The 288,358-nt window shown below is 42.7% G+C and overlaps 2 protein-coding genes across 3 annotated transcripts; one reads left to right on the plus strand and one right to left on the minus strand.

Annotated features, from left to right (window-relative positions):
• Window positions 1-19,484: 19,484 nt before the first annotated feature.
• On the minus strand, window positions 19,485-89,438 carry LOC124552719 (vacuolar protein sorting-associated protein 37A). Its single transcript, XM_047127061.1, has 7 exons — window positions 89,269-89,438; window positions 82,938-83,127; window positions 69,127-69,241; window positions 53,939-54,178; window positions 29,604-29,755; window positions 22,668-22,787; window positions 19,485-19,640 (listed from the first exon to the last, which is right to left on the minus strand). The coding sequence occupies exons 1-7, from the start codon at window positions 89,355-89,357 to the stop codon at window positions 19,566-19,568; spliced, it is 981 nt and encodes a 326-aa protein (XP_046983017.1). The 5' UTR covers window positions 89,358-89,438; the 3' UTR covers window positions 19,485-19,565.
• Window positions 89,439-89,655: 217 nt separating this feature from the next.
• On the plus strand, window positions 89,656-178,684 carry LOC124552718 (splicing factor 3A subunit 1). Of its 2 annotated transcripts, none has more exons than XM_047127059.1 (15): window positions 89,656-89,874; window positions 89,964-90,128; window positions 101,819-101,993; window positions 102,224-102,383; window positions 116,110-116,263; window positions 123,638-123,765; window positions 128,433-128,663; window positions 130,033-130,222; window positions 136,405-136,587; window positions 137,545-137,669; window positions 147,420-147,930; window positions 158,780-158,880; window positions 171,784-171,942; window positions 177,514-177,669; window positions 178,075-178,684. In XM_047127059.1, the coding sequence occupies exons 1-15, from the start codon at window positions 89,736-89,738 to the stop codon at window positions 178,174-178,176; spliced, it is 2,679 nt and encodes an 892-aa protein (XP_046983015.1). In that variant the 5' UTR covers window positions 89,656-89,735; the 3' UTR covers window positions 178,177-178,684. The 2 variants fall into 2 exon arrangements, with proteins under 2 accessions (XP_046983015.1, XP_046983016.1); XM_047127060.1 differs by having other exon boundaries at window positions 171,802-171,942.
• Window positions 178,685-288,358: the final 109,674 nt, after the last annotated feature.

The following is a 288,358-nucleotide window of genomic DNA, read 5'->3' on the forward strand; positions in this document are numbered from 1 at the left end:
GACGATCGTAGAGATGCTGGATGTAGTCCTGTGGAACGGCTTGCCATGCCATTTCCACCTGGCGCCTCAGTTGGACCAGCGTTCGTGCTGGACGTGCAGACCGCGTGAGACGACGCTTCATCCAGTCCCAAACATGCTCAATGGGGGACAGATCCGGAGATCTTGCTGGCCAGGGTAGTTGACTTACACCTTCTAGAGCACATTGGGTGGCACGGGATACATGCGGACGTGCGTTGTCCTGTTGGAACAGCAAGTTCCCTTGCCGGTCTAGGAATGGTAGAACGATGGGTTCGATGACGGTTTGGATGTACCGTGCACTATTCAGTGTCCCCTCGACGATCACCAGTGGTGTACGGCCAGTGTAGGAGATCGCTCCCCACACCATGATGCCGGGTGTTGGCCCTGTGTGCCTCGGTCGTATGCAGTCCTGATTGTGGCGCTCACCTGCACGGCGCCAAACACGCATACGACCATCATTGGCACCAAGGCAGAAGCGACTCTCATCGCTGAAGACGACACGTCTCCATTCGTCCCTCCATTCACGCCTGTCGCGACACCACTGGAGGCGGGCTGCACGATGTTGGGGCGTGAGCGGAAGACGGCCTAACGGTGTGCGGGATCGTAGCCCAGCTTCATGGAGACGGTTGCGAATGGTCCTCGCCGATACCCCAGGAGCATCAGTGTCCCTAATTTGCTGGGAAGTGGCGGTGCGGTCCCCTACGGCACTGCGTAGGATCCTACGGTCTTGGCGTGCATCCGTGCGTCGCTGCGGTCCGGTCCAAGGTCGACGGGCTCGTGCACCTTCCGCCAACCACTGGCGACAACATCGATGTACTGTGGAGACCTCACGCCCCACGTGTTGAGCAATTCGGCGGTACGTCCACCCGGCCTCCCGCATGCCCACTATACGCCCTCGCTCAAAGTCCGTCAACTGCTCATACGGTTCACGTCCACGCTGTCGCGGCATGCTACCAGTGTTAAAGACTGCGATGGAGCTCCGTATGCCACGGCAAAATGGCTGACACTGACGGCGGCGGTGCACAAATGCTGCGCAGCTAGCGCCATTCGACGGCCAACACCGCGGTTCCTGGTGTGTCCGCTGTGCCGTGCGTGTGATCATTGCTTGTACAGCCCTCTCGCAGTGTCCGGAGCAAGTATGGTGGGTCTGACACACCGGTGTCAATGTGTTCTTTTTTCCATTTCCAGGAGTGTATATACTCTTGTTCCTAAATCATATATCAGTTAACCAACAGTCACAAAAACTGATTTTATATAAATATAATCATAATATAATATAAAAAAAAATCCTCCCTCATTATCGATGTTAGTGTAAGAATGTGAATTTTTATTATAATGGCTGAAAATGCTGTATGGAGTACAGATCAATGGTGCAAGGAAAAAAAAAAGTGTTACACCTTGCAGATAAGTGTTGGGCAACAGAAGCTTTTTGTACTGTAGCCCAGTTTCCAAATTTGTGTTCTTGTAAATGAGCCACACTCTCTGAAGAAGGTGTACAATGCGTAAACATCCTCTGGGCTAAACAAACACTAATCTGCCAACATCCCAACTTCTTCCGAGTGGGCAGTAAGCTCCCGTTTCTGAGTAGTTCTTGCAAGTAGTGACCAAACTGCTTTGCCACTCATTCTCACACAAACTACCCCGATATAACTGTTGCAACGTGGCACACTCGTCAAATGATGGATTGTGTTCAAATCGCAACCTAAGATTTCTGCAATTACCTTAAATTGCTTAAGACAAGTGCCAGGGTACTTACTTTTAAGATACACTCAATTTCTTGCTTCATCCTTCTACATTTTGAACTCCTGCATTATCGTCACAGGCCTCTTCCTTTCCTCTTCGAAATGAAACAGTACATTGAGCGGTAGCTACTGCAAATGACATTGTTGGCAGTGGGTGCAGGCAAAATACTACATGCTTAAATTCTTCCAGCTTCTACTGCTTTGCAACAAGGGAGCCAAACATGCGAGGAAAGTATACAAACTGTAGATACACAGGAAAAAACGTTTATGTTTGTCACCCTGTTTTATCTATATATCTACCACACAATGCTTCCTCTCTGTTGTAAATGTAAATAGTTATGATGATATCCAATATGTAATATTATTAAACTGTGTGTGGGTGTGTGTGTGTGTGTGTGTGTGTGTGTGTGTGTGTGTGTGTGTGTGTGTGTGTGTGTGTTTTGACACGTATAAGAACCAGTAGGGTAGGAGCAATGGCCCCAATGTAACATTGGGGTTCAGATTAGTTTTTTTTCTGCTTAAAGAGAGGAGAAAAGGGGGTTTATCTTCTTTGATCTCACTAACTGTGCTTTCCACTTGCCTCTATAAATGGACTAACAATTTTCTACTTTAAAATTACTAGTAAAAGTTAAGAATGTGTCACACTACTCCCGATTCCTACAAAGAATAGCGGTACTTTGCTCAGGTCTTCTGCCATGTTTTCTTCAATAGAAGAGAGAATTGAATAAACACAAAATCTGATTATTTAATCAATGTGACTTGAATTACATACAGCAAGTCGCATCAGCAGTTTACTGTCAATTCCTTTTTTTTCTCTTGAAGAAACACTCGCACAGCTCAATCGAGTGAAGGATACGTCTGGGAAGGTAACGGTGCATCGAGACACTACTGCAACTCCAGTACTCTCGGGGCATCATTTTTTTTCCCCTTCATTTGCCTTACGCAGATGAGTATCTCCGAGCGAGACGGTACTTTGCTGTCCTCACTTAATGGGGCTGCACCACCTTCCAAGTGTGAACCTCCATAACAGTCGAGCATCTCGGAATATGTCGTACCTGTCCTCGCTCGAAATACTCTACATAACTGTTTGAAATCTAACAGTAGAAAATAAAAGACTGGATGATAAAATGAATTAAGACAGATTACTACTTACAACATCGAGGCAGTGTTAAGCAGTGGAAGGGCTCTTTTAAAAGTAGACTGTGTGCGATCGAGTCTAATAATATCTGACAAACACACACGGTGCTGTGTCCTCGCCGGGGTGAGCAGCAGCGATCTCGGCTGCTGCAGACAGTACGGTTGCAGAAGAGGTGTGGGGTAGGGGTGGGGGAGTGTTGCAAGTTGTGGTGGGGAGGTTATTTAACATTTCAGGGCACACTAGGAGGTGGAGGTAGTCGAAACTCTGGCGGGCAGTGTGATTCGGTTATTCCAGATCTGGACAGTACTGGGGTACTCTTTTGCATCCAGAAAGTGGTTGTGGAATGGTAAGTTACTGCAGAGAGAGAGTGTGGGAAATCTGTTTTTTGAACAGAGTGAGCTGGCATATTTGGAGAGGGACCGTTTCTCGCTGCAGATGTGACGGTGACAGGTGCCTAGGCCGTACGGAAGGGACTATTCGCCAAGGAATGTCTGTCGGCTATCGCGACGGAGGTACTGTCGGTGGACAGTAGGTAGGTTTGCCGTGGACAGGTATATTGACAGAGCCACCTATGAGGTATAGGTCCACATTGAGGAAGGTGGATTTTGCAGCTGAAAAGGGCGGTGTGAAGTGAGTGGCGGAGAAGGTGTCGAGGTCCCGGAGGAATGTGGATAGAAAGTCTTCGGCCTCAGACCAAATTGTGACGATGTTATCGACGAATTTGACCGGGTTGTGGGATTTAGGATTCTGCGTGGTTAGGAGGGTTTTCTATACACAATCCACAAGTAGGTTACTGTAACACTGTAACAATACGAGTCAAGATAGATGCAACGGAACTCGAATAGCGTATTTGCCTCTATTGGTTACGGTAGAGAGATCGATCTTTCGGTCTTGTCTGTATATTTATATATAATATTGCACGAGTAAAGGCTGGGTGAGTGTAACGCTATTGTTAAAAATGCACGCCGCGCGATTTGTTACGATGTGGTCGGTCATAATAATAACAACATGCTTTTGAATACAATTAAAATATAACGGCGATACCTGTTTAGTGTTATTGGAAATAATATGTAGTAAATTAATGAGTAAGGTAGCTGATCCTATAAGAAGAGGTAAAATTGGGCATATTGAGGTGTTTTGCTTTATATCGATGAAGCCGATGATATGGCGTCATTTTTTTCCATTTACTCTTAGAAATAAACAAGTAAAGAAGACCTAATTGTGTGTCGTGAAAAAATATAGGGGCAAGTTTTAAATAACTACGGTATACAATCAGACTAACAAATGGACATTTAGTTACACGAAATCGTGGATAGTGAAGTGTGGTCATTAATTGAGTACACCTACAGGGTGGTCAATACTGGGATAAATCTATACGCATCTCACGAGGGACACAGTATTGAGACCTTTTTTTTTTTCTTTTCTTTAATTATATCGTGAGAGCGGGCTTCAATTTATGAAAAGGAGAAAAACTGTATCATTATCATTGACTGTTGGTGTCAAGCAACCAAAACTGTTCATCAAAAGGTTTCGGTGAACCAGTGGTGAATGCGAAATAAATCTATGAACAAAGTTATGTTAAATAAAACAGAAGAAACAAGACAGTTTGGTCATATCTGTTATTATTCCATAAACTGCAACATTTCTTATCGTTGTACGAAGCCTTTATAGACGATCTTTATGACAATTTGCTTCGAAGGGATCTTGTTACGCGTTAAGTTTTGGGGACCTGGTCAAGAGCAGGTAGCTCGTAGATCCTAACTACCGCAGCTATTCTGGAAGCAGGTGCTACCGTGACTGTTGTGTGTTGTCAATGACTTAAGGTTACCATATCTCATGCTCTAAGATCGATTCACCTTTCCACTCGGTATAACGGTGCCTCACGGCAATGCCGACGACGAAGGAAGATACGGTAGAACACGGTGTTGCGTAGGTGCCACGGTGAAGTAATTGTGGGTGAGGATACAGTTGGTCACAGCGACCGGCGAGGAGGTTTCAGCTTCAGAGTCAGTTATGCATCGAAGACTATCATATCCGACTGGAAATGCCACAGGCATTTGGTATGTTGGTGTAAAATGAACTGGTGTCTGTAGAGGAAACGATCAGTGCATCACGTAAGTGGATACATTACAGGTAATAGAATGTAGGTGTCGGTGCAGCTGGGCAGAGATTCGATCTGTGGGTGCACAGTATCCACCACGACGGGCGCCCGTGTGGTCGGGTTTGTGTATTTTGGGAAGCACTCAGAGGTGAAGTGAGAAATAGAACCGAGGGAGATTGTGCCGGACTCCGGGCCGGGGACACTGCGGCAGAGGTCCTAGGTGAACACATCCGATAGCTGGTGCAGTCCACACTGTCGGAACTTTTAGATCGGGATCACATTTAAAGTCGTGGATTGCAGTTTTCTCTGCAGACGTGTGGTCAGTTTCCAAGTTGAGGGATTCGGAGACAGAGGAAGGTGAGGTTTCGAAAATACGTAGAGTTATCGAGACACAGTTAGACAGAAGAGAAAATTGACTTATGTGGGATTCTTCATTAGTTTTTGGTAGAGTTTGATACGTTTGATGAAGAAAAGGTGTTTCCACTGCAAGGATCAAGAGAAGGAGAGATCTTTTGCCAGACAATCACAATTGTATTTCGGATTGGTGCAGAAGGTAAGACCTAATACCGGGTGATCAAAAAGTCAGTATAAATTTGAAAACTTAATAAACCATGGAATAATGTAGATAGAGAGCTAAAAATTGACACACATGCTTGGAATGACATGGGGTTTTATTAGAACCAAAAACAAAACAAAGTTCACAAAATGTCAGACAGATGGTGTTGGACAGCAAAACGTCAGTGACTGCGCATGAGAATCGTGTATAAAAGGAGCTGTAATGAGAGAGAGAATCAGATGCACCAGCAGTCGCAGCATGCTGATGTTACCTGAAAAGGCGCTTTTAGTGAAGCTGTATTATGAGAATGGGAACGTGCTAGTTCAGCGTTACGATCCTATCGCCATGGGAAGGGGATTCGAACGGGTAAAGGTCTGTTGACAAATGCAGCTGTGGAGAGAATGATTTCGAAGTTCGAAGCCATGGGTTGTTTACACGATAGACCCCATAGTGGTCGACCGAGCACAAGGCGTAATGCTGCTCAGACAGTTCAGGAAGAAATGGAGACTGCAGCGGGTTCGTTTATGCACGGGGAAGTCAGCGCTCGTGCAGTCGCACGTCGCACCGGCATTCCATACACTACTGTTTGGTTGGCGCTTAGGCGTACCCTCCGACGCTATCCGTACAAAATCCGTCGGCATCATGAACTGTTACCTGGCGACTTAGTGAAGCGGAAGGCATTTGCGGTGTGGGCATATCAAAAGATGGAGGAAGATGACGATTGGTTGAGTAACGTATTGTTGACCAATGAAGCTCATTTCGCGCTCCGAGGGTCTGTCAACGCCCACAACTGCAGAATTTGGGCTACCGAAAATTCTAGAACTGTTGTGGAAACTCCATTGAACGACAAGAATGTATTGGTTGCATTTACCACATCTACGGTTACCGGGCCTTGTTTCTTCGAGGAAATGCGTGATTCTGGTTTTGTAACAGCTACCGTGACGGGTGAGAGGTACGCCGATATGCTACAGAATCGCATCATCCCCAGCCTGGCCGATAAACACCTGCTGGAACGTACGATGTTTATGCAGGATGGTGCTCCACCCCATATTGCTAGACGTGTGAAAGATCTCTTGCGCGTGGCGTTTGGTGAGGATCGTGTGCTCAGCCGCCACTTTCGTCACGCTTGGCCTCCCAAGTCCCCACACCTCGGTCCGTGCAATTATTGGCTCTGGGGTTACCTGAAGTCGCAAGTGTATCGTGATCGACCAACATGTCTAGGAATGCTGAAAGACAACATCTGATGGCAATGCCTCACCATAACTCCGGACATGCTTTACAGTGCTGTTCCCTACATTATACCTCGACTACAGCTATTGTTGAGGAATGATGGTGGACATATTGAGCATTTCCTGTAAAGAACATCATCTTTGCTTTGTCTTACTTTGTTAAGCTAATTATTGCTGTTCTGATCAGATGAAGCACCATCTGTCGGACATTTTTTGAACTTTTGTATTGTTTGGTTCTAATAAAATCCCATGTCATTGCAAGCATGTGTGTCAATTTGTACCTCTCTATCTACGTTATTCCATGATTTATTCAGTTTTCAAATTTATACTGACTTTTTGATCACCCGGTACTTCTGTATGTCAAGAGTTTTGGAGGACAGCTTCACAATGGAACTGTTTAGACTCGAGCTTCTGAAGGGGGACAGAACTGAATTTCTGAGAGAGTGGCAGATTTAGTACGTCTGTGCGGCAAGGTTCGGAGGCTACGAGGTGACGTGTGGGAGGTGTCACAGAGGCCCCGTAGTGGTGGCCCATAGTGGTAGCCTGAGGCGGGTTTATAAGGTGAATACATTGCACAGCTTTTTCAGGCGGAACCGTGTGTGCCAGTCTCTTTCTCGGATGGCAAGGGTTTCAGTCGGGGAGACAACTCTTGCCCACGCTTCCTTCCAGTACATAATGCTCCATTTATTAAAACATACTCAGCAATCCCAAATTTCGAATGTAGAAATTTGGGATTTAATAAATGGAGCATTAGGTACTGGAAGGAAGTGTGGGCAAGAGTTATACAGTTTTGTAGAATTAGCTCGATGAGTGCTCCGACATGTAGAGGTCATTGTGGAAGGATGGGCTGCAGCTGAAGATGGGTAATTTGTCCACTGTCTAATGCCTTTTCTATGTGGTGGGTAGCAACCCATCCTAATTAATATTGTTAAATCTTTGAACCACAAATGTATTTAAAAATAGCGAAAACAATCAAGTATATCAGTTCCAGTGTTCGAATAAAAACAAAAAAGGAATCATGAATGCAGTGTTAGTGTTCTTCCCGTGCACAATAAAAGATTATTGACATACTTCATGTTAACACTGCCGAGATATGTAGAAAAAAAAAATAAATATTTGTTGTAAACATTATCTTCTGGGTTTTTAATGTGCCATATTTAAATCACAAGCAGCAGAAAAATTCAAGCCACAATAATTGGTGGGTGTTCACATAATTCGACAACAATTGCACAGTTGACATGTTTTCAATTTTTATTTAAAAATATAATTACACTGTTTAATTTTTGGACAAATCCTCTTCGATTTGCATTTTGCAGCAGGATTACTGAATATAGTGTCAGACAACTCGGAACCTGACACAGTACAGGTACTTTTACTAACTGTCAGTAAGTCAGAAAAACACTGAAAAGGAACACCGAAGTGTAATGTCATCTCTTCACTGTAGCACCGACTACTAGAGCCTACAAGATGTACGGCGACGGTCCCTATCGGACGGAGGTGCATATTCTCGAACGGGGCAGGTAAGTAGTATTTTGCAAGTGAGACAGCTATTTGTATGTCGAAAGTGGTAATTGTGTAGCAGTGTATATCTGAAAATATTATCCGGATAAGAGTCTCCGAAATGCTGTCGGCAGACTATCGACCCGCAGACTGGGGGAGATGAGTCCGACTGTATATACCATTTAAATATGCGAACCAGTGCTCGTATTGATCTGCTTACTGCTGTGAGTTAGATAAGTTCTCTAAAGTAAACTGTGTGCACATCTGCCAGCTACACGCGTCTCCACGCAGCTAGCACCCCAGCTTTTAATACGAGACATCACCGGTCGGAACCCCGTGGGGAGAGTACGAGTACGGCGACAGTCTTACTGGTTTCCAAAATACAACCAGTGTCGAAATGTGATTTGGTTTGCAGAGAAATTCACCACGAGAAAATGTGCGGTGTGTGCTCGAGGAGAAGGAGATATGGCGAGGGTCGAGACTTGACAACTTATGTCTCGTGCCCAAAATATTTGGTACGAAGATAAATTTTGAAAGTGTGTAATAAACAAAAATTTATCTTTGCCTACTGCCTTACTTTACAGATTGCTCTCTCTTATCTCAGTTAGCTGCCCTCCCTGTAAACCTTTCCAAACCTATCCCTCTCCTCCACCGTGAAACAGCTGTCTGTTCCAAAAGCTAGGCTGTCGTCAATACGTGTCCCATTGCAGTAATAAATATTTCAGCTCTCAAAGGTAGGTACAGGCTGGCAGTCTGAATTTATTCGATTACTCAATTCCATGCTACCGTGACTGTTGTGTGTTGTCAATGACTTAAGGTTACCATATCTCATGCTCTAAGATCGATTCACCTTTCCACTCGGTATAACGGTGCCTCACGGCAATGCCGACGACGAAGGAAGATACGGTAGAACACGGTGTTGCGTAGGTGCCACGGTGAAGTAATTGTGGGTGAGGATACAGTTGGTCACAGCGACCGGCGAGGAGGTTTCAGCTTCAGAGTCAGTTATGCATCGAAGACTATCATATCCGACTGGAAATGCCACAGGCATTTGGTATGTTGGTGTAAAATGAACTGGTGTCTGTAGAGGAAACGATCAGTGCATCACGTAAGTGGATACATTACAGGTAATAGAATGTAGGTGTCGGTGCAGCTGGGCAGAGATTCGATCTGTGGGTGCACAGTATCCACCACGACGGGCGCCCGTGTGGTCGGGTTTGTGTATTTTGGGAAGCACTCAGAGGTGAAGTGAGAAATAGAACCGAGGGAGATTGTGCCGGACTCCGGGCCGGGGACACTGCGGCAGAGGTCCTAGGTGAACACATCCGATAGCTGGTGCAGTCCACACTGTCGGAACTTTTAGATCGGGATCACATTTAAAGTCGTGGATTGCAGTTTTCTCTGCAGACGTGTGGTCAGTTTCCAAGTTGAGGGATTCGGAGACAGAGGAAGGTGAGGTTTCGAAAATACGTAGAGTTATCGAGACACAGTTAGACAGAAGAGAAAATTGACTTATGTGGGATTCTTCATTAGTTTTTAGTAGAGTTTGATACGTTTGATGAAGAAAAGGTGTTTCCACTGCAAGGATCAAGAGAAGGAGAGATCTTTTGCCAGACAATCACAATTGTATTTCGGATTGGTGCAGAAGGTAAGACCTAATACCGGGTGATCAAAAAGTCAGTATAAATTTGAAAACTTAATAAACCATGGAATAATGTAGATAGAGAGCTAAAAATTGACACACATGCTTGGAATGACATGGGGTTTTATTAGAACCAAAAACAAAACAAAGTTCACAAAATGTCAGACAGATGGTGCTGGACAGCAAAACGTCAGTGACTGCGCATGAGAATCGTGTATAAAAGGAGCTGTAATGAGAGAGAGAATCAGATGCACCAGCAGTCGCAGCATGCTGATGTTACCTGAAAAGGCGCTTTTAGTGAAGCTGTATTATCAGAATGGGAACGTGCTAGTTCAGCGTTACGATCCTATCGCCATGGGAAGGGGATTCGAACGGGTAAAGGTCTGTTGACAAATGCAGCTGTGGAGAGAATGATTTCGAAGTTCGAAGCCATGGGTTGTTTACACGATAGACCCCATAGTGGTCGACCGAGCACAACGCGTAATGCTGCTCAGACAGTTCAGGAAGAAATGGAGACTGCAGCGGGTTCGTTTATGCACGGGGAAGTCAGCGCTCGTGCAGTCGCACGTCGCACCGGCATTCCATACACTACTGTTTGGTTGGCGCTTAGGCGTACCCTCCGACGCTATCCGTACAAAATCCGTCGGCATCATGAACTGTTACCTGGCGACTTAGTGAAGCGGAAGGCATTTGCGGTGTGGGCATATCAAAAGATGGAGGAAGATGACGATTGGTTGAGTAACGTATTGTTGACCAATGAAGCTCATTTCGCGCTCCGAGGGTCTGTCAACGCCCACAACTGCAGAATTTGGGCTACCGAAAATTCTAGAACTGTTGTGGAAACTCCATTGAACGACAAGAATGTATTGGTTGCATTTACCACATCTACGGTTACCGGGCCTTGTTTCTTCGAGGAAATGCGTGATTCTGGTTTTGTAACAGCTACCGTGACGGGTGAGAGGTACGCCGATATGCTACAGAATCGCATCATCCCCAGCCTGGCCGATAAACACCTGCTGGAACGTACGATGTTTATGCAGGATGGTGCTCCACCCCATATTGCTAGACGTGTGAAAGATCTCTTGCGCGTGGCGTTTGGTGAGGATCGTGTGCTCAGCCGCCACTTTCGTCACGCTTGGCCTCCCAAGTCCCCACACCTCGGTCCGTGCAATTATTGGCTCTGGGGTTACCTGAAGTCGCAAGTGTATCGTGATCGACCAACATGTCTAGGAATGCTGAAAGACAACATCTGATGGCAATGCCTCACCATAACTCCGGACATGCTTTACAGTGCTGTTCCCTACATTATACCTCGACTACAGCTATTGTTGAGGAATGATGGTGGACATATTGAGCATTTCCTGTAAAGAACATCATCTTTGCTTTGTCTTACTTTGTTAAGCTAATTATTGCTGTTCTGATCAGATGAAGCACCATCTGTCGGACATTTTTTGAACTTTTGTATTGTTTGGTTCTAATAAAATCCCATGTCATTGCAAGCATGTGTGTCAATTTGTACCTCTCTATCTACGTTATTCCATGATTTATTCAGTTTTCAAATTTATACTGACTTTTTGATCACCCGGTACTTCTGTATGTCAAGAGTTTTGGAGGACAGCTTCACAATGGAACTGTTTAGACTCGAGCTTCTGAAGGGGGACAGAACTGAATTTCTGAGAGAGTGGCAGATTTAGTACGTCTGTGCGGCAAGGTTCGGAGGCTACGAGGTGACGTGTGGGAGGTGTCACAGAGGCCCCGTAGTGGTGGCCCATAGTGGTAGCCTGAGGCGGGTTTATAAGGTGAATACATTGCACAGCTTTTTCAGGCGGAACCGTGTGTGCCAGTCTCTTTCTCGGATGGCAAGGGTTTCAGTCGGGGAGACAACTCTTGCCCACGCTTCCTTCCAGTACATAATGCTCCATTTATTAAAACATACTCAGCAATCCCAAATTTCGAATGTAGAAATTTGGGATTTAATAAATGGAGCATTAGGTACTGGAAGGAAGTGTGGGCAAGAGTTATACAGTTTTGTAGAATTAGCTCGATGAGTGCTCCGACATGTAGAGGTCATTGTGGAAGGATGGGCTGCAGCTGAAGATGGGTAATTTGTCCACTGTCTAATGCCTTTTCTATGTGGTGGGTAGCAACCCATCCTAATTAATATTGTTAAATCTTTGAACCACAAATGTATTTAAAAATAGCGAAAACAATCAAGTATATCAGTTCCAGTGTTCGAATAAAAACAAAAAAGGAATCATGAATGCAGTGTTAGTGTTCTTCCCGTGCACAATAAAAGATTATTGACATACTTCATGTTAACACTGCCGAGATATGTAGAAAAAAAAAATAAATATTTGTTGTAAACATTATCTTCTGGGTTTTTAATGTGCCATATTTAAATCACAAGCAGCAGAAAAATTCAAGCCACAATAATTGGTGGGTGTTCACATAATTCGACAACAATTGCACAGTTGACATGTTTTCAATTTTTATTTAAAAATATAATTACACTGTTTAATTTTTGGACAAATCCTCTTCGATTTGCATTTTGCAGCAGGATTACTGAATATAGTGTCAGACAACTCGGAACCTGACACAGTACAGGTACTTTTACTAACTGTCAGTAAGTCAGAAAAACACTGAAAAGGAACACCGAAGTGTAATGTCATCTCTTCACTGTAGCACCGACTACTAGAGCCTACAAGATGTACGGCGACGGTCCCTATCGGACGGAGGTGCATATTCTCGAACGGGGCAGGTAAGTAGTATTTTGCAAGTGAGACAGCTATTTGTATGTCGAAAGTGGTAATTGTGTAGCAGTGTATATCTGAAAATATTATCCGGATAAGAGTCTCCGAAATGCTGTCGGCAGACTATCGACCCGCAGACTGGGGGAGATGAGTCCGACTGTATATACCATTTAAATATGCGAACCAGTGCTCGTATTGATCTGCTTACTGCTGTGAGTTAGATAAGTTCTCTAAAGTAAACTGTGTGCACATCTGCCAGCTACACGCGTCTCCACGCAGCTAGCACCCCAGCTTTTAATACGAGACATCACCGGTCGGAACCCCGTGGGGAGAGTACGAGTACGGCGACAGTCTTACTGGTTTCCAAAATACAACCAGTGTCGAAATGTGATTTGGTTTGCAGAGAAATTCACCACGAGAAAATGTGCGGTGTGTGCTCGAGGAGAAGGAGATATGGCGAGGGTCGAGACTTGACAACTTATGTCTCGTGCCCAAAATATTTGGTACGAAGATAAATTTTGAAAGTGTGTAATAAACAAAAATTTATCTTTGCCTACTGCCTTACTTTACAGATTGCTCTCTCTTATCTCAGTTAGCTGCCCTCCCTGTAAACCTTTCCAAACCTATCCCTCTCCTCCACCGTGAAACAGCTGTCTGTTCCAAAAGCTAGGCTGTCGTCAATACGTGTCCCATTGCAGTAATAAATATTTCAGCTCTCAAAGGTAGGTACAGGCTGGCAGTCTGAATTTATTCGATTACTCAATTCCATGCTACCGTGACTGTTGTGTGTTGTCAATGACTTAAGGTTACCATATCTCATGCTCTAAGATCGATTCACCTTTCCACTCGGTATAACGGTGCCTCACGGCAATGCCGACGACGAAGGAAGATACGGTAGAACACGGTGTTGCGTAGGTGCCACGGTGAAGTAATTGTGGGTGAGGATACAGTTGGTCACAGCGACCGGCGAGGAGGTTTCAGCTTCAGAGTCAGTTATGCATCGAAGACTATCATATCCGACTGGAAATGCCACAGGCATTTGGTATGTTGGTGTAAAATGAACTGGTGTCTGTAGAGGAAACGATCAGTGCATCACGTAAGTGGATACATTACAGGTAATAGAATGTAGGTGTCGGTGCAGCTGGGCAGAGATTCGATCTGTGGGTGCACAGTATCCACCACGACGGGCGCCCGTGTGGTCGGGTTTGTGTATTTTGGGAAGCACTCAGAGGTGAAGTGAGAAATAGAACCGAGGGAGATTGTGCCGGACTCCGGGCCGGGGACACTGCGGCAGAGGTCCTAGGTGAACACATCCGATAGCTGGTGCAGTCCACACTGTCGGAACTTTTAGATCGGGATCACATTTAAAGTCGTGGATTGCAGTTTTCTCTGCAGACGTGTGGTCAGTTTCCAAGTTGAGGGATTCGGAGACAGAGGAAGGTGAGGTTTCGAAAATACGTAGAGTTATCGAGACACAGTTAGACAGAAGAGAAAATTGACTTATGTGGGATTCTTCATTAGTTTTTAGTAGAGTTTGATACGTTTGATGAAGAAAAGGTGTTTCCACTGCAAGGATCAAGAGAAGGAGAGATCTTTTGCCAGACAATCACAATTGTATTTCGGATTGGTGCAGAAGGTAAGACCTAATACCGGGTGATCAAAAAGTCAGTATAAATTTGAAAACTTAATAAACCATGGAATAATGTAGATAGAGAGCTAAAAATTGACACACATGCTTGGAATGACATGGGGTTTTATTAGAACCAAAAACAAAACAAAGTTCACAAAATGTCAGACAGATGGTGCTGGACAGCAAAACGTCAGTGACTGCGCATGAGAATCGTGTATAAAAGGAGCTGTAATGAGAGAGAGAATCAGATGCACCAGCAGTCGCAGCATGCTGATGTTACCTGAAAAGGCGCTTTTAGTGAAGCTGTATTATCAGAATGGGAACGTGCTAGTTCAGCGTTACGATCCTATCGCCATGGGAAGGGGATTCGAACGGGTAAAGGTCTGTTGACAAATGCAGCTGTGGAGAGAATGATTTCGAAGTTCGAAGCCATGGGTTGTTTACACGATAGACCCCATAGTGGTCGACCGAGCACAACGCGTAATGCTGCTCAGACAGTTCAGGAAGAAATGGAGACTGCAGCGGGTTCGTTTATGCACGGGGAAGTCAGCGCTCGTGCAGTCGCACGTCGCACCGGCATTCCATACACTACTGTTTGGTTGGCGCTTAGGCGTACCCTCCGACGCTATCCGTACAAAATCCGTCGGCATCATGAACTGTTACCTGGCGACTTAGTGAAGCGGAAGGCATTTGCGGTGTGGGCATATCAAAAGATGGAGGAAGATGACGATTGGTTGAGTAACGTGTTGTTGACCAATGAAGCTCATTTCGCGCTCCGAGGGTCTGTCAACGCCCACAACTGCAGAATTTGGGCTACCGAAAATTCTAGAACTGTTGTGGAAACTCCATTGAACGACAAGAATGTATTGGTTGCATTTACCACATCTACGGTTACCGGGCCTTGTTTCTTCGAGGAAATGCGTGATTCTGGTTTTGTAACAGCTACCGTGACGGGTGAGAGGTACGCCGATATGCTACAGAATCGCATCATCCCCAGCCTGGCCGATAAACACCTGCTGGAACGTACGATGTTTATGCAGGATGGTGCTCCACCCCATATTGCTAGACGTGTGAAAGATCTCTTGCGCGTGGCGTTTGGTGAGGATCGTGTGCTCAGCCGCCACTTTCGTCACGCTTGGCCTCCCAAGTCCCCACACCTCGGTCCGTGCAATTATTGGCTCTGGGGTTACCTGAAGTCGCAAGTGTATCGTGATCGACCAACATGTCTAGGAATGCTGAAAGACAACATCTGATGGCAATGCCTCACCATAACTCCGGACATGCTTTACAGTGCTGTTCCCTACATTATACCTCGACTACAGCTATTGTTGAGGAATGATGGTGGACATATTGAGCATTTCCTGTAAAGAACATCATCTTTGCTTTGTCTTACTTTGTTAAGCTAATTATTGCTGTTCTGATCAGATGAAGCACCATCTGTCGGACATTTTTTGAACTTTTGTATTGTTTGGTTCTAATAAAATCCCATGTCATTGCAAGCATGTGTGTCAATTTGTACCTCTCTATCTACGTTATTCCATGATTTATTCAGTTTTCAAATTTATACTGACTTTTTGATCACCTGGTACTTCTGTATGTCAAGAGTTTTGGAGGACAGCTTCACAATGGAACTGTTTAGACTCGAGCTTCTGAAGGGGGACAGAACTGAATTTCTGAGAGAGTGGCAGATTTAGTACGTCTGTGCGGCAAGGTTCGGAGGCTACGAGGTGACGTGTGGGAGGTGTCACAGAGGCCCCGTAGTGGTGGCCCATAGTGGTAGCCTGAGGCGGGTTTATAAGGTGAATACATTGCACAGCTTTTTCAGGCGGAACCGTGTGTGCCAGTCTCTTTCTCGGATGGCAAGGGTTTCAGTCGGGGAGACAACTCTTGCCCACGCTTCCTTCCAGTACATAATGCTCCATTTATTAAAACATACTCAGCAATCCCAAATTTCGAATGTAGAAATTTGGGATTTAATAAATGGAGCATTAGGTACTGGAAGGAAGTGTGGGCAAGAGTTATACAGTTTTGTAGAATTAGCTCGATGAGTGCTCCGACATGTAGAGGTCATTGTGGAAGGATGGGCTGCAGCTGAAGATGGGTAATTTGTCCACTGTCTAATGCCTTTTCTATGTGGTGGGTAGCAACCCATCCTAATTAATATTGTTAAATCTTTGAACCACAAATGTATTTAAAAATAGCGAAAACAATCAAGTATATCAGTTCCAGTGTTCGAATAAAAACAAAAAAGGAATCATGAATGCAGTGTTAGTGTTCTTCCCGTGCACAATAAAAGATTATTGACATACTTCATGTTAACACTGCCGAGATATGTAGAAAAAAAAAATAAATATTTGTTGTAAACATTATCTTCTGGGTTTTTAATGTGCCATATTTAAATCACAAGCAGCAGAAAAATTCAAGCCACAATAATTGGTGGGTGTTCACATAATTCGACAACAATTGCACAGTTGACATGTTTTCAATTTTTATTTAAAAATATAATTACACTGTTTAATTTTTGGACAAATCCTCTTCGATTTGCATTTTGCAGCAGGATTACTGAATATAGTGTCAGACAACTCGGAACCTGACACAGTACAGGTACTTTTACTAACTGTCAGTAAGTCAGAAAAACACTGAAAAGGAACACCGAAGTGTAATGTCATCTCTTCACTGTAGCACCGACTACTAGAGCCTACAAGATGTACGGCGACGGTCCCTATCGGACGGAGGTGCATATTCTCGAACGGGGCAGGTAAGTAGTATTTTGCAAGTGAGACAGCTATTTGTATGTCGAAAGTGGTAATTGTGTAGCAGTGTATATCTGAAAATATTATCCGGATAAGAGTCTCCGAAATGCTGTCGGCAGACTATCGACCCGCAGACTGGGGGAGATGAGTCCGACTGTATATACCATTTAAATACGCGAACCAGTGCTCGTATTGATCTGCTTACTGCTGTGAGTTAGATAAGTTCTCTAAAGTAAACTGTGTGCACATCTGCCAGCTACACGCGTCTCCACGCAGCTAGCACCCCAGCTTTTAATACGAGACATCACCGGTCGGAACCCCGTGGGGAGAGTACGAGTACGGCGACAGTCTTACTGGTTTCCAAAATACAACCAGTGTCGAAATGTGATTTGGTTTGCAGAGAAATTCACCACGAGAAAATGTGCGGTGTGTGCTCGAGGAGAAGGAGATATGGCGAGGGTCGAGACTTGACAACTTATGTCTCGTGCCCAAAATATTTGGTACGAAGATAAATTTTGAAAGTGTGTAATAAACAAAAATTTATCTTTGCCTACTGCCTTACTTTACAGATTGCTCTCTCTTATCTCAGTTAGCTGCCCTCCCTGTAAACCTTTCCAAACCTATCCCTCTCCTCCACCGTGAAACAGCTGTCTGTTCCAAAAGCTAGGCTGTCGTCAATACGTGTCCCATTGCAGTAATAAATATTTCAGCTCTCAAAGGTAGGTACAGGCTGGCAGTCTGAATTTATTCGATTACTCAATTCCATTTTCCTGCAATACAAACAAACACTCCCTTTGAACTACTACAAATATACAATGTAGTTGATGTCGATACCATTTGACGTGCAAAAGCAAAACAGTTTAGTGGGTATGTGTGTGTTTGCAAACACACACATTTTTTTGGAGACAGTGCTTGAAATTTTAAAGGAACCTACAAATTGATGTAACTCGAAAACTACGTACATTCGTATAATAGAGTAATCGATAAGTGGAAGTTGTTTCATTGATGTGTCGTATGACAGAAATTGGCAAAATTAACAGAAACACATTTCTCGACATCACAATGGAGGATCTTCAATAGCCAAATGCAGTCATAACGGTGAAGCACGCTTCAAAATGTATTGCCAAAGTAAGTACACTATTATAAAGTCATTAGGCAGACATTACTCAGTTCACAGGAATGTCCTACACTGGCGAACACTCGAAGGCAGATGTCGACAATCCCGGAAAAGCTTGCCGACAAATTTTGAACCTTTTTCAGGTCTTAGGTCGACTAGCCCGAAATGGAGCGTGCGACGTCTCGTCGAGCCGGCTCGTCACTCTCCTCGGGCAGTTCGGAAAGCCGACTTTTTCCTGCCGGGTGCCATCTCCCACTGTCGATCCCAGACCCTTAGAGCCCGGCGTGGGTGGAGGGGACAGCTTCTCACTACGCCTCAGCTCCAGGTGGGGGAGGTGCTACTCAGTTCGTGTGGATCTTCCCACATGCCATCACTGCACTACAAGTACAGCTCAGGCTGCGTCACAAACCTTACTTAATCGGAAACTACTTTTTATTTATAAGTAAATAGTGTAGCTGGATCATTATTAAAATGAAATGGCAGTACATGTCAGCCCCACGATCAAGCGTAATGCCGGAAACTGAAAGATTGCAGGGTCGAATCTTGGTGTGGCTGTGGTATATTTTGGTCTCCCTTTAACCTAACCTTCACTTCTCGACGATGTGAAAATTTGCCAGGAGAGAGACACGGTATGGATTCCACATTAAACAGTAACTCACTTTACACACATCCGACTGAGGGAACCACACTCTGCTGTCGAGCCGGAACTGACGTCGTCGTACTTCGCAGTCTCTTCTTTGCAGACGCAGTGCTCTGAGAGCAAATCTGCTCTCGGTCTGCAGAGTGCTAACAGTCTGTGCACCTTTCCCGTAGCATGTCGACAGTTTGGCCTAGTGGCTCTTTCGTGTACTTGCACAGGATGCAGTAAACTTGTAGTTTCCAGAGTCTCAGACTGTTCTTAAATGACCCCGACACGGCTTTTGACTCGGGTGCAGGCAGGATACAGACTTATATTTCCGACGTATTTTCATGAAATAAGAGATACGTCCCATTATGCCAGTTTTCTCTTCTGTTGTAAACTGCTCCACAGGCTTGTCTAACTTTACAGCACACCGGATTTGGCAGTCAACGAAACCATTTTCTCGGAATCGGTCTGTAGGCCATACTACTCCACTCCACGAGCCGCGTGCGACAGTGTGCTCAAAATAATTCCCGGTTGCAAAGCAGCACTATAATACAGGCAGGAAAGTATAGACGGTGTACGTCAGTCTCGGCAGATGCCACACACACACACACACACACACACACACACACACACACACACACACTCTTCTTTGAGACAGGGGACACTTAAATAAAAAGAACACATTTGCATATAAATAACTGAATATTATAATTAACAAAAATAGCGACAGTGGTGACAGTAGTCTGCCGCTGCCCCGTCACCCGTCAATAGCCGGCCCTCTGCAGCTCCCTCAGCTGGCTCTGCAGCTTCTCCTCCTTCGTCTTCCTCTCGTGGCTCAGCTGAAACACGAGGCACCACCACACCCCCTGTCACCTTAGTGCTACTAGTACACTGCTTGTAAGACAACACTGCTCACACAGATTAAAATACCGCACACATTTATGAAGACAGCATAGGACCACATAGCAAAAATCCTCTGATAACACGGGGGATATTTAATTTAATTTACAAAAGGAGAAAATATAAAAAAAATGCATGAAATGGAAGAAGAAAATCTGAATACAGAGGTCTAAAAAGTGAGACTGATAGAAAATGCACAGTGGCCGAGCAGAACTGGCTATACGACAAATGTGAGGTCGTAGAAGCGTGCACGACTAGGGGAAAGGTAGATGTGTATAGGAAAATTAAAGAGAGCTTTGCAGAAAGGAGAACTAGCCGTACGACATCGTGAACTCGGACGGCGAGGCGGAGTCGAAAGGAGAAGGGACAGGTGAAAGGTGGGAGAAATATATAGAGGGGCTACAGCAGGGAAATGAACTTGAAGACAGTGTTATATAAAGGGAAGAGTAAATGCCAGAAGAGAAAAAAACATTTCACCTAGTGTACAAGAATAGTGAAATACACTCTGATTTTGAGAAGAACGTAATAATTCTAATCCTAGAAAAGGTAAGTGCCACCAGCTATGATATCGGCACACTACAAATTTGAGAAGTCACAGTTGGAAAATACTGACTCAAATTATTTACAGAACAATGGACAAAGTACTACAAGCTGACATCGGGGAAAGCCAGACTGAATTTCGGAAAAATGTAGGAACACAAAGCAGCCTACGAACTATTGTAGAAAATAGACAGACAAAAGGCAAACCTAGGTTTGTAGCATTTGTAGGTCTAGTTAAAGCTTTTGACAATATACACTAGAATACACTCCTTCAAACAATGGAATGTAACAATATTATGAGAAGGAAAGTTGCTACTCACCATATAGCGGAGGTGGCGAGTCGCACGCAGGCACAACAAAAAGACTGACGGAAAGTGAGTTATCGGCCAACAAGGCCTTGCCTGAGACTGCAGTCGTGTGTGTGTGTGTGTGTGTGTGTGTGTGTGTGTGTTTTGTTGACAAAGGACAAGGGCCGAAAGCTCTATTTGTGACCGTCTTTTTGTTGTGCCTACCTGCGACTTGGCACCTTCACTATATGGTAACAACTTTCCTTTTCAGAATAGTCTCTGAAATTCTGAAGGCAGCAGGGGTAAGATACAGCCAGTGAACCTTTACCTACAACTTGCATCAAAACAAGACTCCAGTTTTAAGAGTCAAAGGACACGAAAGTGAATCAGTAACAATTGTAATCTGTTGCCAACATTATTCAATCTATACTCTGACTGAGCACTGAAGTGAACCGAGGAGTAATTCGGATAGGGAAATAGAATTTGGGGAGAAGAAATAAGACGTCTGCAGTCTACACTGACACTGCAATTCCGTCAGAGACAGCCGTGAATTCCGAAGAGCAGTCTAACACAATGGATAGGATCTAAAAAAGAGGTTATAAGATGAACAATGACAAAAGTAAAGGAATGTAGTCAAATTGTATCAGTTGATGATGAGGGAATTAGACTAGAAAATGAGAATTAAAGTAGTGGATGAGTTTTGTTATTTGGGCAGCAAAATAACTGATGATGACTGAAGTAGAGAGGATATAAAATGTAGACTGGCCATGGCAAGAAGAGCATTTCTGAAGAGGAGAAATTTGTTAACATTGAATACGACACTGAATTTAAGTGACAGGAAGAATTTTTAGCAAACAGAACACAGCATGTTGTTATCAATGGAGAGACGTCTACAGACGTTAACGTAACCTCTGGCATGCCACAGGGGAGTGTTATGGGACCATTGCTTTTCACAATATATATAAATGACCTAGTAGATAGTGTCGGAAGTTCCATGCGGCTTTTCGCGGATGATGCTGTAGTATACAGAGAAGTTGCAGCATTAGAAAATTGTAGTGAAATGCAGGAAGATCTGCAGTGGATAGGCACTTGGTGCAGGGAATGGCAACTGACCCTTAACATAGACAAATGTAATGTATTGCGAATACACAGAAAGAAGGATCCTTTATTGTATGATTATATGATAGCGGAACAAACACTGGTAGCAGTTACTTCTATAAAATATCTGGGAATATGCGTGCGGAACGATTTGAAGTGGAATGATCATATAAAATTAATTGTTGGTAAGGCGGGTACCAGGTTGAGATTCATTGGGAGAGTCCTTAGAAAATGTAGTCCATCAACAAAGGAGGTGGCTTTCAAAACACTCGTTCGACCTATACTTGAGTATTGCTCATCAGTGTGGGATCTGTACCAGATCGGGTTGACGGAGGAGATAGAGAAGATCCAAAGAAGAGCGGCGCGTTTCGTCACAGGGTTATTTGGTAACCGTGATAGCGTTACGGAGATGTTTAACAAACTCAAGTGGCAGACTCTGCAAGAGAGGCGCTCTGCATCGCGGTGTAGCTTGCTCGCCAGGTTTCGAGAGGGTGCGTTTCTGGATGAGGTACCGAATATATTGCTTCCCCCTACTTATACCTCCCGAGGAGATCATGAATGTAAAATTAGAGAGATTAGAGCGTGCACGGAGGCTTTCAGACAGTCGTTCTTCCCGCGAACCATACGCGACTGGAACAGGAAAGGGAGGTAATGACAGTGGCACGTAAAGTGCCCTCCGCCACACACCGTTGGGTGGCTTGCGGAGTATAAATGTAGATGTAGATGTAGAAGTCTTTTCTGAAAGTATTTGTCTGGAGTGTAGCCACATACGGAAGTGAAACTCAGATGATAGACAAGCAGAGAATAGAATTTTTGAAATGTGGTGCTACAGAAAAATGCTGAAGATTACATTGGTAGAGCACATACCTCATAAGGAAGTCACGAATAGAATAGGAAAAAAAGGAAGTTGTAGCACAACTCGACTAAAAGGTGGAATCGGCTGATACGAGACGGCCAGAGGCTCCGAGAATCGTCAGTTTCGTAACGCTGGAAAGTGGAAGGGAGGTGGAAGCTGGACTACGGCAAGCAGTCGGCACTCACCGCGCGTATCCTGATGTACTGAGCCGCGAAGCGCTCGACGTCGACACGGCCGGAGAGGAAGGCCTCCGCCACGGCGTCGCTTTCCTCGTCGCTCTGCTGGGCCGCCAGGCAGAGTGTCTCCTGCAGAAGAGCACAGAGTGGTGGGTAGACAATGCCGAAGAATGTGTACTTAATACTCAACTATTTCACGACCACTGGGTCTACTTTCGGGAGTCGATACAGATTTAGGCTCAGAACATCAAATAATAAACAGTCCGCAGTTAAATAATAAACAGTCCGCATCCCGGATGGCAGCACAATTTTCGATGGAAAATGTAAGAAGCCTGCAACCGGGAGAAACTTTGGAACCGGTCCGTGGATCGCACTCGGCCGGCACAGTAGGTAGTTTGCCATCTGCGAAAGGTACGGGTCCGAATTCGAGTCTCGGTCCGTCATCTGGTTCGGTGTGTTAACACCGACTGGTGTCTACAGGGGAGAAATATATGTGATTGCTGACAGCATTAGTCCTCAGAATAGATTTAGTAATTATTTGTGGAATAAAAAAATTTCAGCTACGGTGCAATAATATACCATTTAAATCCGAGATGAAAGAGGTAACTCTACACAGGCTTCTCAGGGTGCCTGTCACTTGTAAACGATAGTCTCTTCTCGATTTGTGATTCGGACTTCCTCTTCTAACATTATCGAATGGTTTTATAATGTTTAGGAATATGGAGGTGGTTTCTCTGCAGATCCTCTTCGTTGTTCAATTATTTGTTTTGACCTGAGTGCTGCACCTGCTGTACAGCATCCCTATCTAAAGCCCATTTGTTTTTTCACTTTAGACGCACTCAGATATACTACTAAAAATATCTTTGGATAATTAGTACGCAGTGACAGCAGGTCGATCCCTCACATTTATGCCGGTCTCCCTTTTCAGACAATGAGATTACTTTTTTCTGCTGCCGTGCTTTTGTTAGTAGTGGTTTGTTTTCTGACGTGTATTATACAGATGTAACACTCTGAGACATGAGGGCAAATTCCTATATCATTATCCGTGCTACTTATGGCTGCTGCCATCACTTTCACAACGTCTATCAATTATGCACACACTTTTGACAAAAAAAAAAAAAAAAAAAGATTATTTGCCAGGCAGAATATTCAAAGCATGTAACACAAATATACAAACAGTAAAAAATTGGCTTATAAGGAAAAAGATTCCAAAGGATCAAGCACTGTCGTTGATAGTTAAATAAAAAAACTTAAATGTTTTAACTATCTAGGATCTGACATTACATATGAGTATGATAGAGATAAAAAGAAAAAACTAGCAAAATTCTCAAATCAAAATATATGCTGCTTGAAAAACAAAACACTGGAAGCAGAGTAATTACAGTTTTATAAAACTGTGGCCTTTCCTGTTTTATTGTATTGAACTGAATCGTGGGTCACATAGAAATACGAGTGCAGAATTCAGACAGCAGAAATGAGATTTCTCAGGGCAGTAAAAAGGCACTGCAGATCAGACATAACTGAGAAAGGAATGAATTGAATTTATAGATCAGAAAACAAAATCCTTGAAAACAGAACCATATGGAACTAATATGTTATCAGAATGAATCCCTGAAGATTACGTCTCAAAACTGCAACAAAATCAAAAGGGAGTAGTCGAGGAAAAGACAGGTATCGCAACAGAAAAATGCGCAACGCTTGAAACCTGTAATAATAAGAATAAAAATTATGGCTACAGGGCCTACATGTATGCTGGACACTTAAATTAATAAATGTGTGGAGGGAATGAATTAACACTTATTGCTACATTTATTTTGAGTAATGCATTTTTACTTAATGTTTCATTACAGTAGCCAACTAAACTTTGTGCCGTCCCGGTGCTGCACCTCCAGGCACACACTAGCTGACCGGCCCATTCTACAGCAAGCTATATGTTGCTCCCTGCTTCAGCACCAGTGCTTGCTCATGTGGGAACACTTGCCAAACTACAACTGCCCGAGAACACTACTACTCGCAATAAAACAGGGGACAGCCTGAGTATTTGGGACGTAGGTTTTCAATATACAGGGTGTCTGAAAAAGAATGTAACCTATAGCTTCCAGCCTCCTGATACCGGATTACAATCCTTTATATACCGTACATACAGTGACACGTCAAAATATTTTTATCTACCTTACGAAGAGTCAATAAGACCACCCTTCACGACACATTTAGTTGACAGTCCATTTCCTCTCTCGCAATGGTAGCAGAAGCTTCTGCAATCCACTCTCGCACCCCTGTCAGATCTCGAGGTGACGGTGAGAAAAAGACCACAAAAAGATCACACACGGTGTCACATCTGGAGACCTCGAGGTCCGTCTCGACAACACGTCTACGTCAGGGCTAGTGCGATCTTGACGTTGTGGACGATGTTCGTCCAGATACTTTCTCACGTCATTACAGAGGTGTGGTGGGGATCTGTCCTGCCAGAAAAATGAAATCTCGAGAGTCCCCTCTCAGTCGTATCGACGGCATACGGATTGTATCGAGATACGAATGTCCCATTACAGTTCCTTCTGCAAAGAAAAATGGCCTGTATAGCTCCATTCGGTGCTTGGAAATAGAGACATTTAACTCTGAACACATGACAGTTTCTCCAGCGATTCACCGAGTGTTTTTTGAACCCCAGATTCAAACATTCTCTCTGACGGTTCTGCTCTCGATACCACTGAAGACTACCCTGTCCGTAAAATTTTCATTTGCCAACTATCCCAACTAAAGATGGTGCAAGGGTGAATGCCTCCACAAGGTGAAGCAAGTTCCTCCCGAATATCAAACACTTACAAACAACATTCCAGAGTGTTGAGTGATGCTAACAGGTTTCTGAACTGAATTTGTGGAGCTCAGTTGGAAGGTTTGCCAAACTCCAGGCAGTGAATGTGGACTGCTGCTACTTTGGCCTTTGCATAAGCATCTGTCTCTACAAGTTTTCTATGCTGATGCTCACTGGAGTTTTCATCAGGTGGACTGAACAGAAACTGTCACCAAAAGCTGTGACAAACTGTGATAACAGACACTGTCTTTCAGTGTTCCACAACACAACATGCCTTCTGTTGTTGCGCAGCTAATTGTGGTCTTCGGAATGGTGGATATTTCAATCAAAACTTGAGCGTATCCAGTAGCAATCATTGCCACCGACACCTCTCTCCACAAACTGGGCACAGGGAGAACAAAAAAGTTCAATCTATTTTGAACACCTTTCAAGTACAATCCTCTTTAGACACCAGTCATGCATTTGTGACAGTGTCATATGTCCAGCAATGTCACACTTTTCAGAATTTTTTGGCCATAAAATGCCACAGCTCACAGTAAACTACTTGTTGCTCACACGACTCAGTGGAAATCGGTAGCTAGCATCGAACCGGTGACGATCTTAAGCTGTGTCGTCCCACTGTCAACTGAGGAGAAATGACAAGTGGATGTGCACCGTCCGTTTTTACTACAGAATGCAATGGCTGCTGCCATGCAATCACACGTGGCTTGTACTCGCACTGCCACGGGATGGGAGGTAAAGGGAAGGCTCCATCAGAGACAGAGACAGATAGAGAGAGAGAGAGAGAGAGAGAGAGAGAGAGAGAGACAGCATATGGCAGCCTAAGCTATACTCGAACTGGGGGTGACGTATTAAGGCAGAAGGGGCGTCACTTCTCTTAGTTATTAGGTTGGTGCACAAGTTCATTGCATTTTTTATTTGCATGTTGGTATACTGATTGCTATGGGTTTATTTATCGATTGTCATTTTTTGACAATGTTGACTGGAGTACTCTCTTTCAAATTCTGAAGGTGGCAGGGGTAAAATACAGGGAGTGAAAGGCTATTTACAATTTGTACAGAAACCAGATGGCAGTTATAAGAGTCGAGGGGCATGAAAGGGAAGCAGTTGTTGGAAAGGGAGTGAGACAGGGCTGTAGCCTCTCCCCGATGTTATTCAATCTTTATATTGAGCAAGCAGTGAAGGAAACAAAAGAAAAATTCGGAGTAGGTATTAAAATCCATGGAGAAGAAATAAAAACTTTGACGTTCGCCGATGACATTGTAATTGTGTCAGAGACAGCAAAGGACTTGGCAGAGCAGTTGAACAGAATGGACAGTGTCTTGAAAGGAGGGTATAAGATGAACATCAACAAAAGCAAAACGAGGATGACGGAACGTAGTCGAATTAAGTCGGGTGATGCTGAGGGAATTAGATTAGGAAATGATACACTTAAAGTAGTAAAGGAGTTTTGCTATTTGGGGAGCAAAATAACTGATGATGGTCGAAGTAGAGAGGATATAAAATGTAGACTGGCAATGGAAAGAAAAGCGTTTCTGAAGAAGAAAAATTTGTTAACATCTAGTATAGATTTAAATGTCAGGAAGTCATTTCTGAAAGTATTTGTATGGAGTGTAGCCATGTACGGAAGTGAAACGGGGACGATAAATAGTTTGGACAAGAAGAGAATAGAAGCTTTTGAAATGTGATGCTACAGAAAAATGCTGAAGATTAGATGGGTAGATCACATAACTAATGAGGAAGTATTGAATAGGATTGGGGAGAAGAGGAGTTTGTGGCACAACTTGACTAGAAGAAGGGATCGGTTCCTAGGGCATGTTCTGAGACATCAAGGGATCACCAATTTAGTATTAGAGGGCAGCATCGAGGCCAAAAATCGTAGAGTGAGACCAAGAGATGAATACACCAAGCAGATTCAGAAGGATGTAGGTTGCAGTAGATACTGGGAGATGAAGAAGCTTGCACAGGATAGAGTAGCATGGAGAGCTGCATCAAACCAGTCTCAGGACTGAAGACCACAACAACAACAACAACAACAACAACGAGTGGAGCTGTGGACACTAGAAAATTGGGTGCTAAGTGGAGAAATCAGAACATGTCTCACATATCCTTCTGTTTGTGTTCAATAGAGGGGTAGCTGCAGTGGAGGCAGCCAGAAGCATTTGTGCCGTGTACAATGCCACTCGACAGAGCTCGGGAAGAAAGAGGTTTTCTCATTTTAAAGAGACTTGTTTTGACATTAGTGACGCTCCACAATCGGGAAGACCTTTGGGTTACCATGAAGATCATTCAAACACATTCATCCACAATTATCAATCACAGTGTACTCAAAAACTGTCAAATGTGATGAACCCCACCACTGTGTGACATTGCACACAACGGGGAAGGTTCACAAATCGAGTGTACGGGTACTGCACGCTTTGAGCCAAAATCACAAAGATTAGTGGATGATCGTATGTGCATCTCTGCCTGGCTAGCGAATAACACCGACCATCCCTATCCGGTACCATTACTGGTGACAAGAAATGGTGTCTTTATGCTCACGTATGTTACATATCTGGTGGAACAGTGACTGTGCGGTGCGGTGCACTACGACTTGCTTCCTCCAGGTCTAACCATCATTGCTGACATTTATCATCAACAACTGAGACATCTTGCAGACACAGTCCAAGAAAAATGACCAAGAAGAATATGCGAACTGACTGTACTCCACGGTAACGCTCGCCCACATTTTGCTAGACTAACAGAAAGCAGTATACAGGATTCGGGTCGGGGAGTATTTCTGCACCCATCTTATTCACCTGATTTTGCACCCTCAGATTTTTACTTTTCTCCCTCTATCGAGCTTCTACAGTTGTGGAACAGAAAAGTTACCCCAGCGTTAGCGGACTGTTGTGAATAGTGAAGGAGCATATATTATTGACGATTCGAGTCTCTGTTACGAGTATCTGTTGTGTTCTTTAAACTTAAAGAAAAATGCTACGAACTTACGCACCGACCCAATACTTTTGTCAGTTTGCTAGCTGACTGCTGCCACACTGGGTTCTGACTTACTGCAGCATCAGAGCCGTCTGCGAGACAGCGAAATCTCTCTCCCGCTTCAGCTTCGAGGCACTCACTTCGAGTTCGAGCTGACGCACCCACCTACGACAGCTATAACTTCCACTGACCGAGCGGAGTACTGTGTGGTAATTTGTTTCTGGCAGCAGCAGAAATGTCGCAGCCTCATCGGGCCGGGCAAATGGTCGGAGAAGTGCACCTACGATATTTCCACGACTCAACTTACACACCTCCATTATGTCAGTGCACTGCCTCCTGTAGCATTGTGTGACAAAAATGCAATGTGGGCTTTTTGAAGGAAAGACAGACGCCAACTGCAACTGGGCATCAAAATAATCTGACGGTGAAAGTTCAAAATTTGTGCCGTCAGATACATCTGTTCACTCCGTATTCTGTATCATTTATTGCCTAGTTTGATATTTTGATGAGAAGGCTAAATTAGAAGAGTCAAATAGTAAGATAGGATCATTTCCCATTGCTCCCAACTTCTCCCAGCATGCAAATCGACACGACATTTGTCACAATACCCTCGTGGTGAACACGGGTACCAGCCGGCCATATACCTCTTACACCTGGCAGCCAATTTTAAACACCGTCGTCATTCCGTAGCGACTGCCCCATCCGGTCGTGCGATCGGCACTCCTCTCGCTGCAGGGCAGGTACGGCCGACTTTGGCAAACTCTGTATGTTCCCGGGCAGTCCTTGGGTCAAAGTTCTGACACGACACCCTCCTGCGTTGACGCATCTGGTAAACTTAAGTATACACATCATTACACATTATCTGTGGATTGAACTTTGATCCCTTGTAGACAATAGTTGCTTTCCGTTTCCACCACAGCAGTCTCTCTCGTGTTACGAGCAGCAGATGTATGACCCGTGATGTGTGACGTCGTTTTTCTTCGGAGAGCTTCCTTTGACAATTTTATAGACACTCATTTTATCTTTCTGCATATTCGCTGTCAGTATAAAAAGCCAGTTTAGTCAGTACCAGTTTCTTCAGACAATCGGTTCACAATCTTCAATCCTGCTAAACTTCCACTATCCATTCTTTTCTTCTAAATTAATGCACTCACCCTTATATTGTCTGGCGCGTACCGCTCCGCGAGTCGTCTGTGTTCGACACCCAGTTCCTCGAAGCGTGCCCGCAATGCGGAGACCTTCTCTGCCTTGGCCCGGACGGCCTCTCTGGCTGCCTGTAGTTCAGGTTGCCTGGACAGGTTCGATTCTAGAAACAAAGACACATTTGGGTTATATAGCTGCAGTTTCACGATACAATGTGCATAAGTAAAACACCTGTCAGACAACATTTGCACCTGACAAATTCCTATGGAGTTTCTAACATAACTGCTTACATTCCTAGAGGGAAGGGCAAAAATAGACTCCCAGACAGACTCATTTGTAGAAAAAATTGTAATTATTCGCAGTACCATTTGCATCAATACATTTGTAAAGATTCCCCCAAATAAATTTTCATAAAATTTATGAACTTCAATAACCAAAATTCTCTAAGAATCAGACTAAAATTCACAAAACAATTGGAGTATTCCTATCAAAGTTTTGGCTGAAATCACACACAGGTTAGCAAAGCACTAAATTAATTCAAGACACGACCACAAATAAAACTATACTGTCAGCAAACTGTAACAACTGAACTGTCTTCCACTGTACAAAAACAATACGCATCACAAGATACAGTTGCGAGCAAAAACAAGCAATTTGACTGTGCAAAAAGGTTAAAAAAGGGGTTTTGTTACTTGAAGCAAAATAATCTCACACATATTGACACAGAATGAGCCTACACATAATTATCAACAGTTTAAACAGAGAAATTTTACATCTTAGAAATAAAAGCCACGAGTTGTGTTCGAAACTAAATTCACGTTCAATCCTGTGACAAAGACAAAGTTCTTGTACATTCCTGCAAGATTCTGCTGGAAATATGCAAGAAAGCCAGTCGATGACAAAACCAGAACATTATGGACAAAAAGGGAGCCAAAAGCTATAAATTGGAGGATTACAACAAATTTGATATTTTTCACACAGGCACCAAAACCAGTTATGCAATAAAAAACATTGTAAACAACAAGTACAATGCAAAATGAAATTGCAGGCTAAGAGCCACAGCAATGTGAACAATATAACTTTGTAGGTAGGCGAAAACTGCAAAGTGCCATCTGTGACGGGTAGCCACGGCAGAGAATTATCGAGTATTTTAGAGGATGTTAATAATGACATTTGAGCAACTGGAATCGTAAAGCCGAGAGCGATAAAAAATGGTACCTTAAAAGACATCATCAGCCAACGTGAAACAATTTTAGAAGAAAATGATTATATTGTGCGTGTAACTGGCTCAAATGTCACCGCCAGCATCAAAGCATAAGCCCGTTTGACAAGTTCGAGGACTATCTTAGAACATAACAAATCAAAAAATTCCACTGTGGCCTCAATACCTCAGAGGCACAATTTAATAAATTGTTCATGTGTAAATAGATAAATACATAAAACAGGCAGCTCTATTCAATGTGTGATAAATGTGACATTTTAGATATGGGTAATCTTGACAAATCTCAGTGTAGTGGTTAATAAAAAAGAAAAAGAGAATAAAAGAAAAGGTTCAAAATGTGGGAAGAAATAGTGAATGAAAAGGGGGTTTTAAAATCGTTAATGACCGTGAAAAAGAGAAAGAATGAAATGCAAATCGGACTTCGTATTACAAAAAAGCTATCGGACTTCGTGATTCGGAAAAGCTATTGTTGGGGTGGTCCTTGTGGCGTTTGTGAGCAAAAGTTAAACCAATTTCCACTACAAAAATTATTGAAAAAGAACAGAGAATAACAAAATGTAACTGACAGTGGGAAATGGCATAGTTAAACAGTTCATCCTTTACCATGTGAACATGTCTTCTTTCGTGCAGCGTCCAGGTCTTCAAAAATCTCCTACTTCATTTCTGCGTGAAAAGTCTGCTCCAAAATCTTACAATCGTCCAGGAATCACTAATTTATACAAATTAAAATCATCTTGATACTGAATGCAATTTAATTTACTTTGCTACTTCCATCCTCCGAATTTCATAACAACTTCCACAATTAGTCTACACATTAAAATCAGATCAAGACTAGCTAATAAGTTTTTTACGTCTGAATTAAGCTTTGGCTCTCAAGAGACAATAGACGGATAGAAAACAAAAAGAAGAGTTACAATTTTAGTATTTTCTCTGCCGTTGAGCGCTCATACCGCTGTGACGGTATAATTTATATCTGAGGGAACGAGTGTAGCGCGGTGAAATTCAAAGTCCCGCTACATCAGCATACCAAACATAAAACACATTTAAATGATTAAGGTAACGGTTTTCTTAGCGAGGAGGTTAAAAGAATAATTGTGGATGGAGCGGAAATAAATAACTGAATACATTCCACTAATTACACAACCAGGAAGGATTCAGCTATTTTATATATAATGTTTTAACTCTTTAGTTATAGAATCATCATTGTAGGGTGGAAATACTACAAGTAAAACGCAGAATACAAACAGCTTATTCAAGCATAACAGAGGTACAACAATTATGCTCTTCCTAGTTAACACTCACGATATTATGAATAAACTAATTGAGTCTGAACACTGTCGTAAGATGACGGAATGTGATATATCATGTGTCAGAATACTGGCTTACAGAAAATCTAGTTGAGATTTTTGTTTCTAGTGAATCCATTCTTCAAGATATAATAATAATAATAATAATAATAATAATAATAATAATAATAACAGAAACTAGTGACACATACAACACAGAACAAAATTATAAATGAAGAACAAAAAGGCTGTTGCAAAGGAGCACAAGGATGTAAAGAGCAACTGATAATAGATGCAGAGGTGACATATCAAGCTAAAACTAAACAAAGGTCGCTACACTACGCATACATCGATTACCAAAAAGCTTTTGATAGTGTACCCCACTCATGGTTACTACAAACATTGGAAATATATAAAGTAGATCCTAAATTGATACAGTTCCTAAACATAGTAATGAAAAACTGGAAAACTACACTTAATATCCAAACAAATTCAAATAATATCACATCACAGCCAATACAGATTAAGCGTGGAATATACCAAGGAGATTCATTAAGTCCTTTCTGGTTCTGCCTTGCTCTGAACCCACTATCCAACATGCTAAATAATACAAATTATGGTTACAATATTACTGGAACATACCCACACAAAATCACACATTTGCTATACATGGATGATCTAAAACTACTGGCAGCAACAAATCAACAACTCAACCAATTACTAAAGATAACAGAAGGATTTAGCAATGATATAAATATGGCTTTTGGAACAGACAAATGTAAGAAAAATAGCATAGTCAAGGGAAAACACACTAAACAAGAAGATTACATATTGGATAACCACAGCGACTGCATAGAAGCGATGGAAAAAACAGATGCCTATAAATATCTAGGATACAGACAAAAAATAGGAATAGATGATAGAAATATTAAGGAAGAGCTAAAAGAAAAATATAGACAAAGACTAACAAAAATACTGAAAACAGAATTGACAGCAAGAAACAAGACAAAAGCTATAAATACCTATGCTATACCAATATTGACCTACTCATTTGGAGTAGTGAAATGGAGTAACACAGACCTAGAAGCACTCAATACACTTACACGATCACAATGCCACAAATATAGAATACATCACATACATTCAGCAACAGAAAGATTCACATTAAGCAGAAAGGAAGGAGGAAGGGGATTTATCGACATAAAAAACCTACATTATGGACAGGTAGACAATTTAAGAAAATTCTTTGTAGAACGAGCAGAAACTAGCAAAATACACAAAGCAATCACCCACATAAATACATTGGCTACACCACTACATCTACATCTACATCTACATCTACATTGATACTCCGCAAGCCACCCAACGGTGTGTGGCGGAGGGCACTTTACGTGCCACTGTCATTACCTCCCTTTCCTGTTCCAGTCGCGTATGGTTCGCGGGAAGAACGACTGTCTGAAAGCCTCCGTGCGCGCTCTAATCTCTCTAATTTTACATTCGTGATCTCCTCGGGAGGTATAAGTAGGGGGAAGCAATATATTCGATACCTCATCCAGAAACGCACCCTCTCGAAACCTGGCGAGCAAGCTACACCGCGATGCAGAGCGCCTCTCTTGCAGAGTCTGCCACTTGAGTTTATTAAACATCTCCGTAACGCTATCACGGTTACCAAATAACCCGGTGACAAAACGCGCCGCTCTTCTTTGGATCTTCTCTATCTCCTCCGTCAACCCGACCTGGTACGGATCCCACACTGATGAGCAATACTCAAGTATAGGTCGAACGAGTGTTTTGTAAGCCACCTCCTTTGTTGATGGACTACATTTTCTAAGCACTCTCCCAATGAATCTCAACCTGGTACCCGCCTTACCAACAATTAATTTTATATGATCATTCCACTTCAAATCGTTCCGTACGCACACTCCCAGATATTTTACAGAAGTAACTGCTACCAGTGTTTGTCCCGCTATCATATAATCATACAATAAAGGATCCTTCTTTCTATGTATTCGCAATACATTACATTTGCCTATGTTAAGGGTCAGTTGCCACTCCCTGCACCAAGTGCCTATCCGCTGCAGATCTTCCTGTATTTCGCTACAATTTTCTAATGCAGCAACTTCTCTGTATACTACAGCATCATCATCATCACAATTTCATAACCACCTCTACAACCCTTTAGATCACATAACATCAACAGATACAAAGAAAGTAAATTGGAAAAAGAAAACACTACATGGCAAGCACCCGTATCATCTAACACAGCCACACATCGATCAAGACGCATCCAACACATGGCTAAGAAGAGGCAATATATACAGTGAGACAGAAGGATTCATGATTGCAATACAGGATCAAACAATAAACACCAGATATTACAGCAAGCATATTATTAAAGATCCCAATACCACAACAGATAAATGCAGACTTCGCAAACAACAAATAGAAACAGTAGATCACATCACAAGCGGATGTACAATACTAGCAAATACAGAATACCCCAGGAAGACATGACAACGTCGCAAAAATAATACATCAACAGCTTGCCTTACAACATAAACTTTTAAAACAACACGTTCCTACATACAAGTATACACCACAAAATGTACTGGAGAATGATGAATACAAATTATACTGGAACAGAACCATTATAACAGATAAAACAACGCCACATAACAAACCTGACATCATACTCACCAATAAAAAGAAGAAATTAACACAACTAATCGAAATATCCATACCCAATACAGCAAATATACAGAAGAAAACAGGAGAAAAAATTGAAAAATACATCCAACTGGCTGAGGAAGTCGAGGACATGTGGCATCAGGATAAAGTTGACATTATACCAATTATACTTTCAACTACAGGAGTCATACCACGCAATATCCACCAGTACATCAATGCAATACAGCTACATCCAAACTTATATATACAACTTCAGAAATCCGTAATTATTGATACATGTTCAATTACCCGAAAGTTCCTAAACGCAATGTAGCATATACCGTACAGTTAAAAGGAAGTGACGCTTGATCAAGGTCCGCGTCACTTTCATTCCGAACCAGACCTAAGGTCTGAGAAAGGAAAGATAATAATAATCAGTGTGAGAATATAGACAAAGACTAACAAAAATACTGAAAACAGGATTGATAGCAAGGAACATGACAAAAGCTATAAATACTTATGCTATACCAATATTGACCTACTCATTTGGAGTAGTGAAATGGAGTAACACAGACCTAGAAGCACTCAATACACTCACATGATCACAATGCCACAAATATAGAATACATCACATACATTCAGCAACAGAAAGATTCACATTAAGCAGAAAGGAAGGAGGAAGGGGATTTATCGACATAAAAAACCTACATTATGGACAGGTAGACAATTTAAGAAAATTCTTTGTAGAACGAGCAGAAACTAGCAAAATACACAAAGCAATCACTCATATAAATACATCGGCTACACCACTGCAATTTCATAACCACTTCTACAACTCTTTCGATCACATAACATCAACAGATACGAAGAAAGTAAATTGGAAAAAGAAAACACTACATGGCAAGCACCCATCATCTAACACAGCCACACATCGATCAAGACGCATCCAACACATGGCTAAGAAAAGGCAATATATACAGTGAGACGGAATGATTCATGATTGAAATACAGGATCAAACAATAAACACCAGATATTACAGCAAGCATATTATTAAAGATCCCAATACTACAACAGATAAAGGCAGACTTTGCAAACAACAAATGGAAACAGTAGATCACATCACAAGTGGATGTACAATACTAGCAAATACAGAATACCCCAGAAGACATGACAATGTAGCAAAAATAATACATCAACAGCTTGCCATACAACATAAACTAATAAAACAACACGTTCCCACATACAAGTATGCACCACAAAATGTACTGGAGAATGATGAATACAAATTATACTGGAACAGAACCATTATAACAGGTAAAACACCACCACATAACAAACCTGACATCATACTCACCAATAAAAAGAAGAAATTAACACAACTAATCGAAATATCCATACCCAATACAACAAATATACAGAAGAAAACAGGAGAAAAAATTGAAAAATACACCCAACCGGTTGAGGAAGTCAAGGACATGTGGCATCAGGATAAAGTTCACATTATACCGATTATACTATCAACTACAGGAATCATACCACACAATATCCACCAGTACATCAACGCAATACAGCTACATCCAAACGTATATATACAACTACAGAAATCTGTAATTATTGACACTTGTTCAATTACCCGGAAGTTCCTAAATGCAATGTAACATATACTGTACAGTTAAAAGGAAGTCACGCTTGATCAAGGTCCGCGTCACTTTCCATTTTTAACCAGACATAACGTCTGAGAAAGGAAAGAAATAATAATAATAATTCTAGAAATCACACGAATGACTATTAATTTTGAAATTCTCCAACAACGCACTAGAAGAAAGTCAGGTACACCACATAACAACATCCATGAAAAATGCCAGAGAAATTACGAATGTACGAACAAGGAAAGGATTTTTCAAATCCGATCACCATCCACTCCAAATCAAAATGGAGTTATACCCAACACACAAGCTAAGAGAATCGACAGAACTTTCAAACCAAACCTAGACTACCTACAATTAAACAAGAAAGAAATAACATGAAAAAGAAGAAAATCTGCAGTAATGACTGGACAAAGCTGTCAGAAAACACTAAAAAATTAATAAAATTGGAGCAACCACAAAGAAAGAAGAGCCACGGATGGTGTAACATGACATACACAGAACCATGGAATACAAGCCTACAAAAATTCAAAAATCTCACCCAAAAACTGGAAAGATTTCAACAGGGTACATTACACTTCTTTGAAAATAATCCGCAGAGATAAAAGAGCTTATGAAAACAAGAGGCTGAAGCAGATAGAAGAGGACTTGAATAAAAACAACACACAAAATTTTTACAGAACACTCAGAGAAAATACAAAAGGGGGGAACCAAAGACAGAGCTTACGCATCAAAAGACAGAACGCAGCAGACAAACCAAAAAACGAACTGAGAAATATTAATGCGACACTTTGACACACTACTCGTGCTGGGTTAAAGCGACACAGAGACCACAGTTTGAAATGCCGAAACGTAACCTGGATTCCGATAAAATCATGAAAATAATAAAATCATTGAAAAATAACACTGCACCTGGAGAAGATGGACTGGATTTGGAAATCTGGAAATTAGGCCACAACAATATTACACCCAAAATAAACAGATATCATTGAAAACTTCTGGGAAACAGGAAAGGTTCCAGCAGAGTGGAAGAGAGCCCTAATACACTCCATCCACAAGGAATCAGAAGGAGAGTACAGAAAGGTATGACCATGCAGTGAACTGATCTGGTGCCTGACAACAATATTAACAACTAGAAACTCCAGGAACACCACAATAATGTTTGTTGACTTCAAGAAGACCTACACCACACACAAAGAAACACTCTTGAACACACCAAAAGAAATCTAGGTAGACAAGAATCCCAGAAAGCTAATCCAGACAACATTAACCAATACAACATCCACAGTGAAATTCGTGGCAGAGATCTCAGAACTGTTCGAAATTGACACCGAAGTAAGACAGGGAGGTGGACCCATTCTCTTTAACTCAGTTTTGGTGAAAATAATCAGGATATACGACAAAGGAGACACAAGGACAGAACATAAAATGCCCGGCTTTTCTGACGATATAGCCATCACGATGACAGAAAAGAAGCTCTAGAGACACTATACAAAATCCCACAGAGGAGCACAAATCTCCAACGAAAAAAAGCAGTACACGGACACAAATCCACAGACGGACACTCACTGGTAACTGAGTACATACAGGTAAAACAAGTAGACAGTTTCAAATATCTGGAAGAGATTATACAGAAAACAGGAGGGGGGGGGGAGGGGGGGAGGGGGGGAAGGATTGTGAAACTACAGAAACCAGCATGGTACCACTAAAACAAAAGTATCTTTACCAATCACAAATTAAGACACCATATTACCGCAGTTTTACCAGAGGCCTTGCACGCCTCAGAAACAATAATAATCGAGGGAAGAATGAAAATCGAGGAGTTGGAAGAACAAGAGAATGAACTGGCTCATAGAGCCAGTTGAGAAAAGAACTGTGTACAGACAGACATAGATTATTACAATCAACATCAGGAAAAGAAAGGTACTTCTGTTCAGACACATACATATGACGAACAAAAACAGACTGACCGAGAAGATTTTTAACGTAGTGATGATTGATATAGTGAAAACTGGCTGGAAGAACTCAAGAAACCAAACATTTCCACACAAGATGTGACAGACAGGAAGAAATACAGAGAAAAAGTCAGAAAATAGAAATTTCAGGAAATAGCCAAATAGAAGAAAACAGGATAGAAGTGGACAGAAGAGTTGAAGAAGAAACAAAGTCAAGAGGTCAAAAAGTCAAGAGGCTTTTGTGGAAGGGGGGGGGGGGGGGGGGCAGAAAAAGGAAAGAGACAGCAAAAATGCTGTTGTGTTTTAGTGCTCTTCTTAAGGGGGAATTAATGTCATTATTGATGATAATAGTAGTAGTAACAACAATAATAAATTTATGCAACATTAAATGACAAAGTCAAATTTTCTAAATTCATCAGTTCACGATAAGTGGATTTTTCTACAATATTATATTTTACAGCACACTGTTGTTTGACAGGACAAGTTTACACAGTAAATGATTATGTGAGAGCCTCGATTTGATGATGGAAACATTTCAGCTTACAAACTAAGACATATTCCAGTTTATTTATTTTAGAAGTGAATGAAACAAAATTGAATGATAACTGATTATCTCAAATAAAACTAATACATGTGTTCGAAGTGTATACAAAGGAGGCCTTTTGGCAGAAAGCTTACTTGTTTAGAAGCCTTCTTTTTGTACCTGTATGCGACTGAATATCTCCGCTACACGGTGGGTGGCAATCTATCCCTCATAATATTGCCAGTGTGCAAATTTTCACTATTCTGAGCTAAGCTGCGAATAGCGAGGGTAGACAATAAATATTTGATTTAGGCTGGCTTTAAATTTTGCAGTGGAGAGATGTGACAGAACCTGGCAGTGCACTGGCAAGCCCAGTACTGCTTACAGTGGTTTCTTTGACACAGTGCAGTACTGTGGCTTACGAGTGAAACTTTTTGTTCTTATATTGTTTTTGTGCTGGTCAGAGTTCATATTTTGCTTAAGTGTTTGGGCAGCACGACTGATTTAAAAATATACATACTTATTATGGTTGCTTTAGAGAACACATTGTGACACTACCCTCTCAGTTTTGTTGCATAAATTACAGCAACAGACTTTCTCTGCAACTTTAAAAGCTTGTAAAGTTTTGCTCGTGTTGTGGCACCCCATATTTCTGTTCCACAGTCTATACCGGACAAGAGCAAAGCACGATATGCAGTCCGTATTACACAGCTATCATTGCATTACTTGTTAAGTGTAGTTTTTGCAAATATACAGAGTGGTCAGAAACAGTCTGAGGGAGCTCATAAGGGTGTTGCAGAGGTGGTAGTGCTCAGAAATAATTGTTAAGAAAAATATTCGACACACTGCACAGTTTCTGAGTTATCTGGCACCTAAGTCGGCCAGTCGCGTCGACACGTGCGCACAGTCGAGCAGCCTCCCGGGTACAGTGCCGCCAGACTTTTTCTCTGTTCTTTTCCTCAGACTGAACAAAATTTTGTTTCTCCTCATCTACCTTAAATTTATCACTTCCAAAAAAAACAACAAAGAGAGAGTCACATATTAACTGGTAATGAGCATTTCAAGATGTGGTAAGCCACAGACCCACATATCATGTCTGTGCATTACAGCATTTCAGTGGACACAAGTGCTCAAATCTGGATGCACAATGTATTTTCTTTCCCCTCGATAATTATTTCTCACCAGAAACTCCCCTACAACACCCTTCAAGCTTTTCAGGCAGTTTCTGACCACCTTGTTATTTGTAGCTAGTTTGCTTGCCAGAGGGCGAACATGCAAATCCCACTGAAGTGTAACTTTTTAGTGGCAATGTCAGTTCCAATGCACAACTGAATTTTAAAATATGTTTTCACTTCCGGGAGTTAAAACCCATTACTAATGTATTCTTGCTGCTGACAATGAGGTGACTTTCACTGAAGTACTGAAATATTTTATTTATAATACAGCTGCACAATATTTTTAATTGCTTTATGCTTGCACAAAATAGATGTGTCATTAGCATAAAGATTTCCTTTGAATATAAGGAGCAGTATTTTCTGTCATTTGAATAGATCAAGAAAAGAAGTGTGGTACCACTTGCTGTTTTCAATAGTACAAATTGATTTCAATCAGATAAGATTTTATCAGGTCACAAAAACAATTCCGATGTGTATGTTCCACAGTTTCTCTACGAGTGGGTCATCATACTGACACAGTCTTGACACTTTTTCAGAGATAAAGTGAAAACCACTAAAGACTGTGCAGTATACAAAAATTTAGTGACTGACAGTTGTTTTCAAATACTTTCATGTATGGACTGTGTGGAAAGAGTGGAACTGAGTGGCAGTATTGAAGACTGTACAAAGACGAAGAGACAGGAAAGTATTTCACTGCAGAAAAATAACCGACATAACGTCAATGTGAACAGCATTTATTTACTGACTATTAGATATAGTCATCTCTTGACAACAAAAAGAACAAAGTAGAAAATTTTAATGGAGATGCCACAGATACCAGTAGTGATTATAGTCAAAATAAGAGTAATCTTCCCACTACGAGTATGTGTAAAACTGACATTTCTGCCGATGGCTGAGGACGAGGAGTAGCCTCCGAATTCCGAAGTATATGTAGACGTGGGATCGACAGTATGGTAAAATCCGTCACATATTTTGAGGCAGTAACAGCAGTCAGCCACAAAAAAATTTCAGAACTCAACAGTATAGATTTTTCTGTCTTTCTGGGAGGGGGGAGTGGAAGGGGTGGGGTGGGGGGTGGGGGGGTGGGGGGTGGGGGGGGGGGGGCCAACATAGAAAAAACTGTGCAAAAGATTTTGTGCTTCCCCTCAAATGGAGACTCCACAAATTCAGAAATATGAATGGGATTGCATTTTCTGTACTACATCCTCACGACCTGCAGAACTGGTCCTGAGCGGGCAAGGAAGTACAAAAGACCAATAAGGCCGATGTGTGTGAGGAATTTCAAAATGTAACGTACATCCATGTAAGCACACTAGGGAAATGATTTCATACATAGTGTGCTCTACACACACTGGGGAGGGCATTTTTTAATCATAAGACTTCAGATATAGTTTGTACAAGATCAAACATGAAGCGATGTATCAGGCGAGTTGTAACCTTGAAGGCCAAAAGTTGTGTGTTTTCAGAACTGAATGTGGAATGTGATGGAACAGCGATTCCTACCCAAACCAATAGCAATGATGAAAATGCTTTTTTAGGGGACAGAAACCTTACAGCAGTTCCAATTTAGAAAATTACAATGTGTATAATTCGGATCTGCCACACGCGGACAAGTGCTCGATTCAGAATGAAAACTGTGATCAAATCACGCTGCTGCAAGTCTATATCTGTTGTATAACAAATAAATTGTTAGTACCGGAGCATTTTTGTAGCATTAAAGATGCAGACTTGACACGTGTATCAAAACACGAGCAAACAGAAAATCGAGTAGATAGTTTCATTTCTCGAGGATATGTTGTAGCCGAAATAATGTGTAGGAAATGTAGAAAAAAAGATGGTGCCGAAATTTATGTCAAGTACAGTCCAAAATTTTCAACATCAGACATGACACCATACTGTTCAGAAATAGATGCTGTGTTCAGTTGTATAAACTGACTGAAGGAAATATACATTGGTGTCCAAAACTAAAGCAACATAACAGAAATTTTGCAAGGTTTTGTTTATTTTGTCACAAAGCATAAACAGGTGGCAGTAACGTAGAAACAATGTAAAGAATACAGAATGTCGACACAGCAACAAGCATAAAGGTAGACAAAAATGATCTTCATTTTTTCCCATCGTAACGGATTTGCACACACATTGTTACAATTGGTTAAAGTACTCAGTATGGCGTGTGACCACCTCTGGCACCAAACAGGTCTGACAACGACGAAGTACACTGTGAATGATATCATCAAGTTAAAGCACAGAAGTATGCAGAACAGATGAGTCAATCCTTTAATGTTACCAAAACAGCGTGGAATATAGTAAAGAAGGAAAGTGGGGGAATGACAAGGCATTGTGTAACAACATAATAATAAGGGGCAATGAAAAATTGGTTAGTGAGCCAAAAGAAGTATGCGAGAGATTCATAGATCAATTTAGTAAGATGAGTAAGGAGGATGTGATCGACCCATCGCAGGTGCTAAATCCCAGTAATGTTAGTAATTCGTTCCTCCTGAGGTGTGTTACAGAACAGGAAATCCTGAGAACCATTTCCAACTTAAAAGCAAGTACATCCAGTGGTTGGGATGACATTACATCCAGTGGCTGGGATGACATCTCAGCCAAATTTCTGAAAGAATGCAGTAATGAGTTAATAAAGCCACTGCAACACTTACTAAACAGCTCTTTCAGACAGGGGTCATTTCCTGACTTGTTAAAAGTCACTGAAATAAGACCAGTGCATAAAAAGGGAAAAACTACTGACGTACAAAATTATAGGCCTACTTCATTGACATCAGAACTTAGTAAGTTGTTGGAAAGGCTATTTCTTGATCTAATGGAATCATTTATCTCTAAGTACAATATATTAAAAAGTTCTCAACACAGTTTCAGGAAGGGCAAGTCTACAATAACAGCCGTAGCCACATTTATTCAAGCAGTATTGAATAAACTTGATGATGGAAACAAAGTTACTGGCACCTTTCTAGACCTATCTAAGGCTTTTGATACTGTAAATCACTCCATTCTTCTACATAAGTTAGAAACTTATGGGATCAGAGGAGTGGCATTAGATTTGTTAAGATCGTACCTTGCTGACAGGGGACAATGTGTTAAGTTGTATCATACAACCGGGGGACTTATACAAACAGTAAAATCATCTTATAAAATTCTTAATTGTGGAGTCCCTCAGGGAAGTATTATTGGGCCTTTTCTGTTCATTGTGTACATCAATGATATGTTGTTGTTGTAGTCTTCAGTCCTGAGACTGGTTTGATGCAGCTCTCCATGCTACCCTATCCTGTGCAAGCTTCTTCATCTCCCAGTACCTACTGCAACCTACATCCTTCTGAATCTGCTTGGTGTATTCATCTCTTGGTCTCCCTCTACGATTTTTACCCTCCACGCTGCCCTCCAGTACTAAATCAGTGATCCCTTGATGCCTCAGAACATGTCCTACCAACCGATCCCTTCTTCTAGTCAAGTTGTGCTACAAACTTCTCTTCTCCCCAATCCTATTCAACACCTCCTCATCTAATCTTCAGAATTCTTCTGTAGCACCACATTTCGAAAGCTTCTATTCTCTTCTTGTCTAAACTATTTATCATCCATGTTTCACTTCCATACATGGCTACACTCCATACAAATACTTTCAGAAACAAGTTCCTGACACTTAAATCTATACTCGATGTTAACAAATTTCTCTTCTTCAGAAACGCTTTCCTTCCCATTGCCAGTCTACATTTTATATCCTCTCTACTTCGACCAACATCAGTTATTTTGCTCCCCAAATAGCAAAATTCCTTTACTACTTTAAGTGTCTCATTTCCTAATCTAATACCCTCAGCATCACCCGACTTAATTCGACTACATTCCATTATCCTCGTTTTGCTTTTGTTGATGTTCATCTTATATCCTCCTTTCAAGACACTATCCATTCCGTTCAACTGCTCTTCCAAGTCCTTTGCTGTCTCTGACACAATTACAATGTCATCAGCGAATCTCAAAGTTTTTATTTCTTCTCCATGGATTTTAATACCTACTCCAAATTTTTCTTTTGTTTCCTTCACTGCTTGCTCAATATAAAGATTGAATAACATCGGGGAGAGGCTACAGCCCTGTCTCACTCCTTTCCCAACCACTGCTTCCCTTTCATACCCCTCGACTCTTATAACTGCCATCTGGTTTCTGTACAAATTGTAAATAGCCTTTCGCTCCCTGTATTTTACCCCTGCCACCTTCAGAATTTGAAAGAGAGTATTCCAGTCAACATTGTCAAAAGCTTTCTCTAAGTCTACAAATGCTAGAAACGTAGGTTTGCCTTTTCTTAATCTAGCTTCTAAGATAAGTCGTAGGGTCAGTATTGCCTCACGTGTTCCAATATTTCTACGGAATCCAAACTGATCTTCCCCGAGGTCGGCTTCTACTAGGTTTTCCATTCGTCTGTAAAGAATTCGCGTTAGTATTTTGCAGCCGTGACTTATTAAACTGATAGTTCGGTAATTTTCACATCTGTCAACACCTGCTTTCTTTGGGATTGGAATTATTATATTCTTCTTGAAGTCTGAGGGTATTTCGCCTGTCTCATACATCTTGCTTACCAGATGGTAGAGTTTTGTCAGGACTGGCTCTCCCAAGGCCGTCAGTAGTTCTAATGGAATGTTGTCTACTCCCGGGGCCTTGTTTCGACTCAGGTCTTTCAGTGCTCTGTCTAACTCTTCACGCAGTATGATATCTCCCATTTCATCTTCATCTACATCCTCTTCCATTTCCATAATATTGCCCTGAAGTACATCGCCCTTGTATAGACCCTCTATATACTCCTTCCACCTTTCTGCTTTCCCTTCTTTGCTTAGAACTGGGTTTCCATCTGAGCTCTTAATATTCATACAAGTGGTTCTCTTTTCTCCAAAGGTCTCTTAAATTTTCCTGTAGGCAGTATCTATCTTACCCCTAGTGAGATAAGCCTCTACATCCTTACATTTATCCTCTAGCCGTCCCTGCTTAGCCATTTTGCACTTCCTGTCGATCTCATTTTTGAGACGTTTGTATTCCTTTTTGCCTGCTTCATTTACTGCATTTTAATATTTTCTCCTTTCATCAATTAAATTCAATATTTCTTCTGTTACCCAAGGATTTCTACTAGCCCTCATCTTTTTACCTACTTGATCCTCTGCTGCCTTCACTACTTCATCCCTCAAAACTACCCACATTCTTCTTCTACTGTATTTCTTTCCCCCATTCCTGCCATTTGTTCCCCTACGCCTTATATCAATGATATAATAATTCCAAAAAATACAGACCTTGTGAATTATGCTGACAACACCTCCTTCATAAGCTGTGGCTCTACAAAACAGCTAGCAGTGCAAAATAATATGAAGAACACTAGCCTCATCACAGAACATATGACTAAAAATAAATTGGCAGTAAATAAGGAAAATACAATTCTAATGGAGTTTATGCTAAATTACAAATCAAGACAAATGGATACTGAGCCAGAGTTATCAACTGAAACAACTGATAAACATAAATTCCTGGGTATTATAGTTGATGGACATCTTACATGGAAGGAGCACATCAGCTACATGTGAAAAAAAAAATCTCGTGTAATACCTACCTGCTAAATTCCATTCTAGCGTAATAGCGTCACCAGTCTTAAGACAAATCTATTTCGGTATTATACACTCCCACCTACAATACGGTATTGTGATTTGGGGCGGGGCACCAACATTATACACAGATAGGGCTTTTAGAGCCCAGAAGAGAGCAATTAGGATAATAGCGAATATTAGTAAACATCAATCCTGTAGAGAATACTTCGTTAAGTATAATATACTAACACTGTATTAATTATATGTTCTAAGGACTATATTGTTTGTAAAAGAAAATATGGAGCACAGTATAATAAATAGTGATACCCATAGTTATAATGCAAGGAAGAAAGAGGATTACCACATAAAATTCATAAATAAAAAAGCAACCGATCATAATCCATTTTCTCTTGGAAGATTTTTTTTACAACAGACCCTCAAAAACCATAACAATGTTAAAAGGAAACATATTTAAAATAAAATTAAAGCAGCTGTTAATTGCTAAATGTTTGCACTCCATCAAGGATTTTTTTGTATGTACTTTATTTCTACTACTAAACTATTATTACTGTTCATGTATGTACTGACTGACTATGTCCACGACTGTAAAAGTTATTATGGACAAATAAACCATTATTATTATTATTTATTTCTTGTCTCAGACGTTATGTCTGGTTAAAAATGGAAGGTGACGGAGACCTTGATCAAGCGTGACTTCCTTTTAACTGTACGGTATATGTTACATTGCATTTTGGAATTTTCGGGTAATTGAACAAGTGTCAATAATTACAGATTTCTGTAGTTGTATATATAAGTTTGGATGTAGCTGTATTGCCACAATGTACTGGTGGATATTGTGTGGTATGACTCCTGTAGTTGATAGTATAATTGGTATAATGTCAACTTTATCCTGATGCCACATGTCCTTGACTTCCTCAGCCAGTTGGATGTATTTTTCAATTTTTTCTCCTGTTTTCTTCTGTATATTTGTTGTATTGGGTATGGATATTTCGATTAGTTGTGTTAATTTCTTCTTTTTATTGGTGAGTATGATGTCAGGTTTGTTACGTGGTGTTGTTTTATCTGTTATAATGGTTCTGTTCCAGTATAATTTGTATTCGTCGTTCTCCAGTACATTTTGTGGTGCATACTTGTATGTGGGAACGTGTTGTTTTATTAGTTTATGTTGTATGGCAAGCTGTTGATGTATTATTTTTGCCACATTGTCATGTCTTCTGGGGTATTCTGTATTTGCTAGTATTGTACATCCACTTGTGATGTGATCTACTATTTCCATTTGTTGTTTGCAAAGTCTGCCTTTATCTGTTGTGGTATTGGGATCTTTAATAATATGCTTGCTGTAATATCTGGTGTTTATTGTTTGATCCTGTATTTCAATCATGAATTCTTCCGTCTCACTGTATATATTGCCTTTTCTTAGCCATGTGTTGGATGCGTCTTGATCGATGTGTGGCTGTGTTAGATGATGGGTGCTTGCCATGTAGTGTTTTCTTTTTCCAATTTACTTTCTTCGTATCTGTTGATGTTATGTGATCGAAAGGGTTGTAGAAGTGGTTATGAAATTGCAGTGGTGTAGCCGATGTATTTATATGAGTGATTGCTTTGTGTATTTTGCTAGTTTCTGCTCGTTCTACAAAGAATTTTCTTAAATTGTCTACCTGTCCATAATGTAGGTTTTTTATGTCGATGAATCCCCTTCCTCCTTCCTTTCTGCTTAATGTGAACCTTTCTGTTGCTGAATGTTTGTGATGTATTCTATATTTGTGGCATTGTGAACGTGTAAGTGTATTGAGTGCTTCTAGGTCTGTGTTACTCCATTTCACTACTCCAAATGAGTAGGTCAATATTGGTATAGCATAAGTATTTATAACTTTTGTCTTGTTTCTTGCTGTCAATTCTGTTTTCAGTATTTTTGTTAGTCTTTGTCTATATTTTTCTTTTAGTTCTTCTTTAATATTCGTATTATCTATTCCTATTTTTTGTCTGTATCCTAAATATTTATAGGCATCTATTTTTTCCATCGCTTCTATGGAGTCACTGTGGTTATTCAACATGTAATCTTCTTGTTTAGTGTGTTTTCCCTTGACTATGCTATTTTTCTTACATTTGTCTGTTCCAAAAGCCATATTTATATCATTGCTGAATACTTCTGTTATCTTTAGTAATTGGTTGAGTTGTTGATTGGTTGCTGCCAGTAGTTTTAGGTCATCCATGTATAGCAAATGTGTGATTTTGTGTGGGTATGTTCCAGTAATATTATATCCATAATTTGTATAATTAACATGTTGGATAGTGGGTTATTATTATTATTATTATTATTATTATTATTATCTCATGTCAAGGCAATAACCGTTCTTTCTGGAGAGCTGCTTGCAAGTCTTGGTGGATGCAGACACAGTGCAACCTGTCTCCCTAGTGCAGCCCAGATGTGCTCTACGGGATTCAAATGGGAGGGCGAGCAGGCCACACTGAGCGTGCAATATCTTCCGTTGCCAAGAAAACATCAACCACTATTGCTCTATGAGGTCGATCATTATCGTGCGTCGATACGGAGTCTTGGCCCGCACCACCTCATAACAACTGCACGTGAGATCTCGTCACAACACCTGACAGTAGTTAAACCTTGCCGATTCACCCACACAGCTTCCCAAGGAGATGTCCGTGTGGTCAACATAATCCTTTCCCACAACATTAGGGGTCCTCCTCGATATCTATCTCTTTCCACAATGTTTGGGTTCCGAAATCCTGTTCCACGTTGGTTCCAGATGTGAATGCATCGAGAATCGATCTCCGTTTCAAATTGGGACTCGTCTGTGAAACGAACATCGGCCCCCTGTTTGACCACGCAGGTGGCACCTTGACGACTCCACTCTAGATGTCGCCTTTTGTGAAGACGCATCAGACGTTCGTATACGGCGGGTCTCTGGCAAAAAAGGTCACTCGTACCGTTTGTCTCGATAAAACACGTCCAGTGGATGCTATGAGCTCGAATGCCAGTTGCAGTGCAGTACTGAGGTGGTACAGTCGTGCCCTTATAGCCAAATAACGGTCCTCTCTTTCTGATATCACACGTGGTCAGCCCTGCACTGGTCTTTAGGGTACTGTTTCTGTATCTATAAATTGTTGCCATATCCGAGAAACAACACGACAATTCACATTAAGTCAGTTTGAGACTGTCCTGCTCTCACTGTCCTTACGGCCCTCCACCACAGAGAGTCTGGTGGGCGTCTTCTTTGCGTCGTACTGCAACATCGGTGACTGTATACACAGTGATTGTGGATGTGTGATTACCCGGCAAACACTAACCCATTCGATAGGTGCCCTGGCACATAGTTCGCACGGTTGCCTGTTGATTGGAGTGCCATTTTCCATGTAGAATATGATTGTATGGACATCTGTCAACTGTTTGTATTATTATATGCCGAATTAGACACAGGACGGAGAAATAGCGGTTTTTTGCTTTAATTTTGTACATTGGTGTAATAATAAATAGCCTGCATTGGTCTCCAAACATATTTTTTGATCACTTATAATAAGTGGTTAAGAGACTTTTTAAGTTTAAAATAAAGGTTGTTATCTGTGTATCAGAGCAACAAGATTCCAGAATTTTTATTTATTTTTTTACTTATTTATTTTTTATATTTTAACATCCTTAATCTTTCATAGCATGAACATGTGCCCTGCTCATAATGATGCATTTGTAGATAATATTTTTGTTAATTTACATTATTCTTACAGATCTTGATCCACAGCTTTTAACACTTTATCATGAGCAACCAACTTAGTGTGGTACAGGTAAGAGGTCGGAGAGAGAAGCACATTATATTATTTATTGACTAGTTAAAAAACACAAATTGGGACTTTGTATGTACGATTGTTAGCGAAAGCTGGAGTTGAAAATCATTTTGATCACTTTAAAAAAGACTTATGGTTTTCCTGCCTACCAATAATATAAATTAGCTCCTCAGGTAACATTAAAATACAAAAATTAACTGGTATACCAAATAATTTAAAAATATATAGAAGTAAAAAGTATTACAAAGCTCATATAAGTCAAAAAAGCAGCCAGTGAAAGATACACTGAAAGTGCTCCAAATAAGTGTAAGACAGCACAGTGAATTATTAGATGACATAATTCTTCCAGTCAAGCATGTAACACTCTACTCAATACAGGATAACGGGGTGACTACTTTGTCTCTTCAGTCAGAGAACTCCGAGACAAAATTGAGGCGACACATGCACCTACGAGGGATCCGATCAGTCCACGCAGCCTTTGTTTACTGGTATAAAATCAGCCTAATGTGGTCTGAGAAACTGTTTTTAAATTATCTAATACCAAATGTATGGACTGGTACTGGATGTTTAATTATGTTGTTAATAGAACAGTTCAATTGATAAGTAAGCCACTAACTTTTTTTTTTCAATAAATGTTTAGTATATGGAGTTTTTCTGGATTCATGCAATATCTCAAAAGTTATCCCCATATTAAAAAATGGTGATAAGCAACTCCGCCAGAACAACAACCAGTTTCTGTTGTGCCAGTGCTCAATCACCCGATTCTCGATGCAATTATATCTAAAAACAAAGATGATGTTACTCACCAAACGAAAGGGCTGGCAGGTCGATAGACACACAAACAAACACAAACATACACACAAAATTCAAGCTTTCGCAACCAATGGTTGCTTCATCAGGAAAGAGGGAAGGAGAGGGAAAGACCCTCTCCCTTAAAACCCACATCCTTTCGTCTTTCCCTCTCCTTCCCTCTTTCCTGATGAAGCAACCGTTGGTTGCGAAAGCTTGAATTTTGTGTGTATGTTTGTGTGTCTATCGACCTGCCAGCGCTTTCGTTTGGTAAGTCACATCATCTTTGTTTTTAGATATATTTTTCCCATGTGGAATGTTTCCCTTCATTATATCCATATCATTAATTATGCAATTATCTGGAAATGCAAGACCACCTGTACAACAGTCATCCCTGATTTTGGCCAGATAAAAAATACCACTGCAGCTTATCTGGAAATTATCGATCAGATTAACAGCTTTAGAAAACGAGAAGATGGTTTCACTCGTATTATACGATTTACGTAAAGCATTTGAATGCATTCCTTTTAAAATATTAATAACAAAATTTGAGTATTATGGTGTACACAAACAAACATTAGCAGTAATTTCTTCCAATCTGAACAAAAGAAAACAACTTTCCTCAATTAGAAATACACATTACTCCTTAGTAAAAATTGGTACAGGCTTTTCACCAGGATCTGTCCTTGGCTCCTTCTTTTTCATTGTGGCTGTCAAAGACCTGCCCCATTGTGTATCACTGTCTAACCTTGTATTAAATTGGTATGTAGCCAATAAACTTGTTTGTAATCCACAAAAAAACGCATGTCTAAGAATATAGAAAATAAATGTGTCAACTCTCAGGAATACATGCCGACGCCAAACTCAATCGGGACAAGCTTATAATAGACCACGTTTGTAAAAAGATCTCACGAGTGTCCTACCTCGTGTGGAAACTGAGAAATAAGGTCAGTAATAACTATGTCCGTACAACATGGCTCTTACAGTCACATACCTCTCAGGGCCTTCCCATATGGGGACATCTTCCTTGTACCACTAACATTTTAAAATAAAAAATTGTCCATATAATATGCAAGGCTGGTCCTGCAGAGAACTTTTGCCCTCTTTTTAGCAGGCTTAGGATATTAACAGTTGTAAATCTGTACACTCTTTCTCAGAAACAGCATTAAAGATGGTATTATCAGGGAATGATTCAAAAACTTGACACTACAAATAAAGGAAACACTGACATTCTAAGGCACAGGCTAGCAATCAAAGGAAACTCCCATAAAGTGAAACAACTTCTCTCTCGCTGCTCCATTCTTGTCTTCAAAAATTTAACAGTCGTCACATGTGACAACCTTGCAATTCCTGTACAGCTGCACATCTAGCGGGTTTTGTAGTCATATCACACGCTACAATAACAGTCAAAATCAACCTCGTACATATTGAGTACAGCTATAATCTTCAATATTAATGTCAATGTGTTTTTTTCTTGTTAGCCAGTCATAATAGTCACATATGAGGGATGTTCAAAAAGTAAGGTGACTTTTCAAATTGCGCGGGCAATGTACGTTCGATTATCGAGCTTCTTTTTTGTGTGTGTCTTGAACATATGTTCAGTTTCAAGTATACAGCATGCTTCATTTGTTTTTGACATTTTGACAGATAGGTTAGACATGTTTTAGTGTGCTCGGTGATTTTCGATTATTATAAAAATGGGACAAAGAATTTGCATCAAATTTTATGTGAAAAATGGAATCAAGTGCTCTAAAACACTTGAAATGTTGACAGTGTCATAGAGTGAGTCTGCTGTCAGTAAAAAAAAATTGTTTACAAGTGGTACAGGGTCTTCCAAGATGGCCAAGAAGAAGCCAATGATGAACCTCGGTCTGGACGCCCCAGCACATCAACAACAGATGAAGCTGTGAAGAAAATTGTTTTGGAAAATCATCTAATTACCGTAAGAGAAGTTGCTGAGGATGTTGGCATATCGGTTGGCTCATGTCATGCAATTTTTTCAGATGTTTTGGGCATGAGATGTGTGTCACTGAAGTTTGTTCCGAAACCTCAATTTTGATATGAAGAAACGTCGCCTGAACATTAATCAGGAGTTCTTGAATGACGTCAATGATCATCCCAATTTGCTCAAAATGGTCATAACTGGTGACGAAACATAGATTTACCATTATGATGTTGAAACCAAAGCCCAATCATCCCAATGCAAGCATCCCAGAGAGCCAAGACGGAAAAAAGCATGCCAAGTTCGATCAAATGTCAAAGTTTTGCTCACAGTCCCCCCCCCCCCCCCCCCCCCCAATTAACACAGCGTAGTATTTCATGAATTCTTGCTCAAGGTTGTACAGTCAGCAAGGAGTATAACCTTCATATTATGCGCCATTTGTGAGAAACAATATGCAAAAAAAGTCCAGAACTGTGGAAAAACAATTCACGGCTTTTGCATCATGACAGTGCACCTGCTCATTCATCGTTGCTTGTGACAAATTTACTGACCGACAACAACACGACAATCGTGTCTCAGCCGGCCACTATATCCTCCGGATTTGCCCGCCCCCCCGTGACTTCTTCCTGTTCCCAAAACTGAAGAGATTTATGAAAGTACGAAGATTTTCAACGACCGATGAAATAAAAACTGCATCACTGGAAGTACTCGAGGCTGTACCAAAAAGTGCTTATGAGAAGTACTTCGAGGATTGGAAGAAGCATTAGTGCAAGTGTATTGTATCTGAGGGGGATTACTTTGAAGGGGACAACATGAATATTGATGGATAAATAAACATATTTTCATAAAAATAAAAAAGTCACCTTACTTTTTGGACACACCTCATAGGACACTGTCATCACCAACTTCATTTATCGGTGAGTCACATTCATTAATTCAATAAAATGTGACCTCTACTGATAATACTGACGATAATGATAAATTTTACTATTATGAGGACACTGTATATCGCTCTCAATTTTACAATTCACTACTACTCCTTTAGATACAAATTTGCTTAATCTATTTAGGACAATGTAAGTTTTCCAATGTTTTTCAATCAAGCAGATTTCCATCCTATATGAAAACTATCACCTATCAAGCAAACATAGCTCTTAGTCTACGCTATATATTGGTTGCTTACCACAAACTTCATTCAAAGAAGAAGGAGACCACACAATACCGACAGGGCTCCACGACTCCCTTGATCGGTGGCATCAGTGGATGCAAAAGACAAGGTGAACCGAACTCCCAGTCACTATCGGCTTTCCGAACCTTCTCAATTTGCTTAGGAGACCAGGGGCAGCATGTATCACTTTTCCTACTGAGGAAAAAAAATCCCTAACTGTACTGGGCATCGAACCCAGGACTTCTGCACAGCAATTAAGACGTACTAACTGTTCGGCTATAGAGGTCGACTGGGAATACTCCGCAAAGACGGGTAACTATTTCAAATTTGGTGATCGAGTTACACGACCATTTTTGTGGCCTCTCATCAATTATCTAAAGCTGTCCTATCCTCGCTACTTGAAGCATACTCTCTGTCGACCCGTGTACCGTAAAGAAAAGTACATCGACCGGCTCTGTCCCAATTCTAGAGTCGAGCCGAGAATGTCTTCAGGAGTACACTGAATATTAAATAAAATAATTTACAATGTATCAGTTTAGAGTAGAGAGTGCAGAAAACTGGAGAGGCACAGCGATTTTCCAACCTGCGAGAGCGACAATCCCAGCGACGAGTTGGTCGCGCTGCTGCTCCATCCTGCGAAGCGGTGGCAGGTCGGAAACCAGCTCTGCGAGGCGGTCGTCAGCAACTGGCCCGTCCCGGCGGAGCTCCTCCAGCTCCGCCACGGACATGCCTGCTAGCAGGTCTCGCAGCTCCGACGGCTCCGGCGGCAGCTGCAGCTGCGGCTGCGGAGCAGTGGACAGTGCGGGCGGAATCGCGGGGGCACCTGCGTCACAAATTCCATCCGACTCACTCGCTACCTTCCCAAATGTTAAGACAGAGTAACTGTGTCAATGTATAGTGCTTCCTTTCCTCGGGGTTTTGCCGTGAAAATACAAAATAGAAAATCTGATTGGGTTTCGAAATTTGATGGAATAAGTTACGGATAAGGCCGATGAAGGCTGATGAAAATTTCTTGAAGTTGTCACTGTCAGGATTAATTTATAAATTTGGCGATAACCATTGCAAATCACTACTGAAATAACTTCGTTTCGTAATATAATTTTAATTTCCTCATTGTTTAACACAGCGTCGAAAAATACACGTCTTGAACGTATGAAGACAAGAGAGTAATTAATTAGTTGTTAAAAACAAACACCTACGCAAAAAAGAGAGAGAGAGAGAGAGAGAGAGAGAGAGAGAGAGAGAGAGAGAGAGAAAGATCACAATTATTTATAAAAATCGGTCGCTGGCGCAGCGCTCTTCTGCATGCGCGATCGTAAATCATATCTTTGTTTTCGCGGAGGCGCGGTAGTCAAAGTACCATTACAAACGGCAGCCGACCGCCGAACCAGTGTGGGAAAAGTTCTCGGCTCCTACGAGGGCTGCTATTCCAGAAAATGTGAACTCGAAAACTGACGTCTTAGTCTCTTTCTGGGACCTCGTCTAGGTTTTTGGTTGTGTACATAGTAAAGTTATACTCGGGAAATTAAAAAATTTGATCATCCAAGGGATCCCTCTTGCTCAAACGGATTTGTATCTCGACGACAAAATTCGGAGGGTCCTGCTGACAAATGATACCGCAGCAATAAAGCTAAATTTGGAGGGTAGACACCAAAATATGATTTTGTGCAAGGTTCGGTACTCTGCCCAACCGTTTTTGATGTATGTAAATACACTACTGGCCATTCAAATTGCTACACCATGAAGATGACGTGCTACAGACGCAAAATTTAACTGACAGGAAGAAGATGCTGTGATATGCAAATGATTAGCTTTTCAGAGCATTCACACAAACTTGGCGCCGGTGGTGACACCTACAACGTGCTGACATGAGGGTAGTTTACAATCAATTTCTCATACACAAACAGCAGTTGACCGGCGTTGCCTGGTGAAACTTCGTTGTGAAGCCTCGTGTAAGGAGGAGAAATGCGTACCATCACGTTTGCGACTTTGATAAAGGTCGGATCGTAGCCTATCGCGATTGCAGTTTATCATATCGCGAGACTGCTGCTCACGTTGGTCGAGATCCAATGACTGTTAGCAGAATATGGAATCGGTGGGTTCAGGAGGGTAATACGAAACGCCATGCTGGATCCCAACGGCCTCATATCACTAGCAGTCGAGATGACAGGCATCTTATCTGCATGGCTGTAACGGATCGTGCAGCCACGTCTCGATCCCTGAGTCAACAGATGGGGACGTTTGCAAGACAACAACCATCTGCACGAACAGTTCGACGACGTTTGCAGCAGCATGGACTATCAGCTCGGAGACCGTGGCTGCGGTTACCCTTGACGCTGCATCACAGACAGGAGCGCCTGCGATGGTGTACTCAGCGACGAACCTGGGTGAACGAATGGCAAAACGTCATTTTTTCAGATGGATCCAGGTTCTGTTTACAGCATCATGACGGTCGCATCCGCGTTTGGCAACATCGCGGTGAACACACGTTGGAAGCGTGTATTCGTCATCGCCATACTGGCGTATCAGCCGGCGTGGTGGAATGGGGTGCCATCGGTTACACATCTCGGTCTCCTCTTGTTTCAATTGACGGCACTTTGAATGGTGGACGTTACATTTCAAATGTGTTACGATCCGTGGCTCGACCCTTCATTCGATCCCTGCGAAACCCTACATTTCAGCAGGATAATGCACGACCGGATATTGCACGTCCTGTACGGGCCTTTCTGGATACAGAAAATGTTTGATTGCTGCCCTGGCCAGCACATTCTCCAGATCTCTCACCAATTGAAAACGTCTGGTCAATGGTGGCCGAACAACTGGCTCGTCACAATACGCCAGTCACTACCCTTGATGAACTGTGGTATCGTGTTGAAGCTGCATGGGCAGCTGTACCTGTACACACCGTCCACGCTCTGTTTGCCTCAATGCCCAGGTGTATCAAGGCCGTTATTACAGCCAAAGGTGGTTGTTCTGGGTACTGATTTCTCAGGATCTATGCACCCAAATTGCGTGAAAATGTAATCACATGTCAGTTCTAGTATAATATATTTGTCCAATGAATACCCGCTTATCATCTGCATTTCTTCTTGGTGTAGCAATTTTAATGGCCAGTAGTGTATTTACTGAAGAGACTGAATGACCCTTCAAAAACTTACGTTTGTTGGCGATGCAGGTATAGTGATAGAGGTCCCAATCTCATCTGTACCAGTCACAGATGGGAGAATAATAGAACAGCCTAACAACCGGTTCACAGCAAACAGCTTAACTCGCAGTCTAACAGACAACTTTTGTTATGCAGCGCCACACAAATATTTATAAATATGACTTACAGGTACTAGAAGTAGAGATGAATTGGCACGCACTAAACTAATCTGTATGATTGAAATTGCTAGGCATTTATGGGGATAACAAACTGAGGTGGTACTAGCATGTGGATCATTTACTGAAATACGTCACTGCTGCCAGCGCTGCACCGAAAAATCTCTTACTATGTTCACGTGCGGGCACGACTGCTGGCGGACTAACAATTTTTTTTCACTCGCTACTGCACTAAGGCAGCATCTGTAACAATGGAGCTGAAGCCAATAAGAGTATTTATTCTACAGAAGCTCGCAGTTAAGGATATTATGAATAACTGATAACCAAACATCTCACAGCAGCTTCTTCACAATCTCGGGATTTCTTAAACTTATGTGCCAAAGAATTTATTCCCCAATGGTACCTGAAGTTAAAAGGACGATTAAATATAGAATGAATTGTAAAATTAACATCTACAATATGAATCTCTGTCTAAGGTTCAGGATGGATATTTACATTCTGGCGCAAAACCCCTATAAAAGTCTGCATTCAGACACCAGCAGCAAATACCAAAGCCCACAATGTTCAACATCAACTACTAACAAAGAGATAGAGGGGCTGGCCAGTGCTTACCTCAGCTCAGTACAGCCAACAGATAACACAAAACAGAACAGAAAAATTACATTCCTAGCTTTCGGAACTTTGTTTCTTCGTCAGGGAGGAGAGAGGGGAAAGAAAGGGAAGAAGGGAAAGTGGATTAAGTCACTCACAACCCAGGTTATGAAGCAACAGGGAAAGTTAAACAGGGAGGGTAGCAAGGATGCAAGGATGGAGGCATGGTTGTCACAGGGAAGCCAAAGAGAAGCCAAAGATATTCTACTGTAGGTACTGTGCCAGCTTCAAACGAAAGAGGATGCATATAGAAGTAAAGAGGTACATAGTATAAAGATAAACACAACTATGTAGGTTGAAAAGATGCGTGAATTGCTAAAGAGGAGAGGGAAAAAGGAGAAGACTGAAGAGTAAATGGGAGTGAGGTTGTTTAACGTAGGTTCAGTCCAGGGGGATGGTGGGATGAAAGGATGTGTCGGAGTGTAAGTTCCCATCTCCGCAGTTCCGAGGGACCGGTGTTGGGTGGGAGAGGCCAAATGGCACGTACGTTGTAGCAGGTTCCTAGATCCCTAGAATTACACTGTAGGGCATGCTCTGCTACTGGGTATTAGACATCTCCTAGCCGGACAGTTCGTCTGTGTCCGTTCATGCGCTCAGCCAGTTTAGTTGTCAAACCCTACAATATTCCCAGACTACCTTCTCTACCCAGCGGTTCCTACCCCTGTAACCGACCCCGCTGCAAAACCTGCCCCATGCATCCCCCCCACAACCACCTACTCCAGCCCCGCTTTTGGTAAAACATACACAACAGGTGGCACACTCGTGCGGTCCACAGTGCTGTGCTAAAAACGCCGTATCGGCAACGATTTGCACTAAGTACAGTCTGCACAGCTCCAAAGAGTCATCTTTAAGAGAGAAGTACAGCAAATAATGTAACTGATCAATGTAACATAATTGTATGATAAAAACTATAGAAGTTACAATGTGTCTGATCAATTTTACGGTACAGGGTATCGATCTATCCTTTTTGTAATATTTTCATTATTCTACCCTGGATTTTCCATTTTTTAAAGCATCTAATCAGACGGACAACTACTAATCTACATCTACAGTTATACTCCGCAAGCCACCCAACGGTGTGTGGCGGAGGGCGCTTTACGTGCCACTGTCATTACCTCTCTTTCCTGTTCCAGTCGCGTACAGTTCGTGGGAAGAACGACTGCTGGAAAGCCTCCGTGCGCGCTCGAATCTCTCTAATTTTACATTCGTGATCTCCTCGGGAGGTGTAAGTAGGGGGAGCAATATATTCGATACCTCAGCCAGAAACGCACCCTCTCAAAACCTGGACAGCAAGCTACACCGCGATGCAGAGCGCCTCTCTTGCAGAGTCTACCACTCGACTTTGCTAAACGTCTTCGTAACGCTATCACGCTTACCAAATAACCCTGTGACGAAACGCGCCACTCTTCTTTGGATCTTCTCTATCTGCTCCATCAACTCGATCTGGTACGGATCCCACACTGATGAGCAATACTCAAATATCGGTTGAACGAGTGTTTTGTAAGCCACCTCCTTTGTTGATGGACTACATTTTCTAAGCACTCTGCCAATGAATCTCAACCTGGCACCCGCCTTACCAACAATTAATTTTATATGATCATTCCACTTCAAATCGTTCCACACGCATACTCCCAGATATTTTACAGAAGTAACTGCTACCAGTGTTTGTTCTGCTATCATATAATCATACAATAAAGGATCCTTCTTTCTATGTATTCGCAATACATTACATTTGGCTATGTTAAGGGTCAGTTGCCACTCCCTGCACCAAGTGCCTATCTGCTGCAGATCTTCCTGCATTTCGCTACAGTTTTCTAATGCTGCAACTTCTCTGTATACTACAGCATAATCCGCAAAAAGCTGCATCGGACTTCCGACACTATCTACTAGGTCATTTATATATATTGTGAAAAGCAATGGTCCCATAACACTCCCATGTGGCACGCCAGAGGTTACTTTAACGTCTGTAGATGTCTCTGCATTGAGAACAACATGTTGTGTTCTGTTTGCTAAAAACTCTTCAAGCCAACCACACAGCTGGTCTGACATTCTGTAGGATCTTACTTTGTTTAGGTGACAGTGCGGAACTGTATCGAACGCCTTCCGGAAGTCGAGGAAAATGGCATCTACCTGGGAGCCTGTATCTAATATTTTCTGGGTGTCAGGAACAAATAAAGCGAGTTGGGTCTCACACGATCGCTGTTTCTGGAATCCGTGTTGATTCCTACAGAGTAGATTCTGGGTTTCCAGAAACGACATGATATGCGAGCAAAAAACATGTTCTAAAATTCTACAACAGATCGACGTCAGAGATATAGGTCTATAGTTTTGCGCATCTGCTCGATGACCCTTCTTGAAAACTGGGACTACCTGTGCTCTTTTGCAATCATTTGGAACCTTCCGTTCCTCTAGAGACTTGCAGTACACGGCTGTTAGAAGGGAGAGAAAGTTCTAATAAGATGTTAAGACCGACAGCTGTTCAATTCGAGAAACTACGGAGCCGCGAAATGTCTCACACCGAAGACCTCGATGGGAGCTAGTAGGTATTAAAGCGCCAAACGAATCGGTCACACTGTTCGGCTGTGTGACCCAAAATAATGTGACAAGAAAAAGCCTCAAATGAGCCAGTGACACGACATACACAATAACGACACATTTAAGTCGACCGTTACAACTGGTCCCGTCCCTCGACCCTGTGGTATCGTTAAACTGTTTAGTTGGGCACAACTGCAATTTTATTATGTACACTTGCAATTAATTGATAATTGATACAAAACAGAGTAATCAAATAAATTGTACAGCCAGATACCTCGTTTGAAGACAGTGCTAGAATATACCCTGCTCGCATCTATAAAATAATTTAAATGCAGGTTTTCATTGTGTAATTTAGATCACTGTTACTAAAATTTACATTTATTTGCATTTTATTCAAACATATTAGTATTACTGTGTTCACAAATACTCTCATTTGAAACAGTCTATCAATACGAGTAAACTGGTACGTATACTGCAAATGTACGACTAATATAATTTGAACGGTGGGGATAATTAGAAAGCTTCTTCGTGCAAAATGGAAGTGAGAGGATAAAAGGGCCGCCTGCCACTCCGACCACCGGCACGCCGCACTGCTGCACGGAGAGAGAGAGAGAGAGAGAGAGAGAGAGAGAGAGAGAGAGAGAGTGGCAATCGGCTGAAGCACGCTTCCAACAGAGCAATTTGTACTTTAACTTAGTTACGTACCGATTTGTTACTGAATTTTTATAATTTGTACCAAATTGTAGCACGGCTCATACAGTGCACATCAAGATATAGGTGGTAGTAGGATATACCGCTACAGAGGAGCTCGAAGGTTGTCAAAGCCTGATATTTGTCAATGTTAATATTTGGTGAAATAAACTGGAGACTGAATATTACCAGTGCTTCATTTAAATACGCTTAACTCGCATTCGGACACTGCGGCACAGCACCGCAGGTGCTCGCGACAGTCGAACAGTAATTTGACGAATCTCCCTGCTCTGGTCACAAAACCGAGAGACTGGATAACACTTCTGTCACAGCGGTAAGCTCACAGATCCTGAACGACTGAATTTTCCTTAAAAGGTGTCAGTGTGGTGAAGTGAAATGCTTTTCGGAAATCGGAAAATACTGCACGTACCGGACCCCTCGATCGACAGCTTTGAGGATACGATTTGACAAAAGCTCGAGCCAGATTTCCCACGACTGACATTTTCAGAATTCGTGGCGGCCGGCATTGGGGAGGTCGTTCTCTATGAGATTCCTCATTACATTTGAGTTCAGGTTTTAGTTTCGTGGATCATTTCACCTACCCTTCTTGTGGACGGGTGTCACCTGCACTTTCTTCCGACTGCTGTGCACAGTTTCTGGTCGGGGGATCTAGAGTACACACAGTTAAAAAATAGGGGTCGACCCGAAGACAAACTCGATACATACTCCGATAGGGATTGCTTCAGGTACTTGGGCCTCGTTCCAGTTTTAGTAATTTCCTGGTATATCATTCTCTTAATATCTACATCACTCATTACTCCAGTGGAGTGAGATTTAAACTAGTCCAGCACTCCCGGATCATTTTCTGTAACAGAACATTTGAAAATAGAGTTCGGCCTATCTGTTTTTGCTTTACTACACATAGTTTCAATTCTCCCATCACTAGTTTCTTGACACTAACTCCAGTTCCAATTTACGTCAGACCAGACATACTCTAGATTACAAGATATGTATTTCGATAAGATTTTGATACAGTTGTCGTCGGAGGCTTTTGAAGGCTGGGCACATTTTGTCTGGCATTTCTCTATTGCCATACACTTTGTTTTACACCTACTGTGCAGTAGTTCCTGTTTATTTATTGCAACTGTACACCACTCGTGAACTGTCCTACTCGGTACATATTTATGCAGTGCTCGGCCATCCCACCGATCGGTAAGGATTGTAAAAGAAAATCAAACCCCTGTCTTACAACACATAAAGGAGGTCTTTTCGTAAAGTAACTGTAATGTATAGAGCATATATCAAAACTACGTGATAACAAAAACATTGCTACATTTTAGGATGCAAATGTAAGAACTTTTGTAAACTACGCATCATGAAAACTTTATTATATTTTAAGAAACAAATGTAAAGTTCACAAAGAAGTCGATGCTATCACGTGACGGCAGGCTCGGGCCCGAAACTAGTAACGGTACAATAAAATCATCTAAAGAAAACTTTTGGCTGGTCACAGAATTTCCTACGGCGTAATTTACAAAAACAGACGCAGTGTTCTCTAACCGAAATGGATGAAATAAAATCTACAGTCAGTTGTTGGCAAGCTACACAGAGTGATCAGTGCTGCACGGTAGAGAATAATTTATTCTGCGCAGTGACTAAAGATTTCCATTCGGAGGGTTCGGTCGTCGTGCAGATGCACTTCAAAGTGGATGAAGTTAACACAGATTCTACACGTGTAGTAAAGATTACTTTCAGGTCAATCATTTCAAACCCTATCACAAAATTCGTTAAGTGAACAGTACTCTGGCAATTCAATGGAAGTTGCCTTACACGTAACCACTGAAAAAGACCACTTACATTCTTAGAAGATCACAGAATAAAATACCACAATTCAATCACTTTGGCAGTTATCTTGACAAAATATTAACAATTACCACAAAAAACAGGCACGGTAAAAGCTCTGTGACCACCCTCACATTTAATGACTTTTAAAGGAAGAACAATCGGAGTTCTGTGCGACAACCACCAGTGCCAATGGCACCTTTTATTGTCAATCTTAAATTTTTCCTACTCGACATTTTCACTTCCGGCACCTCTCCTCTAATTCTCGGTAGAACCGTCACCTCGACACAGAAGTTGTCTGTAGCAGTGAAAGGCAAAGTTTTTACACGCCACATTTGGGTGACCAAAGAAGTGGTTGGCAGACGGGCACCCTGTCTGGTCCAGCTTTTGGCAAATATTGGGGTCTTTTCCTCCTCTCTCTATCCTACATTTCATTACCGAATGACACCTGTCACGATTGTCCTGACTGGCTATCGGCCAGTGTGCACCCAATTGTAATGTGTACACCAAAAGGCGGACTCGTCAGCCGTGTCGAAATGAGCCCAGATGACGGCCGCCGTGCTCCGATCGCTTTCCCGTTACACGGGCAGATACTCGTTTCGCTGCAATCCGGCCGTTCCAGACTCGAGGTACGCGATGCGGCCGCACAATCCCGTGTGCTCTCCCCCCGCCTCGTCACATCCCTATTCGCACGGTCACGGGATCCCGATCCACAGGAGCAGCGATATTGGAGAACAGTAAGCAGCAGTCTCGACCGGCCAACAATCCTGCCGCTGCCTGTGACACGATGTTAGATCTTTATCAGTCTTTTTTGAGGTGTAATTCAATCTTATCACACACAAATGACACCCAAATGTAATTTACAAATGAGAAAATGACTGTGTAAACTTTCATTATGTGCTGAATGCAGATACTATTTGTTCTACCTACTCTGTAGGATTATGCCGAAACACTAATTGTTTGAATATCCAAACACCCAATGTGCTTCATGCAAATTCATCATTTGTGGAAGTCGATCTTTGTAATGCCGCACTTTTAATAGCAGGGAGAGGGGGAGGGGGAGAGCAGGGAGAGGGGGACGTGAGAGGAGGGGGAGGGCAGGGAGAGGGGGACGTGAGGGGAGGGGGAGGGGAGGGGGAGGGCAGGGAGTGGGGGAGGGGAGAGCAGGGAGAGGGGGGAGTGGAGGGCAGGGAGAGGGGGGAGTGGAGGCCAGGGAGAGGGGGGAGTGGAGGCCAGGGAGAGGGGGGAGTGGAGGACAAGGAGAGGGGGAGTGGAGGGCAGGGAGAGGGGGAAGCGGGGGCGAGGGGGGAGTGGAGGGAGAGGGGGGAGTGGAGGGAGAGGGGGGAGTGGAGGGAGAGGGGGGAGTGGAGGGAGAGGGGGGAGTGGAGGGAGAGGGGGGAGTGGAGGGAGAGGGGGGGAGTGGAGGGAGAGGGGGGAGTGGAGGGAGAGGGGGGGAGTGGAGGGAGAGGGGGGAGTGGAGGGAGAGGGGGATGGGGAGGGAAAGGAGAGAGGTGGAGGGGCAGGAGAGAGGAGGAGGGGAAGTGGAGAGGGGGAGGGGAAGAGGGGGAAGGGCGGAAGGGGGAGGGGAAGGTGTGAGGGGGAGCGGAAGAGGGGGAGGGGGAGGGGGAGGGGGAGAGGGGAGGGAGGAAGGATGCTTGCATGAGGGGAGGGTGACTGAATGGATGACAGGAACGGATGGAGAGTGTGGGGGAAAAGGCAAGGTGAGGCAGTGCAAAATGATTAGCAGAGGTTTAGGCCAGGGAGATTGTAATTGTGCAGAGAGATTGGAGTGAGAATTCTCATCTTCTACTGGAAGGTAGTGTCCAAATCTCAGCTGTTAAGTCATTTGTGTTGTGGTGTGCAGTTTGCGATCTGCCACTGTCTGGCGGTGGTCATTCGTGTGAGTAGGCACACGGATACTTGTCGTGTCACAAAATATGCTGCACAGTAGTTGCAGTGCAGCTGATATACAATGTGGCTGCTTTCATGTGTGGACCTGCCTTTTATTGGATACTAAATGCCTGTGACTAGGGTGTGGCAGGACACGGTGGGTGGGTGGGTGTACGGGACGGGTCCTGTACCTGAGCCGACCACAGAGGAACGAGCCACGAAGTGCAGGACTGGGAGAACAATTGAAATAGGGACAGGCACGGATACTCTTTAGGTTGGGAAGGAATCCTTTGGATGAACTGTGAATAAGTTGGCATCGGATGATCACTTGCAAGTACCCGTAGCAGTACCAGAAACTTGTTCACACATTTGCCCTTCGAAATTAAATTATTGTGTGTAAGGATGTGGCTGGCTGGGAGTATTAGGAAAGAGGTAGTGGGTTCAGTATCGGGAGGACGTGAGAAAAGGTAGTGTTCGATGGCCACGAGGCCGTGGGCGTGGGGGATGTCTGTGTACGAGGATGTCACGCCCGCAGTGACCGACAAGAAGTCTGGTGGTAATGGGACAGGAACTGTGGAGAGGTAACAAAGGTAGTGAGCAGTGTCTTTGATGTAGGATAGGAGGTAATGAACAACAGTTTGAAGGTGACAGTCAACAAAGGCACAGATTCATTCTGTCGGAGCACTGCGCCCAGACACAACGGGACGGCCAGCAAGGAGGTCCGTGAGGTTGGGTTTGAGCAGTTTGGGGAGTTGATAAAAGGAAAGAGAGCACGGGGTAGCTTGTGTGCAGAGAGAGGAGAGTCGGGTGTGTAGCGACCCTTTTTCTATCCCGACTTCCGTATCTTGCATGAAAGTAGGAATGTTAATTTATCTAAATTTATCTATACATTGACTGGTATTGAGGGGTTTTGTTTTATCCCGCCTAGTTCTTAAATTAATCCCCAGTGAGTCACTACACGTATTGTCTTCCCAGTTTAAAGGAAAAAACCATAAGTAAATTAATACTAGTGTTTTCAATAGATTCTAGTTCACTTGTTTCAGTTACTAGTCTGCAGTTTATTCTTGGTGAAAATCACGTAACCTAATTATTTATGAACCTAAATCGAAGTAAAGTTCAAGACGAATAGTCAGTTTCAAATTAACACGTTATTTTATTTAACAATAATTATTAATAAATCAGTTCATTCACACGATCGCATTCAAACTGTCACGAAGTATGATTACTAGTCGCATGAAGTAAAGCTTTTCCACTATCACAATACAAAGTCCGAATCTGTCCAAAAATAGTTAATTCCGTAAAATATTTAAATCTTCACACGAAGTGACGTTAAAGTCATAGAGATTATTGATCACCTCCTCTTTCCTCTAATATGACAAAAGTTCTAATTCTGATCTGAAATTAATGCTTCCCATAAAACAATCTCATCGTGATTTATTCTTGTGCCCTGGTTTAATAAAGCTCCTATTGTTGCTTCCTAAAGCTGCACGTCCTAATTGACTTCGAACAGACTAGAGGATAGAGACTGGAGTATCATAATTGCATTGTATGTCTATTTATACTTTAGTAAACGCTATCTGTGGTGTTCAAGACCTACGTTCTGTGACTATAATATTGATTTTCTCATATATAAGAATAACTAATAATTTAACCATTTCTATCATTTTTCCACCTCCCATGCTTTCAAAATTTATGATTAAAATTCTTTTCTTTTTCTATTATTTTTCTACTATAGATTTCCCTCTATTTGTCTATTATTTCTATTTCGTAAATTAGTACTTGTGGAGGGGTTTGGGACATTTTCTGAATTTATATTTCGAGGGCACGGGAGCTAATTTGGGAACTATTTTGGTTTACTAACACCGAGAGGCGTTGTAGGTGTTACAGGTGTCAGGTTTCGGAACAAATCTAAAGCCCCGAGAAGTTGCTGGAGGTCATGTCAGACTTCTGGATGGGAGCGTGGTTGTGAAGCTCGTGTGCAGAGGTGTAGGAAAGCTGGGGGAGACCCTCAGCCACACAGTCTTTACAATTCATCACCACTGTGGTGGAGTCTCTGTAAGTGGGAAGGATGATAAGGTTTGATTTGTTTTTCTGGCTGTAGATAGAAGTGTGTTAAGATTCACTGCAGATGTACTTAGGAAATAATGGTGAGGCTATCTTTACAAGGGAGGGATTTCTGTATTATTACAGGGAACGACTGGGTGGATGGGCAGGAGGATTACGGTTTGAGAAAGGTTGGAAGTTTTTAGACAAACACACGAGATGTACTCACAGTTGCAAATTAGGACAACCATCAACTGTATAATGGTATGACGATAACGAAAATTTGAGCCGAACCGGGACTCAAACCCAGATTTCCCACTTATCGTCCGTGGTCGCCCGATCATTAGGCTATCCGAGCACGACTGACAGCCAGATCCAAACTTCCGTACGTCGTCAACCGCGTGTCCGGCCATCAGCTGTGCTCGGATGGCCTAAAGGTAAAGCGACCTCTAGTGATAAGTGGGCAATCTGGGTTTGAGTCCCAGTCTGGTGCAAATTTTCACTGTCATTCCAATATACAGCTGACATTGTCCACATTCGTAAATGCAAATATGTCTTTGGCATTTAATAAGGGCTGTAGTTGCCACAGTGCCTGTACCTTCGGACAACACGCACACACCCAAAGGAACGTCGCACCGTAATTCCGATTAATAAAGGAACTGCAATGTCGTGGTTTTGAAGAGGTCCTATATTTGCATTTTGGTTTGCTGTTGTCAGAGAGATGAGAGATGAAGAAATATTTCCACTTCAGAAAACGAATAAGGGAAAGAATTTCCTTTACGAATTAAGCACGACTGAAAAATCAGATTTGAGGTTAAAGGTGAGGCCGTTAGAAAGTGCCGAGACTTCTGGAGCGGTCAAAGTTTTGCAGAAACATTGACAACAGTGTTTCAGGATTGGTGTTCAGGAGCAGTGTGTTTGACAGAGGGTGGAGCAATTTCTTTGGGATGTGAAAGGTAGAGTAAGTCAGCAAGGCACAGTCACAGAGTTGTGGGGGGTCGACAGGGGTCGGGGTTGTGGGGCGAATCAGAACGGTAGACTTTTTATCGGCTACAGGTAGTCCCGAGTGAGTGTACGACAGAGTAGGTATGACAGCTTCCACAGACGGTGCTGTCGAAGGGTGAAAGTTGCCGTTACGGTGACGGGGTTCGGTAAGTTGTGGTCACAGAGTGAACGGAGTAGAGGCTGCCGAGTGCAGTTTGCCTCTTTCCCGCTGCCACCTCCTCGTGTTCTTCCCTACCGATTCCCCCATCCCCTACATTAGCTCGGGCAAATGCCTTCCGTAATCAATTATCAATAACCAGTCTCACCGTGGCCACAGTAGTTTTTGTTCGGTCCACCGTATCTTCCTTTGTCGTCGGCATAGTCGTTGTTGCCGTGAGGCACTGTTATACCGAGTGGAAAGGCGAATCGATCTTAGAGCATGAGATATGGTAACCTTAAGCCATTGACAACACACAACGGTCTCGGTGGCACCTGATTCGAGAATAGCTGCGGTAGTTAGGATCTACGAACTACCCCCTCTTGACCAGGTCCCCAAAACTTAACTCTTAACGAGATCCCTTCGAAGCAAATTGTCATAACGATCATCTATAAAGGCTTCGTACAACGGTAAGAAATGTTACAGTTTATGGAATAATAACAGATACGGCCAAACTGTCTTGCTTCTTCTGTTTTATTTAACATAACTTTGTTCACAGTTTTATTTCGCATTCACCATTCATTCACACTCTGATGTGGAGTATATGCGAGTGCCTGAACACTAACTCCCAAGTTCCATTGAAACCCTTTGATGAACAGTTTTGGTTGCTTGACACCAACAGTCAATGACAATGATACAGTTTCTCGCCTTTTCATAAATTGAAGTCCGCTCTCCGCGATAAAAAAGAAAACAAAAACAAAACGGTCTCAATACCGCGTCCCTTGTGAGATGCGTATAGATTTATCCCAGAATTGACCACCCTGTAGGTGTACTCAATTTAATGACCACACTTCGCTATCCACGGTTTCGTGTAACTAAATGTCCTTTTTTTTACTCTGATTGTATATCGTAGTTATTTAAAACTCGCCCTTATATTTTTTCACTACACACAATTAGCACTTCTTTACTTGTTTATTTCTAAGAGTAAACGAAAAAAATTATGCCGTATCATCAGCTTCATCGATATAAAGCAAAACACCTCAATACGCCCAATTTTACTTCTTTTAATACGATCGGCTACCTTACTCATTAATTTACTACATATTATTTCCAATAACACTAAACAGGTATAGCCATTACATTTTTATTGTATTCAAAAGCATGTTATTGTTATTATCATTATGACCGACCAAATCGTAACAAATCGCGCGGAGTGCGTTTTTGACGATAGCTTTACACTCACTCAGCCTTTATTCATGCAATACTATACATAGATATAGAGATAGGACCGAAAGATCGATCTCTCTACCATAACCAATAGAGGCAAATACGCTATTCAAGTTGTGTTGCATCTATCTTGAATCGTATTGTTACATCGGGTGCTCGTGTTGCCGCACGTGTCGGCATGTGTATTTATGCTACAAAAATGGCAAGAGTTCGAAAGCTAGTACAAATACTGTTTCATGTTAGGCATTTCTGTGCTCGACACAGATGTCCACTGTAGGTGAGTAGCTGCTTTTCCCTCTTTTCCATTAATTTAGGTATAAAAGTACTTTTACTATCATTTTAAGAGTTTTTTTACAGACAAGAAATACACTGAAGTATTTTCTTTGCTTAATTCTAGTAGCTGAGATTTACCAAGGTTCAATGCAACATACCTCCAGTGAGCATCGAATTTGGAATGTTGATATTAGCTGCAAGGGGTGGAGGGTTTTTCTCGAACTCTCGAATAATGGCCTGTACCACACGACCGAGGTCAGAATGTACTGTGAACTGTAAAAACAGGAAAGACAATACCAGAATGCTGGTAAGACAGAGCAACTTCACGTTTCATTCAGTTAGGAATAAAAAGAACAAAAAATTAAACTTGTGAAAGAAAAAAAGCAACTAAGTAAAAACACGAGTTACTGTTTGACGTGATAAATCTTGAGGATGAAGTCCATTGGAGAAGAGCTGTCACGCCTTAACTGAAAAAGCCACACACACACACACACACACACACACACACACACACACACACACACACACACACACGCACACAAAAGATTTCTATTGTCCCCATGCTAGCAGTAATGTACTGTAAATAGGACTCAATATTAACATATGTAAATGCATTTCCTTTGCAAAACATCACTGTAATCAAGTAAACATTCTCAGGTTTGCCGCCGGATCGTACTATGCGAATCCTACGATATTTCGTCAATACAGCTGTACGACATCTTCAGGCGGCAGCAGCTGCTATTGTCACTGCTGCAGGATGAGCCTCAAGAAAATTGTGCAGCAGCCTCAAAATTTATCAGCCCAAGAGCAGGCAATATGTGTACGCACGAAGACATTCCCAGTAGGACAAAAGTAATGCTCGTAATGCCCCCTAGCGGGAGTCGCACAAATGCCTTCTGTGCGAGCACTGTGGGCCACGACTGTGCTGCCGGATGCTCCTCCGGTTAATGCAGAATTAAATCTCGGCAGCACACTACATCGCCACGGCCGTCTGTGGCTGCCGTCGTGCCTCGTAACATCTTAAGCGGCACCCGTTCTCCGTCGGTCTTATTACCTTTAAACGTCATTGCACCGGAGCCGGTTACTTAATCGAACAGAGCCGGCGGGTGTGCTGGAAATGCACTGTCTCCTTCTCAAATTCTTCTGTCCCTTCGTCACGGGTGTGGGGTACACTCCGCAGTTGTCAGCAGCAGTCTTCCGTTCCGGGACTCGCCCTTCCGGGTGGCATTCGGACAGATCGGTCCGTTATCGTGCAACACCTCACGACCCGTGACGGCATCGGTTCAGCCTCCTATCCTGCCACCTTCCTCCGCAAACAGGGAGATGAAGCTTCCCACTTACATTTTGCCCATTGTCAGGCGGAATCCTACAGTGCACCTTTCACCGAGTGGAAGCTTCTTCTGGCCCTCTCTTCTACCCACAATTCGGTCCCCGATCCCGATTCCACCCGTAACCGGTCGCTTCGACACCTCGATCCTCCACGACGACAGTATCTCCTCCAGGTGTTCAATCGTGTTTGGCTCCGAGGCGTTTCACCGTCCCAGTCGAGAGACAGTTTGTGGCCCGGCGAGGCTCCGTCGCTCCTCGGCAGCGACCGGTCGGCCAGTCAGTCTGACCGGTGTGCCCTACTAGTTATTCGAACGTACGGCGGCTCGTCAGCTCGAATCTCGGGACCCGTTACCTCCTTACCCGTGTGGCTTTCGGAGGGGACAGTCTCCGATCGATCGTCCGCTTCGGTCGGAAACTGCAGTTCGGCCGTCTCGTCGCAGTTTTCTTCGATCTTCACTAGGCGTACGATACGACTCGGTGCCGTCACGTCCTCCTTATCCTCCACGAGTGGGATATTCGGGGCCCACTCACGATTTTTATTTCCCAGTTGCCGTCTCCCCGGTAGTCCAGAGTTCGAGTTGCCACCATTTTCAGCTCTCTGCAAATCTAGGAGAATGGCATTCCACGGGTCTGGTCTCTGCCAGACCGTCGGTGAGTCTCGCTCTGTACGTGTACTACCTCTATACGTGGGCTAACTCCCACTCGGTGGCCTCTGTGGACCGAGAGCTTCGAGGTGCCGTCTGGCACACTTCCGTGTGGACATGCTAACTGTCGCCTCCCTCTCGCAGCCCGAGGTTGATTTATTAATTTTGAAGTACGGTTGTGGCGGTGCTGGTGCCCCAGTGCCCCTCGCGTTTCTGGGGCACCTGTGCTCTCGCTGCTTCCAGTCGGGTACAGAATGACTGCTTCACGTGAGCTAGCATTGCAGCAGAGACATCCGAGCAGGCTGCAGTAATATGTCTTTGCATATCGACAGATGTAGATGGTGTCTTTTAGATTTTCCCAAAGTAAATTTTCTACAGGCATCAAACCCTCGGGAGGGGGAAAGGGGCTGGCGAAAGTACAGGTCCTCTGCATCCGATTTGACGATTTGGAAACAATTTGTGAAGACGTGCCGTAGTACTTCGTGCACCGAGGGCCGGACAGCCACCGTGTCGGTACGAGTTCCTCCTAGTCGGCAGACGTACGTCTTCGATCGTCCGTCGAAGACGGTCCTTTGAGAGGCTGAGATACTTGTGCGTGTTCAATGTTCTGTCTATGAAAAGCAGACCTCTCATTTTATGTCCGCTATCCCACAGCACACGTTTACACTCGACGGACGCTGACATTCCACCTGACAATACTAACGGGGATTATCGACAGTTCAATTGTGCACATTTTGGTAGTTTACTTGGCCGTGATTGGTAAATGTGCCTTCATCACTAAATGAGATACGCGATGCATCTGGAGCATCTCGTCTCAATGCCCACGTACACAAGTTAACACGATTCTCGTAACCGTTTCCGTACAGCTCGCGACGGAGAGAGACGTGATAGGGACGGAACCTACGATGTCGGGGAATGCGTAGGACATTTACCTGACTCGTGTCACTTCCACACAAGATTGCACACCTAAAGTGTGGATCAACTGCTGCAGCAGCATAAATATTAATTTCCCCTCTTCTGTCGTCATTTGTTTCCTTCTATTACACTGTCTCCGTGTTACACTGACACTTTCGTGTAACCGGTCGAAGAGGTCGATAAATAACTGCCGAGACAGTTGACTTCTATCGGGGTGTCTTGTCGCACACACAGTACAAGAAGGAACCGAATTCTTCCTGCGCTCTCCATACATCACGAGCGTGTCAGCTTTTCCCGCACTGCAAGTCCCACCGTCGACTCGTGAGCTACCGCTCGGGCTGTCGCACACTGGCTGACTGGCAAGTGGCAGTGTACTCCGGGAACACACGAGCACACTGTACGCAACCTAGCAACTGTGTAGTCTGAATGGCACAGACAAATGTCGGTGAGGAAACTTTCTAAAATATGATATCTCATAAATGACTGGCACTAGATTTGTGCAAAAAACACTACTCTCACTCTGATTTACCTTACTTTTACTCTGTTAATGTCACTAGGCAATGTTCCAGTTAAATGAGTGTATGTTTGCACCAAAAATACTCTTTCTGCATATTATTACAGCCCATTTTTTGGCTAATAATATGAACCCCTGACTACCAGTCCATTCTGTGAAACCCACACATCAATAACTCTTTCTATTTCCACAGTTTTACGTGCTTCACCCCGTACAAGATCCCCTACCAATGTGGGAAATCTTATATCGGGCAGACGTGCCGAACCGTGCAAGAATGTCGCACTGAACACCGTCGTCACACGCAAGTGGGGCAACCGGATAAACTGGCGGTGTTCCACAACTGCCCGGACATGGGGCATACACGTTTTACGAGAGGACCGAAGCATTATTTCCGGCGTCGTCTTCCTGGAGGCTGTACGTATCTGTACAGCAGACAATCTTGTCCGCAATTGTGGAGGTTTTCAAGTAAGTGCCACCTGTAATCCAGCACAGGTTGTCATTAAATCGAAACGGGAGAAACGAGAACTTCCGATTCGTGACTCGATGCAGTGCACTGCCGAGATTTAATTCGGCAATAACCGGAGGAGCATCCGGTAGAACAGTCATTGCCCACAGAGCACGCACAGCAGGCATTTGTGCAACTCCCATTAGTGAGCATTACGAGCACTGTTTTTCTCCTACTGTGAACATCTTCACGCACACACTTATTGCCTGCTCCTGGGCTGATAAATTTTGAGGCTGCCACGCGATTGTTGTGAGGCTCGTCCTGCAGCAGTGCCAATAGCAACTACCACCACCTGAAGATGTCAAACAGTTGTATTGGCGAAATACTGTGGGATTTGCACAATACTATCCAGTGGGATCCCCGAGAAGTGTATTTGCAACAGATCCGTCGGTAAAGCCTGAAAAGTCACACATTAAGCTACTAACAACAGATACTCAGCAGATATATAGCAAAACTGCGCAATCAGCAGCTTTTTCAAAGTGGAAGCCTTCTAGGTAATTTACTCGAGTAAATTCAGAAGGCACAAGTGCGAACGGCATCGAAGAGTATAGTGATGACGCACAGCATAAGTCTCCGGAATGTCTCCGTGTCACATTAATTTAATGGCTCGACTCCCCTCTCCTCATCCCTGCAGATTCTTCTTCTCTACAGGAAATCCATGAATGAATGAATTGATAAGTGAATATTTAATGTTACACATTTCCGACATGTCTGAAATTTACTCTCCTTAGTGCCAAAATTTATGGAGCTCAAAAGCTGCTCCAGTTGTGTATATGAAAGGTGTTTTCTTTACGAGATTCAGGCTATTGTCTTGACACAGGCATCTCTCATATTCAGACACATTTTGAGACACCACAGGGACTGTTGTGAATTTTTACTCTCAGTTTTAATGATGTTTGATCATTACCCTGTCCTAAGATTTTTTTAGTTAATGTGCTCTTACTGAAAAAAGTGCTCAGAGCAAAATTAGGTATCTCGAATCTGGTCACATGGGACACCGAGAACCAAAACCTCTTCCAACTCGTGTACCAACCCCAAAAGAGCTCCTTAATGGTAATTGTGCCTCGAGTGTCGTCCACCAGCTGAGTTGACAAAGCACATACTTTTTTAATGGCTCAGACTGCTGAAATGGAACACAAAGAAAAGAGAAAGCACACATTTCTAATATGTATTTGAACTGCATGTACATCCTAATCTTCTCTCCCTCAGTGTTCATCACCTCCTCCCCCCCCCCCCCCCCCTCTGTCTACACACACACACACACACACACACACACACACACACACGGTGGCACACAATAGTCACCTGATATGTTGTTTCGTGAATAACACATTTGTTGTTGACAAGATTTGTAATTTATCGATGTAGAAGTAAATAATACAGCTTGGAAATACAACTTAATGAATCACATGTTCAATATGACTGCTGTTTTGGTTTACAATTTTTTCAAGTTGCACATGTGCATTTGTGACAAATCTCCGACACAAATCTTCCGGAATGGCGCGGCATAACTCCACAATGGTGGCCAAAAGTTGCACTGCATTTTCTGGTTTTCTGTGATACACCTTCTTTTTAAGGAACCCCCAAATGAAGAAGTCACATGTGTCAGTGTCCGGGCTGTGGGGCGACCACATTCCCCCTCCTGCATAACGTTCTGGAAATCTGTTTGACAATATCCTACGGTCGAGTCTTTCGTGTAGGAAATAGAGCACGGCGTCGGTAGTGTGGGGGTATGCTCCGTCCAGGGTGAACCGTTGTGTCTGCAATGGAAGACGTGAGGCCACGAGTTGAGGAAAGAACTTGTTTCGCAGCACACGTAAACAGCATTCGCCGGTTACAGTAATGTCGAAGGAGAACGAACCGACGATTCCACGGCTCGACATCATGACCCACACGCACACTTTCTCCCTGTAGGTGTATTTCGTGTGGATTATTCGTGTAGTTTCACATGCCCAGAATCGAACGTTCTCTTTGTTCGTGACACCGTTCGAGTAAAAATAAGCTTTGTCAGAAAACCGTGTGTTTTGTAGCACTCCCTCTTGGTCTACATTGCCCACCTTGCAAACTGCACCCTCCGCTGCAGTAAGCTTATGTATCACAGCCATCTTGTACGGATACCAGTGAAGGTCGGCTTAAATAATTCTTTGTACAGATCGTTGTGAAATTGGCAACTCGGCACTGGCTCTTCTTGTCGATTTACTTGGACTATGAGTCAAAGCCACTTGAACTGCTTCAATGTTTTGCGGTGAATGTATGGTACGTGCATGAGGCTGCTGACACCCCAAAACAGATCCAGTACCTTCAAATTTTTCATATAATCTGCGTACTGTCTGTGGGTTGGAAGCCCATCGCGTGCCAAAATGAGCACGAAATGTTCTCTGTGTCAATGTAATGCTGTTCATCACCGTGAACAGTAACACAATCTTTGTCTTTCGTATAATGGTCAATCGTCCTTTGTCCGCCACTGCGGCAAACTGAAATGGCGGACCCACAACAGAAACGATGAACTTGCAACGACATATGGTGTAATTTCCATGAACTGAATGAAGTTGACTGCACAATTTGAAAGGGGTGAAAAATAGATGGGAAAGAGATGGAAGAAATTAACGTAAATTAAGGCGAGATGGGTGGCGAGTTTTCTACATCTTACATTGTCTTTCCCATCTATTTTGCACCGCCCCCCCCCCCCTCCCACCCCTGGTACATACAATGCACTTAGCTTTTCACTCTTATTAACTCGTGCATGAAGTTTAAGCAGTAAGCTCTGTCTCCACATTATCCTATCTTCCATCTTCAACCTCTCAGGTTTTCAAATCTCATCTGACGCAGTCCCCAACAACTTGTCTTTCCTTCTCATCCCATCTGGTATAAGTCTTCCCTGACCCATGGTTCTGGGTGACTTTCCCGAAATCTACCCCTTTCCCTAGACCTTTCCAGTCCTTTTCCTTCACCCCTCTTCATTCCCCTTCAATCCTTCTGCCTGAAGAAGGAGCCATTGGCTCTGAAAGCTTGCCAGTTGCAACTGCCTTTTATTTGTTTGTTCTGCCTCAACATGGTGAGTAGATTTTTTATCTATACAATTACACTTATATCTATCACACATTAAAGAATTAGGTACCTAAAAACATGCTTGTATTAAAACTCAACTCTGTGTTAAAATTCCAAAGCAATCAGTCAAGAACTTTTGGAGATTAATGATTTTGAACAAATGAACATTTACATTTCTGTAACTTTTCCAGTACGTATAAAAAAACATGTGTGCCAAAATTTCAAAGTGACTCATGAACATCATTAAGAGATTTGTGATTTTGAAGAAAAACAAACATCTTTGTATTTACATAGAAACTGCAAATGTTTCTGATCACAAATCTCTGGAAGTTTTTGAGCGAATGCTTTGAAATTTTGACACAATGTTGCATTGGAACATGTGTGCTTTCATATACACATTTCTTTAAATATATGTAATTTTTATAAATTTAATAATAGTGAAACTTGTTACAAAAAATCTTAAAAAGTTAGAAAAAGGTACCTGTATTAGCATGCAACACTGCAATATTGTGTCAAAATTTCAAAGCTATCAGTGGAGAACTTTCGGAGATACAAAATTTCGAACAAACGAACCTTTACATTTTTATTTATATAGATTTCTATTGCACCCACAGTTGCAAAACAGAGTTATGACAAATAATTGAATCACTGCTCAAGACCTATGTTTCTGACATAAAACTGCAGAATTTTACAATCACATTGCGAAATTCAAAAGTATGGAATTTTACAGAAAGTTGTTACCTGATTGTTCCAGTAGAGTGCAGCAGTTACGAAAGATGGCAACAGTCACCGGGAAAGCGTATGGTGCATTCAAATTTTATACACATTACACATACACAGCACAACTACGCTTCGAAACGAGGTTTCGACAACACACACTGGCAACGAACGGCAGTGTTAGCTGATAGTGCACAGATGCCTCGGAGGGCCGCTTGATAGTGAGGGCAAAATGTTAACAAACAGATAATTGGTATGAAACTTCCTGGCAGATTAAAACTGTGTGCCAGGCCGAGACTCGAACTTGGGACCTTTGCCTTTTGTGGGCAAGTGCTCTACCAACTGAGCTACCCAAGCACGACTCACGCCCCGTCCTCACAGCTTTACTTCTGCCAGTACCTCGTCTCCTACCTTCCAAACTTTACAGAAGCTCTCCTGCTAACCTCGCAAACCAGCACTCCTGAAATAAAGGATATTGCGGAGACACGGCTTAGCCACGGCCTGGGGGATGTTTCCAGAATGAGATTTTCACTCTGCAGCGGAGTGTGCACTGATATGAAACTTCCTGGCAGACTAAAACTGTGTGCCAGGCCGAGACTCGAACTCGGGACCTTGGCCTTTCGCGGGCAAGTGCTCTACCAACTGAGCTACCCAAGCACGACTCACTCCGCTTCTGTAAAGTTTGGAAGGTAGGAGACAAGGTACTGGCAGAAGTAAAGCTGTAAGGACAGGGCAAAGGTCCCGAGTTCGAGTCTCGGCCTGGCACACAGTTTCAATCTGCCAGGAAGTTTCATATCAGCGCACACTCCGCTGCAGAGTGAAAATCTAATTCTGATAAATGGTAGTTCTTCCAGAAACATTTCAAGCAGGTACTCTACCATTTGCAACTGCTACAGGGTGCGATATCTGGGAACAAAGTAAATGGCTTTTAAATGTGAACAGCACCTTGAAGATTATGGTTTTATGGTTCTTGTGAGATGTGTGTCTCATAATGAAACAACATTACTGTGAATGGTACACTGAACAGAAACAATGAGCATGTCTAGGACACAAATATCCCAAAGTAACATGCAATATACATATGACCTACAAAAAGTTAGTGTTGTGTAATCTCAGAGTTTGAAGTTCACTGCATCTGTAAAACCTTAAAAAATATGATACTAAGGTTATACTGGGAACAATAAATATAAATTTCTTTTACAAACACTACAGTAACTCAACTCAGCCCCAGTCTGCTTTCTCATGAGGTGTTTTGTAAAAGATCAGGTTTGTACTAACTTTACTGTACTGACTGCAACAAGAGCTTTTCTTCAAACACCTAACTTCGACAGTGGCACAAATTTTGTTACACATTTGTATCTGACGAATCGACGAGCAGGGAGGGTAGTGGGGGTCGTAGCATACTAATCGTCTAGAGTTTCTCAGTGACGTCACGTACAGTGATACGGAGGCTGAGAAAGAATGGACAGTCAAGGCACCAGGAGAAGTGGGCATTAGTAAACTGTTTAAATAAGAACAGGAGTTCAGAAAATATATGGCAATCTGTCGCTGATAATTTGTTTATTGTAGATCTACATTTCAATCACTGTGTGGCTATTATGGATGTAGTAAGAAACAATGGTTGAAATCTAGATCTGCAATGAACAGATTAATAGTATTCTGATATTCTTCATGGGTTTGCAGCCAGATCATGTCGTTGTCCAGGCACAATATTTCAGCGGACCAGCTGGCCGCCATCTTCAGATGAGTTAATGCTAGTGCACTGCCTCGCCGGAACTGAATTCCGGCCACAACGACGGAAGCCTTTATACACCACAAACAGAGCATCGTGGGTGCGTGAGATGACGGGCAGTGCCTCCTGGTGGCAAGTTGACACGCAGTGCGCCGGTGGGAGAAGACGGCAGAAACGATAAATTGCAACAGCACTAGTTGGAAGAATCCAATGATCGAAAAGAAGACCGTTGTTGTTTAATGTCAGACAAAATCGGATTCCATATCTTACTTAGAGGAAAACCTTTATCCCTGTTAATAATATTACTGGATAATCTACCGTATTTACTCGAATGTAAACCGCACTCGAATCTAAGCCGCACCTGAAAAAAGAGACTCGAAATCAAGGAAAAAAACATTTCCCGAATCTAAGCCACACCTTAAATTTGAGACTCGAAATTCAAGGGCAGAAACAAAGTTGGTCCATTGTAATATGAGACACAATTTAGGTCGAATGGTTGACGATACAGCTACAGTAGTGTGGTTTGAGTCGTAAGATAAGCAGTTACGCTTTACCAGGTAGCCATTGCTATGCGTCAGGTGCTCCATCCATATTTATATGGGTACCGGTACCCTTCCTTTTTCACGTGCTTCATCTGGATTGAATTAATTGCTTATTTTTCTTTGATCTGTTAACTGCCGTTCTCTTTTATTATAGGTGTTTACGTCACTCTAAGCTGAAAACGTATTGTACTGTGTCATGCATTGTTTGCCGCATTCTGATAATGAGTGTTTCCGGCCTGTCGCCGCGCGCGGCATGGCTTACTTTTGTGTGTGCTACAACCGCCCCCCTTTTTTTTTTTTTTTTTTTTTTTTAAAAAAAAAAGGAGAGGATCAACAAGAACCAGATAATAGACTGCGTATGGTAGATGATGTTCTGAACGAGAGTTTAGCGAAAATTTTTCTCCGTTTGAAAATCTTTGCACACGACTCTTTAGTACATAACATTCTGCACAGAAATTAGAGTCATCTTAGATTTAAAAATCTAGTCAATTGCCGTGCTTAATTTCTGACTGTATCACTATTAGGCATAAGAGTAATACGAATATGGACATGACATGATATGTACATTCTTCCGCGTTTGCTGTTGTCTCATCTAGTGTCTTAGTTTATTAGGCAGACAGGATTTAAATGAGATAGCAGCAAACACAAAACAATACATGGCAAAATGTTTATATTCATATTATTCTTATGATGAAGAGAATACTGCATGTGATTCACAATTCATAAAAGTTACTATTAGCAACCATATCTTCTCACAGGTAGGAAAAAATTCAGAACATAGAGTTGGCCATATTGACAAACATCCCGAACAGTCTTGCCAGTCGGATTTTCGTAGTACATTGAAAGACTGCTACATTCGAAGATGAACAATACGGAATTTGTATTTACTTCGTTGGATAATGTATGAAAATGCAGTGGTCAAAACTCGGGGCGGAGAAAAAAGCTCGTTTTCCACCTATTTTTAAAAAAAATTTATTTAATGGCGCAGAGGTTTGGCGCCAGTATTTATCTTTGTGGCTGCAAAGCATGCCTGTGTAGTGCTACATATATTCGACGGCAGAAGTTAGTTGTGGTGGCACCTACTAACATTTTTCAGAACTTCCTCTTACGTTGCACTCGATTCTAAGCCACAGGCGGTTTTTTGGATTTCAAAAATCGGAAAAAAGTGCGGCTTAGATTACAGTAAATACGGTAATTTCAATGGATTCTTTAAGAACACATTTCCAATAGCGAGAAGCAGGAGAGATCAATTGTGTCTTGTCATACATCACCCTGTGTCCTTCATTAAGGCAATTTTCCGCCACTGCCGACTTCTCAGGCTGGAACAACCGAGTGTGCCGATGATGTTTCACGTACTGGTCCTGAATAGTTCAAATAGTTTGACCAATATACTTCTTTCCACAGTGACACAGAATTTCATAAACTCCGGGCCTCCTCAAGCCAAAATTATCTTTAACTGAGCCAAGAAGGGCTCTAGTCTTGGCCACCGGCGTAAAAACACTTTTACTATTATATTTTCTTAAAATTCTTGAAATTTTGGATGATATACTTCCCGCGCAAACGGTAAATAAGCAACAGCTTCAAAAGTATCCTCTATTGGCTCGTGTGACGGACCAAACTGAAGAGCACGGCATATTTGTTGTTCCGTATATCCATTCTGTTCAAAAACAATCTTCAAATGATCAAGTTCTTCTTTCAAATGTTCGTTGTCAGAAATGGCAAAAGCTCTTTCGACCAGAGTCCGCAAAACTCCACTACGTTGGTGTGGCGGATGACAGCTGGTTGCATGAAGATAGCAGTCAGTATGTCCAAAAGTCCCATCATCCTTTCTTTGCACTAAAACATCAAGAAATGGAAGTTTACCATCACTTTCAATTTCCATAGTAAATTTAATACTTGGATGTAGACAATTAAAATGATCTAAGAAGCGATGCAAAGCATCAATTCCATGTGGCAAAACCATAAAAATGTCGTCAACGTATCTAAAAGAAAACTTTGGTTTAAGAAACAAATTTTTGAGTGCCATGTCTTCAAAGTCTTCCATAAAAAGGTTGGCAACTATGGGGGAGAGTGGACTCCCCATAGCTACCCCATCAGTTTGCTCAAAATATACATCATCAAGAAGAAAATATGTTGAAGTCAACACATGACGACATAATTTGGTTTCCGTCGTCGTGGCTGGAATTCAGTTCCGGCGAGGCAGTGCACTAGCATTAACTCACCTGAAGACGGCGGCCAGCTGGTCCGCCGAAATATTGTGTCTGGATGACGACATGATCCGGCTGCAAACCCATGAAGGGTTGGGTTGGGTTGTTTGGGGAAGGAGACCAGACAGCGAGGTCATCGGTCTCATCAGATTAGGGATGGACGGAGGAGGAAGTCGGCCGTGCCCTTTGAAAGGAACCTGGAGCGATTTAGGGAAATCAGAAAACCTAAATCAGGATGGCTGGACGCGGGATTGAACCGTCGTCCTCCCGAATGCAAGTCCAGTGTCTAACCACTGTGCCACCTCGGTCGGTTTTAAAACCCGTGAAGAATATCAGAAGTTATTACGCTGGGAAAATCTACAAAATCAGATTAATAGTAACTGATAGCCGAACATTTTCTCAGCTTTAAAGAAATGCAGTAGCCACACACACACACACATTCCATACTGAATTGAACCAGAGATTTCACATGTAAAAAGCTCAATATATTCAACAGGTGGGATACAGGTGGCACGCTCTAATGACAGCGTATTTGACACTGGCTGGTGGAGGAGTGACAATGGGTAAGTCGAGGTAGGTTGGGAAAGACAAATGCATGCTGTCGGTCCAGAGGCTGCGGAAAGAGAGAGAGAGAGAGAGAGAGAGAGAGAGAGAGAGAGAGAGACACTCACAATCTGCCCACATCCTCTGGCATCAGCCTTGACATTTTTCCCAAGTCCCCTATCTGTTGCTGACGGCACCATTCGCAAACCGTGGGCTGTCAGCAATCCTAACAGCTGCTAATCACTTCTAGCGTGAAATACAGGTTGGCCCTGATAACATGTAGGCCCTATGAAGTGTACAGAGTACGTATATTTCTATTGAACATGAAAGAAAATGTTCAGTTGTCAATAACTTCCCAATAACTTCTCCAGTTGGTCACTCTGAAGGGGTGGTGGCCTGTACAATTGCAAAACTTCAGAGTATAACACAAATGTAAAACTGCAGTATATTAGTAAAAACTAAATTACCATTAATCTGTATTGCAGATGTCAGAAGAATACTCGCACGGTTCCTGCAAATTAGAAATCTGATTATCTGACGTTAAGCAAAGGCAATATGAATGAGGGCATATTAGAGCAAGAGTGTAATAATGTGATCAATAACAATAGTAAAACTGGAAGTAGTAAACAACACAGTGCTACCATCAGTTTTGCCATCTCCACGGCAACTATTCGTTCACATCATATGACCATTACGGTGACTACAATATCGTATACTCACACACACGTTATCAAAGTATCGGGACCCATGCAGCTGTGTGTTGTTTTGCACAGGGATGTTATTGTAATGAAACTGTTGAAAGATATTAAAATCTTCAAAATATCAGACCACAGTGGGAAAAATACGGATTTCCAGAAAGTTCATAAATATAATTACATACTACACTATATATACTAAAGAGACAGATTACTGTTACAACACATGACTTTGTCAGTGACCTAAGCCTATACCTCGATGCCAACAACCCATACTCCATAAAACTAGTGCCAACAGTGAACTCATCGGTCAAAGCATGGCAGCTTTATCCCAAACTGCACTACAACCTTGAAATCGGTTGAGAAGACTGGCACATTAAGGTAGCAGCAAAATACATAACATTTCTCCAATGAAATCTGTTTATAAATTGGTGATATAGCGACACAGTCACTTAGCAGCCTTCCAATGGCAATAGGCTGCGTTGTTCGATCATCAAGTGTACAGAGAGGTCATCAGTTATGGTGAACCCGTCATTTATTAATTACTTAAATTCGTTTCAGTCAGGAGATTAACTTACACTTATAAGACCCGGGGCACCGACAACTTCTCCAGTCTCGTTGACCCAAAGGTGACTGACAGCAGGCACGACACGGAGAATGGGTTTCTCCAAGGGAAACTCTGGTCCTAATATCACGTGCAGAGCCATCTGGTGGTCTCCTGAGACAAAGTCCACACGATATTCCACATCGGCGTGCACTTCTGTTACACTGAAACACAGAAGGTCAAATATAAACTAGATGTCTCTCCACATGGGACTTTTTGTTCCAACCACCAGTTTTTCAATCTTCTCCACTGTGACTAACATCGACAATCTCACAATTTGCTTTCTTTATTTGCTGAACTTTCCCCTCTTTTTGTAATATGAAATGCATACAGAATTATTAGGCCTCAGCCGTGACACAAGTAGTTACACTCAGAGTTGTGCTGAGTACATGTCAACACAAATGTCATTCAAATTTCATTTGTAGCCTAAATTTGTCCTCCAAAAAGGGAGCACACGTAGAGCTGGACCAATTGGCAGGTCGACAGAAGCGTCCGATCCCATGCGTCGGCTTTGACACACGATGTAAGGGTGTTGTCGTGTGTGACGTCATGATGGCGCAGAGTTTGCTTTGTGAGTGTGGCGTGTTTGTAGATGTCGTCGTGTTGTGGTTTGTTGTGCTCTCTGGTGGTATGTTCAGGGTTTTCATTTGTGTGGCGTAATGGGCTCAGTTTGCTTTTGCTCCTTATCCAGCATTGTTAGAGTGTCGACTGTGTTTGTAGTGGTATTCGTTTCAGTGAGTTAACGATTTTGTGTGAAGGTTAATTTAGTGTTGTTCGCTGTACATCATGTGGTAATTTTAGTAAAATTAATCGGTTGTTGTTTTTGTTCAGGAATGGATATGACGGATAAAATTAACAGTGTGCAGTTCAAGGGAAGTGTCGATCCCAATGTGTGGTTGTGTATGTTGGTATTGGTATCGGGAGATGTTTTTGAGCTATATAGGCCAAGGGAAGTGTTTGATCCTAATTTATGGGATCGGGAGATGCTGTTAAGCTATATAGGTCAAGGGAAGTGTCCGATTCCAGATGATATTGTGTTTAGTGGTATTTGGGAAGTTTCGTGATGTCAGTTTTTTTCGTCTTTTTGTGTGGTTTTGTATGGGGGTGGGTGTCTAAATTTGTTTATATTTAGTTTGCTCCCCACCCAAAAACACCACATGACATTAGTGTCATTAGGCTTTTTGTGGAAAGTGTGTGTGTTTGTTTTTAGATGTATTTTCATCCTCATAATGTGTACGTAACGACTTTATATGCACCATATTGGAATCGTGGTTTATGGTCATTTCAGCCATATTTGTGATGTCATGGGTCAAAGCAGATGGGCAGGATTGGATGCTTCTGTATTTCCCAATTGGCTGTGAAGGCAACTTAATTGAAAGTAACAACTGTTCATTCCCCATGATACTGACTGTACATATACATCAGTGGACTCAAATGTGGCAAAAAGTATTGCACCTGTGGAACAACATTGTGTGACAATACATCTTGTGGAGGGGAACATGTAACATGATTATATCTGGAAGAGAGTGATAGTACATTATGGGAACAAAATTCTGTTTACGAGAGGTGTTATCAGTTTGCAGCTAGAGAACAGTGAGGGTAAACTCTTGCGGCTGCTATCAATATGAATGAACATCAAGTATGTTCAACAGGTTGTCCATATGAACTATCACGTAATATAACCGGTAAGTGAGATATGACACTGTACGTGAAAATCAATGACAGCAATGTGGAGATAACTATGTGCATGCTGCTACTCTTCCACAAATTGTGTGCAATTTGATGCCATGCCTATCATATTAAATTACAGGTTCGCACACAATATAATATACAAACACATATGTTGTGTCAAGTGTTAAGCTTTTAAGTGATTGACTGTTACATATGATAACACACATTTTGCATCTGGGAATAGAGGAATGACACGGGGTATAACTGAAGGTTACCTGGAAAAAAAAAAGAAAAAAAAAGGTATTTTACCTAACACCTGACTTCAACAGAAACAGAAATGAGTGTGAATATCAGAAATGATTTAAAACAGAGAACACACATTTAGTATACTGCCTATTTTTCAATATACGAGGTGCTATCCAAAATTTTCGGGACTGGTGCTGCCATCTGTTGAAAACCTTAACCATCACCCACGAGGTAGTTCCCATCCACATGTACGCACCTGACCCAGCGCTTCCGCCATTGGTGAAACGTTTTCTGCAAATCCTGAGGGTGTTTATCACCACCAGTGATGCTATTACGGACACACAACACCGTGATTCCAATACAACATTAATTTTATTTCTCTCCAAGGCACGTACATCATGGAATATAAAACATTAATTCAAGGATAATCAATATTTCCAGAGTGTCTATAATTACAAATATCAACCCGCAACACCCTCCCCACCCTGGTCAACTTCTAGAGGAATGACCAGTTGAACGGGACGTGAGATTACGGATCCTTCTGAAGTGCGTAAGGTTACAGTTCATATTTTCCCATCTCTTCCTTCACGAAGATCTTCTATCCGCACCTTCCTCCACATGTGTCGTGGACGAACACCCTCTTGTAGAAGAATGACATCACCCAGCTGGAGTCTTCCTAAACCTGGCCTTGGTTGATGAGTTTCATGGAAGTTTTTGGGCAGGATCAGATATTCTTTCTTCCACCTGTTCCAGAAGTGTTCTACCATCTTCTGCAGCCTTTGAAATTCCTTGGACAAGTCCTTTCTAACTGGTGATTCTGGGCCAGTAGGTAGTGTTGTGAGTCGATCACCTACAAAGAAATGTGTGGGCGTCAGTGGCTCAGATTCCTCTCCCCCTTGCGTAATTGGTCTAGAGTTTAGTGCTGCTTCTATGCTGACCAGGATTGTGTTGAGACCTTCTTCGTCCAACTGTGATTGTCCTAAATCGTTTCTCAGGCAGTGTTTGACACAGATCCCACCATCCGTTCCCAGAATCCTCCCCACCAAGGCGCATGTGGGGCGATGAATTTCTAAGTGATGGCTTGCCGGGCGAGGTACTTGTGCGTCTTGCTTGCCATGAGAGCCTGCCAGAGCTCCTTCAGCTCTAAGTGCGTGGCACGGAAGGTAGTAGCGTTATCAGTGTAAATTGTGCTGGGCACTCCTCGTCTTCCGACAAACCGTTGTAGGACTTGAAGAAATCTGTCAGTTGACATATCTGAGCTTAGTTCCAGGTGTACGGTTCGTGTTGTTGCGCATGTGAATAGAGCAACATACGCTTTCATCGTAATATGTCCTTGTCTGACGTATAATGGACCAGCAAAGTCAATACCTGTTACTATAAATGGTTTCAGTAGTGAAACTCGTTCAGCTGGTAATGGAGCCTCAGTTTGTTGAACAACGTGAGCTTTCACCATCTTACACGGTAGGCAACGGTGTAGAACACGTTTAATTGCCTGTCGAGCTCTAAGGATCCAAAATTCTGTTCTCAGTTCAGATAACACTATGTTTACTCCGAGGTGATGCAAACGAATGTGAGTCTGCTGGATCATTAAATGTGTGAAATGATGATGTCCATCGAGAAGAATCGAGTGGCATTGATCTCTGGTTAATTCTGCAAACTGCAGCCGTCCACCGAGACGAATAAGACCGTTATCCAAGAATGGGTTGTAGCGAGCTATCTGAGAATTACGTGGTAGAGGCATGTTGTTGTATAGTGCATGCAGTTCGAGCGCAAAATGTTGCTGTTGAACAACTTTAATCCAGTAAGTGCGTGCTTCGCCCAAATCTGATACTGTTAGTTCTCCAGATGTTTTGTTTTCTTTCAATAAGTGCCATTTAAAGCGAAGTACCCATCCTTTAACTCTTAACAGCTTGAAGTAGCTACTGTATCGTGTAGCTGTTAAAATAGGAATCGTCGTTCGTACCATGAGGACTTGGTCTGTTAATTTCTTCTTTTCTTGCAAGGAGTGCTCTTCTATCTGTAAAATACAACAATCTATTTGAATCCTCTCTAGAGTGTCGAACCGACAGCCTTTCAACTTGAGTTTCAGTTTAGGGAATAATGGGAAGTCGCAAGGTGCCAAAGCTGGCGAGTACGGTGGGTGGGGTACAACTGCCAACTTGTTTTTTTGCCAAAAAGGTCCTGGTGAGCAAGGACGTGTGACAGGGCACATTGTCGTGATGCAGCAGCCAGTTCCCTTGACGCCAAAGTTCCAGCCGTCGTCACTGCAGGTTTTCACGGAGCCATCGTAAAATGTCACAGTAGTAAGTGGAATTCACTGTTTGGTTGAGTGGGTCGAATTCTTTGTGCACAACTCCCTTGGCATCAAAGAAAACGATGATCATGTTCCTCACTTTGCTCTTCACCTGTCTCGCTTTTTTGGGTCTTGGAGAGCCCGGGTTCTTCCACTGGGAGGATTGTTGCTTTTTCTCTGGGTCATAACCATAAATCCAGCTCTTGTCACTGGTGATCAGATGCAGTCTGACGAAGGTCCGTGCACACTGCAACATACTGTGCCTTCTGTTCAGCATTCGAGATCCTTGGCACAAATTTTGTAGCGACACGATGCCTGCCCAGTTCATCAGTCAACATTTGTTGACATGTCCCATAACCAATACCCACTTCATCCGCAAGGTCTCGCATGGTTCGACGCCGATCCGCACGAACCAATTGTTGATGTTTGGCAACAATGTCTGGCATTGTGCGGCCCACGGGCCTTGCAGTGTGAGCATCATCTTCGACGTCTGTACAGCCGGCCATGAACCGAGCATGCCACTCAAACGCATGCATATTGCTCAAGCTCTGTCCCCCAAACACTTCTTGAATCACTGAAAGGGTTTCCGTAGCACTTTTCCCGAGATTCGCACAAAATTTGATACACACGCGCCGTTCTGCTTGCGAATGCATCGTAAAATCACAACACACCAAATACAAAGTAGTATGGAAATAGAAATTCTTCCAATCCATACGTGGCATACAGCAAACCAGTGCTTAAGAGTACTGGTTATAAACAGTCTTGGTTGCAAGTTTGGTTTTTTATTTTTCAACGAGAAGTTTCGCCTTATTTAGGCATCTTCAGGTTATCTTTTCCAAATGGACGCGAGAGGCAGCAAGATCTGCATAACGCGTTCCCATTCACAGGAGTGAGTAACAGAGTAAGATGGGGGCTCAGGTAGTTATGCTGATCTTGCTGCCTCTCGCGTCGATCAAGGAAAGATAACCTGAAGATGCCTAAATAAGGCGAAACTTCTCGTTGAAAAATAAAAAACTAAACTTGCAACCAAGATTATTTTTAACCAATACTAGTATGGAAATAACTGTGGACATGCAAAACGTCCTCCCAACTCAATGCCACTCCGCACACTGACTCTTCTGATATGCAGCTCTCGCCACCTAGCGGTGCAAATATCTACTACTCCTACTTTCCAGATGGCAGCACCAGCCCTGAAAATTTTGGATTCCAACTCGTAATTCCAATGATTAAGACATTTTTGTGAAGGTGTACCATTATTTTCATACATTCTCCAGAAATATGTAGTACTTAGTTCTAGAGACAAGTAATGAAGGTTCCAAGCAGTTCTCCCTTTTCATATTAAATGCCATTTGCCCAAATACTTACTATTGTGCAGCAGCATGATTCTCAAGCACATGTCTTTAAGCTTGATTTGAAAGGATCTATGTAGCCTTCGCCACAATATGCAATGGCCTAGATGGTAGTACTCTGTCTTATGGTTTCTTACAATTGTTTACACTGTAGCTTACATCTAGGGATTTCTGTTGTAAATCCACTCAGTTCTGCTTTCCTTGCAAACAAATACGAGGTGTCATGTATGGGTGAATCACAAAGAGCACTTAATATTAAACGTCATCCTACATTGTCTGGAATCTTTCATCAATACTTGGGCTGTCAGTACTAACTGCACAAGTAACTCCTAAGTTCTCTCTGCGACTTTAAGGAAATGCCGAAAATTTGTGTGCATCATCATTGGATCTAAATGCAAGCTCTATTATTGCGGGACGAGAAATTGCATCAACGAGTAAATCACATGTTACTAAAAATGCCCAATTCTTTTAGATCCTTCGAACAGTTACATATTATGATGGTGTCAAGAGCATGGTAAAGTTCGTGTCCTCTGCTGTCACCGAATTCGCAAGGCAATGTCAAGAGCATGGTTAGGTTCGTGTCCTCTGCTGTCACCGAATTCACAAGGCAAGCAAAATGATGGATGAATAGACACCGAGAAAGAAACTAACACTATAGTACGTGCAATCAGCTGAATACGTTGCAGTTTTCTCTGTAATGAACTTAATGTTTGTTGTGAATTCTTTAAAATAAAGTGAGAACTTACTTAGCGTTGAAGATTTTCAGTGTGTCAATTTGCCTCTTTCGCTTTAAAGAGGCATTATCTGAATCTGCGCCGTATAACCTGGATATCATTTAAATGCCTTCGTAAATAAACATGCACAGTTTGCTACTCGGCACTCGCCTTGTAGCGCTAAGGCAAAGGTACAAACAGCTAAACGTCAACAGCTGCTGCAGCGCAATAGCATCTATGACTTAGAAACAAATAACATTTCTTACAATATCTGAAGAAAATATTTTATTTACTTTCTATAAGTATACAGGAGAAGTAATTGATCACCAATATCTAGGGTGGTCGAGTACAAAGCTAATATATTGTGTACCTCCGGCCTAAGATTAAGCAAATCTATGCAGGTGCGCAATCTTTGGCTCACCGTGTTAGTGTGTTGTTTTGTGTAGACTGGAGGAGGCGTGTGTATGAAAAAGTGAAGTAGTTATAGTTAAATCTGAAAAATGCCATCGATAGACGTGTTAGCCCCCCCTCCGCCACCTCCACCGCCGCCACCGGCCCCGGAGGTGCAACAAGAAACTGATACAACTCCATCAACACAACCAATCGTTGGGATTATTTATCCACCTCCAGAGGTGAGAAGTATCCTTTCATGGCGGAAATTGATCGTTTTGTTACAGGTTTTTGGAATAATGATTCATGTTCGAGTTTTCCTTAATATTATTTTCCAGATATTGTTGACAAAACTGCTAGCTTTGTTGCCAGAAACGGACCAGAATTCGAAGCTAGGATTAGGCAAAATGAGATTGGAAACCCCAAGTTTAACTTTCTAAACTTTGGAGATCCATATCATGCATACTACCAGCATAAGGTCAAAGATTTCAGAGAAGGTAGAGGTAAGTCACTGTGGAAACATTAATTTGTAAATTAATGTTGCTTAGGTATTGAAGGCAGTCCATGTGAAATTTAACCGCTAGTCTGTTACTTGGCAACGCAGATTGATAAAATTTCTGCACTCACAATATAGTTTTCTACATGGAAAAACCCTAAACTAACTTTTTTTCGTAAAATTGTGTGATTTTTGACACTTTTTGAAACCCTAAAACATACGCATCACTTCTTTAACTATTTGACTTTCAGGCTTAAAATTTGTATTGTTTTATTCAGTTTCTTTTGAAGCTGTTAAAAAGCATGCTACTTGACTCTTCATAAAATGCAGAATTTTCTCGAACATTTTTTTTTTTTTTTTCAGAAATTGGAATTATTCATTGTTCTAAAAAACGCTGTGTTAGTATTTGGTATTCCAGTGGGAACACATCAAAATGAATTTTATTTTGTTAGTTATTCAGCATCCAGTGTGTAGTTTCTTTGGACGTGTTCCTAGGTTGTTATGAAAAACTAAAATGATGAAAAACAAATAACATTGTCAAATCATTGTTATATTTGGTTTAGGAAGCGGGTATTTATTAGATTGTGGTATGGTAGGCTATAATTTAAATTTTATATTCATATCTGGTTTTACCTGAAAAACTGTGAAAATATTTTAATACAGGTTTCAAAAACAATGTATAATGTATCGTATCAGAATATTTTAATATACATCATAGTTTAACGGAATGGACAGTGTCTTGACAGGATGATATAAGATGAACATCAGTAAAAGCAAAACGAGGATAATAGAATGTAGTCAAATTAAATCGGGTGATGCTGCCGGAATTAGATTAGGAAATGAGGCACTTAAAGTAGTAATGGAGTTTTGCTATTTTTGGAGCAAAATAACTGATGATGGTCGAAGTAGAGACGATATAAAATGTAGATTGGCAATGGCAAGGAAAGTGTTTCTGAAGAAGAGAAATTTGTTAACATTGAATATAGATTTAAGTGTCAGGAAGTCATTTCTGAAAGTATTTGTATGGAAGTGAAACATGGATGATAAATAGTTTGGACAAGAAGAGAATAGAAGCTTTCGAAATGTGGTGCTACAGAAGAATGCTGAATATTAGATGGGTAGATCACATAACTAATGAGGAGGTATTAAATAAAATTGGGGAGAAGTGGAGTTTGTGGCACAACTTGGCAAGAAGAAGGGACCGGTTGGTAGGACATGTTCTGAGGCATCAAGGGATCACCAATTTAGTATTGGAGTGCAGCGTGGAGGGTAAAAATCGTAGAGGGAGACCAAGAGATGAATACACTAAGCAGATTGAGAAGGATGTAGGCTGCAGTAGGTACTGGGAGATGAAGCAGCCTGCACAGTATAGAGTAGCATGGAGAGCTGCATCAGACCAGGCTCTGGACTGAAGACCACAACAACTACAACAACATCATAGTAACACGCAGTTAATAATAAAGTCTACATATAATTTACTTAACTGAACTTTTATTTTACATGCACTCCGTCTTCAGGCCACAAGTGGACCATCCGACCGCCGTGTCATCCTAAGATGAGGATGCGGAAGGGAGGGGCGTGTGGTCAGCACACCGCTCTCCCGGTCGTTATGATGGCTTTCTTTGACCGGTGCCGCTTCTATTCGGTCGAGTAGCTCCTCAATTGGCATCACGAGGCTAAGTGCACCCCGAAAAATGGCAACAGCGCATGACGGCTGAATGGTTACCCATCCAAGTGCCTGCCACGCCCGACAGCGCTTAACTTCGGTGTTCTCACGGGAACCAGTGTAGCCACTGCAGCAAGGCCGTTGCCTTTATTTTACAGATACACCAATATTAATTTATGTTACTTAATTATTGGTGAAGCTGTTTCTATTTAAGATTTGTGTTATTTGACTGCCTTGTAATGAGAAACTTTCTACTTATCTACAACTAGAGAAACTTTATGGTGATCCATTTTCAGTTTTATTGGTGTCTAAAGTTGTATTGAATGAAACAGTGGAACCTCCAGGTACCAACAGCCACAAATCAGGAAAAGATAGATTGCTACTTCTGTAAAGACAGCATGCCTAAGTTGCAGATAGGCACAATTAAGACACTTATCCATAACCTTTTTGTCACAACCTTCTAAAAAACAGAGAGAAAAACACACAAACTTCATTCACACAAGGAAGCACATCTCACACACACGTGACTGCCAACTCTGGCAGCTCAGGTCAGATTTGATGGTCACGTGTGCATGAGGTGTTCTTGCATGTGGGAATGAATGGTGTGTATTCCTCTATTTCTGACAAAGGCTGTGGCCAAAAGCATATGTTGAAGTTTTTTTTTTTTCCCAATTGTACGTATCTGCAGCATAATGTGTCGTCTTTACAATGAATTGTAATGTATCTTTTTCTACATTGTTAATATATTAATTTCCACGACTTATTCTTCTTTGTATTACAACACATTTATTTCCAACATAATATTTGAGGTTTTACACATCTTCAGCTGACAGTCCCGGTGTTCTTGCAGTGGCAGTTGTGGTGGTGTTGTGTACAAGTGTGAATGTTTCACAAACTTCAGGTTTATGTGCTACCAGGAGCTGAAAAAGGAGAAGAGTGTGTGGATGATGTGACTTACCAAACGAAAGCGCTGGCAGGTCGATAGACCCACAAACAAACACAAACATACACACAAAATTCAAGCTTTCGCAACAAACTGTTGCCTCATCAGGAAAGAGGGAAGGAGAGGGAAAGACGAAAGGATGTGGGTTTTAAGGGAGAGGGTAAGGAGTCATTCCAATCCTGGGAGCGGAAAGACTTACCTTAGTGGGAAAAAAGGACAGGTATACACTCGCGCGTGCGCACACACATATCCATCCACACATATACAGACACAAGCAGACATATTTAAAGACAAAGAGTTTGGGCAGAGATGTCAGTCGAGGCGGAAGTGCAGAGGCAAAGATGTTGTTGAATGACAGGTGAGGTATGAGTGGCGGCAACTTGAAATTAGCGGAGGTTGAGGCCTGGTGGGTAACGGGAAGAGAGGGTATATTGAAGAGCAAGTTCCCGTCTCCGGAGTTCGGATAGGTTGGTGTTGGTGGGAAATATCCAGATAACCCGGATGGTGTAACACTGTGCCAAGATGTGCTGGCCGTGCACCAAGGCATGTTTAGCCACAGGGTGATCCTCATTACCAACAAACACTGTCTGCCTGTGTCCATTCATGCGAATGGACAGTTTGTTGCTGGTCATTCCCACATAGAATGCATCACTGTGTAGGCAGGTCAGTTGGTAAATCACGTGGGTACTTTCACACATGGCTCTACCTTTGATCATGTACACCTTCCGGGTTACGGGACTGGAGTAGGTGGTGGTGGGAGGGTGCATGGGACAGGTTTTACACCGGGGGCAGTTACAAGGATAGGAGCCAGAGGGTAGGGAAGGTGGTTTGGGGATTTCATAGGGATGAACTAACAGGTTACGAAGGTTAGGTGGACGGCGGAAAGACACTCTTGGTGGAGTGGGGAGGACTTCATGAAGGATGGATCTCATTTCAGGGCAGGATTTGAGGAAGTCGTATCCCTGCTGGAGAGCCACATTCAGAGTCTGGTCCAGTCCCGGAAAGTATCCTGTCACTGGTGGGGCACTTTTGTGGTTCTTCTGTGGGAGGTTCTGGGTTTGAGGGGATGAGGAAGTGGCTCTGGTTATTTGCTTCTGTACCAGGTCTGGAGGGTAGTTGTGGGATGTGAAAGTTGTTTTCGGATTGTTGGTGTAATGGTTCAGGGATTCCGGACTGGAGCAGATTTGTTTGCCACAAAGACCTAGGCTGTAGGGAAGGGACCGTTTGATGTGGAATGGGTGGCAGCTGTCATAATGGAGGTACTGTTGCTTTTTGGTGGGTTTGATGTGGACGGACGTGTGAGCTGGCCATTGGACAGATGGAGGTCAACGTCAAGGAAAGTGGCGTGGGATTTGGAGTAGGACCAGGTGAATCTGATGGAACCAAAGGAGTTGAGGTTGGAGAGGAAATTCTGGAGTTCTTCTTCACTGTGAGTCCAGATCATGAAGATGTCATCAATAAATCTGTACCACTCCACCAAGAGTGTCTTTCCGCCGTCCACCTAACCTTCGTAACCTGTTAGTTCATCCCTATGAAATCCCCAAACCACCTTCCCTACCCTCTGGCTCCTATCCTTGTAACCGCCCCCGGTGTAAAACCTGTCCCATGCACCCTCCCACCACCACCTACTCCAGTCCTGTAACCCGGAAGGTGTACACGATCAAAGGCAGAGCCACGTGTGAAAGCACCCACATGATTTACCAACTGACCTGCCTACACTGTGACGCATTCTATGTGGGAATGACTAGCAACACACTGTCCATTCGCATGAATGGACACAGGCAGACAGTGTTTGTTGGTAATGAGGATCCCCCTGTGGCTAAACATGCCTTGGTGCACGGCCAGCACATCTTGGCATAGTGTTACACCATCCGGGTTATCTGGATACTTCCCACCAACACCAACCTATCCGAACTCCGGAGATGGGAACTTGCTCTTCAATATACCCTCTCTTCCCGTTACCCACCAGGCCTCAATCTCCGCTAATTTCAAGTTGCCGCCACTCATACCTCACCTGTCATTCAACATCTTTGCCTCTGCACTTCCGCCTCGACTGACATCTCTGCCCAAACTCTTTGTCTTTAAATATGTCTGCTTGTGTCTGTATATGTGTGAATGGATATGTGTGTGTGTGCGCGAGTGTATACCCGTCCTTTTTTCTCACTAAGGTAAGTCTTTCCGCTCCCGGGATTGGAATGACTCCTTACCCTCTCCCTTAAAACCCACATCCTTTCGTCTTTCCCTCTCCTTCCCTCTTTCCTGATGAGGCAACAGTTTGTTGCGAAAGCTTGAATTTTGTGTGTATGTTTGTGTTTGTTTGTTTGTGTGTTTGTTTGTTTGTGTGTCTGTTGACCTTCCAGCACTTTCATTTGGTAAGTCACATCATCTTTGTTTTTAGATATATTTTTCCTACGTGGAATGTTTCCCTCTATTATAACGATCTTTGTTTTTAGATATATTTTCCCCACGTGGAATGTTTCCCTCTATTATATATACTTATTTCACAAAATTGTGGTTTGGAAACAAAACTGAATCTGTCATTTAATTAATACAGTATACAGGAAGTCGTTTCTGAAAGTATTTGTATGGAGTGTAGCCATGTATGGAAGTGAAACAGGGATGATAAATAGTTTCAACAAGAAAAGAATAGAAGCTTTAGAAATGTGGTGCTACAGAAGAATGCTAAGATTAGATGGTTAGATCACACAACTAATGAGGAGGTACTGAATAGAATTGGGGAGAAGAGGAGTTTGTGGCACAACTTGACAAGAAGAAGGGACCGGTTGGTAGCACATGTCCTGAGGCATCAAGGGATCACAAATTTAGCATTGGAGGGCAGTGTGAAGGGTAAAAATCGTAGAGGGAGACCAAGAGATGAATACACTAAGCAGGTTCATAAGGATGTAGGCTGCAGTAGGTACTGGGAGATGAAGATGCTTGCACAGGATAGAGTAGCATGGAGAGCTGCATCAAACCAGTCGCAGGACTGAAGACCACAATAACAACAACAATGCAATATTTAACCAGAGGGAACTGTTGAATCAATTAAAATGAAAGTACGAAATATTTTTGGACAGTCAATTTATATGGATATGAAAAAGGAGGAGCTAGTCCACAAAGATGTGTAAATAAAATATTTTCTTCTTTTTCTGTTCTTGGTAGCACACAAGAGGTCCATCATCTACTGCCATAAGCACAAGCAAGAAATCCTACAATCTGTTCAAAAGGCAAACCAGTTAAATGTGAATTTTGAACCATGGTGCAACTCAGCATTTTTTCACATCAACAAACATTATAAGAGGTGGGAGTAGTGATGCGTGACAGGGATCCTAGAATTGACTAGGGATCAAACCCAAGACCTTTGGGTCATTCCATGTCAGGTAGCCTAAATTTAGACAAGCTCACCACTCAACCATCTCCTATTTTGATGGCTCTCCAATTTGCAGGCTTGTCATTAATAGGTTTTAAGACAACTACATGCTTGGTTTATTTAGGTGACGATATTGTATTCTCCAGAACAATTCAGGAATATGCCAAATGGTGAAGGGGTGTGTTGTTGCGATTACAAAGAGCGCATTTGAATTCAAAGTTGGAAAAATGTTATTTTGCAGTACTTAAGTCATATCAGTTCAGCTGGGGCGAAACCAGATCAGTGATTAACAGAAGCTGTCGTAATTTTCCTGGAATTACAGTGTTTCCAGGGCCTTGCAAAATAACAGTATTTTCATCAAGGATTATGCTATAATAACTAAACAATTCACAGAATTGTTTAAAAAAGGAGTAACTTTCCAATGGGCTACAGTGCCTGCAATGTAACGGGTCAAAGGTGTTTGAGAAATTCTTCCTAATTTTTTAAAAAACCTTTTATAATGTGTGATGCAATCAAAGTCACTGTAGGATGCAGTTTAAGTCAGGAACATGCAGGCAAAGAGAAACCAATCAGTTACATCTGTTGTCAATTCAAGAAGGCTGAAATTAATTACAGTACAATGGAGTAGGAATTATTAGTCTTGGTGTTTTATTATTTTAATCGCATTTATTACTAAGACCAAGGCCAAAGTTTACAAAAAAAAGTCATTTCTGACTTTAAGGATTTAGATGTTCATAAAATGTCTGGAGGCTCAGCGGTAAAGTGCTAGACTACAAATCCAAAGGGGTCATTCCAAGTCAAGTGGCCTAAGGGTCCCCACTCGACCGTCTCCAATTTCGATGAAATTTTTGCAGGATGTACATACAGACCTCACATGAAGCACTGCCAAATTTCAGCTTCATAAGTAGTATGGTGCGGCCACTAGTCACCTTTTCGTAAAGGCTCGTTTTTTGGCATTGCGACTGACACGAATAAATGGTCAAGTTTGTTTTACCATTGTTCAGCATCGGCGACCTCTGGTGGCCACCCGGAGCACGCTACTGAAAATGCGCGATGTGTGTCGTCGTAGTGACGGTGGCAGTGTAGCGATGTACAGGTTGTTACGTACGCAATTTGTCGGAATCGTGGAGAATGGCTCCCTTGCCTGGCATTCCTCGCTTCTGTTTGGTGCGAGTGCTACCAAAACGATTTGCGTCTTCACCTGTTTGGACAATTTGTGATCGATAGTCCGTTAGACCCTGGTGCAGAGTCCTTGCGACTGCTATGGCTTTGTAAATTTTTTTGTCACGTTCCTTTCTTCTGCCAAATGCTCATCATTTGTCACATAGAAAAAAATGACTGTTGAGATATTTGCTGTACCCAACGTAACCAACTGGAAGTGCGTTAGTACTTGGTTATTTGTAGGATTCTGCAAACTAGCTAGGGTTTTGAGCTTTTTTACTGTGCCTCGACACACACTCTTTGCCCGTGTAAGCAGCACAAAAGTTCCATTCTGCCTCAGTTCCTTCTAAATCTTATGCACTGTGGCATATGCTAGAAAGTTTTTTCCCATTTTTATATTGTGCTGCTGGGCCGTTGCTGAAGTAATAAATTGTTTTCCAATTGGGAAGTAGTTTATTACTTTGGTTAGTTAGTGTACAGTAATTTCATATTCTGGTTAGGGTTTAACAACTTATTGGTTAGAGATCATTAGAGGCAGAGCAGAAGCTAGTGTTAAGGTTTGGATGGGGCAGGGAAGTGGCTGTGTCCGTTGTAGGAACCATCTCAGATTTAGGGAAATCACGGAAAACCTAAATTGAGACGGTTGGACGCAGATTTGAACAGTCTTCCTTCCAAATGCGAGTCTAGTGTGCTGACGACTCCTTTTATGAACCAGTCTGTAAACCGTATGCAGTTGTGGCACAGTGTACAAAGCAGATTGTAGTAAAATAAAATTATTTCCATGTGCTTCCATAGGAGTACCATTAAGAAATTTGGCTGCATTGTGATATTAAAACCCCCACCCCTGAAATTACAGTTGTGGTGAATGTCTGATCCATAGAGAGGACTGGGATGTAGGTTAGGCCAAAACATGATAATTTGGTTATGAGTGATTGAGAGATTTACCTGCAATTTGTAATGCGTTTACATTTATGTCATGCTTAAATGCCATTTAACGCATTTCTCGTAACAAAAACAAAAATGGCACAGTAAATTCAGAAAACGTGTATTAGGGAATGGACAGGTCTCCAACAAGTATTGTGATGAATATTAGGTACATTGTATATAATGTACGAAAACTGCAAGAGGGGTCCACTACATAACTTCTTCCAGTTTGGCTAGAAATATGGTAGACACTCATTAATGGATAGTGTGTGACTGACATTTTGAAATATTACTTATTTAAAATTATTTTGGTTGGGTGATATTTAGCATTTTATTAATATGGTAAAATAGCACAAATTGTTAAAAAACTGAATAAAATGGTGCAAATTTCAGGTGTGTAAGTCAAATAGTTCTTGAAATGTGACCATTTTACAAATTCAAAATGGCAAAAATCACAAGAGTTTTGGAAACTTTAATGTATTATGTTTTGGTTAAAGTGCACTTGCGACATCAGTGGTTTTCTTGCGATGTGTTGGTGTTGGTAATGGGTGAAATGAAGGTGGCCAATTGTGATTCAGATGATGATAGCCAATCAGTACATTGTGTATCATTTCTTTCAGTTTGTAAATAAAGTTAGCTTATATTTTGTTTATGTTGTGATGATAGAGATGCTGATATTCAGTGACATCGTTTTTAATTTCTTTCATTTTGTACAAAAAGTTTGCTTTGTCTCATAGGAATGTAAAATTTATATTGCATGTAGTTTGTGGTGTGCTATTAGGGTTCAGATTAGCAAAAACTTTTTAGATAATATATTCCGTGATTTATTCGGACATCCTGTTAGTGTGGAGTAGCTAATGGTAATCTCTGTATGCAATTTCTCTCTGCACAGAAGATGCTGGTTATTAGATTTTCGAGGATGTGGTTATACAGGAAACTAACAGCACAGCTTAAATTGCAATGATTTATTTATAAACTGGAACAAAGCACCATGTCATTGGGTATCTGCATGTAGTTTGTGGTGTGCTATTAGGGTTCAGATTTTGTTCTTAGCCTTTAAATTGAGTATCTGCTCAGCACATGATATTCTTAATTTGTATCCTGCTTGGTATTCTCCTGTCTGTGTTGTTGTTATTATTATTATTATTTTGAAAGCAATTGTAACAACAGATTTGCAGCTTTTGAAAGAACAAACTTTGTTGTTCAGCACATCATTCGTGATAATTTGAAATTAGTTTTATAACTCACATGTACAGTGTGGTTGTCACTTCGCATTGGGGCTGCTGGGTCAAAAAGTCAAACTGTCCCACAAATGTGTGGTTGGTTATTGTGAATAACCTGTGGCAATACAAGTTCATTAAATATTTTATGGTAATATTTTTGTCAGAATTGTCATCATTTTTAGAACTTCAAATTTAGCTATGATTAAAACTAACATCCAATTTGTGAATATAATATTCCTCAGCAGAACGAGGCAGGAAGATACGCAGAAGTCGATGCGAAACGATTGTAGGAAGAAGAAATCAAAACAGAGATGACTTAGAAGGTACAGCCAATAACAAAGTCAAAACAATTTTGAGCGAAATTAAAAGTGAGGATGTCAACATTAAGAGTGCGATTGGGATTTCCAATGTTAAGTGCTGAGATGAGAGTGGGTAAATGGAAGGGGCACATAGAAAGCATCGACAAGGGGAGAACCCGTCTGACGACGTGACTGAGGGAGAAATGTGAGCGGATAAGTGAGACGTAGTGGAGGCAGTATTAGATTAGCGAGGCGAGATAAATAATTGAAGTGTTGCACTTTCAGATGAATAACTTTGGCATCATAGGTACTGACATGGGTAACATGCAGAGAATGGAAAATAAAATTGAAGGTTTGTTAGACAAAGATCAGTCTGGTGTCTGGAAAGGTAAAGGCACCAGAGAGGCAGTTCTGACAATTCACTTACAACAAAAGGAAGACTCTAGAACAATCTAGACACATTCCTAGGATGTTTCGACCTATAAATAGGATTCGACAGTGTAAAATGGTGCGAGATGTTTGAAATTCTGAGAAACATACGAATAAGCTATAGAGGAATATGGGAAATATACAGTGTGTATAAAAATGGAGTGGGAACAATAAGAATGGAAGACCGAGAACAAAGTGCTCCAATTAATGAGGTCGTAAGACCGGATGCAGTTTTCTATCACCACTGCTCAATCTATACTTCGAAGAAGCGACGGTGAAAATAAAGGTAAGGTTCGAGAGTGGGATTAAAATCAGAGTTGAAAGGATATCAGCAATAAAATTTACTGATGATGATGCTATTCTCAATGAAACTGAAGTAGAATAACTGGACCTTTCGATCGAACATTCTGACGAGTACAGAATATGGATCGGAGGTAACTTGAAGAAAGACAAAAGTATTGACGAGTAGCAGAAGTGAAATTAGCAATAAACTTAACTTCAGAATTGTTGACTACAAAGAAAATGAAGCGAAGGAATTCTACTACTTGGGAAGCAAAACAATACAATGTTGATGAAGTAAGAAGACTTACAAAGCAGACTAGCACAGTGACAGACTAGTATCAAACATAGGCCTTAATTAGAGGAAGAAATTTCTGTAACTTCGTTTGGAGCACAGCATTGCGTGGAAGCAAATTATGGATTCTGCAAAAACTGGAAAAGAAGAGAATCGAATCTTTTGAGATGTTTGTGCCCTATAAGGATCTTAAAAATAATTTAACTGGAAAGATAAAAAAGAAAAAAATGAGGTGGTTTTGTTGAGAATTGGAAAAGTAAGAAGCGTGTGGGAAACACTGACGCAGAGGAGAACAGAATGATAAGACACGTTAAACCGTCAGGTAATACCTTCCACAGGACTGGAAGGAATACATTTGACAAATAATCAAAGATGTGTGTGGAAGTGCCACTCTAGGATGAAGACTTCGGCACGGGAGACAAACTTACAGCAGGCCACTTTGAACCGGTAGGAAGCCGGACTCGATATGTTCAGCCGAGAAAAAGTAATTGGCATCCTAGCCACTGTAGTGGTTATTACAGGTACTGTAAAACGGACCCAATGAGTAGCACATTGAGAAATGACTGTGATTGTTTTCTGAGTGTATAAATTTACCTAGCGGGAAACAGAAGTTGTCAGTTACTGGGCTAGGCGACAGCTGGAGAGTGTGGTGTGGGACAGGCGGAGAGCACGCTGGCGTCACCACTAAATACACCCCATCCTTCTGCCGTCTTCTTTCTCGCACACCGCTGTACCGTTATGTGGAGGTGGGAAATGCGTAACTATTTGAAGTTTTATATACAAGTTCTTATTTTACTTGGCCCGTTGCCCCAACAGACAGCATCGAAACATTCACTGAAATCTTTGGTGTTTTATTTTTCCTCGCCTATTTGCTAACATTTTTATTTTTTACTGAAGATGAAATACATATTTTTCTTCTTTGAACGTGGCTTAGTACTGCACTCAAAATATTAGACATTGGAGTGACAAATCAATTGTTATTTACCATATTTGATGTTGCATTTAATTCATTTTTCAAAAAAATTCTACATTTCTTCACGTCTTAAGTTCGGTACTGTGGGATCGCAAGTGAGCAAGGTATTTAACCGTCGGTGTGTGATGTGAGCAGGTCAAGAGCCGAGCGGCCCCCCTACTGCTCCGAAGGCATCCGCCCTAGCTCCGTCGCAGCAGCAGAAACAGCAGGAAATCCTGAAGCAAATTTCTGAGCAGCCCTTTATTCCGAAGGATCCACCACCAGAATTTGAATTCATTGCAGACCCACCATCAATTTCAGCCCTGGACCTGTGAGTATTATAATGTGTTTTCATTCCTGTAGGACCACAATTTGGATGTATTTACTTAAGTGTTTCCCAATAATTTTCTTGAATGTAGCATAAATCATGTACACGAAGCTGACAGATTGTGCAGTCACAGATATTAAATTGTCAGCTATTTATATGCCCTGTTTGAGCAGTAAAGATCTCACTTTTATACTCCCTCAGTGAATCTCTTTAATTTTTGCCAATGTTTGCAGTGACATCGTCAAGCTGACGGCCCAGTTTGTAGCCCGTAATGGTCGGCAGTTCCTCACAAACCTGATGAACCGTGAACAGCGTAACTACCAGTTCGACTTTTTGCGGCCACAACACTCACTCTTTCAGTATTTCACAAAGCTGCTGGAACAGTACACAAAGGTAATTATTCTGAATCACTAATGTGAGTTATTTACAGTTCGCACGAACATTGAAAAAATTATCTTATGGTAAATAGAAAGTTAGTTGTGGAAGTGGGTAAGTATCATGATGAGCTACTAGCAAATTATAAGAATGTTTCAACTGTCTTGCACTGGCCATTTTCGCAACAGTTGTATACAAATTACAGTGGTTTAAAAGAAAACGCCGTATAGATGCTGTCATTTAGGTTTTTTCATTACTTATTTTTTAAATTTTTTATTTTATTTATTTATTTACTTTTTATCTTGTGCACCCAGATGCTTTTCACCGTAATTACGAGGCATCTTCAGTGGGTGTCAGATAAGCATCCAATTCATTATTTCTAGGCCAAACAGTTTTCTCTATGGTGGCAAACTGGTTGAAATTCCGTGACTTTCTCCTCAGTAGATACACATGCCATTTGTCTACTGTGCCTGGCCACCCATCCCATGCCTCCAACCATCCTATGCCTCCACCTCTGATCGCCAGTATGGGGCTTGTCCCTCTTGTCTGTTACCTCCTGGAGTTTGCTTTCGGCTCTTGGTCCGGCAGCTTAAGACACGAGTTAAGTGACCTCCAGGAGGTCACAGAGAAGAGGGGCAAACCCCATACTGGCGATCAGAGGTGGAGGCGTAGGATGGATGGAGGCATGGGATGGGTGGCCAGGCATGGCAGGCAAATGGTATGCGTGTCTACTGAGGAGAAAGTCACGGTGTTACGACAGCAGTAGTTCGGCACCTTCTGCTTACAGACTCTCAACCGGGCTAGTGTACAGTTTCTTGACAGGTGTGAACCCATCACCACCTCAGCTTCGTGTAGCGGCCTGTGTGTGCCTTGGTCTTCGTTCACTTCCTAAGGACACTATTCCGGCCTCACTCTATCACCGTATGTTTCTTGACGTTCTCACGGAACTTCGTGATAGGACCTTCGAGTACACTGATGACTCCTCGGACTGACCGTGGTGTCGTACCTTCGTCATTGTCACCGACGATTTTCGGTATCAGCTTGTGGGGCACTGCTGAGTATTTACAGCAGAGCTCTTCGTCCTCTATCAGGCTTTTTAATTGTGTCATCTGCTCCGACTCTGTCAGTGCCCTTGAGAGCCTCTGTGGGCTGTACACCATCCATCCCTAAGTGCAGTGGATCCAGGAAAGCTGTTATTTGCTCACTGGAGCACAGTGTGATGTTTATGTGGATTCACGGTCATGTCGGTCTGACGGGTGGGAAACGAGGCCACTGACGTTGCTTCCAAGGCTCCAGTCTCATAACTCGGCCCACTAGTTCTTCCGTTCCCTCCGACGGTCTCTGTGTTGCCGCCTGTCAGCAGGTGGTGTCACTTTGGCATCATCTCTGGTCCTCCCTTCGTGGGAACGAGCTCTGAGTTGTTAAGCCTCTCCCAGCAGCTTGGACGACCTCCTCTCACCACTCTGGCTGCGAGGAGATCATTTTAGCTAGGGTGTGTATTGGGCACTGTCTTTTTAGCCATCACCATTTGTCATGTGGTGCTCTCCCATCACGTTGTGCTCATTGCCCTCAACCTGACAGAATGTCCTTTTTATAATCACTTATGTTCTCATTTGTGTTTGTCTTCTCAGTTAATTGGCCGTTTTAGCGAATGACGCGCGGGCTGTCGACTCAGTTTTACTTTTCATCCGTAGTAGCAGTATGTCAAAGGAGATTTAATCTTTAGTTCGGGACCTCCATTTGTCTATGGTGTATTTTATTCACCTATCTCCAAGCCCCTGTTTTTAGCTGTTTTTCCTTCCAATGATTGGGCTCAATGTGTAGTCGTTTTTAACTCCTTTTTTGTCTTCGTGTTCTACAGTTCTGACTTGGTTGCATATGACCCTAGTTGTTTTTGGGCCCTAAAACAAAACAAAACAGATGCTCCTGATCATTATGAAAGAATATTATAAAACTGTAAGTTGTGGTGCACGAATGTTAGTTTACTGAAGCTGAGGCTCCGTGAAAATAATTATAAATTCTCCATGACAGTAATTACAAATTGATTGGTGTCTTTCTGTATGGAAGATGTTTTGCTTTTGTATATAGCTCAACTGAAATCCACAATACCAATACAGAACACAAAAACCACAGCAACTAATGATACTTGGTATCATACACTTCAGTTACACTAAATAAATAAATCAGACAATTCACAAAAAATTAAATATTGCACACAATTCCAACTAAATGCAACACTATTTGCATGATAAAAAGGGTCCTACCAAAACAAAATATTGAGATTTACAGATACATGCCATTTATAGAATAGAGGTAAAGACTCAAAAATAGAGAAAACATAAGGATAAAAAATACAACAAAATAAAACATAATGGAATAACACAATTTAACAATGACAGTATTATGAAAAGGATAGATTGCTACTTGCCATACAGTGGAGATGTCAAGTCGCAGGCGGGCACTGGCAGTACGTCCACTTCGAAAGCTGCCACCTATTCCACACAGCCTAGCCATCTGTTTGGCCATCACATTTGTAGCGCCGAGTAGTCCATCTCGATATACGCCAAGGCTCTCACAGACCGTAATTATGCTCCCAACCTCGTACAGAAATAGACTCTCATGCCTTCTTTCCCTCGTCACCCACCACCTCCCATAGTCCCACATAGCAGTGTCCCCCACGTGACTCAGTACCACCCAGGACTGGAGCAACTGAATCACACTTTCCTCCAGGGTTTAGACTACCTCTTGCTGTACCCTAAAATGAGGACTGCCCTACCCACTATCTTTCCCACCCCTCCCATAGTGGTATTCTGCTGCTCACCGAACGTACACAATATCTTCGTGTATCCCCTTGCGTCGAGGCTCATATCCCTGTAATAGTCCTAGATGCGAGACCCGTACAATAGATCCTCCCACCACCACTTAATCCTGTCTGGTCACTAACATCACCTATTCCATCAAAGGCAGGGCTACCTGTGAAACCAGTCACATGATCTACAAGCTACGGTTTGACCACTGTGCTGCATTCTACGTGGCCGTAACAACTGACAAGCTGTCTGTCTGCACAAATGGCCACCGACAAACTGTGACCGAGAAAAAGCTGGACCACCCAGTTGCTGAGTATGCTGCCTAACACAGTGTTATTCATTTCAGTGACTGCTTCACAGCCTGGGCCGTCTGGATTTTTCCTATCAACATCAGCTTTTCTGAATTGTGCAAGTGGGAACTCTCCGTGCAGAATATCCTACGTTCCCATAACGCCCCTGGCCTCGACCTTGGTTAGTCACTGTCCTTCACTCACCAGTCCTCTTCTTCCCTGTTCCCATTCCAGCACTACACAGCCTTCTATTTGCCTAAGGCACCCACAGTCTTTGTATTTCTCTCCTTTTCCGCCCCCACCCTAACTTCCATCTAACCTCCCAACTGCACCTAGCTGCCCTACCCTCCCCCCACCTCATATCTATATGCTCCCACAAGGAGCACTTTTATGTCCCCCACACATACACTGCTCTCTCCCCCTCCCTGCCCCAGCCTTCTCCTTACTCCCACCCCAGAATTTTTCTCTCATCTTTGTGGTGTTGCTCACAGTCTGTCATTGGCAACCAGAGACAGTAGCAGTGTGTGTGTGTGTGTGTGTGTGTGTGTGTGTGTGTGTGTGTGTGTGTGTTTTGTTATGTAAGTCAGAAGAAGGCCTTTGAACTGAAATCTTACAAACGCAAATCACCACCCCCCTCTTCACCCTTCCCATTCCCCCTCTTGCCAAAATATGACTCATCAATTTCAGTCACCACTTGATGTCCACCTAAAGAACTCCTGTGTACACTAATTATAAGAATGCAAAACTGTTGTGTCTGTCTGTTTTTGTGTTTAAACATGCTTCTCCGAAAGTGCTGGATGAATTTTCATGGAGTTTTCACAGGTAACATGAGCACAGCCTGGATAAAAATGTATGTTTGTATGCATACATGCCACACACTTCCTCCAAAATCACTCTATCAAGCTTGGTACACACATCACTTACGATATTGTAAGAACCTTAGGGTAGGAACCACATACCTATCAAAGGGGTGGCAGTGGAGCTGCAAAAGAAGTTGACGCCACAACGCACAAATACCGAGATTTTACTCGTCCAGTATTTTAGAATGAGAGCATTTAGTGACTTGTAATAAACTTCACACACAATTTAAAACACTCACAAAACTTTTTCTTTCTGATAACCACAACAAAATGGTGAAAGAAAATAAAAAAGTCTGTCGCTTACTACATTTTTGCTGTTCGTGTAGTAAAACTGTTACATCAGATGTAACGGTTTAATTTGTTACATCTTTACTACTAACTGTACTCCAGACACACGATGCAGACAGTGCTCGTATATTCCGCTGTGTGTACCTGCAAAATTGTATCATCGTTTAGCACATAGTTCACGATATGTGATGTCATCAACATTGAGCTGGGTGAAAACGAAACTGCAGGACGAAATTTGCTAGAGATACGGGTGAAATACCCGTTTCGCTGAAATTTGGTACGAATATAGCTGGAACCCGGAGGAAGAATGTAGGCTACTTTAGAAAGTGTGTAGTAGCAGATATTTATTGATTCGAAGAATATTATACGAAGTAGGGAAAAATATTTACTCTTTGAAGAAGTTATTCACTCTTGGTCTTTTGAGCTGCTTCATATTTATGAAAATGCTTTTACTGGTTGTTATGTGCTGGTTGTTATGAATCGTAGGATTGAATGCGATGCTTGTACAATCTTCATGGTGTTTAGTCCATACTTCCACTCTATTAGTTACATAATGTACACATCTTATAACATAGCTACTCAATAATACGGCGTAGGTATGCGTACTCCTGTGCTCTCTGTATTCAGTGCCAGGCAGCGATACGGGATTTGCTGACGCATTGTGCGCCATGACAGCTCGGGAGGGGGCAGAGCAGTGAGCATGTCACGAGTGGTGCTTACCTGAAAAAGCCGACACTTGAGGCCAGCTGGTGTTATTGCACTTACGCTAGTGTACTTACCACCACTTGTCGCAACAAAACTACCGATATGTGAGTGCCGCCGTTTGTATAATAAATTCCCCACACACATCACGACAGGACGAAACCCGGCGAGTGTCAGGTATTCGCTGATATCCATTTTGGGCACAGCTTATCTCTGACAGAAGATTCGTAGCAGAAATAGGATGTCGACATCTCGAATCGAATACTCCGGCGGATTGAGCACTGCGAATTATCGTCGTGACACCTGCTCGTTTAGCGGTCACGAGATCGACTGTGAGAGAGATCCGGGATTCCGTACTCTGTATTATTAATTGTGAACTGACACAGGTCGCAAATGCGTACAAGTGTAGATTACCGAGGTCAAAGTGCCGAGTGCATTGTGTTATTGTTGTTGCCCAGCTGTTGAAATTCACAAGGTAGAAGTCAGTGGTAATGGTCACAGTAGAGGTCGAGCGTGTCACCCTCCTAGCAGCAGACCCCCCAGCAGAGAGACGGCCGAAATACCGAATTTGGTCTTCCGAAGTTGTTTCACCGCAGAAGACCTTAACACTGTCCCTCCTTTCAATTGTCATGTTGTTGTTGTTGTTGTTGTTGTGGTCTTCAGTCCAGAGACTGGTTTGATGCAGCTCTCCATGCTACTCTATCCTGTGCAAGCTTCTTCATCTCCCAGTACCTACCGCAACCTACGTCCTTCTGAATCTGCTTAGTGTATTCATCTCTTGGTCTCCCTTTACGATTTTTACCCTCCACACTGCCCTCCAGTACTAAATTGGTGATCCCTTGATGCCTCAGAACATGTCCTACCAATCGATCCCTTCTTCTAGTCAAGTTGTGCCACAAACTCCTCTTCTCCCCAATCCTATTCCTATTCAATTGTCATACGAATGTCGAAATGGCAGATATTGAGATAATCGTTCGCATAATTGGAAAGCAGCTACAATCACTTAGTGGAAAAGTTTTAGGACCAGATGAGACACCCATAAGATTCTATAGAGATTATGTGAAAGAACTTGGTCCCCTTCTAGCAGTAATTTATCGTAGATTGCTTGAGTGATGAAAGGTACCTAATGACTGAAAAAGCACAGGCCATTCTAGTTTTTAAGAAAGGCTGTAAGACAGATCCACACAATTATTGACCTATATCATTGAGGTCAGTCTGTTGTAGAATTGTGGCACATCTTTTATGCTCAAGAGTCATGACTCTTTTTTATAAAATGAACATCTCCTCTATAAAAATCGACATGGATTTCCAGACAGAGATCCTGCGAAACTTAGCTATCTCTGTTCCTCCTTGGGATCCACAACACAGTGGGCTGCGGCGTTCAGGTTGATGCCGTGTTCCCCGATTTCAGTATGGCATTTGACACTGTCCCGCATTGCCGTTAAAAGGAAAAGAAAAATTCTAACTTACGGAGTATCGGAGAAGACTTGCAGTTGGATTGAAGACTTTCCTGCAGATGGAACTTGACATGTCACTCTTAACAAAACAAAATCGACTGGTGTAAAGGTAATATCCAGAGTACCACAGGGAAGTGTGATAGGACCGTTGCTATTTCCAGTATATACCGGGTGATCCCTCCCCCCATGAACCATGGACCTTGCCGTTGGTGGGGAGGCTTGCGTGCCTCAGCGATACAGATGGCCGTACCGTAGGTGCAACCGCAATGGAGGGTTATCTGTTGAGAGGCCAGACAAACATGTGGTTCCTGAAGAGGGGCAGCAGCCTTTTCAGTAGTTGCAGGGGCAACAGTCTGGATGATTGACTGATCTGGCCTTGTAACATTAACCAAAACGGCCTTGCTGTGCTGGTACTGCGAACGGCTGAAAGCAAGGGGAAAGTACAGCCGTAATTTTTCCCGAGGACATGCAGCTTTACTGTATGATTAAATGATGATGGCGTCCTCTTGGGTAAAATATTCTGGAGGTAAAATAGTCCCCCATTCGGATCTCCGGGCGGGGACTACTCAAGAGGGCGTGGTTATCAGGAGAAAGAAAACTGGCATTCTACGGATCGGAGCGTGGAATGTCAGATCCCTTAATCGGGCAGGTAGGTTAGAAAATTTAAAAAGAGAAATGGATAGGTTACTGTTAGATATAGTGGGAATTAGTGAAGTTCGGTGGCAGGAGGAACAAGACTTCTGGTCAGGTGATCACAGGGTTATAAATACAAAATCAAATAGGGGTAATGCAGGAGTAGGTTTAATAATGAATAAAAAAATAGGAGTGCGGGTTAGCTACTACAAACAGCATAGTGAACGCATTATTGTGGCCAAGATAGACACAAAGCCCATGCCTACTACAGTAGTACAAGTTTATATGCCAACTAGCTCTGCAGATGATGAAGAAATTGATGAAATGCATGATGAGACAAAAGAAATTATTCAGGTAGTGAAGGGAGACGAAAATTTAATAGTTGTGGGTGACTGGAATTCGTCAGTAGGAAAAGGGAGAGAAGGAAACATAGTAGGTGAATATGGATTGGGGGGAAGAAATGAAAGAGGAAGCCGCCTTGTAGAATTTTGCACAGAGCATAACTTAATCATAGCTAACACTTGGTTCAAGAATCATGAAAGAAGGTTGTATACCTGGAAGAATCCTGGAGATACTAAAAGGTATCAGATAGATTACATAATGGTAAGACAGAGATTTAGGAACCAGGTTTTAAATTGTAAGACATTTCCAGGGGCAGATGTGGATTTTGACCACAATATATTGGTTATGAACTGCAGATTGAAACTGAAGAAACTGCAAAAAGGCGGGAATTTAAGGAGATGGGACCTGGATAAACTGAAAGAACCAGAGGTTGTACAGAGTTTCAGGGAAAGTATAAGGGAACACTTGACAGGAATGGGGGAAAGAAATACAGTAGAAGAAGAATGGGTAGCTCTTAGGGATGAAATAGTGAAGGCAGCAGAGGATCAAGTAGGTAAAAAGACGAGGGCTAATAGAAATCCTTGGGTAACAGAAGAAATATTGAATTTAATTGATGAAAGGAGAAAATATAAAAATGCAGTAAATGAAGCAGGCAAAAAGGAATACAAATGTCTCAAAAATGAGATCGACAGGAAGTGCAAAATGGCTAAGCAGGGATGGCTAGAGGACAAATGTAAGGATGTAGAGGCTTGTCTCACTAGGGGTAAGATAGATACTGCCTACAGGAAAATTAAAGAGACCTTTGGAGAGAAGAGAACCACTTGTATGAATATCAAGAGCTCAGATGGCAACCCAGTTCTAAGCAAAGAAGGGAAGGCAGAAAGGTGGAAGGAGTATATAGAGGGTTTATACAAGGGCGATGTACTTGAGGACAATATTATGGAAATGGAAGAGGATGTAGATGAAGATGAAATGGGAGATAAGATACTGCGTGAAGAGATTGACAGAGCACTGAAAGACCTGAGTCGAAACAAGGCCCCGGGAGTAGACAACATTCCATTAGAACTACTGATGGCCTTGGGAGAGCCAGTCACGACAAAACTCTACCATCTGGTGAGCAAGATGTTTGAGACAGGCGAAATACCCTCAGACTTAAAGAAGAATATAATAATTCCAATCCCAAAGAAAGCAGGTGTTGACAGATGTGAAAATTACCGAACTATCAGTTTAATAAGTCACAGCTGCAAAATACTAACGCGAGATTCTGTACAGACGAATGGAAAAACTGGTAGAAGTGGACCGCGGGGAAGATCAGTTTGGATTCCGTAGAAATGTTGGAACACGTGAGGCAATACTAACCTTACGACTTATCTTAGAAGAAAGATTAAGAAAAGGCAAACCTACATTTCTAGCATTTGCAGACTTAGAGAAAGCTTTTGACAACGTTAACTGGAATACTCTCTTTCAAATTCTGAAGGTGGCAGGGGTAAAATACAGGGAGCGAAAGGCTATTCACAATTTGTACAGAAACCAGATGGCAGTTATAAGAGTCGAGGGGCATGAAACGGAAGCAGTGGTTGGGAAAGGAGTAAAACAGGGTTGTAGCCTCTCCCCGATGTTATTCAATCTGTATATTGAGCAAGCAGTAAAGGAAACAAAAGAAAAATTCGGAGTAGGTATTAAAATCCATGGAGAAGAAATAAAAACTTTGAGGTTCGCCGATGACATTGTAATTCTGTCAGAGACAGCAAAGGACTTGGAAGAGCAGTTGAACAGAATGGACAGTGTCTTGATGGGAGGATATAAGATGAACATCAACAAAAGCAAAACGAGGATAATGGAATGTAGTCGAATTAAGTCGGGTGATGCTGAGGGAATTAGATTAGGAAATGAGACACTTAAAGTAGTAAAGGAGTTTTGCTATTTGGGGAGCAAAAAACTGATGATGGTCGAAGTAGAGAGGATATAAAATGTAGACTGGCAATGGGAAGGAAAGCGTTTCTGAAGAAGAGAAACTTATTAACATCAAGTATAGATTTAAACGTCAGGAAGTCGTTTCTGAAAGTATTTGTATGGAGTGTAGCCATGTATGGAAGTGAAACACGGACCATAACCAGTTTGGACAGGAAGAGAATAGAAGCTTTTGAAATGTGGTGCTACAGAAGAATGCTGAAGATACGTTAGGTAGATCACGTAACTAATGAGGAGGTATTGAATAGGATTGGGGAAAAGAGAAGTTTGTGGCACAACTTGACTAGAAGAAGGGATCGGTTGGTAGGACATGTTTTGAGGCATCAAGGGATCACAAATTTAGCATTAGAGGGCAGCGTGGAGGGTAAAAATCGTAGAGGGAGACCAAGAGATCAATACACTAAGCAGATTCAGAAGGATGTAGGTTGCAGTAGGTACTGGGAGATGAAGAAGCTTGCACAGGATAGAGTAGCATGGAGAGCTGCATCAAACCAGTCTCAGGACTGAAGACCACAACAACAACAACAACAACCGGGTGATCAAAAAGTCAGTATAAATTTGAAAACTGAATAAATCAGCGAATAATGTAGCTAGAGAGGTACAAATTGACACCCATGCTTGGAATGACATGGGGTTTTATTAGAACCAAAAAAATACAAAAATTCAAAAAATGTCCGACAGATGGTGCTTCATCTGATCAGAATAGCAATAATTAGCATAACAAAGTAAGACAAAGCAAAGATGATGTTCTTTACAGGAAATGCTCAAGATTTCCACCATCATTCCTCAGCAGTAGCTGTAGTCGAGGAATAATGTTGTGAACAGCACTGTAAAGCATGTCCGGAGTTATGGTGACGTATTGGCGTCGGATGTTGCCTTTCAGCATCCCTACAGATGTCAGTCGATCACGATACACTTGCGACTTCAGGTGACCCCAAAGCCAATAATCGCACGGACCTGGGAGGCCAAGCATGACGAAAGTGGTGGCTGAGCACACAACCATCACCAAAAGACGCGCGCAAGAGACTTCACGCATTTAGCAATATGGGGTGGAGCGCCGTCCTGCATGAACATCGTACGTTCCAGCGGGTGTTTATCAGCCAGGCTGGGGATGATGCGATTCTGTAACATATCGGCGTACCTCTCACCCATCACAGTAGCAGTTACAAAAGCAGAATCACGCATTTCCTCAAAGAAAAAAGGCCCGATAACGGTAGATGTGGTAAATCCAACCCATACTGTGACTTTCTCGTCGTGAATGGAATTTCCACGACAGTTCTAGGACTTTCGGTAGCCCAAATTCTGCAGTTGTGGGCATTGACAGACCCTCGGAGTGTGAAATGACCTTCGTCGGTCCACAACACGTTACTCAACCAGTTGTCATCTTCCGCCATCTTTTGAAACGCCCACTTGCAAATGCCCTCTGCTTCACTAAATCGCCAGGTAACAGTTCATGATGCCAATGGATTTTGTACTGATAGCATTGGAGGGTACGCCTAAGTGCCAACCAAACGGTAGTGTATGGGATGCCGGTGTAACGTGCGACTGCACGAGCGCTGACTTCCCTGTGCATATACGAACCCGCTACAGTCTCCATTTCTTCCTGAACTGTCTCAGCAGCATTACACCTTGTGTTCGGTCGGCCACTACAGGGTCTATCGTCTAAACAATCCATGGCTTTGAACTTCGAAATCCTTCTCGCCACAGCTGCATTTGTCAATGGACCTTTACCCGTTCGAATCCCCTTCCTATGGCGATAGGATCGTAACGCTGAACTAGCACATTCCCCATTCTGATAATACAGCTTCACTAAAAGCGCCTTTTCAGGTAACGTCAACCTGCTGCGACTGCTGACACATCTGATTCTCTCTCTCTCTCTCTCTCTCTCTCTCTCTCTCTCTCTCTCTCTCTCTCTCTCTCTCTCTCTCTCCTTTATACACGATTGTCATGCGCAGTCACTGACGTATTGCTGTCCAGCACCATCTTCCCCCCCCCCCCCTCCCTATTAAAACCCCATGTCATTCCAAGCAGGTGTGTCAATTTTTACCTCTCTATCTACATTATTCCGTGGTTTATCAAGTTTTCAAATTTATACTGACTTTTTGATCACCTGGTATAAACGATCTAGTAGAAAGTGTCTGATGCTCTTTAAGGCTATTTGCAGATGCAGTTGTCTATACCAGAGTAGCAACGCCAGAATATAGTAAGAATTTGCAAAAAGACCTGTAGAGAATTGATGACTGGTGCAGGCTCTGGCAGTTGATCCTGAATCTAAATAAATGTAACATATTCCGCATATGTAGGGAAAGTAATTCATTACTGTACAGCTACACTATTGATGACAAACACCTGGAGACAGTGTCTGCTGTAAAATATCTAGGCATAACTATCAAGAGTGACCTTAAGCGAATGACCACAAGAAACATATAGTGGGAAAAGCAGATACCAGACTCAGATTCAACGGAAGACTCTTAAGGAAATGTAACTCGTCCACGAAAGAATTGGCTTATGAGGTGCTTGTTCACCCGATTCTTGAGTATTGTTCATCTGTCTGATATCCCTATCAGGTAGGACTCATAAACAAGATAGAGAAGATCCAACGAAGAGTGGCACATTTCATCACGGGATCATTCAGCTGGTGAGAGAGCGTTACGGAGGTGCCAAACAAACTCCACTGGCAGTCATTACAAGAGAGGCGTCGTGCACCACAGAGAGATTTACTGTTGACATTTCGGGACGGCGCTTTTCAGGAGGAGTTGGACAACATATTACTACCCCTGCCCCCTCCCCCCACATACATCTTGCACATTGACCAGGAGGAGAAAATTTGAGAAATTAGAGCCAATACAGAGGCTTACTGACAATCATTCTTCCCACACTCTGTTCGCTAGTGGAACAGGGTTAGAGGGAACAGATAATGGTACTGAAAGTACCCTCCATCACATGCCATTAGGTGCTTTGCAAAGTATGATGTAGATGTAGAGATACACTGATTGGTTAGGAAGTGTATTTTCTATTCCGAGTGTTTATAGAAAAGAATTGCACGACTGCAATGCCGATGAAAAATAAGTCAGTGATTGCCTCGTACTGTGTGTCTGAGAGGAATGCATTTGTCAACTTAACAATGGCTTTAGTTACAATTAATCTTATATTGTAATCCAGTATTAGTATGCTGCCATTGTATTGTTATAACATATCCCTTGCCAATCTGATCATCCGTAACTGTTGATATGTAATTTAGGTTTCTTTCTTAAACTGAGGAACAGTTTTGCCAACCAGAGGCAACAGCTGGTAGAAACTTTCATCACCTGCAACTGACAATTTATCGCCACGCACGTGACACAGCCTACATTTTTGAATGCCACCTGACCTCTGGAGAAATTTAACAGAAGAGTTCAAATTTTCTATCTGTCACCACAATGCACGACTATCGAATCTCTCTGGTGGCTCCATTAGGAGTCTGGCACTGAGTGATCACAAATGCTAAGAGAATCGGTCCGGAGGACAAAGCGACTAGTAAAATCATGTGTGTGTACAGTACAGCATGTGCTCTCACTGGCACAAATCACATTGCCCTCGACAAACGTGACATGAACTGACACTACCAGTGCCACAACTCCTCCTCCTCCTCCCCTCCCCCCCCCCCCCCCCTCCCCACAATTACCTCCAAACAAAACGGACATATTTTTGAAAGCTCCACACACGTACAACGTCATCCACCGTGACACCATTATGTTACATCACGGCTCGAAGCTGACGATCAGTATTATAGGGTACAGCTCAGAACTTGGTGTGATGCTTACTGTGTTGAACACAGACTTGTAGTGTTGTGTATGTTTGGACAGCCAAAGATAGTGTTGTCGACATCATCCTCTTTGCCACAGTCGCAAAATTAAGATGCCACGGCGTCATTACAAGGTAGGTGCTTCCCATAAAAACCGTGGTAGAATGTGTGTGTGTGTGTGTGTGTGTGTGTGTGTGTGTGTGTGTGTGTGTGTGTGTGTTTCCAAACCTTTCGGAGCTTCGACATTTCTTGTACCGGAATATAGTCGGCAGTGCTGGGCTATCTCCGTTCTTCTAAGTGTCGGAGTAGCTGAGTCTCGAGTTTCTGCGGTTGGAGAGATACTCGTTCTGAACACAGTTGTTCGAACATTGGTAGCTAAATTCTAGGTCCAACACAAAATTTTGTACTCATTTATTGGTCTAGTAATGTTTCGTGGTAGAGAAGTATTTGTGCAAAAAAGCTTCTTTTGATAAATGGATTGGTTTCCGTGTGTCATTTTTACAACACCACACTTTTAAAACATATTTGTTTCCTTGACTGTACTCGCATTTATTTTGCGAGCCTTTGTGATTTTCACGTAGTGCCCTATAACAGCCTGTGTGTTTGGCAGGTGCTGATCCCACCGAAGGAGCTGATGTTTAAGCTGAAGGAGGAGAGCAGCTCGATGAACGTGATACTGGACATGGTGAAGTATCGAGCTGAGTGGATCAAGTATCAAGAAGCTCAGAGGCGCAAAGAGGAGGAGGAACTGGAGAAAGAGAGAGGTGAGTTTCGAGTGGGAGAAACTCGGTGTGCAGCCGCTCTAGAATCACGTCGCCTGTGTTACTCGTAACAGGTATCAGATCCGGTCCGTGTGTATCTTGTACTGTAGCGCTTCAGAGAACTGCAATAAGTCGAGGAGTAAACTGGTGGAAGGACGTTTCTATCAGAAACTTGTGTAGACTGTTAACTTGTTTGCTTCAAAACGCCGGCCGTTGCGGTTCTAGGCGCTTCAGTCCGGAACAGCGCTGCTGCTACAGTCGCAGGTTTAAATCCTGCCTCGGGCACGGATGTGTGTGATGTCCTTAAGTTAGTTAGGTTTAAGTAGTTCTAAGTCTAGGGCACTGAAGACCTCCGATGTTCAGTCCTGTAGTGCTTAGAGCCATTTTTGCTTCAAAACAGCTGAACACGTGAGAATTACTGTTACCTGAAAAGTCTTTACTTTGAAGGAAAAGATGCTTCTGTTTGTCTTGGACTACTATGAGAATTACAATTTTTGGGCAAACATTTTAGTGTAAAAATGCTCAACATGTCCACCATCATTCCTCAACAATAGCTGTAGTCGAGGAATAATGTTGTGAACAGCACTGTAAAGCATGTCCAGAGTTATGGTGAGGCATTGGCGTCGGATGTTGTCTTTCAGCATCCCTAGAGGTGTCGGTCGATCACGATACACTTGCGACTTCAGGTAACCCCAAAGCCAATAATCGCACTGACTGAGGTCTGGGGACCTGGGAAGCCAAGCACGACGAAAGTGGCGGCTGAGCACACGATCATCACCAAACGACACTCACAAGAGATCTTTCACACGTCTAGCAATATGGGGTGGTTCTAATAAAACCTCACGTCATTCCAAGCGTGTGTGTCAATTTTTACCTCTCTATCTACATTATTTGGTGGTTTATTAAGTTTTCAAATTTATACTGACTTTTTGATCACCTGGTACAATCCAGGACAATAGCGGTCTTGAAATGGACCAATTGTTGGACATGTGAGGAGGATGGATTATTCTCACTTCTGTACAGATTGAGAGCTGGAAAAACAGACTGGGAGACAAATGTTAACCGTCACACTGCCAACTTTGTGCTAACAGAGCGCAGCCCCTGCACACTGTGGCACACCTCATGCCACTCCCGGCCTCGCCACAACGTGTGGCACTCCTGTCTCGGTTGCTACTGTGCTAAATAATCATTGCTGCTGTGTGTTTCTTTTTATAATGGAGGAAACATTAAATTTTACAAATTCTTTTGTATGTGGTTCGTTTTAAATCATGGGAGCAGCTCAGTCCTGTTACAAGAGATGCATTTTCTCACAGCACGACTTTCCGAGCAGTGTCGAATCGTATCAAAAAGAGAATGCATTCCTCATTGTCCTGAGGTGGTTTCCCCTATTGATCGGCGTACTGCTGATTTTGATCTGTCACGGTGATGCTCCTCTAACATTTCAGTTTCTCTTGTGTGAACTTTGTAAATAATTTGCAGAATTAAGACGTGTAGCAAATAACCATTTTGTTGTTGTTGTTGTTGTTGTTGTTGTAACCAATGCTTTTATGTGTGAGCTGCTATGGCCTTCTGTTAGTCAACTATTTCTTTCTTTTCTTCCAGATTTATATTACAATTTCTCCATGTCTCTATCTTCTTTCTTAATTATTATTATTGTTATTAATTACAGTTACTTTTTAATATGATTTCACAGCACTTACCAACACTAATTTGCACTCTGCACCGTGTCAGACTTGTCTACTGCTCCCACTGACTGTAGTCCAACGCACATTTCTGTTTGTTTTTTTGAGAGTGCTTTTTTTTAGTCTTTTCTTCCTGTGAGTGCTTTTGTAGTCTTTTCTTGCACTGGTTGCAACTTCGAAGTATGCCTATGGATAGTGTACGCACCTCTCTTCTGTTGCAATGACATTAGTATACTTGGCAAGCTAATTACCTGTTCTCTCTTCAAGTTGCATTACACATTTGACAGATCAGTATTGGAGCAGATTATCAACATACAGCGTGTTTCCTCTTTTGAAAAAAGATTTCGGAAGTGTTCTTACTACTACTATATTGACAAATTTTCACTATTTACTGTATCACTTGTTAAACCCGCATAAATGAAGGAAATGGGTATATATCCAGCTGTACTCACAGAAAAAAAAGTTTTTATTCTGTAACAATTTGTTTTGTGTGTAGTTTAGTGTTGTGCTTGAAAGCCTGGTGCCCTTTGAAGAGGCCATTGTTTCATCCGTACCTTTTAAAATTGAGAGAGAGCACATCCAAACTTTTCTTACATCCCCAGCAACAGACCTTGTTGGTACAGCTGCTTTAACAGGAATGTTACTGTTTCAAAAATGTACCATTCAGAGTAACAATAAATATCTGCCCCGAGACATTTGCCCCAAAAATAGGAGTATATCATGACAGACAAGTCTCTGGAAACTGCTATGTTTTTTTTTCTTAGAACAAGCGTTTTCCTTAAAAGCGGGTTTTGGTGGAGCACATGGACGAATGATCCAGATTCATAATTCAATCGTGTTTAAGTGACGTAAGTACTATTTAATTACAAAATCTGTATATACGGGGGAAATAACCTAAAACTTGTACCATAGATATTGTGGAAATGGAAAGTGTGACTAAACAGTGGAAAAGATATTTTTGACAAAGGCCTCATTGGCAGAAAGCTAATTTTCTGACGGTCGTTTCGTTGTGCCTTTCTGCAATTCAGCATCACTGCTATATGGTGTGTAACAACTATCCATTTTATATATTGTTGAAAGTATTATTAATGTTTTCACAGAATGAATTAGTAGTCAGAGGCTTGTATTGTTAACAAATAAACATTGTAATATATGAAAGTCAACTCTATTTAATATTTTGGCGATCCATCTGTTCGCTATCTTCAGGAGAACTGTGCTTCTGCAGCAGAGTCCTGCTGAGCGAATCTCATTTTTTGGGTGCATCTTAGATTCGAGTGCAGCTTAGATTCAGGTAAACACAGTACTACTATGTCGAGGTCATTTCCTGCCGAGTGGCCTAGAGCTTCTCACATGACTATCACAGATTTTGATGAAATTTTGTACAAACAATAATCGCTCACGTTCCCAATTAAAACGGATTTCTGTGGCTGGGAGCTATCAAGTGAACTAAAATACATTCACATAATTACGGAGGGCAAAAATATATTATTAATTTCAGTTTTCTGATTTTACTTTATTTCCAAGTTAGTAGCAGTCAAGCATTAATCGCCTTGCAGAACAGTGAAGTTATTTTTGCAAGTTTGCTAAAGAAATTTGGCTTTATTAATCTTTCCGCCGAGGCAATCATTTTATTTGAAACGAAGTGTTTCATTCTACAGTATTGGCTAGTTCCAACTGTTCGCTGAATTTCAAGTGCACGTTATCATCGTCTGCCATATGTGGCATTATGCCATAATAAAGAACCAAAAATGAGATCGTAGATTACTGGTACTCCAAGAAAATTTGCAACCCAAAAACCACACTGAAAAGCTTAATATCAGATGGGACCTACTTCATTGTGAATCTGGAAAAAGCCGATTTGCACTTCAAGCCGAATTATGCATTTTAGAATGGTTTACGAAATTCCGATGCTCTTTGGAGTATCCTCTGATGCACTGTTTCTTTTATGGTGTAATGTAAGCTTTCTTAGTGCTTTATACACACGAACATGCGGGCTTCCTACACCACTGCAGTTGCACACGCACAATAATGCCTGTTTTCTGGCGCTCTGTGGCAACTGGTAAATCGAACCTATTTCTAACAGTCTCCGAATAGTATTGCGAACGGTAGTTAGAAAAGCGTTACTTTCAAAGTAAATTCCTTTTTACGCAAGATGAATTATGTTACGTGTGAGAAAGTGGGATGGATATCTAAGTCACAGAGCGATCGAAACTGAACAGTTTGAGGACCAGCCACTTACAAGAATTTGGAGCCGAGACATTTATGTCATAATTTTAAATTTACTGGCACATTTGTGTGATGTGTCTTAAAGTATAACACACGCAAAAAAAGATCAATATTACATGTGAAAACTTAGCTTATGTTGTAGCGTGTTAATCTTAGAGACTAACATTATATGTGAAAGCTTAGCTTTTCTTGTAGATATACGGTACTGTGTACATTAATGTAAACCGTTAACTTTTCCTCTTGGGTGTTCGCGCTATGTAACCAGTGATCTTGCTATTGGCTGACTATATAGCATGTGTCCTATGCTCTGAATAGCTGCTGTCATTGGCTGACGAGATCTCGTGGCTTGAGATATGACTCGCTTACAAAAGGACATCGCAACCTCGGTTTCAACGCTCCGGAAACTAACGCGCTGTGTTTGGTGCAATTCGAATTTATACTTTAGTAATACGAAAATATGCAACGTATATGTTGCTGTAAATCAAAGGTCTTTCCAGAACTTCTCTCCTTTGTTTAAAAAAAAAAAAAAAAAAATCCCTCCAAAACTTCTTTGCCCTGTCTTTTCTTTTTTTCCGGGAAGTTCTATGCGATTGTATAAAACGTTAACCATTCAAAGGATTGATAAGTTTTACAGTTCCGAGGGAAAATCTATGGAAAACCTACTGTCACTTAGCGAAGAAAAAGTGTATTTTCGCCCGGGGAAAAAGCATATTTTTTAAACGGGATATCCGAGAGAAATCTGGGAATTTTTTTTTCCTTGTCCCCGTATACACCCTGTTTTTATATCTCCGGAAGCAATTGCGGTATCTCCGGAAGCAATTGCGGGATACACCTGAAACTTTGCACGCATAGTAACTTAATGATACAAGGTCTTAGACTATAAAATTTTGTTGTCCTATTGCTTTCCAATAGTTTACAAATTGAGGGCAAAGTTGACAGCTTTTCTGAAAACGCCAAAAATGTCTATTTTTGGCACAATTTTACAGAAAAGAATCGTCTGCAAACTCTTTATAAACCATTTTCATTATAGAGACCATGTTCAAAACCACCTAACAAATATACCTTGCTTTGCAATGGGAGCATTTGAGGCCCCAAAAAAGAATGACAAGGTGGAGGTACTTTGAAAATGGACCAGTAGTCTACTGGTACTCAAATTAAGTCTGCCAACTTTTCTTATGTTCTACTCTTGTTTAGTACTCGCTGGGGAAGGCAATATCAAAAGTTCCGATGACCGGGAAGAGAGATAAAGTCCAAATAAATACAAGAGCTTAAAAAAAAAAAAAAGAAGAGGCTTTTGTCATAACCCATAGTGACATATTTCAATCTGTTTTTCTGCTATGACTACAGGCTCAAACTGGTTATAAACTTCACAATTTAACTTTGCATTACCAAGGCAGTGGAGATCGCGGTAGTAAAATAGTCACATAACAGCTGCGGCACAAAAAAATGTTGCCGCAACCGTTTTTTGTGAGCTTCCCATTCTTCGACAGACTCGTTGTAAGCCAGAAATGGCAGGGGATAAACGACCGAGGTAGTGACAGGCAAAACGGGAGGTGCGAGGGGCGTAGAGACGTACCCGAACTGCCAAAACAGAGGCAAGTGTTTGCAATGCCCGGATTCGATTGTGCTGTGCTGTTTCGAACACCTCCTGCTGTTGACTGAGATGCTGCAACACACTGATGAATCGGCCGACATAGAAACTCACCGGCACCACTGTCAGATGTCGTATATGCAAATGGAGGACCAACTAGAGACTGAAAACCACACGGAGAACGATCCCACACCTGTCGTCACTTCTGTTATAACTCGGACATACAACACAACTGAGAATGTTAGTAAAACTTCATCATACTGTGGCAGGTACACCTATCACCATAACACACACCAAATACAACAAGATAAGCAGTAATAATGTGATAGCTGAGTGTGAGTGTGAGCGTAGAGCAGCAGCGTTTCAGCAAGCACTTGCCCGTGGACGGCTCTGTCTGAAGGTCACAATATTATTCTTTCACAGCACACGCTCGCAAATGACAACACACAGCTAATGTGTGTGACTTTCAAGTGCATTACTTCACTGCCCTACTGATTTACCATGTAGATGAAATTGTGTAGATCTGTTTTTTTTTGTTGCTGTTGTTGTTGTTGTCTTCATTCTGAAGACTGGTTTGATGCAGCTGTCCTTGCTACTCTATCCTGTGCAAGCCTCTTCATCTCTGAGTAACAACTCCAACCTACATCCCTCTAAATCTGCATACTGTATTCATCTCTTGGTCTGCCTCTATGATTTTTGCCCCACAAGCTTCCCTCCACTACTAAATTGGTGATCTCTCAACGTCTCGGAATCTATTCTACCAACCGATGCCAATTACCTCCTCATTAGTTATGTGATCTACCCATCTAATCTTCAGCATTCTTCTGTAGCACCACATTTCAAAAGTTTCTATTCTCTTCTTGTCTAAGCTATTTATCGTCCATGTTTCACTTCCGTATATGGCTACACTCCAAACAAATACTTTCAGAAAGGACTTCCTGACACTTAAATCTATACTCATTGTTAACACACAAAAAAAAAGCTTTCGTTGCCATCGCCAGTCTGCATTTTATATCCTCCCTACTTTGACCATTGTCAGTTATTTTGCTTCCTAAATAGCAAAACTCATTTACTACTTTTAAGTGTCTAACTTCCTAATCTAATTCCATCAGGATAACCTGATTTGTTTCAAATACATTCCAAGTAGAGTTATGTATCTTTAATTGAACTGATATACATGTGATTGGTTTCACAGATACATACTAATGGTGGGATGAGTATTCCGTAACTGCTCATGTACGTTCTATGAATAATGGCTATGAATTAAAGTGCAGCCTTAAGAAGTCTGTAATGTTTCAGATAGTAAAAAGCATCTTGTATGCTTTATACAAAGGAGAATATTTTTCTAATTTTTGAAGCTGAGATAAAAACACCTGGAGAACATTGCTGTGCTTATTTTGGTGCTACTTTATTGGCCATTCACTTTTTTGTGTGTTTTCTGAATTTAACATCTCTGTGTATTTTATCAAATTCAATGAAAACTGATAATGAGTAAATAGTGGGTGGACCTCACTTAGTTAATTAATTAATTTTGTACATGTAGATTCACCATAGGTGCCAAGCGACATATTTTGTCATTTTGGTGTATACTTTTCACATAAAGAGCTCCTGATGTTCCTAAAGAACAGATATGTGCACGTGTGTACCTAGACCAGTTTTGTGCATAACACAACTCCCATATCGGCATTTTGTGTGTCTGTCGCTGAGAGCGTGATATAGTATAACTGACAGATATGTCCTGTTTGGACTCGGACAGTCGTCGTATCCTCTTGTTCCTTGAATTCTCCTGTTCTGAACACAGTTTTAAAAATACATTGCCAAAATTTGCCACAGAAAGGAGGTAAAGCTCGAACAGTGTGCCCGTGTGTTCTGTTTCAGTCGCATACGCCCAGATCGATTGGCACGACTTCGTGGTTGTCGAGACAGTGGATTATCAGCCCTTCGAGGTCGGTAACTTCCCTCCGCCTACGACGCCAGACGAGGTGGGGGCACGCGTTTTGATGCAGGTGAGAATATTGAGCTTTATGAAGTCCTCAAAACATTTGATGTTTGTGCTGCTCTATTATATGTGGTTTGTGGACGGCGTATTTGTCTTCTAGCTGTGAGTTGAGTCTGTTGTATTGTACTTTTAAAATAAGAGGGTAATTCAGGAGGTTTGGCATAATAAATTTGAGAAATATGTTTTATGTACATAACCTTCTTTGTGTGCAAGCATTTTATCATAAATGTCCATGAGCATTAGAATTCCCATGTTGTAGTTGACGGCAGGCTGTCTGTGAAGTTATCTCTTCACAGCGTTCTTTGCCTTGATACTGCTTTCTATTTGTTCTTCTCTCAATTCCTCAAATCGTCTGTGACAACCGACAGACGTCCAGGTGAACGAATCGGGCATTTGGGGATGGGACCCTGTGGTAACGGGAAGGAAGTTGGGGGGGTGGCACAGTGACCGACCGGGATGTCGCGTAAGTCGGGTCGGTGACAGAAAAGCACTTCGGTATTGGTCGGGAGGATCTCGGATAGGATGTTGACAATTTTAAGTCGTGACGACAGATAATCTGAGCCCCGGCAAAGGACTCTGTGTGGCTGCTCCAGTCTGTGGTGATATCAGTGACAGCGAGCGCACTCGTCCGCAGCCAGTTATCGGGGTCGGTGGCAGGATTAGCAGCGTGTGAGCATGTGGTGAGAGAAATCTGTTTTCAGACCAATTTTAGGGGATAGTGCTTCACAGTGAGAGCCTCAGTGGCACCTTCGTCATATCAGGAGGGGGACTTTTCGTCACTGCACACGAGTTGTCCACAAGTGACAGCTGTACGGGAGGGATTCTTCCTGCTCGCGTTACAAGCGTATTAATCGTGCCTCTTTTCTGGCTCGGGTGGTGGTTTGACAGTTTGTGCAAGTATCAGTCCGTGTGTGTCGCTTTTCGATACACGCTGTGTCCCAGGTTTTCGCCATTGCTTGTGACCAGCACATCTAGAAATGGCATGGAGGCTGTTCAAGTGTCTTAGGACGTCACCGATTTGTTCTTCACCATGGCTCCACACAACGAAAGTATCATCAACGTACTTGTACCACACCTTAGGTTTGCAAGTCGCCAAGTCCAGTGCCTGTGCTTCGAAATGTTCCATGAAGAAGTTGGCCACCACTGGACTAAGAGGACTAGCCAAGGCAACGCCTTCCAGCTGTTCGTAGGAATTGCCTTTCCACCGAAGATTATGAGCATAAGATCAGAGACCTATTAGATCTGACGACTTACCGAAAACTAAGTGCAGATCCGACGCAGCGTATCACACGGAGTACGAATCGGTTAATCAAGGCGTCTTCTCTGCCGGCCGACATACAGAGAAACCTGCACAACACAGAAGCCCTACCACTTCGGCTGTATGGATTACCTAAGATCCATAATAACAACATTCCACTAAGACCAATTGTTAGCGCACCTGGCTCACCGACGTATAAACTGGCAAAACACTTCGCCTCTCTGCTCCAGCCGCACATGGGAAGACTGACACATACATTAAGGACTCAGGACATTTCATTTAGAAGTTGAAACTGAAACTTCCACCAAACGACATACTGGTCAGCTTTGATGTTGTTTCTTTGTTCACAAGAGTGCCACTCAGTGACACTCTGGAGCACATCGGTTCCATTTTCCCGAAAGACATCACAAAGCTCTTCCGTGCATGTCTCACCGAGAGCTATTTCACGTGGAATGGCAATTTCTGCGAACAGCTGGAAGGCATTGCCGTGGGTAGTCCTCTTAGTCCAGTGGTGGCCAACTTTTTCATGGAACATTTCGAAGCACGGACACTGGACTTGGCGACTTGCAAAACCTAAGGCGTGGTACAGGTACGTCGATGATACTTTCGTTGTGTGGAGCCGCGTTGAAGAACAGCTTGGTGACTTCCTAAGACACTTGAACAGCCTCCATGTCTCCATAAAATTTACCACGGAAGTAGAAAAGGACAAAAAACTGCCATTTGTAGATGTGCCGGTCAGAAGGGATGGCGAAAACATGGGACACAGCGTGTATCGAAAAGCGACACACATGGACCGATACTTGCACAAACTGTCAAACCACCACCCGAGCCAGAAAAGAGGCACAATTAGTACGCTTATAACTCAAGCAGGAAGAATATGTGAGCCACAGCACCTCAAATGCGAAATGCAACACCTGGAAAGTGTTCCGAGGAGCAATGGGTACTCCACAAATTATATTAGAAGTGTAACAGAGCCAAACACTCGGCGAAGTAAGGAATCGGAAAAAGAAATGTCGGGTACGGCCTTTCTGCCATACATTCCCATAGTGATGCGCAGAATCGGCCGTATATTACCCAAACACAAACACAGTGTAAAGATGATTTTCAAACCGACAAGGAAGATCAAAGAGTGTCTTCGATCGGCAAAGGTAAAAAGGGACCTACTTGCAATGTCAGGAATATACCGTATACCGTGCACATGCAGAAAAGCTTATGTCGGAATGACTGGACGATCAATCGACACCAGGATCAAAGAACATACACGACATTGCGGGTTGGGAGAGGTGGAGAAATCGGCCGTGGCAGAGCACGCACTGAGTGAGACCGACTACGTAATAAAATTCGCCGACACGTAAGTTCTGACTGTAAAAAAGCACTATCGCATCCGCTTGTTCAGAGAAGCTGTAGAAATACAAAAACATGCTAACAGCTTCAACAAGAAACAGGAAAACCTTAAGGTAAACGGATCCTGGCTTCCCGTACTGCAGCGAACGACCGTCACAGGTAGCAAGAATGGGACTGCACCGGAATTTACTGCAGAGAAGCACTCAGACGTTGGCGCGCCAGGTACATATAGTCTGCGGATGCGAGCTCGGCTCCAGTTTACCACTGACAATGGAGGGTGAAGCACTGACAATGCCAACCACTCGTGCTGGCGAAACATCAGTAAAATCATTAGATGAACGTCGGCCGAAGAACCCGAGACAGAAGCCAATAGGCAGTTTGTCTTAAAAGTGAGTTCGTTCTGAAACCTGTTACGATGTAGATAAGTAAACTATTGGTGCAGGTATATAATTCGAGGCAATCACAGCTGTTTTGTAGTGAAAGACTTGGAAAAAAGTATGTGTCCCATTTTTATTCTTTTCAAAAATCAGTGAGCACCTAGTGTCAGTTTTAGAAGCATATCTTTTGAAGCCATTTATTGCAGTTTCCTCAGTATCGATCATAGTGGAAAGTCAGAAGCTGAGAGAAATTACTTAGTGAGACAAACAGTAGTGTCACAAGACCAGAAGGAAACAGATACCACCATTTATGCGAACAATTCATTATCTATGAGATAACACTTTTGCAGATATGAAACTGAAATATGTACTCTTCTAGCATTGGACACTGCTGCTACAGTACATGTCTAATATTATGAGAAAGATCTACATTAAATAAATTCAAAAGGAAATCGTTACTGGAGTACAATTTTGCACTCACTCGTGTACAAGCTCCAGATTCGAGACACTCTTTGTTGTCAAGGGATGAAATTAAGGTTCTGGGTTTTCTAATTCATAGGAAGTAGACTCTTTACTTATTTTCTTTGTTTCATTCATCCTGTTTAGCTATTTTAAGTCACGTTATATCACGGTTTACTCCATTTCTGTTTTTTGTTAGAAAACTTCACAAAGATAGTTATTTTTGTACTAAAGAGAACTCTTATGTATGTACAACTTTTTTTATTACAACCACAGTTTACACGTACAAATACGGAACACAATAACCACACATACTGCACACATTGATGTCTGTCGCACACAGTTACCTTCACGGCACCTGCCCGGGAACTGGTAGAGACGGACCTCCGTTCCTGTTTAGCTCGAAACTGGTTTTCGTCAAAAAGACGAATTTTTCTCAGGTCCCGGTATTTGCTTACTCCATCCTACTTAGCTGCTAGTGATCTGTTCCTCGTATATGTGCCGGGACAGTCTGTGCCGACAGATCGGGTCACTCCATTTGTTGTACGGTCGCGGGTGTGTCCAGAACTGGTAGTTCCTTTCTGTCGGGACTCTTAGTTGACCGGTCTTACTGTATAGCTTGTGTATAACTGGCAGTCACGTCCACGCTGCTTCCCCACTACAACTCGTCTCTGAAGTGGAGGGTCGTGTGGCTAGCCGGCATTGGTCCTGCACTGGCGGCAGCAGCCAGTGTGCTCGCTTAAGGCATGACTAATATTTTGTATCTCTCTCTCTCTCTCTCTCTCTCTCTCTCTCTCTCTCTCTCTCTCTCTCTCTCTCTCTCTCTCTCTCTCTCACACACACACACACACACCACACACACACACACACAAATACAAATTGCTTAGACATTTCCCTACATCCTAGATCGTAACTCACTCACAGTTGGTTTGAAGTGGTGCATGTCCCTTTCTTCCTTGCCATTAGTCTGGGTTTCGGATTTAAGAACCGAAAGTTAGAATGTGGAAGTTGCATTGTGACACTTTCTTTTATAAGCAATAGTGCTGTAAATATGTTCATGTAAAATTTAGCTTGTTCTGCGCAAATTTTATATTATTTTTTTTTTTTTTTTTTTTTTTTTTTTTTTTTTTGCAGCCCGGGTTTATTTCCCTCAAAGTATTTGTCAATTTCTAACTGTGTACAAATTCTAAAAGAAAAGAAAAAAAATCACGCACAACTCACTTTCCTCTGTTTCAGGAACGTATCGAGGAAGGTGAAGATATGGAGATGCAGATCGAAAGTGAGGGAGAGGGCGAAGGAGAGGACGGCAAGCGAGACGATGATGACGACGACGAGGATGATGACGAGCGGGAGTCCGAAGAGGAGGAGCAGACGGAGCGCGAGCGTGACCGTGAGCGAGGCCGCGAGCGTGAGCGGCAGCGCGAGGATGACGACTCGGAAGCGAAGGAGGCCAAGGATGACACCCAGGTGCTGTGCGCGGTAGTGCAGGGTGCTCAGAAAGCCTCTCCGTAGTGTCGTATGATTGTTCTCCTGCCTGGGTTACTTCCCTTCACATGGACTCTCCCAACATTCCACTGTTTCATTTAAGTGTAAGCAGTATCGTTGGTGTGTGTCGTTAAGTGTTGACATGAACATTTAAGTTAAGTTCCTTTGTTTCGTTTTTGTCACTGTTAAAATGCTAACCATTGAAGAATGTGTGTTTTTAGTCGAACAAGTGTTCAAAGCTGGCAGTAAATACACAATTTCAGGTCGTCAAACATTTAATTCAGTTTTTCCCAGAGACAACACTCCCACATCGCGATACTGCGCGAGATTTGATTAACAAATTTCAAAGTACAAGTTCAGTGACAGATGCACCGAGAAGTGGTCGTCCTAGTATTTTATCTGAGGATAAACTACTCCGTGTTTCCGATAAAATTTCTAAGAGTCCGAACAAGTCAGTAAGAAAACTCGCGCATACTGCTCGCTTTTCAGTGTCACTGCTTGCTGATGTTTTTGGTGATCGCATAATTTCACAGGGACTTTGTTCTCCACGATCGCCTGACCTAACGCCACCTGACTTTTTCTTCTGGGGTGCAGCGTCCAAAACCCATCGATAAATTGAAAACTGGATTATCAACTTTCGCTGCTTCTGTTACAGAAGAAATGTTACAGCTTGTGTTTGGAAACATGATTAGATGAATTGAATTGTGTATTCAACAACGGGGGGGGGGGGGGGGGGGGGGGGGACACTTTCAACATTTAATGTGAAAATTTGTAAGTAAAAATGAATATTCAATAAATTAATATTTTGTATTTCACCGAGTTTCATTTTGGTACGTTCTCTGTGGCATATGGCACGTGTGGCTAACAATTGTACGGCACTGCCGAGAGACTTTTTGAACACCCCATATATGAAATAATTGTACATGCTTCATTTTTCAGGTTTTTCATAAAATGTGCATATTTGTGGTCCGTGTCAGACTGTACTGGTAAGCAGCATTATCATGTTCAATTTCGTTTAAGTATTTGTACTAGTTACTTTTACATCCTACGGACCCGTGGCATTTCAGCTTCAGATTTTGATAACTGCTCGTGTTCCGATACAGAAATGTTCCCCGGTAGCGGAACTGTCGTTAATGTCGATAACGATTCGTGGTCGTACCCCACGTTTTGTCCTCCTTGTCGGGAGTCGTGACACTGTGGCTGTGGTCGTGTGTGCTACAATTGTGTTAAATGCAGATTTGAATTACGGTGTAAATTGTCAAGCAGTGTTTCTGAAGATTAAATTTGAGAAATAGTATTACTGGTTATTCGGAAGGTCTCATTCGATAACATTTCGCATCTGGAATTGCAGGTGCGAGACATGGAGGAGGACTCGAGCGACGAGGAGGAGAGTGCGACTCCGGCGCCGCAGAAGAAGCCTCCACCGCCGCCTCCTTCGATGCCGCCTCCCGCTCCCGGCAAGGAGCCCGTGCAGCAGCCACCCCCACTGCCACCCATTCCGGACAAGGTCATCGTCAAGAAGGGCTACGATCCCAAGCAAGGTAGTATTGTGACGTGTTTGCTACATCTGTCAGGTCCTTTGTCTCTGAGTTTGTTTACGGCTTTGTGCTGTTCTGTCATACGATCCTTTACTGATATTGACAATATTTAAAAGTTTTTGTTACAAATTCTCACTTCAGTTATTTTAGGTGATACAGTTGCCACGAGGTTTAACGAGGTGTTTTATGTGGAACTTGTCTTATGTGATGTATTTTCTGTAAAATATTTCCGTACCGCTTCACCTTAATGAACGAAAAGAAAATCAAATGTAATTCCGTATTTGGTGCTGAAATATGGCATCCCGGCTGAGACAAAAGTTGAAAATATGGTCACTATTTTTTATTCACTTAAATTTGCCATATTTCGTGACAGTACCTTTTCCGTTAGACGTTTGCAAAGCGATATTAGTCTTGGCTTCAGTTGTCTGAGTATGATTCCACAATGCATCTTTGTCGGCTGCAGAAAAGACGTGGTTCAACGTGTTTGCCTCATTTTGGTGTTTCAAATACCATTTCTTCAAATGTAAATCTCTTTTTATAGTTAATACAAAAAAAATAGTAACATAATTCAAAATTATTTATGACGGCGACCTTCACATTGTTCTTCCGTCAACACACACCAAGAGTTCACTGCCGACTGACTATAGTCGAAGACGACTCCAGCGTCAAAGATATTTTACACAACACACAAGCTCCCACTTGTAATCAGTCTCTTTGCTATTCTTCGATACATTTTCTAATAGTAATCAATATGCTTTCACTCTCAAAAACAGAAGTAAATTAACATATAATAAGACAAATTATAATAAATTCTGACAAAAAATATAAGAAAACATTTACAATTCGGTATCGACAAATACGGTAAAAAAAATAACATCTCCCAGATCCATTACAGTGCTCATCCTGTTTTGAGTGCCAATGTCCCTTCATTTATAGCTAATGTCCAGCTCAGGTTTCCCTTTTTCCTAAATGCTCGTGTGTGAGTGGGACGAAGGAAAAACTATTTTGAAATATGTTTATCTCGGTTAATTTGCGAGAAATAAAGCACATCAGTGTAAAAGAAAATTTTACATGAAAAATGGGAACTGTTGCTAAGGTCTTCAGATGAGACATCCCAATCGTTAAGGTCAAACAGTGGAAACTTCGTGTCGGAGTGTAATGATATAAGGAAAAGATAGTTTGCTACTCACCATAAAGATGACACATTGAGTTGCAAACAGGCACAATGAAAAGACTGTTACACATTTAGCTTTCAGCCAAAGCCTACTTCAAAAAACACACACACGTTCATTCACAGAAGCAAGCACACGTCGTGCATACGTGACAGCCATCTCCAGCAGTCTTTTTCTTTGTGCCTACCTGCAGCTCGAAGTGTGACATTTACGCATTACATTCGAGTATGTCGTTCACCTGCACTGTCATTGAAATGTAGGTATTGTTCCTTACATCACAGTGCACTGTTGTAATTCTCACTTTCATTACATTGTTTTTGGTGTATTACTGCGCAGTGTGTTCGCATCAGGTGTTCACGAAATGGAAGGAAGGTGCTACTTTAAAGTGTAAAGCAATTCTTTACGCTGAAAAATTTAACAGGAAGCAGGATGAAGGCTCAGTGTAGCTGAGAGTAACATTCGATTGTGGAAGAAACAGAAATTGGCATCAGTTGCATTTACTGCTACGAGAAAGAAATTCACCGGCCCCCGTAAAGGAAGACGTCGTGATCTCGAAGTAAAAGTTTTGGAATTTGTCCGTGAAAGGATGAAGAATGGGCAGCCTGTGTATAGTGACACCATAAGAAATGAAGCAAAATAAGTGGCTGCAGTTTTTGATGCAGCGAGGCAACAGTTTGAGACTTAACGGTGGGTAGGGGGATCGCTTTATGAAATGGGTGGGCTTATCCCTGACCCGTCTGAGGAGACTATTAATGACGACATTAGTGAATAATGTTGTGTAAGGCCTGTAATGTACAGTGCTTTTGTTCACACGTATTGTAGGTTGATTGATTGATTGATTTTTATTGTTGTAGAGACCTCAGAGATCATCTAAGGCATTACAAAAGTCAATATTACATAGTATAAATGTTACACAAATTATTACAAAAACAAGAAAAATGTTACACAAATAATTATGGTACCTTCACACAAAAAAAAAAACAGAGAAACTTCTGGTACAAATTGATATTGCATAGTAAATTTAGCCAATTACAGACTTACTCATATATAGAAGCATATAAAAACTGATCACAAAGTGTAGTCATACCATATTCTTTGCCTCCCTTAAAAATTCATCAGTTTCATAAATGCTGAGCTCAAGAAGAAATTTTTTTTTTTTTTTAATTGGAAGATCCCTGATATGTTGGGGTATGGCATTAAAAAATTTTATGGACTTGTATAAGAAGCACTTTTGTGTTTTTTTGTAGTTACATCAGAAAGAAACTAGGTCCTGCTTGTTTCTTGTGTTATAATTATGTCGCATGTCATACTGCTGATATCTCGGATAGTTTTCCTTAATATGCATTACACACTGTAGTATAAATATTGACGGCAGGGTCATAATCTGTAATTTTTTAAAGCTTGGCCTACAGTGAGTTCTGGGTGCCAAGCTACATATCAGTCTTATTTCATTCTTTTGTAGTTTGAAGACATTAGCTGCCTTGCTTTGATGTCCCCACAGTATTGTACCATAGGAAATGTGACTGTGTATTAAAGCAAAGTAAACCACTTCAAGTACTGGCACGTTTAGACAAAGACGCAGCTTCCTTAGAGCAAAGATTCCTTTGCTAATGCTGCTTCCCACTTTTTCTATATGGCTAGGATACTCGAGCTAGACATTATTTTTTAAAAAGGACTGTGTCATTAACAGTGGGTCACTTAAAAATTGTTGTTGTTATGGTAGTTCATATATATATCCATTGTACTGTAAAATAAATTTAGTGTACCAGTGATGAACCAACAAACTCTACTTTTATGATTTTAATTTTTTAAAATTCAGGTTCACATTACATTTGATGGTTCGAGAATGAAACTCGGACTGTACATAGTATCTTCCCTTCTAAAGGAGCATTTGAAGATGGAGGGCATTTGGAACTTCTGATTTTGCTTCACTACTGTCAGTTTCAATTCCTGTGACGTCTATGTGTGGCCGGATACTAACTTTGGTGTTGCTACTAGCTTTTCTTCTTCTACTCCTACTCCTACTTCATGCGTTACACCCTCTGTAGGACCACGGGTAGCCCCTTCGTGGACTGCATTTTCCTCTTCTTCTCCCAGAACCACTTCATTCTCTCGCTTTTTCTCTCCTGATCTTTTTCTGAGATTTCGGTGTCCTTTTCTCCTGTCGCTTCCACTGGTGCCACTCTAATCTTTTCCTGTATTCTTCACGGTCGTCCATCTCCAGCATATCGGTTGGCATATATTTGTTCCTCCGATTTTCCTTTCCTTCGACCTCGATCCCAAATTCTGACCTGTCCATCCGAAGTTCGACAACCCACTCGGTTCCTGTCTTTCCCCTTGTCCTCCCTGTTGTTTCACACACACTCTTTGTCATTCTATCCTGATTACGTGCCCAGCAAACTTTGCCGTTTTGAGTCTAATTTGCCCGGATATTGTTTTTCTGTTCCGGTACAGTTCTTTCGAATGTTGTAGCTTTTACATATGACCAGAATGTGTTTGGGTTTTTTGAGAGCTTTTTCAGTAATATTCTACTGCACACATCATAGGCTTTGTGTGTTGCCCTCTCGTGCTGTGGGCTGTCCTCTGCCCAAACCCCACTTTCATTCGCCATTGGCGCCATCTACACTGTTGGTGAACAGTCCCTGGCAGAATATTCTGTGTCGTACAGAATTGATGGCTTTCGAAATGTACACAATGATTACCTCGTGCGGACGAAGTGCTGTATGGCGCGAACTGCGTACGGTACATATTCGACTGACATCTGCAGAGCTGCCATTTGCTGCCACGCAGGTTTGAAACGTGTCAACGTGCTGCAGAGTCGTGGCCTCTGTACCGCTTGGCATAGAGGCAGCGTACTGCTCCGTGTCATACGACGTCGGAGAGTCGTCCGGAGGAAGGCCGTCAGTGCTTCACTATGTCAAACTGTATTAAATGCTCCTCTGCAAACGTGCAGCTCTGTACAATCTGTGGTAGCAGGGCTGCCAAAATAGTGAGGCACGGGACTTGGAAGTTGTTCTTCAGTTTCCACTGTACTATCTGTTGAAGAAATAAGCAATTCCTCTGGCCATCCCATATCATCGACCGAACCTTATGATCCATTAGTAAGAGAACTGATAAAATTGTCAGTCAAAATTAATGTATATTGAGAATTGTAATAAGAGGTGTAAAGGGCTGACAAAAAAGTAACGCAGGTCGTGTAACGCATTTTATTCGTCTGATGACGTAGAGAATTTCGGAAATCTCATGTACAGGAGACCTGTCAGGGTTACAATTTACTTGTTTAAAATTTGTCAGACACACAGTATTACTTTTTGGAGAATTTATACAGGTTTCTAACTAACTCTGTTTCAGGATTTGCATCCACTATAACTAGCAAAGTTTTTATTGCACTTTAAGGATCCATCTCAAACCATCACTTTGTCCTTCATCAAATCTTGCACTGAGTGGTAGCATCTTCCCATTAGAAAATCACATAACTTGCTTTTTAAAATATTTAGCTTCGTATTCATTATGTCAAACCCTTTTATTTTGTTGTGAATTTTCACGGGTATATATTGAGAAGTCTGAGTGTACAATTTTAAGTGATGTGAGGTAAGTGTAAAGTTTTTTTGTCTTGCCATGATATGAATGTCCAAAATATATTTTTTAATCAGCTCTGTTGCACAGGAGAAAAATCACCGCAAAGAAGTATAATGAGGGGATAGTCCTGAGTTGCCCAAAAATTCGTGCCCTATCTAATGATGGCTTCAAAATAGCTATAGTATGCTGCTTTCCTGGTGTCCTTTTGAGTATCACTGCCTAAAATTTCCATTGCAAGTGCAAGGCTGTTCAATTTATTTGCTAGATTCTCTGTGTGTATTCCAGTTCAAATTTCTATCCAAGTTTATTCCTAGGAATTTGACTTAAGTTCTTCCATTTTCTGCTTATTGTAAGTAATATTTCTGCAGCTTGTGACAGTTTGGTTTTAAAACTCATCTTATAGGTTTTTGAAATGTTCATCATACAGGTCAGCTCCCCCGCCCCCTCCCCCCCCTCTCTCTCTCCCTCTCCCCCTCTCTCCCTCTCCCCCTCTCTCCCTCTCCCTCTCACCCACTCTCCCTCTCACCCACTCTCCCTCTCACCCACTCTCCCTCTCACCCACTCTCCCCTCCCTACCTCCCCCCCCCCCCATACACACTCCCTCTCCTCCTCCCGCCCCCCTCACCTCCATTTAGACTGAAGTTGTTACCAAGTTGCTTAATGTATTCATGACACTCTGCAGTATATTGTCAGCATTTTCATTTTCAGTTAGGGCAGATGTATCCCCTACAAATGAAGTTAGGAAGAGAGTTTCTATTGAAAGGCAAGTCATTTATATGGTATAGGAACAAAATTGGCCCATTGAACCTCGAGGAACACCTTGTGACACAGTTTTCCGCTGTAACAAGTAATCTGCTACATTTGATGTGATTATTACCCTTTGTTTCCTCTCCACGAGATATGATGCGAACCATTTCAAAACAATATCCCCTATTTCGTACCTGTTGAGCTTGAAAAGCAGCAGAGCATGGTTTACAGAGTCTAATGCTTTTGCAAGGCTGCAGAATGTCCCTGCAACTTGATTTTCCTATCTAATGGTGAAGTAATTTTTTTGATAAACTCCTTTATGGCTTAGTATTGCAAGTGGAGCTTCTTTCATGTCCGAGCTTCTTTCCTATAATTATTACCATTTTTGTCACAAAACTTGAATTCCTTCAGTTTATTTACTTCAGAGGGTGTTTTACAATTGATATATTCTAGAAGTTACTTAGAAGTTTCGTGTGTCCCATCTCTCATTACCGAGACCGGTGACCGGTCCGTATATTGCCACCGAATGTGTAATGGAGTGTATTAGGTAATTAGGTATCAGAAAAATGGCATTTCTCCCACCTTTGCTATTCTGTCTCCATTATTTTTTGTATTACGAGAACAGCTTCACATTATCGATACCTGGAAGTGCAGTATTTAGTAACGTATGTGCATTTTCTGTTTCAGCTGTGAAGGCCACGCGCCCACCTGCTCCGGACGAAGTCCTTATTTCTCCCATCACCGGTGAGAAGATCCCAGCCAGCAAGGTGCAGGAGCACATGCGCATCGGGCTCCTGGACCCCCGCTGGGTGGAGCAGCGTGACCGCCAGATACAGGACAAGCTCAACCAGGAGACTGTCTACGCACCAGGTCAGTCACTCTCTCTCTCTCTCTCTCTCTCTCTCTCTCTCTCTCTCTCTCTCTCTCTCTCTGTGTGTGTGTGTGTGTGTGTGTGTGTGTGTGTGTGTGTGTGTGTGTGTGTTTGTTTGTTTTCCTCCCCTACCTCTTTGATTTCCAGTCCGTATTACTGACACTCACCTGGTTCCAACTCCTTGTTGCCTGTCTAGTGACTGCTGGGGGGGGGGGTAACAAAATTTTAATTTTCAGTATTTCATATAATTATTGACCACATTAAAAAAATTAAAATGCTGTCACAATTTCCTTTCTTATTGGCATAATCTTATGTTAAAAGTTTAACTCTGTCAGACCAATATTACCATTAGACTCTGTCTATTTATCTCGCAGCACCATAAGTCTACACACCAGGTCTGTTATTTGGGATGCGCAGTGAACTTTACCCATAATTTGTAACTCTTATGATACTTTTTCTCACTGGTACACACTGACAGAAGGATGAAAGGAAAAAAAAACTTTTATCTTGTACTGCATTTTCGTTGTTCGTAGAATCAAACTGTGACATTTTAATATATTACTTCTTTACTATTAACTCCATTCGCAACAGATTTTACAGGCAATATCCACATATCCCTCTAAGTGTGTCTGCAAAATCGTACCATTGCTGCACACATCGAGAGGCGTGAAAAACTAGATTTTGCTTAAAATGGAGTGCATATTACCTAACTACATTCATTTTGTGATTAGTAACGAGAGCACTTAATGATTTCTGACAAACTTTAAACACATTTTCAAATCTTTTCTAAACTTTTTCTCATGCGTGTACTCAACATCAAATATTTAACCAGTTAACTCATCTGTAAATGAATCAGAATTGTGAAGCTGTTTCACAAGCAGGAGTTCAGTTCTTTAAAGAATTGCGGTTTACCATTTTTTCTCTAACATTATTTAACACACTCTGCCGTCCGACAGGTTCTGCAATTGAGGCGAGCTTGAAGCAGCTAGCCGAGCGGCGAACTGATATATTTGGTGTGGGTGACGAAGAAACTGCCATAGGAAAGAAGATAGGTGAGGAAGACAAGAAGAAGGAAGAAAAGGTACGTACTTTATCAGTGGTGAAAAGCCGAGGTTTGTTGTTTTGTTTTTATCTGGTGATCATCTTTTAGTTTCCAATTCAAAAACAACCTCCAAACAAGCTGAATGTGCTGCAAAATTCAAATTAATTCCTCTTGAAACTTGTCATTTCATTCAGTGAACATTATGGTTTCAGTTTTCATTTAGTCTTAGATTAGATTAGATTACCGTATTTACTCGAATCTTAAGCCGCACTTTTATTCCGGTTTTTGTAATCCAAAACACCGCCTGCGGCTTAGAATCGAGTGCAAAGTAAGCGGAAGTTCTGAAAAATGTTGGTAGGTGCCGCCACAACTGACTTCCGCCGTCGATTATATGTAGCGCTGCATAGGCATGCTTTGCCGGCACAAAGATAAATACTAGCGCCAAAACCTCTGTGTCAGTAAATAAATTTAAAAAAAAAGCTGGAAGACGAGCTTTTTTCTCCGCCCCGAGTTTCGATCACTGCATTTTCATACATTATCCAACGAAGTAAATACAAATTCCGTATTGTTCATCTTCGAATGTAGCAGCATTTCAATGTACTACGAAAATCCGACTGGCAAGACTGTTTGGGATGTTTTGTCAATATGGCCAACCCTACATTCTGAATTTTTTCCTACCTGTGAGAAGAGATGGTTGCTAATAGGAACTTTTATGAATTGTGAATCACATACAGTATTCTCTTCACCATAAGAATAATACAAATATAAACATTTTGCCGTGTATTCTTTCGTGTTTGCTGCTATCTCATTTAAATCCTGCCTGCCTAATAAACTACGAAACTAGGGTGAGACAACAGCAAACGCAGAATAATATACATATGGTGTCATGTTTATATTCGTATTATTCTTATGCCTAACAGTGATACAGTCAGAAATGAAGCACGGCAATTGACTCGATTTTTAAATCTAAGATGACTCTAATTTCTGTGCAGAATGTAATGTACTGAAGAGGCGTCTGCAAAGATTTTCAAACGGAGAAAAATTTTCGCTAAACTCTCGTTCAGAACGTCTTCTATCAAAAGCAGTATATTATTTGGTTCTTGTTGATCATTATCAAAGAAAGCAGCAGTGTAAGTAACAACAAACAGCAGTCTCTTGCCGTTGTTTTGCTATGAATTGGTTCCTCTCTTTTTTTATTGTAAGTGGCGGTAGCGTGCACGAAAACAAGCCATGCCGCGAGCGGGTACAGGCTGTAAACACTCATTATCAGAATGCGACAAACAACTCATGACAGAGTACAGTAATGCATTTTCAGCTTAGAGTGACGTAAACACCTATAACAAAGAGAACGGCACTTACTAGATCAAAGCAAAATAAGCAATCAATTCAAACCAGACGAAGCACTTGAAAAAGGAAAGGTACCCGTATAAATATGGACGGAGTACGTGACGCATAGCAATGGCTACCTAGTAAAGCTTAACTACTAAGCTTACGACCCACTGTAGCTGTATCGTCATTCATTCGACCTAAATTGTGTCTCATATTACAATGGACCAACTTTGTTTCGATTTGGAGGTGTGGTCTAAAACTTTTCTCTCCCCTTGAATTTCGAGTCTCAAATTTCAGGTGCGGCTTAGATTCGGGAAAATTTTTTTTCTTGATTTCGAGTCTCATTTTTCAGGTGCGGCTTAGATTCGAGTAAATACGGTAGATTAGATTAATACTTGTTCCACAGATCATGAATACGACACTTCGTAATGACGTGGAACGTGTCAGGTTAATAAAAGATGTCTGTACAAGATATTACATTACACAAAATATTGCATGACACTAATGTTTAAGTTGGTTTTTTTCCCCTCCCCTAATTTATATCTAAAAATTCAGCCAATGAGTACAGGGAGTTGTCATCTAGAAATTCTTTTAATTTATTTTTAAATGTTGGTTGGCTATCTGTCAGGCTTTCGATGCTCTTTGGTTGGTGACCAAAGACTTTTGTGGCAGCATAATTTACCCCTTTCTGTGCCCAAGTCAGATTTAACCCTGCATAGTGAAGATCATCCTTTCTCCTGGTGTTATAGCTATGCACACTGCTATTTCTTTTGAACTGGGTTGGATTATTAATAACAAATTTCAGAAGTGAATATATATATACTGTGAGGTTACTGTGAGTATCCCTAGATCCTTAAATAGATGTCTGCAGGATGACCGTGGGTGGGCACCAGCAATTATTATGATTACACGTTTTTGAGCAATGAATACTTTCTACTCAACGATGAATTACCCCAGAATATGATGCCTTATGAAAGCAGTGAATGAAAGTAGGCATAGCAAGCTAATTTACTGAGATTCTTGTCACTAAAATTTGCAATAACCCTAATAGCATACGTAGCTGAACTCAGATGTTTCAGCAGACCATCAATGTGTTGCTTCCAGTTTAACCTCTCATCAATGGACACACCTAAAAATTTTGAAAATTCTACCTTAGCTACAGACTTCTGTTCGAGTCTATATTTATTACTGGAGTTGTGCCATTTACTGTACGGAACTGTATATACTGTGTTTTATCAAAATTTAAAGAGAGTCCATTTGCTGAGAACCACTTAATAATTTTGTGAAAAACATCATTTACAATTACATCACTTAGTTCTTGGTTTTTGGATGTTATTGCTATACTTGCATCATCAGCAAAAAAAACTAACTTTGCATCTTCATCAATGTGGAATGGTAAGTCATTAATGTATATCAAGAACAGTAAAGGACCTAAGACCGAACCCTGTGGGACCCCGTACCTGATAGCCCCCCAGTTTGAGGAATCAGCTGTTCGTTTAACATTACAAGAACCACTTATTTCAACTTTCTGCATTCTTCCAGTTAAGTATGAATTAAACCATTTGTGCGCTGCCCCCCTCAAACCATAATGATTTAGCTTATCTAAAAGAATTCCATGATTTACACAATTAAAGGCCTTTGAGAGATCTCAAGAAATACCAATGGGTGATGTCCGGTTATTCAGAGCATTTAATATTTGATCAGTGAAAGCGTATATAGCATTTTCTGTTGAAAAGCCTTTCTGAAAACCAAACTGACATTTTGTTAGTACTTTATTTTTACAAATATGGGAGGCTACTCTTGAATACATTACTTTCTCAAAAATTTTTGTTATAGCTGTCAGAAGAGATATTGGGCGGTAGTTGTTGACATCCGACGTATCCCCCTTTTTATGCAATGGTTTTACAATGGCATATTTCAGTCTATCGGGGAAAACACCCTGCTCCAAAGAGCTATTACATACGTGGCTGAGAATCCTACTTATTTGTGGGGAACAAGCTTTAAGTACCTTGCTGGAAATGCCATCAATTCTGTAAGACCTTTTACTTTTCAGTGAGTTTATTATTTTATTGATTTCAGAGGGAGAGGTTGGTGGAAACACAGTTGTTTCAAACTGCACAGCTATGGCCTCTTCTATTAGTGGTGTTGCCTCTTCTAGTGAAGATCTAGATCCTATTTTCTCCACAACATTTAAAAAATGATTATTGAAGATATTTTCAATTTCTGATTGTTTGTTAGTGCACTTGTCATTTAGTTTTATGGCACTAAAGTCTTCCTGTGCTCTTGGTTGCCCTGTTTCCCTTTCAATAATATTCCAAATTGCTTTAATTTTATTATCAGAGTTACTGATCTCAGACATGATACACATGCTTCTGGACTTTTTAATAACTTTTCTTAGTACCGCACAATAGTTTTTATGATATTGAACAATTTCTGGGTCAGTACTTCCTCTTGCTGTTAGATACAGTTCTCTTTTACGGTTGCAAGATATTCTTATTCCTTTAGTTAGCCAAGGTTTTTTATATGTTTTCTTGGAATTATGTTTAACTATTTTCTTGGGAAAACAATTTTCAAATACCCTTAAAAATGTATCGTGAAATAAGTTATATTTCAAGTTTGCATCGGGTTCCTTATACACTTCATCCCAGTCTAGCTGCTGTAGGCTTTCCCTAAAGTTTGCAATATTTATATTGTTAATTGAACGCACTGCTTTGAAATTCTGATTTGATATACTGCATGGAGCTATGCCATGTACTGTAACTAGCTGTGCACCGTGATCTGAAAGACCATTCTCAACAGGATAAGCATTTATGTCCTTAAACTTATCTTGGTCTATAAAAAAGTTATCTATCAATGTCCTGCTGTTCTTTGTTATCAGAGTAGGAAAATCAATGACTGAGCTCAAATTGAAAGAACTGAGCAATACTACAAGGTCATTCTTCCTATTACACTCTTTCAGGGAATCAAAATTGAAATCCCCACAAATGATAATTTGCTTCCCCCTGTCTGACAGATAGCACAACAAAGCATCCAAGTTTTCTAGAAATAGCTGGAAATTCCCTGAGGGGGACATATACACTGTTACAATTATGAAAGTGCCATCATTTAGTTTTAGTTCAGTGGCACATGCTTCCATATGTTGCTCTACACAAAATTTTTTAGTTTCTAAATTTTTTACACTGTGGAAGCTTTTGACATATATGGCAACTCCTCCTCTCATCATATTATCTCTACTTACATGTGCAGCTAATTTGTACCCATTGATGCTAACCTTTTGCATATCAGTGACAATGTGCTGCTCAGACAGGCATAGTACATCTATTACATTCTCAGTTTCTATATCTTCTAAACAAAGCAGAAGCTCATCAATTTTATTCTCAATCCCCCAATATTTTGATGAAATATACTAACATTATTTTTCACTTTACTTTTGTGAGTATCTTGAACTTTAATATCTTAAATACTTGCCTGGCTGAGTTTCCCACTGGACACTGATCTTACACTAAAAAAGAGTTTCCACCATGAGATGTAGTTCCTCCCCCCTTTAAATATCCTGCTATCAGCCCAGCCAGTTTACCCTTCCCTTTCTTGTTGAGGTGTAGGCCATGTCTATTATAGTCCCACCTACAGAGTGAATCAACAGGAACCACACCAATGTGTGACCCTGCACCAGATCCAAGTAGCCGTTCCAACTCCAAATTAACTCTCCTGACAGAAGAGCTCAAATGAGGTCGGTCATGGTGCTCCAGAACAGACACAAACCCAACACTGGTATGACTCGATGTTGATGCAATCTGTGCCAGGTCACAGTCTATGCTGTACCCCGGATCTCTGTCAATACTGTTTCCCAGCCCACCCACAATAACCACGGTATCTTCCTTAGTAAAGCCTCTACATAGTGAACCTAAATCCTCTGTAACCTGCCCCAGTCCAGCACTAGGTTTGAAAAAACTTGTGACCTGGTATTCTGACCCTAATTCATCCTGCAGAAGTTGGCCCACACCCCTAGCATGCGAACTACCTAGCAACAAGACTTTCTTTCTCTTTGCAGACTTCCCTACATTCTTATTCAATTTTCTTCTGAAAGCTTGTTGAGCCCTGTCTACATCTACTTCTGTGAGAGGCTCATCAGTTTCTGACTTAGGCAACAGGTCAAACCTATTTTGTACATTAATAACAAAGCTGTCAGAAGAATTTCTTGGCCTGTTCCTTAAGCCTGTTGCCACTTCCCACCCCTGTTTACCCTCCTCCTCCCCCCTTAACCTGCCCAGTTCTCGCCTAGCCTCATCTAACTCAGCCTGAAGGGCAGCAATTTTCCCCTCCTGTTCCACAATCTTTCTATCTCTACTGCATAGCCTACAGAACCACTGATGAGTCTCGCTCATTTTCCCAATTCCCACACCACTACAATCGCCCCAATGAAAAAAGTTACTACATCCATCACACCAGACCCCAGAGCTAACGATTCTACGGCACATCAGGCACTTTACACTCATGGTACAAATCGATCTTAGTGACAGAAAAACAATTAAGTTACCGGAAAACAATGAAAATACATGTACGAAAAATTAGGCCTAATCGCGACAATGTAAACAGTGGTTAAGAAGTTTATTACTGGAAATTACTTAAGGCATGACGATACTCTACAGATATAAAGGGGCAGCAAACGTATTTAGCACACTACTGTATTTACTCGAATCGAAGCCGCACTTTTTTTCCGGTTTTTGTAATCCAAAAACCCGCCTGCGGCTTAGAATCGAGTGCAAAGTAAACGGAAGCTCTGAAAAATGTTGGTAGGTGCCGCCACAAGTGACTTCTGCCGCCGAATATAGGTAGCGCTGCATAGGCATGCTATGCAGGCACAAAGATAAATACTAGCGCCAAAACCTCCATGTCAGTAAATAAATTAAAAAATAAGGGTGGAAGACGAGCCTTCTTCTCCGCCCCGAGTTTCGACCACTGCATTTTATACATTATCCAACGAAGTAAATACAAATTCCGTAATGTTCATCTTCGAATGTAGCAGCATTTCAATGTACTACGAAAATCCGACTGGCAAGACTGTTTGGGATGTTTGTCAATATGGCCAACCCTACGTTCTGAATTTTTTCCTACCTGTGAGAAGAGATGGTTGCTAATAGGAACTTTTATGAATTGTGAATCACAACCAGTATTCTCTTCGCCGTAAGAATAATACGAATATAAACATTTTGCCATGCATTCTTTCATGTTTGCTGCTATCTCATTTAAATCCTGCCTGCCTAATAAACTACGAAACTAGGGTGAGACAACAGCAAACGCGGAAGAATATACATATCATGTCATCAGAATGAGATTTTCACTCTGCAGCGGAGTGTGCAGTGATATGAAACTTCCTGGCAGATTAAAACTGTGTGCCCGACCGAGACTTGAACTCGGGACCTTTGCCTTTCGCGGGCAAGTGCTCTACCATCTGAGCTACCGAAGCACGACTCACGCCCGGTACTCACAGCTTTACTTCTGCCAGTACCTCGTCTCCTACCTTCCATACTTTACAGAAGCTCTCCTGCGAAACTTGCGGAACTAGCACTCCTGAAAGAAAGATTCGAGTGCGGCTTAGATTCAAGTAAATACGGTAAACTATCAGTAAATGCACTTAAAATTGCGGTATGAGGTTTAACCTGAAAGCTCAAAAGTTCAGCCTGGCTGCGTATGTAAACAAAACGAACTTTACGTGATTACTGTGAAAATACGCGAGTAAGACAAAAACTTTTAATGGTACGCTTGAAGAGCACTATAATTAACGTAATAAATTAGTTTAAAGTGTTAAAAACAGTTTATTACTACTTAAATTACTTATCTTTACGAGAGCTGTGACTCAAACGTCCGTATAGCAGGCGCAGGGCTACCAACCTGATATTTATTTAATGAGAATGGTCGTGTAAAAAAGAGCTCTCTTATATCTACATCTACATCTGCATTCTCTGTAGTTCAGTGTGAAGTGCACTGCAGGGGGCCTACATGCTCAAGTTTGTTCACATTTCAATTGCATACAGATTGCAGGAAGAATGACACAGTATATGCTTCTGAGTGGCAAGTAATCGAATTTTCTCTACCCAGTTTTGACGGAAGCAGTACAATTGGTCAAAAGTTGAAAGCTCCATTCTGTTTTTGTTTACAATGTTATTTACACCTGGAATGGTGTGTTTCGTTTTAGGTCCTTCATAATCTTACCACCTCCTTGGTTTGAGGCAGACATTTGTGTAGTGCTGTCATTTCAGAATACCTCAGTCTCTCCGTCTCTGCAACTCGTCCCAGGTTACAAGGGCACAGGAATAAGTAATAATTTATCATCAAACAGTAACTTCGTCATTTGTGTCAATAATGACTATATTTCCTCACTAGATTAATGTACAGATTTTGGATTCAAGTTCTTTAACCGAGCATTAACTCACATTTTGTTTGTTCGAAATAGTCTGTGTCTGTAAACGATTACACTATAGAGAAATCGGATTTTAGGAAGGGAACAGAAGTTACTAGGCAGATGTAAACTGACAAATTAATGTAGACCAAATGTAACAAAAGACCAGCATTCAGAATGCTTCCTCCATCCAAAAACTGAGTAAATAATTGTCAGTATAGACTGGTCGAGTATCGAAAGAAGTAAATGACAGAGGATCGTGTGTCGAGGGAAATAGGATGCGGTAGACAAGTGTGAGAGTGAGTTATACCCTGATACCTTAGAGGCTAAGATGGACACAGAGAGCAGTTCACAAGTTTAAGGAATGAGAGGGGTGGACACTCGAGCTACAATAAAAAATTGGGCACAAATGAGCTGTGATGAAAACAGCTCAGACATTTGGGAGCATAAGGTAAGGAAAGAAAGATAAAATACAGGGTGGTTATAATTAAACTTTCGTTACTCCAGCCAGTGTAGGCGCAAATTGTTTGCCTTATGGGTACACAACTTTATATGAACGATGATCAGACTGTGCATTGCAGGTCTGTATTGTTATAAGTGTTAGTGTAACTATGTGAGCATAGGGTCGAAGCACGAGCGTCGATGTGCATCACAGTTGCAGGCAGTCGACGCGGGCCTCGACATGGTGCTGCTATTCGTGAGTATTGACACATCCTCTTTCTGCAAGAACACAATTCGGAATTCAAATTAACTGTCAATTTGGGAGTTGCTCCTGGGAGAGGTTGACTGCCAGTTGTGCCACGAATTGTTGAGGAACTTACGGTTGCCACGACTGAGAAAACTGGATGCAGTGTGCGATCTATGACCAGTGCAGGAGCTGTGCCGTGACTGCTGAATACTCACTCTGTGGCTGACTGTTCAAAATTTGCTGCAAACAATTGTGAAATGGTATCTGTACAAACTTCAGGACTGTCGTGGATGCAGATGGTAATTTAGTACTTTAACACAATTAACAAATGTTACCTACTTTTGTGGACATTGAAATACGTTTCTTTTGATGGCCTATTCATTATTTCTCTTCCGCACGCCCTTACAAACGTTTGCACAAAGTTACATTATTGTAAGACGACTCGTTTGTCGTGGGGCCCTCTCGAGCAGTGATAGCTTAATAATAACCACTGTGTATATAGGAGTATACCGTCGAAAATAATACAAAACTGTATGCCCAAATCTATTTTCCTAGACTTACAGGAATATGGACTCGAAAATACCTACTGCTACTTTTGTATCTCGTATATCGTCAATTTGGGTGTTACATACAGTAATGAAGCGTCAGTAAGAGCTGCAAATAAAAAATGTTTGGGGTAGGATATATTCTCGGCTTCAGAACTAAAATGCCGGCAACGGCACGTGAGCACTCGTGCGCTGCCGCCCGTGGAGTCTCACAAGTAAAATGCGTAGGTGACACTGTAGAATAATGATGTCTCAGATTAATTTTATAATTTTTTAACAACTTTCTCACTGGAAGTTTCTACAACGTCCAACAGAACGCAAGTTCATCAGTGGCAACATTTTCCCTTACACAGGCAAACCATTTTCACACCCCTTAAGGTATTTTATTTTTTATCTCGGCATAGTTTTATTTTCACAGTAAAGTACGTATCAAGTGCATTTATGAATTGTCAGAGTGTTCACAATTTTGTTCACTCCAAATATGTCAGTGGTTCTATTTTTTCAATGGGCTGAAGTAAAAAGTTATTTTTCTTCAAAATTTTTCTTTGTTGTAGTAGCAGCAAGAATTTTCTTTTGGAAGCTACTCCATCATGTTCAAAACTATAAATAGAGATATCTAATATATTGCTGACATTTGAAATTATCACTAACGGTGAGATGACATCAGACTGGGAAGCGAGACACTCGGAGGATCCGAGACGCGGACATTCGGAGACGTGCCCCGCACGGTCCGAGAGTCGGGCAAGCCGCACCGACCGCGATCTGTCGCCAAATTTCTAGCGGCGTAAATGTACCGGCTAATCGAACGTCGACCGTTTCTCCGACAGGTCACCTGGGACGGTCACACGTCCAGTGTGGAGGCCGCGACGAGAGCCGCTCGAGCTAATATCACGTTGGAGGAGCAGATCCACCAGATTCACAAAGTGAAGGGCCTGCTACCGGACGAGGAGAAGGAGAAGATAGGACCGAAGCCCGTGGCGGCCGGCCGCAGCGGCGGCATGCAGCAGCAGGTGCAGCAGCAGCAGCAGCAGCAACAGCAACAACAGCAGCAGCAGCAGCAGCCGCCTGCTCCCCCGGGTCCACCTCCGGGGATGCGCTCCGGTCCGCAGAATCCCCCCATCCCCGGTGTGCCGATGGGCAAACAACCTCCGGTCACGACGTCGGCACCTCCGCCGCCGAAGCCACCGCCTCCGGTTCCCCCCGTGCAGCCTCCGCCTCCACCTCCGAGGCCGGCTGTGCCGCCCGTCCCGCCGATGGCACCGGTCCCACCGCCGCCCGGGCTGCTGGCGCCGCAGCCGGGCATGATGATGGTGCCCATGAGCCGGCCGCCGATCATGGGTGAGTAGTGGCCCGTATTTACTCAAAACTAAGCCGCACTTTTTTTCTGGTTTTTGTAATCCAAAAAACCGCCTGCGGCTCAGAATCGAGTGCAAAGTAAGTGGAATTTCTGAAAAATGTTGGTAGGTGCTGCCACAACTAACTTCTGCTGTCGAATATATGTAGCGCTACACAGGCGTGCTTTGCAGGCACAAAGATAAATACTGGCGCCAAAACCTCTGTGTCAGTAAATAAATTAAAAAAAAAAAAAAGGTGGAAGACGAGCTTTTTTCTCCACTCCGAGTTTCGACCACTGCATTTTCATACATTATCTGACGAAGTAAATACAAATTCCGTATTATTCATCTTCGAATGTAGCAGCATTTCAACGTATTATGTCACTGGCGTGACTGTTTGGGATGTTTGTCAATATGGCCAACCCTACGTTCTGAATTTTTTCCTACCTGTGAGAAGAGATGGTTGCTAATTGGAACTTTTATGAATTGTAAATCACATGCAGTATTCTCTTCACCATAAGAATAATACGAATATAAACATTTTGCCATGTATTCTTTTGTGTCTGCTGCTATCTCATTTAAATCCTGTCTGTCTAATAAACTACGAAACTAGAGTGAGACAACAGCAAACACGGAAGAATATACATGTCATGCCGTGTTTATATTCGTATTATTCTTATGCCTAATAGTGATACAGTCAGAAATGAAGCACGGCAATTGACTAGATTTTTAAATCTAAGATGACTCTAAATTCTGTGTAGAATGTAATGTACAAAAGAGGTGTCTGCAAAAGATTTGGAACGGAGAAAAATTTTAGCTAAACTCTCGTTCAGAACATCTATCGTACGCAGTCTATTATTTGGTTCTTGTTGATCATTATCAAAGAAAGCAGCAGTGTAAGTAACAAAAAATAGCAGTCTCTTGCCATTGTTGCACTAATGAGAGAATTCCTCTCTTTTTTTTTTTTATTGTAAGCGGCGGTAGCGCGCACAAAAGCAAGCCGTGCCACGAGCGGCGACAAGTGGTAAACACTCATTATCAGAATGCGACAAACAATGCGTGACACAGTACAGTAATGCATTTTCAGCTTAGAGTGACGTTAACACCTATAACAAAGAGAACGGCACTTATCAGATCAAAGAAAAATAAGCAACCGATTCAAACCAGACGAAGCACGTGAAAAAGGAAGGGTATCCCTATAAATACGAATGGAGTGCCTGACGCATAGCAATGGTTACCTGGTAAAGCTTAACTGCTTAGTTTACGACTCGAACCAAACTACTGTAGCTGTATCGTCATTCATTCGACTTAAATTGTGCCTCGTATTACAATAGACCAACTTTGTTTCGATTTGGAGGTGCAGCCTAAAACTTTTCTCTCCCCTTGAATTTAGAGTCCCAAATTTCAGGTGTGGCGTAGATTTGGGAATTTTTTTTCCCTTGATTTCGAGTCTCATTTTTTAGGTTCAGCTTAGATTCGAGTATATATGGTATTCCTATGTTATTTTTATTATTATTATTGAAAACTTGAACAATGAGCAACTGTGCTGTCATTCCACAGCTACTGTCAGATGCCAAGCAGTTATGTGACAATAAAAAAATGTTATTGTCTGAGATGCACTTTTGACCAAAAGCTTTCAGGAAAGGTGCAGAACGTAAGCAGTACTTTGTTAGGCAGTACATCCTGGGTATTCATTTGTAAAAGCGCTCGATGTCATCATCGTAGTTTCTTTTGAAAGGAGTCAGATGTGGGAATAATGTGTTATTTTGAGGAGGTGATAGTTAACAGCTGTAATGAGTTGTTGAGAAATTATTATGAAGGTACACAATATTGTATGTGAATATTTCCTTCTGTATCGCAAAAGAAAGATGAAACTGTCTTCTCACATGACGTACAATATCCTTTACTGAAACAGTGCTCCGCTATCGCAGTTCTATCTTGCTAGCCCAGATGCGGACCTCACACTGTCCGTCTGGGCAGTATACCTCATTCCACACTCTTAAGGAACCTTGTTTACACCTCGTTTCGTGAGGCAGAGAATGTCTTTGACAGGCCCTAACAAATTCCCGTTTTGCTGGGGGACGAAAGACACGTCTGCTGTGATGTATGTGGCGGACTCCTCTGACCGTCCGAGTGATACCACTAAAGTACGGCAAGAAAGCTGCCATAATGGCTGCTTCGGTATCTTTATTTTGTCCTTCGACTGGAGTAGTCGTCTTCAGAATGTGCGACGAATTTGGCTTTCAGAATGTCCGTTCTTTTGGAATACTGTCGGTATTGTACATGGCTTGTGATCTGTGGATGAGCAATATGACTCATGTTGTGCAGGAAGGTGACAACTTTCAGTCTACAAATATAACTCGGTGTGAGTAGACTTGTGATGCACGCGTTCAGAATTGAAACGTCTGGGAAGGCTAGTGCGCCACCTGACTCTACCTCTTTCGTAAATTGAATATTTGAATGAAGTGGTTTTAGATTTTGAAGAAAGTAATTTGTTAAATGTATCAGCAGCAAAAGCTGAAGAGTGTAATATCCTACTTTAAAAACAGTCTTTTATTACAGGTTGCCTAACATACATGTGCGGATGGATATGTGTGTTAGTGCAAGTGTATACCTGTCCTTTTTTCCCCCTAAGGTAAGTCTTTCCGCTCCCGGGATTGGAATGACTCCTTGCCCTCTCCCTTAAAACCCACATCCTTTCGTCTTTCCCTCTCCTTCCCTCTTTCCTGATGAGGCAACAGTTTGTTGCGAAAGCTGGAATTTTGTGTGTATGTTTGTGTTTGTTTGTGTGTCTGTCGACCTGCCAGCACTTTCATTTGGTAAGTCACATCATCTTTTTATTATAGAAGGAAACATTCCATGTGGGAAAAATTATATATATAAACAAAGATGAGGTGACTTACCGAACAAAAGCGCTGGCAGGTCGATAGACACACAAACAAACACAAACATACACACAAAATTCAAGCTTTCGCAACAAACTGTTGCCTCATCAGGAAAGAGGGAAGGAGAGGGGAAGACGAAAGGAAGTGTGTTTTAAAGGAGAGGGTAAGGAGTCATTCCAATCCCGGGAGCGGAAAGACTTACCTTAGGGAAAAAAAGGACAGGTATACACTCGCGCGCGCGCGCACACACACATCCATCCACACATATACAGACACAAGCAGACATATTTAAAGACAAAGAGTTTGGGCAGAGATGTCAGTCGAGGCGGAAGTGCAGAGGCAAAGATGTTGTTGAATGACAGGTGAGGTATGAGTGGCGGCAACTTGAAATTAGCAGAGATTGAGGCCTGGTGGGTAACGGGAAGAGAGGATATATTGAACAGCAAGTTCCCATCTCCGGAGTTCGGATAGGTTGGTGTTAGTGGGAAGTATCCAGATAACCCGGACGGTGTAACACTGTGCCAAGATGTGCTGGCCGTGCACCAAGGCATGTTTAGCCACAGGGTGATCCTCATTACCAACAAACACTGTCTGCCTGTGTCCATTCATGCGAATGGACAGTTTGTTGCTGGTCATTCCCACATAGAATGCGTCACAGTGTAGGCAGGTCAGTTGGTAAATCACGTGGGTGCTTTCACACGTGGCTCTGCCTTTGATCGTGTACACCTTCCGGGTTACAGGACTGGAGTAGGTGGTGGTGGGAGGGTGCATGGGACAAGTTTTACACCGGGGGCAGTTACAAGGGTAGGAGCCAGAGGGTAGGGAAGGTGGTTTGGGGATTTCATAGGGTGAACTAACAGGTTACGAAGTTTAGGTGGACGGTGGAAAGACACTCTTGGTGGAGTGGGAAGGATTTCATGAAGGATGGATCTCATTTCAGGGCAGGATTTGAGGAAGTCGTATCCCTGCTGGAGAGCCACATTCAGAGTCTGGTCCAGTCCCGGAAAGTATCCTGTCACAAATGGGGCACTTTTGTGGTTCTTCTATGGGAGGTTCTGGGTTTGAGGGGATGAGGAAGTGGCTCTTGTTATTTGCTTCTGTACCAGGTCGGGAGGGTAGTTGCGGGATGCAAAAGCTGTTGTCAGGTTGTTGGTGTAATGGTTCAGGGATTCCGGACTGGAGCAGATTCGTTTGCCACGAAGACCTAGGCTGTAGGGAAGGGACCGTTTGATGTGGAATGGGCGGCAGCTGTCATAATGGAGGTACTGTTGCTTGTTGGTGGGTTTGATGTGGACGGACGTGTGAAGCTGGCCATTGGACAGATGGAGGTCAACGTCAAGGAAAGTGGCGTGGGATTTGGAGTAGGACCAGGTGAATCTGATGGAACCAAAGGAGTTGAGGTTGGAGAGGAAATTCTGGAGTTCTTCTTCACTGTGAGTCCAGATCATGAAGATGTCATCAATAAATCTGCACGAAACTTTGGGTTGGCAGACCTGGGTAACCAAGAAGGCTTCCTCTAAGTGACCCATGAATAGGTTGGCGTACGAGAGGGGCCATCCTGGTACCCATGGCTGTTCCCTTTAATTGTTGGTATGTCTGGCCTTCAAAAGTGAAGAAGTTGTGGGTCAGGATGAAGCTGGCTAAGGTAATGAGGAAAGAGGTTTTAGGTAGGGTGGCAGGTGATCGGCGTGAAATGAAGTGCTCCATTGCAGCGAGGCCCTGGACGTGCGGGATATTTGTGTATAAGGAAGTGGCATCAATGGTTACAAGAATGGTTTCCGGGGGTAACAGATTGGGTAAGGATTCCAGGCGTTCGAGAAAGTGGTTGATGTCTTTGATGAAGGATGGGAGACTGCATGTAATGGGTTGAAGGTGTTGATCTATGTAGGCAGAGATACGTTCTGTGGGGGCTTGGTAACCAGCTACAATGGGGCGGCTGGGATGATTGGGTTTGTGGATTTTAGGAAGAAGGTATGGGTGCGGGGTGTCGGTGGGGTCAGGAGGTTGATGGAGTCAGGTGAAAGGTTTTGCAGGGGGCCTAAGGTTCTGAGGATTCCTTGAAGCTCCGCCTGGACATCAGGAATGGGATTACCTTGGCAAACTTTGTATGTGGTGTTGTCTGAAAGCTGACGCAGTCCCTCGGTCACATACTCCTGACGATCAAGTACTACGGTCGTGGAACCCTTGTCCGCCGGAAGAATGACAATGGATTGGTCAGCCTTCAGATCACGGACGGCCTGGGCTTCAGCAGTGGTGATGTTGGGAGTAGGATTAAGGTTTTTTAAGAAGGATTGAGAGGCAAGGCTGGAAGTCAGAAATTCCTGGAAGGTTTGGAGAGGGTGATTTTGAGGAAGAGGAGGTGGGTCCCGCTGTGATGGAGGACGGAACTGTTCCAGGCAGGGTTCAATTTGGATAGTGTCTTGGGGAGTTGGATCATTAGGAGTAGGATTAGGATCATTTTTCTTCATGGCAAAGTGATATTTCCAGCAGAGAGTATGAGTGTAGGACAGTAAATCTTTGACGAGGGCTGTTTGGTTGAATCTGGGAGTGGGGCTTAAGGTGAGGCCTTTGGATAGGACAGAGGTTTCGGATTGGGAGAGAGGTTTGGAGGAAAGGTTAACTACTGAATTAGGGTGTTGTGGTTCCAGATTGTGTTGATTGGAATTTTGAGGTTTTGGAGGGAGTGGAGCTGGAAGTGGGAGATTGAGTAGATAGGAGAGACTGGGTTTGTGTGCAATGAGAGGAGGTTGAGGTTTGCTAGAAAGGTTGTGAAGGGTGAGTGAGTTGCCTTTCTGGAGGTGGGAAACTAGGAGATTGGAAAGTTTTTTGAGGTGGCATGCTGCTCTAATTTGCGGCTGGCCTGTAGGAGGATGCTCTGAACAGCCGGTTTGGATGTGGGAGAGGAAAGATTGAGGACTTCTATTAAGGATAGGAGTTGACGGGTGTGTTCATTGGCTGAGTTGATGTGTAGGTGAAGGATTAGGTGGGTGAGGGCAATGGATTGTTCAGTTTGGAACTGGTATAGGGACGGATGGAAAGAAGGGTTGCAGCCAGAGATGGGAAGTTTAAGTGTGAGGCCTTTGGGGGTAATGCCAAATGTCAGACAAGCCTAAGAAAATAGAATATGGAAGCGTAATCTGGCTAGGGCGAAGGCATGTTTGCAGAGGGAATGTAAATAAAACTTAATGGGGTCGTTGTGGGGGTGTTGTGAGGTTGACATGGTATTAGAAGGTGGAAAGTGTAACATGAGGCTGAAATGAAAATGAAAATAAAAATATATGGGGAGAGATAAAGGTGAACTAGAAAGCAACTGGAGATCTGGTGTGAAAAAAGGCGAAAAAGTGTTGGTTACAGCTGAGCTATGTTGGACTTGGGTTGGTAGACAACGATGTGCACAAAGGTTAGGTGGTTGTGTTGCCGCCAAAACACGTTAAGGACGGAGAAATTCGGAAAAATTTCGAAAAAACTGCGTGTAAATTTATTAAAAGGAGTGGTTTTGTGGTGGCCGATTATGAAAGTGAAGCTAACAATTGTCTGACGAAGAAATAATGACGTTAAAACCTGTGGGAAGCAGCTAAAAATTATCAGTGATGTGGGAAAAACGGAAATGGAAATAAAGCAAAAGTTATTAGAACCAAACGAAATGGTTGTTTAATAGGTGAAAGGAACTGTTTGTGAACTACAAACGGTGGATTTTATAGCAGCGGTAGTTGGTTATGGTATGGAAGTGGGTTACGTATTATTGAGTATATATAGGCTCCTTCCCTCTTTCCTGATGAGGCAACAGTTTGTTGCGAAAGCTTGAATTTTGTGTGTTTGTTTGTGTTAGTTTGTGTGTCTATCGACCTGCCAGCGCTTCGTTTGGTAAGTCACATCACACACATGCACAAACACATCTAAAAACAAAGATGATGTGACCCACCAAACGAAAGCGCTGGCAGGCCGACAGACACAAAAACAAACACTAACACACACACAAAATTCAAGCCCTCGCAACAAACTGTCACCCCACCAGGAAAGAGGGAAGGAGAGGGAGAGACGAAAGGATGCGGGCCTCAAGGGAGAGGACAAGGAGCCACGCCAACCCCGGGAGTGGAAAGACCCACCCTAGGGGGAAAAAAGGACGGGTATACACTCGCGCGCGCGCGCGCGCTCGCGCGCACACACACAGATATATATCCATCCACACATATACAGACACAAGCAGACATATCCATCCGCACATATCCGGATGGATATGTGTGTGTGTGTGTGTGTGTGTGTGTGTGTGTGTGTGTGTGTGTGTGTGTGTGTGCAAGTGTATACCTGTCCTTTTTTCCCCCAAGGTAAGTCTTTCCGCTCCCGGGATTGAAATGACTCCTTACCCTCTCCCTTAAAACCCACATCCTTTCATCTTTCCCTCTCCTTCCCTCTTTCCTGACGAGGCAACCGTTGGTTGCGAAAGCTAGAATTTTGTGTGTATGTTTGTGTTTGTTTGTGTGTCTGTCGACCTGCCAGCACTTTCATTTGGTAAGTCACATCATCTTTGTTTTTAGACATATTTTTCCTATGTGGAATGTTTCCCTCTATTATAATCATATATACACACACACACACACACACACACACACACACACACACACACACACACACACACACGCACACACAAATGCATACACGAACAGATCACAGATACTTCAATAATTACACTCGATAGTTTGGCAATAACATTCGATCTTTGGCAAAAACATTTGACAGTTGGCAACAGAAAGCAAAACATTGCACTAAAACAAGTGTTCAGTTCATAGTGCTGTGGAATGTGGGGGAAAAAAACCGCAAATTGGCGTTCATAAGAAGAAGAACGTATCACTACATATAGTAAATACTACAATAGAAAATTGTAGGGGAGCACAGTGTCAGGTTCTGGAGATAACTGTCGCCAGACAGTGCGAGGCAGGGTTGGCCGTGCCGTGTGAAATGTGATGTGCGCACAGTGAACCTGCCTCCACAGTACTCGGTCCGTCTCAGCTTTGCTCTGTCCTTTTCAAAACTGTTCAATACAGTATGACATTTCATTTAGCAGTGCAATGTGATATCATTTCTTCTGACATTCTGTGCGGCATTTTTCGGTCGGCACAAATTTCGTCCACTGACGGAATCGTAGTGCCGAAACTGTTTGTCTTTGGGCTTGTTCGTGGGTTAAAGGGAGGTCACATGTCGGACAGCTGTCACAGTGCTATGTACGTTCGGAAAGGAACCGTCTTGCGATATGTGGAGAGAAGTAAGACAATTCACAGTGTCTACTGTGGAGTTACGTAATTGTAAGGCACCACAAATTTACTATAAACAGCATTACAACACAGTGCACAAAGAATTTTAAGATTTAGTCGGTGATGGAAAAAGCAAAAAATTACAACAATCTACAGGTGATTTGTACAGGATTCGAAGAAGCACTTTGTGTGAAATTGAGAGGCGTGAACCGAGTAATGATGATGTTGGTGGTACAAATAGTAAATTTTTGTAAGTTGCACGGATTATTATGTCGGCAGTTTTTTATGGAATTGAATGAATAGTATGGAGATGTTCTATATTTACAGTGACATACATCAGTTAAGTTGAGAGGCGTTCCCAGAATGATTTTTCGATTTTAGCCCTACTATTGTTGAATTCACAAATGGAAAAGGAAAGTGGCAATCAAAATTAGAAGATCTGGAATGGACTGCAGACTTAGCATTTTTAATAGACTCAATAACACACTTCTGAACACCTTAGTTAAACAAATGGTGAGAAGCACCTTTCTCTGATTTGACGGAGAAAATTAGTGGATTTAAAGAGAAAATTGCATTCTGGAAGGGACAATTTCTGACAAAGAACAACATCCATCCCTAGTGGAGTGTTAGACTACTAGTTTTTCTCTCTCTTTCTGTCTGTAAGGTTAAATGTTGTAAGAATTTTTCAGGGAACAATTTGGTATGCAGGATATTGTTGGTGTAATTCAGTTGCAAACCTAACTTCAATTTTTAATTCTACTCGTGTCAGTATATTCTCTTGCACTAAACAGTGTAATACAAAACTGATCTACACGCGAGCTGTTCAATCTTAGTCATGTGAATGCATTTCCGTCCAATGGGGTACATTTGCAGTTTCTCCTGTCTCCCCGCTCAGATAGTGCGGTGCGGTAGTGGGGAATTGGGATGAGGGGGACCCGCACTCGTACACAGTTCTCGACCGTATTCGACATAACGGAGTGGGCAGGGATCCGACATATTCCACCTGTTACACAATCGGTGAGCCTTTGCCCCATTTATGTGGGCAGACCGCCACAGGTAGGAGTGTCGTCTATAGGAAGTCGTACTTTGTCTGGGTCTGCATGTACACTGTTGTCAAAATAATTTACTTGTAGTAATACTTGACAGAGCACTGAAGGACCTGAGTCAAAACGAGGCCCCCGGAGTAGACAACATTCCATTAGAACTACTGACGGCCTTGGGAGAGCCAGTCCTGACAAAACTCTACCATCTGGTGAGCAAGATTTATGAGACAAGTGAAATACCCTCAGACTTAAAGAAGAATATAATAATTCCAATCCCAAAGAAAGCAGGTGTTGACAGATGCGAAAATTACCGAACTATCAGTTTAATAAGTCACAGCTGCAAAATACTAACGCAAATTCTTTACAGACGAATGGAAAAACTGATAGAAGCCGACCTCGGCGAAGATCAGTTTGGATTCCGTAGAAATGTTGGAACGCGTGAGGCAATACTGACCCTACGACTTATCTTGAAAGAAAGATTAAGGAAAGGCAAACCTACGTTTCTAGCATTTGTAGACTTAGAGAAAGCTTTTGACAATGTTAACTTGAATACTCTCTTTCAAATTCTGAAGGTGGCAAGGGTAAAATACAGGGAGCGAAAGGCTATTTACAATTTGTACAGAAAGCAGGTGGCAGTTATAAGAGTCGAGGGGCATGAAAGGGAAGCAGTGGTTGGGAAGGGAGTGAGACAGGGTTGTAGCCTCTCCCCACTGCTATTCAATCTGTATTTGAGCAAGAAGTAAAGGAAACAAAAGAAAAGTTCAGAGTAGGTATTAAAATCCATGGAGAAGAAGTAAAAACTCTGAGGTTCGCCAGTGACATTGTAATTCTGTCAGAGACAGCAAAGGACTTGGAAGAACAGTTGAACAAATGAACAGTGACTTGAAAGGAGGATATAAGATGAACATCAACAAAAGCAAAAAGGTGATAATGGAATGTATTCTAATTAAGTCGGGAGATGCAGAGGGTATTAGATTAGGAAGTGAGGCACTTAAAGTAGTAAAGAAGTTTTGCTATTTGGTGAGCAAAATAACTGACGATGGTCGAAGTAGAGATGATGTAAAATGTAGACTGGCAATGGCAAGGAAAGTGTTTCTGAAGAAGAGAAATTTGTTAACATCGAGTATTGATTTAAGTGTCAGGAAGTCGTTTCTGAAAGTATTTGTATGGAGTGTAGCCATGTATGGAAGTGAAACATGGATGATAAATAGTTTGGACAGGAAGAGAATAGAAGCTTTCGAAATGTGGTGCTACAGAAGAATGCTGAAGATTAGATGGGTAGATCACATAACTAATGAGGAGCTATTGAATAGAATTGGGGAGAAGAGGAGTTTGTGGCACAACTTGACTAGAAGAAGGGATCGGTTGGTAGGACATGTTCCGAGACATCGAGGGATCACCAATTTAGTATTGTAGGGGCCAGTGTGGATGGTAAAAATCGTAGAGGGAGACCAAGAGATGAATACACTAAGCAGATTCAGAAGGATGTAGGTTGCAGTAGGTACTGGGAGATGAAGAAGCTTGAACAGGATAGAGTAGCATGGAGAGCTGCATCAAACCAGTCTCAGGACTGAAGACCACAGCAACAACAGTAGGTGTTGGCAAATATTTTAATTAACACTCCTGCCAAAGATTTTGTGTAAGTTTTTCTACACTTAACTGTTTTCTGTTTCCAGTACCAGCTCGGCCACCGTTCCCGGTCGCCGCTCCGGCGCCACCGATGCCAGGGTTTATGCCGCCGGCGCCTCAGATGCCCCCACCTCCGCAGGGCCCCCAGGTACGTGTACCGATCGCACCATATAATAATTACAATCGGGTGCAGCATGAGGTCTGACAAAAAATGAGTGACCGTTTGTACTAGCAGTGAGCAATCTGCAGCTTAGGTAGCAAGTAGTCGGAGGACTGTACCGTGTGGTGCTACAGCCTCCGGCAATATTTTGTACGTCGATCAGTACGTGTCTATTTTTGCATTACTGGGATATTGGGTTGTACGAATTTCGTACGAATCAAAAATTTGAAGCGTATTCTCTAATGAGGGAGTTCCTTCCCGGAACCCGCTCCTTCTTGAGAAGGTTGTTGTCTGCCGTGTCCTGCACAGAATGCACACGTAATGTTACATTCTGTTTGACTCACTTGAATGGGCAAACTCATCAGTGTACAAATAGGATACTGGCATTAGTGTTTTCTGGAAGAGTTGCACTACATTCTGAGTTTACTTTTATGTGTGAAAACAAATTATTAAGATGATTATGGACAGTGTATGAAAATGCGTCTTCTTACAATGATATCACATTTTTGGCATTTGTTGTTGAAGTTCGATGAACCCATTATGCAAATGAAACCTCAAGAGTACCTGACATTTTCATTTACTCCAAACCAGAACTCTGTCAGAGTTTTCTAATACGAGATAATTTTGGTTTGAAAGGCTGGCCGCACCCTCTCCTTTCACGGTTTTCAGGAAGGTAGTTTGCCAGACAAATAAGGTTTTATTGTTAAACCAGTATAAACTTCTACAGTTTCTTTCTTCAGTATTTCTTTAGGATATTTCCAAGCAACATAAATTTACTATTACTCCTAAAAGGTCAGTCAGACTTAACCTCGACAGAACTTCGCAGCTTTTACTCGCACTGAGAATATTCTCGGGTGAAGTATTTTCTCGCAACTCGCTTTATTCGTACGACCTGTTATCTGCTGTTTCGGCACTGCAGGTGTTCGTGACGGGTGACGTGCATGAAAAACAAAGAAGGTAGGTGCTGACAGCTGTGTTATTGCTGAACCATCAGTAAACATTCTGAAGTTGCAGTGTACAGCTAGTCGGAGCTCGCACTAAAATGTAGAATTGTGTCCATTACTTTGTAATTAATGGATGTATGTGACTGAGTATCCGAAATGTAAACACAGTTTACATGTGACAGAAAATGTCACATAAATATAAAGTAGCACTATGATTATGTAGTAAGTCAGAATATAGTCTACACACGAAAAATGTTTTCTGTAGTTTTGAAACTGTTTGAAATAACAGTGTTACCAAAATTCTCAAGAATTTTCTTCAATCACGCTACACATTAGCACATTACATATACAGACTGCAAAACATCAAGAAATTTTATCAGTAAAAGTCTTATTACATAAGAAAGTTACTAACAAAGCAGAAAATTATACTGATAACAGGAATCAGATGTAAATTTCAGTTTTCATATGAGTTTCTAATACCAACGAAAATTAGATTGTGAATCTAATACAGTCTTTGAAGTTTTATTTCTTCAAAGCATTATTTATTTCATTTGTACAACTGTTCAGTGATACATTGAGGGAGTAGTATACAATGAGTAGAAACTTTATACTATGGCTCTTTATATAATGATGGTCACAAATAATTTGGCGTTTTCTATATGCACTGCTGGTGCAAAATATTTCTTCAATTATTTTGTGGCAGGAATAATACTTCTTTTTTTTTACGAGTATGTAACTTATGACAACATAAATGTAAGCAACATGTCCAACACCGACAACAGATTAAAAACTTAAGTCACACCTACCAGTTGCGTGTATAAAACCGTTACTCTTTGTGAAATTACTTTCTTGTCATCAGGAATACTTAACACTAAGCAGATTCAGAAGGATGTAGGCTGCAGTAGGTACTGGGAGATGAAGAAGATTGCACAGGATAGAGTAGCATGGAGAGCTGCATCAAACCAGTCTCAGGACTGAAGACCACAACAACAACAACAACTCAAATTTATTTCTAAGTATAATTACATGCACAGTAACCACTAATGTAATGAAGCAGAGTCTGCATATGTTTATCCAGAATCTCAACAGCATCACTCCAATTCTATGTTTAAATATTGAGGGTAGTTAAAAATTTGCTCATCCACTCAAGTTGGTTTATAGGAAACAATATTAATTTTGTATCAGGAGGGTTGAAATTTTAGGTGTCAATTTCAGATGAAAAAAGAAAGGAAAAAATGTTCAAATAAGGTAAAAAAAAAGGGACAAAAGATGCTGGTTTATTCAATTAATTTAACAATTTCTCTTTCCTCTATTCTAATTTATTGAATTTCAGACAAGTACATCAAATTATCTCTCATCAAAAGAAGGAAAAACATGAAACTGTTTTACATCAAGACATTAAGCATCTCTACGTTTTTAAAAAGTCAGTCAGTTTATGTAGGGAGAAGGAACATCTTTGTAGATGCTAAAGCTTCTTTCAACATCCACAGAAACCTGTGAGGCAAACCTTCCCTTCACTCGGAATTCCTCAATGTATGGATTCTTCTGAAGACTAGACTCGAGTTTGTCTTTGGCAAACTGCTCCCTTGTGGAAGTAAAAATACTCGCCCCCCACCCCCCGTTTTTCCAGACATTGTTCTTCCAATCATTTAATAGCTACAGTCGGCTATATGGGTGTAATATAGTTCTCTTTGCAAATTCTCTATTTTCTCCGGTAACAGAAGTTTCTGTGCCTTGTACATTGCATCTGTGTCGGTTGGAACCAAAAAAGCACAAACTCTAATTTTGTGAAAATTCTCACACAACATAGCAGCACACCCAACGAGTAATGACCATAAAATTTGGAAGGGGCAAGCCAGTGGTTTCCATGTAGGCAGCAACACAACTCGGAGCTTTCAGTAGAGTCATCTTCAGGGCAGAGATGAACTGGTTTGCAATGTCGTGTTACCTCCTTGTGGATTCAAAAACCCTGTGTAGGGCACGAACTGAGCATGTCACATGCTTCAGCATAGGAAACAAAGGTTTCAATTGGGTAATAGCTGAAACAGTGTATGGAGTCTGGTCCGTGACCACAAGTAGTAGTTTTTCAAACTCGATGGCAGTTGGCCAGAGCTTTTGGCAGAAGTCCATAATTGATACATTTTTAACAACATGGGCTTAACTTTCTCCCCTGCTAAGGAAAAAACCTAAAATGTTCAAAACGGTTTCATCCACAATGATTCCCACACTAATCAGTGTCTAATTCCTTCAAATTTTGGCTATTTGAAGAGTTCTGTCAAAAAGCTTTTGCTGATAGAGGTTGTCGCAATTTGTTTGTTCGGAGAGTCTTATGGAAATGTTTCGTCTGATGCATCACACTGGCTTTTTCATCTAACAACATTCCTGAATTGCAAATAGTGCACCACATAACAGTACCGTCTAGTACACTCTGTTAGTAATGTAAGAAAGAACTAACACCAGTTCAGTCGCTAACTTGGTGCGTTTGTTGCACGACACTTGTGTGCCCACTCACTCGATTGCTGTCCAAATTCTCTCTTGCAACACTGCAACAGTTACCAGAAAGTTCTCATTCATCCTGGATCTGCAGTATCAGCGATTTTTAGTAGCTAGAACCCAGTCTCGCAACTATGTGGGTGCGGTTACTGCCGGCTCTGTACGACCAGCCTCCGCCTCCACGTGAGCAGATTATGTCTCTCACATATCTAACTTACATTTGTCGACAGTAGGCTACTGGTTCTGGATAGAATCACTCATTGTCAATTGGATTATTGTGGGCCACTGTATATTGGTAAAGTGAGAGAAAGACGTTTTGTCGAAAACACAATTATTTTCCATTGTTGCAGGTTTACTATGACTGCTGACATCACAGTAGCTACAGACGTTCATTATTCTGGCCTTATCCTCGAGTGATATCGCTACAGTTATTGGGAAATGTAATTTTATGTACAGTCCGAAAATAGAGGCAATATGTGTCATTTTCTTCAATGCTGGTGCCATCATTATGGCAGAATGGGTTGAAAATGATTAAAATGTTAGCAAAAAAAATAAAGAAGTTTCATACAAACTGTGTAAGCAGCACACTGTTTTGTTGAGAAATGGATAGATCGTATAATTTTGTGCATGTCCCAAATGCCTTATCAGTGAAGCAGTTGTGAAATTTTGAATATTGGCAATGTATTTTTAGATGCTCAACATATTGAAATGAACTTCATCTGTATAAGAACATTCTAGAAATTCTATGAAAGTTTTCAGATAGTCTGTAATTGAAAATGTGATAATGTCTTGCATTGACCTCAGATATTGGTGAATGACCTCCAGTACATAGAACTTTGTACCGGTCTCTCAGAAAATGCATCAAAGTTCTTAATAAGTGAAAACTCAAAGCGAATATTTAAGTGAGCACTACAAAACTTACATTTAAAGAGTTGGTGGTTTTCAGCATTCAGTGCCTAAATGTAATAGAACAGTTAGGTTATCTCGAGTGGAGACTGAGGTACGAGGCTGCACAAACAAACAAAATTGAAGAACTACGAGTACTATTTGCTTGTCGGTCGGAAACATTACTAATGAAAGAGACAGAGATCGGTCTGGCTCCAGCTGCCAGAGACAGTGGTCACGTGTATTTGTGTGCGTGTGTACGTATGTTGTCTAATTTTGACAATGGCGTCGTCAGCCGAAAGCTAATTGTGAGACAGCCCGTTTGTCGTGTCTTTCTGCAACTCGGCATCTTCACTGTACGGTGAGTAGCAACTATCCTTTTAATTATATTGAGACAGAGTCGTGGTGAAATAAAGTACGAAGCAATAGAAAGTCCAGACCGGACTATCGACAGTAACGGAAAGGATAGATTGCTGCTCAGTAAAGATGACATGTCGAGTTGCGGACAGGCACAACAGAAAGACTGTTACACATTAACAGTCTTCTGCCAAATCCTTCTTCGGCAAAGAAAAACGCGCACATTCGTACGTGCGAGCACACCTCGTTCACACACGCCTGCTGTCTCTGTCTGCTCGGGCCAGAGTGAAACTGAATTGAAACACGTCGAATGGGAGGAACGATCTGTAGTGGAGCGGGAAAGGGAGAGAGACAGCAGGGTACGGGTAGGGGGAGAGGAAACAGTGCTGCCTGCAGAGTGTGCAGGGACTAGAGGTGGCAGAGAGGCTACCTGGTGCAATGGGGGATGGGAAGAAAGGAGAGAAGTGAAAAGATCGGTGGGTGCCTCGAGAGGGAGCAGTGCACAATGAGGGTGACGGGACGTGAGTTGGGAGCAGGGGATGGAAACTATTAGGTGGAGGTTGTGGGGACTTGGGGTTGCCGTAGTTAGAGGCCGGGACGGTTCTGGGAGCGGAGTGTGTGTTGTAGGGATAACTCCCATCTGCACAGTTCAGAGAAGTGGGGAGGATCCGGGCGGCCCAGGTTGTGAAGCGGCCATCGAAATTGAGCCTGTCGTGTTTGGCTGCACGTCGTGGTCCACTTTGCTCTCGGCCACAGATGGGCGGTAGCCGTTTGTCCCGGCGGACAGCCGGTCGGTAGTCGTACCGATATAGAAAGCTGCGGAATGATTGCAGCAGAGCTGGTGCGCAGTGTGGCCGATTTCACTGGTGGCCCACCCTCTGAGGGAGTAAGATAAGCACATGACGGGACTGGAAATGGGAAGTGGTGGGTGGGTCGATTGGCCTGGTCTTGCTCCTGTGTCTCGCAGAGGGATATAACACCTGTGGCGAGGGATTGGCGTATAGTAGGGATGGACAGGGATGTTGTGGAGATAGGGCGGGTGACTGAACGTCACTTTAGGAGGGATGGCAAGGATCTCGGGTAGCGTGTCTCCCGTATCGGGGCACAATGATAGAGAATCAAAGCCCTGATGAAGAATACAGTTTGGCTGTTCCAGTCGGGGATGGTAATTTCTTACGAGGGGGGCCACTCCTTTTTAGCCTGTTCTCAGGGGTGCCGGGAGGATTCGGCATACGTGTGGATGTTGTTGTTGTGGTCTTCAGTCGTGTGACGGGTTTGATGCAGCTCTCCATGCTACTTCCAAGCTTCTTCATCTCCCAGTACCTATTGCAACCCTACATCCTTCTGAATCTGTTTAGTGTATTCATCTCTTGGTCTCCCTCTACGATTTTTACCATCCACGCTGCCCTCCAATACTAAATAGGTGATCCCTTGATGATGCCTCAGAACATGTCCTACCAACCGATCCCTTCTTCTAGTCAAGTTGTGCCACAAACTCCTCTTCTCCTCAATTCGATTCAATACCTCCTCATTAGTTATGTGATCTACCCATCTAATCTTTAGCATTCTTCTGTAGCACCACATTTAGAAAGCTTCTATTCTCTTCTTATCTAAACTATTTATCGTCCATGTTTCACTTCCACATATGGCTACACTCCACACAAATACTTTCAGAAATGACTTCCTGACGCTTAAATCAATATTCAATGTTAACAAATTTCTCTTCTTCAGAAACACTTTCCTTGCCATTGACAGTCAACATTGCTCCCCAAATAGCAAAACTCCTTTACTACTTTAAGTGTCTCATTTCCTAATCTAATTCCCTCTGCATCACCCGACTTAAACTACATTCCATTATCCTCGTTTTGCTTTTGTTGATGTTCATCTTATATCCTCCTTTCAAGACACTGTCCATTCCCTTCAACTGCCCTGTCTCTGACAGAATTACAATGTCATCAGCGAACCTCAAAGCTTTTATTTCTTCTCCGTGGATTTTAATACCTACTCCGAACTTTTCTTTTGTTTCCTTTACTGCTTGCTCAATATACAGATTGAATAGCATCGGGGATAGGCTACAACCCTGTCTCACTCCCTTCCCAACCACTGCTTCCCTTTCATGTCCCTCAACTCTTATAACTGCCATCTGCTTTCTGTACAAATTGTAAATAGCCTTTCGCTCCCTGTATTTTACCCCTGCCACCTTCAGAATTTGAAAGAGAGTGTGGATATGGCACGGGAAATCTGTTTGCGGACTAGGTCGGAGGAATAGTACCTGTCTGTGAAGGTCTTCGTGAGACCTTAAGCGTACTCAGAAAGGGAGTTCTCTTCACTGCAGAGATGCTGTCCCCGGCTGTATGGGAAGGAGTTTTTGGTGTGAAATGGATGACAGCTGTCAGAGTGCAGGTGCTGTTCGTTGATGGTGGGTTTAATGTGAACAGAGGGGTGGATGGAGTCATCAGAGTGGAGGTGGCCAGGTCCAGGAATGTGGGACACTGGGTTCGGAAGGACCGAGTGCAGTGGATGGTGGAGGAGGTGTTGCAGTTGTGCAGGAATGAGTAATAGGGTGTCCAGATCGTGAAGGTACCGTCAGTGAACCTGAATCAGATCGAGGGTTGGGGTTTTTGGGAGATCAGGAAGATTTCCTTTAGATGGCCCATAAACAGATTGGCATAGGAGGGTGCCACACAGGTGCCTGTGGCTGTGCCACAGATTTGTTTGTATAGCTTTCCATCAAAGGAGGAGTAGTTGTGTGGTGGGATATGGCCAGTAAGATGTATGAGGAATGAAGTAGTAGTGACTGTAGAGTCTGAAGGATGTTGGAAAAGGTGGTATGCAATAGCAGCAAGACCAGTGGGCGTGAGGGATGTAGGTATATAGGGAAGCGACGTCAACACTGATGAGTAGGGACCCGAAAGGTAAAGGATAGTGGTAAAGGAAGTGGGTGGGGGGCAAGCTAGATTTTGGGCAATAGGGTGGAGCTGAGAGCAGAATTATGAGCTACAATAGGTCATCCAGGATTGTTGGGTTTGTGGATTTTGGGGGACACGTCGAAGGTGAGTGTGCGGGGTCTCGTAGGGGTGAGTAGGAAAATGGATTCATTGTGAGAAGGGCCCAAGGCTTTAAGCAGGCGTTGGAGGTTATGTCGGAGTGGTGGAACCTTTGTCTGCAAATAGGATCATTAGGTCAGTATCTGTTTTGAGGCTGTGTGTGACTGTCCTCTTTTCTGCTGAAAGGTTGATGTTTCTAGGGAGAGACGTGGAGAAGGATGGTGAGGCCAAATTGAATGTAAGGAATTCCTGGAATGTGGCCAGTGAGTGTTTAGGTGGGAGGGGAAGGATCACAATCAGATGGTGGTGTAATTTGTGAGAGGCAGGGTTCAAACCTGCAATTAGGTTGGCTTTGGATGGAGGGATTGGTGGCAAAGAAGTGTTTTCATTGCAGGAATAGGAAGGAAAAAGAGTGTAACTCCGTGGGATCAAAATTTTGGTGGTAATGTTAGCAACAATGTTCTGGAATTGTTTCAGCTCTGGATTTACTGGAATGTTGGTAGGGAGTTTTGGAGGCTGTGTCAGCTAGGCAGAGGCTGGGTGCTATGGTGATACGGAACACTGTGAGTTGGGTACTGGCCTCCTGATGAAGGCTTTGGCTGATAGTTTAAGTGTTTAACATTTTGTTCATTATGCCTGTTTGCAACGCAACACGTCACCTTTTTCACAATTGTTTGAATAAAGTATGAAAATATGTAAAAAAAAATTAAAAAAAGTATTCTCTCCATTGAGATTGATGTACTGTCAGGAGAAAATCCACTATAGTGTGTTGTAGAAGGTCTTGTTGTCTAGATTGTAGGAATGTTTCTAAAGTGACTGGTTTAATTTCCCCATAAACCATCCTCAGATCTGCAGTTAAAAATAAAATAATCACCATATGCTGCATAATGTACAACAATCCGGTTATGCAAAATGTAAAATCGAATTTAACAGAATATACCTATCAGGTACAAGATTAAGCAGGGCAACTTATATGCAAAATTTACATCCCTTCATCACAGGATAAAAGTGAATGGGTTGCTGTTGTAACCAATAGATACATTCTGTTACCTTTGATTTTACATTTGATACAGTAATCGTGTTGTACATTGGGTAGTACATGTTGGTTAGTTATTTTATCTACAGATCTTATTTTAAAAATACTAAAGCAATCTAGACAGCCAACAAAATCTGTTTTCTACCTGCACAGGAAAAAGATATAGTTCAGCGAAAAACTCGTGTCCCTTGTTTCCTGTATGACAAAAAGTGAGGAGGTATTGCAGAAAACTGACTGAGTGAAGTGGGCCGACACCAGTCCATTGCAAACATTTAGAATGCACATTAGTCATTCATATTGCCACATTAGTCATATTTTGCTGTGTCAGGCCTTGTCTGTCTATCTTCAACAGTGTGTGGTGGTAGAAGTTGAAAGTAAAACACATGTACAAATTAGAAATTTCACATTAAAATAGTTTTTAATTCTCAAACAATTAATTTATTTTCTTGCCACAAACTTTGGACCTGGTTCCAAAGTTTGTGGCAAGACACAAGACACATCAAATACAAAAACTCTGTTCAAAATATTGTTTCCGTGTGCAGTGTTTTAACTCATTATAGCAACAGTTAAAAAATAGTATGGAAATTTTCTATAATATAAACTTTGATAACCACACCCAACCTACCAGTTAACTGGAATGCTGTTTCAGAATGAGTACCAGTAGTAAATATGTGCATAGTAAGGAAAAATGAGGAAGGGAACTTTAGTAATGTTTGAACTATCAGTTCTTCTTCCCCCTCTAGTTTATGTTCATATTCTCCCACACACAGGACAGTCTACTGCACACACAACGACACTAAATGTCAGTCTTGAATGGTTGTATTTGGTTTTGTGTGTGTGCATGTAAAGTAGAAAGAAAAGAGTAGCAGCCCAAAAAATTTGTAAATGATTTGTGCTGATATGCTTCTGCATGTTTTGTGTATGTATGTATGTATCTTATCTATCTATGTATGTGTCTGTCTGTCCACAGCAATAACTTACAAAGAATTGTGTTTACTCATTTATGTTCACTGTTACCATCTTGTAATTCCTATTTACCTGTTACATGCATAGTATTCACAGATAAAATAAAAATCCCGTCTCTTTTTTTAGGACACTGGAATCAAGTGCATGTGATCTGTCTATAAACCTAAGAATGGGAATAATTTCACCAATTGTTGCCTCCAGTAGCTTAACACTGTCGTTATTTTTAATAAAAAAAACCGCTCCATTTGCTGTTGAGAACTTCATTCAGTTCACTACTGGTTTCAGCCTTTATATTAGGCCATTAAGTGATGCTGCCATGAGTATGATAGACATGTCAACAGCTAGGGTATAAAACTTACATTATGCCGTAGAGAAACATCATATAAATGACAAAAATACAAGCCAGATGGATTTAAAATGTTACATACCCAATGATATTCTGAGAAACAGTGATGTGTCAAGATTATAAAGACATTATAATCTGTTACATTGTAAGTATATTTTGGGTTTAAAATGAATTGTGTCTTGACATATTCGAGAATTCCAAAGTGCACCTTTTTCAAATACAGCTAAAAATAGCTTTTTTGATCTAATAAAAGTGTAAAATATTATATATAAAAACAAAGATGAGGTGACTTACCGAACGAAAGCGCTGGCAGGTTGATAGACACACAAACAAACACAAACATACACACAAAATTCAAGCTTTCGCAACAAACTGTTGCCTCATCAGGAAAGAGGGAAGGAGAGGGGAAGACGAAAGGAAGTGTGTTTTAAGGGAGAGGGTAAGGAGTCATTCCAATCCCGGGAGCGGAAAGACTTACCTTAGGGGGAAAAAAGGACAGGTATACACTCGCACACACGCACATATCCATCCACACATCCAGACACAAGCAGACATATTGGTCTTATCTGGATACTTCCCACTAACACCAACCTATCCGAACTCCGGAGATGGGAACTTGCTGTTCAATATATCCTCTCTTCCCGTTACCCACCAGGCCTCAATCTCCGCTAATTTCAAGTTGCCGCCACTCATACCTCACCTGTCATTCAACAACATCTTTGCCTCTGCACTTCCACCTCGACTGACATCTCTGCCCAAACTCTTTGTCTTTAAATATGTCTGCTTATGTCTGTATATGTGTGGATGGATATGTGTGTGCGCGCGCGCGAGTGTATACCTGTCCTTTTTTTCCCTAAGGTAAGTCTTTCCGCTCCCGGGATTGGAATGACTCCTTACCCTCTCCCTTAAAACACACTTCCTTTCGTCTTCCCCTCTCCTTCCCTCTTTCCTGATGAGGCAACAGTTTGTTGCGAAAGCTTGAATTTTGTGTGTATGTTTGTGTTTGTTTGTGTGTCTATCGACCTGCCAGCGCTTTTGTTCGGTATGTCACCTCATCTTTGTTTTTATATATAATTTTTCCCACTTGGAATGTTTCCTTCTATTATATTGATATCAAAAGTGTAAAATAGTTATACTGCACTGGGATGCCCTGAACACTGCAACTATTGTATGCTCGTATGAGATGAAAAAAGTAATTTTTAGTCTTCTATTTGTAAAATAGGCAGTTTGCAAAACATTGAGACATAAATCCTCTTAAGCCCAAATTAATACTTATAACATTATAGATTATATAATCTTTATAATCTTGACACACATCTACATCTACATCAATATTCCACAAGCCACTTGACGGTGTGTGGCGGAGGGTACCTTGAGTACCTCTATCGGTTCTCCCTTCTATTCCAGTCTCGTATTGCTCGTGGAAAGAAGGATTGTCGGTATGCTTCTGTGTGGTCTCTAATCTCTCTGATTTCATCCTCATGGTCTCTTCGCGAGATATACGTAGGAGGGAACAATATACTGCTTGACTCTTCGATGAAGGTATGTTCTCGAAACTTCAACAAAAGCCCGTACCGAGCTACTGAGCGCCTCTCTTTCAGAGTTCCACTGGAGTCTATCTATCATCTCCATAACGCTTTCGCGATTACTAAATGATCCTGTAACGAAGCGTGCTGCTATCTGTTGGATCTTCTCTCTCTTCTATCAACCCTATCTGGTACGGATCCACACTGCTGAGCAGTATTCAAGCAGTGGGCGAACAAGCGTACTGTAACCTACTTCCTTTGTTTTCGGATTGCGTTTCCTTAGGATTCTTCCAATGAATCTCAGTCTGGCATCTGCTTTACCGACGATCAACTTTATATGAGAATTCCATTTTAAATCACTCCTAATGTGTACTCCCAGATAATTTATGGCTTCCAGTTGCTGGCCTGCTATATTGTAGCTAAATGATAAGGGATCTTTCTTTCTATGTATTCGCAGCACATTACACTTGTCTACATTGAGAATCAATTGCCATTCCCTGCACCATGCGTCAATTCGCTGCAGATCCTCCTGCATTTCAGTACAATTTTCCATTGTTACAACCTCTCGATATACCACAGCATCATCCGCAAAAAGCCTCAGTGAACTTCCGATGTCATCCACATGTTTCTCATGATATCGTTAGACACGTAACATTGAAATCAGTGTGGCTCCTATTTTAGTAAAGTTCTCAACAGTAACTGGAGTGGTTATTAATTCAACACACATTTGCAGGTAGTACATTGAGATAGTAATAGCTTGAGAAAACTATAATTGATAAGACAGAATGTTAGGCAAGTACTTCCTTTTGCAAGCAAAATTTTGGTACTCAGTAGAAAAAGTAATATAGCCTTCCTTACTCAGGGAGGAAAAATGGACAGTTAGGGGACGGCCAGTCACTCGGACCCCAGTGTGCCTCTTAATAGGTTTCATTCTCGTGCAAATCTGACACTGAGAAACGTACTGTACTGTGTGCTACTCTTTATTGGGCTACCTGTAAAGGGTGTGGGATGTTGTCTTTGTGCTCCAAATATTATTATGTACATCACTCAGATATGTATGCAGCACAGCCTCTCGAAACAATTCTTTGAACTGTTGTCACCTTTATTACAGTAGAGCTTTACTGTCCTGCAACAATATTTCGTTGCACAGTCCCTCTAAAATAACTGAACCCACACATACGAAGAAACACACATACACAAACACATTTACTTTTTTAAACATTGTAAATTGTTATCTTGCAAATGTGACTGTTTATCCGAGAAAATGACCGAGCTTGATCGAATGAGACAGCCAGTCTCGTACCCACAGGTCGGCACGAAGCACCCTTCGGACGGCCCTTCGGAAGATGAGCCGGCGGCGAAGAAGTCAAACGTGAGAACCGAGGAGTCGCTCCTCCCAGAGGATTTGTTCCTGGCTCAGCACAAGAGCAAGGGACCGGTCACCTTCAAGGTGAGTCAACATTCCCACTCTGTTCTTCCAGGTGGTAGGTAGTCTGGGAAATTAACATTCGTGTAATCTTATGGCGAAATGCGCAGAAAATTGTCAGGTTTTTATTTCGACATAAGAGCCGTGTCACAAAAGTGAGGGCCGATTGACTGGGAGAGGTGACAAAAGTGGCAGAACAGAAATAGAGATTCTCATTTGTACACTTTCTGCTTATTTTTCTGCACACTCTGTACCACTGCCGAGCCACCTGTTTTTCCTCATGGTATGATTTTGTTCTAAGTCTGGTGCCTGTCTTTTTGGGCAATCCGAAATTGATATTGTCATTATTTATTATAAATACGGAATATAGGAAAGGGATGTACGCACTGAGCCTGCTCTAGATGTTACAAATTGTTTAGTGGTGAAGTGTTTTAGTTTTGCTATTCTAGATATACGTTTCTTGTTGTAAATATTTTTGGTCAAACCATATGCTCTTTCCATTTTGTTAATTCTTGAATCTACTGCAGATTTTTCTAGTCCATTCTGTTGCACAGCCTCTCCAAGATATTTAAATTTATTTACTCACTCTAATTTACGTATTTGTGTTTCTATTAAGTTTGGCACATTTTTTATATTTGTCATATAATTTTGTTTTTTTCAGCTGAAATTTTGAGACCAGTTCTGTTTGCTATTTGTTCCAAAACGTTTATCTGAATAACTGCTTCTGTCAGGTTTTTTGAAAGTATTGCAAAATCATCTGCAAAAGCCAAGCAGTTTACCTTAATTCCATTTGTTTTCCTTCTCAGAGCTATAGGTTCAATTTTGTGATTTTTTTAAGCCCCGAATTACAGATCCTTACAATTTTTTCTAGAACACAATCAAACAGTAAAGGTGATAAACCATAACCTTGTCTAACACCAGTTTTTATTTCAAATGGCTGAGATACTTCTCCCATAAATTTGACTTTTAGATATTGTACCTGTTAATGTTTCACGAATTATATTTGCAAATTTTGATTTAACACCAAATTCTCTTATGATCTTATTTATTGATTTCAAGAAAGCATTTGATTGTGTAGACGGAGAAACAATAGATGACATTATTATTGGTTTACTGGTTAACATTTTATGGCAAATTATTGATTTCATATAAGTTAAAAATTTGTTCTACACAGGATCTTCCCTTTTGAAAACCACCCTGATATTCTCCCAGTTGTTTGCCTAAAGTATCTGCCACTCCGTTCAGGAGGATTTTTGATAATATTTTGTATGTCACTGGCAGAAGTGACACTCTTCTGTAATTATTGACATTTTATTTGTCTCCCTTTTTATGTAGCTGGTGGATTAATACAGTTTTCCAAATGTTCTCAAAAAGCCAATATAGATCCTTTATGATTTTTGGTTCTGACACTTCAATAATTCTGCTGTAATGGAGTCTTCACCTCTTGCTTTATTTGTTTTTGAGTGTTTTGATAGCTTCATGAATTTCTAACTCTGTTGGTGAGAAATTATTTTTGGTGAAATTTTCTTCTATTTCAATAAGCTGAGAATTTTCAAAGTTTCTTTTGATTTGCCGAATTATTTTTGATGTTTCTTTTCTTAGTTGTCTGAATTGTTTAAGGTCTTCCTCTTTCTCGATCATCTCCATTTTCTCCATTTTTGAGCTCTTCCTATTAGTGCCTTTTCACACTCCTCATTCCACCATGTTTTCTTTTTATTCTTGGCCAATCCTAAAGTTTTCTCTGCTGCTTGAGTTATTTGCATCTGGAGTTCATGCCGATCGTCTTCTTTACGTGTCTCAATTTCTTCTCTAAATTTTTCTATATTTTCTTTTGTAATATTAGCTGTAGTGGTGTTGTATCTGATAACTTTCTTGGTCACCTTTTTTGTTCCGTCGCAGTCTGGTCCCTTTAACCCCCACAAACCAACCAACCAACCAACCAACCAACCTTTTTTGTTTTAGATGGGAGAAATTTTATTTTAATCTTAGAGAGATAATGATCTGAGTCGAAGTCCCCATTTCTGACTATTTTAACATTCATAATTTCCGTGAAATACCCTTTAGATATGGCTATGTGATCCAGTTGAAGTTCTCCTAGGTTTGGATTTGGATGTCTCCAAGTTTTGGCTTTTCTTTGTAGTTTGCGGAAATGTGTGGACATGAGTTTTTACTCGAACATTTTACACATATTGATCAGTCTTTCACCATTTCTGTTTGTTCTTGAGTGTGCTTGATATTCACTTAAAATAGTCCTAAATTTCTTTTCCCTCCCAATTTGCACATTGAAGTCACCAAGAAGTATTTTGATGTTCTTTTTAGGTATGATAGAAATTTCAGATTCTAAAAGATCCCAGAATTGATTTACTTTCTCCAGATTTCTTCTGTTGTTTGGATTTATAGGTGCATGACAGTTAATGAGGGTGTAACTTTTATTCTTCCACTTTATTGTTAACATGGATATTCTTTTTGAATTTGATCTAAATTCTGTTACACTGTCTACAATTTTTTTGTTTACATAAAATGCTGTTCCAAACATTAGCATGCTTTCCATTATTCTCACTGCTGGTTTCCCTTTATTTACATCATTATTATATTTCCTCCTTTCATTGCTTGAATTCAATATCTCTTGTGTTACCCTAGGATTTGTAATAGCCCTTGTCTCTTTACCTACTTGCTCCTCTGCTGCCTTCACCATTTCATCTCTCGAAACTGCCCATTTTTCATCTGCTGTATTCCTTTCCCCTGACCTTGTCAGTCGTTCACTAATGCTCCCTCTGAAACACTCTACAACCTCTGGTTCTTTCAGTTTATTCAGGTGCCATCTCCTTAAATTCCTGCCTTTTTGCAGTTTCTTCAGTTTTGATCTGCAGTTCATAACCAATAAATTGTGGCCAGAGTCCACATCTGCCCCTGTAAATGTCTTACAATTTAAAACCAGGTTCTGAAATCTCTGTCATATAATAAGTCTGAAACCTTCCAGTGCCTACAGGTTTCTTCCACGTATACAGCCTTCCTTCATGATCCAAGTGTTAGCTATGATAAAATATACTCTGTGCAAAATTCTACCAGGTAGGTGGCTTCCTCTTTCATTCCTTTCCCCCAGTCCATGTTCACCCACTACTTCTCCTTCTCCTCCTTTTCCTACTGCCAAATTACAGGCAGTCTCTGTTAACTGTCTGAATAATTTCTTTTATCTCATCAAACATTTCCTCAATCTCTCCTCATTTGCGGAGCTCGTTGGCATATAAACTTGTACTACTGTGTTGGGTATGGGCTTCGTGTCTATCTTGGCTACAATAAAGCATTCACTATGCTGTTCATAGTAGCTTATCTGTGTTTCTATTTTTTTATTCATTATTAAACCTACTCCTGCGTTATCCGTGTTTGATTTTGTATTTATAAACCTGTATTTACCTGACAAAAAGTCCTGTTCCTCCTGCCATCGAACTTCACTAATTCCCACTATATCTAGCTTTAGCATATCCATTTTCCTTTTTAAATTTTCTAACCTACCTACCCGATTAAGGGATCAACATTTGACACTCCGATCCATAGAAGGCCAGTTTTGCTCCTCACGGTAATGACGGCTTCCCGAATTGTTCCACCCCTGAGATCCAAATGGGGGACTATTTTACCTCTGGAATATTTTACCCAAGAGGATGCTTTCATCATTTAACCATAGAGTAGAGCTGCATGCCCTCGTAGTACCAGCACAGCGAGGCCGTTTTGGTTGATGTTACAAGGGTAGGGCTGCTGCCCCTTTTCAGGAACCACACGTTTGCGTGGCTTCTCGACAGATACCGTATTTACTCGAATCTAAGCCGCACTTTTTTTCCGGTTTTTGTGATCCAAAAAACCACCTGCGGCTTAAAATCGAGCGCAAAGTAAGTGGAAGTTCCGAAAAATGTTGGTAGGTGCCGCCACAACTAACTTCTGCCGTTTAATATATGTAGCGCTACACACTATCTTTGTGCCTGCAAAGCAAGCGTGTGTAAATACTGGCGCCAAAACCTCTGTGTCAGTAAATAAATTTAAAAAAAAAGCTGGAAGACGAGCTTTTTTCTCCGCCCCGAGTTTCGATCACTGCATTTTCATACATTATCCAACGAAGTAAATACAAATTCCGTATTGTTCATCTTCCAATGTAGCAGCATTTCAGTGTAGTACGAAAATCCGACTGGCAAGACTGTTTGGGGTTTTTGTCAATATGGCCAACCCTACGTTCTGAATTTTTTCCTACCTGTGAGAAGAGATGGTTGCTAATTGGAACTTTTATGAATTGTGAATCACATGCAGTATTCTCTTCACCATAAGAATAATACGAATATAAACATTTTGCCATGTATTCTTTTGTGTCTGCTGCTATCTCATTTAAATCCTGTCTGCCTAATAAACTACGAAACTAGAGTGAGACAACAGCAAACACGGAAGAATATACATGTCATGCCATGTTTATATTCGTATTATTCTTATGCCTAATAGTGATACAGTCAGAAATGAAGCACGGCAATTGACTAGATTTTTAAATCTAAGATGACTAATTTCTGTGCAGAATCTAATGTACAAAAGAGGCGTCTGCAAAGATTTTCGAATGAAGAAAAATTTTCACTAAACTCTCGTTCAGAACATCTTCTATCATATGCAGTCTGTTATTTGGTTCTTGTTGATCATTATCAAAGAAAGCAGCAGTGTAAGTTACAACAAATAGCAGTCTCTTGTCATTGTTTCGCTAATGAGTCAATTCCTCTCTCTCTCTCTCTCTCTCTCTCTCTCTCTCTCTCTCTCCCCCCCCCCCCCCCCCCTCCCCCCTCCCAATTGTAAGCGGCGGTAGCGCGCACAAAAGCAAGCCATTATCGGAATGCGACAAACAATGCATGACACAGTACAGTAATGCATTTTCAGCTTAGAGTGATGTTAACACCTATAACAAAGAGAACGACGCTTATCAGATCAAAGAAAAATAAGCAATCAATTCAAACTAGACGAAGCACGTGAAAAAGGAAGGGCATCCGTATAAATACGGACGGAGCGTCTGACGCATAGCAATGGCTACCTGGTAAATCTTAACTGCTTAACTTACGACTCGAACCCAACTACTGTAGCTGCATCGTCATTCATTCGACCTAAATTGTGTCTCATATTAAAATGGACCAACTTTGTTTCTATTTGGAGGTGGGGCCTAAAAATTTTCTCTTCCCTTGACTTTCGAGTCTCAAAGTTCAGGTGCGGCTTAGATTAGGGAAAATTTTTTTTCCCTAGATTTTGAGTCTCATTTTTCATGTGCGGCTTAGATTCGAGTAAATACGGTACCCCTCCGCTGTGGTCGCACCTACGGTATGGCAATGTGTATCGCTGAGGCGCCGTGAGCCTCCCCACTGATGGTGAGATCCACGGTTCATGGGGGTGCCCTGATTATGAGATACTTATCTGTTCGATACATCGACAAAAGTCACATATTATGAAATGTGGTGTACCCGAATTTCCACAGATCGACTCCATCGGGTAACGGGCAAATAGTTGGTGTGTTTCGATGCCCGAAAGAAGTGTGCATCTACTCCTATCTACTTTACTCACATTTGATAAATCTCGTTACAGGTAGCAGTTCCGAATCTGACAGACAAACCCGAGTGGCGACTGCGCGGCCAAGTCCTGAACCTGACACTGCCGCTGACAGACACGGTGGCCGTGGTCAAGGCCAAGGTGCACGAGGAGACGGGCATGCCGCCTGGCAAGCAGAAACTGCATTGGGAGGTGAGTTCAGCATACACAGAAGTGTTCATCGGGCATGTTTCGGGATTCACCCGTGGAACGTGTCACAGATAGGGTCGCTCGGCAGTTTGTTCGTTGTAGCAGTTTGGTGCACACTGCATGAAAATAAATTTCAGAGTGTATTTGTTATGTCCTTTATTTTATACCATAACATTTAGAGACCTTAGTTGCAACACATGGAAGCATCTCACTGCACTAAATTCTCAAATTTAAAGATTGTGGATGACTATAATAATCATCATTTTTATATTGTCATGTACCCGATTTTGTTTTGTTATACTTTCTCAGCACATATTATCTGCCACGACTATTTCACAGTTTTTGTAGCTGCTTCGACGAGGATTGTTGCGACGTTGTGAATTGTTTGCTCTTTTTCTTTTGTTTCAGGGTCTGTTCTTCAAGGACTCAAACTCCTTGGCATATTACAATATTATGCCTGGCACAATAATTGGATTGCAACTCAAAGAACGTGGTGGTAGGCGCAAATAGATGGCTGAAGTTTCATTAAGATTGGACAGTGTGGATTAAGAATGCAGAAATTCTTTTACACTCCATGTAGTTGAATCTGTAGGATTCAGTGTATAAGATTGTAGTTTTTTCATAAGATTAATTTTTCATCATTTAAAGATATTTGTTGCTAATGAGTTTTTATAAGACATAGAAATCACTAAGAAAACTGTACAGATATTAGTTTGTACTGTATGTAGTTCAGGCACTGGTAAGTAAGTAAATTACTGTGATGTATTCACAGCTTGTAGGACTCCACAGTTCATAAAGTTGTTATATTAGGATTGAGAAAAATTGAACCTGCATGTCTTGTGTATAGGTCCAGAATTTCTGGGTACTATCAATAATTAAGTTTTGATTGTAAAAAAATATTTGCATTGCCTTCGCTTGTTTCAATATGTGGTTAACTGGTATGGTATGAGCTAAATAATTCTATGCTAAAAATATGTATAACTTTCAATACCAAATAAAGGACTATAGTTTCCGCCGATATGAACATTTTTAATTGTCATTTGATATGATATCATTGTTTTATGTGTATGCTATAAAATGAAAAATTCAGTGCATAAAGTTGTTAAAATCAAGAGAGAGAAAAAGTCCAGTACATACCTTCAGGAGGTGCAATGTCCAGTACTATTGACAGAAAGTTGTAAAAACATAGTTCACAGCACTCCTATGTTTAGTAAAAGTATGTTTCACTTTGAGGGAGGAAAGAAGAGTCGATCAGAAAATGTGGAGTCGCAGGGTATTCAGACCTCGGACTGAGAGCGACAGAAAGTAGGTAGGCAGAGGTGTCAGAGAGAACAGATAGCACTGTGTGAGATTCAGATCTGAGGTAGTGGTAGGAATTAAAGATGGTTTAGGAGAGGAAGAGGAGAGGAAAATAAATAATAAAATAATGAAAACAGAGAAACCACTGCTGACGCAGAAAGGAGTGTATTTGGGATAATGGTGGCAGTATGAGCGGATACAAGTTCCCACCTCCAGAGTTCAGGGAACTAGTGCTGCTTGGGAAGATACAAATGGGTTGCATTGTACAACAGGTTACAGAGAATGCTCAGCAACTGGATACCAAGCATTCCCAAGGTGGACAGAGGTTCTGCACCTCTGACGTCGGTAGACTTTATGTAGAAGCCCGTGTAGTGCACACGAGTCGGCTCGAACACTGAGAGTTGCCTCACATATTGCCTGCCTGTAATGCTGTAAGATTTGCCAGTGGTCGGGCTGTGGTAGGTAGCAGTGGCCAGTACACTGGTCACGTTTTGCAGTGGGAACAGTTGTAGGGACGGCAGTCTGGGAGTGATACAGCGTCTGACGAGATGTCAGGAAGGTTACGCGAGTTGTTGGGGGAAATGCGTGTTCCGTGTGGAATGTTCCTTTTTTTTTCCTAGCCGTCCCCCTGATTTGTTTTGTAGGTCTAGTTCTCAAAGGTGAAGAAGTCGTTTTTAAGGAGAAAGTGTGACGGCGAGGTTTCCAAAAACATTTTTCAACTTTTCAGAATCTGCACAGATAATCAATTTGCAGCTGTAACTCCACCCCCTCGGCTCGGTACTTATGTGTTGTCATCTCCATGATACGGATTCACACTGAAGAGCCTACAAACTCTTTTAACTCCTTTCCCCTACAGCAATTGGCCATCCCTCCGACGTCACCTTCTGTCGTCCACCTACCGGGGGCCGTACTGTGTGACGTTCTCGGACAGCTGCTCATTCCACTGCAGTGAGAGCCTGCCGTGTGCACTCACTGCCACTTACAGCACCCCGACTCCGGTTAATCGTACGTCACAAAGGCCCGGTGCTGTACGAAACAGCTTGTGTCATCCACCGGATGACATATTTGCCGCACGCCTTTAGGTATAAGGGAGGTCCCCGTCAAATTGTCAGAACATTTGAATAGACTAAGAAGAATTTTCAGCCGGTCGTGACTTGAGAGACCCGAATGCTGATTGTGCGGTACGGACTGGTCGGAGTCCGGCACTCTCGAATTTTTTCCTGCCCTGTTGGACCGTCTCTGCTCCTCCTTTCATATTGACGGTTGTCAGGATTTCATAATAGGGTCATTTCATGTCAGTTCAACCAAGGGCTTTTAACAAATAAAAATAAAATAATAATATAATAATAATAATAATAATAATAATACATTGTAGTAATAATAATAATAATAATAATAATAATAATAATTGTTTGGATAAGTAATTGAGAGATTGAAGTTTGTTATAAGTAGGTTATAAAACATCTTGGAGATGATCTGTTCTGAAAAGTGCTGCTGCTGCTGTTGTTGCTGGTGCTGTAAAATATAGATACTTAAGATTATAGCTTATATCTTCCTCTTCTTCCAGCTTGAAGTACCAGATGTGACTTAGCAGAGTATGCTGATACAACAACAAGATAAGGGCTAAAAGTTTTCAAATCTTTGTGAGAGTACAAACCTAAAATTCTCTTATTCTTGTGATTTTGTAAAAGATATGCTCCTGGGTGTGGTATATCAATGATTTTGTAAGGATCTTCATATAATGGACGACACTTAACATTACGTTTTAGAGGTGATGACAATTTGTAGTGGGTCTTAAGTAAAACTTGCATGCCTATTGTAAAGATTTGCCTTCTTTTAGGATTAGCACCATAGTTCTTACTTCTAAAGTAAGATTGAACAATACAACAGGCACCATGCCGACTTTTGTCCAGGAGAGTAACGCTTCAAATGGTCTGTGCTTGGAACCTTATCTGGGTGTCCAGTAGTAGTTTCCGATGCACTACTACAGGTTGGAACTTCCCGGTGACGACGAAACACAGGAATTGTATCGGGATTGAATAAAACAGGGACAATGCCGACTCTTGTCCAGACGGGTAATGCTTCAAATGGTCTGAGCTTGGAACCTTTCCTCTGAGTCGAGTAGTAGTTTCCGATGCACAACTGCGGGTGTACTGTAACCCTTGGACATTCAAATTGATGATGAAACACAGAAATTGCATTGGGATTGAATGCAACAGACCCCATTCCGACTTCTGTCCAGTCGATTAGCACTTCAACTTCTATGCATGGACTCTTTCCTGGGAGTCCATTAGGAGTTTCTGTTACACCACTGCAGGTTTACAATAACCCTTGGACTTTCACATTGACAATGAAAAACAGAAATTGCATCGGTATTGAATACAACAGGGACCTTGCCGACTTCTGTTGAGCCAAGTGTATGCTTCAAACGGTCTATGCTTGGAACCTTTCCTGGGAGTCCAGTAGCAGTTTCCGATTCCCCACTGGAGGTATTCTGTAACTCTTGGACCTTCACATTGACGATGAAACGCAGAAATTGCATCGGGATTGAATACAACAGGCACCATGCCGACTTCCGCCAATGGATGTAACACTTCAAACGTTCTCTGCCTGGAACCTTTCCTTGGTGTTTTAATGAATAAAATAAAATAATAATAATAATAATAATAATTTAAAGTTTGTTTTGCCTTTAAGATTGGACTTGAATTTCTTAATGTTTCATAAAATCTTACGTAGCATTTTTCATTGAGGTCGCACAATAAAGTAAATGCAATCTACGCCGTGAATTTATCGAGCTTCGCACGTCCGAAGATGTGCGGAATGTAGCCAGGGCTCATTATATATTTTTTGTAGACAAAGTCTGATATCTGACCTCAGCTTCAATCATTACAATGGGGTGACTAAAACAGAGAAAAGCTGACGATAAAATAAAACATGTATTCATTTCAACATATATATGCCCCGCCTCCTATCTGTGTTAATTGCAGAGAACACCATTCCCCCTGCTCGCTGGACTGTAGGATATTCCAGAAAGAAAGGAAGATAATGGAATATAAGACCCTGGACCGCCTGACCTACACCAAGGCAAGGCGGAAATATGAGCAGCTACATCCTGTGCCAATGACATCAACCTATGCCGCTGCTGCAACACTGGTTCGATCCTCTACTGTGTCCTCACATACAGTTGGCTCTCAGCTATGTCAGAATTCACCAGCCCCCTCGATTGTGGGGGGCACTTCACTCCCTGTTGCTCCTGCTCCATCTACGTCAGGAGCAACACCACCCCAACCATCGGCGAAATTAGTTCCCACTTCCCAGCCAGAGAAGTGTGAGACTTCTTCGGCTACTGCCACCAGGAAGGGGTCCCTTGGGGGCCTCCTATCCCAGGGTTTGCCCAGTGCCAAAGCGGACACCCGCAAATTTCTGAAGCAACCACCGGTCACTGGTCGTAGGACCTCATGGTCGTCGTCCGTCCCCGAGACTGACCGAGTGAGGCCCTCCCAGCCAGACCCAACAAAGGCAAAGCAGTCGAAGAAAAAGGCTCCCAAACATCCTGACATTGCGGTGGCACCTCTCCCACCGCAACGCTCCAACTCTGCGTCTGAGGATGAGTGGAGATTCTGGCGTCCGCTGAGGACCTGGATCTCGCCAGTCCCTCAGATGCGATGGATAGCTGTTGCACAGGTAGTGAATCGGTGGCAGCAGGAGGCGTAATCTGCCTCCCCAGTCCCATCACACTTTTCTCAGCCATGGACAATACCATCCTCCAGTGGAACTGCAGCAGTTTCTTCCACCATCTAGCTGAGCTCCGACCACTTATCAGCCTTCACCCTTTCCTGTGTATTGCTCTACAAGAAACTTGGTTTCCGGCAATGCGAACCCCTGCCCTCCGTGGCTATCGGGGTTATTATAGGAACCGGGCCGCTTATGCAAGGGTATCTGGTCGCGTCTGCATCTATGTTCTTTACTCCCTTCACAGCAGTCTGTCCCTCCGCAAACACCTCTAGAGGCTGTCGCTGTTCGGGTGTGAACGCCACAGGCTGTTACCCTTTGCAGTCTTTATCATCCACCAGATGGTGATGTCCCGCAGCATGTCCTGGCTGCACTGATAGAACAACTGCCGCCACCTTTCCTGTTACTGGGCGACTTCAACACCCATAACCCTCTGTGGGGTATGTCAGTGGCAACAGGTCGAGACGCCACCATTGAGCATGTATTGGCACAGCTCGATCTTTTGATTTTAAATGATGGTGCCTTCACACATTTCAGTGTGGCACACGGCACGTACTCCACCATCGACCTTTTGATCTGCAGCCCTAGCCTCTTACCTTCTGTCCAATGGAGTGTGCATGACGATCTGTGTGGTAGTGACCACTTTCCCATCTTTCTGTCACTGCCACAGCATCACTCTTCTGGGCGCCCCAGCAGATGGGCTATGAATAAGGCTGACTGGGACTTGTTTTCCTCCACTGCCGCTATTGACCCTGTTTCTCATGAAGCCATTGATACGGTGGTTCACTCAGTCACCACCAGCATCAATACTGCCGCAGAATCAGCCTTTCCTCGTTCTTCTGGGTCCCCTTAGCGGAGGACTGTGCCTTGGTGGTCACCCGAGATCGCTGAGGCGATTAAAGATCGCCAATGGGCGCTCCAGCGTCACAAGCGACATCCCTCCATAGAACACTTCATTGCCTTCAAGCGGCTGCGTGCGCAGGCCTGCCGCCTTATCCGCCAACGCAAGCAGGAGTGCTGGGAGCGGTATGTGTCCACCATTGGCCTCCATGTCTCTCCATCGCAGGTCTGGGCCAAGATTAGACGCCTCTATGGCTATTGGACCTGTATCAGCGTCCCTGCGCTCTCACTGAATGGAGCAGTTTGTACTGACTCCAACGTAATTGTAAACCGCTTGGCAGAGCATTTTGCTCTGAGTTCCACTTCTGCGAATTACCCCCTGGCCTTCCGCTCCATTAAAGAGCGGATGGAACATTGGTGCCTTTCGTTTCGCACCCACCATCCAGAATCTTACAATGTTCCATTCAGTGAGTGGGAATTTCGCAGTGCCCTTGCCGCTTGCCCTCGTACCGCTCCTGGGCCAGATGGCATCCACTCTCAGATGCTGAAGCACCTTTCAGTGGACTGCACGCGCCGCCTCCTCAACCTTTACAACACATTTGGGTCGAGGGTGAGTTTCCGCCACAATGGCGGGAAAGTATTGTTATCCCCATTCTGAAACCCGCGAAGAACCCTTTGGAGGTGGACAGCTACCTTCCCATTAGCCTCACCAACGTTCTTTGCAAGTTGCTTGAACGGATGGTGAGCTGGCAGTTGAGTTGTGTATTCGAGTCTCAGGGCCTTCTGGCTCCGTCGCAGGGTGGATTCCGTAAAGGCCGCTATGCCGCGGACAATCTGGTGAGCTTGGAGTCAGCCATCCGTACAGCCTTTGCTCGCCGTCAGCACTTGATTGCTGTCTTTTTCGACATGCGGAAGGCATACGATACGACATGGCGTCATCACATCGTTTCTACACTTCATGGTTGGGGTCTTCAGGGTTCACTGCCAATTTTCATCCGAAATTTTCTGTCGCATCGAACCTTCCGCGTACAAGTGTTGGCCTCCCATAGTTCTCCCAAGTTCAGGAGAATGGGGTGCCACAGGGATCTGTTTTAAGTGTCTGCCTGTTTTTAATAGCAATTAACTTGCTCGCTGCAGTGGTGGGAAATTCTGTCTCTGCTTCCCTTTATGCTGACGACTTCTGCCTTTACTATAGCTTTATTGGCATTGCAGCTGCTGAATGTCAGCTACAGGGCGCAATCCGCAAGGCGCAGTCTTGTGCTGTAGCTCATGGGTTCCAGTTTTCGGCAGCCAAGACCTGCGTTTTGCATTTCTGCTGGCGCCGCACTGTTCACCAGGAGCCGCGGCTTTATCTTGCCAGCGTACTTCTTGCTGTGGTGGAGTCACATAGGTTTTTGGGAGTGGTTTTTATATGCCCGGTTGACTTGGCTGCCTCATATTCGGCAGCTTAAACAGATGTGTTGGCGGCATCTAAATGCTCTGGGATGCTTGAGCCACACCAGCTGGGGCGCCAACCGATCTGCCCTCTTATGGCTCTACCAGGCGTTAATCCAGTCCCATCGGGATTATGGGAGCCTGGCTTACGGTTCAGCATCCCCTTCTGCATTGCGGATGCTGGACCAAATCCTTCACAGTGGGATCCGACTTGCCACTGGTGCTTTCCGGACCAGCCCTGTGGACAGCTTACTTGTGGAGGCAGGTGTCCCTCCACTGCGGTTACGGCGCCAACGTTTACTGGCCGCTTATGGTACGCAGGTTTGTAGCTTGCCCAGGCATCCTAATTATCGTCTCTTGCTCCCGCCGGCGGTCGTCCATCTCCCAGATCGTCGGCCCCGGTCGGGTTGTATGATCGTGGTCTGTGTCAGAGAGCTTCTCTCTGGGCTTGGGGTTTTCCCACTTCCACCTCCTTTCCGGGCCCCTCTGCGTACACCCCCGTGGTGTGTGCCCCGCCCTTGCCTTCGGCTCGAATTGGCACAGGGCCCGAATGACTCAGTCCCTCCGGAGGCTTTCTGCCGCCACTTTTATTTCATCCTAGCCACATGTCAAGGCTCTGGCATTGTTTACACTGACGGTTCGATGGTTGCTCGTCATGTTGGTTATGCTCTAACTCTAGGGAACCACTACGAACAAAGGTCATTGCCGACTGGCTGTAGCGTTTTCACTGCTGAGCTGGTCGCCATCTTTCGTGCCCTAGAGTTTATCTGATCCTGCTCAGGTGCATACTTTTATCTGTAGCGATTCCCTGAGTGGTTTACAAGCTATCGACCAGTGTTTCCCTCATTCTCGTCTGGTGATGGCACAATAAAGTAAATGCAATTTACGCCGTGAATTTATCGAGCTTCGCACGTCCGAAGATGTACGGAACGTAGCCAGTGCTCATTATGTTTTTGTAGACAAAGTCTGATATCTGACCTCAGCTTCAATCATGACAATGGGGTGACTAAAACTACTAAAGCAGAGAAAAGCTGACGATTAAATGTAACATGTATTCATTTCAACATATACACTACAATATGAATGACACTTACGTAAAATTATAGGTAAATAATTGCAGATAATTCACAAACGAGAGCGATTTATCAATTCTGCGCCTCTTTTTTGCAAATAAGTATCAATATGGCTAATTGTGGAGCCACACAAAATATTACGTCCTTCTAGGACAACGAATGATATAAAGAGTGCTGATGCCTACTGACTGCAACAAGAGAGCGGTGTTACTTCCTTTGTTTTACTTTCTCTTGTCTTAAGAAATCGATACATATAATCTAAGTTCAGTAAATTAAATATCGTCTGTGCTCGAGTGCAAATGGTTCCTTCAACTGCCCCCCAAATTACGAAGGCATAAGTGTACCACCTGCAGCTGAGCAATTTGTTGACGTATTTCCTTTATTTGTCATGTCATGAATCATAAGTTATTACGTATCAAGTTTCACAGATTCAAGATACATAAAATTGATAAATCTATACAAATACATAAATAATAGTTACATACAAGTTAAATGACAGTGAAAAGAAAAAATAAATATATTTGATTCCACGCGGAATTTAACCCACGAACTTAGGTTACAGAGTACATTGCGCTAGAATGTAGCTATTGATGCTTGCCCTTCGACCATACAGTATCTATGGTCGAAGTGCTTGCCTCAACAAGACAAACTTGACTCAGACAAGTTCTGTTCAAACATAAAGCCAAGGTTCGGATTTGCGTACATACATTCGCTTGGAACTGGTGTTGCCAACAAATCAACAGTTGGAAAAACTATGTTTTGTCTGCGTGACTGCATGAGAAATACAAGTGTATCTAGTAATTTAGTGGGGTCATTGTCTTCTCCTTCAAAAGCTTTTATTGCTATTTTTATGTCTTTTTAAGCATGTTTATGGTAAAACATGTAAAGATGATTTGAGTCGTCACAATTCATCTTGTACAAAAGATCGGCAGTGTAACAATTGTCTTGAACCATGGCAAGTGAAAAATGTAGCTTTAGTTCGTCCCACTGCTCCAGAATTCTTCATATTGCTGGTTCAATTGAAAGCCAACGTGTTGCACAGACCTTCAAAATTTTTAATGACTGTTTTCCAGAATTTATTGTCTCATAAACCTTTTTATATTCCTCTTGTCTTATGGGTGAAATGGAGAACCAATTGTAGGTTTCCCGTACAAGAAACTCTATGTTTCTAGGTATGGTATTCGCTGAGGCGTGCGAAACTGCAAGCTGAAGAGAGTGACAACTGCAAGGGGTCAATACCAAATGCTTCAAACCGTATTCTCTCTTGAATTGTTCGAAAAGCCCATTGTTTATTCCAGCCATTGCAGAAGCATAATGTGTGCCAATTCCTACCATATTAGTGATTGGAAGTTTGAGATCTTTCAAAGAATTCACCAGAACAGCAGCCAGATTTCTAGCATCTACAGCGAGTTTGAGAAATGCTGATCTAATGGTTCAGTTGTTTACACTATAGTACCTTATAACGATACCTAGCATTTTAGATATTGATACAGCTGTGGATTCATCTATTAGTACACTGTATTTTTGGTTACCTGTATCTTCAACCAATGATTGCGTAAAATCTGGAGCCAAAACTTCAGTTATAATTTTAGTGCACTTTGTACGATATAATTGCATGTTTTTAGCGCCCTCATCGCCGGAAAACACCTTCTTGCACAGTATTCCTAAATGATCTACAGCTACAATAGAACAATGTTCAGCAATAAATAAAGAAAGGGCGCCTTCCGCTCTGCTTGCTATTCTAATTGTAGTTTTCGGAACAATCTTCACAGGTAAGGTGGATTGGTTATTTTTTTTTTTAATCAATTATTTGTTTATGCTTAATAGTTTTTGAATGCTTTCTAATATCACACAATTTAGCATAAAACTCTGTTGCACATACTTGACATCTTGCCTTGGATAAGTCTCCAACGACTGGTTTCAGCCACCTATGAATTGAGGTTCTGCTTCCCACGCATCCCGATATTTTTGAGCGTACTGCTGCTTCTTCTTCTGCAATAAATCCAATATGTAAGCCACCACAACATAAGTTTCACCAAGTTATAATCACTGAAAATACATTAAAACTCAGGCGAACTAGAGGTCATGAAACAATCTACTCACTCTGTAACTCGATATCAGTCCTATTGTTCATTGTTTAAAACGTAATAATGTCTGAGATGCCGCCCACCGAATTGTGCTTGCGGTATCACTGTGCATGTGGTAATAATTTGACTGCGAGTTAACATTTCGAAAAATTAGAGGTTGCTGGACAGAAATGTATTTTAGTATACTTAATATTACGTATGTTTTTTGTCAATTCGAAAAATAAAGGGAGTTCAAAAGTTGAATTATAGATCGATACGCTATCGACGATAACAGGCCTGTGGGTAATGAATAATGAATTGTTCTATAGTCAAGGTTTTCTTACTCTGTAGGCAATTCCCACATCCAGGTTTACTAAATGCTGAACAATGCTGCATGACCTGCTAAGAACATAATTTAACTTAGTAAATCTAGAACAAAGTCAGTGTAGTACCCATTCTATAGTTAAAATCTTAGTTTTGTTAATGAAAATATTGCGCCAAAATAGTTTTGATTTGTACTTCAAAAGTCGTCAGTACTCCAAAAGTCGCCAGATAAGTCGCTAAATAATTTTTGTCTCTAAAAAGTTTTTTTTTTTTTTTTGTCGCTTATAAGACGAAGACAAAAGTCGCCATTTCTAGCGACAAAGTCGCTAAATTGGAAACACAGTCTATGTGTACGTGTTATGTGTTATCAGTAACATTCATTTCACAGTTCGTATTTGTTGTGGACTGGCAAGACAATCAATCCACAGTGACGGGTAGCCGAAAGGCACGCTTTTAAGCTCACGCAGGCTGGCGTGAGGTCTGGAACAGGTAAAGTAATTATACTAGCAAAAGAAGGTACGTAGCTTCTGAAATACTTAACTTTAATCCATAATTGGTGAACATCGGTCTGACGCTACATGCATCACAAGATAAACAGCAAATGATAAAGGCGCCTTGCTAGGTCATAGCAAATGATGTAGCTGAAGGCTATGCTAACTATCGTCTCGGCAAATGAGAGCGTAATTTGTCAGTGAACCATCGCTAGCAAAGTCGGCTGTACAACTGGGGCGAGTGCTAGGAAGTCTCTCTAGACCTGCCGTGTGGTGGCGCTCGGTCTGCTATCACTGACAGTGGCGACACGCGGGTCCGACGTATACTAAGGGACCGCGGCCGATTTAAAGGCTACCACCTAGCAAGTGTGGTGTCTGGCGGTGACACCACAGTATTCACTTGTGCTTAGTCACTTTGTAAAAAATTGTTGGGTACATAGTCCATTGTTCTCTTTCATTTCAAAATGTTGTTACACATGTTCATTCAATAAATAAACTGAATTATTGTTTTTGTGCATATTCAGAGATGTGTGAATGTATTCTCTGTAGAATGTCACTTGTTACGAATGGTTTATACTCTTCGACCATATTTATGGTCGAAGTTTGTACTGTCATTACTCGGGCCACTGTCCATGCCCAACTCTCCCCATCGCCTTCGCCATCACCGCCGCCACCGTCGTCGTCGCCTTCACCGTCACCATCTCCAGTGCCGAGTGCTGCGTCCACGCCGGGACCTGTCCCTTCCCGCCACCTCCCTGTAGCACCCGTCCCTCATATCACCACTCGCCCTCCTGCCGCCGTTAAACGCCCTAGTGGCACCACCACCTCCTCCGCTCCCAAAAAGGCCCCACCCCGTCCTCCTTCCCCCCCCCCCCCCCCCCTCCCAGGGTGCCATGGATGTCTCCCCACCTGGCCATGCTCCCTCCGCCTCCTCCTCCCCCCCCCCCTCTTTATACAAATACCTCCTCTCCCGTCCCGATCCTTCCCTTCTCGAGGCCCGGAATCTCTCCCTCCTCCTCCGCCAACACTTCCCTGGTGCCCCCATCTCTCTCCTCACTCCCAGATGGGATTCTGTTCTCATCTCCTCCCCCAGCCCAACCCTCCATACTGACATCCTCTCCCACCTCCCCATCACCCGTTTTGGCCCCAACGCCTCCCTCACCCCTGCTCCTTCTCCATCTCCTACCTGCCAACCCCAACCCCCTTGTCGCCCGCCGACCCTCAACACCGTGATCACTCGGCTCAGTCCATCGATCACGTAGGAGGAGGTGTTGGCGGAGCTCAAGGCGCATCCCACGCTGGAGGTGCAGGCGGTCCGTCGCATTTTCAACTCGGCCGGCCCTACCCGCCTTACGCGGGTTTTCTCCGAGGACGCCCCCTCCATTGACCGTCTCCTGAAGGAGGGTGCCCTCCTCTTCAACCAGCGCTACAAGGTCGACCCCTCCCGTTCCCCTCCTCAATTCCTGCGCTGCCAGAGGTGTCTGTGCTATAACGCACACCCAACAGCTGAGTGCCGCGAGGCCCCCACCTGCCCGCATTGTAGGCAAGCGCACTTCCTCCGGCAGTGCCCTAACCTTCAATTTCAATCCCCTCCCTCCTGCAATACCTGCAATCTTCCCCATCCCACTTACTCCCAAAAGTGTAAAGCCCGACCCCCTCCGACCACTCCTGAACTCACCATCCCTGTCCGTCCTCTGGACGCCCCCACCCCTCCTGGCAATTCCCTTCGTCCCCGCCCCCCCCCCCCCCCCCCACCGCTGAGGACATCATCAGGTTCCTCACCATCGTCCTTCAGAATGTTCATCCCTTTCAGCACCCCCACACCCTCCGACAGATATCCCTCACCGCCCGTTCCATTTTCCAACTCAAAATGTACGCCACCTACTCCAACAACCAGGCCCATTTCACCTTCTCCCGTCTTGACACCCTCGTCTAAATCCCTGTCATGGCACGACAGCAACGTATCCTTTTCAACAATATACGCTCCCTTCCCGCCAACAAGAAGCTCTTCCTGCACACCCTTTCCACCCACCGCGTTGATGCCTTCCTCCTCAATGAAACTTTCCTCCAACCCCACCACTCCATCCACACTTCGCCCTATCTCCTCCACCGCTCCGATAATCCCCTCCCAATTGCGCGTGGCGGAGTTGCCATTGGTCACCACCGCCAGATCCCCGTTTGGCTCCAGCCTCTCCTTCCCGACCCCACCGAACACCTGATCCTTAGTCTCTTCTTCCCTGGCCTTACCATTACCTGCTCCACCATCTATGTCCGCCCCAACGCCCCTCTTCCCTTCGACTTCCTCTCCCACATCGACCGTACCTTCTCCTGCTACGTGATCGCCGCCGACCTCAACATCCATAGTCGTTCCGCTGCCCAGTTACGGCGGTGGCATCGGTTCCTCTCCTCCCTTCAAGGCGACCTCATCCCCATACCCCAGCACACCCGTCCCAAATCCAACTCCACTCCCGATGTTATCATCTCCTCCCCCAACCTCCTTGGCCGCATAACCGTGGATGTCCTGGAACCTATTGGTAGCGACCATCTCCCTGTCCTCCTCACCGTTTCAGACAGTCGTCGCCCCCGCCCCGACCCTCGTAATGACCCTCCCCCTAAGTACGTCCATGACTATTCCCGTGCCAACTGGACTGCCTACCGGGATACCCTCTCCACCCGGGTTGATAGCCACCCTTTCACCTACCACCACCCTGACGATGTCACCCATGCCGCCTCCTTTCTCCAGCAGCTTGTCTGAGGCCGTGGAGGCCCACGTCCCTACTGTCGCCATCCAGCCCCACCGTCCTACCTTACCCCCACAGGTCGTCCTCCTCCTCCGTGAATCCCGCCGTCTCTACCGTGCCTTCCTCCGCACACCTGACCCGGACACACTATGACGCCACCGGCAATTCTAGCGACACATTCGTAATTTGCTCGCGGCTAAGAAACGCCGGGACTGGCGACAGACATGCACCCGTTTAAATGCTACCCTACCTATCAACTCGTCCAAGTTCTGGTCAGCCTTCTGTCGCCTTACCGGCACTAAACTCTCCCCCTACTATCCTCTTCTCCATGATGATCACCCCTTCCCTGACACCCTTAGTAAGGCCAATCACTTTGCCTCCTACCTCTCCGATGTATGTCCCATCCCCGATGATCCCCAGTTCGATTACTCCCTCTTCCCGGATATCCGTGATCGAACTGACACCTCTGTCCCTCCCCTCGCTCCTGGTTTCCAGTACTTGGGCAACGTTGCACACACGGAACTCAATGCCCCTATCACTACACAGGATCTCATTGCTACACTCCGCACCAAACACAACACCGCTCCTGGTCACGATCGTGTCACCTAGCGTCACCTTCGTGAAGCTCCTGTCTCTTTCCTCTCCACCCTGGCCAGGCTCTACAATGTAGTCCTGTCCACCGGTTACTACCCCGACCTGTGGAAAACCTCCCGTATCCTCCTGTTCCTTAAACCTGGCAAACTGCCGTCCGCCGTCTCCTCCTACCGACCCATCAGCCTTACCTCGGTCTTCAGCAAGGTCCTGGAATCTATCCTCACGCGACGCATCCACCAGCATCTCCGCCAGCACCGTCTCCTTCCCGTTACGCAGTGTGGCTTTCGGCCGTCCTTCTCTTCTGACGACCTTCTCCTTCACCTCACCCATCTCCTTTCCGACCAGCTTAATTCCCGTCGCTCCGCAATCTTCCTCTCCCTTGACCTCGAACGTGCTTATGACCACGTATGGCATTCCGGTCTCCTCTTCAAGCTCCAAACCTTCGCCCTTCCCATTAACTACGTCCGTCTGATCGGCTCCTTTCTCTCCCGCCGTCCTTCCTATGTCACCATCCATAACACAGATTCCTACACCTTTTTCCCCTTCGCCGGTGTGCCCCGAGGCTCCGTCCTCTCCCCCCTTCTGTACCTTTTGTACACGGCGGACATGCCGCTGCTGTCACCCCCCGTCCACCTTCTCCAGTTTGCCGATGACACCGCCTTCCTTGCCCTTGCCCCCACCCTACAGCGTTCCCAACGCCTTCTCCAATCCCATCTTGACCGGTTCACCGCTTGGTGCAACCAGTGGTTGCTCAAGGTCAATCCCTCCAAAACCCAGGCGATCATTGTAGGCAAAACCACCCCTTCCTTCCACCTCCTTGATTTCTATATCACCATCTATGGCCGTCCTATCGCCCTGACTCCCACCCTTAAGTACCTTGGCGTCACCCTCGACCGTCGCCTCTCCTGGACTCCCCATCTCTGGACAATCCAAGCCAAGGCACGCTCCCGACTCAGTCTCCTCAAGCTCCTCTCCGGCCGTACGTGGGGTCTGGACCCCTCCACCATCCTCCACACCTATAAATCCCTCACCCGCCCTATCCTTTGTTACACCCATCCGGCTTGGATCTCCGCCCCCCCCCCCCCCTACCTTTTATAAATCCCTCCAAATCCTTGAACACCATGCTCTCCGCCTCGCCTATCGCATCCGTCTCCCCTCCCCCACGCGGATCCTGTACGATCTCATCCCCTTCCCCCACCTCCTCCTTTTCCTTGAAAGGATACGGATCCTGTACACCTCCCGTAAACTCGATCCTCCTCACCCGCTAGTCTCCCTGATCCTCTCCCATCCCCGCCCGCTGCCGCGCCTGTATTCCCACATCCCACCCGGTCTCCATCTCTCCACCCTCCTTACCCTCTCCCAAGGTGGCGTCCGTCAGCTCCCCCTCCCTGATGATGTCCTCCTTCCCTCCATCTACCCGTCCTATCAACTTTGAGCCTGCCCCACCCCCCACTTCTGGTGTCCTTTCCTTTAGGCACCCTCCCTCCCTTCTCTTCCCTTCCCTTCTCTTTCCTTTTCCCCCGTCCCCTCCCTCCACCCCTCTTCCCCTGGGCTTCCCCTCCCACTTCCTCCCTCCCCCTATCTGCCTTGCCCGTCGCATCTCTGCTCTCCCCTCTCCCCCTCCCACCCCCCCACCCCCTCCTCCTCTCTTAGCAGGTCCCCGGACTCGCACACGCTCAGTAAACATTCGTGCGCCGGAGATCATTACCATCTGTGTCTCTCGTGTGTGACGTCGTCTTGTGTTTTTTAGTGTCCACCGTCAAGATTCCACGTTCACTTGTGCCGTCGGATTCACCAGTGTTCTGTGCACCATGTCAACGTGTTTTCAGTGTCGTTATCGTCGAGTGTGAACGGCTCCGTGTTTTTTGTGTATCTGTGACCACTCTTTTTTGCACGTCACTTTGTTCATACTGATTCTCCATTCTGTGTTTGGTTATTGTCTACACTATGGCTGAAGAGCAGCGTAGCATGCCGCTGACAGCCTACTTGTTGTTTAGGTATTAAAATAACAATAAAGGAAAAAAAACTGTCATTACTGTGCTAAAGTCTTTGCACTTTAAAATAAATATCACGTGTCACACGTTTAGTTTACGTTGAGACGAAAGTTCTTGAAGAAATAAATTGGAGATCGACACTCTCGCGACGAAGCGTGCTTTGAAAGACGTAGTTAAAATGTGGTTTCGTCTTGGTAGAAATACATGGTGTCAGTGGTTCCATACTGACCAGTCCATGTTACATCAGCTCAATAACCTCCATATTTCGTCTTCCGAAAGGCGTATATCGTCTCCTGGATATTGTGTCATACTTTTGTCGAAAAAGTGTGCCGTGGTTTTGCGACTCACGTCAGCTATAGTGTCCCATCATGAGCGCAGTGAACCTTAGTGAACAGTTTTCTAACAATTTGCACACAACTTGTTCATACATTGTTCGTTGCAAAACAAAATGTTCATTCACAACAGGTACATGTTTCTGTGAAACATGTACCTATACATTCACATTACATTGTTTGGTAATACATATACATATTTTACATTTTTCAATTGCATTTAACTAGATATTTACAAATACATATGCGCCAGACATAGAAAAAATTATCTTATAGGTTCAGTGTATAGTGATACATTCAGAAAATCCATTTCCTTTTATAGGTCTCTTCGTTTACCTTATTAAATGTTTCCTGCAACATAAACATTCACAGTATGTTAGAAAACATCTTGGAGATGATCTGTCCCGAACAGTCATGATTACAATAAGACACAACACGTCACATCCACTATCAATTCCAAATTAGCACATGTACAAAGTATCATTTACAAATAAAATAAAGTATACAGTCTTGCACAATTAATCTCATTTGTCATTTCCTTAGAGTGTTTTTTTGTGCATGTTGTGTTCATATGGATTGTGGTGTGAGTGTGAATAGCAAATCAAGTTTTCATGCCAGATAATAAATCTGGTTCAGGGGAGAAATTGCCTCTGGTCATTTAGTCTGTCGACTTGTCTGCAGGGTATTAATAAATATAATCAGTAGCTATGCTTTGCATGAAAATTGTTAGCTCTTCCTGTGTCTTATCTTCTTGCTGCTGCTGTAGTTGCTGGTGCTGTAAAATGTAGATACTTAAGATTATAACTTCTTCTTCTTCTTCCAGCTTGAAGTAACAGATGTGACTTGTCTTGTTGCTGTATCAGCATACTCTGCTAAGGGCTAAAAGTTTTCAAATCTTTGTGAGAGTACAAACCTAAAATTCTCTTATACTTGTGGTTTTTTAAAACATATGCTCCAGGGTGTGGTATATCAATGATTGTGTAAGGACCTTCATATAATGGACGCCACTTAACATTACGTTTTAGAGGTGATGACAATTTGTAGAGGGCCTTAAGTAAAACTTGCATGCCTATTGTAAAGTTTTGCCTTCTTTTAAGATTAGCACCATAGTTCTTATTTCTAATGTCAGCTTGTTCCGTAATTGCAGTGAGTACCTCCCTTACCTTTTCCTCGTGTGAATATTTGGTGTCAGTAAATTTTGGTAGTGGGTTGCTCCATTCATTAGTTTCCTTTGTGTCAAACATGATTTGTCTGGGACTATAGGGTGTGTTGTATATGTTTAAATTGTTGTGTATTTCCTCAAAAAGTACTGGGTGATGTATCCAGTTTGTGTGATGTGTTGAAGTGTAAGTTCTCATGAATCTGTTTAATTCTCTAAAAATTCTCTCACAAGGGTTGGCTGTTGCATTAAATTTTGAAATAAAGATTCTCTTAATGTTATTAGCCTTTAGAAATTTTCTCTAGGTGAATCCTGAATAATATGTGGCGTTATCTGATAGAATGGCTTTAGGTTTTCCACAGTATGATATGTAATCATTTGTGAATCTTCTGACGATGGTGTTCGCTGTGGGTGACTTTATGGCAAAAAGTTCGATGTGCTTAGAAAATATGTCATAAAATACTATAATGTATTTACAACCACCGATGCTAGTTGGATGAGATCCTCTAACATCTGTACAATGATTCTCTCTAGGTCCAGCCCCCCTGCGGGCTCGGGGGTAAGAATAGGCCCGCGGTATTCCTGCCGGTTGTAAGAGGCAACTAAAAGGAGTCTCAAAATATCGGCCTTATGTGATTGTTTCCTGTCAGGTTTGACCTCCATGTCTCAAAATTCTTCCGAAGAGCAAGCCGATTGGGGAAGGGCGCCTTACTTGGTGCACTGTGTCCATCTTGCGATCAGACCTTTCGCCAGCTTATTTGTCGTTGCATTGCAGTCCTGCCTGCTCTCCATCTCATGGATACATTCCTGCATGCACTTTCAGCCTTGCACTGTGCGGTGCCACTTTCTGCATTGACGACGATCATGGACCACATGTCACCTAACATCCAGCACGGTAGCCAGTCCGTTGTGGTGGGGTTGTCATGTACCCTCTTGGTGGTAGCCCCCTGACTACACAGGGATCGCACTGCTGATGCCTGAGCTGCTACCTCCCCACGTATGCCGAGGAGTAGATGCCTATCCCTCTGGGGCATCGGGACTCCCGGCAAAGGCCATCCTGCCAGGTGGTCTTTGCTGCAGCTCGGTGGCGCCCGTGGGGAGAGCCCCTGGTCGGAGTGGGTGGCATCAGGGCGGATGACCCACAATGAAGCGTGGTACATCATCTCTCGCTGGTGGGCCTCTACCAGCAGTCTCTAAGTGATCGAGGTCTAACCTCAATGGAAAGAAATTTGATCAGAGATCATTTCCCTCCCTGGCCACTCCATGGGAGGAACGTTTGTCCAAAGAAGGCAGTGGATATTATTCACCCCGGTACGTCATGTGTACGTGAGTAGATGGGGAATCATTTATGTCGACCAAGCCCCAGTTTTTGTGGAGCATTTAGAGGACAAGTTTGGGGAGGTGGAGGGCTTGTCCAAAATGTGGTGTGGGTCAGTTCTCATCAAAACAGCATCCTCTGCCCAGTCACAGAGGTTGCTCACTTGCGAAAAGTTGGGGGATGTTTCCATCACCATCACTCCCCATAAGAGTTTAAACATGGTCCAGGGTATTATATTCCACAGGGATCTTCTTCTGCAGTCCGACAATGAACTACGCGCCAATCTAGAGCGACGGGGTGTTCAGTTCACCTGGCGCGTCCGTCGGGGTCCAAGGGATAATCAGGTAGCCACCGGTACCTTCATCTTGGCCTTCGAAGGTGATGTTTTACCCGACAAGGTCAAGGTAATGGTTTACCGCTGTGATGTGAAGCCATATATCCCTCCTCCGATGCGGTGTTTTAAATGCTGGAAGTTTGGGCACATGTCATCTCGCTGTACTCCTGGCATCACATGTCGAGATTGTGGATGTCCTTCGCATCCCAATACTCCATGTGCTCCGCCTCCCATCTGTGTTAACTGCGGAGAACACCATTCCCCCTGCTTAGCGGACTGTAGGATATTCCAGAAGGAACGAACAATAATGGAATATAAGACCGTGGACCGCCTGACCTACACCGAGGCTAAACGGAAGTATGAGCAGCTCCATCCTGTGGCAATGACGTCGACCTACGCCGCTGCTGCAACAATGGTTCTCCCATCGTCACTATGGTTGGCTCTAAGATGTGTCAGAATCCACTGGCCCCATTGGTTGTGGGGGGCACTTCACTCCCTGTTGCTCCTGCTCCATCTCCTTCAGGAGCAACACCCCCCCAACCATCGGGGACATCAGTTCCCCCTTCCCAGCCGGAGAAGAGTAAGACTTCTTCGGCTACTCTCGCCAGGAAGGGGTCATTTGGGGACTTTCCTTCGCAAGTTCCGACCAGTGCAATAGCAGACACCCGCAAGTGGCTGAAACAATCAACGGTCCCTGGTCGTAGAGCCTCACAGTCGTCGTCCATCCCTGAGACTGACCCAGTGAAGCCCTTCAAGTCTGATCAACCGGAGGCACAGCGCAAGAAGCAGAAGAAGAAGAAAGTCCCCAAGAACGACGACATTGCGGTGGCACTTGTCCCATCGCTTCCTACAAGCTCTGCGTCTGAGGATGAGGTGGAGATTCTGGCGTCCGCTGAGGACCTCGATCTCGCCGGTGCCTCAGAAACCATGGATAGCACTATCACAGGTGCTCAATCGGAGGCAGCAGGTGACCCAGCGGCGTAATCTGCCTTCCCAGTCCCGTCACACCTTTCCCAGACATGGACAATACCATCCTCCAGTGGAACTGCAGCGGTTTTTTCCACCATCTAGCTGAGCTCCGCCAACTTATCAGCCTTCAGCCTTTCCTCCGCATTGCTCTTCAGGAAACTTGGTTTCCAGCAATGCGAACCCCCGCCCTCCATGGCTATCGGGGTTATTATAAGAACCGGGCAGCTTATGAAAGGGTGTCTGGTGGCGTCTGCACCTATGTCCTTAACTCTCTTCACAGTGAGTCTGTCCCTCTACAAACAGCTTTAGAGGCTGTCGCTGTTCGGGTGTGAACGCCACAGGCTGTTACCGTCTGCAGCCTTTACCTACCACCGGATGGTGCTCTCACACAGCATGTCCTGGCTGCGCTGATAGCCCAATTGCCGCCACCTTTCCTGTTACTGGGCGACTTCAACGTCCATAACCCTCTGTGGGGTGGGTCAGTGGCAACAGGTCGAGGCGCCACCATTGAGCATTTATTGGCACAGCTCGATCTCTCGATTTTAAATGATGGTGCCTTCACACACTTCAGTCCCCCCCTGCGGGTCCGGGGATTAGAATAGGCCCGCGGTATTCCTGCCTGTCGTAAGAGGCGACTAAAAGGAGTCCATCCCCCTCACGGGGGTAGTTCGCGCCTGCGTCCGGAGACGGACGGTTCCACGACCTATCGTCGTGGTCCTTTTGGTTTTTTCACTTCTCGTTTCTTCCTTCCTTTTGTTGGTTCCTTTCTTTGCTCTTCTCCACCTCACTGTCTTCCTTACTCTTTCCCTTGCCTTCTCCTTGCCTTCTCATTGCCTTTTTCTCCTTGTCTTCTCATTGCCTTTTTCTCCTTGCCTTCTCATTGCCTTCTTCTCCTTGCCTTCTTATTGCCTTCTTCCCCTTGCTTTCTCATTGCCTTCTTCTCCTTGCCTTCTCTGGTCTCCGCCTCGGCGTTTGAGACAGTCTGTCCTCTTTCTCCCTCTCTCTCTTCTTTTTCCTCTTCTTCCTTCCTCCCTGTGCGTGTCTGAAGGCCGACCCACGCGTTCGCACGCGTAGCCGGTGATGGGGTAACGCGTGAGTCCCCGCCCTGGGTAGACATGTAAGGCACGCGCGTACCCCCTGGTAAAGGCCAGGCCCGGGGAGGGGTGATTGCCTGAGCTGATACCTTCTGACCATGCCGATTGGTCCCTCCGTCTGTTTCTCGGGAGGTGTGACCTGAGGTGTAAACATTCACCTAAGGCGGGAGTGCCCTCTGAGAGGGTCCCCACAAGGAAGGAGCGCGCCATCGGAGACGCTGGCAATCATGGGGGATTCCTCCGCAATGGATTCTACTCCATCTCTTTCGACTTCGACCCAAAAACGGAAACGTGACCAGCCTACAGTGACAAAAGTACTACCGCCTGCCCCACAGTTCCTCGTAGTTTCTCGAACTGAGGACGGAAAGGATTTTTCCTCTGTCAACCCTTTCGTTATTCAGAAGGGCGTAGATGCCATAGCCGGATCTGTCAAATCCTGTACCAGGTTGCGTAACGGCACCTTATTACTGGAAACTGAGAATGCCTTTCAGGCACAAAAACTGCTTCGGGCCACCCTCCTGTACACGTTCCCTGTCCGGGTGGAGGCCCACCGAACTTTGAATTCGTCTCGTGGTGTGGTCTATACTGACTCCCTTGACGGATTGACTGACGAGGAGCTTCAATCATTCCTCGCTGAGCAGGGCGTGACGGCTGTCCATAGGGTCATGAAAAAGGTCAACAATGACCTTGTACCGACCCGGACAATTTTCTTGACCTTCGATAGTGTTAAGCTGCCATCGCGCATCAAGGCGGGCTACGAGGTTATTTCTGTTCGCCCCTATATCCCGACACCTACGCGCTGCTACCAGTGTCAGCGTTTCAATCACACTCGACAGTCTTGTTCCAATGCGGCTAAATGTGTCACCTGTGGCAGGGATGCCCATGAGGGTGACTGTCCACCTCCGTCTCCTCGTTGTGTGAACTGTCAGGGTGACCATGCAGCATCCTCCCGCGACTGTCCTGTCTATAAGGAAGAACGCTGTATCCAGGAAATTCGGGTCAAAGAGAAAGTGTCCACCTCGGCTGCTCGCAAGCTATTGGCTAATAGGAAGCCCACGCTGCTCCCAGCGGGGAAATACAGTACTGTCCTCGCCTCTCCTCGGCCTACCCGGGAGGTAGCAACCCAGACATGCGATCTGACCTTCAGCACCACGGTCGTCCGTTCGGCCAGTGCTAAGATCGCGCGGTCGACGTCTCCTCTTCCTCCCATCACCCCACAGACACGAGCACCTTCTTCAGCTTCTGCTAAAACGAAGACACCGAAGTCAGATGCACGGGCCTTCAAGAAGGAACCATCCCGTGCAGACTTCCTCCGTACCTCGACCTCACAGCCTTCGACCGGTACTTCCACTACACGTCCTTCCAAAAAGGCGCATAGGAAGCACAGTTCTCCTTCCCCGCCACGGCGCATTTCTTCTCTTGCGCCACCCAGCGGCTGCCGCCCCAGGCCGTCATCCGTTTCGCCTGGCCGCACCGCTGGTAGTCGTACATCTGGCCGTTCACTGGCGGAGGAAGCTCCCCCTCCCGGCCATCCTCCCGAGATGGCCGATGACCCTATAGACCCAATGGACGATGACTGTCCGCCTACTGATAGCGGCGGCAGTGCTCGCTCGAAGCCAGGCCCTAAGCGGCCTTCGAGGTGACCACTTCTCTCATCTTTCTTTTCTTACGATGGCACTTATTCACTGGAATATTCGCAGCATTCGCTCCAACCGAGAGGACTTGAAGTTGCTGCTCCGCTTGCACCGTCCGCTTGTCGTAGCCCTCCAGGAAACGAAGCTACGCCCATGCGATCAAATTGCCTTGGCACACTACACCTCTGTGCGTTTTGACCTACCCCCTGTGGTAGGTATCCCAGCTCATGGAGGGGTTATGTTGCTGGTCCGGGATGATATTTACTACGATCCCATCACGTTGCACACCGGCCTGCAGGCAGTTGCCATCCGCATTACTCTCCCCACTTTTACGTTTTCCTTTTGTACCGTTTACACTCCATCGTCATCTGCCGTTACCAGGGCAGACGTGATGCAACTTATTGCTCAGCTACCTGCACCATTTTTGTTAACTGGAGACTTCAATGCCCACCATCCCCTTTGGGGCTCTCCAGCATCCTGCCCGAGGGGCTCCTTGTTAGCAGACCTTTTCAACCAGCTCGATCTTGTCTGCCTCAATACTGGCGCCCCTACTTTTCTTTCGGACACATCTCACACCTATTCCCATTTAGACCTCTCTATATGTACTCCCCAACTTGCACGCCGGTTTGAGTGGTATGCACTTTCTGATACATATTCGAGCGACCATTTCCCGTGTGTTATCCATCTCCTGCAGCATACTCCCTCTCCGTGCTCCTCTCGTTGGACCATCTCCAAGGCAGACTGGGAGCTCTTCTCTTCCAGGGCTACCTTTCAGGATCAAACCTTCACAAGCTGCGATCGTCAGGTCGCACACCTCACGGAAGTCATTCTCGCTGCTGCTGAATATTCCATCCCTGACCCTACTTCTTCTCCACGTCGCGTACCGGTCCCCTGGTGGACCGCAGCATGTAGAGATGCTTTACGTGCTCGTCGACGTGCTTTACGCACCTTTAAGCGCCACCCTACAGTGGCGAATTGTATTAATTATAAACGATTACGTGCTCAGTGTCGTCGTATTATTAAAGAAAGCAAGAAAGCCAGCTGGGCTGCTTTCACAAGCACCTTCAACAGTTCTACCCCTTCTTCTGTTGTCTGGGGTAGCCTGCGCCGGCTATCTGGCACTAAGGTCCACTCCCCAGTTTCTGGCTTGAAGGTCGCGAATGAAGTCCTTGTGGCCCCTGAGGCTGTCTCCAATGCCTTCGGCCGCTTTTTCGCCGAGGTTTCGAGCTCCGCTCATTACCACCCTGCCTTCCTCCCCCGCAAACAGGCAGAGGAGGCTAGGCCACCTGACTTCCGCTCCTCGAATTGTGAAAGTTATAATGCCCCATTCACCATGCGGGAACTCGAAACCGCACTTGGCCGATCACGGTCCTCCGCTCCAGGGCCTGATTCTATTCATATTCAGATGCTGAAGAACCTTTCTCCTGCGGGTAAAGGTTTTCTTCTTCGTACATACAATCGCATCTGGATTGAGGGACATGTTCCCGCATGCTGGCGCGAGTCTATTGTTGTCCCGATTCCTAAGCCGGGGAAGGACAAGCACTTGCCTTCCAGTTATCGACCTATCTCGCTTACCAGCTGTGTCTGTAAAGTGATGGAGCGAATGGTTAACTCTCGATTGGTTTGGCTGCTCGAGTCTCGACGCCTACTTACCAATGTACAATGTGGATTTCGAAGGCGCCGCTCTGCTGTTGACCATCTGGTTACCTTGTCGACCTTCATTATGAATAACTTCTTGCGAAAGCGCCCGACCGCGGCTGTGTTCTTTGATTTGGAGAAGGCTTACGACACCTGTTGGAGGGCGGGCATTCTCCGCACCATGCATACATGGGGCTTTCGCGGTCGCCTCCCTCTTTTTATTCATTCCTTTTTAATGGATCGACAGTTTCGGGTACGTGTGGGTTCTGTCCTGTCCGACACCTTTCGCCAGGAGAATGGGGTGCCACAGGGCTCAGTTTTGAGCGTCGCTCTCTTTGCCATCGCGATCAATCCAATAATGGATTGCCTCCCAGCTGATGTATCAGGCTCCCTTTTCGTGGACGATTTTACCATCTATTGCAGCGCGCAGTGTGCACGTGTCCTGGAGCGCTGTCTTCAGCGTTCTCTTGACCGTCTTTACTCCTGGAGTGTCGCCAATGGCTTCCGTTTTTCTGCCGAGAAGACGGTCTGTATTAACTTCTGGCGCTACAAAGAGTTTCTCCCACCGTCCTTACGACTCGGTCCCGTTGCTCTCCCACTCGTGGAGACAATCAAATTTTTAGGCCTTACCTTTGACAGGAAACTTAGCTGGTCTCCACATGTGTCATATTTGGCCGCCCGTTGTACCCGTTCTTTAAATGTCCTCCGTGTTCTCAGTGGTATGTCGTGGGGAGCGGATCGAACCGTCCTACTTCGTCTATATTGGTCGATCGTCCGCTCCAAGCTGGATTATGGGAGCTTCGTATACTCCTCTGCACGGCCATCCATCTTACGCCGCCTCAACTCCATACAACATCGGGGTTTACGACTTGCGATCGGAGCATTTTATACCAGTCCCGTAGAGAGTCTTCATGCTGACGCTGGCGAATTTCCACTCACCTACCGGCGCGATATACTGCTTTGTCGGTATGCCTGTCGGCTACTGTCAATGCCTGACCATCCGTCTTATCGTTCCTTTTTTGACGACTCTCTTGACCTTCAATACGGGTTGTATGTCTCTGCCTTGCTACCCCCTGGAGTTCGCTTTCGTCGCCTCCTTCAACACCTTCATTTTTCACTCCCTGCAACCTTTCGAGTGGGCGAGAGCCGCACGCCACCTTGGCTCCAGGCTCAGGTCCGCGTTCACCTCGACCTCAGCTCGCTCCCAAAAGAGGTCACCCCCGGTTCGGTCTACCACTCCCGTTTTTTGGAACTTCGTTCGAAGTTCAACAACATGACTTTCATTTATACAGATGGCTCTAAGACCAATGACGGGGTCGGGTGTTCCTTTATTGTCGGGGCACAAAGTTTCCAATACCGGCTCCATGGCCATTGTTCGGTCTTCACAGCTGAGCTCTTTGCCCTCTACCAGGCTGTTCTTTACATCTGCCGCCACCGACATTCTGCTTATGTCATCTGCTCAGATTCCCTGAGCGCCATCCAGAGCCTCAGTGATCCGTACCCGGTTCACCCTTTCGTACACCGGATCCAACGCTCTCTTCAGCGGCTGGTGGACGTCGGTACGCCGGTTAGCTTTATGTGGGTTCCTGGCCATGTCGGTATCCCTGGGAACGAAGCTGCAGATGCCGCGGCCAAGGCTGCGGTCCTCCAGCCTCGGACAGCTTCTTGTTGTGTCCCTTCGTCCGATTTTAGCAGGGTCATTTGTCGGCGCGTTGTGTCGCTGTGGCATGCCGATTGGGCTGCACTTACCGACAACAAGCTTCGGGCCTTAAAACCTCTTCCCGTGGCTTGGACGTCCTCCTCACGCCCTTCTCGGCGGGAGGAGGTGGGCCAGATGGCATCCACTCTCAGATGCTGAAACACCTTTCAGTGGACTGCACGCACCGCCTCCTCGACCTTTGCAATCGCATTTGGGTCGAGGGTGAGTTTCTGTCGCAATGGCGGGAAAGTATTGTTATCCCCATTCTGAAACCCGCGAAGAACCCTTTGGAGGTGGACAGCTACCATCCCATTAGCCTCACCAACGTTCTTTGCAAGTTGCTTGAACGGATGGTGAGCCAGCGGTTGAACTGGGTACTGGAGTCACGGGGCCTTCTGGCTCCATCTCAGGGTGGGTTACGTAAAGGCCGCTCCGCCACCGACAATCTGGTGAGTCTGGAGTCGGCCATCTGTACTGCCTTTGCCCGCTGTCAGCACCTGGTCGCTGTCTTTTTCGACATGCAGAAGGCGTACGATATGACATGGCGTCATCACATCCTTTCTACGCTTCATGGATGGGGTCTTTGGGGTCCTCTGCCGCTTTTTATCCGCAATTTTCTGTTGTCTTGTACCTTCCGTGTGCAAGTCGCGGCCTCATATAGTTCCTCCCACGTCCGGAGAACGGTGTGCCACAGGGTTCCCTTTTAAGTGACTGCCTGTTTTTAATAGCCATTAGCGGGCTCGCTGCAGTGGTGGGAAATTCTGTCTCCTCTTCCCTGTATGCTGAGGACTTCTGCCTTTACTACAGCTCTATTGGCATTGCAGCTGCTGAATGTCAGCTACAGGGCGCAATCCGCAAGGCGCAGTCTTGTGCTGTAGCTCATGGGTTTCAGTTTTCGGACCCAAGACCTGCATTATGCATTTCTACCTGCGACGTACTGTCCACCCGGAGCCGCGGCTTTATCTTGCCGACGAACTTCTTTCAGTGGTGGAATCACACAGGTTTTTGGGGGTGGTTTTCGATGCCCGGTTGACTTGGCTGTCTCATATCCGGCAGCTTAAACAGGCGTGTTGGCGGCATCTAAATACTCTGCGATGCTTGAGCCACACCCGCTGGGGCGCCGACCGATCTACCCTGTTGCGGCTCTACCAGGCGTTAATCCAGTCCCGTCTGGATTATGGGAGCCTGGCTTATGGCTCAACATCCCCATCTGCGCTGCGGGTGCTGGACCCAATACTACACAGCGGGATCCGACTTGCCACTGGTGCCTTCCGCACCAGCCCTGTGGACAGCATCCTTGTTGAGGCAGGTGTCCCTCCACTGCGGTTACGACGCCAACAATTACTGGCTGCTCATGCTGCCCATGTTTTTAGCTTGCCCGGGCATCCAAATTACCGTGTCCTGTTCCCACAGTCAGTCGTCCATCTGCCGGAACGTCGGCCCCGGTCGGGTTGTCCAATCGCTAGTATATCAGTAATGTCCTAATGACATACTTGTCAGTTTTGATATAGTGTCTTTGTTCACGATGGTTCCAGTTGATGAAGCTTTCTCCCATATAGCCAATATGTTCCCTACTGATATAGTAGCCTTGTTCCAACACTGTCTATCCTCAACCTATTTTCAGTACAATGGTGAATTTTATGAACAGATCGATGGGGTAGCCACGGGAAGCCCCCTAAGTCCCGCAATTGCGAATTTATTCACTGAATATTTTGAACATCAAACACTGCTGCCGGCCAAAAAAAGCCCCTCGAAGTGGTATCGGTATGTGGGTGATACCTTTGTAATATGGAATCATGAGAAAGAAGACTTGAATGATTTCCTGGTGCACTTAAATAGCATCAACCCAAAGATTAAATTTACTATGGAGAAGGAGAAGAATGGACAACTTAACTTCTTGGATGTATCAGTTATCAAACGGGCGGATGGGACCTTAGGCCATAAGGTCTACAGGAAAGGTACACATACTGATCGCTACGTCCATAAGAACTCAAACCACCACCCTAGGCGAAAGAGGGGGGTCATAAAAACACTAGTGGATAGGGCCAATAATATTTGTGAACCAGGCTACTTACAAGAAGAACTAAATCATTTACGAATGGCCTTTGCGAAAAATGGTTACACGAAAAACGAGATTAACTGAGCACTTCACCCAAATAGAAAAATGCCTAAAAATAGGAGACAGCAACAACCATCAGCTGGAAAAGTATTTCTTCCGTTCATCCATAATATCACGGATCGAATTGGAAAAGTACTAGCCAAGTTTCAGGTGGAGACTATTTTCAGACCTACTAAGAAAATTAGTGAATGCCTAAGATCAACAAAAGATGCTCGTCACCCCCTAGCCACCCCAGGGGTATATAAAATTCCGTGTAGTTGTGGCAGGGTTTACATAGGAACTACAAAAAGAAGCATCAATACACGGTTGACAGAGCACAAAAGAAACTGTCGCTTGGGACATATCGACAAATCGGCAGTAGCGGAACATGTTTTTAAGGATGGAGATCATGAAATAAAATTTGGTGAAACAAGCGTGCTCGCGAGGACATCGCACTATTATACACGTATGTATAGAGAGGCAATTGAAATCCACAAACATCAATACAATTTTAATCGTAAAGAAGAAGGATTAAAATTGGATAAGATATGGCGCTCGACGTTGCATCAATCACGTGACAATCGATTGCCTGCAATCGAGATAACAGACGATAGCCAGAGATAGCTGCACATCGACGCCACGTGACGTGTGGTGGCGGCCCCTACGATCTCTATATAAGCGGCGGCCCCAGCTCCTAGCAGCCAGTCGTCGACTCACCTCGGAAGATGTTCTCCGTAGTTGAGAACGAAACGTCAGGCAGAAGAAGTTCTACAGATCGACCATGGCAACTTAGCCCAGAAGTGTTTACTGATAAAGATGCCGGCCGTGAAAGCCTACATGGAATGATCCTACACCTGTTATACCATTTTCTGCTGCTGTTGATGTTACCCGATACTCATCTGACCAGAAATCCTTGTCTTCCTACCACTTCACTTCACTGACCCCTACTATATCTAGATTGAGCCTTTGCATTTCCCTTTTCAGATTTTCTAGTTTCCCTACCACGTTCAAGCTTCTGACATTCCACACCCCAACTCGTAGAACATTATCCTTTCGTTGATTATTCAATCTTTTTCTCATGGTAACCTTCCCCTTGGCAGTCCCCTCCCAGAGATCCGAATGGGGGACTATTCCGGAATGTTTTGCCAATGGAGAGATCATCATGACACTTCTTCAGTTACAGGCCACATGTCCTGTGGATACACGTTACGTATCTTTAATGCAGTGGTTTCCATTGCCTTCTGCATCCTCATGTCGTTGATCATTGCTGATTCTTCCGCCTTTAGGGGCAATTTCCCACCCCTAGGACAAGAGGAGGACGTCACTATCAGGAGAAAGAAAACTGGCGTTCTACGGATCGGAGCGTGGAATGTCAGATCCCTTAATCGGGCAGGTAGGTTAGAAAATTTAAAAAGGGAAATGGATAGGTTAAAGTTAGATATAGTGGGAATTAGTGAAGTTCGGTGGCAGGAGGAACAAGACCTTTGGTCAGGTGATTACAGGGTTGTAAATACAAAATCAAATAGGGGTAATGCAGGAGTAGGTTTAATAATGAATAAAAAAATAGGAGTGCGGGTTAGCTACTACAAACAGCATAGTGAACGCATTATTGTGGCCAAGATAGACACAAAGCCCATGCGTACTACAGTAGTACAAGTTTGTATGCCAACTAGCTCTGCAGATGATGAAGAAATAGATGAAATGTATGACGAGATAAAAGAAATTATTCAGGTAGTGAAGGGAGACGAAAATTTAATAGTCATGGGTGACTGGAATTCGTCAGTAGGAAAAGGGAGAGAAGGGAGAGAAGGAAACATAGTGGGTGAATATGGATTTGGGGGGGAAGGAATGAAAGAGGAAGCCGCCTTGTAGAATTTTGCACAGAGCATAACTTAATCATAGCTAACACTTGGTTCAAGAATCATAAAAGAAGGTTGTATACCTGGAAGAATCCTGGAGATACTAAAAGGTATCAGATAGATTATATAATGGTAAGACAGAGATTTAGGAACCAGGTTTTAAATTGTAAGATATTTCCTGGGGCAGATGTGGATTCTGACCACAATCTATTGGTTATGAACTGCAGATTGAAACTGAAGAAACTGCAAAAAGGGGGGAATTTAAGGAGATGGGACCTGGATAAACTGAAAGAACCAGATGTTGTAGAGAGTTTCAGGGAGAGCATAAGGGAACAATTGACAGGAATGGGGGAAGGAAATACAGTAGAAGAAGAATGGGTAGCTCTGAGAGATGAAGTAGTGAAGGCAGCAGAGGATCAAGTAGGTAAAAAGACAAGGGCTAATAGAAATCCTTGGGTAACAGAAGAAATATTGAATTTAATTGATGAAAGGAGAAAATATAAAAATGCAGTAAATGAAGCAGGCAAAAAGGAGTACAAACTTCTCAAAAATGATATCGACAGGAAGTGCAAAATGGCTAAGCAGGGATGGCTAGAGGACAAATGTAAGGATGTAGAGGCTTAGCTCACTAGGGGTAAGATAGATACTGCCTACAGGAAAATTAAAGAGACCTTTGGAGAGAAGAGAACCACTTGTATGAATATCAAGAGCTCAGATGGCAACCCAGTTCCAAGCAAAGAAGGGAAGGCAGAAAGGTGGAAGGAGTATATAGAGGGTTTATACAAGGGCGATGTACTTGAGGACAATATTATGGAAATGGAAGAGGATGTAGATGAAGACGAAATGGGAGATAAGATACTGCGTGAAGAGTTTGACAGAGCACTGAAAGACCTGAGTCAAAACAAGGCCCCGGGAGTAGACAACATTCCATTAGAACTACTGATGGCCTCGGGAGAGCCAGTCATGACAAAACTCTACCATCTGGTGAGCACGATGTATGAGACAGGCGAAATACCCTTAGACTCCAAGAAGAATATAATAATTCCAATCCCAAAGAAAGCAGGTGATGACAGATGTGAAAATTACCGAACTATCAGTTTAATAAGTCACAGCTGCAAAATACTAATGCGAATTCTTTACAGACGAATGGAAAAACTGGTAGAAGCCTACCTTGGGGAAGATCAGTTTGGATTCCATAGAAATGTTGGAACACGTGAGGCTTACCTTACGACTTACCTTAGAAGAAAGATTAAGAAAAGGCAAACCTACATTTCTAGCATTTGTAGACTTAGAGAAAGCTTTTGACAATGTTGACTGGAATACTCTCTTTCAAATTCTGAAGGTGGCAGGGGTAAAATACAGGGAGTGAAAGGCTATTTACAATTTGTACAGAAACCAGATGGCAGTTATAAGAGTTGAGGGGCATGAAAGGGAAGCAGTGGTTGCGAAAGGAGTGAGACAGGGTTGCAGCCTCTCCCCGATGTTATTCAATCTGTATATTGAGCAAGCAGTAAAGGAAACAAAAGAAAAATTCGGAGTAGGTATTAAAATTCATGGAGATGAAGTAAAAACTTTGAGGTTCGCCGATGACATTGTAATTCTGTCAGAGACAGCAAAGGACTTGGAAGAGCAGTTGAACGGAATGGACAGTGTCTTGAAAGGAGGATATAAGATGAACATCAACAAAAGCAAAATGAGGATAATGGAATGTAGTCAAATTAAGTCGGGTGATGCTGAGGGAATTAGATTAGGAAATGAGACACCTAAAGTAGTAAAGGAGTTTTGCTATTTAGGGAGTAAAATAACCGATGATGGTCGAAGTAGAGAGGATATAAAATGTAGACTGGCAATGGCAAGGAAAGCGTTTCTGAAGAAGAGAAATTTGTTAACATCGAGTATAGATTTAAGTGTCAGGAAGTCGTTTCTGAAAGTATTTGTATGGAGTGTAGCCATGTATGGGAGTGAAACGTGGACTATAACTAGTTTGGACAGGAAGAGAATAGAAGCTTTCGAAATGTGGTGCTACAGAAGAATGCTGAAGATAAGGTGGGTAGATCACGTAACTAATGAGGAGCTATTGAATAGGATTGGGGAAAAGAGAAGTTTGTGGCACAACTTGACTAGAAGAGGGGATCGGTTGGTAGGACATGTTTTGAGGCATCAAGGGATCACAAATTTAGCATTGGAGGGCAGCGTGGGGGGTAAAAATCGTAGAGGGAGACCAAGAGATGAATACACTAGCAGATTCAGAAGGATGTAGGTTGCAGTAGGTACTGGGAGATGAAGAAGCTTGCACAGGATAGAGTAGCATGGAGAGCTGCATCAGACCAGTCTCAGGACTGAAGACCACAACAACAACAACAGGACAAGAGAGTGCCCTGAACCTCTATCTGCTCCTCCACCCTCATTGACAAGGCCATTGGCAGAATGAGGCTGACTTCTTATGCCGGAAGTCTTCGGCCGCCTATGCTGATTATTTATGAAAATTTAGGCAGTGGCGCGGATCGAACCCGGGACCGAAGACGTTTTGATTATGAATCAAAGATGCTACCCCTAGACCACGGGTACATAGCCATGAAGATAAATGAATAGACACTTTGTCAAGTATCAGAGATATGTGAGAATAAGATTAACGTACCAAGACCAAAGGAACTTCAGATTGTCAATTGTAAACAGCATTCAGAATCAAGTAACGTAATATCTATGCTTTTTATTATTTTAATAAATGTGTGTGAAAATTAATCAAGTTCTGTTTAAAGTTGGTCACCGTCAATCTGCTACTCTAAGCGTGCAAGTGGCATTTCTATCATCTGACCTAACGGCAGAAGATAAACACGCCACGATAAGACCATGAGACATATTGCTGACACTCGCCTATTTCGTTACAGCGACCAGTCAAATAATCTGATGGTGTGTGTACCGAAGGTCTTAAAGTATGCACACCACACCCTTAGTGTGTAATAAGGCAGTGGCTCACAGTCAAACCTTCTAAGGTAAAGTTTGCACAATCACAGATGTCATTTTTGGCACACACAGTTTCTCCACAGTGTATTATTGTTGACCAAAGCTGCTCTAAGACTGTGCACAGCTGTTTACCACCTAAGAGTCTGAAGGCTATGGCAAGGTTCATTGGCATGATTAATTTTTTCCAAAAATTCACACTTAACTTTGCCCAGATCGCTAGTCTACTGAGTTAAATGAGAAAGAAAGGAAAGGGAATTTGAATGGGGTCCACAGAGGAGTGGAGGAGGGGGAGGGGGGAGGGTGGGGATTTCTCAGAAGGGTGGATTATCTGCAGGAGGTGTCATAAATCAATTAGCAGGACAAAAGGTCAAGAGAAGAGGAGGGGGAAGGGTTGGAGTTTTCTCAGGGTGGATTATCCCCTGGATGCTTCTATGTCAGGTGTAGCACCTCTTCTTTTATTAGAACACTAGTCAAGGAGAAGACTGATAGGGTACACCTCTCTCAGTTTTTCAAGATTAGAAATTTTATATTCAGTTTACAGGCTGGAAAGGTTGGCTGTATTGTTTGCTTTGCAGAAAATCCGTACATCCCGAGAGCACCGTCCATTCGTTGTTGAAAGTGGTAACCGTGCCCTTATTGGGTACGGGGATGACCAAGGTGGATGGGGTGTATTGCAAGAGAAGCAATTCGGATCTCCACCTCCAGTTTAGAGTGTGTCATATAGGTGGAGGGTATAAAGCTGTTGCTGACAAACATAATTTTATGTTCGGGAAAGGGGATATTGAATCATACAGTGAGTGGACCTTTCAAGGAGGCAGTAAGCGCAAAGCAGACTTCTTTGTGGCTATCCTCACCTATCTCCTGCGGTTGTTTACAGACAGTGCAGAACATCAGGATTCCAATGTTAGGTTACAAGAAATTAAAGAGATGGTAAAGGGAGGAGAAAAGGTTAAGCCCTACTGGTTAACTGTAAATGTTTTGAGGTGTCCAGTCAGGGGAAGTAAACAGGACAAAATGGCTTCATCTCTCACTCCTGGAGTAGTATCTTTACTGTGTAAATATTACCGAGAGTTGATAGTCAGTAGCCACTTAGGAATATTTAAAACACAACTTAAAATTCAGGAAAATTTTATATGGCAGATCACAGACAAGGGAATTACGGGGTGGGTACAGTTTTGCAAAGTCTGTGCAATGAGTAACCAAATGATGAGTACACGGCACAGAGTGACTGCTAGCTTCTGAAATCGTGACGTCACCCACGCAGATATTGTACATAAATTATGTAGACAATCTTCTGCAGCAGCAAGTCAGGAATAGGTTCATATTAATTTGGGTGGATATCTTTACCTGCTTTTGCCGGTTATTTCCGAGCTGTGATATGACTGCACATGGCACTATAAATTGCTTAAAGTCCTTGTTTGGTACCCTTGGGCAATTGCAATATTTAGTCTCTGATAACACTGCGTCATTGAAGTCGAGACTGTTTCAGGGTTCCTGTTTCAAAAGGGGGACTGCACATACTGCTACAACACCTTACTGTCCTAACCCATCATTTGAGGAATGAGTCAACCGCAATTTGTGTTCTGCCCACATAGCACACCAATATCAAGACCTTTCCTGGTGGGTCTATTCACTTCAATGGTTAGCTTTTGCCTTCAACATGATGGTACATGAGTCTCAGAAACAGATCCCACTAGCCTTATGTTCACATGTAAGCCCAACATGCCACTAGAAAATTTGTGATAAATCAACCCACTGTTAACTGAGAAAAGTGATACAATGCAGATCTGAGACTACTGGAAGAGGGCAAGAGCTAATTTGAAGAGCAAGAAGCCCAGAATTATAACAAGGGAAGATGTCCTACTCACCTCAAACAGGGTGACAGAGTCTGGGTGCAGAGCTTTCAGGCAGTCAGTAAAGCAAAAGATAAAATAATGATGAAGTTGTTGCCCAGATTGAAGGTGATGGTACAACTCTTTCTGTTTGCAACTCCAGTCACCCTTCGCATCAAAAACCCACATGGTTTGTTAAATTAACTTAATTATGTCATGTATTGGAAAATTTGACTCGTTCCACATCATTACGAAATATCGTATTCGTGGTCCATGGAACTAGTACTAATCTAATCTAATCTAAATCTAATCTAATCTAGATGCTACTGGGTTTCTGTACAATCTTCCCCTATTAGTAACTGAAACATGACTGTGGAGATTCAAGGAGATGATTGAAATACCCCAAAATGGAAGTTCAATTATGAGAAATATAATACTAAATATTGCATGTGTTAATTTTTTTGCCAAATCACTTATGATTCTTATGAACCTTCTGTGACTTTTGCTTCTGCAGTATTCAAATTTGTTAACCTTTGATCATTGATTGTGCACAAATGCACAGTTTCACAGATAAATGACACTGAGGAGTGGCAGAGAAGACATTTCTCCAAACTTAAAAACTATTTTTATTTGGATTAAGCCATGTCAGCTGGGTTACTTTCCTTGTGAGAGTTATGGATATGACTTGGATTTGGTATTACGACACTTTTCAGAAGTTTTTGACTCAGTATGTTTTTTTGGAGACCTAGTCATGAATGTAACAGTCATAATATGTCATGAATGGATAAAGAAGCATCTACAGTTACTGAATTTCATACCTGGTATCCTCATGGATGTGTAATAGGATCATTACTGTTCATGTTATACATTAATTGCTTAGCAGATAGTATTAGTTGCAGGCTCAGCTTTTAGCAAATGATGTATCTATGACAAACAGTCATTCAATAAAGAATTGTAGGAATGTCCAGCTGGTTTTCAACAAAATATCAGTCTCATACAAACAAATGCAGTAATGATGCACTACAGGGTTAATGAGTCACAGCAAAAGTCAGACCTGTCCTACCAGTGTCTGTGCGTAAACAAATTGTAGAGATATGAAGTTGAACTACTAGATAATCTTAGTCTTAGGTAAAACAAACGGCAAGATTTAATCCATCGATTGGCCACCAGGAATTTTCAGTTTAGTTGTGAAGGAGACTGCTTATGCCATACATTAGAGTACTGCTTAATTGTGTGGGATCCAAAACTGTTCGGACTAACAGGGACCATTAAACTTGTGCAAAAGAAAGGGATAGCAGAAATGGTTGCACACCTGTCTGTTCTGTGGAAGATAATAATGGAAATTACGGGTAAAGTATACTGATAACATAACAAAATCCCATGAAATATATTTACAAAAATATAAGTTTCAGTTATCAGGACAAAATCTTCACATACCTTTTGAACACCATATATATCTGCTGAAGAGACTGCAGAAATAAAAACTTACAGCAGGGCATGGAGAAAGGCATGCAAGTAATCATTCTTGTCAAGCTTCATCTATGAGTGGAACTGTTAAAGAACTGCCTACAAAATACCTTTCCATCTTAGTATATAGATATACAAGGGACATTCCAAAAGTAACTTTTGTCATTGTTTTTGAAAGAGAACGTGGTACACCAGGTGACACGACAAGTGCCATACGAGTCGACATCCATTGCTAGTTTAGAAAGAGAAGGGGTGCCAGTGGAGGAAGAATGATGTATGCACAGAGCGCCAGAAAAGAGATAATATCAGTAAACTGGCGTAACTGAGGTTATTAGAGCACCTATCACGATGGCAGACAGATGTGCACTGACAATGTGGTCACCAATGGAAACGTGTGCTATTATCTGGTGCGAATGGGTACATGGGACTAGTGTGTGAATGCCTACAGACTATCCCCATCTAGTCTCGGGATGTCACTTCCAAACCAATGCTGAAGTGCAGCAGGCTGTGCAAAATTTTCTTGCATCCTGAGGCACCAAGTTTTACCAGAGTGGTTTCTTCAAACTGATTGCACGCTATGACAAATGTCTTAATATTAGTGGTGACTATGTCAAAAAATAGTGCAAGATGTATAGTTTTTGATGCCATGGTGTATTTGATTTTGGCAATCAAGTTTCATCATTGTTTTTCAAACAGAAACGTGTTTTCAGAACATCCTTTGTAGTTTACTTTACTTTTTGCATGTTCTATGAATTACATTCACAACAACTCAACTGTGATCTGGAACACATCAATAGTTTCCAAATAAGATACATTTTCTCTGTTGAAACACTGATACATTATGACCATTTATGTAACCAGATTTTTTATCTTAATATACAACAAAATTTGACAAATGTAACCCAAGCACATTCAGAAGTTCATAGTTGTCAAATAGAAAGGCTTTCAATTGGTTTTTAAAACTTTCATTATTTACCGGCAACTTTAATTCATAAAGGTGATCAAATATATTTGTTGTAGCATACTTTGCAACTTTCTGTGCAAGAGTTAAGGTAATATTGGAGATAGTGAAGGACATTTTTGTGTCTATTTAAGGGTGCTGCTATTTTCAAATAATGTGACTAACTCTTCAAAACAAAAGGTCATAAAATACTAAACATACGTGAGGCTGTTGTTACTATGCATAATTTTTTAAACATCTGTGTACATGAATTTTGAGGATGGGCACCAGATTTACTCTCACAGTTCTTTTCTGTATGATGGATACTTTATGTGTACATCCAGAAATGACCCAGAATGTTACTCCATTTGACATCAATGGATGGAAGCATGTAAAGTAAGCTAATTTTGCAATGCTTTCCAGTAACAAATATCACGTACAGTGGACAACACTGAACCCAAGGGTTTCAGAAGATATATCATATTCAATAAAAATTCTGATGCACATTGCTACCCAGGAACACTGAACAGTCAGTTTTACATCTTTCCTTTCTCCTGTGATGTACTTATATTGATAGTGACCTATTTGCCTTGCACTGTACAGGATGAACTGTGATTCATAAAGAGTACATCAAGCAATATACCATTTACTGACAAATAATCAATAATACTTCTGAATATTTGATTTATAGTTCCTTTTACGTTAGCATGACAGACTGAAGGAGATCGAGGGAAGGAAGCGAGACAGATTAGGGCTCTACATCTCACAGGTGTCAAGATCTTTACAGGGTAAGGATGGGAAAGAAAATCAGATGCAACCTTCTCAAACGAACTGTCCTGCATTTGGCCTATCCAAATCAGGGAAACTCCAAAAAATTTAAATATGGGTGGTCATACAGGACTCTCAACTCCTGTCCTCCAGTATCTTAACCAGTGTTCTACCTCACTCAATCCAGTTCAGAAACCAGCAGTCCAGATAGACTGAAACCCAATTGCTGTATCTCTATCACACAAGGCGCACCAGAAGCTTGCAAATAAGGTACAAGGCTAGGATGCGTGTGGGGGCCGGTAACATTCCTTGCGGATCACCTATGAGTGAAATAACAAGACTAGCAGTTAATATCCACACAAGTCACCTTCCGTCATGCTGTGCACATTGGTTTGCAGACAATGTAAAGACAGATGAATTTTGATACTTACCAGAGTTTCTTCCTTAATGAATGTGTCTTCAATCTCTTGATTTGGAGATGTGGATGGGTCAGTTTGAACCTGAATGAAAATAAATGAGAGGTACAGGTGCAACACAGGCTACAAAATACAGAAAAAACGGGTCTAAACAACATAAATGAATATGTCATGACAACTGAAAGTCTGTGACAGACTGGGACTTGAACCTAGACAAAATTGCCACAATAGTCAGATTGTCTGATAAACCGTCCTATCCTGATTCAAACTTTCATTTGTCACTGATGTTCCCTGCTACAATTTCACAATCCTATTTCCTGAGGTTCTGCAACATGTGTGGTACAGAACACAAGAGCAGCTCTAGGGGAACAGAGTCGGTGGACCACTGTGGCTTAGCCTCACACAAAGTTAGTTAAATGCTGCAATATTAAATAACTGGGTCATTACGGATGAAATCAGTGCATCATATTTCAAACACTCCTACTTTGAGGGAATCAATGAGATTGTATATATGCTGAATTTAGCTGTACATGCAGTTTACTCAACAAAAAATTTACAACAAATTTAAAATTATTCAAGAGCAGAAAGCATATCCTTTGCTTTACTCATCTTTACTGATCAATGTTCTCATCTATTGTTGATTGTAGTCATTCCATTATTTACTTAAAGCACTGGATTTTGCTATTTTGTATGCATCAAATGTGGAATTGGTGATTTCTGAGTTTAATCCAATATGCAATTTTACTCATTCTTGGGTTTGTTTATATTTTCTTGAAGACATACCATTCAGAATGTGTTTCCACTCTACCATTCAGAATGTGTTTTCACTCTACTCAAGTTACCACTTCACATACTGCTGGCCATACTATTACCATCATGCCTATTACCCAATGAACAACAACCATACTGTAACAACATCTCATTCCAAAACACAGAGTAAAAACCATATGCAACAGTACAAATTCTTACATAAGTTAACGAGTAGTCATTGTGCTAATCTTGACAATAATTTAAGGTTCTGAAAGCTAATTCTGTGAAGTGAAACTATTATTTTGGAATTTTTTTTGATTCTATACTGTAAATAGAAAAGGCAAATATAATTTTGCTATAACTGCTTTTTGGATGTGATACGATCACCCACATAGCTATTATTTCCATAATCCATAGAATACAAGTAAATCTGTAATGGTTTTGTCTGAATTTTTTAGTAAGAAAATGACAAATTAAACTTATCAATACCGTACAGTGACATAAACTGAAGAGACTGTTACCCATCAAAACAAACTCGCATACCTTCAACATATTTCACATTGTAGGTTCAGCATATCCTGAAAGTTTTCACTGGCATAATTCATGTTACTCTGTCTACACCAATTTCATCCGTACTGATCTCTCCACTCATTTCTGCTCTTTTAACTCATTTCAGTTACATAATATACACAGAGCTTCCGCAACACAAGCATGAGAAGTGTTGAGTGCCCGCTGTATTAGACACCTCACTGTGCAGCTGCAGGTTGAATGTCTGGAATCAGGTTGTGCGCAGTTTGCAGGGAGTTGGCTTGCAGGGATACTGTACGGCTCTACAACAAAAGAAGAGTAGACCATTCACACCGGGGCACCACTGGGGCCTGCCTCCCATTTACTCAAACCATACTGAGGCGACCTTTGTCACTAGGAGAATATTGTGCTCAATCTGAAGCCAATCCCAGACTTTGCGTGTCTGAACACCACCCAACTTCAACTTGGCAGTTGCTTCCAGTTTTCCAAGACTGTGTACAGGTTCTCCTCTAACCCTCTATTGAGTTAGCACTCCTAGGTGAAACAATATTATGAGGATTAGCTCATCCAAAGACTGCAAGTTGATTCCTGGAAGAATCTTTTATTTTGGAGTGGCACTTGTACTGAAATTTCATCTCAGTGCCTTATAAGTGTACCTCAAGTTTCACCACAAAGGACCACAGTTTCTTAGCATTAATGGAGGGAACTACTCTCAACTAAAACATATGAAACCATATGTAACAGTATTTTACAGTACAACTATATTATTTTTAAAGTCCAATAATACCCGCAGATGTCTCGTAACATTGAAAATATTTAAACAAATAATTCCATCCTTTTATTATCACCATGGCCAATCACAAGTTAGGCAATTATTTTCCGGGGACTACACTCACTATGGATGTAATGGAGTTGGTTTTCTCAGAACTCAAGTTGAAGGTGGTATTCACTTCATTATCATTTCTGAAATGGCCGAAGACTGTTAATTTACTCATTTACCTGATAAAATTGGTTTTATTGTAAATTACTTATGTAATTAATGATGGCAATTTGTATACCGCAGCATTCCTCTGTGGAGGGCCAAGCCCACAATGACGCTCAACCGTCCACAGTACAGAGCTGATAATACCGCTGTCACTAATTGATAATTTTGCTTTTAGAAGTTTCAAGTTCAAATTTTGAGCCTTCACCTTCAGTAAACTTGCATTTTCAAAACTATCTGAGCCGGAAATGCAACTTAAAATGCAAGCTCCATTACATCCTGGATCAGGAATTAATGTGTGAATATCAGAAAGGTTTTATGTACAGGGCTATTTTTCCACCTTATCACATTCTGGACACTGAGGTACCTGTCTTAACAGTGTATATGCTTTGCGGATGTCCATTAACTACCTGAACTCAAAACCTCGCCAAATCTCATTTAATGGTGGAGGGGAGGGCAATGAAAACCTCACATCAGTTTGTTAATGGAAAGAATATACATTATTATAGTGGATAACATTTTCATTTACAAAATTACTCTCCTGTATAACAATATTAAAGTGTCCATCAACCTTTACGGCCCCTCTGAACTCGATGCTATCATGCCGGCAAGACGTTAAGCATTCATGGGCGGATGCTAAGATGAAGTGCACCAATGTGACCTCTCTAGTGATCATACAAATGAAGTGAGAGAAAAGCTAAGTAATCGCACAGTTCAAAGGAAAGTAAAAACAATGTCGTCTTTCATTCGCAAAGTAAGTAAAGGTTCAATGAGATTTAATGTATTGTATAAAATACATCAATAAAAAACTAGTTTTTTACCTATCCATCAAAACTATGAATACTATATTCGCAGAGCCTTTTTATCTGTCTGACTCTTGTCTGTCCATCTGTATACTCCTCAGAGCTGTAATGTTTAAAATAAGTGTTTTAAAATGTTTTTAATCAGGAGTTAAAAATACTATTTAATACACTTTCTAAATGTATGTACTACATTTTTTCTGCAAAATTAGCTGTCAAATGACAGCTACATTTACAATGGAAAACAACAATTTTAATTGATTTAACTTTCTTGAAAGCTGACAAATGGTGGAGAATATCTGTTATCATAATACATGACATTAAGTTTTATTTAATTCTGAGCATTTAATTAGGTATTTTTAGTGGTATAACGCAAAAACATGAACATATCAAATAAATTTAATTGTTTGAAAATTATAGGGTAAACTTCAAGTGCAGGGAAGGGAGGGGGTTTCACCACATCTCATTTAGGGAGGAAGGTGGGTTCAAATTTTCTTAAAAAACTCTCACACAATTAATGGATGTACCCTTTCCTACATCATCCACAGACAGGCCTCTTTATCGAGATGCCACTCTCTACATCCACATTCCTGTTCCTTGTTTCCTTATTTTACATACTTCTTAAGATAATACTGCATCATCTTCACTGATAGTCATGTGTGACAGCATTAATTTCAATCAAAGGACATAAATAAAGAATGAAGTTGGAGATACCACACCTTGTCAAGTTTATAACTAATATTTCTGGTATGATTGCTGTATCTTTTGGCATTTGTATCCAGTGTATTGATATTTACAGTTCATTACAAAGTGCCAAATAGATTCAGAAGTGGTGTTAGTCATCAAAACAAGTAAAACAAGTCCAATTAACATGTGCCAAGAGAGGCATACTTTCTGAAATCTGCATGAGGGGCTGAAAGACTATTGGTTGCTGATGTGAGCACAGTCACCACTTGGTGCTTCATGAAGTGTGTCAACACTACACATCACTCTGATGTGGTCAGTAGTCAGTTATGGGGCTAGAGTTGTGTTGTAGCATAGCTTATTTTGTTAGTCTATGTAACTGTACAGTAAATTACTAACAACCCTTGGTGTTTATTGTGGCATCTTAGCTACTTATACCGATTACTTTCATACTGTTTTTAAGTACAAATGGTCCAGTGCATTTTCTTTTCTCTCCAATAATGGAAACCTACTACTCCACAAATGATATGGCAAATACGATTTTATGTTGCAGTTTAGCAAATGTAAATAACTTTCAAGTATGTGAACTTCACACTGAAAACTATCTGCACCTCAGAGTAGCACCTAATAAACTGTTTGCCAAACATTTCCACAGTCCTAGTTACACAGGTTCTTTGGCAACCCAAAGGGTAAACAGTCGATAGCCTTGTCCACTCCATACACCTGATACGGATGGAACATGCCATCCTTAACAGACAAAACTTCTATAAAATGTGTGAAGATTAGTGGGCTGTGTGGTTCCTACCCATTTGTAGACAGTACTTCATACACAATTTCTGTATCCATACCATCACAACCAGACATCAAGGCAACAAGATCACAATTGGCGACTTGCAGTTCTATCAGTGGCGCAAGTAAGTGTGTAGTGCAGATCCTTTGTTTGTATCTAATATTTCACTTACAGATAAGGTGCACAGCTTACATCAATTTGTGTCATAAACTTCCAATATGAGCATGTGTGGGCTGATGAAAACCTCATCCACCTGCACTAAGACAGGATAAGCACTGTTTCTCAAACAACAAAAAGGCAGGTGTTTTTGGGCAAAGATTAATAGGGCCACAGAGATTAACTGGTGCTCATTATCAGTATTTCCTCATTAATACTGATCAAGGACGAGTCGTGTCAGTGAAGACCACAGATAAGGTTGATGCACAACGGCACACCAGCACATTCTCGCAGCAGTGTGGTAGAACATCTAGCACTGACATTTCAGGACCACCACCGGTTTGTTTGGGAAGGCCCCACTCTCCTGGTACCCCACACCTCAGTCATCAATACTTTCACTTATGGCAGCAACTGAGGAAATAATGGATTTAGTTTCAAAGGAGTGTGATTCCTAATCCTGGAGAACAAAGGGACACACTGTTGTGGTTAGTAATAACGCTGAGCCCCTCCTGTAAACAAGAATTGAGATCTAAGGAAGTATGTGATTCCACGAGCTCCTTTATAGGATCTGTTTTCTTGTTTTGATGATCACTACCACTTCTTAAATTATTATACACCTTACAAAAACCTGTTTATTTTGTGATTTTGTGTACTGCCTTGTTCCAGAAGTAACCAGAACATCTGAGCAACATCAACAGCTCTGACACTTCTAAGTGTCAAAGATTTCTGGGGGTGTGAAATAATAAAAAAAAAGAAATGTGTTGACTGGGAGAACCAGTCTGCTGATTTGTTGTTGCAATCATACAAAATAAGATTGCAGGGATGCTGCAAAAATAAAGTAAATACATTCTCTAAATAAGAAAGCAACATAAGGCAAAAAATATTACAAGCTGACAGCCCGTAAATGTACAACGTGCCAAATAGTTGAATCTGAGTCATAAGTAATGCGATATCACTTCAAAGATTGATGCACTTATTACGGTTTTAGAAATAAAAATAACAATGCAGAAAACCTGCCAAACTTGTACTAAATTTCCAGAAAAGCAAGACCCACTGAAGGTGGCTCTCAGCTGTGAAAACAATTAGGTAACAAAAGATCTGAACTTGGTCAATGATTGCAGAAACCAGTAATTTCCCTTTGAAATTTTGTGTGATTGTGCTGGACAATAACCCATTTTAAAAAGGCTTATTTGTTTCCCTATCTTTGGTTTTATTTTTGAGATACTGCTACAATCTTAAAAAACAAAAACATAATCGCTCATATTAACATTACTTACTGACTCTTGTTTGATGGTAGTCACACCACAAACAAAGCTTTGATGATGTTCTGCTTCCGCCTTCTGGGAGAAAAAAATTAACACAAAACAAACAACAAATAACTAACAGCAGGTAAACCATGCACTACAAAAAAAGTGGGTGACTAGTTCCAAATCTTTTATTTTGTTTGACTGGAGCTTCAAAACATGCACAGATATTGCATGGGAGTTGACAATTAAACCAATTGTTGAAACCGTGTTTCACATACACACACAGATTCAATCTGTACTTGACGAAGTTTAAGTTTATTCAAATCATTTTTCTGGTTACATATTTATTATAATATATAGATTTTTTATAAGTTTCCCTTATATGTAGAGCTAGATAATCAGACCTCAAAGTGGTGTTACGATTGGCAACTTGTTTTCAGTGTTCGGAACTGTAAAATTGTGCATTTCACTAAACAAACCACAAAAGGGATATTCTATGACCACAACATCAGTGAGTCAGACCTGGAAGCAGTGATCTTATGCAAACACCAGGGTGTAACAATTTCTAAGGGTATGAAATTGAATGATCACATGGATTCTGTCATAGGTAAAGCATTTGGCAGACATCTGTTCACTGGGAGAATATTGGTGAGAGATGCAATATGTGTATAAATGAGATTTCTCACAAAACTCTCAAATGACCCATCCCGGAATATTGCTCAAGTACAAAATAAGGCTAAAAGGGGATCCTGAATGTATACAGATAAGAGCAGCATAAATTGTCACAGGTTTTTGACTCAAAGCAGCATGCCACAAAAATGTTAAAAAAATCTGAATTGGCAGACTCTTGAAGATAGATGCCATATTTACTGAGAAACTGAGCTGTGATGTTTCCGGAAACAGTATTATGTGAAGAATCTATAGAGACAATGTTCAGCTCTCTGTGTATCACTCCCACAGGAACCGTGAAGACAAGATTAAACTAAGTACAGAAGGCTCGGAGATATTTAAATAGTAATTTTTCTCATGCCCCAGGTGTAACTGGAATTTTAAAAAACCCTAACATGTGTTACGGCATAAGGTTTCCTCTTCCATGCACTTCACAGCAGTTTGCAGGTATGCAAAATGTAAATCTTTCAAAAATTTATATCAAAATCAAACAAATATTTGTTCATCACTAATTCTGTAAATTATCTGAACATTTGGAACACGGATCCACAAAATGTTTTTAGTGCTGCAGAAAAGCAAATTCGTTGTGTATAACCTTACATGACACAGCTTCAAGTATTTTCGTTCCTTCATCAGTTGTTAGCATACTCATGAAACTTCCAGGCATCTAGTTGTTTTCGAACAGCAACTGAATAGCTCATTAAGAAAATATTTCACGTTAAAGATTACTTGAACAACTAAGGATAATGCTGAAAACTTTAAAAGGTTATTTTTAATATTGAAGACTAATAATCTCACAACCCCCCCACCCCCTTTGAACGATGGACCTGGCAATTGGTGAGGAGGCTTGTGTACCTCAGCGAAACAGATAGCCGTACCGTAGGTGCAACCACAGTGGAGGGGTATCTGTAGAGAGGCCAGACAAACGTGTGGTTCCTGAAGAGGGGCAGCAGCCTTTTCAGTAGTTGCAGGGGCAGCAGTCTGGATGACTGACTGATCTGGCCTTGTAACACTAACCAAAACGGCCTTGCTATGCTGGTACTGCGAATGGCTGGAAGCAAGGGGAGACTACAGCCGTAATTATTCCCGAGGGCATGCAGCTTTACTGTGTGATTAAATCATGATTGTGTCCTCTTGGGTAAAATATTCCAGAAGTAAAATAGTCCCCCACATGGCTCTCTGGACGGGGGACTACCCAGGAGGACGTCGTTATCAGGAGAAACAAAACTGGCATTCTACGGATCAGAGCATGGAATGTCAGATTCCTTAATAGGGCAGGTAGGTTAGAAAATTTTAAAAGGGAAATGGATAGGTTAAAGTTAGATATAGTGGGAATTAGTGAAGTTCAATGGCAGGTGGAACAAGACTTCTGGTCACGTGAATACAGGGTTATAAATACAAAGTTGTAGGGGTAATGCAGGAGTAGGTTTAATAATGAGTAAAAAGATAGGAGCACGGTGAAGATACTATGAACAGCATAGTGAATGCATTATTGTAGCCAAAATAGACACAAAGCCCATGCCTGCCACATTAGTACAAGTTTATATGCCAACTAGCTCCACAAGATGACGAAGAGATTGATGAAATGTATGATGAGATAAGAGAAATTATGCGGATAGTGAATGGAGACGAAAATTTAATAGTCTTGGGTGCCTGGAATTCGATACTAGCAAAAGGAAGAGAAGGAAACGTAGTAGGTGAATATGGAATGAGGGTAAGAAATGAAAGAGGAAGCCGCCTGGTAGAATTTTGCACAGAGCATAACTTAATCATATCTAACACTTGGTTGAAGAATCATGAAAGAAGGTTGTATACATGGAAGAATCCTGGAGATACTAGAAAGTATCAGATAGATTATATAATGGTAAGACAGAGATTTAGGAACCAGGTTTCAAATTGAAAGATATTTCCAGGGGCAGATGTGGACTCTGACCACAATCTATTGGTTATGAACTGTAGATTAAAACTGAAGAAACTGCAAAAAGGTGGGAATTTAAGGAGATGGGACCTGGATAAACTGACAGAACCAGACGTTGTAGAGAGTTTCAGAGAGAGCATTAGGGAACAACTGACAAGAATGGGAGAAAGAAATACAGTAGAAGAAGAATGGGTAGCTTTGTGAGATGAAATAGTGAAGGCAGCAGGGGACCAAGTAGGTAAAAAAGATGAGGGCTAATAGAAATCCTTGAGTAACAGAAGAGATATTGAATTTCATTGATGAAAGGAGAAAATACAAAAATGCAGTTAATGAAGCAGGCAAAAGGAATACAAACATCTCAAAAATGAGATCGACAGGAAGTGCAAAATGGCAAAGCAGGTATGGCTAGAGGACAAATGTAACGATTTAGAGGCATACTTAGATACTGCCTACAGGAAAATGAGAGAGACCTTTGGAGAAAAGAGAACCACTTCCATGAATGTCAAGAGCTCAGATGAAAACCCAGTTCTAACCACAGAAGGGAAAGCAGAAAGGTGGAAGGAGTATGTACAGGGTCTATACAAGGGTGATGTTCTTGAGGATAATATTATTGAAGTGGAAAAGGATGTAGATGAAGATGGAATGGGAGATATGATACTGTGTGAAGAGTTTGACAGAGCACTGAAAGACCTAAGTCGAAACAAGGCCCCGGGAGTAGACAACATTCCATTAGAACTACTGATAGCCTTGGGAGAACCAGCCCTTAAACAGCTCTACAATCTGGTGAGCAAAATGTATGAGACAGGCCAAATGCCCTCAGACTTCAAGAATAACGTAATAATTCCAATCCCAAAGAAAGCAGGTGTTGACAGATATGAAAATTACCAAACTATCAGTTTAATAACCCACGGCTGCAAAATACTAACACAAATTCTTTACAGACGAATGGAAAAACTGGTAGAAGCCAACCTCGGGGAAGATCGGTTTGGATTCCGTAGAAATGTTGGAACACGTGAGGCGATACTGACCCTACGACTTATCTTAGAAAATAGATTAAAGAAAGGCAAACCTTCGTTTCTAGCATTTGTAGACATAGAAAAAGATGTTGACAATGTTGACTGTAATACTCTCTTTCAAATTCTGTAAGTGGCAGGGGTAAAATACATGGAGAGTAGGGCATGTACAAGTTGTACAGAAACCAGATGGCAGTTATAAGAGTCAAGGGGCATGAAAGGGGAGCAGTGGTTGGGAAGGGAGTGAGACAAGTAAAAGTAAAATAAGAGCCCTGTTCCTTTAAATGGCTGTCGGTTCATTAAATAAAATAATTTTTTTTAATATAAGTGAGTTTACTGGCGACAGTATTTCCGTTTACCATGACTTTCGTCTATGTCATTTCCCAGCGTAAACCGGCTCTGCCCAATTGGTAATGAAGGAACGTGATGTTTAATGCGGATTCTGAATTATAACGTCTTTTTCTTGAGGTTACCAGAGGTAAAGTAAATCTGTTTGTGCCTTTTAAAAGTAAATGCCTGAGCCCACACATTCCACCTGTGATAGTGTGTTCCACCAGACCATTGTGGTCACATTTCCCAGCCCCAGAAGTGTGCTGTAACGGATCATATGCTTAGCTTACAACATTAAGTCACGGTGGAAAATATGAGAGTATATTAAATGGTTAAGTAGAAGCAAGCTTCTGACAAGGAGATTATGCTATTCTCATGTCAGCAGGATGTAAAGACTTTTCTAGGCATCATAGCCTCGATGTGAAGCATTTTGAAATTTTCACTAATTCAGCAAATTTTTTAGTTAGAGAAAATGCTCTTTGAAGTGTGAAGTTACCAGATAATTCGATTATTACCATCATTATTATTATCATTTTCTTCATACCGCTGCTGGAACACATGTGCTTGAACATCATTTAATGCCTTTTGGTCATTATAGAAGTAGTTGCTCAAGAACAGTTTCTTTCCCTGTCTAAGGAATTCTTTTCATGTTAATATCAAACATCAGCAATAACACGTAGATTACATTAAAACTGAAGTAATTGAGTTTCTTTCCCTGTCTACGGAGTTCTTTTCAAGTTAATATCAAACATCAGCAATAACACGTAGATTACATTAAAACTGAAGTAACTGATGGAGACATCACTTGATAACAAAAACGCGCTGTCTTTCTTCATTTAATTGCGCCTAGAAATGGCTGTCGAATACTGCCAAACCAAAAGTCAGTGGATCTTACTGCCTTCCGATATATGTCGCTGTCATTTCTTCCATATGATTTGGTCGACGTGGCCTGTTTCAAGTTGTGTATGACAGAGAGTGTTTTAGAAAATAAATTGTTTTCCTTTGCAATAAACAGAAAGATTTTCATTCTAAGCTATCCAAGTTCAAAATTTTCACAACATCAGTTCAAATTTAATATTCGCTTCTGTAATGTGGGAAAGTATTTCACAGTTGCAAAACCCGCATCCGACCCATTGACCTTACACTTAATCGCTGACCATAAATTCTAGCTCAGAGTGACATCGGTTTAAGTAACCTAATGTAGCGAAGACTATTTGCCAGTTCTCTTTCTCACCGGAAAATACGCAATTAACCCACTGGGCTCCATAAGTAAACTGTAACAGTAATTTATGTGTGTATCCAACGCATACGGAATGTAGAATTTAGTAGTGCTCTCTCTTCCAATTCTGTCTACAATACGTCTGATCAGACGGGCCCTTTATCATTACAGGCAACATCATACTGACAACAGTAATGTGCTTTTACTGACAACCTCACTGTTCCTTTTACCTGATTTTGTAATCATGTAAATAAACAACATGAGCTTCCAGTGGCAATGAAGGTTGAGGCATCAAAGAGAGACCATTTATGTTGTTTAATTTTTCTCCTTTTCTGTTTATGCCAACTTGAAGGCACTACATTCAATTCAGTTCTCTTTACATCCCTGGCTGGAATGAGAGATGCGAAGACCTGTACCAGGAATTTACCGAAACCAACAACCAAGAAATCGCGGACGAACTGTTGCACAGCTTAGACGCAGCTCGACGGGAAAAATGGATGGACACCGTGGGGAATCTAGATTTCACTAAATCCAGTAGGCAAGCATGGACCCTGCTCCGTAACCTGGGAGACAGTAAACGTAAAATAAAAGACACCTACCCGATAACCCCTAACAATGTGGCCGCACACATAGAACCTCAAGAGCACCAAGGGACAGAACACACACCACGACCGTCAAACATGAATTAAGATCCTTAAAACAAAGGGCATCGCCTACCTCCGAATTTTCCCAGCCTATCACAGCGGAAGAAGTTGCAGCAGCCTTGTCAAAAATCAAAAGTGGCAAGGCTCCCGGCTTCGATGGCATCCACCCGGAATTCCTACTTCACTGTGGAAAATATACTAGAACATGGCTCGCAAATTTCTTAACAGATATTTTGGAATTGGGTAATATCCCACACCAGCTTAAACGAGCAAAGATTATAGCGATACTAAAGCCAGGCAAACCTAATGACATGCCCCAAAACTACCGCCCTATCACTCTGCTGAACTGTGTCTATAAGCTGTTGGAACGTATCATCTACAACAGAATAAGCGGAAAAATTCTTGAAGTGGTACCGATTGAACAGGCAGGTTTTCGACCCAACCGCAGTTGCACCGACCAGATCCTCTCCCTAGCAACTCATATAGAGGCGAGCTTTCAGAAAAAACTGAAAACATCAGTAGCCTTTATTGACCTATCAGCCGCTTATGATACTGTTTGGCGACAAGGCCTGATATTTAAGTTGCTGCGGGTCATACCATGTAATAAGCTGGCCAACCTCATTGATAACATGCTCACAGATAGAAGTTTCAGAGTCATAATGGGCGACTTAAAAAGCGACCAAATGAAGCTCAACAATGGTTTACTACAAGGCTCCGTTCTGGCGCCATTGATGTTTAACCTCTACATATCTGACTTACCTGAAACCACTTCTCAAAAATTCGGATATGCCGACGACTGGCCAATAGCTGCAAGAGGCAGATCAATGGAGGCAACGGAAAACACATTAACTGTGGATCTAACAAAGCTGGGAGATTACTTCCGAAGGTGGAGATTACGGCCAAACGCGACAAAAACGGAGGTGACATGCTTTCACCTCAACAATGCCCAAGCAAAAAGAAAGCTCAACGTTCATTTCGAAAACAGGCAGCTAAACCATAATAATTACCCCAGATATCTAGGCGTCACCTTTGACAGAACCCTAACATTCAAGGAACACCTACGTAATACAGCTGCAAAACTTAAAACTCGAAATAATATCATACAGAAGCTATGTGGGACCACGTGGGGCTCTTCCGCGGCTGTACTGAGATCTTCGGCTCTGGGACTTGTCTACACAACAGCAGAATATGCCGCTACGGTATGGCTAAACAGTAAACACACAGGCTTGATCGATGCTCAACTAAACTACACAATGAGGATGATATCAGGAACAATAAAGCCAACGCCTTTACACTGGCTACCTATACTGAGCAACATTCCCCCACCGGATCTGCGCAGAGAGAACGCTCTCATACGCGAGTATGGAAAAGTGCTGAACAACGAGAAACTGCCAATCCATAATGATGTTCCTGCCCTGGAGATGAACAGATTGCGCTCAAGACACCCCTCTTTAAAAAAGGCAAAAAATACGCATCCTCTCAACCCGGATTATGGCAACCTCTGGAAAATGCGGTGGAGAGAATCTGTGCCCCAAAACCTGCAGAATATGCCATGCATCAATGTCCAACCACCAGGATTCAATTTGCCAAGGAAAACTTGGACGACCCTGAATCGAATTCGGACAAATAACGGCAGATGTGCAGACAGCCTCCATAGGTGGGGTAAAATCACCACCCCGAGATGTGACTGCGGTGCGGACCGGCAGACGATTCGTCACATCGTGGAAGATTGCCCTCTGAGACGTTTTGCAGGAGACCCCAATGAGTTTCTGACCACGACTGAAAGTGCAATAGACTATATCACAAATCTGGATGTTTGTTTGTGAACTTTTGTTTGTTATATATACTTTTTTTAAACACTTTTATATCTACAACTATATGTTACACACTGTGACTACTCTTTATTTCTGTGTCTTATGATTTTTATGTCTTTTCTATATGATGTGTTATATACCATAAGCTAAATAAAATAAATAAATAAGTTCTCTTTATTTTGGTGAAGGGACGCGCAAGTGCCAACGCAGGCACAAACAAGAGATCTTTAATTTTAATACCAAGCAGAAGCTACAGAGGAAGTTACATGGCGGAAAACTGATAAATAGCAAGACTACGAGTATGAAGGTCTCGGCTTCGATCCCTGGTCAGTGCCACGAATTTTATCTCCCGTTTTACACTTATTTCCCTTTGGGCAGTGTTTGTTGATGTGAAAAATGCCGAGTTGCACTGTGGTCCGAAAGCCACGTTAAACTGTAGGTTCCCCTATTAACAGTCTAGAGAAGTCAACTCAATGGTCGGAGGAAAGCAACGACATAGCACCTCCAACAGGACCGTGCCTATTAAAGCACTGTGGTGTTCAAACCAATCTTCTAACTGATGACTGCTTTACTTTACTGTGGGTTCCCAAAGTTAATGATCTTCAGGTTATTAACGTTTTTGTGTTTTCATGCTGTAGCTTTGATATCAGTAAAGGTCAGTTACCGGCCGAGCACTGTCACCGTTCGAGTTGTCAAGGTGGGAGCCGACGATGCTGTCGACCCCAGCTACAATCTTGGTCATGGCTATGTTTCAGTCGACTACCACTTTGTGCCTTTCTGTGTATTTCAAGATATACTTTTATACATTTGGTACGCATCCACATTGATATCTGATAGAGCTGTATTTAGCAACATGAATCAGATATGTTTTCCGAGCAATATATCAGAAAATATGTCAGTGCAGCCAGGTTTCGTTTGTGTGTTGCGCATAGTGCAAGAAATATTTGTGTTTTGCTTGCTTCTGTGATAGGTTTCACCCCACTGAATGTGCGCAAGCTCACGAATAGACTATCAACAATTGTAATTACGCAATAATACACTTAAAATGTGTATTTTTGCATTATATAACCCGATGAAAATAAGTGTAAATAGATTATATCCCTATTTGCTTATTACTCGCGCTTCTTGATGCTTTTCTCAAAAAATTAAAAGAAAAATAAAAATAAAAAGAGAGAAAGAGAGAGAAAACAGAAATGTATTTCAAATATCAGCTCGGCGATGCCATGTTCGTCTCGTGATGTAAAGCAAGGATAGTTGATAGGTAATATCTCGTTGTACTAGCGATATGTATGACTACATGGTTCTTTCTTTTCCCTCTGCAAACAACCAAAACAGAATTCAGTAACAAACTGGTAAGAACACCTACAGAGTGTAAACTTTTACATGGCAGACCTCTCCGTAGTCCTGAATCGGTAGAAGTCGGTAAACGTCGGGAGGCTTCGGTAGGCATGCAGTTTCGACTGCTGCCAACATTACGTAGCTGACCGTGTTGTACAAGGTAGCCATTGTCGTCTGCTTCGTTATTGTTTTGCGCTGCACTGTTCTGCGTGTTTTTAGTGTGCAGTTGCGCTAAACATTATGAAAATTAGTGAAGAGGCAGTTGCTGGCCCATGTCGGGAGTCACCAACAACCCCCGTGGTTTTATATACTTTTTTTAACACATTTGCGAAACGTGTTGCGAATAGTGTTAGTAGTGAAGAAATAATAGAACAAAACGTCACGCCTGACGCGGCACTTTTCCACGCATCTCGATGTTTACCACGTCATATCTCCTGAATTATACTTCGTAAAGAGACATAAATTTGCCGGCGCGTTTACTGATATATGTGGATACTGTATGCGAAATATGTTGCGATTAGAGTCAATAGTAACGAAATAATACATTAAAACGTCATGCCTACTGCGGCAGATTTACGGTACGTACTGAGAAAATGTAGTAAGCGACAACCTATTTTCCTTTCATTATTATGTGGGGGTGTCAGCGAGAAAAATTTTCGTAAAGGTTTGAAATTGTATGTAACGTTTGTCGCTAAGTGCTCTCACTCTCAAATAGTGGATGCATAAATCTGGGTATTTTCCCGCGGTGGCATCTCATTGTTTATGACGTCGTATCTCCTCAAGAATGTGTCTTATTTCTTTTTTTTCTGCTAGAAACCTTCGTGGGCGTACGGAGAGCAAATCACCAAAATTTTATCGCAATCGGATGAATGGTTTGTGATCGCGTAGTAGACAAACACCTACACATATTCATTTTTTTTACATATAGGTTTTAATGTACATGACGATTTCAGTTTCGTTTACGAACAACATTTAAAGCGTGTTTTACTTCCAAGCCTTTCGTCTGCTTTCGTGTAAGCATGACGCGCAATTTGTAGTGCCAGCACTACAACTGGTAGGCGTGCCTTGTCCCTCCCCCCCCCCCCCCCCCCCCCCCAACGGTTCGTCATCCCTCGCCAGCCAATGCTTGCTTCCTCCTTTCCCCGCACTCCCCTCGCAACTCTGCCGTCATACAGTTAACACACTGTATGCAGTGCGCCAATTAAACACTCAGCCTTTCCTGGTTATTTTGTTAATCTTTAACACTTGTCTGTAATGCAGTAAACATCCTTGATTACTGATTTGTTACTACTACCTTTGTTGTTGTTATTCGTCACCTCACAACACCTTTCCTATCACTCATTGCTGCCGATGCACGTAACGAATGGATCAGGATGAAAGGAATGTGGGATGTTTCGTCACGGAGAATATACACATTTCTCTCGGCGTCTTGTGTTCAGCGTAATATGAAAATCTCAGTAAGAGAAGACAACAATAGGATGCCAGTGATGCAGGCAATAATACCCAACTATTTCTGTTGACTTAACACCATGATTACAGAGAAATTGGCGTCTCAATGTATCTTGATAATACTTCGTTAGCCTTGTTGCGACCTCGTTCTAATACCTCGTGGAAGCAGGCATTACATTTTGGTTTTTGAACACCGAGCAATAACACACAAAGATGGTAGATGGAAGGATACAAAGAAACAATCAGACTCATGGGTGTGGATGCAGTTCATCATTAGAAAACTAAAAAAGAGCAATGAATACGCTGGTTAGTATACATTATTTGTATAGATCTGAAGATGTAAAAGTGCAGATCTGCACAGTGCCCACATCTGCACATTAGTTACTGTCTTAATGGCCATAATTTTTAGTTCCTTCTCTTCTGAATTTTCAAATGTATTGATTATTACGTGGCACAGAATAATTAGTTAACTGTGTTTCTTATAGCTTCCATTCCCACCAACATTTTTCTACATTCTCGTGCAATTCATGAAATGCTACTAGTATGATCACAAGACTGCACATAGATGCAACCGATTTCAACGTGCAAAGTGTTTGTTATCTCACTTTTCGTGATAGGTGGAAAAAGTTGATTTCCAAAGACTTTTTATTGTACTGAAATAATCTTTTGTCACAAAGTAACAAGGTAAGTGTTTTATTCGTATTTATTTTGTGGGGAACTAATCTTGATGGAAGATTATACACCTAAATGTTTGACACAACTGGTAGGAGAAAACGCTGCATATTAACCAAACCCCGCGCCTCTTCTCCATATCCTCCATTGACACGAGCACGGGATTCTCCTCGCATACCGCTACAGAGCTGTTCCTAGCACAACTGAGAATTAGCAACATAGTCACAAAAAATTGGCAATACTGTGATAGTGCAATCACTTCCACGTATGGTACTGAATTGACTCGCTAAATTCACTTGATATTCCCTTTCCATCTGATTGACTCATGCTATATAACCCCTAGACACTGAGACAGAAGATTCAATTTTTTGGCTAAAGAAATACTATTCTTCACGTAAGTGACAACTTCTATTCTCGTTCACGATTCGTTATGAGGCTGAGCGACTAATACCATGATGAGAATGACGTGCTGGAGGCAGTGTGTCCGTAGCCCCGTGCCCCCGCCCGTGTCTCGTGTCGCAACGGCTAAATGAGTCGTCAGTTCTAACCGTGGCAGGGATCAGCTTGTGCAAGCTTTTTTTCTGATTTATTTTATGGAGCTGCGAATTTCCAGAAAAAAATCTGTAACGAAATTGGAAGAAAACTTTTACACATCAAGTCCTCTTGGTAGCTCGACACAGCAAGTTGTGTTAATATTCATAGATCTCGATTTCTGACCGCTAAACTGCTTCACAAAACGCTGAAGAAATTCGAATCGAGCGTCAATGATACGAGTTTCAATATTGTTCTTCACTTCAGACTCACATGCCAGGGTGATAAGTATAAAGGAAATGAACCTCTTGATTACTATAGGGCATCTATGATAAATTTCCACATTAGCAATTAGGAACTCTCTGCAGACATTTGGTAACAGTGGCTCTAGCAACTTACTTTTTCTCTGGGTAGCTTCAAATACGGGCAATTTTGTCGGCTTCAGTCCAATTGAATATTTTAAATATCACTTTGGACCTCAAAACAAGCAAATGTTGTGCTCGACTATCGGCCAGACACGAAAACGTCCATCAATGAGTTTCTTAGTTTTGAGTACACTTACGAAAGAAATATAAAAACAGCCATGAGAGTTACTGATTAATGATTCTTAGTTTGCAGTCAGCTCTTAGTATCATTAGTAAGTATGCTCCAGTCCCTAAACCTAGTTACAGAAATGCGAATCAGACGCATTACGTATTCCAGGCCGTGCCAGCCGCGTCTTTGAGTGCCAGCTATGGTCGCTTCCCAGCCCTCTGTAGGATCACATCGGTTCGTCGTCTTCCTGCTGGTTCTGTAACTGAGATTTGGCAACAAGGCAAGGTATGTTTGGCAACTCTATGATCAACGAGTTACTTCCTGGTGTGCATGGAATTAAGCCTCAAAGTTCGCTTGATTTTTCCTGTCAGTTCCATTGAATAATGTGAGTTGTGAGGTGCAACAAAAGATTGTAAATTTACCGTTTTCAGCCGAGGAAAGTTGTTACACGTGGAAATCGCAACTAATCTTGTCTAAATAGCGATTCACGAGTTGTAGTCGCTATTGGCCTCGTAATAGGAATTGCAGATACGTACTTCTCCGCTAGCTCTGTGGTAATATGCAGACATGTGAAAAGCGCCTGTTCTGGTTCGCGGTTACAGTCTCGCTAGATCTGACGTTTTTATCCCTTCTGTGAAAGAGCTACAAGCAGTCAGATCAAACATCGATAAGGAAAACGCAAGAAAATACTTTCGGTTCATAGTGCAATGGTGAAAAACTTTCCGTTGCTGAGAAGCAAAAATGGCTCTGAGCACTTATGGGACTTAACATCTATGGTCATCAGTCCCCTAGAACTTAGAACTACTTAAACCTAACTAACCTAAGGACAGCACACAACACCCAGCCATCACGAGGCAGAGAAAATCCCTGACCCCGCCGGGAATCGAACCCGGGCGTGGGAAGCGAGAACGCTACCGCACGACCACGAGATGCGGGCGCTGAGAAGCAGATTTTGGGTTTCTAGGAATATATAACTTTATTTATGAAATGCAACATTTGCATACCTCTTGAGTATGACACAGCGTACCAATTAAACACAGACCCAATCTAAATCTAAGTGAGTAGTATTTTACTAATTCGGTTCGATAGAGACACGCTTGTGTACAGATACTCACCTTTATTAAAACAGACTTTCGTTGTAACATTATCGTGGGTAGTTTTATTTCATTTCTTATAATACAGTGCACAATTTTCGTAGGGTTTCTTTTAGTGTTGTCTGAAAAATAGTGTACATGAGAGAGAAATTAATCATCAACGATATTTCCGTATTCTCTGATGTTATCTATAACAGTCTGACAATGCACATGCAGTTTATTGATTACATGCATGTTGAAAACTTGTTCTGGGTTAATGCTGTCAAACAAGGTTTGAAGAAGAATAATATGCCACTACCACACGACAGCTAATATAGAAAATACTTTTGTGGCGTATTTTGGCACGATGTGCTCTCCCCATACATAATACAAAAGTTTCGAGATGCATCTGCTGCCTGGCCGTCTATTAAACCTGAAAAGAACAAAATGTCGCAGTAGCTGGCCCTTTTTCCACATGCGACTATTTTGGGTTGAAAAGTGAAGGGAATTATGTTCAAAGTTCCATTAGATTGATAACTTCAGCAGACAGCACAATTGCGTTTTAAAAAATGTATTCGAACTCGCGATGTTTCGTATACAGGGCATTACACTTACCATTCCACTACCAGCTGAACTGTAGCTACAGCACCTCAACAACTTCCGCATTCCACAGTGTTGTGAGACAATGCATATGGCCGGATGTAAACATCTGAGAGACAGGCAGTTACAGCTTTTCTTTTGCACTGCACGACGTTTTCGACAAACAGATAGCGCAATAGAGTAGCTCAAGTGGAAAGGAACACTTCCTATTTAAATTTCTGCATCCTACACTGTTGGCAGTTCTGTGTAGGTGGCAGTTGTGTGATTTTATTTCGGTGATTACAAAATAGAGCCGAATGTATGCACTGGGTAGCCGAGGCAGCTAGTTCATGGCGATTCGGTCAACCAAGTAAATGAATGTACTGAACATGCTGGAAACCACTACAGGGAGCCTGTGTGTCAGGATTCTCATCCAGTGTGGCGCAACGGCGCTACGGTAGAAAAATGAGCCACAGAGAAGAGGATTTGGTGGTCTATTGGATTGCTGATAGATTCATATACGTGTTGTTGGCGTTCGATTCCAACTTCTGCCGATGATTTTTGATAGGGAGATACAGATTCTATTCTCTTCTGGCTACGCCAGGTGAAGAAGGTATAATGGCATTGTGGTCTGAAATTCACATTAAAAATGATATTCCTTCTCTACCAAGTAGACATTAGGTTGAACCACAATAAAGTCAGGAGTGGAGACATGTAGAAACTCTATCACCAGTAACCTTTCTTATACTAGTTATTTATTTCTAGTGACGAAACAAACGCTATGTTGGGTCACAGGACACTTATTCCAACTTTTATTTGAGCTTCAGTATGTCGATAAAATTGGTTCTGAACTGGGAATTCAACTCAGACCGCCCTTGGCGTGGAATTTGATCCCTTCGTGACAATACAGCTCGACTACAATTTGTTGTTTGTTCAAAACTGCGGTTTCCTCAACATCTCCACATATTGGGCGTGAATGGGTTCCAATCCCGGCCCGGCACTAAAGTTTTCATTATGTGTTATCGAGCTCTAGCGTGAGAACACCTATCTGCTCGTGGATAATAATTTTGATTCTTAATGGCTTTTCATTCGTTGTCAACACTAATGATACCTGACGTTTTTGACTCCCAGTGAGACACACAACTATTTGCGAGATCACTGTAAGTTCAAGGATGCTATTCAGAGCTGCTGGTGGAGAAAAATTCGGTAGCTGACGTCTCTTTGTGTGTAGTCAAGAATGATATGTGTGGGGTTCGATTACCAGTCAGCACTGAACTCTTCGTTATATTATTTCTAGTTCAAACATGCTGACATGTCGCTGGTGGTATAACAAACCGATATTTAACGTTAGTTTTCTCTAGAATATTACAGCGATAGGTGCTGGGTTGGAGTTCTGGGAAGGAAAAAATTAATGTTTCGTCTCGTCATTTCAGTTAAAACATCTTGCTACTGCCGAGAAAATCCGATATGTCATAGTTGATTGTGCTTCGGTAACAATCCGATTAGGTTCTGGGTTCGAATCCCTGTCCAACACAAAGCTTTACCTCACGGCATTTCAAGTAAGTTGCTTGTGAAGAAGCAATATTTAACATGTCTCGTAGTTCGTTAACAGGGACAATAGATGCTGGGTAGGAATTCGCGTCCGTTAAAAATGATTACGTTATGTAATTTAAAGTTGATATTTCCTAACTGATACTACCTAAAATCAAGGTATATCACTCTCTGTATGCCTAGTCAGGAATGACTTAGTTACCGTCAGTCACGAAATCTTTGCTTAGTCTGCATGACCTGAGTTTGAATCCATATGCATAACGAGACAGTTCGTCTTGTCATTTGAACTTCATACGTATTCTCAACTAGCAGCTCAAGAAAAACGTTAAATTTTAATGTCATTTTGTGTTAAATAATAAGTACGGTATGTTTCTTTTAAGAAGAAATCATGAATACGACGAACTTACTACGTGCATTACCTATCTGACGTAATAATGAAAGTGGTAACATTTCAGGTATGTTATTTATTGTAATAAATGTGAACTTACAAGCCTTAAGGACAGTCTTACGTGTGATAAGGTGTTCCCTGATACTTGTAATATCGTGGTATTACTTTACATCATGAGTTATTGCGATACAGAGCAGTGTTTTCTAGTGGTGATTTGTTGGAACCATTTTCAATAGTCAAACGATTGTACCGAGGAGCGATTAGAGGACCTGCTAGACAGCTGCGTTATGAGGATTGTATGCGAATCAGGCGAAATGCAATTCAGGTCGTTCGGATACTTTTGAGCACGACTGTACATCGTGTCTACCGATTTCCGTCCCATTCAGATAATTCCTTTGTGGTGTGTCGTTTGTCTTGCCGTAGAACGTATTCTCTACAGACTTCTCTTTCCAATCCACAAGTCTGCGCAATTGCAACATGCCAATGGAAAAGGCTGTGCTAAATGCAACCAATGTAATTTTTTTAAGAACTCGACTATTCCCCCGCATAGCAAAAGGTTTTACAATGTAAACCAATCGTTTCAGTATCAATTGCTCAGTTCTTACACAATTCCAAGTCTTCGCCTAAGTTTTCCACCTCAGCCGATACGCTAGTGTCCACGCTCACATTTCGCGGAAATTGGCGCCCTGATTTCCCCTTCTCTACTGTTTCGTTAAGATTAACCAGAGAGGAGCTCTCCTAAAACTTTATAGACAGGAGTGTGCTCACCTGCTAACCGGCGACGAAAATTTGGCCCAACAGCTCCCAAAGGAAAAAGAATTCCTGAACACAATGCAGCTAAGTGGTTTTTCAAGGAACACAGAAATCTCCGTCTGTTACTGACTTCGCCCTGCACAGCATTATCAGAAGGTGAACCTTCGGCAGAAAACACAGTTCTTTTGAAATGTGTTTTGCCCGGATGGCACTGCTTGTAAAATCAAGACTGCACGAACAAAGGAGCTCATCACGCTGCTATATACGACTCTTGTGGATCTAGGCCTGGCCCCCATAGTGTGCGGTGTATGTTATGTGTACCACTGCCAGAAAGCAATGCGCAGGCACCTGAACCGAACAAGGCTCGAGCTGTGGTGTTTACCTGCGATGAGCACATACTCTGCCCATCACACTTGTTTTCTCCTCTGAAAACTAAATTTTGAAGTGTTTATATGACCAGCCTGAAACGGAATTGTAAAATCGGTCTACGAAATCCGGATTTCAGAGCCTCGTGAAAACACAGTGAGTGAGCTGCTTATAAATGTTGACTCAGACTTTTTTGGTATATCAGGGCACTACAATTGGCTCTGAGCTCTATGGGACTTGACATCTGAAGTCATCAGTCCCCTAGACTTAGTACTACTTAAACCTGACTAACCTAAGGACAGCACACTCACCCATGCCCGAGGCAGGATTCGAACCTGCGACCGTAGCAGCAGCGCGGTTCCGGACTGAAGCGTCTAGAACCGCTCTGCCACAATGGCCGGGTACGTGAAATTTCAGAGGCTACCTTTACCACCATACAGGTTACCCCTCTGTTTTACAAGGAGCTCTTTTCGGAGTGGGGGAGTGGCTATGTACATGAAAAACGATATTCCATTTGAATCTACTGACGTAGCAAAGCACTGCACTGTGTAGGTCTTCGACTGTTGTGCAAGAGTAGCTGAATTTATTGAAACTTAACGTTGAACTTTAATTATTTATAGGTCACCTAATTCGGATTTCAGGAAATTTCCGTTCAAGCTAGTTTTTGTGTCGCCTCGTTGTCACATTAACTCAGTACTTAGCCACATTTAGAACTTTTCCTTTAGGAATGGTCAGTTTCTTGAACGATTGAAGTACTCAGTAGTGAGACCGGTATATAAAAAAGGAGAAAGGGATAACGTAGACAGTTTCAGACGTAATCCTATACCATTGGTGTTAGCTAAAGTTATGGAAAAAGCTGTATACATAACGATAATTAATCATTTCCGTTCACATAATTTGCTGTCAAAAGATCAGCTTGGGTTTAGAAGTGGTTTAATAACTGAAAATAATGTATTCTTTTTTTCTCTGTGAGTCACTTGGATTAAACAAAAACTCGTGGACACCAGGTGTTTTCTTTGATTTAACTAAGGTGTTCGATTGTGTTGGTCACAAAATATTACTGGAGAAGTTGGAATAAGACCAGTAACACGCAACTGGTTCCACTCATACTTTCAGAATATACAGCGGAAGGTCATACATCCACAGTAATGAGAACGGCTAAGACGTGGAGCCTGACTGAGAGACGGCTGGGGAGGGGGGCTCGGGACCGTTCCCGCTTCTTATATGTATAAATGTTATACTTTTTAATATGACAGGTGACTCTGAAACATTTCTGTTAACTCGGTAGTGAAGGATATCGAGTGCAGCATAGGCAACGCACCAAACAGTACAGTTCGTGGCTTTTAGGAAGAAAATTGTTGCTAAATCACAATAAGACCCAGATTTCACTGTTTCCTACACACAATTCAACTAAAATTGCTATTTTGATTATACAGGATGAGCATATGATTTATGAATTTGAACAGTCCAAATTCCTAGATATTCGGATAGCTGGTAAACTGTCATGCAATTCTTTTCAAGATCTTGTTCAAAAACTTAATGCTGCTATATTTACCACCATTAGAACAGTATCTGAGCTAAGTGATAGACCAACACGGGAATTAATTTACTTTGTTTAGTTTCATTTGCTTATGCATATCGTATTACACTCTTGGATAACTCTTTCCATTCTCAAAGTGTGTTTTTGGTTCAGAAATGGGGAGTTCGAGCAAAATGTGATATACCTTCGCGAACCTCTTCTCGGCCCCCGTTCAAGAGTCTTGGAATTCTGACACTGGCCTCTCAGTATACGTTTTCTCTAATTTCGTTCGCTGTTAACAACATAAGCTTATTCTCTAGAAGTAGCAGCTTTCCCTCAGTTAATACTAGGCAGAAATCCAGCCTGCATTTTACTCGCACCTCCTTTCCTCTTTGTGAAGAAAGGCGTGCAGTATTATGGTGCATCCATTTTCAATAAGCTACCATGAAGAATTCTGTCAAAGCTCACTCCTTCTTGTGTGACGGGAATTCATGTGTTATATTGTTAATTATGCCAGTTTTTACTCATCAGTTTGTCAGTTGCATACGCTTCGTGTAAACGTTAACTGTTATTTACGTTTCTGATGTTAATTTCATGTACTGACACGTTCCATAACCACGGAGATTTGCTCCTCAGTTTGGTCCTGATGAACCACAAGTATAAAATAACATAAAAATAAATAAATCACTTTCCAGAACGAAATTTTCACTTTGCGGCGGAGCGTGCGTGGGTATGAAACTTCCTGGCAGATTAAAACTGCGTGGCAGACCGAGAATCGAACTCGGGACCTTTACCTTCTGCGGACATTTTTTTTTTTCACCAACTATATTACAGAGGTTGACCATTAAGGGGAGTTAGAACGTAAACAAATTTTTCGCATTGTCGGATTTTTATCTCATAAAATTTGCAATTTTCCGAACAAACTCACATGGGAAGTCTTTTATTTTATTTTTTGAAATATAATCTACACTGGTTGAAAATGTTAAAATTTTTACATGCATTATTTGAAGGTTTAATAAAATCGCTAAATTTTTATATAGAAGGCTGCGATGTGTTGGTCATGCCCAGAACAGGATGGGCACCATGTTGACGAAGTGGGAACAAAGTTTGAGAGACAAGAACCTTTCTGATCGTAAAACCATAAGAAACAGGCTAACAGACAAAATGATTGACGAACTACAGCAATATTATGGGATGACCATCAAAAATAATACTGAGGATTTGTTGAAAATGAAGCAGGCAGTATGGGCTACTGTCTTCCACAGACTGTCAACGGATGAAAAATCCTCCTGGACCTAATTCATGGTGCAATTACCGAAATGCCCAGTACTTAAAAAGTTCATAGAGCCGTAAACATTCCAACCCAACAGCAGTCATGGATATCATAAAACCTATTTACAGAGACCTAGCAAATCCTGAATTGCTGAAGAAGTGTCTGCATGGTCAGACTCGAAATCCCAATGAGTTGTTCAGTAATCTTACATGGACTCGCTTACCAAAAAATGTTTTTGTTGGAATGAAGACACAAACGTGGGGGTCAGTGATGCTGTTATTGCTTTTAGTGATGGCAACATTGGTAGGGTGAAGTGCTACAGCATATGGGAATTAATCCTGGAGCAAACTGCATCAGAGAACTTGGACGGATGGACAAGGCTCGCATTGATAAAGCAGAGTATGCAGCACAGTTGGCCACTGAGGAGTCCAGAAAGAAGAAAAAACTTAGAAAAAGATCAAGAGGATGATATACAGTATGGTGTAGGGTGCTTCTGAGTGACTAAAAATAAAAAAAAATCAAGCATATATTAAGTGAGTTATAGTCTTTTGAAACTTTAGAAGCCGTTCCTGAAAATTTACATTTTCTGTAGCATTTTCCCTAAATCTCAGATACCACTTCGAGAAGAGTATTCAAATTTTCAGCGAGTAATAAGATAGATATCGTGAGTCCACTGAACTAAAACAAGAACGTAATGTTATGTATAATTAAAATTATTTAGGACAACATACAAAAAAGTACACAAAATTCTAACTGTCTAATTAAAAAATTGTATTTCCGAAAGCAGTTGCTGAAATGCAATTATTGTAGATCAGTAGGCACAGAACATACAGTTTAATGTCCTGTAAAAGCTTCATGCCAATGGCTACAGTAGTTCCTTAAATACAGGGAAACCAAGTCAATAAATTTAACATTATCGGGTAGGGCGTTCCAACTCCCCTGGAAGTGAAAGTCGTTCAAGAGTGGCCAACAGCAGACTGACTACACTTTTAAAGACGTACATGACATTCAGTATTCATTTCATTATTTCATTGTAATATCGCTGCAGCAGACGTACAGCTTCAGGGTTCTTCTTACCAAGGACAGCCGTCGACCAGGTGGGTGTTAAATATATGTCGTCTGGCTAGGGCCTCCCGTCGGGTAGACCGCTCGCCTGGTGCAGGTCTTTCGATTTGACGCCACTTCGGCGACCTGCGCATCGATGGGGATGAAATTATTATAATTAGGACAACACAACACCCAGTCCCTGAGCGGAGAAAATCATCGACCCAGCCGGGAATCGAACCCGGGCCCTTAGGATTGACACTGTGTCACGCTGACCACTGTTTTTTCCTTTGTTGATCCCATTTTGTTCTGTTTTGTTCGTTGTATACGTTCGGGGCGGACTTCTCATGACACCCGTTCAGGTTGTTCGTTGATCCATTCACTCAGTTTTTTTTTTTTAATTACAGAGGGTAGCTACCCCTCTGACCGAACACGCTGAGCCACCGTGCCGGTGTAGCACTCAGCTGCCGGCGGCGGACAGGTGAATGTTGTAGCCGCAGCCGTCTACGCCCGCCTCCGCTGCACGATAAATCCCAGCTCGGTGAGTGCTCCAAGTTGGTCTTCTCGAAGGGTAGTTTCTTGGTTTTCCATTTCGTGGCAAATATGTATCCACACTCTGGTTTCCCGAGTTTGGATTTCTCTGTTTATCTTCTCTGAACTCTCAGCGTCACACTCTGAAAGATCCTTTCTCCCAGCTTGGGCGCATCAGAATATGAGGAGGGTATCACGTTCATGTAATGGGTTCCTTCTCTTAATATCCAAATGTATGTTGTGGATGAATGCTACTCGCAACAAATAAACTTAAAGAAACGGAAGGAAAGTTGCTTCTCCTGTGTGGTGGTTGCTTCTCACCATTTGGAAATGAAATTTACTCCGCAGCAATATGTAAGCGTCAGTTTAAAATAAAGGGGAAAAAAGCAAAAAAAAAAAAACAAAAAAAAAAAAAAGATTTCTCCAACAAATTACATAACATTTCTCGTTTGACTGTTTACAGTCTTCTCGACTGGCGTGTGTACATGCGACTTTGTTGCGCTTGCGCTCGTCAGCTGTGTGTAAGATGCTTTTCCGAACATGAAGTAATACAGGGTGTCCGAAAAGTCTTTCCCTGATTGCATAAATTGATAACTCAGGCTAGAAGTAAGATACAAATATGAAACGTGTGTCGGATTGTTTACAACTATCAAAGTTTTTTTCTGTTTTAGGTTCGCAGTACGTAAGTAGTGGATGAGGTGCAGTGCCTAAGAAGCCACGTTAACCAATCAGGAGAAGGCACAGTGTGTCCTGTGGTACCACGAGACACGACCACCAGCCACAGTGCAGAGACACTTCCAGACAACATTTGGAAGGAATCCACCCGACGTCAAGAGCATTAAAGCCCGGTATGAGAGGTTCAAGAACACAGGATCAGTTGCTCACCTTCCGAGGTCTGGTCGACCGAGAACCTCAGCAGACAGGGTGGAAGTTGTAAGGCAGTCTTTTCTGCCAAGTCCAAAGAAATCGGTGTGCAGGACCTCACGTGAATTACACATGCCAAAAAGCTCTCTCCATGACATTTTACAGAAAGGTTTATTGTTTCGTGCATACAAAGTGCAAATCGTTCAGGCCTTGTTGCCCAATGACAGTACTCGTCGACATGACTTTGCGGACGAAATGCTGTCACGTATTGAGGACGATGATGGTTGTCTCAGACGAACTGCCTTTTCCGACGAAGCGACCTTTTTTGTCAGTGGAGCAGTGAATCGCCATAATGTGCGCATTTGAGGTTCACAACCCCCTGGAGAGGTCACGGAGTGGACCACAGGCAGTCCAAAGGTGAACGTTTGGTGCGCGCTATTGCACGATGGAATTATCGGGTCATTCTTCTTCGCTGAGGCAACCGTCACACCTGCAGTGTATCTGGACGTGTTGCAACTGTATGCTGTTGCTCAGCTGCTTCAGTATCACCCCGATGTCTTGTTTCAGCAAGACGGTGCACCGCCTCGTTGGGGTTTGGACGTCCGTGCCTATCTCCATATGACCTTTCCTGGGCGATGGATTGGTCGTGATGGGCCAACGGTTTGGCCTCCACGCTCTCCTGACATAACCCCATTAGACTTCTTTTTATGGGGTTAACCCCATTAGACTTCTTTTTATGGAGTTATGTCAAGGACGAGGTCTACCGAACACGTGTACCAGATCTTGAAACCCTGCGGCAACGGATAACCACAGTCGTTGAATCGATCACTCAAGTGATGTTGGCTAATGATGCTGTGATATGCAAATGATTAGCTTTTCAGAGCATTCACACGGAAATTAAATATCGCCTAGATGTGCTACGTGCTACCAAGGGTGCTCACGTGGAAGTTTACTGATGTGTGAAAAAAACTTTGATAGTTCAAATGGTTCAAATGGCTCTGAGCACTATGCGACTTAACTTCTGAGGTCATCAGTCGCCTAGAACTTAGAACTAATTAAACCTAACTAACCTAAGGACATCACACACATCCATGCCCGAGGCAGGATTCGAACCTGCGACCGTAGCGGTCGCTCGGCTTCAGACTGTAGCGCCTAGAACCGCACGGCCACTCCGGCCGGCACTTTGATAGTTTGTAAAGAATTAGACACCAGTTTCATATGTGTATCTTACTTCTAGTCTGAGTTATCAATTTTTGTAATCAGGGAAAGGCTTTTCAGACACCCTGTACGATGTGGAATGACTCTCAGTTTTGAGGTAAAACGCAAATAAAAAAGTTTTGGAACAACTGTTTATACTTACGATGTTTTTTCAAATTACGATGTTGCTCCTGAACACACAAAATGAATGCTTTGAGGCGTGCATGCTGTTGGGTGACAATGCAGTACGCACGTTTTCCGAGGGCCACGTATAACTATTGTTCTTCGCGGCAGGGAACAAGTGCTAGTCCAAGTGTAACACATCGTCCACAGTGATCGCATTCTCTGTCGTTCTGTTAATAATCGATAACTTTTTCCTCGTCCAGTTCCATATCACGATGTTCTCTCCACAAACGAAGGTGTGAGCCATTGTATCTATGAAGTGGCACTGGTTACAGTATGGTGTAGGGCGTAGTTTAATTTTATGCATCTTTTCGCCTGTGGAGATCTTTTTAGTTACAATGTCATACCATACAGCACCTATGACCGACATAAGAACGGGGTTGGTGATGTTCACCTATAAACGTTTCCGTGTTTTACCCGGGTTTTTCTTTTCGATCGGATTTTGTTGTTGTCTCTTTGTCAGTTCAAAGTAAAGTGTAGATGTATTAAAACAATGAGGTGACAGGTGCCGGCAGTTCGTTTCCGTGAAGCAGACGCTGACGTATGCCAGCCTTTGGTTGGTGTGCCCAACGTTGATTGGCGGCGTCACATCCTGAGGTATTAAGGAGGTGAATAGTCTCTCGTATATCCCAGTCTGGTTGCTGTCGATTATTTTGGATGTTCTATGTATGAAGACCGCAAGACGCTGAGTGCGTACATCCTTATACACTACTGGCCATTGAAATTGCTACAGCACGAAGACGACGTGCTACAGGCGCGAAATTTAACCGACAGGAAGAAGATGCTGTGATATGCAAGTGATTAGCTTTTCAGAGCATTCACACAAGGTTGGCGCCAGTGGCGACGCCTACAACGTGCTGACATCGGGAACGTTTCCAACAGATTTCTCATACACAAACAGCAGCTGACCGGCGTTGCCTGGTGAAACGTTGTTGTGATGCCTCGTGTAAGGAGGAGAAATGCCTACCATCACGTTTCCGACTTTGATACAGGACGGATTGTAGCCTATCGCGATTGAGGTTTATCGTATCGCGACATTGCTGCTCGCGTTGATCGAGATCCAATGACTGTTAGCAGAATATAGAATCGGTGGGTTCGGGAGGGTAATACGGAACGCCGTGCTGGGTCCCAACGGCCTCGTATCACTAACAGTCGAGATGACAGGCATCTTATCCGTATGGCTGTAACGGATCGTGCAGCCACGTCTCGATCCCTGAGTCAACAGATGGGGACGTATGCAAGACAACAACTATCTGCACGAACAGTTCGACGACGTTTGCAGCAGCACGGACTATCAGCTCGGAGACCGTCGCTGCGGTTACCCTTGACGCTGCATCACAGACAGGAGCACCTGCAATGGTGTACTCAACGACGAGCCTGAGTGCACGAGTGGCACAACGTCATTTTTTCGGATGAATCCAGCTTCTGTTTACATCATCATAATGGTCGCATCCGTGTTTGGCGACATCGCGGTGAACGCGCATTGGAAGTTTGTTTTCGTCATCGCCATACTGGCGTATCACCCGGTGTGATGGTATGGGGTGCCATTGGTTACACGTCACGGTCACCTCTTGTTCCCATTGACGGCACTTTGAACAGTGGACGTTACATTTCAGATGTGTTACGACCCGTGGCTCTACCCTTCATTCGATCCCTACAAAAACCTACATTTCAGCAGGATAATGCACGACAGTATGTTGCAGGTCCTGTACGGGCCTTTCTGGATACAGAAAATGTTCAACTGCTGCCCTGGCCAGCACATTCTCCAGATCTCTCACCAACTGAAAACGTCTGGTCAATGGTGGCCGAGCAACTGGCTCGTCACAATACAGCAGTCACTACTCTTGATGAACTGTGGTATCGTGTTGAAGCTGCATGGGCAGCTGCACCTGAACACGCCATCCAAGGTCTGTTTGACTCAATGCCCAGACGTATCGAGGCCGTTATTACGGCCAGAGGTGGTTGTTCTGGATAATGATTTCTCAGGATCTATTCACCCAAACTGCGTAAAAATGTAATGACACGTCAGTTCTAGTGTAATATATTTGTCCAATGAATACCCGTTTATCATCTGCATTTCTTCTCGGTGTAGCAATTTTAACGGCCAGTAGTGTACCTAACTTGCCTGCATGGTGAGCCAGTGTTATCTGAACTGGAGTTTGGAAGATATTTTTTCTCCAAAAAAACAAACAAAAAAAAAAAACAAATATATAACAACAAGAAGCTTGTGAGCAGTGTCAGTGGGTTTCGGTAACACTTTCTACTAAGAACATACATATTTATATACTCTTTGGAAGCAGTTGAGGGATCTAGTCTTGTTTTCTTGGAGTTGAGCTACCCAACTCACGACCCCTTCTCACAGCTTTGCTTGCGGAGATACCTCATTTCCTACTTTCCAAAGTTCATAGAAGCTCTGCTGCGAAACATGCATTACTAGCATCGTGAAAAAAATAATACTGCAGAGTTATGGCTTAACCACAGCCTGTACGATGTTTCCAAGATGAAATTTTCATACAGCATCGGAGTGTACCCTGATATGAAACTTCTTGGCAGGTTAAAACTGTATGCCGGACTGATAATCGGATCGGAACCGTTGCCTTTTGCAGGCATGTGCTCTACCGACTTTTGTTTCCTTTGGATTCAGAGTGCTAACCATTATACCACACTTTATACACACACGCACACACACACACACACACACCTGGCTTCAATCCACTTGTTTTCAAGTACAATTAATTGACATGCGTGAAGGACTATTCTTTCTTTGACTACTAATTCCACTTCTCCTAACATGGAGCGCGCCACTCGCCAGGAGGTGCACATTTCCATCTTCGTTGGCGCTGATAATGATGAAGATCTCTGCTAGAACTTTTTTTCTTTTTTTTTTCATATGTGGCCTTCGACAGAGAAATAAACTCAGATGATACTACAACAATCAAGCAGAAATGGTGGTTTCAGGTATCTCTGTTGCCTTAGAGCTGAAATGCATTCTTACATTCCTCGAAAAATAAAACATGTTCTAAGTACACTTACAGTGAGTTATGCACCCATAAATGAACAGACTTCCTGAAAATTTAAACATATTCCTTATGTGTATATAAAAGAATGCTAAGGATGCCCGCCCGGTTAGCCGTGCGTCGGTAGATCCCACGGCTTTCCAGACCGGGAAGGAGTGTCTGGTCCCCAGCACGAATCCGCCTGGCAGACTTGTGTCGAGGTCCGGTGAGCCGGCCAGTCTGTGGACGGTTTTTAGGCGCATTCCCAGTTACACTATGTCTGCAATCGCTGTGCAAACAAGTTCTCCACGTACGCGTACACCACCATTACTCTACCACGCAAACATAGGGGTTACACACTCGTCTGATGTGAGACGTTCAATGGGAGGAGCGGGGGGGCGGGGGGGGGGGGGGGGTTCCACCGGGGGCCGAACCGCACAGTAACCCTGAAAGAGTGGTTCGGTGTGGGGCGGCGGAGTGGTTAAGTGGACTGCGGTAGTCGTCGTGGTGTTGTGGACCACTGCGGCTGCGGCGGGGACGGAGCCCCTCCGTCGTTTCTAGACCCCCGGTTAACATACAATACCATATTAAGGATTCACATCTTTCTTTTAAGATAAGAACGCTCGTATTAAATCAAATTTCTTCTGTAGTGCTAGAGCAGGCTCGTCCAAACTGTGCCCCTGGGGCGCCAGCGCCCCGGGCGCGTTCGTGTGTTGCAGTGGCCGAGTCGCGCCGCTCAGCTGGCTGTGCGGGCCGCCCGCCCAGCCTCGCCACGCCGCTGCACGCGCGCTTCGTGCAGACGACGAACCGCCGCACCAGCAGCCGCCAACAGCGACGCAAGGCTGCAGTGGATCGAGATGAATGGACAACACCAGCAGACAAAAAGAAAAAGGAGCGGCGCATCCACACTATTTAAACCTGACAGGGAAATTAATTTCCTGTGTACTGCTGTCGAAAATCGTGCCAAATGTTTAGTAAGTCATCGGAACCTGATGTGTTTAAAAAAGTTTAGTGCAGACGAGTCAAGCATTTCAGACAAAAAACTTATTTTGTGGGAAAAACAAATGCGCGAGAATTGTGGACACTTTCGTGTACTAGAAAGCGTTAAAGAAGATGTGAATTTTTCAGATTATGTTCAAATCATTTGCGAATTACAAGAACAGTTTGAAAACAGATTTTTGGAGATAGGTGAGCATCAACCGGCCTTAGATATATTTGTTCGCCCGTTTTCCCTTCGGGCTGACGACGTCTCACAAGTGCCTACACTAGAGCTGATTGACCTGCAGTGCGATATTCGCCTGAAGGACCGCTTTGTTATGTGTCAAACTTTGGATGACTTTTACAGATGTCTTCCAGGAGAGAAATATCCTCTTTTGCAGAAGCACGCGGGCGAAGTTCTCCCAACGTTTGGTTCCACATATATCTGTGAGCGCTTTTTCTCTCTTTTAAAACTTGCTAAAACTAAGAACCGTTCATTACTTGGCGATAAAAATTTGACTTGACGTTATCAGTCTCACGGAATATTGTACCAAACATAGACAAAATCGTTTCCTCGATAAAGAAAAAAGTGTAAAACGTAAATTGTCTTCTTTAACAATGTTGACTGTAAGAATTAAAGAGCTTTATAACCTTAATCCTATTTTTTAATAAGTTTTCAAACTAGGTCGGCTAAAATTATTTAGTAGAAAACAGCAAATTAAGGATCCGATTTCTAAACTCTGAAAAAGGATACAAAAAGATGTAGCTCGAAGTGATGATGAGTCCCATGCTTCTTTACAGAGCGTAGGGGAGCGACGCGGGAGACCCGCGCCGCCTTACTAGGCAAGGTCCTAGTGGAGGTGGTTTGCCATTGCCTTCCTCCGACCGTAATGGGGATGAATGATGATGATGAAGACGACACAACAACACCCAGTCATCTCGAGGCAGGAAAAATCCCTGACCCCGCCGGGAATCGAACCCGGGACCCCGTGCTCGGGAAGCGAGAACGCTACTTATTTACTTGTTAACTGCTAACAGTAAGAATAAGACTATATCCCTTACGTAAAATTATTTCTAAAATAGAATATTTATGACTCTAGTTCATTTAAGAAACTGATAAACTTTTCACAAGACGCCTATTGTACATATGACGAGTGTACATGTGCAGTACTAATAGAATGATCCTGAGGGTCAGAAAACAACAAAGATGTTCTTAGATTGTTGTTTTGCATATTGTTTTTGTGGTGTCACCGCCAGACACCACACTTGCTAGGTGGTAGCCTTTAAATCGGCCGCGGTCCGTTAGTATACGTCGGACCCGCGTGTCGCCACTGTCAGTGATAGCAGACCGAGCGCCACCACACGGCAGGTCTAGAGAGACGTCCTAGCACTCGCCCCAGTTGTACAGCCGACTTTGCTAGCGAAGCTACACTGACCGATACGTTCTCATTTGCCGAGACGATAGTTAGCATAGCCTTCAGCTACGTCATTTGCTACGACCTAGCAAGGCGCCGTAACATTTGATATTTATCTTAAAGCATGTACTGTCAAGAGAGATGCTCTCCAATTGTGGATTAAAGTTAAGTATTATACCAACTACGTACTTTATTTGCCACTATTAATCCCCTTAACTGTTCCAGACCTCGCGCCAGTCAGTTTGTAGTTAAACGCGTGCATTTCGGCCTCCTCTAGCAGCACAGTGTTGGCTCTTCTGCCAACACTTTCAGTTTTCTAAAGCTTTGCGTAGCAACTCTGCCACACGATCACTAGTTGTTACCTAAGCGGTAAATGGTTTGCTTGTTTTACTGCTCATCGGCCTCTTTTACAGAGGTGCGCTTCCTCTGTTATTTTGTTTTCTTTGGATCTGGGATCTGACCGCGGGACAGTCCACCGCAGAGCAGTGGTGCGCGGTCTCAGTCGCTCCGCAGCTGTCTCTCTCGCTCCTATGCCGACACTAGCGACACACGGTCGCGGCGGGGCGCTGAACTACACTGCCGTGGGCCCGCGGGCCTGTGCTAGAGGGAGATACAGTTGGGAATAGTTTTTGTATTAACCTGACCAATGGGGACCCCTCAATCAGAAGAATGTATTGTAGGTAGCTATACAGCACCTTCTACTCTATGAAATTGATAATGTGCTTGGAACTGTATCAGGTATTCGAGCCATTCCTCTTCCGTGTCGTTAAATTGCCGGAACGCCGGTATGCTGGGCAGCGGCGCTAGTCAATCGGTCGGTTGCTGTTGTGTGGCCGCCGTGGCTTGTGCAGCCACAAGTTGTTGTGCTGTCGTCATCAAAGCAGCAATTTGTTGGTTCTGAAACTGAAAAGCTTGTGTTAGATCCATCGTACTGGCCGTCTGCGGCTGAGGCGCTGGGGCTGGGGTAGAGGGGGTGGGGTAGCCATGGCTTACACAAATATGTTATACCAAAAAAGCAATGAAAGCCTCTGAAAAGAGAAATTTGATTAGTTCTGCGGCTCCCCTCCTGGAATACATGTAAGAATACAATAAGAGATTAGCAACACTTGAATACGAGCAGTCCTACAAGTAAAAACACAAGAAAAGCAAGTAAATCTGCGCTGAATTATACTCGTCGCCAGTTTTTGTGTCGCCTCGTTGTCACTGTAGGCTTGTACCCTGGGAAGCAAGGAGACAATGTTGTTTGGTGGCCGGCATCTTCTTCTATAACACAAACTGCACGCTTGTATTAACAAGGTTCTTTATTCATAAGAACAAGAAGTCACTTAAGACAGTCCAGGTGTTGTGGCACCAGTTCTTCTGTAATACTCCACGTTAGCCTCACTGCTGGTGAAGTACACGTCCCGCTATGCACACTACCCTGGTCACTAGGTACTGACTGACTCCGACTTAGAGGCTGTGTCAGTCGTACAGATCATGATGGCAAGTTTATGGCATCTCCATTTCCATATCTCGTTAGCAATGCTGCAAATAAAACGGTGGAGGAGTGTATCAGTGTTCTGACAGTCCAGTATTTGACAAGCCGATCCTGAATAGACGCTCGTTTGTGCTTGTGGTGTTGTATAAAGCGCAATACCATGTAGCTGCCGGCCATTGTGGTCGAGCAGTTCTAGGTGCTTCAGTCTGGAACCACACTGCTGCTACACTTGCAGGTTCGAATCTTGCCTCGCGCATGGATGTGTGTGATGTCCTTAGGTCAGTTAGGTTTAAGTTGTTCTAAGTCAATGGGACTGATTACTTCAGATGTTAAGTCCCGCCGGCCGCTGTGGCCGAGTGGTTCTAGGCGCTTCAGTCCGGAACCTCGCTGCTGCTACGGTCGCAGGTTCGAATCCTGCCTCTGGCATGAATGTGTGTGATGTCTTTAGGTTAGTTAGGTGTAAGTAGTTCTAAGTCTAGAGGACTGATGACCTCAGACATTAAGTCCCACAGTGCTTAGAGCCATTTTTTGTTAAGTCCCATGGTGCTTAGAACCATTTGAATCACGTAGCTCATACATGCGACAGTAAGGTTGTAACATGAATATTTTGCCAAACTTTACTCCAAGTGATTGTGGGGAAGTTCTTTGCTTACACACTTATCTTCTGCCAGCCCTTTATAGACTTCCTTGCTTGTTCAGTTCCTTACCCTTTATCTGACGTAGCTATTCTCTATAATACATGTTTTAATATTCAACAACCTATAACTAACATGGCCGACCATAGCTGGAAAGCTGCTATCTGGAGGAGACGCAACATTCACAACGTCTGCTGTGGGATTTCCGTCACCTGTTGCTAGGACATTTGCTGTCCTAAATATCAACAGAGCTCTGCATTTATCTCTAACGTTGGTTAGCCTTAAGCTACCACTTGTTTCAGGTAGATTCATGGTTTGGTAATTAACCATAAGGACACACCATGTCCGTATGAACCACGCTGGAACAGATTCATTGCGTTTCCGTATTGTTGGAGGCAAGGGGAAAATACTTGCGAGGGAGTACACCCTAGGTAGCATAGCATGATTTATCAGCGTGATTTTTTTCTGTTATTATTAGAAGACGAGTGGAATTCTTTCTTAATATCGCTCAGCTGTTACTGAGCTTCATTTTCAGATTCAAGGCTGTTGTCTTGGTAGGAAACTGGAAATTTGTGGTAAGGTCTTATGGGACCAAATTGCTGAGGTCATCGGTCCCTAAACTTACGCATTACTTAATCTAACTTACACTAAGGACAACACACACCCATGCCGGAGGGAGGACTCGAATTTCCGACGGGGAGAGTCTCGCGGACCGTGACAAGAGTCCGTACACCGTGCGCCTACCGGATGCGGCTGTTGGTGGGGCATTCGCTGAACCACATCCCTACAAGTTTGATGCTATCTGCTTTTCTACTGGTCCAGTTTCAATGAATCATATCCCTCGACCTAACTGCAAAATGCTGGATTTCCTTACATTGACTTTAGCTCCAGAATAGTAACTACATATTTGAATCACGTCTTGTATCTTCATAACATCGGTTGGATCAGACATCTAAACGGCCAGGTCATCACTGTAATATCTACAAACATATTTGCTGCCTCCAGTTTCATTTCCATTAAGCTTCTCAGATAGTGGTCGTAAAAATTGCTCGATTGATATTGAGAACAGTAGCATCGAGAGGGGGCAGCCTTGTCGTATCGGCGCTAGAATGGGAATTCTTTATGTTAATTGTCCATTTACAAGAATTCTTGAAGTTACATGAATGTATAATCTCCTGATGATATTTACAAAAAATGGCTTCAGTCTCATTTTCGACATGACACGTAGCAGGTAGTTGTGATGGACCCTGTCAAACGCTTTGTCTATATCTAACAACATGATGGTCACTCTGCAGTTGGATGCCGAAGCGACAGCCGTTAGACCACGGTATTCCTACAGCGCTTACTGTATTGTCCTCCTTGGGACGGTACGCGTCTGATACTGACCTATGAGGAGACCAACAATGGTGTTCAGTCGATGAAGCAATACGATAACAGCTACTTTCGCAGTCAGCGTTTAGAAGCGATTTAGGACGAGTGTCTTGCAAATCATTAGCGCAGTTCTCGTTAGGGATCAACATTATGAGCTCCTCTAAAAACTCACAAGGAAGTGTGGCAGACGTACAAAATGGCTCTGAGCACTATGGGACTTAAATTCTGAGGTCATCAGTCCCCTATAACTTAGAACTAGTGAAACCCAACTAACCTAAGGACATCACACACATCCATGCCAGAGGCAGGATTCGAACCTGCGACCGTAGCGGTCGCGCGGTTCCAGACTGTAGCGCCTAGAACCGCTCGGCCACCCTGGCCGGCGGCAGACGTACATTTTTCGTTGAGCACTGCGGTCAACATACTGCCGATCAAATTCCAGTACTTTAAGTAAAACCCTACCTGTAGTCCATCAGGTTCAGCGTGTTTGTTTCCCGGGGTTCCTTTCAACGCTTCGTACAGTTCTCTTCAGTAATCTGAGAGTCCAGATCTGCATTTTCTGCTTCCGTCATAGTCGGTTCAGTGCAGTTTAAAAAACCCTCAAAATTGTCGTTGTCGTCAGTGTCTTCTGCAGAATATAGTCTCGTTGGACAAAATTTTTGATGTACTGTAGTTGTCATCAATCACCATTTCATGCTCGACGTCGCTTTTGTCTCTCGATCTTATTTTAAATCCCTATATTTGTTGACGTTTCACAGCGTTATTTTGGCTTTGACCCGTTTTATTTTCATGATGTGACGTGGCATATTTGGAGCATCTCCATGTAATTCTCTTAGACACCGGAAGTAGAGTTTCATTGTGTGTGTTTCCCACCATTTCTTTTCAAAAGAATAACTTTTTAGTAAATTTCGTATATTAGGTTTTGTGTGTGTTACCCACAATTCCAGCTTAGTTCTGCAGCGCCGTATGTTCCTTAAGCACATTTACCAACCTCAATTTAACTCTTGCTCAAGCTGTGCCCATCAGGTGTGAGATATTGAATTTCCACACACTCCTACCCCTAAATGTCCTTTGCCTTGGCATGTTAGTATTAGACACAACCGCCAAATGAGCAGAAAAAATGACAGGACAAGTTTCTGCGCTGAATACACTTTCAGGGTACTAGAGGCTTAGATTTGGTCTATTCTGCTCATAGAGTAGCTAGTAATATAGGTGAACCCTGGGTTCCCTCTTGGCTAGCTGTGCAAGATGTCAGCGAGGTGCAATCCCTTCACTAAGTCTGCCACATCTAATCCTATGTTGGGATCGGGTGATTTGTCGGCGGCGGAAAGAACACGGTTGAGATCACCAGCAAGGTTGGAGTTTTGTTTCGCAGGATTGATTAATTGAACTATGCTTTGCTGAAAGAAGATAGTTTTAGCCAGTGTGGCTTGCGAGCCGAGCTGTGTCTGTTTCGGCAGAAATTCCTCCTCCACTTCCTAACTTTTTAACACGTCTAGGTATAGTTCCATCCTTGAATAACGCGGGGGTGCCGCTTTTAGGTCCTCTATTGAGGATAGCATTGTATATCGCGATATGTCCCACCCTGTTTACTCACACTTCGTGCAACATGACTGTCTTCCCGAAAGTATATATAAAATCTCGTATTCACTCTATTTTAGTCACATTAGAGATTCTGTTAATGTTAACGGTAGCTTTTCTACATTTCAAATAACTTCCGGGAATTCATCCACGTAACACTTTCAGCGACCGCCGATATTTCGGCGGGAGAACACCCCGCCATTTTCAAGGCAAACTGCAACGGAGAGGCGACGTAGATGCAAATTTAAAACCTCGGTTCTCGGACTGATGCACGAAAGATGACACACACACTGAACACTAGTGCCACCAAAGATGATCAAAGTCAGAGCTGTCGATAGTGAGACTACGAACTCGCAGGTGAGGTAGCATTGACTCTGTCCCTCTGTTTTTTGACAAGGGAGAGAGTCGGATTCCAAACAGAGTTTAAACAAAAACACTCATCCCTGTTACCGAGGTTGCTCGCTAATTTAATCTCAACTGCCCTCTTAATAACACTGTCCCAATAGCTGAACGTGCATGTCAATGTCTCTGTGTTATTATATAACATAATTTGCATGTACGTCGCCCGTCCGTTGCAGTTTGCCTTGAAAATGGCGGGGTGTTCTCCCGCCGAAATGTCGGCGGTCGCTGAAAGCGTTACCTGGCTGAAATCCCGTAAGTTATATGAAAGTTGTATACGCCATGAGAACTCAGGTCTCACAAGCTGTTCTATATGATTGTAAATCTGTACCAGTACTCATTTCGGTCAGTCCTCGATTCACAGCTGTGCGTTAATAGAAGTCGTCTTCCATGTCTGCACCCATGCCACCGAGCGTCCCTGTATCGCGTCCGCCACCGTGTGTTGCTGGCAGATTCCACTCTTCCATTTCTTCATGCCTAGGTGTGTTGTCGTGTAAGGTTGCAGACACGTCCTGGCTGTACGGAGTGAGATTTTCAATACGTCCCTGTGTTCTACGCCAGCCATTTGGCATTCTTTGCTTTGGGATTTCTCATGAAATTTTTTCCGATTCTTCGAGCCTCGTCTTCTAGAGTCGCCGCCATTGCTTGGTTATGAACACCTTCTCCCTTATCGTCTTCCGATGCCTGTGGGTGGTTGGCTTTCCGTGTTCCTTTTTTCTCATTTCGTGCCTCCGTAGGTTGGCTGTTCATATTTGCTGAACTTTTTTAAAAACTTTTTATTGTGTTTTTCTATTCCTCTAATTTTCCTGTTTCACTGTCTGACAGTTCCGCCACCCATGATTTCTTCGCCATTTATTGGTGATCTTATTGGCTTTCCGATGGTGTGTCATGTAGTTTCTGTAGTGCTTGCTTCGCTTTTCCTTTCAGGTGGGCGCACTTTTTTCATTTCTGTGATAGGCAATCCTCCGTTTTTTGTTTCCTGTGGTGGAGCTTTCTGTCGTTTCGTCGTTTGTCATCTGTGATACAGTCTCATGTGCGGACTTCTGTTGAGTATTTGGAGCTGCGGTCATGTGGTCGTCGCTTGCGCTGTTGCGAGCAATATCTGCACCACTGCCTCGTTCATTGTCGTGGGGTCGCATGTCTGCATTTTCTGCTTTGGTCTTTTCCATCCGTGTGTCCTCTTCGACGTGGCCCGCAGGGTCATCAGTAACTTCCTCTGATGTCTTAGCTTGGGTTCCAAGAACTGCTGGGACGTACGTTGTCAGTAGTCGGCAGTAGCGACATAGTGAGTGGGACAGCTGCCTCCCTCGTCCGTAGTTGTGTCACTCGGCGCTCCGGACACTGAAAGGGTACATGCCGCGTTGAACCACATCCAGTGCATGCTGTAGGCTGCCCCTCATAAATATCAATAGCCATATATCCACAGAGGGGCAACGGCCTTGCCGCAGTGGATACACTGGTTCCCGTGAGATCACCGAAGTTGAGCACTGTCGGGCGTGGCCGGCGCTTGGATGGGTGACCATCCAGCCGCCATGTGCTGTTGCCATTTTTCGGGGTGCACTCAGCCTCGTGATGCCAATTGAGGAGCTAGTAGTGGCTCCGGTCAAAGACAACCATCATAACGGACGGGAGAGCGGTGTGCTGACCCCACGCCCCTCCTATCCGCATCCTGAGCTGAGGATGATACGGTGGTCGGATAGTCCCGATGGGCCATTTGTGGCCTGCAGACGGAGTGCAGTGCATATATCTACAGACGATTATACGTGAGGGAACATTCCAAGTCTTGTTTTCATAACAGTAACATCACCGACATTGCCGACAGAATGTTCAGTTTAATCCACAAGTAGGTCACATTTTTCGGGATTCTTTAACTTAAGATAGACGGACTACTACTGGTCGACGGATGAATTTCAGCTACACTATGTGGTCAAAAGTATCCTGACACCCCCAAAAACATACGTTTTTCATATTAGGTGCATTGTGCTGCCCCCTGCTACCATGTACTCCATATCAGTGACCTCAGTAGTCATTAGACATGGTGAGAGACGAGAATGGGCCGCTCCTCTGAACTCACAGACTTCGAACGCGGTCGGGTGTTGGGTGTCACTTATGTCATACGCCTGTACCCGAGATTTCCACACTCCTAAACATCCCTAGGTCCACTGTTTCCAATGTGATAGTAATATGGAAACGTGAAGGGGCACGCACAGCACAAACGCGTACAGGCCGACCTCGTCTGTTGACTGACAGAGACCGCCGACAGTTGAAGAGGGTCGTAATGTGTAATAGGCAGACATCTATCCAGACCATCACACACGAATTCCAAACTGCATCAGGATCCACTGCAAGCACTATGACAGATAGGCGGGATGTGAGAAAACATGAATTTCATGGTCGAGCGGCTGCTCATAAGACACACATCACGCCAGTAAATGCCAAACGACGCCTCCTTTGGTGCAAGGAGCGTAAACATTGGACGATTGAACAGTGGCAAAACGGTGTGTGGAGTGATGAATCAGAGTAAACAATGTGGCGATCCGGTGTCAGGCTGTGGGTATGGCGAATGCCCGGTGAACGTCATCTGCCAGCGTGTGTAGTGCCAACAGTAAAATTCAGAGGCGGTAGTGTTATGGCATGGTCGTATTTTTCATGGAGAGGGCGAGTACCTCTTGTTTTGCGTGGCACTATCACAGCACAGGCCTACATTGTTGTTTTAAGCAACTTCTTGCTTCTTACTATTGAAGAGCAATTTGGGGGTGGCGATTGTATCTTTCAACACGATCGAACACCTGTTCATAATGCACGGTCTGTGGCGGAGTGGTTACACGACAGTAACATCCCTGTAATGGACTGGCCTGCATAGAGTCCTCACCTGAATCCTATAGAACAGCTTTGGGATGTTTTGGAACACCGACTTCGTGGCAAGCCTCACCGACCGACATCGATACCTCTCCTCAGTGCAGCACTCCGTGAAGACTGGGTTGCCATTCCCCAAGAAGCCTTCCAGCGCCTGATTGAACGTATGCCTGTGAGAGTGGAAGCTGTCATCAAGGCTAAGGGTGGGCCAACACCATACTAAATTCCAGCATTACCGATGAAGTGCGCCACGAACGTGTAGGTCATTTTCAGCCAGGTGTCCGGATACTTTTGATCACTTGGTGTATAATTCCACAATTAGATCACATATTTCGGGATTCTTTAGCTTAAGATAGACAGTCTACTACTGGTCGAAGGAAGAAAAAAATGGTTCTGAGCACTATGGGACTTAACTTCTGAGGTCATAAGTCCCCTAGAACTTAGAACTACTTAAACCTGACTAACCTAAGGACATCACACACATCCATGCCCGAGGCAGGATCGAACCTGCGACCGTAGCGGTCGCGCGGTTCCACGAAGGAAGAATTCCAGTTATATCCTCAGCTGTTAACTGCTTCTTCCATAAAGTCCACAACCATAAACGGCTTAGGTCGTGCATAGTTATTGTCAAACATAAACTTCAAAGTGTCCTTCCTTACGGGTTCTGCCATCAAAAATGCTGTCTGATTTGTGGCAATAAGTTACGAACGCTCAACGGCGTTAAACTCACCAACACCACACGGCTACCAGCAGCGGAGACGTAAACACAACCCGTTTCCCTCGCCACAGCCGCCAGGGCCAAATGCGCTAGTCAGCTATCCCGAGCACGTCCTCACAGCTTCACTCCCTTCAGTTCTTCATTAGGCAAGATTAGCACTCCTGGGATAAAGGATATTGCGGTGGCACAGATTATCCATAGCCTGGGGCTAAGCCGAGTCTCCGCAATATTCTTTCTTCCAGGCGTGTTAGTGTTGTATGTTTCGCAGGAGAGCTTCTGTGAAGTTTGGGAAGTATTAGATGAGATACTGGCGGAAGTACAGCTGTGAGAAGCGGCTGTAAGTCGCGCTTGGGTAGCTCTGGTGGTAGTGCACTTTTCAGTGAAATGCAAAGGCTCCGATTTCGGTTTTCGATCCCGAAAAACAATTTTTAATCTGCCGAGAAGTTTCAATAAATCATTTTGATTGATTTTGATTGATAGCGAAAATTTGTTTTGGCTGATTCATTTTACCATTTTTATCCATCTTTCCCTCCTCTTTTAATGTTTCATTATATGTTTTCTTTCTCTCCTTCGTTCGGGCGCCAGGCAGAGCTCATTCTCGGCGGCATTGCCCCTGCCGTTATCGCCTGCAGTTTCTTTAATTGTACGGTGATAACTGTCCGCATACCCTCTTAGAGTAAAAAACACAAATCGCGATGTGACGCAGTTTTCAACAATACTGCGGTCTCTTTAACGGCCCGGGCCGTATCTTAGCAACAGTCTGAGACGATTCGAATGTCGAGCAACACGAGTGTTCCTGACCGCATTCAGCAAAACCTTCAAAATTCGTGAAATGCAGTAGGGGCACGGGCAAGAATGGCGGTGTCTGGTAAGTCATGAACCAGCATCTTACTTCTGGGAATCCTTAGCAGCCAAAACTAGAAGCGTTGAATCAATTGTACCTTTCTGCGGACGCATAACACAAATTCTCACGTCAGATATGTTTAATGAATATGGAGACCTTCGACACAGCAATTATATTCAGGGTGATTTAATTCTGCAAACCAATCGTCCAGACCGTTTATCGCGGCTAGTCTAAAGCAGTTTGTACTGAAGACAAATTAATGTTATATATATCTTGTAATTAGAGTGAGATCGGAATACTACAAATTATAAATGCTCATATGGAGCTGCCCGTGCCAAGTGCTAGTCGTATTCGCTCGTTTAAATAACGTTCGACAAGTCTGGTACATCGCGAGGCTGTCTTGAAACACACGTTTTCTAGGGTCCTATTGTAAGAAATAATATACCTTCAAAAGAATGTATAACGGGTTGTAGATGAATTTCAGGTATTAAGTGCTATTTGCGATTCCAACTGTCAGCTTTTACCAGTCATATCCTGTGTGACGCCATGAGTTCACGATGTCAAGAATGTACTAAATGATGTACTGGCGTTGTTATTAAATGTTATCTGTGGTTCTCTTAGTAACTGACGTAAAATATGCTGTTTTTTGCAAATATGTCGCTATTTTCGAGAGTGTGGCTAGGCAGGAACCTAAGTGAACAGCCCGAATTGCTGTGAGTGAATCAAGTGGCAATCGTATTTATAATCTTGGTTCTCCTAAATAAATATGGCTACTTTTTTCCGAATATGGTATGATTTCCGAAGGTGACTTTAAGTAAGAACCCAAGAGCAAAGCTTAAATTGCTACATGTGAAACGATTTGCAGCTATATTTATAATCTTGGTTCTCACAAAAGTTTCGCTGTTTTTCTTTTTTTAGAATGTCGCACGATCGCCGAGCGTGTGGTTAGGCAGCAACCTAAGAGGATAGGCTATATAGCTTTCAGTTCTCCATTTCACGGTTCATTATTTTTCGTGATTTTTCATAGTGTTTATTTCTGCTACGACTTTTTTTTGTGTGTCTATACGAGTCAAGTCGTGATTTTTCATAGAGTGTTTGTGTTTATTTCTGCTGCGACTTTTTTTGTGTGTCTGTACGAGTCTAAAGTGCGCGTCATATATCTTGGCGGCCGAGTTTAGGTTCGTTCTGCGCATCTGACGTCACAAAACACAGTGAGCCAATGAACAGAGAACGACGTTGCCACATCTCGACTGCAGTACAGAGCACGGACGAGTGTCTTCAGTTTTAGAAACGTTCAGTCATAAATAAAGTAATAGAACAAAAGCAATGTCTTGATAGCAGACTTTCTTTTATAGAAAGTTTGGAAAAAGCATTCTTTATACCAATTGCTTCATATTCTATTAATTAAACCAAACAAGCAATAAGACTCCTAATTCAGGCGATAGCAAGGAAAGGTGTTTGTTTCAATCTCAAGAACTGCTTTTTCGCAATAAACAACAGCGGTAATTGTTTATTTCCTATCGTACTTCGACGAAGCGTGAGTAATTCATAGTCATACCAACAGTGTTTTTAAGTAGTTGCGTGAGGTGTTAGAGTCCTTATGGAGTTACACTGACCAATGAGGTGAGATAGTGGAACGGTTAAGGTGTTGGGCTGCCAAGTGAAAGGTTATGAGTTCAAACCTTGTGTGATGCTTAATATTTTCTTTATTTAAAAACAATATTGGAGTGGCTTACTTCACGAATTTTATTTGTTTGAACGAAATTTCTAGTGCTTTGCCTCTTCATTAACTTTTTCGCTGCTGCAGACTCGTGCTCCCCGCATTCCGCGCTGTGCGCGATTTTGTCATCACTGCACTTCTCGCCTGTGCAGACACATGGTGTTCCCACTGCTTTGACACACTTATCATTCGATTTCCAAAAACTATTTGGCCAAAAAATTTGATTTTTACACGTCTTCTTGACTGATACCTTCCCCCCATAAATGACTTAATTTTGTTTTGATGTGCAGCATTAAACGTTGTAAACCATTGCACGAAATTTTGAAGAGTTTGCAGAGGTAAAAGTCCATAGCGTATACTTTCCGTATGGTCGATTTTAGTTGCCACAATGTTGAGAATGAAATGTGGACAAGATACCTAAATTTCATATAATATTTACTGTATAACAATATCTCATTTAACTACCACATAGGTGTCGTATGTAATATTGAGAAATATTCCGTCTTTCGCGACTGTAATAAAAGTTTTACTTACACACGGCGCGTTTGGCTTTATTTTAAAGCACTTCCATCGGTGAAAGGTATGACACATACACAATGGTATTCATATTCTATTTCTTGTTTTTGTTCCACAGTCGCAGTTTTACCAATGGTATTGAAATATATCCCTCTTCTGCAACTGTAATAAGCGACTTATTTAGACCAGACGTGTTTCTCTCTTTTGAAGCATCTTCAGTGGACAGTATTTTGTGTCCTCCATTGCCAAGTCACCTTTCGTAGTTTTGTGCTGCGGTAGCACAATATTCAACGTTTGTGTTGGCTCATCAGTGTTTTAGCAAATAAATGCTGTTTGTATGTGCCACACACAAAATTATATTTGACATAGCTCTGAGCACTTCACTGACAGACGGTATATTCAAGTCCTAATGTTTCTGTAAGTCCACAGTTTTGTTTAATGTATTTTGTCTACTTCCTTTTGATTGATTGAAGTGCTTTAAAATAAAGCCAAACGTGCCCAGTGTAAGTAAAACTTTTGTTACAGTCGCGAAAGGTGGAATATTTCTCAATATTACATACGACACTTATGTGGTACTTAAATTGAATGAAATATATAGGTATCTTGTCCACATTTCATTCTCAACATTGTGGCAACTAAAATCAACCATCCGGAAAGTATACTCTATGGACTTTTACCTCTGCAAACTCTTCAAAATTTCGTGCAATGGTTTACTATATTTAATGCTGCATAATAACTGCATTGAACATCGAAACAACATTAAGTCATTTATGGGGGGAAGGTATCAGTCAAGAAGATAGGTAAAAATCTAATTTTTGAGCCAAATAGTTTTTGTGGAATCGAATGATAAAAGAGTGTCAAAGCAGTCGGAACACAATGTGTCTGCACAGGCGAGCAGTGCAGTGACAAAATCGCTCACAGCGCGGAATGCAGGGAGCACGTCTTTGTAGCAGCGAAAGGGTTAATGCGGCCGTGATGGCTTTACTTCATGAACTGCGCGCTCCCCCCTAAACGTAAGCTTGCGAACTATGCTATACTATGGCGCTGCTTTTATTGGCGCGTGCGTCGTGTGCAACTGGCAACGCAGCAATCTCCCGCGTCTTGGCGGGCATGCGCGAGCCGCCAAGATAAAAGAATTGAACTATAGTTGTCGATTCCAAAATTTGTTATTTTTAGCGTTTTACCAGTAGCTTAGTGAGCGATACGAACAAGTCAAATCCTTAACGAAATAATTAACAGCCAGTAAAAATGAAGAATAACGGAATGTGGAATCAACAATTAGAGTGATAGCATGGATGACAATTCTCAAAGAATACACAATACACACCTACTGTAACAACAGCACTACAGAAAGCAACACCAAGAAAGCATAATGTACAGTGCATTCTTTTAGAGTTTTCGTATGTGGTACTGCTGTAATTGCCGATTCTACGTTCCTTTATTACGTCATTTTCTTTACGTGAGGGTTGCTAATTCCTTTGGGATTCAATTTATGATATTGCTTCCTGTACTACTGCAAAAACGCTATAAATCGCAAACCGTGGAATCGACGACTGGAATTGACCAATGTAGGTCAAATCAAGTTACCGTTTCCTAGATATTTTATTTATCACGGTAGTACAGAAAGCGACACCAAAAACAGAAATCCTTTAGCAAAGAACTGCACACACCTACTACGAAAACAACGCTGAAAATAATGAATGTTGGAATCGATAAGTAGAACTGTCCTATATAGTTCCATTCTAGTTATCGATTCCAAGATTTGTTTGTGTATTTTCGTTACCTGTGTAGTGACCTTACTCTGTGGAATTCATTATTTTTCTCCTTATTTCCTTTTTATGTCCTTGTTACGTTTTCTGTATATTTTGTGGTGCAAGTGTTGTGTTAGATGTTAGTTGCCCCCGCCCAAAACCCCCACCTTCCCACGTTAATCTCGTTAGATTCAATACCTATTACTGAGAAGTACCACTGTTCCATAACATTACGTGTTTACTATGCGTAATATTGTAGTGGACTGTAAATATCGTATACGGTTATTTCACGACTACTCACGTAAACTCGGACCATAATTGAGGCATTGAGAACCATAAGGGCCCAAATAACATACACAAAGTTTTGAGAAAAGTAGATGTTTGTGAAAATCAAATTTATAGGGAAACCACCAGTTTCATAGCTTTGACTTTCCGGTTGGAAACCCAACACATCAACTAAGATGGTGTTCAGATTTAAATTATCTGCCCTTCTTCTTCTTTTTCCTAGCCTGTATCCCGTATCTTCACGGGGCCAGTACGTTAATTTGTTAGTGGTACAGGGAGCACGATGCCCCTTCCTGTTGCCAACTCTTCTCCCCCCCCCCCCCCTTTCCCTTCCTCCACCAACCTTCTTTGGGCACAGGTTTGGCAGATCTATCAAGGGCGCAGGATTACCTCAGGTAGTGCTTATATCAACTTTTATGCTGTGCTACATTTTTGTCAGTTAATCTTTCTCAAAATTGCCCTGGGAACGAAGTACTCAAGACAAATCAAACGTATTAGTGCAAAATACGTGTTTTGGCAAACTCATACGCATTTTTAAGTCGTGATATCTAGAAACACGCAAGGAATAAAAGAATTGTACACACAACTTTGTCGTAAGTTTTATTATCTACAAAATTTATTCAGGCTACTACTTTTCTACAAAGTTGCCATTTAAATTAAGGCACTTATCGTAGCGATGGACGAGCTTGAAAATTCCTTCGTCGTAAAATTCGGCCGCCTGCGCCTTCAACCACGTGGTTAATCAGTAACCCGGTAGAAATACCATTTTTGTGGATTTCCTGGAAAGAGGCGCTACAATAAACTCTCAAAGGCATTGCCAAACTCTGCACAACCTCACAAGAGCAATACAAAACAAGCGCAGGGGAAAGTTGGGCTCAAAGATGTTGCCGATTCACGTCAACGCCCGGGCCCACACGGCAAATGCCACTCGTGAAGTTCTCGAATCTTTTAAGTGGGAGTTGTTTCCTCATCCGCCGTACAGTCCCGACCTGGCACCGAGCGACTTCCACTTATTCCCAGCAATGAAGAAGTGGTTGGCTATGCAGCGTTTTAATGACGACGCACAGCTTCAAGAAGAGGTAACCACGTGGTTGAAGGCGCAGGCGGCCGAATTTTACGACGAAGGAATTTCCGAGCTCGTCCATCGCTACGATAAGTGCCTTAATTTAAATGGCACTATGTAGAAAAGTAGTACTGAAGTGTGGCTTTCATCTGTAAATAATAAAGAAAATTTCCAATACTTTATTTATTTTTAATTCCGAAACGTAATATACTTTGTGCATAGCCCTCGTATATTCTAACCTTTATGCCAAGGAAACTTCCTCGTCCACACTGAAATACGAAATTCAAATTTTGTGTTACTGATCTTAAAACAAAACTAATTACTTGCGATTCAGCTTTTCTATTGCTGTCAACTGGTACATCATAGGACAGATCATTTACGATTCTCTGGTAACACTCACTTAGCAGCTTGTGAGTAGTGGAACAAAGCAGCCACCAGCGCATTTTGCTAGTGCCAGTTGCCTACGTAAGGGCAGGTATGCACTCAGAGGCAAATCTACTGTTCTCCTTTGATTGACAGGTCATTAACCTCTTGTTCTCCTTTGATTGACAGGCCCTTAACCTATTGTTCTGATAACAGGATCATTCCTTTTGATTGACAGGTCCTTAACTTATTGTTCCTCGCCTCCTATCCCCCCCCCCCCCACCTCCCAGGAAAGCTCCCCCCCTCGCTGCTACTGGTACACTTTCAGGTCTGAGTTACTGTAATAGCCCCTCTCACTCTTATCAATTCGATTGACTACTTAATTAAATTGATCAATTAATTAACCTCTCCCCCTCTGGTAAACCTCCTCCCCTCCCACCCTCAGACTCAGTTGGTCTGTCATTTGGAGGGAATTCGATTGTAGTGGATGGAATATTGTTTAAACAATTTAAGCTCTGTATAGAATATTGTTTAGTTATTTATGGCAGCGTATGGAATAGAGTTTATTTATTCAGTTAATGAATTTGTCTGGAAATAGATTGCTGTTTATGGAATATTGTTTAAACAAATTAGACAATGTGTGGAATATTTTTAATTAAACAATTTAGGGGATTCAAGGCAGTGTATGGAATATAGTTTATTTATTTATTTAAAGAATTTTTCAGGAAAATGATCACCACCACTGCTGCCCCACCCTCACCTCCCTCACCCCCTCCCCACTTCCCCTTCCCCTCCTCTACCTGGAAACTGGCGGCTCTGCAGTGGAGAGGAAGGATGTCACGAAGGGAAATTCAAGGGTACATCGTTCTTTTTATAAAAAAAAATCAGTTTGCCGAGCTTGGATTTCAGTTTCTCATCATTCTCTGCTGTTTGAAAAGATGCAGGTATTGTGAGAAGTAATTACATCGATCACATTTCTTTTTTTATTCCGATTGCGCGAGGAATACCATCATGAAACACATGTCACACGTAATTACACGTAGTTAAAAATCTTTCGATCGCGAAGCATGCAGCGCCCACCGTGCCCTGTCCACTGGACTGCACAGGACGCTACCGCACATGCTCCCGGGAGTCGGGATGCACCGGTGGCTCCCACAAAGTGACAACGTGACTGTCAGCAGCCAAACCAAGCGCAGGTGTCAGTTTGCGTCCTGCAAGGATGAGGTGGTAGCATGCCTGTGATACATGACACCTGAGAAATAAGTGTCAAAATACGTGTTCATCTAGGCACCGTTGCTGGCGCGATGATGCAAAGCTGCAGGTCTAGTGCTTTAGAAATCTGTTCCAATGCTTACCAGAACTGCTCAGGGTGCAGTGTTCCCAGTGATCCTAATGGGAAATGCAAGCTGTGTCTACTGCGCACGCGTGTTTACCTGCCCAACGTGGCTGATGCATCATTGCAAAATGTTAGCGTAGTGACTCACCATCTAAAAGTTCTCAATATTGTGCTGACGCCACATGGCTATGTAAATAACCTCTCGAAAATTGTAAAGTGTCGCAGAAATAGTTAATGGTCGCTTTTTTAGGAGCTTTCATGATGTCTCAACTTGTCCGCACGGAAGTTCCTGACCTGACAGAACCTGTTTACGAAAATAGCCTAGAATAACGCTGAACATATTCCTCCTGATGCTCCTAACGTGGCACCCTTCCTGGAAATCGTCAAGTCCTGCTTTCAACAAACATCTCTGAAACACAAATGTTCTCACTGCTATACAGGGTGGTCCATTGATAGTGACCGGGGCAAATATCTCACAAAATAAACGTCAAACGAAAAAACTACAAAGAACGAAAGTCATCTAGCTTGAAGGGGGAAACCAGATGGCGCTATGGTTGGCCCGCTAGATGGCACTGCCATAGGTCAAATGGATATCAATTGCGATTTTAAATAGGAACCCCCACATTTTATTGCATGTTTGTGTAATACGTAATGAAATATGAATGTTTTAGTTGGACCACTTTTTTCGCTTTGTGATAGATGGCGCTGTAATAGTCCCAAACATATGGCTCACAATTTTAGATGAACAGTTGGTAACAGGTAGGTTTTTTAAATTAAAATACAGAATGTGGATACATTTGAACATTTTATTTTGGTTGTTCCAATGTGATACATGTACCTTTGTGAACTTATCATTTCTGAGAATGCATGCTGTTACAGTGTGATTACCTGTAAATACCACATTAATGCAATAAATGCTCAAAATGATGTCCGTCAACCTCAATGCATTCGGCAATACATGTAACGACATTCCTCTCAACAGCGAGAAGTTCACCTTCAGTAATGTTCGCACATGCATTGACAATGCACTGACCATGTGGTCAGGCGTTGTCGGTGGATCACTATAGCAAATATCCTTCAACTTTCCCCACAGAAAGAAATCTGGGAACGTCAGATCTGGTGAACGTGCGGGCCATGGTACGGTGCTTCGACGACCAATCCACCTGTCATGAAATTGCTATTCAATACCACTTCAACTGCATGCAAGCTATGTGCCGGACATCCATCATGCTTGAAGTACATCGCCATTCTGTCATGCAGTGAAACATCTTGTAGTAACATCTGTAGAACATTATGTAGGAAACCAGCATACATTGCACCATTTAGATTGCCACAGATAAAATGAGGGCCAATTATCCTTCCTCCCATAATGCCACACCATACGTTAACCCTCCAAGGTCGCTAATGTTCCACTTGTCGCAGCCATCGTGGATTTTCCGTTGCCCAATAGTGCATATGATGCCGGTTTACGTTACCACTGCTGGTGAATGACGCTTCGTCACTAAATAGAACGCATGCAAAAAATCTGTCATCGTCCCGTAATTTCTCTTGTGCCCAGTGGCAGAACTGTACATGATGTTCAAAGTCGTCGCCATGCAATTCCTGGTGCATAGAAATATGGTACGGGTGCAACCGATGTTGATGTAGCATTCTCAAAAAACGTTTTTGAGATTCCCGATTCTCGCGCAATTTGTCTGCTACTGATGTACGGATTAGCCATGACAGCAGGTAAAACACTTGGGCATCATCAATTGTTGTGGTTGACGTTTCATATGTGGCTGAATACTTCCTGTTTCCTTAAATAACGTCACTATCCGGCGAATGGTCCCGACACTTGGATGATGTCATTCAGGATACCGAGCAGCATACATAGCACACACCTGTTGGGCATTTTCATAACAATGGCCATACATCAACACGAATCGACCTTTTCCACAATTGGTAAACGGTCCATTTCAACACGGGTAATGCATCACGAAGCAAATACTGTCTGCACTGTTGGAATGTTACGTGATATCACGTACTTATACGTTTGTGACTATTACAGTGCCATCTATCACAAAGCAAAAAAAGTGGTCCAACTAAAACATTCATATTTCTTTACATACTACATGAATATGTAATAAAAATAGGGGTTCCTATTTAAAAAAAAAACGCAGTTCATATTCGTTTGACCTGTGGCAGCGCCATCTAGCGGGCCAACCACAGCGCCATCTGGTTTCCCCCTTCAAGCTAGACGAGTTTCGTTCTTTGTAGTTTTTTTCGTTTGATGCTTATTTCGTAAAATATTTGGCCCAGTCACTATCAATGGACCACCCTGTATAGACGCTCCTATGTACTGTCACACAGGATGTCTTGGAATGAATGGAGCATTGTGATCAGCACTTACTGAATTTACCTGCCAAATTACTGATGCTGTCAGTATAGAAGCACTGTCCGCCTTTTTCTTTCTCCAGACAAGACTTTCAGTCCCAAAACAATTTTGTACAGATCGCTATATTGCACTGACAGTTAAACCCTGCTAAAGTGACCTACAGATCGTCAAATATGGAAAGACTCTTACTCAATTACACTGCTCTACCAATGAGGACGAAAGCTTGAACATAAGAGCATAAAACCGATCTCCAACCCAAAATTATGTCACCATTTACTGTGTCAATGTAGTAAACATACAATTCGTATCTTGCGCCATATAAAATCGCCCCTTTTGCATCATTCATACAGCTATTGACCACCAGACACTCATACATATACCGTGAAGACCATTGTACAAAGGCTGGGTTGGTTCCCCTTGGCACAAAGGCATCACTGTTCATGGTCCCAACCTGCTTGCTTTGGTTGTTTTCTGCACCGGTCTCCAGACTCTAGGATTACGAGATCATATGTAATTTCACACGGCTTGCCAGAATATCATTCCATTTTCGCGATACTTCTCGATATCTAGTACAAAGCAATAATGCGTGCTTAGCAGTATCGCTTGTGCAGTATAATTTCGAAGATATAGACCAGAAATTATTTCTCTAGAAACTCTAAACCTTAATCAGGTGGAGCTTGCTGTAAGCCAATGAGTAACTAGAAAACGATCTCGCAGATAGATCATTGGAACAGATTTCTAAAGTGCCAGACCCACAGCTCTGCGTCATTGCGCCAGCAACGGTGCCTCGGTGAGCACATATTGCGACAAGTATTTCTCAGCTATCATGTATCAAAGATATGCCACCATCTCATCCTTGCAGGACCCAAACTGACACCTGCTTGTGGTTCAGCAGCTGATAGCCACGTCGACACTTCACGGTGCATCCTGACTCCTAGGAGCATGTGCAGTTGCGTCCTGTGTGGTCCAGTGGACAGGGTACGGTGGGCGGTGTGTGCTTCGAGATCGCAGGATTTTTAACTGTGTGATGGGTGTTTCATGACGCTATTCCTCACGCAACCGGAACAAAAAAAAAGAAATGACATCGATATAATTACTTCTCACAAGACCTGCATCTTTCCAAACAGCAGAAAATGATGAGCAGGTGAAATCCATGCCCCACAAACTCTTTTATTTTATAAAAACCGATATACCCTTGAATTTCCCTTCATGAGATCCTTCCTCTCCACTGCAGAGCCTCTAATTTCCAGGTAGAAGATGGAAGGGAGAGAGTGCAGGGGGCGAGGGGGGCGATGATGGGATGGCGGGGGTGGTGATCGATTTCCTGAAAAACTCTTTAAATAAATAAATAAGCTTTTTAATAATAATAAAAAAATAAATAAACTCGAGGACACTATTGGCAAGATCCCATGGAGGAATACAGCCATAGTATTGCATGATTTTAACGCCCAGCTGAAGTATAAGTATATAGTGCGGGAATACCCAGCTCACATGCACAGTAACAGAAATGGAGAATGGCTTGCGGGACTCTGTAAACCATTTAACCTAGTAATAAAATCAACAGCCCTTAAGCATCTACCAAGAAAGCAGAAGACATGGACTTCACCCAATAAACTTCTAGGAGATTTTCAAATCGTTCATGTGGCCATATCAAGAAAGTCCTGTAGAGAAGTCCAGAATGTAATAGTGCTTAGGAAACTTAACTTGGAGTCACACCACTACTTCTCCGATTTCTGTCTAGGAATACAAGAAAGTCTCTAACTCCCAAACTCACCAAGTTTGACTTGGAAAAACTGAAAACCTGCAATATGCTTACAGAGAGAATGCAAACACTAGATCATGAATGCAACAACTGGGACCAATGAAGGGACCAATTACCTGCGACCAAGCGATCACAAAGAGACAAGCAGCTTGACTAAGATGGAGCTCTCAGAAGTCCGAATAAATGGAGAAGTTCATAGAACAGCCCTGGCTAACTGCCAAAACCATCAGGCAGGTTAAATATCAGTACACTCATGACCAATTGACTCAATTAGATGAAGATATCAAGGAGAATAACTCTAGAAACTTTTACCAAACTATACCGAGCGGTATTTACCTGGTCACAAACGGAAGGGACTGGTAGTAGACTGTTTAGCTTTCACAGATGATCTGGCACTTATAGCAAGCTCAGTGGAAGTAACAATAAAGCAGCTCGATATGCTCAAACTCCAAGCTGCCAAGGTAGGACTTCAATTGTCACTAGAAAAGACAAAATTCCTCACCAACATCAATGATACTCCCAGTGTTCTACAGTTGGAACTAGGTCAAATTGAAAAAGTTGACACATTCAAGCATCTAGGAGAATGGTTGGAACATGATCTATCAGAAGGAACAGCACTAACAACTCGGATTAATAAGTTACAATTAGCATATCAATTAACCAAGAACATCTATAATAAGAAATGCCTATCTTACAATAACTCAGACCTGAAAGTGTACCGGTAGCAGCGAGGGGGGTGGTTTCCTGAGGGAGAGAGTGGGGCAGGGGAACAATAAGTTAAGGACCTAACAATCAAAAGAAAGGGTCCTTTTAGCAGAACAGTAGGTTTTGGATTGTCAACAGAGGAGAATAATAGGTTAATGACCTTTCAATCAAAGGAAAACAATAGATTTGCCCCTGAGTGCATACCTGCCTCTGATGTAGGCAACTGGCACTAACAAAATGCACTGATGGTGGCTTTGGTCCACTACTCTCATGGTCTTGTGATGTTTCCTAAGTCCTTGAAGTGAGAAGAAATTCCATCACAAAACTTTTTGACTTCGCCATAGACCAGTAGATATGTCACCCCCAATACACATGCCTAGCTCAGAACCCCCATTTCCATATGTCAAATGTATTGGTGAGGGCAACTTACACCTATTCATGTCAGTATCATGTAGGAGAGTTTTTGAATCAATTCCCACACATACAAGACTGGATGCAAGTGTGGATTAATATACTGATCGGTATTTACCTGGACACAAACGGAAGGGACTGGTAGTAGACTGTTTAGCTTTCACAGATGATCTGGCGCTTATAGCAAGCTCAGTGGAAGTAGCAGTAAAGCAGCTCAATATGCTAAAACTCCAGGCTGCCAGGGTAGGACTTCAATTGTCACTAGAAAAGACAAAATTCCTTACCAACATCAGTGGTACTCCCAGTGTTCTCCCCACCAACATCAGTCACGGTAGTGTGATGTTGTCGATAAAGTGGTTACGCGAGGGAAACTGTTCCGAGTTGGAGTGGGACTGGATCCATATTTCACTAAGTGTACCCTATAACACATCCTGGAACACCGTTCTGTGTGCGTCAATCAAAAGAAAATGTGGGTGTGGATTCGCAAAAGAATGGCCCATAATACCTGCACAGCACCTTTATCAATACCAATAAAAATTTACTGCAACCAGACTGGCACTGCTAAACGACTGCAAAGCTATTAAAAAATAAGTCACAACAGAAACATAATGAATTTATCTGCAATTTGTTGCAACTCTCTCATGTAAATTGAGGGTTTATACAAGGGATTTTCTCTTACTCTTTGAGGAAAGCCTTATTGTTTTCTCTCAAGAAAAATTTCCACCATCTCCCCTAGAGAGTCTTTGCCCTGTGTTTCTTCCCAACATGTTCCAGTTGTTTCTTTAAGGGGAGTGGCCACTGGTTCTTTTAGAGGCGTTTTCTTTTCAGTGTCTTCCAGACTAATTTGACATAACGTCTCTTCTTCCCATAATGAAATTACTTAATTTTGCTAGAGCAGATTTGTTTATTTTTCTTTCAATGAAGAGGTTATTTTATTGTGATCTGAGGCTTTCCCGGCGAATGTGCTGTCTCCAAGGTTCTCGGGTGTCCAGCCGGATCCGATCGTCCAAGTTCCACGATATTTCAGCGAATAACCGTTCCGCCATCATCAGGTTATGCTGATGGGTCCAAGGTTCTCGGGCGTCCAGCCGAGAAGCTTGGATACAGGTTATTTTATTCATGTACATGAAGAAGTTATTTCGAAGTTCTTCGTGAAGAAGCTCATCCTCTACTACGATGAGTAACTTAAAAAGAGTCTGGAAGACACCCCAGGACAATTTCTCCACTCGGGACTGGGCGCGTGTGTTATCCTCATCATCATTTCGTCATCATCAACGCGCAAGTCATCCAAGTGGCGTCAACTAAAAAGATCTGCACCAGGCAGCGCAAAATCCCCAATCCCCGCCAGTACTGCCATACGCACTATAATTTTTGTTGTTGTTGTAGATATTTACTGAAGAATGTCGCTTTCCTTTAAGAACAAAAAGTGACTGGTAAACAGCAAGAGACCTGACCTTTTGCAGAAGGATCTCGTGTAACTACCCAACAACGTTAAGTTTTATTCGTTACACTTCCAACCATATAAGTGAACACAGAACGTAGGAAACTTATATGGAATGCAATATCTGCCCTATTTAACGTACCAAACAACAACTTTGGCTGAAGAGGACACCACACAGACGTGATAATAAAACGTCAGAAGCTATAAAACAGTTTCCCGACACAGAAGAAACGAATGCTGCAGTTTTTGCTAAAAAAGCAATAATCTTCAGCACTGTCGTCTTTTGAAGAAAAATTAATTACATTTACGTAATATCTGTGTATTAGAAAGTCGAGTGACGTGTACGAAAGTGCTAATCATTAGACGTGTCAAGAAAAGTGGCAGTCATAATAAGAACAGGCAGCAGCATAAGTACCTACATGCTTCTTATACATGAAACACTGTGTTTACGTTATACTGCTTTCAGCGGAGTAAGCTACAGTTATTCAGTATACGAAAGTATTTCTTAACTGAATAAGTTGTTCACTGTATCAGCGAGATTTGGCTCTTTTTACATTTATTTCGCGATCATTCATGTCTTAGTTAAGCAGAAATACAGTCAAAATCAAACATTAATTTCTCAAAGTTAGGGGGTGTTTATCTTGGTCAGACTGTGGAGCTACTGTGTTGCAACAAAACAATCAGAGAATAATAAATAACTCGTGGCGGAAAAAATAATCTTGTAGCAAAGACCATTAAATGTTTGCTGTCAGTCGTCTACATCGATTATATTTTTTTAAAAATTCGTATGATTATATCATAATCAGAAATAAGACAGACAATAAATAAGTGGACTACCAAATTGAAAACAACTACGTCTTTATCCAGTATATTGAGAGAAATGGTCTTCCAGTTTTATCCAGTTATTGTCGTTTCGCCACTCATGAAGAAAAAAGTTCGATAATCGAAACTGAATTTTGAACATGGCTTCATTCTCACAAACACAAAGTTACGTTCACGTATGTTATCATGTTTTGTTAGTTTGCTGCGGGTGACGTTAATCAGATTTATATGAAGTTTCTCACCTTCATCAGTCTTTCACCCTGCATTCAACACGAAACATTTTCTCGGAGACAGTTACTGTCGTTCCGCCACTTATGAAGAAAAAAGTTCGATAACCGAAACTATTTTGAACATGGCTTCATTCTCACTAACACATAGTTACGTACACGTATGTCACCATGTTTTGTTAGTTTGCTATGGGTGACGTTAACCAGATTTATCTGAAATTTCTCACCCTCGTCAATGTTTCACCCTGCATTCAACACGAAACATTTTCTTGGAGACGTACATGATATTGCGTTGTACTTATTGTTCCACGCCCTGCACGTGTCTACATATTCGGAATAGCCACAACAGAGACAAAGTATCTCATGTCTCGGAATAACGTATTCTTTATGCATAAACAGAGATGCCGATGAGGTGGATTACGAATGGAACTCTATATCAAATAAGCAGTAGTGAATCAACAGCTATTTAGACGGTGTTTGCTTATACGACGTAGGTCCCACAACTCTCTTGCCTGACTACATTCAATGGTACTATGTTTCAACCTAACCACTCTTTATGTCAACATACTTTTCACACCTCTATGCCTTTCAAAAAATAATCTTATACTGTGTCAGCAAAATGTCCCATTACAGCAGCTTTCACTCTATCATCATCAAATTTCTTCTTCGAAGAAATGGCTCAAATGGCTCTGAGCACTATGGGACTTGACATCCGAGGCCATCAGTCCGCTAGAACTTAGAACTACTTAAACCTAACTAACGTAAAGACATCACACACATCCATGCCATGGGCAGGATTTTAACCTACGAGCGTAGCGGTCGCGCGATTCCAGACTGAAGAGCCTACAACTGCTCGGCCACAACAGATGGCCTTCTTCGAAGAACTTTCTTTAGTTTGGAGAAGAGTAGTAGTTATTGTTGGCTAGATCTGGACTACAGGTGGGTGGTCAGTCTCGTAGAAGGCACATCCGTTTACTGCAGCCTTCACAACTGCCCCTGGGTGCACCGGCACAGTGCCGTGGAAAAGACGAATACCATGTCACAGCCTTCATCACCCCTGTAGTATGTTGGACTCTTGTTATTTGTGCAGAAGTGAAGCATAGTACTGTGCGTTCACAGTGGTATACCTTTCTTTGAAATGAACTATAAGAATTCCTTTGGAATCACAGAAGATTGTTCCACCTTCTTTGTGGACTGAGTAGCCTTCGCCTTTCTTTGAGGAGCATCATCTGGTTTATGCCATTCAAGAGATTCTCTTTTGGACAGAGGATCATAATAAAGAACCAAAGATTCATCCCCTGTAACATACATTCCAGAACTTCTTTCTGGTTGCCACGGCACAGCTCCAAAACCTCGGTGCACGAGTCGCGCGCTGTTCCTTCTGCACTGCAAAGAGAAGTCTGGGCACCCGACTTGCAAATGACCATGCACGACCCGGAAAACGCTTGTTTTAGATAACTCTAACCTTGCTGCAATGTCCTTAACTTTCAACCGCCTGTCGCTCAGAACTTCACTTTCAGAAATAGCTGTAGTTTTCTCAGTCACCATCTCAGCTGGCCGACCAACAGGTGGTCATCAGCAACCGTTTTTATTATATGTCGACTCTCCCCCCCCCCCCCCCTCCCAGATGGAGGGGGCGGGCTGGCAGCAGTGTAATACGCCGCTCTGCAGCCTACAGATAAAGTTAAAAACATAATGAGGGGACATAACAATAAAAAGAACTGATAAACCGGTGACTGTTTAAAACTGGTACATGGCGAAAAAGTTGTGAAGAAAACATAAAAAACAAAGAGGTCAGTGATGCTGATTAAAAACACTTAGGAAATAGGCAGGCACAGTTAAAAAGCACGGCGACAGTCTGGTTCTGGACGCAGCACTTTCAAAAGGGGACGCACAACACTGAACACTCACGGAAAACACTGCACTATAGAGAACAAAGGCATACATGTATGGGGTGGGGGGGGGGGGGATGCAGACAGATGGGGGAGGGAGCGGGCGGGGGGGATCACCAACTCTCTCTGTGCCTAGACGAAACTGTTTAGACCATTCCTTCACTGTGAAGTATGAAGGGGAAGCATCACCATAATACCATCCAAGTGGACACAGCCAGTTGAAACCCGAGGAACTTTGTCCCTGCACGGTGCTCGATTTTATCCACTGCAGCGCCGCAGCAAGCAACGCCTTACTGAAACGAGTGTCACCATACGCCTGAGGCTAGCAGCGGGCTGCAGTTTGTGCGAGCATCTACTGGCAGATGTCGCTAGCTCCCCTTCGCCCTCGTATTCAAGGCCAGGCCGGAAACTTATAGAGCCTAATTCTAGGTGGGCTTCAATTGTATTACCATTGTATTACCCATAACTGCCAATAGATTACACTATTACATACACGTAAGACGGATCTTCTTTAAAATACTTTGAGCATCACATGAGCCCATAATAACCCTGAAAATTAAATTTATATGTGCGTGGCAAATACAAGCTCTGCAACTTTGCTTCCACCGTTTTTTCCCCAACATTTGGTGGTTACTCATGTCTCATTCAAAGTATTTTTCATCGCTGGCCACTACTTTCTCTCCCCTTTCGGACAGTGTACGAATCCCGCTTCGAAAAAATTGTTCATCTTTTGAAGCGATCCACAGATAGATCCAATTTGCGATTTCTTCATGTGATCGGAAGTGTTGGCCAGCGAGGCCATGCACCATTGATCTAAACAGGTGATAGTCAGAGAGAGCAATATCTGGCGAATATGGCGGGTGGGGTAGGACTTCCCATTTTAACGTTTCCAAGTACGTTCTGACCACTTTTGCAATGTGGGGTCGATCGTTGTCGTGCTGCAAAATCACTTTATCGAGTCTCTCGCTGTATTGCGGCCGTTTGTCTTTTAATGCTCTGCTCAAACGCATTAACTGCGTTTGATAACGAGCACCTGTGATTGTTTCACTTGGTTTTAACACCTCATGGTACACGACGCCGAGCTGGTCCCACCAAATGCAGAGCGTGATCTTCGAGCCGTGAATATTCGGTTTGGCCGTCGACGTGGAAGCATTGCCGGGATATCCCATTGATTTGCGTTTAAGGTTATCATAACTAACCCATTTTTCGTCCCCGGTCGCAATAGGATGCAGAAATCCCTTCCGTTTTTGCCTCTGAAGCAACTGTTCACAGACACACAAACGCCATTCAACGTCTCTCTGTTTCAGCTCACACGGGACCCACGATTCTTCTTTCTGAATCATGCCCATAGCCTTGAGACGTTTTGAAATGGCTTACTGCGTCACTCCCACTAATCGTGCCAATTCTTCTTGAGTTAGACGCGAGTCTTCACTCAGCAATGTCTCTAATTCTGCTTCTTCGAAAACATTCTCTCTTCCACCACTATGCCGGTCTACGACATTAAAACCGACCGTTCTTGAAGCGTTGAAACCACTCACAAGACGTTCTGTCGCTAATAGCGTCCTTACCATAAGTACCTGATAGCATTCGATGATACTCAACCGCTGTTTTCTTCAACAGTAACACCTCCTGCAAATGACGATAATTAGGCTCGTAAACTGACATTTTCAATCAAGAACGACTTTATGATGCAGACACAAATCGACTAATGTCTGAATGAGGTTATGTTGACCCTGGTCCAAGCTAACTGCCTGATATCTGCGATCGCTGAGCTTAGCAGACGTTACTCAGTCCAGCTCTGCATAAAACCGTAGGAGTGACAGGTCTGACTCAGACGCCGTCTTTCAGTTTCCCAGTTCCGAACGCATCGAGACTGGGATGACAGGGGCGCTGTTGCATGGACCCGGATGGTGAAGGAAATGGTGGAGCAAGAGCGGTTGATCTTGACCATCCAAAGTAGACAGTGATGACATTAAAAAGAAAGGAAACAGAAATAAATACTGAAACACTATCTAATTCAACACGCATAAATGATTTTGGTCATTAGCCGAGTGCCGGGCATTTAAAAGATATTAAATGATCCTTGCCCGACCTGGTCCTGCCGATAGCCCACAGATATTCACACGTGTAAGGCAGGCATGACCATAGGGAGAAACAAGCACTTTCCTTCTAGTGGCGTATACGTTCATCACAAATAGTGATGCCCTGTTTGGGGTAAAATTGTTCACTTTGATTTGAAACTTTGGGTCGGATAATGTAATAATTACTTAAACGGAATATTGGTTGTCCATTATTTTCTGCCAACCACTGTGAAAACTTTCCGAGGCAAATTATCTCATTCAAAGTGCTTTATCAGTATTACTGGATATTACAAAATGGATATCTCATCCGCACGGTTTGTCATATGAGCGATTCGATGTATTGTATTATCAGTGAACGACGCCAGTATTCGGTGTCATTTTCCGGATTGCTTCTGAATTTTTGCTTGCATCCAGAACATAGAACATTAATTTCTGTTTTCAATTCCTCTACAGTATTCACTTAAAACTTCCGGGCTGATAGGCCGTGGTCGAAGTATGAAACTCTCTCCTGACGTTTCGTCTCCGACTGCGGGATCCATCCTCGGAGGTAAAGCGGCGAACTGCGAAGAGAACTCGAGGAAGCGCTGATTATATAGGCAGTACAGAGGGCGCCACTGTCCATCACGTGGCGTCTGCTATGAGACTGTCTCTGGTAATGCCAACATTCTCGATTGAAAGTAATCGATCGTCACGCTTGCGGTGGAACGCTGACATCCAAGCTGTACCTCCGAGGATGTCTCCCGTAGTCGGAGACGAAACGTCAGGGGAGAGTTTTATACTTCGACCACGACCTATCAGCCCGGAAGTTTTAAGTGAAGACAATACCGGCCGTGAAACCTTACATTGTATGATCCTCTATAGTAGTTCGTGTTTTTCCAAGCAATTCTGTAATTATTCTATCTGCTTCCTTCCGGTCGTTACTGAGAACGTCAAGGATTCCTGTAATGTTTCCCTCGCCAAGGTCATATCTATAGACTTGTTAGATAGTTGGACATGAACTACTGGTTCCAAAACTGCTGAGGACTTGGTTATTGTTTGTAAAGCTAAGATCAACACTGGTTAGAGCGTTTGCCATGCAAGCAGGAGATCCCGGTTTCGAGTCCCGGTCGGGGCACACATTTTCATCTGTCCCCGTTGACGTATGTCAACGCCTGTAAGCAGCTAAGGGTGTTCATTTCATTGTAATTTCAACACTGGTTTGGCTGAATGTAACTGATACACAGATACTCTCGTTGCATAATATCCGTCTGTAGAATTTTTTTTTTTTCCAGCTCCCGCGATGTTGAGAAAATTGTCTGTTGGTTTCATATTTCTCAGGCCATCTCGTCTTATACATTCGTGATAAATTCGAATCATATTTACAGCGTGTAGTCGATTCTCTAAAAAGTTTATAGTGTCTTTTACAATGGCAACAATATTCCTAATTTTCGGCACTGTGTTTGTATCTTAACCCATTTTGTAAAGCCTCGTCGCCAATTTTGTAAAGGCCTCGTCGCTACTGCCGTGGAGATCGAGCTTGTGAGTTGGTGAAACGGCTTCTGGTGCAATACAACGCTAAGACAATTTCTCCCTGCCACTATTACACAGCTATGCGCCAGGGCCAGGTAGCAGGATACGTTCTACAACACCCTAACAAATTAGTAACGAAGTGACACAAATGAGTTGATAAGGTTGATTTGTCTTTGTGACTTGTTGAACAATGAAGTCTGCAACACTGCTTGTAATATAACACAAAAAGACCCTCAATGCCTAAATGCAAATAATTGTAGGTAATCTTCACAGTACATAGCAAATGCAATTACAACAACAGTCTTGGTTCAAATGGCTCCGAGCATTATGGGACTTAACATCTGAGGTCATCAGTCCCCTAGAACTTAGAACTTCTTAAACCTAAGGATTCGAACCTGCGACCATAGCAGTCGCGCGTTTCCGGACAGAAGCGCCTAGAACCGCATGGCCACCGCGGCCGGCAACAACACTGTGTTCGCTAAGAGTTCACTAAACGACGTTCCCTGACTAAGTCACGACTGGACGATGATCTGAACCAACTGGGCGAGAGCTGCTCGGCTCGCATCTTTGCGCCTGTGGTGATTTTGCCCTGACTGTGTATTGTTCAGACGACACAGCAAGCCACAAGATTGAGTTTGTGGCTTGACCGAAGAAAGTGTGAGGATCGATAATGTTCTGTCTTAAAATGGCTTGTACACCGCTCTCTCTGCCCGCCATTGTAGAACATCCATCGAAGCAAAACCCTACACAGTCTCCAGCGTTGCACAGTTAATGTTCCCCCATGGTGGACGCCACAGGTTCCTTGAAATGAGGCTGGATTCCCAGTTCGAAGTGTGCCTCGTGTCGAATCGCGACCAGCACAAAAAGTCTTGCACCATTCCACAACGGCACATTCTCCATTCTCTGGTGGATGTCTACTGCTGTTCGTCCTTCAGCAGTCACGAACAGAATGACAAAAGGTTGGTGCTTTTGGACACATTTGGTAATAACGTCGTCGTATTTCAGGTTTCCTCATTAACAACACGAGTGTCGGGAAGACACGAATGTCACACTAACCCCTTACCAACATGTTGGTGCTTGTATACTCTCATCCGAGTCGCTGCAGCAGCTCCTCAAACGGAAACTTTTTAAGCGACCCTTACACTACATGGCTATCCGGACATCTGGCTGAAAATGACTTACAAGTTTGTGGCGCCCTCCATCGGTAATGCTGGAATTTAGTATGGTGTTGGCCCACCCTTAGCCTTGATGACAGCGTCCACTCTCACAGGCATACGTTCAATCAGGCGCTGGAAGGCTTCTTGGGGAATGGCAACCCAGTCTTCACGGAGTGCTGCACTGAGGAGAGGTATCGATGTCGGTCGGTGAGACCTGGTACGAAGTTGGCGTTCCAAAACATCCCAAAGCTGTTCTACAGAATTCAGGTGAGGACTCTGTGCAGGCCGGTCCATTACAGGGATGTTATTGTCGTGTAACCACTCCGCCACTGGCCATGCATTATGAACAGGTGCTCGATGGTGTTGAAAGATGCAATCGCCACCCCCAAATTGTTCTTCAACAGTGGGAAGCAAGAAGCTGCTTAAAGCATCAATGTAGGCCTGTGCTGTGGTAGTGCCACGCAAAGCAACAAAGGGTGCTAGCCCCCTCCATGAAACACACGACCATACCATAACACCACCACATTCAAATATTAACGCTGGCAGATCAAGTTCACTGGGCATTCGCCATACCCACACCCTTCCTTCGGATCGCCACATTGTGTAGTGTGATTCGTCACTCCACACAACGTTTTTCCACTGTTCAATAGTCCAATGTTTACGCTCCTTACACCAAGCGAGACTACGTTTGCCATTTACCGGCGTGATGTGTGACTTATGAGCAGCCGCTCGACAACGAAATGCAAGTTTTCTCACCACCCACCTAACTGTCATAGTACTTGCAGTGAATCCTGATGCAGTTTGAAATTTCTGTGTGACGGTCTCTTCAACTGTCGGCGGTCTCTGTTAGTCAACAGACGAGGTCGGCCTGTACGATTATGCTATACTTTCCCCTCCACGTTTCCACTTCACTATCACATCGGAAACAGTGGATCTGTGAATGTTTAGTATTGTGGAAATCTCGCATACAGACGTATGACACACGTTACACCCATACACCTGACTGCGATCAAAGTTCGTGAGTTCCGCTTTCTTATTCTCTCACAATGTCTAATGACTACTGAGGTGGCTGATGTGGAGTACCTGGCAGTAGGTGGCAGCACAATGCCCCTAACATGAAAAACGTATGTTTTTGGGGGTGTCAGGATACTATTAAAAACATTCGTGGTAAGGTCTTATCGGACCAATCTACTTAGGTCATCTGGCCCTAAGCCTACATACTACTTAAACTAACTTACGCTATAGACAACACACATACCAATGCTCGAGTGCGGACTCGAACCACCGACGGGGGGAGCCGCATGGACCGTGGCAATGCGCGTAGACATCGCGCAGGATTCTTTTGATCACATAGCGTGCATAATAATTTTCCGCGCAATAACAATGGCTATGCCACTGATGACAGTGCCTCTAAATCAGAGTTATTAAACACGGTTTTCAGAAACTCGTTCACCAAATGGGGCGAAGTAAATCTTCGAGAATTCGAATCCAGAACACCTGCCAACTTGAGTTTCTTAGAAGCATCTTAAATCACTTAATAAAGGCAAGGTATCCGGTCCAAATTGCATACCAGTCGGATTCCTTTCAGCAACAGTTCCGCATCTAACAATGATACACAAACGCTCGCTCATTGAAAAATCTGTACCTAAAGACTGGAAAGTCGTACAATTCGCATCGAGAAAGGAAACATGAGTAATCCGTTGAATAACAGACCCCTATCACTAACGTCCATTTGCAGTAGGTTTTTGGAGCGTACTCTGTGTTCAAACATAATGAATTATGTCGAAGAAAACGATTTACTGACTAATAGCACGGATTCAGGAAACATTGTTCTTCTGAAACACAACTAGCTCTCTGTTCTCATGAAGTAATGAATGCTGTCGACGGGGGTTGTTAAACTGATTCCGTATTTTTATATTTCCAGAAGGCTTTCAGCACCGTCCCTCACAAGTGTCTTCTAATCAACTCGCGTTCCTATGAAGTATCGTGTCAGTTGTGCGGCTGGATTCGTGTGTTCCTGTTGGGCAAGTCACAGTTCATAGTAACTGATGTAAAATCATCTAGTAAAATAGAAGTAATGTATGGTGTTTCCCAAGGAAGTGTTTAGGCCCTCCTAGATTGTTTGCAGAAAATACTAACATTTACCGTCTTGTAAGTCAAAAGATGACCAAAAGTAATTCGATAAAATATCTGTATGGTGCAAAAAGTGGCAGTTGAGCCTGAATAAAGAGAAGTGTGAAGTTATTCACATGAGTACTAAAAGAAATCCGCTAAATTTCGGTTACGCTATGAATCACACGAATCTAAAGGCTGTAAACTCAACTAAATTCTTGGGGATTACAGTTACGAATAACTTCAGTTGGACTGGTCATATAGATAATGCTGTGGGTAAAGCAAACTGAAGACTGCGATTTATTGGTAGAGAATGTAGAAAATGCAACTGATCGACTAAACAGACTGCGTACACGTTGCTTGTGCGCCCTCTACTGGAGTATTGATGTGCGGTGTGTGATCCGCATCAGGTGGGACTGACGCAGGACATCGAAAACGTTCAAAGAAGGGCAGCTCGTTTTTTATTGTTGCGAAATAGGGGAGAGAGTGCAGCGCACGTGATGCCCGAATTAGGGTGACAGTCATTAAAAGGCGCTTTCCGTTGCGGTAGAATCTTCTCGTGAAATTTCGATCACCAACATTCTCCTCCGAATGCGAAAATATTTTGTTGGCACCCACCCACATAGCGAGAAATCATAATCATGATCAGACCTCGCACAGTGCTCGTTTTTCCTGTGCGCTGTTAGACAGTGGAACCGTACAGAAATAGCTCGAAGGTGGTTCGATGAAACCTCTGCCACGAACTTAATTGTGAAGCGCAGAGTAATCATGTAGATGTAGATGTAGACAAATGGGATGTTTCTCGTCCTTGTTGATGTCCGCTAACCACAATAGAGCACATACTCTGAGACAAGAAATCAATGTGAGCTCGTAGCAGACCGTTCACTATGTTACCATTAAAACTTGTTGAGGTACGACTGGGCAAACAAATGTCGGTTATGAATAACGTGGTATGCTGAGTTTTCTATTTTGTCTTTGACACATATCCTAGTTCCTTGTAACACCTCTTTCCGTGAGACTACTTTTAAAATCCACGTACTCAATAGGAATAAATCGTTAATAATACAGAACCACATGAATCATGTGTAAAGGTTGCTTTTTATGAAAATAAACAAAGGGTTTTGCAAAAGTTTATTTCTTTACTACGCAAGTCTGTAACAAACAAAGGAAAAGTAAAATTTGACATCTCTTTCGCGTGCATGTTTAGCTATCGGTGTAACGAACTGTCAGCTAAAAATTTAAAGTTACGGCACTGAGTCAAGCAAAAACGAATTTCGAATCTTTGGTCTTTATAAATGGCTGGAAGAATTTGGCCATAATTTCTGTAAACATACAGGTCGACAGAGGGCTACTGAAATTGACGTTGCTATTGACAAAACAGTACATTACTCGAATTCATATATTATGTTTTGAGCTCATGTCAAAAATCTGTACGACTGATACGTAGCTTTTAGTCATGTTCGCCACGAGATTGTTTTTCCCGCCACGTATATTTACTCTTTGATTGTTTTCCCGCCACGTATTAATTACTCTCTGTTTTACCGCAAGGAATAACTGCTCTTTGAATGACGTATGTATAGAAGTAGCTGTCATTTCGCAAGACTTGTCATTTTTGCTCCGCCTTCGACAGTTACATACAAGGCGAATTCAAAACTTCCAGTATTCTATAAAGGACTTCTGTAACGGAAGATTTTATTTTCTGTTTCCACCGTCCAGCAGAAATCTACTCGGCATGAAGGTAAGAGCTACTCCTCATTTGTAGCCCAGGATGAGACTGACGTATTATCATTAGCGGCTGTGCTTACAGGTACTTGCAAAAATTTTTCATGTTTCTGTTCTTCGAAGGTGTTAAGTTTGTTGGATTTGTATTAGACATTTTTTACATGAAAAAATTATGCGGGCGCAATGTACGCATTGTCGATTGAAAGTAATCGATCGTCACGCTTGCGGTGTGACGCTCACATCCAAACGGTACGTCCGAGGATATCTCCCGTGGACGGAGACGAAACGTCAGGGGAGAGTTTTATACTTCGACCACTGTTTCACCACAGGCAGGGGAGGAGGGGGCCGAGCACGATACATTTTTCTTTCTTTGGTAAGGATTTTTTTGTGTTTTATACTTTTGGAATTTTGGTTTTTCATGTTGATTTTAAAATGACCTTTTTCATGTTTGAAATGTACTAACTCGTTTTTTCCACACAGCAGGTCAACTTGTGTGTGGTTGCAACATTATGATCCCATTGAGTACATTTTTGGAGAAAGGGACATCTGTTTCACCACAGGGCTGGAGGAGGGTGCAGAGCACGAAACATTTTCTTTCTTTGGTAAGCATTTTTTTGTGTTTTATACTTATGGAATTTTGGTTTTTCATGTTGATTTGAAAATGACCTTTTCATGTTTGAAATGTACTAACTCGTTTTTTCCTCACAGCAAGTCAACTTGTGTGTGGATGCAATATTACGATCCCATTGAGTACATTTTTGGAGAAAGGGACATCTGTTGCACCACAGGGCGGGAGGGGGTGTGGAGCACAATACATTTTCTTCTTTGGTAAGCATATTTTTGTGTTTTATACTTTTGGAATTTTGGTTTTCATGTTGACATTATGACGTTTTTCATGTTTGAAATGTACTAACTCGTTTTTTCCTCACAGCAGGTCAACTTGTGTGTGGTTGCAACATTACGATCCCATTGAGTGCATTTTTGGAGAAAGGGACATCTGCTGCACCACAGGGCGGGAGGAGGGTGCAGAGCACGATATATTTCCTTTCTTCGGTAAGGAATTTTTGCTGTTTTATACTTTTGGAATTTTGTTTTTTCATGTTGACATTAAATGACCTTTTTCATGTTTGAAATGTACTAACTCGTTTTTTCCTCAGAGCAGGTCAACTTGTGTGTGGTTGCAACATTACGATCCCATTGAGTGCATTTTTGGAGAAAGGGACATCTGTTCCACCACAGGGCGGGAGGAGGGTGCAGAGCACGATACATTTCCTATCTTTGGTAAGGATATTTTTCTGTTTTATACTTTTGGAATTTTGGTTTTTCATGTTGACATTAAATGACGTTTTTCATGTTTGAAATGTACTAACTCCTTCTTTCCTCACAGCAGGTCAACTTGTGTGTGGTTGCAACATTACGATCCCACTGAGTGCATTTTTGGAGAAAGGGACATCTGTTGCACCACAGGGCGGGAGGAGGGTGCAGAGCACGATATATTTCCTTTCTTTCATAAGGATATTTTTCTGTTTTATACTTTTGGAATTTTGGTTTTTCATGTTGACATTAAATGACGTTTTTCATGTTTGAAATGTACTAACTCGTTTTTACCTCACAGCAGGTCAACTTGTGTGTGGTTGCAACATTACGGTCCCATTGAGTGCATTTTTGGAGAAAG

Source organism: Schistocerca americana, chromosome 10 (assembly GCF_021461395.2).
Source record: "Schistocerca americana isolate TAMUIC-IGC-003095 chromosome 10, iqSchAmer2.1, whole genome shotgun sequence".
In the NCBI taxonomy this organism is placed as follows: domain Eukaryota; kingdom Metazoa; phylum Arthropoda; class Insecta; order Orthoptera; family Acrididae; genus Schistocerca; species Schistocerca americana.

Bases quoted from the DNA above. Each gene is read 5' to 3' on its own strand.
- LOC124552718 (XM_047127059.1), top strand. From the start codon at position 89,736: ATGCCATCGATAGACGTGTTAGCCCCCCCTCCGCCACCTCCACCGCCG. The intron at 136,588-137,544 runs GTCAGTCACTCT...GCCGTCCGACAG, and splicing joins GGAGACTGTCTACGCACCAG to GTTCTGCAATTGAGGCGAGC. The intron at 171,943-177,513 runs GTGAGTCAACAT...ATCTCGTTACAG, and splicing joins AGGGACCGGTCACCTTCAAG to GTAGCAGTTCCGAATCTGAC.
- LOC124552719 (XM_047127061.1), bottom strand. From the start codon at position 89,357: ATGATATCCAGGTTATACGGCGCAGATTCAGATAATGCCTCTTTAAAG. The intron at 69,242-82,937 runs GTAAGTTAATCT...CTGTTTTTACAG, and splicing joins GTGCCCCGGGTCTTATAAGT to TTCACAGTACATTCTGACCT. The intron at 54,179-69,126 runs GTATGTTGCATT...TTTGTGACGCAG, and splicing joins AAATTCGATGCTCACTGGAG to GTGCCCCCGCGATTCCGCCC.